The sequence below is a fragment of the Ursus americanus genome, chromosome 2, assembly GCF_024610735.1.
Source record: "Ursus americanus isolate L20-20 chromosome 2, mUrsAme1.1.p, whole genome shotgun sequence".
Lineage (NCBI taxonomy): Eukaryota > Metazoa > Chordata > Mammalia > Carnivora > Ursidae > Ursus > Ursus americanus.
In genome coordinates, this window is record NC_142128.1 from 51,673,564 (window position 1) to 51,956,104 (window position 282,541).

The 282,541-nt window shown below is 42.4% G+C and overlaps 2 protein-coding genes and 1 pseudogene across 3 annotated transcripts; 1 reads left to right on the forward strand and 2 right to left on the reverse strand.

Annotated features, from left to right (window-relative positions):
• Positions 1-7,201: 7,201 nt before the first annotated feature.
• Positions 7,202-16,758, reverse strand: C2H1orf115 (chromosome 2 C1orf115 homolog). Its single transcript, XM_045809640.2, has 2 exons — positions 16,390-16,758; positions 7,202-9,667 (listed from the first exon to the last, which is right to left on the reverse strand). Exons 1-2 carry the CDS (start codon positions 16,675-16,677, stop codon positions 9,548-9,550), a joined length of 408 nt encoding a protein of 135 aa, XP_045665596.2. The 5' UTR covers positions 16,678-16,758; the 3' UTR covers positions 7,202-9,547.
• Positions 16,759-37,058: 20,300 nt separating this feature from the next.
• MARK1 (microtubule affinity regulating kinase 1) lies at positions 37,059-152,043 on the reverse strand. Of its 2 annotated transcripts, XM_045809638.2 has the most exons (18): positions 151,522-152,041; positions 105,661-105,864; positions 104,438-104,491; positions 87,650-87,698; positions 86,489-86,554; positions 82,668-82,738; positions 78,030-78,086; positions 73,960-74,196; positions 73,753-73,872; positions 62,754-62,853; positions 61,569-61,681; positions 58,681-58,834; positions 58,188-58,381; positions 51,578-51,678; positions 50,135-50,299; positions 48,891-49,142; positions 42,854-42,898; positions 37,063-39,276 (listed from the first exon to the last, which is right to left on the reverse strand). In XM_045809638.2, the coding sequence occupies exons 1-18, from the start codon at positions 151,570-151,572 to the stop codon at positions 38,922-38,924; spliced, it is 2,388 nt and encodes a 795-aa protein (XP_045665594.1). In that variant the 5' UTR covers positions 151,573-152,041; the 3' UTR covers positions 37,063-38,921. The 2 variants fall into 2 exon arrangements, with proteins under 2 accessions (XP_045665595.1, XP_045665594.1); XM_045809639.2 differs by lacking the exon at positions 42,854-42,898 and having other exon boundaries at positions 37,059-39,276; positions 151,522-152,043.
• LOC123800089 (large ribosomal subunit protein uL29 pseudogene) lies at positions 132,328-150,389 on the forward strand (annotated as a pseudogene).
• Positions 152,044-282,541: the final 130,498 nt, after the last annotated feature.

Sequence of the window (282,541 nt, forward strand, 5' to 3'; positions counted from 1 at the left end):
GTGTCCTTCCTCACCTGGAAGGGCTGGAAAAGACAGAAAGCTACAAATAAACCTTTTCCTGGAACCTCGAGCCCCTGCCCCCACTCCAGCTCTGCCGCAACTCTAGCTGGGCTCGTTTTAAGCCAAGGGAAAAGTGGGGGCTCTGCTCCCCTCAGGAACCTGGAAGCCATTCCCTGTAGATAAAGGATAAGTTTAGGGGGAAGAGAGAAAAACACTAACAGTGGAGGGCAAGCAGGCTGTGTGTCTCTCTGCCCCCCCCAGTTCCCTCCCCCTCCTCCCCTGTAGCAGGTTGGGGTGCCACAAACAGCACCTGACTGGGGCAGGGGGGCATCCAAACAGACCAGGTACGGCCACTTGCCGCTGACAAAATCCAGAGGTGGTGAAACAAGAAAGGAATTTATTTCAGTTTGGCCACCACGGGGAGGACAGTGGACTGGCATTTCAAAGACTGCCTCCAAATACCGAAAATAGTTGTGGGTGTATATAAGGCAAACGGGGGGGGGGCAAAGGTGGGCGCACACGTGCAGGAACACAGTGAAGGTTCAAGCCAGCATTATCTGGGAGTCAGTGACGGGCGGTGGGGGGGGTCTCGCTGGCTCAGGGTGCTCCTGGCTGCGGGGGGGGGGCTGGGGTTCCCATCAGGGGGTGCTCCACCTGAGCCCAGAGACAAGCTGGAAACAAGAACCCCACTAAACCGCTGAGATCAAAATCAAGCAGCCGAAGTTCCTCTTTCAACCCCACCCCCGCTCCCCAGGTCTTCTTTCCCCCCAGCACGCGGTCTGTTGATCCAGGGGGGGAGCCAGTCGGTGAGAAGACCCGCCCACACCCCCGCGCGCTCCGTGCCTCATACACTCCAAATCTGATCCGCTGAAGAGCCTGGAAGCAGCCACGACTTCCTCGACTTTACAAAAGAAACCAAGCCCTGCAATTCAAAGAAACCAGACCTCGTCCAAGGCTAGAGGACTGCCAGTGGTCTTCCTGGGGTGCAGGGCGGCTGCCTGCTAGCCTGGGGGCTCGGGCACGTGGCCCCTGGGCGCTGCAGGGAACCCAGGAGGGGAACACAGTAACCGTGGCAACAGAAATCACACTGAGGACATGTGGCAAAACAAAGGTCAACCGCCCCGACCGACCTGGGGGCACAGATCCCTTCCCCGGCCCAGGCCCCATGCCCCGCCCTCTGTGTGGGGTGCGGCGATGGGATGGGGGGGTCCCCAAATGTGGGGCATCCCAACTGGGTGGGGGCTGGTGGCACAGGTGGTGAGATACTTCACCCAACGCAGAAAAAAAGAAGTTTATTGAATACAGCACAAGGGATGGGGACAGAAGAGCAAAGGAGAGACTGTGTGCAACACGGGTGGTGAGGGGTCATAGCTATAGGATGGAGTGAGGGAGTATGGAGCTGTAGGGAATTTCCCCTTTTTGGGTAATCGCAGGAACTGTGCCTGGATATAACTGGTCAGTCGGGGCCTATGGCTATTTCAGGGTGGGTCGCTTATCGAGCCTCTGGGCACTCAGCTCTCTGGTCACTGTGGGCCCTCCTGCCTTGCTCAAGCTTCCATCGCTCAAGCCTGTTACCTCAAAGCAGCCTGGACGTCCTGCACCTCGCCTGTGGTAAAGCAGCAGCGACGTCCTGCACCTCGCCTGTGGTAAAGCAGCAGCGAAGCAATCTCAGCATCTCAGAAATTCGTGGTATGAGGGGCTGGTCAGCGCCCCCAGTCTTTCGCTGCAGGGTTTCTAGCTACCTAGCTGGGTCACGTTATTGGGCCTAGGAATGCAAATAATTGGATTGGATGTGCTTAGGATGAAAGTTCCCTCTTCCTTGGGATCCCTCGGGGGTAACAGAGCCTGAGAGAACCTCGAGTGGGGGGCAGCTGGAAGGGGCTGAAAGCGCAGCCCGAGTCCTGGTTTCAGGGCTTCCTGGACCCAGAATCACATAGAAGGATGTGGTTAAGCCAGCCAGCACGAGACTGCGTGTGCCTGGTCCTCCTCTTTGATGCCCAAGGAGACCTGGGAGGCATGGAGAATCCCTGCCCAGGAACAGGTGGAATCCAGGGGAGCATGAGGAATGCGGGGGGGCAGACCGAATCCCAGGCCTGTGGGACCACGGGCATGGCTCACTGACTTACTGAAATGAAGGCACCAAGAGGCAAATTCAAGCTTGATTTTGCATGGAAAAATAATGGTGATGATGAGGACACAGAATACAGGTGAGTTTCGGTGGAGAGGAGTCCGGAGCCGACGACCAAGAAAGAATTCTTGAGGCGTCTTTGGAGCAAAATTGGTGGTTTATTAAAGCACGGGGACAGGACCCTTGGGCAGAAAGAGCTGCTGCCCCGGGGTGGTGAGGGGTGGCTGTTATACACCATGGGGTTGGGGGAGGTAAGGAAAAGGGAGGTAGAGGAAATACTTTCATATGTTAAAGAAGACTCACAAGATACCAGAGGCCTTGCCATTGTTTTCCCTCTAGCGAGGCATTAACATGAAGATAGTTGGGAACTTCCTGGAGCCTGCAGATTACAAGGACTTTAGTTGTATCTACATTCCCTTCCGGAAGCTAGGTTATTGGTAGAAATGCTTCGTTCTTGTAAACTGCTAAAGACATTTGTAAACTGAGGGAGACTTAAGTCTTGCAGGATTGTGGTATCTATAGGTTAACTATTTCTTGGTCCTTTCGGGCAGCCAGGAGCGCCTGAGGAATGTCACATACATCCCATGGGGGGGGTGGTGTCAGTTTCTGCTTTGTCCTCAGCCTGCCTTCTGTTACCTCATCAGTGATAAAGGGAATTCGTAAATAACTTAAATGACTTTTTCTCCTTAATGCTATAGATCTCAAAAACCACAAAGCATCGTCCCCCACAGAAAGTGCTTCTGCTTCCCGGCTCCAAGTGGGGGCATGATACTAACACCTAACTCAGGGCTCTTTCCACGACGAAAGAAGATAAACTTGTAAAGTGCTTTTTCCAGCAGGTAAGTCCCTCGCAAACAAACAAAAAAGGTGTTACGTCACCACTTTCTACTTCTGCACTGATTCTAAACATCTCTCATAGGAAGGGAAACAGACACGAATTATCTCCCCCGTTTTGATTTTTTTTTAAAGATTTTATTTATTTGACACACACACACAGAGCCAGAGAGCACAAGCAGGGGAAACAGCAGAAGGAAAGGCAGACTCCCCGCTGAGCAGGGAGCCCAACACGGGACTTGATCCCAGGACCTCGGGGCCATGACCTGAGCCGAAGGCAGACGCTTAACCAACGGAGCCACCCTGCTGCCCTATTTCCCCCCATTTTGAATGGAGAAAGCGGGGCTGGGTGGAAGGGGTTTGCTCTGGAACGAAAGAGCCAGTGACAGGAAGGGCTCCCTCTTAGCTCGGTCTGTACTTTGGTCCTCATTTCTGTGCCAGCTTTAAACCAGACACACTTGTTCAGAGTCTTGTCAACAGGTTATGCAAGTGAATCACCTGAGAAACGTCAGTTAAAAAAAACAAAAACAGGGGCGCCTGGGTGGCGCAGGCGTTAAGCGTCTGCCTTCGGCTCAGGGCATGATCCCGGTGTTCTGGGATCGAGCCCCACATCGGGCTCTTCCGCTATGAGCCTGCTTCTTCCTCTCCCACTCCCCCTGCTTGTGTTCTTTCTCTCGCTGGCTGTCTCTCTTTGTCAAATAAATAAATCAATAAAAATCTTTAAAAAAAAAAACAAAAACAAAAACAAAAAAACCAAACCACAGCCGAGCCAGTCCTGGAGATGTTGAATTCTGACCCTAGAGTATGTCCTAGATGCAAGGTAGAAGGGGCTGAGCACCCCTGCGGGGGAGATTAGGCCCGGCCATCCAGCAGCCAAACCTTTGTTCTGCCCTTCCCTCCCCCTCCCAGGCCTGCCCCTTTGTGGCTTTCACACCTACCGGGCTCTGGCACTGAGCCTTCTAGAAAATCTGAAGAGACCTCCTTTCCCCTATGAAGTTCAGTGGAGTGGTTTGACTCAGAAAACTTGCCTCTTAAAAAAAAAAAAAAATCCACATATTATTTTTTCCCACATTTCCCCATGAATGGTCAAGGGAGTTTGAGATTTTTTTTTTCTTCAGGCTTTTAGCCAAACCACAGAACCTCTCAAATACAGCCTTTACAAGGATGCCGAGGGCATTATTTTTCCCCTTTAACTCTGTATATAATTTGTGCTATAAATACCTTTACAGAGAGATTATAAAGTTTTCACAACAGTTTGGGGATGATGGCATCACAAAGTTAAATTCACTTTACCGGTGCTCCTGCAGAGTCAGGAGTGGGGAAAAAAGATATCGTGGGGGCAAACCCCACAGCAGCAGCTCCTTGAACCTGCCGGGAGGGTTTCCCAGCCCCAGGACCATGTCTGCCGAGGGCGCTGCCGAGTCCCAGACGACCACCGGAAGGTGCAGGAGGCCTGAGCTCAATCCCTGCTTCTCCGTCACAGACGCCAGTCAGGGTTCTCGGACAAAGTGCAGGTATGGGGCAGAGAGGGACAGCAGGGGGGGTTCCAAGGTCCCTCACTTCCTGCTTTGCTCTACGCCTAACAGCAGGTGGACACACGGACTCCCGCCCCCCAGGGAGTACAATCCGCGGCTACCCAGAACCGCCCCGCCTCTCTTGACCCGCCTGTGTTATTGTGATTTATAAGAAACATGTAGTTGGTGGGATGCCTGGGTGGCTCAGTCGGTGAAGCGGCTGCCTTTCGCTCAGTTCATGATCTCTGGGTCCTGGGATCGAGCCCGATCCCCGCATCCGGCTCCTTGCTCACCGGGGAGTCTGCTTCTCTCTCTCCCTCTGCCCTTTCCCCCTGCTTGGGCTCTGTCTCAAATTTTAAAAGTCTTCAAAAAAAAAAAAAAAAAAAAAAAAAATATATATATATATATATATATATATATATATATATATATATATATATATATATAGACTTGGTCTTGGTCCTTGTTCCTGGCACAAGCTCCTAAAACCCTTCTGGAATTTCTAAGTTGTGAGAGCAGGCAAGGTGTCTTTTGTTATGCTAATGAGACAAGCCTCCAGGTTGCCAGAACCAAGCCTGTGATTCAAGGCTTGGAACTTTCCGTCTCCCCCCAGACCTCCGGGGAGAGGAGAGGGGATGGAGATTGAACTCTATTGCCAACTGCCACTGATTTTTAATCAATCATCCTATGTAATGACATCTCCATAAAGACCGCGTTCGGGAGACCTTCCGGGCTGGTGAACACACAGGAGATTTGGGGAGACCGCGTTCGGGAGACCTTCCGGGCTGGTGAACACACAGGAGATTTGGGGAGAGGGGTGTGTTTGGGGAGGCACGGAAGCTCTGCGCCCTCTCCTCAGACCTTGCCCTATGCTTCTCTTCGATCCAGCTGCTCCAAGTTAGATCCTTTTCTAATAAACAGGTAACAGGGAGTAAAATGTTTCTCTGAGTTCTGTGAGCCGCTCTAGCAAATTAACGGGACCCAAGGAGGGGGCTGTTGGAACCTCCGATCTTGAGCTGGTCAATGCAAATCACTGGTGGCAACTTGGACTTGCTCCTGGTCTGGAGAGAGGGACCAGTCCTGTAGGAGGGCTCAGCCCTTTCATCTGTGAGATATGAGGCTCCCTCCAGGGAAGCGTTAGAACACCCAGCTCGTATCAGAACTGCGTGGAGGTGCTGGAAAACTCACACATCCCCACTGTGATGAGGGAGCAGAAGGCTGGCTGAAGACAGAGCATAAGGCGACCCCCGGCAACCTCGCCCCCACCCCCCACTCCCTGATGGGACGCGCGTGATACTCTTCCAGGAAGCTCCCAACCATCTTAATGCTCCTGCCCTCCCTGCTAGAGGGAAAAACCACCTTAACTTGACAATGGCAAGGCCTCTGGTATCTAGTAGGTCCTCTTCAACATATGAAAATCCTTTTGAAACCTCCCCTTTCCTTAATCCCCCCAACCCCATAGTATATAATCAGCCACCCCTCACAACCCGGGGAGCAGCTCTTTCGGCCCCCGGGTCCTGTCCCCGTGCTCTAATAAGCCAGCATTTTGCACTGAAGACGTCTCAAGAATTCTTTCTTGGCCGTCAGCTCCAGACTCCACCCCACTGAACCTCACCTGTACTCCCAAAACGACATCAACTGGGTGCAGAGGTGGGCTTCCCTCCCACCAAGCCCTTTCCCACAGCTTCTGTGGGGACTCAGTCAAAGGGCATGTTACATATGCCACCCTGGGGCTGGCACCTGCCAGGCGCCCCCCCCCCCCCCGCCTCCGCAGCCCCAGCTCATGTCAGACCCCAGCCTCCCACCTGGGGAGTCCACTGGCAGCTGCAACCTGCAGCAACCCCCTGGGGGCCAGCATTTCCAGCTCGGAGAGAAGGGACAGGGGCTTCACCATGTTCTAAGCCACTAGGGAAAAACGCAGCTTCCTGGTCCCACAGGAGCCTCTCAATCGAAATTGTGAAACCGCTACAGAAACGTAAAGATGGACGGAAATTTGGAGGGACACACTCATGCTTCAGCAAGGCTTGACTTTAAACTGAACAAGTTTTCTCTCCTCCTCATTCTTGAAGCCTCTCCCCCTCCTGCCTTCACTTTTCTGCAAAATCCTTTGTTCCAGGATTTCAGTATGGATGCTGATAATGTGGTAACAACATTCCGATGGCCAGAGCCAGCGCGAGTCAGGAGACCACCTTGAAGATATGGCTACGCGGCTCGGACCGGATTTCCTATCGAATCCGCCCAGATCCTGGGTTTTCCTCCAAGACCCCTCAGCCTCTTTACCCTGGGTGGGCTTGCGGTCTTGGCGGCACTAGCCGGCTGCAGCCTCCTTTGCCTGGCAAAGTAATAAACTGTCTTCCTTCTTTATACCCAGACTCTGTCTTCAAGCTACGGATTCTGGCTCCTGAGCACAGAGCTCGGTTTTCACCTATTGGAGATTCTGGAAATTTTCACTTTCAACAAAGGCGTGAGCTGAAGCCTATTCTGCTAGGTTTCTAGAGAATCTGCCCCCTGCCCCGCCCCTCTGCCCCTTACCACCTAAGCAGAGTTCCAAATGAATCCGGGACCCTCTCCCTCCCCCTGGGGCAGTCCCGGGCTCCTCATGGTGGCTTGGGTGCCCCAGGGAGGTCCCCAACGACGACGGGTGTGAGGTCAGCATTGGCTGGACACTGCAGGAATCTCAGGCGAGGCTGGAAAGTGAGGGGGAGAAACTTCACACACAGACACATTACACAAATTAAGGGTTTTATTTACATTACAGGGCAAGAAAAGGATACAAAAGCAGCCTCCTGGTCAAGCGTGTAAGGACAAAGCTCTAAAACTCAATTCTCAGTAGGGTGTGGACCCAGGACATTAAAAAAACAAAACAAAACACAACTGCAGACAGAGAAACAGGCAAAAGGTAATGTGCCATGTCCCCGGGGACTGAGCGCTCGGGGAGTTTGGACAAGGTCATCTTCTGTACACAGGAATCTGGCTCGCAGGGCAATCCCCGCACGTTCTGACTGATGACATTTCTAGGTGGATTCTTAACCAGACAATTTGAATTTCAGGGCCTGTGTGCTTGGCCTGATAGTGTCTCCAATTTGGGGATGGGACGGGGAAGGTCTTGTCAGACAGGCCTCGGCAGCACTGGTCCCTTCCGGGGTCACACTTCCGTGCCAAGGGGACACAACAGGCTTCTGGGGGCGGGTCAGCATCCCTGGGCCCCCGGGAGGGACATCCTCCAAGCCCACTACAGGCTGCCTCCTCCCGTCACCCAGGGGCCGCGGAGGCCTGGCTCTCCCACTAAACTCTGCTTGGCTTTTTCTTCCACTTCGGTCTCTTCTCCCAGAGTCCCAGTGTGACCAGGCAAGTTGTCATTATCTCCCATGTGTGAAAATGTGCCATCATCCACTTTCATCATTTGAGTTAAAATAAGACCATTTGTTCTCTCTTTTCCTCACAAATATTAAGGAGGCAGAACTGGAACAAAGTTCTTCAACACGAGCTTCCAGAATGTCTGGCTACAACTTTCTCCTACACCGGTTCCTTCTTCCGTCCATCTGTCTGTCTTCCCCACCCACCTTCTCCACATCCTGGTGCCACCTGGTTGGCTTGGCCGGTGAGGCATGAGCACCGAGGGCTCCTCCGCGAGGCCTGGGGAACTGCTCAGGGCCACACGCAGGTGTTGGCACCCACCCTACAGACGGATCAGCAACAACGATTTGGATTTCCGGGTATTCTGGCAACATCGACACGGTGGCCTATCACGGGGGTTGGCCGAGGGGTACGGTAAGAGGAGCCTCCTCTTTTACCTCCCTGGCCAATGGCAGTCCCTGGGCCGTCCTGGGGGAGCGTCCGGCCCTGGACCCATGCGGCTCTGAGCTCTGAATCCAGGTGAGATGTGGACCAACTTGGCAGCACCGAAGAGGACAGGACGCTACAAAGGCAGCCAGAGAGTGCTCACGGGCCTCAGGGGGGTTTGCAGCACCAGCCGTGGCACCCCCAGCCCCCCAGCATCCCTGGTCCCTACCTGGAGCTGAAAGCCCAGCCCACCTACGATTTCCCAGGGCTGATAAACCATGCCTTGCTCCCGGACTTCCACTCCTCCTGTCCGTCATCTTTCTGTCTACTTCCAGCACACCTGTCTCCTACTTACTGGTTCCTTCTCTAAATCACACTCTTTCCCTGCCAGGCACAGTGTCCCCCTCTCTCTGGACAAAGCGCCTCTGGTGGCTTGGCGTAGAGGCTCTGGACAGCGGCGGGGAGTCGGCGACGGTGCCTGGCAGCTGAGTGGGGCAGCCGTCAGCCAGCCACAGGCCTGAAGCTCGGAGCCCGCAGCCGGCCAGGGCTGGCCCGGGAACCGCAGGAGCGTGCCCTCCAGCGACCTCTCCAGCCCACCCAGCCTGCCTCTGAACCCTCTCCTTCCCTCCCTGCCAGCTGCACATTCGTGTGGGGGGGTGGGAATCACAAGCTTTATCTGCTTTCAACAGTCACACACGTCATCCACAGTTTTCAAAGCAACCCCACCTTCAAAGAGATTTTCCTTCCTTCCTTCCTTCTTCTCAAGCCCATAATTAAACTCCTGGTGACAAAGGGGTGGAGGAAGGAGATGGGGCACATGACAGACAAACAGCTCCTCTGCTGCCCCCAGAATCGAGGCAGCCAAGGGCTGTGAGCGCCAAGCCGGCCTGCGACCTTTCCAGAACATAACAAATCATCTTATTAGTCCAGGTCAAAATCCCTTTCCCCCCTCATAATCCCCAGTGCGCTACCCACCCAGAGTGCCCCCTTCTGCCAAGCGTCTGCCTCTGGGCCAGCCCCCCGTGGCCTCCATGTGAAGGCTTCGGTGTCCGCACACCGTAACCCCAAGCTTAATACGGGCCTGACTCTCTGCGGGACTGTCCATCGGAGCCACCTGTGTCCTAGAGTCATGAAAAGCTCAGCGGATGGGCAGGGATGTTCCATTCATAGCATTCATCCAATGCAACAAGGAAAGACATTGATTTCCTCCAAGGATTTTGTGGGTTCGGGTCGGAGATGGTCCTGGGCCCGCACAGCTCCCAGCGCGGGGCTTCCGTCCGCGCTCCTGCTAGCGGACAAACGAGACCACGCTGGTGGCAACTCCGAACGGGGCAGAGTAGGCCGCGGCGAAGCCTTGCAGGCCGAGGACCACGTAGCGGCATCCCTTGGTGACGACCTTCCCAACGTTCTGTTTTGTAGAAGAGAAGAGAAAAGCAAAGGGGCGCGTTAGGCAGCTCTGTATTCCCTCGCACGCGATGGTGACCCACGTAAGGGACCATTCTGCCTCATCTCTTAGGGCAAATTAGCAAGCTGCCGTGTTTCCACATCCGCCCCCAGTCCAAGAACATGTGGGGGTTCAGAACAGACATCATCACCTTGCAAATGGCTTTCAAGCGCTGCACGTGTCCAGACAGTTCAGACACCTTGGGAACGGCAGTGAGGCTGCTGGCTCTAAAGCCAAACCAGCTGTTTTGTTTTGTTTTCCAGGTAGGCTCCATGCCCAGCAGGGGCTTGAACTCACGACCCTGAGATCAAGAGCCAGGCGCCCCTGGTTTTATTTTTAAACCAAAGCCTACTCCTCTTCTCTGTTCCAGTGGAGCCACTGCATCATCTGGAGGCTGGGTCAAGTGTCCCTCCTCCACCTTATCTAAAAGCCCCCCTGCCCTCCCTCATCTCCAGGGCAGATTCCTGTCCAACTGGCACATTTGTCTCTGGAGTCTCCCACTGTTCTCCAACAGCGGCATCCTCCAGCACAATTATAAACTCCTGGAGGGTAAGGGCTACGCCATGCTCTCTTGCTATCCACTCCCTTTCTGCAAGGCCTGGTGCTGGACAAGGGGCATCCCAGCGACTCAAGAATGGCAACAGGAAGCACAGCGACCCCCCCCCCCCCGCCACTAACATCAATGGTGCTGTTGCCCACCCCACCCCAACTTCCACTTCCTACCCCCAACGTTCGTCATCACTCTCAACTATGTCACCACCCATGTGCGTGACCTGGACCCCACCACACACCTTGTGTCTCAGCCTCCCGACCTTCCCACATCCAATAAGCACCTAAAATTCCCGGTTTCGCTTAAATCCCTGATCACAATCACAGAGCTCGGAGCCGACCCTGCCCAGCAAACCTACTCTGTCTCGTAGCCTGACTTTCCCTCTCTCCCGGATGAAGGGGCTTTCCTGTGCTCGTTCCTGTACCCCCAGCACCCAGAAAGGGTCCGGGTCTTTCCTATGGAAGCTCTCAGGCTCAACAAGGAGCCCTGGAGAGAGCCAGGTCACATCTATGGCTTCTCTAGACACTGACTCCTGGCATAGTGCCCGCTGACTTCTCAGTGAGACACTAGGGTGCATGCGTGGGGCGGGGGGTGGCGTGAGGTTGCTAAGAGAGACATCGCTATAAATGTATAATAAGATTCAGTGGGAGAACTTTACTTCCCTCCTTGAAATAACAATAACAAAACGACTGTTCTCTGGGATCAAGTGTAAACAGTCCTTTACAAGCAAGGCCACCAGAATCATGGATGGCCGGCACTGAACTTGACATTTTGGGCATCAGTACATCCATTTTCCTCAGCGTGCTATTTGCAAAAACTGCTCGTCACTTCATCATTGCCATTTAGAAGAAAGCTACTAAAACAGCTCATAAGGGGTGCCTGCGTGGCTCAGTCATTAAGCATCTGCCTTCGGCTCAGGTCATGATCCCAGGGTCCTGGGATCGAGTCCCGCCTCGGGCTCCCTGCCTGGTGGGAAGCCTGCTTCTCCCTCTCACACTCCCCTTGCTTGTGTTCCCTCTCTCCCTATCTCTGTCAAATAAATAAATTAAAAAACCTTTAAAAAATAAATAAAATAAAATAGCTCATTAGCTGGAACACTGTCAAAACACAGGTTCGAGAAAAGCGATACAAAGAAATGTAAAATATCTATCCACGACCATTTCGGTGTCATTCGAGGGAGGTTTTGAATTCTTTGATGGGAGTCAAGTTTTCAACCCAAATAATCTCTCAGAGAAGGAGTGGGGCATGGGGGACCTAGAGGAGCGTGGTAGGCTGAAGAAGTCCCAAGAACCCGTAAATGTATGGCTTTATAGGGCAAAAGGGATTTTGCAGATGCAAATAAACTAAGAGTCTTAATATGGGGAGATGGTCCTCGATTATTCAGGTGGGGCCAATCATTATAAGGGCCCCTTTGTATTTATAAGGACCCAAAGGAGACAACCGTCCTTATACGAGGGCCACCGAAGGCAATGTCACGACAGAAGCAGAGGGAGAGATCTGCGGACCCGTGCTGGCTGGGATGCGGGAGGATGGGCGCCTCTGGAAGCTGGAAAGGGCAACGAAACTGGTTTTTCCCCGGGGCCTCTATGGGAACCAGCCTGCTGAGTTCAGCGCAGTGACACTGATTTCAGACTCTGGCCTCCAGACCTGCACAGCTGGTGTTGGTCCTAGACCACCGCGCTGGCGGTGACCTATTACAGCTGTCCTAGGATGTCACGCTTTCAGGGGGTTCTCCATACTCACCAACCCCCAGTGAAGTCAGGGATTCCCCGCCCCCTCCAGTTTCGAAAAATCAAAACCCAAACAAACAAAAACAAAAACCCAGCTGCCAACAAAGATCATGTCCCCCTGAATATGAAGATTGAGGCTTCAGGACGTTTGGAAATGTGGTCAGGACGCAGGCACAAAGCTGAGCTGGGGGACCAGCTACAGACGGAGGGTTTTTTCTCAGTTACCGAGTTCTGATGAAAAAGGAATCAGAAACTCAACAGTCCTACGGGGTGGGGTCTCTCCTTCACCCCCTGAGACAGCAGCCAACAGTCACAAAAGCCTTGCCACCTGCCAGGGGAGCTCGGGGATCTCTGCGGGGAGGAACCCGTTTACTTCTGCCCATAACCCTTGTTTTACCCCATGTTACAGGGAAGGAAACTGAGGCGAAGAGGTGGGCCCAGCCCAACGTCCCCAAACCAACAGGAGTCAGGGTCTGAGCCTGGCAGCCGGGCTCTGGGGCCCCTGTCCTTACCTGCTGCCACCTAGAGCAGAAGGATAATTTCTTTCCCTCTTGAGTTTACTAAAAGTCACTCCGCACATTCTTTCCCCCCTCCGACCCTCCCTCGCGGACAACCGACCCTCTCCCAGCTCCCTCACAGAAAAAATGCACTTACTTTCCTCATCCACACCCCTCCTGCGGCTCTCAGGGGTGCCTGGGAAAGGCGACCTCTCCTCTTAAGCTAAGTTTTGGGGGTCAGTCTCCTCCACCCAACTGCCAGGTGAGACTCCTGCCTCCCAGCGCGGCTACTCTCCAGCTGTGCGCCTCCAACAGCACAACGTCCTTCAACTCCAGTTTTCCTTAGCTGCAAACGGGGCCCCCCAGCTTTCCAAGGTCCTGGGGATAATTCGGAGGTACCACACATGAAATGTGCGGCACAGCTCTTGGCACGTAGCAGAACAGCACACGTCTGTTCCTCCCCTTCCCCGAACCCAGAAAATGGCACTTTGAGAACAATTCAAGCACCACGGGAACACTAGTGTCATTTCTTACAAACCACCAGGGAACACTGCCGGGCAAGAGTCCAGGCACACAGCCCTTGAGCCGCGAGCCTCCTCTGGGAGGCTGGGCCAGCTCGACACTGGGGTCCACGCCTGGCTAGGACCACAGGGCAGCAGGAGAGAAGAAATGCTTTTGCGTTTCACAAAAGCCAAATGCCTCTCTTTAAACAGAGGCAGGAAGGGACTTGGGCGCAGGGCTTGACCAGGGAACAGATGAACAGGAACTGCCAAGCCCCCTTCCTTGAAGGAAAAGCCATCCATTAACAATGTGGTGCATTCGCAGGTCCCTCCTTATTCCCCCTTCCCCGTAAGGGAAGGATTCACGTGGTGGCTAAAGCCCGGAGACTCACCTCCCCACACTCACCTCCCCACGCTCCTAGCAGAGGCTTGGCTGTTGCCATGGATTTTCAGCAAAGAGGGGTGGGCTTTTCTCTTCCTCCATGTTGGACCCTAACTGGTTACCTTCCCAGACACCTCCAAGAAGTTGAAGGCAGAGCGGGCACGCCCAACTCCAACAGGACAGTGTCCTCTCATGTGGCTTCTGGTGTCTACTGAGCTGGGGTGTGACACGACAGCTTTCGCTGCCCACATCCCTGCCTGCGCTGTTCCCTCCGCCTCGGACGCCACCCCTTCTCTGCTGGGTAAATTCCCTTTTTTGTAATTGGGGTGAAATTCACATGACATAAAAATTAACCATTTTAAAGTGAAAAATTCGGTGGCATCTAGTACATGGACAGTGTCGTGCGACCAGCACCTCTACCGACTTCCAAAACACCTTCACCGTCCCCAGAGGAAGAGCCGCACCTGTTACACACCTGCCCCCATTTCCCCTTCTCCCCAGTCCCTGGCGACCACGCCTCTGCTTCCCTCTCTCCCCATTTGCCTATTTCGGATGTTCTATATAAATGGCATCTCCACGCATACAGCATGGGACCCTGTGTGGCCGGTTTCTTTCACTTCGCACGATGCTTTCGAGGTTCATCTGAGACAGGGAAACTCAAGGGACCTCGTGAAAAACTGCTTTTTTCTGCTTCTATTTTTCACCAGGACCCACACCGTCGCCCTACACACACCTTATAGAACAGATAATGTCTGTTTCAATAATGGATCTTCCCAGCACAATCGGTAACATACAAGGAGTGACCAGGCAGGATGGTTCCAAGGCCACTGATGTATCAAGATCCCCGGCTCCAGGGCCTGCGTGACTTACGGAGTCTTTCCTCCGGATGCCTAAGAAGACACCAGACCATCATCCTCAGTAAAAACTCCAGGCCTCAAGCACAGATGAGACGCACTTTTCTTTCCAAGTCTCTGAGGCACTCTACCTATATTCTGTCTTCAATAAACCCAGCGCTCACTTTCTCTTGGCTGGAGTTTTGCCTGCCATCCTGCACGGAGCCAAGGTCCCTCCTCGGACCCAGCCAGCCTCCATCACATCCACGTTGTGGCCCGTAACGGTACTTCATTCCTTTTATGACTGAGTAATATTGCACCATATGTATCTCCCACACTTCGTTTAACATTTATCAGTTGGTGGACACAGGAGCTGTTTCCACCTTTTGGCTATTTTGAAAAATGCTGCTATGAATGTGTGAATATGTTCTCTCTCTCATATATATACATATATATTGTACACATATACATATATATGTATATTTTATACTTATTTTCAATTATTTTGGGTATATACCTGGGAGCTGAATTGCTGAACCATATGACAGTTCTATGCTTAATTTTTGGAGGAACGTCCAAACTGTTTGCCACAGCAACCGCACCATTTTACATTTCCATTAGCAATTCACAGAATTCCAATTTCTCCACATCCTTGCCAACAATTGTTATTTTTTGTTTGTTGGTTTTAAATAATAGCCGTCCTAGTGAGTGTGAAATAGTACCTCGTCGTTAACCTGTGAAACCTCAATCTTCGCTGCTAAGTTCTCATGTCACCATTGATTTCAAAATGCCCTGACTTTATACCCTCATCCCTGAAGGACTCTGGACCATGCGGCTCCGTGGTGGCGCCGGACTCTGCCGGGATTCCCCTGGGAGGTGTGGCCTCCACCAGGGCAGGACCGTACTGTGTGCTTTCCGATCCCTAGTGGTTAGCACAATCCCTGCACAAGGTGAGCACCAACCCCATCTTCAGGCGCCAGCCTCTGACCTGAGATGTCCACAGTATCAGCTCGCCAGCTGAGAGGCTAGTGCTGGTTTCTTTGTACTCAACCGAGCCCAGGAAGAGGATGATGGGTTCAAGCAGGACTCCGAACCCGAGAGTCTCGACTTCAGAGTTTTTAGTAATAGCCTGTACCACTCACGGCCTGCCCATATACTGCGCCCAAAGCTGCTGATGGGCTTTTACAGGGGTTGATACACCGAAGTTTCTAGGGGTGGAGACTGGATGGTTTCAGATAGGCTAAGAGGCCACTGGAGGACACAGATGAGACTGAATCAGATGGGGCCTTTGGCCAGGACACGGTGAGTTTATGATCGTCTTCTGGGTGGCCTTGTCCAGCCCCAGGGGGCGGGAGCAGAGTAGCTTCAAGTGATTCCAGGCAGAGGCCCCTGGGCACTGCCTTGGGCTTTGATCTCTGAGGACACTTATTTTATCCCACATTCATATTCTCTCTCTCTCTCCTCCTGTCTCCCCTCCTTCCTCTGCCCCCCCCCCCCAGCCCCCACGGCAAAAAGCAGTAGTATGTTTGCAGGTCCCAGAGTACAGCCAGCCAGCTGGGGGAAGGGAAAAGTAGATTCAACAAGTGCCTATTTATGTATTGTTGAGCTCCCAGGCCCTGGAAATAGCCTTGGGAATACTTGAGAATAACAACCCAAACAATTCTCAGCTGGTGGGATATCCTGGCAAGCATGTTGCCAGAGAAGAGATGAATTGGCCTGCAACTCCCTACTTTCCAACTGGGTCACCTTCTACAAGTCACCTAACCACTCTGATGCCTCAGTATTCCCATCTGTAAAATAGGGACACGGATTTCTGTCCTACCAACTGTACAAGAGGCCGTGACACACACCAGGATCAGAACCCCGGGGAATGTTGAGACATGCCGGGAATGTAACCAAGCGGCCAGCCCTGGAGGAGTGGGTGGATTGGTGCCCCCAGCCCCCCCAAAGCTCCGGTGTGGCTTCTATCATTACTTGCGATTTAGTTTTCCTTCACCTCCCAGTCGACAGGCGGAACCCTCTTCGGTGCTCTGGTAACGACTGCTGGCGAGGGGACGCAGAGGCAGCCCAGAGAAGCTGAGGGCAGCCGGACGGTGGGGACCCGACCCCCACCCTCCGGGCGATCTGCCAGGAAGCCGGGGGTGCGGCTGTCCGCACCCCGAGCCCGCGGGCGGTGGCAGGCGTGGGGCCCTACCTTGCCGTACTTCTTCAGCTTCTGCCGGTACCTCCTCTTGGGCTTCTCGCCGGGCGCCGGCTCCTCCAGCGGCTCGTAGCGCTCGGGGAGCACGGCCAGGTGCACCTTGCGCGCGCTCCGGGCCCCCGGGCGCCTCGCGCTCGCCCCGCTCGCCGCCTCATCCCCGCGCTCCGGCTGCTCCAGGAGGGCAGCCGTCTCCTCGTCCCCCTCCGCCCGCGCTCGCCCCCGGGGCCGGCGGCGCAGGAAACCGCTCGCCGCCTTGCTTCGGAGCCTGGCTCCCACCGTCATGATGCTGCGGCCCCTCTGGCGAAGGTCGGGGTGAGAAGACACCGACCTTTGCGCCCCGCCCGCGCCTGCGCCTGCGCCCCCGCCGCCGGCCGCCCGCCCCAGCCCGGACGGGGCGTGGGTAGAGGGGGGTGGGGGGACTTGGGTGGCAGCGCCCCCTGGCCGCGGGGCTCGGGATTGCGCGCTCAGCCCCACCCGCCCGCATCCTACCTGGCGGCCAAGCAGGGGGACACCCCGAAAGCTGGGTGCACAGTGAACGTCCGAAACACGTTCCACCGCACTTGCAACGACATACATGAACCCCAAATAACGAGACGTCATTTGCCCGCTCAAATTGGCGGAGGCAATGATAATAATAATAGTAAAGATTATAGTCGGTGCCGCGAGGACGTGGTGGGACGGGGGTGGTAATGCAACATTCATGAGATGCGCACCAGGGACGAACTTTGGAGAAGACAATCAGAAACTATTCCTCAAGAGTCCTGAAAAAGGGCCATACGTTTCTGGACACCTATCCTAAGGATACAGTCAGAGACACAAAACTCGGGGGCACTTGGGTGGCTCAGCCGGTTGAGGGAAGGAAGGACTCTTGGTTTGGGCTGCGGTCACCATCTCAGGGTCCCGGGATGGAGCCCCAGGTCAGCGCTCAGCACTGAGTCGGGCTATCCTCTGCTCCTCCCTCTGCTCCTCCGCCTGCTTGTGCGTGCTCCCTTTCTCTAGAAAATGAGTAAATAAAATCTTAAAGAGAAAGAAACACAGAGCTCACGGAGTCCGCGGTGTTAATCTCAGTCTGATTCACAGTGCGAAAGGGGAGCAAACCAACGGGGCTGGGCAAGCTAAGTTCTGGCCCAAGCATAGGACAGGTGATGTGATCATGACAGTCTGGCTTTCAACAGTATCACTGGTAGATAATGCATCTCTTGGCTCATGGTGAATCTTAACCTTTTAGGGAATGCCTTATTGTCTCATGTGGGTAAATCTCTCTGTTTTTTTTTTTTTTTTTAAGTAAATTCCACGCATAGCGTGGAGCCCAAGGCGGCCCTTGAACTCTTCACCCTGAGATCAAGACCTGAGCTGAGATCAAGAATCCCAGGCTTAACCGACTAAGCCCTATAGGCGCCCTCTATGTCAGTAAATATCTTTTAACTCTTGGAAACTAAGAGTTAAGTATAAAATAATATGGGTTATTAATTTCATTAAGATTTTAATACTATTAAAGTGCAGGCTACATTTAAGAATGATTTGGATATGTTGCTATAAGTACATAAAATATTTACAATTGAGCTTATTAGAATATGCAAATATTAGTTTTATGATTCCAACTTAAAATGTATAATCAAGCAATTGATTTAGAGTTATAAGTTTAAATGAAAGGAATATAAAAATAAATTTAATTTACTATATTTGTAAGAATTACATAGCCTTGTACGTCGTTGAAATACCTGAAAATTAAATATACTAAGTTTGTAAAAGTCATTTAAAATGTTTAAGATAATTAAATTAAGTGAATGGTAAAATCCCCCTTACAGTAATAGTTAAATTTTATTAGATTTGTACATAAAAGTAATTAGGTTTGTAAATAAAACAAAGGTTAAGGGAAGCTAGATTTGTGGATTTGTAACTGAAGTAAGTATTAATTTATACATATATAAATTTCATATATATATACATATATAATATACATATACATACATATACATATATATTTCATACATATATTTCTATATATGTATAAATTTCATATTTATATATATGAAAGAGGTCTTAACGGTCCTTTTTCTGTGTATCAAACTGGCTTCAGAGGTGCCTGGCTGGCTCACTCTGAGGCATGTAACTCTTGATCTTGGGATGATAAGTTCTAGCCCCACATTGGGTGTTTAGAGATTACTTAAAAAAACAAAAACAAAAAAAAAAAACTGACTTCAGAAAGCCCCTTCTCCCCGCCAACTGTGTATCAAATAGAAACGAAGGTAAAATGTACAAAGGACCAAAAATGTGGGTTTTGTCCATACAAAATACTATTCAAATATCACAATGTTTATTTTTTTTCTTCAAATTTTTATTTAAATTCTATGTAGTTAACATACAGTGCAATGCTGGTTTCAGGAGAATTCAGTGGTTCATCACTTATGTACAACACCCAGTGCTCATCACATCAAGGGCCCTCCTTAATAGCCATCACCCATCTAGCTCACCCCCCACCCCCTCCCTCCATCAACCCTCAGTTTGTTCTCTATCGTTAAGAGTCTCTGATGGTTTGGGGGCTCCTGGGTGGCTCAGTCAGTTAAGCAGCCACCTCTTGATTTCAGCTCAGGTCATGATCTTGGGGTCCTGGGATCCAGACCCATGTCAGGCTCCCTGCTCAGTGAGGAATCTACTTCTCCCACTCTCTCTGCCTATCTCTTGCTCATGCTCTTTCTCTCTCTCTCAAATAAATAAAATCTTAAAAAAAAAAAAAAAAGAAGAAGAAGAAGTTATTCAGTGTGGGAAGTTCTTCCCTTGCTACTGGGTGAAAACTTAGGCAGCCTTATAATTTTTTTAATCACACAGTGGTAATAAAAAGTTCCAAAGTTGCAAACAGGTCTTGATTTATTTTATTTATTAAGTAGAGTTCATGCCCTGCATGGGGCTTGAACTCATGACCCTGAGATCAAGAATTGCATGCTTCACGGACTGAGCCAGCCAGGTGCCCCTTGATTTATAAAATTTTAAATCTTACAATGCTCAACTTCGTGTGATACTCAGAACCTTGAACTTGATTTTTTTTTTTAAGATTTTATCAATTTATTTAGAGAGAGAAACAGAGGGGCAGAGGGAGAGGGAGAGAGAGAACCTCAAGCAGGCTCCCCTCTGAGCACGGAGCTCTATCTTACAACCCCCGAAATCAGAACCTGAGCCAAAATCAAGAGTGAGATGCTTAACCAACAGAGCCACCCCGGCTCCCCACCTTGAACTTGATTTAAACTTAATCCCCTCTCCTCCCTCAGACAGCACCTGATACAGGCTCTGCACGAGCACGGGTGTTTGTTTGTGTGTGTAAAAGTTTCTCTTCTGTTTCCCCCACCTCATGTTTCTGAGCTCCCCAGGCTTGTTCCTGATCCTTCCTAGGCCAAAACAGAGAAGAGAGCAGAAAAATTCCTTCACTGGTACCTGCCCAAACTATTGTCTCTGCCCTCTGGACCTGGCAGGGGTTTGAAGCTCTTCCTTTGGTTCTTCGGGAGCTCCCACTAGGAACATTCTATTCTACTTGTCATGGCCCAGCAAATGCCCTTTCGTCCCATTGCCTACGCCCTCCTCAACCCCCAGGAGTCCTGTGGTTCATCTCTGGCTTTCCTAGCCTGTGCCTGTGTGCCCTTCTGAACGGCCACATGGGACAGGATTTAATATGGGGAATTCAGGGCTTCCAAATGACCGGGAGGCCACCTCCAGCGTAACTGCTAGAACAACAGAGCTGGCATTTGTGCACGGTCAAGAAGCTGCGGCACCAGAAAGACACCTGAGAGCTGTTGGCTGCAGGACACCCCAACCCTCACGGTTAGCTCCAGCTCCAGCCATGCCTGCCGGTCTGTGCCGACAGAACACGGACCCCACACTCCGCCTCCTGTCCCCCCTGCCCCCGTCTCTTGACCAGACACTGGAATATGGCACAGAAAAATCTGACACCTGCAGGACTGTGCTTATTATCAGAACAGCCAAAATAGCAGAAACACCACTTTCACCCCGCTCTGCCTTCCAAAGCTTCCCAGTGTGCACCTGATTATAACTTGCCAAATTCCCTCTAGTACTCACAGCACTCTGGAACATGTTTTCATCTCCTAGCCTCTGCACAGGAAAGGGGTGGAAAGGATGCTGGGTCCCAATCCATGGGGATCTTTCCTTACTGATAAAATTAGGAAACTGCCCCCGGAGAAGCAAAAACACTGGTGAGTTAAGGCTCATGAAAATATATCATCAGTTATAGAGTTAAAAAAAAAATGCTTAGGGGGCGCCTGGGTGGCACAGTGGTTAGGCGTCTGCCTTCGGCTCAGGGCGTGATCCCGGCGTTGCGGGATCGAGCCCCGCATCAGGCTCCTCCACTATGGGCCTGCTTCTTCCTCTCCCACTCCCCCTGCTTGTGTTCCCTCTCTCGCTGGCTGTCTCTCTCTGTCAAATAAATAAAATCTTTTAAAAAAAATTCTTAGAGAACTTACAGTCTTAAAAATGACTGTGTATTTGGAATAAATTACATAGAAACAGTTACAGATATTTAACTGAAAACAAAGTTTCCATTTGTCGCTATATAAAGACTTTGTTTTAATCTTTTGTTTTGTAATAAATGTGGGGGGCGGAATCTATATAGACCTGAAGTTTTACGAATTCAAGTTGTTGAAACTCTCGGTTTATCTTTACAGGAGAAGCTTAGGCTTGAGAAAAACTATATCTCTGGAGCAGATAAGAACTGGTTAGAAACCATGAAACAGATGTAACAAGTTTAACTTTCCAAGGACCGAACTTGAAGTTAGAGGGGAGCCGTGTTGAATTTCAGTGAAGTCTTGGTTTTTGTGCGTCCCAGAAAGGGAGTATGGTCAGTCCCCACCTCTTCTAAGTTTAAACAAATATGTTTTAAAGATTATTTTTTAATTTGAAGTCCTTTATATTAAATATCGTGTAGTTCAAAAGGTGATAAAATAGATGGCATCATAGAAAGGAGAAATTTAACACCTGCATTCATGTTTTAAAATATTTTCTTTAAAAAATATATCGTGGTTATTGTGCAGATCCCACTGAATGCAAAATTGGGAATTTAAGGCATATGATATTTTTATTTCCCTAAGGGGTTGGGTTTCCGCACCAAAGAGCAAAGACTTCAGGCGAATACAAGGTAAACGACGGGATTGCACTTGCAGGAGGTTACAGCTTAAATTTAGTACAGTCACAAAACAAGGGTCTTCCAAAAATTGTTTCGCTTGAGTTCTGAAGTCTTTTCCGAAATTTTGTTTTCTCTTTCCCAGAGAGAGCAAGTTTTTCCTGTCTGGGGCTAGCGTGAAAGGCTGACATCAGGAGCCCCCCATGAGTTAGCCCAGCAGGGCTGGGCTGGCGGGACCACAGCTCCAATGAGTTTGCCTTTGGTTCGTCCCAGACTCCAAGTTCGGGGCGCCACTATCAAGGGGCCAAAGGCTTTGATCTTGTCAGTACCTGGGCTGGGAGGGGCTGGGAGCCCGGCAGGAGCGTGTGGGTGCACCTTTGGCTTCAACTCCAGCATGGCTCTGGTGTGGACCGCCGTGCGGAATGCTCCAGAAAGCTCGAGGGCTCTCTGCTCTCTGGTGTCCCCTCCTCTGCTGCTTTCTCAGCACAACTCTGGGGAACAGGGGGCCATCCTAGGGCTGAGTGATTTGGTTACTTTTATTTGGGGCGCTTCCAGATACCAATCCAGCCTGCCAGCTCACGCTGTCACTGAACGCTTGGCTCTTTTCTCCGCGCCCCCCAGGAGTCGCCGTTCCGTGCCAGGCGAGCCCGCGCTCAGCTCAGTGACTGGCCCAGGACTGGAAGCTTCGGTGGCCGCCCACCTATGAGAGGCGTGTCCCTCTCTGAAATGCCATTCACCAAGGCCGCCCTGCACCCACCACTCCTTGAAGTCACCGTGGAATACGATTTTTGTTTGCGTGCAAACAGACTTGGACCTCTGTGTTCACCGGATGGAGGGTCTACTGAGTCCTTCTGCGACAGGAGCGGCGTCAGAAGTCTCCCGTGGATAAAGCTTCAGACTGGCACGTGTGACATGTGAAATAATTCTTCAACGCTGTGACGGGATCGTAACTAATTTGGTTGTTTCTCTCTAAAAGCCACCGAAGATTTGGAGAACTACTGAGCTATCTGCCCTTCATAATGTTGATAATAGAAACATGTTTGCATACTGTATGTTAACTGGAATTAAACTTAAATGAAAAAAGAAGAAAAATGTATGTGTAGAGAAATAAGGTCAGAATTATGACCTTATGAGGGGTGCCTGGGTGGCGCAGTCGTTAGGCGTCTGCCTTCGGCTCAGGGCGTGATCCCGGCGTTCTGGGATCGAGCCCCACATCAGGCTCCTCCGCTGGGAGCCTGCTTCTTCCTCTCCCACTCCCCCTGCTTGTGTTCCCTCTCTCTCTGGCTGTCTCTGTCAAATAAATAAAATCTTAAAAAAAAAAAAAAAGAAGTGAGAAAGGAGCTCAAGAAGATTAAAAAAAAAAAAAAAGAATTATGACCTGATGAGTTAAAAGAATATTTCTTTATTTTATTTTATTTTTTTACAGATTTTATTTATTTACTAATGAGAGAGAGAGAGAATGAGTGGTGGGAGGAGCAGAGGGAGAGAGAGATAAGCAGACTTGGAAGAATTGGACGCCTAACCAACTGAGCCACCCAGGTGCCCCAAAAGAATATTTCTGACAAAACCTGAAAAACCTGCATCAGTATATATTCTCCCTCGCCAGTAATATGCCGTTCATATATATATCTCCCAATACCTGTGTGTGTGTGCATGTGTTTTTCTCAGAGGTAGATTAAGATACCTAAATAACTGGTACTGTATTAGAAAACAGCAACATGGAAAACCATCTTGGCTCATATATATTATAAAACTAAGTAAAGCATTATTTAGACCTGCGGCATCGTCATATCCAGCGTGATCTCACGCACATGATCTATTGATGAGAAGGGAATGCTACCATATATGACTGAGAGAAGAAAGGCTGGCGAGGGTGGGGCAGAAGGCGGATAACCGAAAAGTTTTCATATTAGGATAGAATTTAGTACAACGAAAATCTAATTGGAGACATGAAACTGTAGATTCTAAATATCTTAGGAGAAACTGAACAGCAGAAGCCTGACGAGGTCTGTCCGGCCTGTGCAGAACGTACATATATAAATTTCGCGCATCTAAGTGTGCACTGAGTCGTTGTAGGGGCCAGTGTGAGAATCTCATTCAGTACTTTGGAGATGCAACTGTTGAAGCCTTTCTATTTATCTTCGTGACGCAAACTAATAAAATGAACGCTTTTGCCAGTGGCTGAATATAGCCCCAAGGAGAAAGTAGAAGCTAAAATAGTAAGAGTTCAGAACTGTCAACTCTGACCCCTGCAAACTCAAAAGGAACGGAAACATTTGGACAGAACTTCCTGAGCCCACAGAGTGAGGAATTATTTCGGAGTTCTCTAGACCAAAGTATTCACTCTGTCTCCCAGGGTATACTCTAAGAACAAAGGCAAGTACAAACTCAAATTTGAATTTTATTTAGCAGTTTTATAAGAAGGGTAATACTGACATCACTATGTTGGATCTATTTCTTTTATTGGCAAGTAAATAAATGAGTCATTCTATTAGCTTTGTCATAAATCAAGAGCTTCAGAGTGACAATTACTTGAGTCATCTATGATCAAAGAAAACGAGGCATAATTACAGTTTGACTATAGGATGAAGAATTTAAATATTATTGGGGCTGGAGGTGGGGTATAAAAAGGAATTTAAATATCATGGTTGGGAAGTACTTTTAGGATTAAATTGAAAATGGCTATGAACTTATTTTTTTTGAAAGGTTTTATTTATTTGAGAAAGAGGGAGAGACCACGAGCAGGGAGGAGGGGCAGAGGGAGAGGGAGAAGCAGACTCCCCACTGAGCCGGGAGCTGCACAGGAGGCTCGATGCCAGGACCCTGAGATCATGACCCGAGAGGCGGGCAGATGCTTAACCAACTGAGCCACCCAGGCACCCCTGAACTTATTTTTTTTTAAAGATTTTTATTTTTAAAAAATAATCTCTATACCCAATGTGGGACTTGAACTCACAACCCCAAGATCAAGAGTGGCATGTTCCACCAACTGAGCCAGCCAGGTGCCCCCCAAAATGGCTATGAACTTATGTGTGTGTGTGTGTATTTCCATCTCTGTCCCTGAACCACCCTACAAGTCACACCATCCCAGTAGCACAACATCAGATAAACACCCCCTGGTCTTCACAGTTTGGTCTCCAGCATCAATTGGGGCTTAGGAAACTAGCTGATTGCATTTCTGGGACAGGGCAGGTGTAAGATGGGCCTGTCTTATTACCAGAAAGCAAAGGTACTTAAAAAAATTAGCACAGTTTTGTGCAAAGAATACACGGGCAGCTTGAGGATTGCTTTGGCTAACCTAAGACATTTCTTTCTTCCTTTTTTTTTTTTAAATAGATTTTATTTGTTTATTTGAGAGAGAGAGAGCATGAGCAGGGGGAGAGGCAGGCAGGGGGATAAGCACTCTCCGCTGAGTAGGGAACCTGATACAGGTCTTGATCCCAGGACCCTGGGATCATGACTCAAGCCAAAGGCAGATGCCCAACTGACTGAGCCACCCAGGCACCCCTAACCTATGACATTTCAATCACCAACAAATAACTACAAAAAGGCTACCAACAATGGAAGCAAGTGAAGTCAGTGAAAAGCCATTGGTTCATCACAGTATTCTAATCAAAAGAAGTATATGGTATAAAAAGTTGGTTATAAAAGACTATGTTATTTTTGGATGTCATTTTAATATCGTTATGGTTTTTTGGCCCTGGTAGATTCAGACAATATTTTAAAAAGGCAGAATTCCATAAAGTTCCAGAAAATTTACAAAGGCATTGCATTTGGATACAAGGGATCCAATGGCATGAAATTAAGGTGGCTCTGTAGCCAGATGGAAAGATTTAAATAATCTAAGAATTTTAAAAAGTGCAAAATTCAGCTGAAGCAGCGAACATTAGCCTCAAATCCGTGAGTAGGCAGAGGAAATAAGACCTGCTCTGAGTTAAATCTAGAAAATGTGAGCCATGAGGCAAAGCACTTTTCAGGGGCAAGGGGTGTGCGCTGTAGGGACCGGTCTATGGGGTCCCCCCTGTGGTGGGTGGTAGGGCAGGAGCCCTGCATCCTGGACAGAGTTTTCTCTGACCTCTAGTGCCTCTCTCTGGTAATCACTGGAAATAACAATTTCAACGTGTCAACAATTTTAAGAGAAATGGGATGGCGTTTCTGTGCTTTTGGTTGGGCTTACATCCATTCCGCACAGCAGCCGGGATTAACTCACACCGACCAGAGTGTTTGATTGATAAATGCATTATCGCTTATACGCAGCTTGATAGACCACACTTTTCTTTTTTTTTATTATGATTTTAATGTTTTTTTTTTTTTTTATTACATTGTTAGTCACCATACAGTATATCCCCGGTTTCCGATGTAAGGCTCGATGATTCATTAGTTGCGTATAACAGCCAGTACACCATGCAATACGTGCCCTCTTTACTACCCATCACCGGTCTATCCCATTCCCCCACCCCCCTCCCCTCTGAGGCCCTCAGTTTGTTTCTCATAGTCCATAGTCTCTCATGCTTCATTCCCCCTTCTGATTACCCCCCCCTTTCTTTATCCCTTTCTTCCCCTACCAATCTTCCTAGTTCTTATGTTCCATAGATGAGAGAAATCATATGATAGTTGTCTTTCTCTGCTTGACTTATTTCACTTAGTATTATCTCCTCCAGTGCCGTCCATGTTGCAGCAAATGTTGAGAACTCGTTTTTTCTGATAGCTGAGTAATATTCCATTGTATATATGGACCACAACTTCTTAATCCAGTCATCTATTGAAGGGCATCTTGGTTCCTTCCATGATTTAGCTATTGTGGATAATGCTGCTATGAGCATTGGGGTGCTTATGGCCCTTCTCTTCACTACGTCTGTATCTTTGGGGTAAATACACAGTAGTGCAATGGCTGGGTCATAGGGTAGTTCAATTTTTAATTTTTTAAGGGACCTCCACACTGTTTTCCAGAGTGGCTGCACCAACCTGCATCCCCACCAACAATGTAGGAGGGATCCCCTTTCTCCACAACCTCTCCAGCAATTGCTGTTTCCTGCCTTGTTATTTTTGTCATTCTAACTGGCGTAAGATGGTATCTTAGTGTGGTTTTGATTTGAATTTCCCTGATGGCTAATGATTTTGAACATTTTTTCAGGACCACACTTTTCTTAAATTGTGTCCGCAAGGAGACATGCGAAGGGGTGGCTGTTGATGAAAATGTTGGCAAGCTAGGATTCCAGAACCCCACGTATGAAACCTTGCACGGTCAGACTTTGAACAAAATCACTTATAACACCTTTGAAGCCCACTTCCTTCTCAGAGAAATGACGGTATAAGTGAGATGATTTCTCAGGCCACATCTGTCCCTGATATTTTGAGAACACAAAGTGGATAAGAATTAAAAAATCCTAACCAGTCTTTCAGTCTGGATTCATTTCTCTCTCTCTTTTTTTTAACTGCAAAAAAATATGTATTAAATCTCAAGGTTGAAGAAGACTTTCATGGAAGAAATAAAGGAAAGACCAGGAAGTCAGAAGCCTCCATTAAGAGCAATAAAAGACAAATAGCAAGGAGAAATATTTTTGTAAAAAAAGATTTTATTTATTTATTTGAGAAAGCACGCACCAGCGGGGTGGGGGGCAGAGGGAGAAGAATAAGCAGACTCCCCGCTGAGCAGGGAGCCGAATGTGGGGCTCGATCCAAGGACCGCGAGATCATGACCTGAGCCGAAACAGAGTCCGGACGCCTAACTGACCGAGCCACCCAAGCGCCCCCAATTATAATATAATTAAAGTGTACAATATGATGATTTGATATATGTATACTGGCTGTTTGAGTTTGGCTTTTTTTTTTTTTCTTGGAGTTTGGCTTTTTTTTTTAGGTTTCACCTAGAAGTGACACGAGGCTGTAACAGAGGCCAAGCTGCCGCTGCCCTCCGAGCTCTCGGACTCAGGGACGACCCCCCCCACCCCCCGCCGAGACAGGGCACCTACCCATGAAACCCTCCCTCCCGATTCCTCTCTCCTCTTCCGAGTTTTCTTGTCCTCCCTCCCTCTGGGGGGAGGCTCCAGGATGTGGTCTCTGGAAGGTCTCCAGCTTTGGACTTTCCCCTCCCCTGCAGCAGGACCAAGTACAAGCCAAGGAAAGCTCGGTGTGAGCTACTGCCCTCTTGCGGCCATGACTTTCCCTCGCTCGGTCCCCTGTTCTCAAGCTCACTATGATCATATACAGAATTTCCCGCAGAAAGAGACCGGAGCATATACAGCAAAATAGTAACAGTAGTTTCTGGATGGTGAGATGTCTGTTTCCTGCTTTTGGCTTATCCACAGTTTCTTTTTTTAAAATTGAGATATAATAGACATGGTATTAATTTCAGGTATACAACATAATGATTCAATATATATTTTTAAGATTTTATTTATTTATTTGAGAGCAAGAGTGACAGAAAGAGAGAGAGAGAGGGAGAGAAGGAGTAGGGGGAGCAGCAGAGGGAGAGGGAGAAGCAGGCTCCTGGCTGAGCAGGAGCCCAATGCAGGGCTTGACCCCAGGACCCTGGGATCATGACCTGAGCTGAAGGCAGACACTTCACCGACTAAGCCACCCAGGTGCCCCAATGATTCGATATTTATACATATTGTGAAATGATCACACAATAAGTCTAGTTAACGTCCATCACCACACAGAGTTATGCTTTTTTTTCTTGTGATGAGAACTTTAAGATCTAGTCCCTTAGGAACTTCCAAATACACAAGACACTATTGTTAACTAGAGTCACTATACCGTATATTGAATCTCCATGACGTATTTTATTTTGACTTACGTATTTTATACCTGGAAGTTTGTACCTGTGACTACAATCACCCATTTTGCCCCCCCCCCCATATGGCAGCCACCAATCTGTTCTCTGTATCTACGAGCTTCATTTTTTTTCTTTTCTTTCTTTCGAGTCCGCCTGTGAGATCATACGGTATTTGTCTTTCTGACCTATTTCACAATATACATGCTACATTTTCTTTATCCATTAATCCACTGATGGATCCTGAGGTTGTCATCTTGTCTTGGCTATTGTGAATAAAGCTACAGTGAACATGGGGGTGCAGATATCTTTTCAAGTTAGTGTTTTTGTTTCCTTTGGATAAACACCCAGAAGTGGGACTGCTGGATCATACTGGTAGATTCTATTTTTAATTTTTTGAGGACGCTCCACACTGTTTTCCATAGTGGCTGCACCAGTTTGCATGCCCGCCATCCATGCACAAGAGCTCCTTCTCCTCTACGTCTTTGCCAGCGCCTGCTGTCTTCCTGATAACAGCCGCTCCGAACAGGTGTGAGGAGAAATTCCTTGTGGTTTTGCATTTTCCCGATGATTAGTGATGTGAAGCACCTTTCATGTACCTGTTGCCCATTTGTATGTCTTCTTTGGAGAAATGTCTATTCAGATCTTTTGCCCATTTTTTAATTGGATTTTTTTTTTTTTTGCTATTGAGTTGTCTTTCTGTATTTTGGCTATTAGCCCCTTATGAGATACGATTTGCAAATGTTTTCTCCCACTCTGCAGGTTGCCTTTTCATTTTGGTGATGGTTTCCTTTGCTGAGTAGAAGCTTTTTAGTTTGATATGGCCCCACTTGTTTATTTTTGCTTTTGTTGTCAAATCCAAAAAGTCACCACCAAGTCCTATGTCAAGGAGCTTACTGCTTGTTTTCTTCTAGAAGGCCTTAAACGTTGGGGTGCCAGAGGTGGTTTCCCAGCTCTTTGCCTCTTAGGGAGAAGCTGCACGTGGAGTTTCCGTCCAATTGTGGGACCCAGAGCAGGGGTGGGGTTTATGGGGAGACTGTCTCAATGTCTCCTATCCCTTTTGGTGTATGAGACTTTTTGCCCAATGTGTAGGTGTCGCTCAGCCGGTTTTTGGTTTCCTTTCAGAGGGATTGTTCGGTGTGTAGTTAGTTGTACATTCAGTGCGTCAGTGGGAACATGTGTGCTCTCACTCTCTCGCTCTCCCCCTCAAATAAATAAAATCTAAAAAAGAAAATTGGAATACGAAGGAGGGAGCCTGATGTGGGGCTTGATCCCGGGACCCTGCCATCATGACCTGAGCCGAAGGCAGACGCTTAACCAACTGAGCCACCCAGGCGCCCCATACTCCATTTTGCAAAGTGGAAGCTGAGTTATGTTGATAATTTTTTCTTTCTGCCATCAGCAGATTACCCTACATGAGGTATTCTGAAGTTCAATATCATTGTTCCCACCTGGAGTGAATTTTCCAACTCTAATCTGTACAATTATCATTACCCATGCCTAGAGTAACTGATAATAAACAGTCCACAAATCCCAGGACCGTGCATTGAAAGGGCTCTCATGACGCTGGACCTCCGGCAGGCTGGCTGCCCAGCTTGGCCGTACTGCTGCTGCTGCTTCAACAGCAACGGGGACGAGGCCCGCCTGCCTGCACACGCACAGGGCCAGACACAAGAGCACAAAGAAGACCATTGTCCCTAAGCACCCCCCTCTCCATCCTCAGGCAGGAGGGGCTTGAGCACAGGTATGTGGACAGTTTATGAATCTGCCTGTGTGTCCTTTAACCAGTACGAGTCTGATCTATGATCACGGAGCTCACTCTTGCATGTTTTGATTTGGCCAAATATTTAGGTTAAATCACCTGTATTTTCCACGATACTCATTAATAGTAACATTAAAAAAGGAAGGAGAAGGAGCGAAGTGTTAGCTACTATAATGTGTTTCTTAGTGATCCCATGCTTATTCATAATTTTCTTTCATTTTCCTTCTTAAGTCATTCAGAAATTTTTCTAGAAATCAGCTTCCACTTTGATAATATTAACATTTTGAGAACCTATCATGAACTTGGCTTTGCTTATATATGAAAGGACGTGAGTTGGACATTATATAAAATGTTTCAGGAAATCTGATTTCTCACAAACATTAAAGAGGCGGGGTTTTCTATGGTTTTACTTGCTTTACTACTTCCATGGAACCATCTGAGGGAACACATGACTTACCGAAAAATGATTTGAAACTAGTGTTTCTCAAAAGCCAGTTTTTTTCAACTTCATATTCCAATTTTCTTTTTCTTTTTTTTTTAAAGATTTTATTTATTTGAGAGAGCAAGCGAGAGAGTGAGAACACAGAAGCAAGGGGAGCTACAGTGGGAGAGGGAGAAGCAGGCTCTGTACAGAGCAGGGAGCCCGATGTGGGGCTTGATCCCAGGACCCTGAGTTCCTAACCTGAGCCAAAGGCAGATGCTTAACCAACTGAGCCACCCAGACGCCCTCATATTCCAATTTTCAAAGTGAATATCACTTAACTTTCTTTTAAAATTATCTTTTCTTAGAAAAATATCAAGATTGAAATGACATTTCCCCACATTTGGTCTATATTTCAAACATGTTACCACCAAACCACTCAGTGTTAAGCCGAGTGAGCTGCAATTATTCAGGAAATTTTATAGACCGTGTCTATTTGCAGTGATCATATGGTAGTTTTTGTTACCTAGGTAGAAATCTTTCTTAAAGACACAAGATAATGTTTCTTACATAGGATTCCATATCTGCAAATAGGTTTTGAGGCTTATTATCATATTATACAATATATGCTAAATGCCTTGGAAAAAGTGGATGTACTAGTGCACTTTTTCCCCGGATAATTCACCCTCGTCGTGTTATCTTCCTTCTTCACATACCTCTTGCTTTATACTCTTGATTTTGGCTCAGGTCACGATCTCAGGGTCCTAGGATCAAGCCCCGCATTAGGCTCCGTGCTCAGAGGGAGTCTGTTTCTCCCTCTGCCCCTCCCCCTGCTCGTGCTTTCTCTCTTATAAATCTTTTTTTTTTTAAAAGATTTTATTTATTTATGTGACAGAGAGACAGCTAGCGAGAGAGGGAACACAGCAGGGGGAGTGGGAGAGGAAGAAGCAGGCTCCCAGCAGAGGAGCCCGATGTGGGACTCGATCCCGGAACGCCGGGATCACGCCCTGAGCAGAAGGCAGACGCTTTAACGACTGCACTACCCAGGCACCCCTCTCTTATAAATCTTTAAAAAAAATTTTTTTATTGTGTTCAGTTACCCAACATATAGTACATCAGTTTTTGATGCAGTGTTCAACGATTCATTAGTTGCCTATAACACCCAGTGCTCATCACAACACGTGCCCTCCTTACTACCCATCACCCAGCTAGCCTCTTATAAATAAATCTTTTTAAAACATGTACTGTGAGTGTTCAGTTACATACCCAGAAAATGCAAATGATGTTAGAGACCCATGAGATGAATTAAAAACCCTTAACCTTTATCCATGCTGACTTTACAAAAAATTATAAATGTCACGTAGACAAGTGTCTATAAAAATATATAATCTAAGTTTTGAGAATAATTCGGAATATTAATTTAAAGAAAGAAAAACATTAAATTATCTACTCCTACAAGGAATTCACTTTCCATGTTTCCAAACCCACAGACACAGGGTTTATGATTTTCATATTTGAAAACATCATTAGACCACGATTACATATTCTTTATTTCATTTACTGATGGCGTCTTTGCTAGTGCACCCAAATAAGCCTTTACCCAGCTTACAGTTCGGATCTCCCGTAGACAGGACGTCTCCATTCCGAGTCTGCCACCTCAGCCGGCCTCTAAGCCATCGTACCGAGTTGCAATCTATTGATCTGTGAAATAGAGTGCTTGAGCCTGATGATTATTCTATGACTTAGGATTGTTTTTTTTTTTTTTTTTAAAGATTTTATGTATTTATTCGACAGAGATAGAGACAGCCAGCGAGAGAGGGAACACAAGCAGGGGGAGTGGGAGAGGAAGAAGCAGGCTCATAGCGGAGGAGCCCGATGTGGGGCTCGATCCCAGAGCACCGGGATCACGCCCTGAGCCGAAGGCAGACACTTAACCGCTGTGCCACCCAGGCGCCCCGACCTTAGGATTGTTAAGCCTGAAAGCGAACATTATTTTACCTCTCAACCAGGCAGCTCACCATTCTTTTGATCCTTTTAACTTATTTGTGGCTTCATATTAAAGTGGGTTTTTCATAGGTAGCATATAGCTTTCTTTAAAAAATAAAATTTGACAGGGGCACCTGGGTGGCTCTGTCGGTTCAGAGGCTGCCTTTGGCTCAGATCAGGATCTCAGGGTCCTGGAATCGAGGCTGCTCGGGGGGGGGGGCTGCTTCTCCCTCTCCCTCTGCTGCTCCCCCTGCTTGTGCTCTCTCACTCTCAACTAAATAAAATCTTAAAAAAATAAAATTTGACAATTGCAGCCTTTTACTTGTGCCTTTTAGGCCATATATATATCTGTCATTTTTTTTTTTAGTGGGGGGCAGAGGGAGAGAGAGAATCCCAAGCAGACTCCACTTCCGGTGTGGTACCCAACATGGGGCTCAAACCACACAACCCTGAGATCATGACCTGAGCTGAAATCAGGAGTCAGATGTTCCACTGCGTCACCCAGACGCCCCGACGCCCTTTATATTTAATGTAATTACTGATAGGGTTGGGTTCAAAGCTTCTACTGGCTGTTTGTTTTCTATTTTCCCATCTGTTCTTTTGTTCCATTTGTTTTTCTGTCTTTTGCTTCTTAATTCTAGTTTACTTCCTTTTTCATTAGCTATAACTCGGCTGTGTATTTTCAGTGGTTTTTGAACAATGTTTGTAGTACACATCTTTAACTTATTAAAAGCTATGCTGAAGTGCTATTTTACCCCGATACAGAAGGTACAAGAACCTTGCAAAAATCTTCAGATCTTTGTGCTACATTTTCATGTGAGTTTTACTTCTACATGTTACAAATCCTGTAACAACGTTGTTACTATTTTTGCTCTAAACATAGTTGTTAATTTGGCTCTTTGTTCCTTTGTGTTGATGCAGATTCCCATCTGGCAAACTCTTCCATCTGCTTGAAGGACTTCATGTAACATTTCTTACAGTATCAGGTTGGCTGGCGATGCCTTCTTTTAGCTTCTGTGTGTCTGAAAGTCTTTATTTCATGTTTGTTTTTGAAAAATATTGTATCTGAGTATTCTTGTGTGCCCGTTTTATTTTTTCCAGTACTGGTTTTTTGTTTCACATTGTGTCTGACAAGAAGTCGGCTGTCATCCTCTTCTTTGTTCCTCTTTCCATAATAGGTCTTTTTTCTGGGGCTGATTTTAAATTTTTGTTTTATCACTGATTTTATTTTTTAATCATTGATTTAAAAGCAATTAAGTTTAATACGCCTGGATATCATTTTCTTCATGGTTCTTGATGCCGGAATTTGTTAAACATGGCTGATTTATGGTTTCTAGCAAATTTAGAAACATTCTAGCCATTATATCTTTGAGTGTCTCTCCCCACCTCAACTTCCTCAGGCACTCTGTGCAAACACTGGGCTGCTTGAAATTGTCCTTTAGCTCATTTGATGCACTGCCCATCTTTTCTCAGCTGTTTTTTTCTGTTTAATTTTGGATAGTTTCTATCACTAGCCTTCAAGTCCGTCTTGTCTTCTGCAGTGTCTCATCTGATTCCCTCTGGTGCGTTCTTCTTCTCAGAAATTGTAGTTTTCATTTCAAGATGTCAGAGTTGTGCTATACCACTCATACCTCTACTTAACATACTTAATCTTTTCTCCAGCTTTCTGAATATACAAAATAGAGTTATTGTAACTGTTTCAATGTCCTTGCCTACTAATCCTAACACCTCTGCCATTCCTGGTGTCAACTGGCTTTTTTCTCCTCGTTAAGGGTTGTATTTTCCCTCATATTTACATGCAGGAAAACTTCTGAATGGATGCTACTAGATATTGTGACTATTATCATGTTGGTGAGCCCGTATTTTGTATTCCTATTAAAATTCTCAAACTTTGTTCTGGGACATAATTGAGTTATCCGATTATCCTTCTGAGTCATTAAGTTTTGTTACGCAGGACCTGGTTTCCACTACTGAGGCGAAACTTCTGAGTACCCTACCCCCTGACCGACGAATCATGAACTTTCACGAGGGCCGGCTGGAAAGGGCGTGACTTCCTAGGGGGTTTGATCGTTCTAGCGCTTCTGGGTGGCTCTTTCGTTGGCCTGTGCAGTTTTCTCACAGGCTTCATCTCTGCAGATCTTTGAGGTTCTTGTAAAGCTCTCTCCCTTCCAGGCTCTAGCTGTCTTGATCTCCGTGGTCTCTCAGCTCTGGCTCCTTGATGAGGGCGAACACCAGGTTCTACTTGGGTTCCCCCTCCCTGTGCCACGGCCGGGAAACTCTCTCAAGGGAAATAGCTGGGTCGACCACAGGGTTCATTTCCTTTGTTTCCTCTCAGGGTTCACTGTCCTTCGTTGACTGATAGCCAACGTCCTGAGAACATTTCATCACAATGAAAACACCGCATGCGTCTCGTTTCGTATATTTTGTCTATTTTTGTTCGAGGTGGCAGGGTGACCCTGGTACTTGTTATCCATGTTAGATCAAAGTGGAAGTCTTGAGATGAGAGCTGAAACCTGAGTCACATGCCAGGAAGCTCTCCCTGCCGCCTACTCATCCTTTTATAGAGCACGTCCCACTCCTGATAGCTTGTTGATCCATCCGTTAAAATGTCTCTCAAATACACTCCTTTCGCCCTTTCTTTTTTTTTTAAAGATTTTTTTAAATTTATTTATTAGACAGAGATAGAGATAGCCAGCGAGAGAGGGAACACAAGCAGGGGGAGTGGGAGAGGAAGAAGCAGGCTCATAGCAGAGGAGCCTGACGTGGGGCTCGATCCCAGAACGCCGGGATCACGCCCCGAGCCGAAGGCAGACGCTTAACCGCTGTGCCACCCAGGCGCCCCTCCTTTCACCCTTTCTGATCCTGAAAAGATCTCTGATAAGATCTTCCTGGCTCTAGCATTCGACCAGCCCACACATTTCTGGGTTTTTTTCTTTTTTCTTTTTTTTTTTTTTTACTGCTGTTTCCCCAGAACATTAGCCCTCAAAGTTGCTAAATTAATGAACTGCTCTTCTTTTAGACACAACTTACTAGTATTTCTTTGGCTTATAAAGCCTCTTGATTGTTCTCCTCTAACCATAAGTCAAGTCCAAGCTGAGGCTGCCGATCTGTGCTTTACATAACCTGCTTTTTGTCAACCTATGTGAATCCTACCACTCCCTAGAATAAGTGGCTTTTTAAAAAATTTTATTTTACTTATTTAAGTAAACTCTACCCACAATGCAGGGCTTAAACTTATGACCCCGAGATCAAGAGTCGCATGCCCCACTGACTGAGCCAACCAGGAGCACCTCCCCCCACCTGCCACCAAGTGGTTCATTTTCAATATATGTCTTTACAGCCGCTACTAGCTACAAGCCTTTTCTCACATGTTCCTTCCTAAAAGATCATTTCCATTCTGCCTCTTTTTTATTTTTTAAACATTTTATTTATTTATTCGACAGAGATAGAGACAGCCAGCTAGAGAGGGAACACAAGCAGGGGGAGTGGGAGAGGAAGAAGCAGGCTCCCAGCGGAGGAGCCTGATGTGGGGCTTGATCCCAGAACGCCGGGATCACGCCCTGAGCCGAAGGCTGATGCTTAACTGCTGTTAAGCAGGCGCCCCTCCATTCTGCCTCTTATATTACATCCATCCTCAAAATCCTCAAAAGGTCTTTCTCCTATTTATGCAAAACTCCCTTTCCTTGAATTCCTATGGCAGCTATGGCCTGTGCTTACTCGAGTGCTCTCATTGTTCCCATGTGGGTGTGCTTTTACGGTTTGGCGTGTCTTACATGTTGTCTTTCCAAAATGGACCAAAATCTCGGGAGAAGGAGGAACCACCTTTTACAATTCTTTCATAGGTCTTAGGGCACAGTGGGTACTGCAACAGACTTAAAAACAAAGGCGGGGACCACTGTGAGTAATGCGTTCTAATGGACTCACTTACAGTAAATTGGTGTCTCACTCATCACGTTATTTTTGGTGTCCACATTGTGAAATGACCCCCTTGGTGAAAATCACTCCACAAAAGGAGGCAGTCAGGCGCCCCAAGGTCTTTCAGGTTTTGAATCAAATCCTACCTTACACAACATTATTGGCTCAAGGTTCTGGAGTATATTTCATTATTTGTCAAATTTTTATTAATCAAATTACTGTATCCCAGTCTCTATGAAATAATTAATTTAATATTAGGGATGTTATTTCAAATAATATTTAAACAGAAACCAAGGAAACCCTGACATCGCATAGCCAGTGAATATAACTGGTATCTATTTATGCAAAAATATTGTAAAATTCCTCTCAATGTTAAAAAAAAAAGTTATGTTGTCATATAAAATGGGAAAATCTGAAGTGAATATCAAGATTTCATTTTTAGTTCATAAAAAATATTCAAGTAAAATTCCTTGCCACAAATATATGAGCTAACCGAGTGAGAAAATGTAAAAAAACCCCAAAAAACAAAAAACAAAAACCCAACAAAACCAAACCAAAAAAACCCCCATTGGTTTCTACCTTGGAAAAGGCATGATGGCTATTTTTTAAAGTGTTTTGATGATAGGAATTCCTATAAAAAGAGTCAAATTTTCTTGTCATAATGAACATTTTGAAAACCTACACAGCTTCACCCCCTGCCAACGAAACTCAGAACACATGATATAAACCCATATAGAATACCTTTGTGCTAGAAAACAGGTAATTCACATTTTGATAAAGAGCAGAAGACAAGTGCTTTATTATGAGAACTGTTCAAGTAAAATTTCAGTGTGCACCAGTGAAAGTGAATAAAGATTTGCATCAATTTTTCTGAATGAACACTAGGTTAAAAAGGGGCTACACAGTTGTTTTTTTCTTTTTTTTCCAAACACCATCCTTTGCTAAGGCAAAAATACACTTCATTTTAGAACAGAACCGTTACAGAAGAAAGCTACGTCACAGTACAGTACAGAATGTAAAACTCACCCTTGTCTGGACGCCATTGCGGAATGGCACGTCACCTACACGTAGAGCTTTCGGATGCAGGTTAGAATTACAGTATTTATCACAGCTTTATTCTCCTTTGAACTGATAAAATTTGAATACACTTTTCCATTTCTCAGGAGTGTGCAGATGGGGCCCATATGTTGATATTACAGTAATTACAACATTAAATAACATTGCACAGTCAACCTCCAAGGCTAATTCAGTAAAAAATAACAAGTATTAAAACGTACCTTTCCTAGTGGCTTTACGTCGCATATATCACTAATTATGAAAGAAAAGGAGGCAAATGCCCAATTATGAAGCTGCACATTATAGGCATAACGATGTGGAATAAATATAAGAAATCTGGCAAAATATTAAAAACGAACAGGTTACATGGGAACAAACTCAACGACCACGGAAGCGTAAATCAATAATACACTGTTATAAATAGTAGGTTTTGCTCAAAAGTCTCCTCAGTACTTACAGAGATTACTGTGTCGGGGCGGATGAAGGGGACGGGAGGGGAATCGGTACATGTTCCCAATGCCAGTTAGTTCCTGAGGCGGCGTTATTTCTCAACTGAGGCATTGATCAACACTGTAAAGATGAGTTTGTGCTACGAGACAGTCCCAATATTATTCTATTTCCGCAATTACATTGCGGTTTTCAGAAGGCAGCAAACCTAAGTGACAGCTTACATTTATAACAGCCAGATGAAGTATTGATTTTTTTTAATTTTGCTGCTACATTTAGCAGCGGGCCAGGGAACACTTTAAAGTTTAAAAGAAATTTGATACAGGTTTAACTTTTTCCCCAGTACTTCTCAGTCAGCTCAAGGCAAAGCTATTATTATTTTCACGTAGTTTATTTTAAAAACTCTAAGTGCCAACACTGTAAACATTTTGTATTTTCTCAACTAAACCTTGTCTGAGAACAAGGAGAAGAGCAAAGAGAAGCAGGAATAATTCTGTGTATAATAAAGCTGATCTATTTATCAGCGTCTGGTTTAAATTTAAATATGATTTAAAAATAATTTTTAAAAGTCCATGCTACGATTAAAGACTATTTCTGTGCACTTTTAATTCTGGACACGATTTTCAAAATTGCATGATGGAGGTAAGAATTTAAAAAACTCACCAGAATGTAAATAACAGGGAAGAACATCTCCAACTGAAAACGTCAAACATACACTTATGTGCAGAAATCTAGACAACTATACAAGTTTTTTTAAGCAATCATCTGTTTTATTATACAACTCTATGAACAGAAAATGAACAGAAATACACAATATACTTACCTGTACATGTGAACCTACTTTTTAAGCTACGGATATTTATTATACTTCATACGGACTTTAATTGTACAGTTCATGACTATGTATATCCTTATTGCATTAAGGGCAAATTCTACACGGGGACATTCACAGGCCAATCACATTAGGCATTACCAATACATTCAAAAACTGTACCTCCTATGTGAATGTATCTTCCCTGATCCTGAAATTTGAGTTTCTTTACAGCTTAAGCTCATTTGCTATTTTAGATGCAATGTTCTTAAAGGCAATAGATGTCCCAGATATTCGCTTGAAGCGGACCCCGTTCAGCGACAGCCGCGGCAACTTGCACACTTCCATCTCCCACTGCACGAGGCTGTCCTGTCTAGCATCTCCGTGGACACAGAAAAGCAAAAACCTCTCTTTTTGTTCATAATCACAGTTATTTGCATCTAGCACTTTCCGGATCTCTCTCATCATGTCACTGGGGTCCATTGAGCTAGTGGTCTTCATACTCCAGGTGAACCGCAAAGAACGGGGCTTAGAATCTTTACCCTCTTCCTTGTCTCTTTCCTTTGGTTCCCCTGACGTACTTCTACAAGGAGAGGGCAAAGGGAGAGAAATGGAAACAAAAATTCCATTCAGCAACGAAATCAAAGCACGCATGAAATCTACGCAGTCATCGCTCAGTCTAACGAAACCACCCACTTGACAGACTACCTTCACGTAGATACAAACGTTCGCGTCATCCTGCTGTCCCCAAAACAGACCCCGGGACGCCATCTGCCTTGGCTTTGTTTGTGGGAAACACGTTTAGAGCTGAAAGTGAAGAACTTAACACTTTGTCCGTTCCTTCCATGTTTCTCTGTTTAAGCTGCGAAAGCAGAGTCTCCATTTTCTGCACATTTACACAAACGGAAACCGCTAGCATTCCACTCACAAATACGTTTTTAAAAATACAAATTTCTTTTTTTTTCTACCTTTTTTGGGTAGGAAAAGGACTGGGGACAAGGTTAGTAGGCATGGCTACAGAGGGACTATTTCCACCGGATCATGTTGACAAAGGATGTTGTATTGCAAGGAGGTAAAGGCATCCGGTCGTACCACACGTGGAAGTGTAGACATCACGGGGTTTCAACACTTTGCTAAAGACATCCTTAACGTAGTCTGCGAGGCTCCATGTCACCTACACTCTCACTCCTACTCCAACCCCTCATCTCCTACTACCTTCCTCCCTGCTCCCTCATCTCAAGACACACTGGCATCCATGCTGTTCCTGGAACACAAGGGGTGTGTTCTTGCCTTCAGGCTTTTCCCTCAGGGAGCTGCAGGGCTAACTCCCTACTTTCAGATCTCTGCTCACCTTCTGCCTGCGGTCTACTCTGACCACCCCTGGGCGCCCCCAGCTCCTCCCCTGGCGTGGCCAACCCTCCCTAGTTTTTCCTCTAGACCCTCCTCTAGTTTTTTCCTCTATGGCCCTTGTTACATTCTAATATACGGGTTTTTTTCCCCAATATACCATTTAATTCATTTATATATTATGGTTATTATGACTCTACCACAGACTGTAAACTCCAGGGGAGCAAGGAGTTTTGTCTGTTTTGCTCACTGGTCTATCTCAGGCCTCTAGAACTGTGCTGGGAACACGGGAGCTGACGGACACGTTTGTTAAGTGAATCAACCTTACTGAATTGTCCTTATTGTAGGTCTCCCATAAATAATATAGAACCAGAAAACCTATTTCAAATAATCACAGAAAGGTAAAATAGATTATTTATGATTCAGAAGACCCTGTAATTAAATTTGTGGAGCAATTTTCCAAATAGAGATGTTGCAATTTTAACTTGTTAATCTAGCTTACTTATATGTGATTTAAAGAAAAAATGGTATACTTTGAAAAGAGCCGATAACCTGATACATAAACATTTTGTATTCATATATACACTTTATATCATATAATACATATTCACACATGTATTTGTATATATGAATTTTTATGTATACATTTATATATACGTTTTCCTCCTCATTCCCAGGTACCTGGGCCCAAAGCTCTGCAAACTATGCAAGTTTGAGAAAATCAGGAAAGGAAGAAGTTGAGAAAATAAATTTCTAAAGACTATTAGGTAAATATGGACAGTGTTTATTTCACTGTCTTCTCTATTGTTTCCTTTTTGCTCACAGACTCTAAGCCACTGCATCGTAGGCTTCCCGGGGCAGTAGATCTCGTGGGAATCATTTATCAGAACCACACATACAACTCCGGTTATGGGATCAGCACGCCAGGGCTGAAAGGGACCCAAGAGAACATGTGACTGAACCCTCATTTTAAAAGCAGAACTGATGGCGAGGAAACTTACATTACTTTTTCTAAGGTCATAGTGCTAATGAGCTGAAAAGCAAAGACCAGGAATCAGGTTTCTTTCATTCCACAAGGTCACCTGGTGACCTTGAGACAACAGGCACATATAAGATGTTTTTCTATGTGTATCTCAAAGGCATCACCACTGGTGACATTAACTGGAGAAAGTTCCTGAAAGTGCTAATACTAATTATAACAGCGAACATTTATCGGGCACTTACTAGCTGCCAGGAGCTGTTACTAGCTGCCTGTTCCTAACAGGCCCTATTTACTCCTTTACCCTAATGACTCCCTCCAGAGTTAGAGCAACTTCCTAAGGTCAGGCAGCTAGGCAAGTCATAGGGCACGGCTCAAACCCTCGGGGTCTGGCTCCAAAGCCCCAGCTTTTCACCATCGTGCCCGGCCACACCTCTGACATGACCTCCCGCTCCTTACTGTCCCTCCGGTTGCAGGATGGATACTCTTCACCTGGCTGTTGTGGGAACTGAATGACCAGCTAGTTATAGGCAGTAGGCATTCAATACGTTTGTTGAAAAGCAAAAAGCAAAAAAAAAAAAGAAAACAAAACAAAACCCAACAACAACCAAACAAAAGGGACACGCAGCCCCATGCAAAGGACAGAGTGCAGACAGGTAAGCTGCAGTGAGCAGTGGCCACCGGTGGCACTCACTCTACTATTACGGGTCACAGAGGGAAATGCAGTGAAAAGGCAGGATGACACACAAGAGGCTCTAAAGTGACGACTAAGTGAGGGGGAGGCTAAAAACAAACGTCCTTCATGTTTATTCCACAGGCAGAAGGAAAGTTACAGATATTTGTCCTGCCTCCCCTCCCTCTGGCTGCCTACCGTGGTGACTCGGGCACCTAACTCAATAGAGAAACATTTCAACTATTGTGACCAAATAAATACAGCACAGCTTGTAAAAAAAGATCACCTAGGAATGCTTAATAAAGTATTTCCGAAGCTCCTTATGTTTTATATTTTAATTAATTTTAAGAGGTAGAAATTAAATTGGGGCTTGTGCTCAGCTGGTCAAAAACCATTCTTGAATGAAGCTGGGGCACCTGTCCTGCTGAGGAGCTGCTTGTCCAGGTTCTGTGATTTATATGGGATCCTTTCATGCTGGCGTACTCTCCACATAATTTAATGCCTTCCTTTCTTCAACTTCCTGTTTGTTAGTATGAACACAAGTACTAACGTGTCATTAAGGTGGTCCCCTGACCAGCCGCATCAGCACCTCACCCCCCCCATCACAAACCCTGGCGGTGGGGCCCCCCACCTGACTCTGACTGGGCTTGCGTGGGAGACCCACTGTCAGGAGGAATCCACAACCACAACCGAATGCCAAAAACCATCAAGTAAGGCAGGGCAAGGTCTTAAAATGTGGTCCTTTAACTGAACACTCACCTGAAATATATTACTAATATCAAACCTTCCTACATATTTGGTCCCCTCCGTGTTCTGTGTTATCTGACTAATTCTAGTTACATCATTTTAGGGAGAGAAGGATCAATACATTTTAATCCGTTGATTCTTCTGCGAGGACATATTTTATAGGACACGAAGGCTACTTCTCTACAAAGCATACAAGTCAAAATAATGTTTAGAAAACCCAAACTTCAAGTTAATTAACTTAAACTTCATGAAACGCTAGGCAACATTAAGAAAACCCACCCCGATATAAAAACGTAAAACACACATACTCTCTAGTCATTAGCTCTGCTCAGACTCATGAGGTCCTGAAAGACCTCCGAGAGCGCGTTTGCACACACGGGGCCTAGCAGCGAAGGGTTAATAGTGACTCCTCACCTCGAGGTGTCGGCTCTGCCACTGGCTTCGCCTTCGCTTGGATCCCTCAAAACAAAGTGAAGGTTGAGATTTAATGATAAGAGTGAAAAATATATCAAGAAAACCTAGATCTAAAATGAGGTTAAAGTTAACGTGTTAAGCAAACTTCTAGCACGACACTTTTCTGTTACTAGTCGGTCTGACACTGCTTTGCACGTTTTCACTGTAACCAGCGTAACTGTCACGTTATTGAGCGTCTACTGGGTATTGTCAGAGAGCAGAGGCTAGGCTGACGGCTTGGGAATTTTTTTTTTTTTTAACAGATCTTCCAATTCCAGTCACAATTTTAAAGTCAGAATTTATCTTTTGGTTGAGTTAAGTTCAATCTACAGTTAAAACTATTTAATAATTTTCAGCAGCAAGATCCAACTTTATATTTGTCATTAAATGTAATTCTAGTAGTCGCTCAATTTTGAAAATATGTAAGTTAACCTTGTCATTAGAAATAAAGTTCAACATATATGTGTTTCTAAAAATAAGTGATTTTTAAATAAGCAATTAACTTCAGATGTTACTCATGATTCATGCACATGATAAAACGTTACAGCAAACCAACAGCCTATCCAAGCAGGTGAATCTAAAGACATGAAATCAATCTTAAGCAAAAACATTGATCTTACCTGGATATCCACCTGTGAAATAAAACCAGGAAAATTCTACTAATTGTCCTTCTGTTGAACGTCATTAATATTTTTAAAGTCTACCAAAATTTTAACTACTTTGTCATTTTCAAATGTAATTAAATATTGACACAGGAGCATCAAGTTATACACCAGTTTAAATGCATTAAGAGATGGCACATGAGAGCAAAATACTATGATACCGCTGGGAAAAAATAACCGACTCAAACCGGAAGTTAATGTTTTCTTAATGTTTTAACCACTCCAGAAACATGTTATTTATGTAAAGTGAATGCAATGGGAATAAAATCAGGGCCACTTTCCTCGTCCCCGCATCCCTACGCTGACTGAGCTCTACAAGTTGAACGGAGGTTAGAAACACGAACGCCTTGTGCATCTTAGGGTCTTTAACTACAGGCCTTTTTTTGATGGACATGTTGCGTAAAAACCGTTTTCCTCTCTGAATCAAAAAGGACAAATAAGATGCACTCTTACATTCAAATGGGGTTTCTTAAATTTCTAAGCACTGACATTTTCCTTGGGAAGTGCAGTGATTCTGTGTTATCTACACAAATCTACCCTTAGCAGAGCGCGCGGACATAAACAAGACGCGGAAATGCACCCCGTCAGCCGCGGGCAGCTGCGCTGATGACGGGAGGGCAGCCCATCCCCGGGAGAGAAGGGCAGTGCTGCCGTTGCTCAACAACAAGGGGCGTGCGGCTCGCGGGGCTTTTCTGTCCTATTTCTGTTTTGCCTTCTAAGTCGCTGTTAGCAGACACCTATTCCGCAGTTGCTGAACTTTAAGCATTAGGAACGAGACGCGCCTGAGGCCCTACTTCTCCGGCTCTCCCTGGTGAAATAGCCACTGACTGACTCGTCACGTCATTCCCACCCCGTTCCTGCCTTCTGGACGCCGACAGAAACACCGACTTGAAGAACATCTGCTCCCTGGCAATGGTTTCAGATAGGCCAGCAGCCGCGGAGGGCGGCGGCTGGGGAGACAGAAAGCCCGCTGGCCGTCACAGCACGTGCAGGGTAGCAGGGCTCCCTGACGCTTAACACTCGAAAAACAAAAACAAAAAACGACCAAATATCTTATACACAGCAATATATACTCAACTGAACTAATCTGGTTATTCCCTAGTAAGAGAGAGCTATGGTTAAAAAATCATAAGTTCTGATACCATCTCCAGTTTATACAGAAGTTCTATAGAACTATCCAAAGCAAGTGGTTCTCGATGCTATTTAAAAGGCTTTTTTATTTTTTTAAAAGGCTTTTGAAACAGTATGTCTACGCCCTCCCTTGATAGAGAACTCTAGTTTAAATCACTTTCCTAACTGGAAAGTTCTTTCCTATGACCAGAAAACAACTCTCTCACCTGGTCATTTCAGCATACAGCCTTTTTACTGGCCAAGGAGAACTTACTAACTGGCTTCTTCTTTGTAATAATGGTTTTTGAGTACATAAATAACTCCAAATTATTTTTTATCCTTCCCTTCTTGAAGTTTAACAATCTAAATTCCTTCACTTTTCCCCCTATAACCTCCTCTCTTTTCCTCTTTTCAAGCATTTAATGGCACATCAACTCAGTTGGTTCTAAATGGGGTGTTGGGGCTCCTGCCCTGGAGCATTCCGGGGGCCGCGCTTGTCACTCAGGGTGCCAGTGTGGGGGGTTCCATTTCTTCAGGTGTTAGGCACGGTGAAGTGAGGAAGGTAAAGGGAAGAAAGAGAAAGGCAGGACTTAAAGCCACGATGGGCTTAAGAAGAGACAAGTGGGAAGGACGGACAATCTGGGAACTGAGGTGAGAATAATAAATAATAAAGCTGGAATAGCTCCTGAACATCGAGAAGTTCTCCAGGTTCTCTCCAAGCCTCCTGAACTTACAGGAAGATCTATCACACTTCCAGTCTGCCGGCCGCTAAGAACGCAGCACGTTATTCCTGGTACAGAAGCCAACCCTTTGCTTGTCTTCCTGCATTAAGTCGTTCGTGGTGTCCCATACAACCCCCTCGCCAACTACACAAGGCCACACGAGGGAATACTGTGTGCATGGCAGTGAGTGCACACATATTCGTAAAGCCAAAGCTGTTCACGTGGTGACAAGTGACCTCAGAGGAGAACTGAGAATTTTTTCTCTTTCCTAACCAAACCCAGAATTAAAATATGTCAAAAATTAAAAGACAAAAAAGTCCTACCAAACTGCTGACGAAGGATAGCGAACAACCTCCACCCTGCCCTCTTCTTCCCCAGCTGCCACCCGAAACTCTCTATGAAGTGACACGGTTCAGAAGGTGATCAAAGCCTCGTGGAACTTTAGAAATGTTCATGTTGGCTCCCCTCAGAGGCCAGCTCGGAACAGCCTTAAGCCCCAGAGTCCCTTCTGTTTCAGGGCCCGCTTCCCTCGCAGCACTTACCAGGATTTATTACAACCTTATTTGTTTACTTTTAAGATTTGTCTTCCACACTATTCAACCGTTCATTCCATAAATGTGTGAATGTCACGTGAGGCGTCATGGCAGGCACTCAATATTCAGCAGAAGATTTAGCAGAGTGCAAACAGGTAAAGCGGGGTGGGGGGTCTTTCAGGTAGTGTTAGGTGCTGTGGAGAAGAACAAAGCAGGGACAGGGCGTGCTGGAAGAGGCTGTGATTTTAAAGAAGGGATGGAGGAAGGGGTGCGCCAGCAAAGACCTGAAGGAGGTGAGGAGGCAGCCAGCCGTGCGGGAGTGGGGGAAGGGGGGTTCTAGGCACAAGGAACAGCAAGCACAAAACCCTGCACGGCGGGCCTGGTGTGTGTGAGGACATGCAGCTGCCCCATGTGGCTGGCGTGTGACCAGCGAGGGCCAGGGGAGAGAAAGATGAGGTCAGAGCAGAAATGCGCGGCCAGACCACATCGGGCCTGGGAGGCCAATGTGTGGGCTTTCAATTGTATTCTGAGCAGGATAAAAGCAAGCTGAGGGCTTTCAAGCGCGGACAGATACTGCTGAGCACAGAAGAGGACAAGCGAGGAAGTGAGGAGACCTGTTAGCAGGTGGAAGATGAGCAGTGGGTTCGGTGACAGAAGAAGCTATGTCCGGGAGATGCTGGGAAGGCAGAGCCGATGCCACAGGCCAGCAGACCTGGCGTTTGGTCTGAGAACTAGAAGGAAGGTGTCGCCATTACCTAATATGGTGAACGATGAGGGAGGACTGGTGTGGGAGGAGGGTAGAAAGCTGGATTTTGGACACGGTCTGTCTGGGAGTCTAACACACAGCCATGTGGAGAGGTTGAGTAGACAACTGGCTATGTGAGTCTCTAGTTCAGGGGTGAGATCTGTGCTAAAGACATAAATTTGGGAGCTGTTAACGTAAAATGAATGTAAGGTCATCGGGCTGAATGAGATCACCAAGAGAGTGAGGATAGCCAGGGAAAAGAACGTGTCCAAAGCCCGAGCCCTGGGGCAGTCTGATACTTAGAGGTCAGGGGGAAAGGCAAGGGAACCTGAAAAGAACCTAAAATGGCCTGAGATGGAATAGTTCGTTTGAAAGGTAGGAGGAAGACCAAATGTTTCAATGGTGTGCCGTGCTGCACGGTAAGTGCTCCTCGGAAAGGGGCTCCCTCAGTGTCCCTCATGGCTGGACTGACGGCGCCAGCATGCGCACAGCAAGCAGCAGGTCCTCAGATTTGTTACGTGACTCTACAGCCATGCCCCATCCCAGTCTCCCAACAGACCTTCTCCATGCCACTTTCTTGCTCCGACATTCTGCCCTGACCTCCTGTCCAGGGCTCTTTACTATGTTGCCTCTAGAATCTATGTTTTCATTGCAAAGTAAAGAGAAATATGTTACACGCTGCTTAATGTATAATTAGTAATTGAGCTTTTAAACTCAGAACTGGGGGCGCCTAGAGGGCTCAGTCATTAAGCGTCTGCCTTTGGCTCAGAGTGTGATCCCAGCGTTCTGGGATCGAGCCCCACCACACCAGGCTCCTCCGCTGGGAGCCTGCTTCTTCCTCTCCCACTCCCCCTGCTTGTGTTCCCTCTCTCGCTGGCTGTCTCTCTCTGTCAAATAAATAAATAAAATCTTCAAAAAGAAACCCCAAAAAACTCAACACCATTTTCCTTCACTTCAAAATTAATCCTGGTTTAACTATGATTAATTAATACCTACTTTTCAAAAGGGCTTTGAATAGTCAGCCAAATTCCACCTAGCAGAAACTACTGCTGATCTAACCAGGACCCTGCCGACGGTCACACAGCGCTAACTGTCGAGCTGACTCTGTGGTGAGCTTCTGGCTCTTTCTCTCTTCAGGTGTCACGCTGTGTGGTCGCTGCCCAGATGGTACAACACCACCATCGATATGGTTAGAAACTGATGTTGCACTTGAGTATTTAAAGTTTTAAATTTGCCTGTGTGCTCCTGAGTAAACTGGTCCATGAATAGCTCCGAGAAAAGGCAAGAGACTAAAGCTGCTGCTTCTCTTTTCTGCATCCACTCTGAAATCCTAGGAACACTAAACACCTGGACAATTAAGTATTTAACTAATGTTTTTTTTTAAAGCACGTGTAATAATTTCCTCCCTACAATTTCTTACCTGCTCAAACAAGTCTAGGTGAGGAGTGCTCCCTGCCCGCCCCCACAGACAGCCGGGCCTTCCTCTGGCCTCCCCCTCATGCTGTCTCGCTGCTTCTGCAGCACATGGTCCACGTTCTACCACGGCCAGCGGCTGGCCCGCCCACCCTACCAGGACCGCAGCAGTTGGAGCACACAGATGCGGTCTTACTCATCGGTGTCCTACCTGGCACCGGGCTCTGCACATACGGGATTCTGCAGGCTTTGAGGAGGACCTGAGTATGGACAGCCGCCTGCACTGGGTTCAGCAACTTCCCATCAATGTTTAAGCTCACTTTTGAGAAAGAGCACCATTCTGTGTGATTAAAAGTTTACTTGTATTCATTTCGTGTTTGCTGTGTTTTGATGTGAAGCTTCTATGATGTTAAATTACATAAGTAACTTATGTGACTCCAGTACAGAGGCTTGTCACGAGCAAGAAAAAAAAAGGGTGAACTATATATTATTAGTGAGCAATTTAAAAGTATTCCTAAAAAATATTATTTAAAGGACAAATGGAAACTCATTCTTTTCTTCTTTTTTTTTTTTCTAAATCAAGGCTTTTGAGTAGGGAATAATCTGTTAAAACACACATTTTTTATGTCAAGTTTTCCTCTTTCCACTCTATTTTACAGAATTTAACAACTCTTATCTTGCTCATTTTTCTCTCTCTTAGGGAAAAATACTCTATGTCCTCCTTGATTTTCTTCTTCAAACTTCTGTAAAATGCCATGAAACCATTTTGGAAAATCACCGCAAAGATAAAAACCACCGTACGTTGGTACTGACCTGCGAACGAATTTGGATGTTATTTTGCTTATTATACCCGTTGATGTTCCCCTCCTGGCGTGCGCAAAGGCGCCCGTTTCGTGGGAAGGGGACGCAGGGGGCCCGTTGTAGGCGGCGCTGCGGCGCTCCCGGAGCTGCTCCCCGTGGAAAGTGCTGCGGCTGGAGCTCCCCCGGGGGAAGCGGGTGCGGTCGGGGGTGGCGGTGCTAATACTGTGAGCAGACGGGGAGGCAGCAGGCACTCTCTGCGTCACGCTGAGGGGACAAATTCAGACGTGTGATTCAGAATAATGGCAGAGAAAGCTTCCACTCATTCGAAACACTACCCAAACAAACCAACACAAAACAAAAAATAAAAACTACCAAAAACTTGCCAGGGCTACCTTTCCTAGGCCCTATTTTACCTGCCCCCATTCGAGATGCATGGGGGTAACCAACCCTATGTAGGGGATCACTGTATGGAGAGGGATAACATTTCAGTTCGAAACGAAATGCCTTCTACAGAAATGCAGTTATTAAAAATTAAGAAGTTATTGAAACAGGGATACAAACAGTCTTCAGAATCAGTAATACCAAACCGGAGGTGCTGTGCTTATATTTTTTACTATTCTCTTAATTTAAACCGTTCGGCATGCGGAACATGAATGCTGTTACTCGTCAAAAAGCATCTGAATGGAACCACGTCACGTTTACAGCGCAGGCCTCGGGGACGCACGATGCTCTGTGACATCACTGATGTAACAAGCCTTTAACTAACCGTGCTCCTGAATTTGAGAAATCCTAACAGATACTGGGAAAAGGGGCATATCTTTTCAAACCTAAAAGGGTTCTTTGAGATCATCTGTTTCCCTGATAGAGAAGCGAAAAGGCCAATTTCATTTAAAAAAAAAAAAAAAAAAAAAAGTAACCGGCAGCAGCCAGGGTTACCCAGAGGTCTCCACTCCCAATCTCATGTATTTTTGTTTTTACACCGTAAAAATTTCAATTTACCTGAATGACAAATTGGACAGCAATCCTTTATGGATGGATTTAAAACAAAATCCTTAAAGAAAATTCCTCTAGAAAATGATTTAAATCACATGCAACATTTTTGAAAACAGGTAGGGTGTGGCATGTGTATGTTACAATTCAACTTTTCCCTCTGCTACAAACAGTGAATCTTCTCAGGAAGCGCTTGATGTGATGGTGCTTATCATGTATTTTTATATGGTGCTACGTTCTTAAATGAAATGCACCCAGCACGTTACCCAGGCCGGTAAGCTTCAGAGCCGTCTTTAATGGTTGGCAGTGTAACTTTAATAGGATGGCCAGAAGTGGACATGGACTTCTGGTGGCGGGGTCGTGCTGAAGGGACAGCGGAAGCCACAGCAGAGCCTGCAGAAGATATGCTACTTGCGGACATCTCCGTAAGGCTTTCGACAGAGAACAGTTGAGAAGACCATAGAAATGTAAAAGAGAAAAGAAATTGCAGTTTACTAAAATTTAAGAAATTGATTTTTAAAAATCTCAATTGACTACACGTAGAAGAAATCAATATCAGTGGCATTATTAGTGACTAACAAACCAGTATTCTTACCAAATGTACAGACTGAATTTACCACCACCTTCCATGGAAAAGATCCTGCACACACTTGCTCTATAAAATGTGAACCTGAGAAGGTATGAAATTACTTTTATGATCGGAGACCTTTTTCACTTTCTAAAAAGTCACAGTTTGATGTAATGTGTTGCTGTGGTTTATTGTCCCTTATACAATAAGAATTCATAATTACAACAAAAAATACTGTCTCTGGAAACATCCTCAAAACACTTTCAGCTCGTATTATTAATCAATAGGTTAACTGTCGTAGGTTAAAGGAGCTGCAGAACAAGACTTGGTATAGGAAAAGTAATAAAGTCAGAAATCAATCCCCAAGTCCTTTTCTAGCCTAAAGGATCTTATATCCGAGGAAGACACATTTCCCTTTGTAGCCTTATAATAACACTTACTGTATGTGTCTATTAACTGGGAGGAAACAAATGTTAAGCACAGTCTGTCCAGTCCACTGACATGATGAAGGATGGAGCTAAGAACAGAATTTTATGACAACAGGCTCCCTGCCCTTTAGTACTATATGGATGAAGAGCCCTTACAACTCATGATGAAAAGCAGCTAATTTTTTAAAATAAAAATAATATGATTTGTCGTTATTTAAAAGAAAACATGTTGAGAATTCCATGGCTCTCAGTGATCAGTTAAGATGGCCACATTTCTTTAGAGGAAGGAAAATAAAACCTTCATGGTTTGGATACAATAATGGCTTGACGGGAGAGGGAAGGGTAAGAAGTGAAGGCTAACAAAAATAAAAAAGTAAAGCAAAAGATAAAAAGGAGGCAGCAGGTATATAATAAGACTCAAATTAAGATCAGATTAGGAAGATATAATCTGCTTTGTTTGTTACAGGGAAATATTTACTATCAGATTTTATGCAGCAATTCTCGGGTTAAGAGATTTACCTCCCGTTTTCCTAAAGTACGCTCCCATCCTTCCATTCTGGTACAGAAGGGGAGATGCCTTAGTAACAGTGGTTGTTGCAACTGTACCCTCCAATAGTCCCTTTGCTCTTGACCCATCAGCTACAGGTGTTTTAGCAAGAGCAGTAACGCATGGCGACAACGAAGGGGGCACCACGTGGCACGGTGATAGTTACCTGCTGTCTTTTCCATTCTGCAATGCTGCGTACCGATCTGTGGTCCTTTCACAGACATATGTGTTCCTTCTTGCCATGCTACCTCCAGGATATACATTGCTCTTTAAGAAGGAAAAAAAATCCATCTTAAAATTCTAACCGTAGTTGTGGGAAGTCAAAGAAATGAATTTAAGCTGCAAAGGAATTCGAAAAAAAATCTACGGTACAATTTCCTTAATCAGAACCTTACAGGAACAAGCTCAATCTCACACCTCTCTCTCTGTTAGATGGCAGGAGTGACAGGCAAAGCATGACAAGCTCATGACGGTTTAGCTTGTCCTGCAGCAGCAGCAACTTGCTTGTTCAGAAGCAACAAGAAAGCTGGGTTTTTATTCTCTCCTCTGTACGCTGGCGCTAGGGAGAAGGGCGGGGGAGTGGGACAGGCAGCTCTATGGGACCAGGAGCAGGGGACAACTCCACAAGAAATATGATCACAGACCAGAAACCTGTGGCGGTGACAGTAGTGGCCCCCGCAGGCCTGCAGGCTGCCAGTCCTCCCCTGCTCAGGGAACCCCCAGAGCCCACGGTAACGTTAAGGAGATGAAGTCTCCTGGGTCAGAGGCATGCCCTGCTGCGGCCACCCACAGAGGGCGTGTAGCGCCCCAGATTATGCCGTCACTGCGGGTCTTAGCCAGGAGGCGAGCCAAGGCTGAGCAGCTCTGGCGCAAAGAGAATAAGCAAAGAGGAACAGCATCTCCTTATCACGCACACAACCACTGATCTGTAACCCCTGCCGTCGTGCCTGCCGAAGTCCTGACCAGTTACTAGTACTAAACTATACAGGAATGATTTCCAAAAGGGATACATGCTCTTCTGTTTGATCCTTACTCCAACAGAAAAAAAAATTCCCTACTTCTGGCTAATCTGGCTTTCACGGTCCTCTAAAATACATAACTAGCTTAAAATTTGTTTAATCATAACAGAAAGTTAATAGATATATGTCTCAACTAAGTTTGGAGAGGCGGAAAAGCCTCATATCAACAAAATTATTTAAGTGTGGATTTCAAAGTTTTCAATGGCACAGGTTCCTGGGTGGAAGGAATTTTTCACCATTTACATAAAAAACAAATTAAAAACTATAAAAGTATGTAGCAGAACAGAGTAAGATTATTAAGAACATTTTTTAGGTAAGACACGGTCCACGTTAAGTGAAGGCAAAGAAGTCGCTTTCATTATGGAGAGATCCATTACGCAACTAGCTTGTGTTAAGTTCTTAAAGAACCTTTCCTTTTGATAATTACATCGTTTTGGCTAAATTGTTATATGAGTAACCTAACCGTGAACAAATTCCTGGTCAACTGTTTCTGCCCATTTGCTTCTCAAAGTGTGACGGGTGTGACCAGTTTCTCCGTCAAGACCGTGCCTCTGGGTTCACCGTCCTCACGCGCCACCTCCCTCCCCTTGGTCCCCTGGATGCCAGTGACACGCAGGTGGAGCAGCCCCCCCCCCCCCAGGAAACTGAGGACACGACCATGCAAAAGTTACAGAAACACAGTCTCACTGACCCCCTGTGACAGACATGCATCTGTAAAATTAACTTTTAGAGTCGACCTTCAGTGAGGCTCTGTCTGCTTAGGATTTGGGGCCTAGATCTAAAACCACCCTTGCAGATCCCTGAACTCTCAGACGGCAACTTCCCTAAAGTGGATATGCACACTTTTCTGCATTTCCCAAGAAGCCAGCCCTGTGTAGACAACTTCTCTGGGCTGTACTAAAGTGACTGCATTTTATATAATTACATTATAATTTTTATGAAAATGTTTTATATTATAATTATAGCATTCTCAGCCTTTGCGTCTCCCTGAAAGAACAAGTATCTCCTTCTTGTTTTTTAAAAAAAGGTGATTAATAGTATTTTTTATAGGATGCAAAATTTTATATTTTGTATTATTTACATATGTGATAAATAATATTGAAAAACAAATTAACAAGTTTTACTGTCTTTTTGATGAAAGAATAGCATAACACATCTGCATCTTTAAAACTCATCACTTGGCTTCCGAGTTTCTAGGCTAGCCAAGAGCTTACCATTAACTCCTACATGCAAAATCTTTGAATGGGAATTTCTTTCTTTTCTTTTTTTTTTAAAAGATTTTATTTATTTATTCACTCGACAGAGACAGAGACAGCCAGCAAGAGAGGGAACACAAGCAGGGGGAGTGGGAGAGGAAGAAGCAGGCTCATAGCGGAAGAGCCTGATGTGGGGCTCGATCCCATAACGCTAGGATCACGCCCAGAGCCGAAGGCAGACACTTAACCACTGTGCTACCCAGGCGCCCCTGGATGGGAATTTCTTGAAGGGAAAAATGGTAAGCTTGCTCTTCCTGCATATTACTGCAGAAAGACTAAGGTCTCTCACAAATAGAAACACTCCCATCATTTAGAGTCTGTAATGTTGTGGGTGATGAACAATAAAACAGATGATTCCGACCACCAACAAATTTCACCAACCATGATATCTAGTTAACTACTTACCTCAGAACTGCCCCACGCCCCCCGCACTCTCAACATCACCCTTAAGTCATATGGTAGACTAATGTTAAGTCATACTGTTAACAGAATCCTACGTACAAGTAAGAGCTTTTACTATTGGTTTAAAAAGGCTCCTGATTTTATAAACATTAAAAACACTGTTAAGCTGTATCACCTACTAAGTTATCTATGCATCTTAAGGGTATTGTTTATTTCTCCATCAGAAAGTCAAAAGCCACCAGAGGGGAGGTGGAGGGGGGGTTCGGTGAAACAGGTAATGGGGATTCAAGCCCCGGGTGACGTATGGAAGTGCTGAATCGCTCCATCGCACACCTGAAACTAGTATTACACTCACTGTATGTTAACTAACTGGGATTTAAATAAAAACTTACAACTGAAAAGCCATAACATGCCATTTGAGTGGATTACATATTTTCTAGTATACTCCATTTATAGACAAGTAATAGAGTCACTGGTAAAATGTCTATTTTTTCAGTCAATACTTTATAATATGACAGAGTCTGGATTATAAGTGCTCAAGTTCCTTCCTTCTGAACATTACCTCAAAGAAAAGGGATTAAAGCTGCGTATTTGGCTTTTGCAGTTTGGGGTCGGCAAACTTTTTCTGTGAGGAGTCAAATGACAAACATTTTCCGCTCTGCGGGCCACGCCATCAATGTCACCCACAGTCTGGGAAATGCAAATTAAAAACAAAAGGATATACTTTTTTGGTTTTTGCCCTTCAGGCAAAGATTTTAAAGATCGATAATATCCAGTTGTTGATGAGCTCATGGAGATATAATTACTCTCTAATTATTCCAACCATTAAAATTGCCCCAGCAGTATTTATTAAAAATTTAAATATGCATATTCCAAGGACACACGCATAGCCAGGAGCGTCCATTAGCACACATTAGCGCTGGGTCCCCGGAGCCGGGATGGGAGTGAGGATGGAGGCTTACACACTCGGGGGACCACGGGCCACACAAACTGAGGAGTGGGATGAGCCACCTGAGGTTAAACATGTCACCCAGAAACCAAACTTCTGAGAATGTGCATAACAGAAATACAATAATAACCTAAGTGTGCAAGAATGAATATTCTGAAAAACTGCAAACTTGGAATACCCCATAAATAGCTGAAAAGTTATGATACACGTGTCTATTAATACAGATGAAATAATGTGCAGGTCTTAAGATTACAGATCTAAGTGTTCTGATGTAAAACGACTCGATAATATTTTAAGTGAGAAAAATTAAGATGTAACAGCTATAGTATTATCTCATTTTTATAAAAAAATAAATCCTGTATGTACATATTCATTTATGTTTTCTTTAAAAAGGAAAACCCATAAAGGAATTCATCCCAAATGATAATACTAGTTATACTGAAAGCTGAGCATAGAAGGTAAGGGATAGGAAAGGGTAAACTATTAATTTTACTTGAGACACTTCTGAACTGTTAAAATTATACAAGATATATTATTTTGGTTTCCCACATTGTCAAAATTAATACAGTAAATTGAGATAAATTTAGTACTAAGTGGCTCAGAACAAAATTTTTCTACCAGAATCTTCTGGCTTATTTTTTTTTCCTAAAGATGATTAATACGTGTGGCATGATTAATTGGAATTTAAACCAATGTCTTAGTTTTTATGCCTTCTTTAAATTAATAAATATGCTTGGAATAGCCACGAAGTGCCTCAGCACTGATTCTGAGGAAGCCACCGTGTCGACATACAACAGGGGATTATAAATAAGGGGAGATAAGGTTTACACGGGGAAGCAACAGCAGATGAGACAAGACAGCGTACAACTAAGGGCTAAACGACGTGATACAACAATCAGAAAAACTGATGAGATCTGGAGCCTTCAGTCACAGGAGGCTGGATCCAGGAGACGGGCTTGAAATGATCTGGAGAAATGGCATTTTCATAATGTCGGGTGGGACCTTCAGACAAGAGCACCACATAAAGACAGGAAATAGGCAGCTGAGTAAATCCGTGGGAAGATAAGATCAGCCTGAGATGAAGGCCAGCTTGCTATAGCAAGTGGCAGAAAATAGGGGACCAAATTCTTTCTTTCTGTGTTGTGGGGTGACGATGCTCCAGAAATTGTCCTCTGGCTAATGTTTAGATAAAGGAAAATGATGGCCTGCCTAGGAAAATTGATGTCTTAGACACTATGAAAATTAAATCATTTCCAAACAGATCAGTTGGCAGGTAAAGGGGTTATACTTAACAGTTCTGAAAATGGGCATGTACACCCATTTTGGAGTCTAGGAGGCGATAATCAAATCACGTATTTTAAAAAGATACATTTTCAATGAAGTACATAAAACAGTGTGTGCTCGGGAGTTTAAATCACTTGCAATTAAGGTTGTGTTAGGCTTTCTGGTATTTTTTTCCTTTTCTTCTCTTTTCCTACTTTCCATAGGCTCAATTTTTTTTTCTTCTGTTGGTTTAAAAGTTATAAATTCTATGTTTATTCTTACGTTGTTTGCCCTTAAGTCCCTGAACTCATGTTTGCTTAGGAAACCTTCACCCCATCCCTACTTCCTGGATAGTGTCCAGTACGTCGGTTCTGAATTTTCATTGTTTTTTTCTTTGTTTGTGTGTACGCTACCAGATACACACCTGAGTAATTTACCTGATCACTTTCAACTCTGTATGTTTTATGGCACCACTCCAGGTCCACTTCTCTTCCTACAAGAGCGCAGCGTCCTCAAACCATACAGTGTTAATGAATGGGTCCCTATGTAACAAGGCCGTGGACATATTTTATGCCTAAGAATATGCTTATCATACCTTCACATTTAAATGACAGTTAGGCTAGATGTAAAATTCTGGGTTCAATGTGATTTTCTTTTAGTACTTAAAAAACACTGTTCACTTACCTCCCTGAATCCACGCTACTGTTGAGAAATTTGAGGTCAGTCTGAATTTTGTTCCTGTTAAGGTCATCTGCTGTCTCATCCTGGGAACTTTCTAGAAGTTTTCACTTTGTTTTTGGAATGTATATGTTCCACTTTAAGGAGTGCAGGAGTAGATTTTCCTTCTGGCTTTCTGAGTCTTATTTATTTATTTATTTGAGAGAATGAGTGAGCGAGCTGGGGAGGGACAGAGGGAGAGAGAATCCCAAGCAGACTCCCCGCTGAGCAGAGCCAGATGCAGGGCTTGATCTCGTGACCCTAAGATCATGATCTGAGCTGAAATCAACACTTGATGCTTAACCGACTGAGCCACCCACATGCCTCCCTGAGTCTTTCTAATACTAAGTTTTTTTTCATTTGTCCTTGTTATTATTTCTTCAAATATTTCTTCCACTGTGTGCCCTTTCCCTTCTAAACTCCTATTATCTAGATGTTTCCAATTCTACTTCTATCCTTAGTATATCTTAGTTTTCTTTTATATTTTTCTTTATTCTTTCCTGCTATCTTACAAGAGAAGGCTTCAACCTATCTTCTAGTTCCCATTATATAACTTCTACAATTTGCTGGGTTTTTGTGTTTATGTTTAAGATTTATTATTTTAGAGAGAGAGGGAGAAAGAGCACGAGTAGAAGAGGCAGAGGGAGAGAGAGCAAGCAGACTCCCCTCTGAGCAGGGAGCCCGATGTGGGGTGCGATCCCAGGACTCAGAGATCATGATCTGAGCTGAAATCAAGAGTCAGATGCCCAACTAATTGATCCAGGCACCCCTACAAACCTGCTGTTTTAAGTGAATAATGTGGGCTAACTTTATGAATTTACCATTAATGGAGTCTGCCTTCATTGAGCCACTTACCACTAGAGTTTTAAGTAAATATTACAAACAGGGAAAATGAGGCAGGAAAGTTTAATGTACCATTTTATAGTGAGGTTTTTAAACCTTATTTTGAGGTAAGTGTTATTTTGAGAATTCATATTTTATATTTTTGTTCTTAAAATGCAACCATGAGAAGCCTGGCCTCCTTTGCATGTTATTTAAGTGCATGACTCACTTTAAAATGTTGAAACGTGTTTTTAGAAAAGGATATAAAGTTTTTCAAAGACTGTACAAAAAACAAATCTGACAACAAATAACCACAACAAACTGCGAGATGCCGGACTATTTACTCACACTTGGAATCGTTGAAGATTTTTTCCTTTCTGGTCCCACAAGAGGGCTCGCAGTCATCTCGCTCTTTGATCCAACCGTTGTGCTGCCAAGTTTACGAGCGAGGTCTTTGTCCCACTCCTCTTTCTGTTCACTTTCCACGCTGTTGGCCTGAGGCCTTTTGGTATATGATACCGCCGGGGGGATGGAGGGACCAGCTATAACAAAATTACAGAGTGTGATTAGCAGAAAGTCAGCTGACACAGGTTCTCCTCACAAACAAAAAACTCTAAATTAAAAATACCTTTATTTGCATATTTTATACCTGGAACTAACATTAAACTGTTTGATTACAAAAATTAGGTCAGTCCCTGAAAAGGGGATTATATTAATCATGCAATAATATAAATCTGTGATACCAGATGTCACAAGCACATAAAGACGTGAATGTATAATGCTCAGTAAACCCAAGTTCGGGTAGGACTGGGCTGTTTTTTCACTTATTGGACTTTCCCACCGTGATCACTGAAACGCCGCTGCTTCTGGTTTGCGGAGATGCTCCGCTGGACCTTCAGGTGGGCAGGGGACTGAAGGCTGCTGTTGTTCAGGTCACTGCTGGGCCGTGACCTCTGACACAAGCTTCCGCTGGACAACGATTCACCGCCTTCAAACTATAAGAAGACAGCACACAAAGATTTAATTTATTTATCTGAGAGAGAGAGAGTGAGCGAGAGAGCACGAGCGGGGGGGCTGGGGGAGGGGGAGGGGCAAAGGAGAGGGAGAAGCGGACTCCCTGCTGAGCAGGGAGCCCAACTCTGGACTGGATCCCAGGACCCCGGGATCATGACCTGAGCTGAAGGCAGACGCTTAACTGACTGAGCCACCCAGGCGCCCCTGCACAAAGATTTTAAAATAAAAATGTTCATGCAAACAATATGCATTCTTGATTGACGTTCTAATCTATTCCAAGCCACACGAAGAGTCATCAGAACTGAACCGCAAGCTGGCGGCGACCAGGGAGGGAAGGAAGTGGCTATCTGCTTCCATGAGTGCACGCACTCTTCTGCGATCCCGTACAAATGGCTTTGGATCCTCAGTTTAGTCCAAACACCAAATAATAGCTACCAATTAGTGAAAGGTTATTATATAAGAGGCACCCCTGCCAAGTAAGCTCTCTCTAGACGTTCCTTCGTTTAGTCACGACAACAATGCAGATGTTTATTAACCTCAACTTTACAGATGGAAAACCTGCAGTGAAGAGAATCGAGGGACATCTTTGGGATTCAAACTCAGGCATAGCGGGTATTCAAACTTAGGATAAAATCTAAAATTTTAACTCCACACACACATCTTCTACCGTATTTACAGTGCAAAATTTGTTTTACTGGCTCTGATTAAGAAATTGCATCTATTTGGATAAGCATGGTAAATCGGGGGTTGATACGCTACCCCTTCTCCTCGTAACGCAAAAGACGTTTGTGCTGGCAAACTTCTCACTGAATCAGTGGCATCCCAATGGGAAATCTAAATTCATGTGTAAAGATACTAACGGCAAAAAGCAAAGTAATACTGATGATGAAACTGGTAATAGAGAACACAGACCACACAGTAATGTGCCAGGAACTGTTCTAAGCGCTGTGGAAGTATCAGTTCATTCAACCCTCCCGATGACCCTCAGAGCTAAGCACTGTGATTATCCTCATGTCATGGACCAGGGATCTGAAGTACACAGGAACGAAGGGGCGTGCCTGAGCAGCACCGCCGTCCACAGCTGTGCTGGGATGGAGGAGGGGCGGGGACTCAAACCCGGTGGACCTGGCTCCAAAGTTCAGGCCCTTCCTACTTAGAGTAGCCTCATTAGTTTATACTCCATACAATTCAAGCTTCATTTTAACTCACACTTGGGCTGGGTTCTATACTTGTAATGCTAGTGCCTCCTTTATGTTTAAATTAATAGGAAAATTAAAGATCTCAGGAGTGAAATCTAAAAGCTAAGTAGAAACAGGTCAAAGACGTTAGAAATAATCATTTCTACTATTTCCCACTTCTTAAAATTCTCTTGATTTGGCTTCTTTGATATCACTTCTCTGACTATTAGTGCCTCCACTGAGACTCCTGTCCTCCTCCGGAATAACGGTACCCACTTGGTAGGGCCAGAGAGGGTCAGAGGAATTAGCGAGTGAAGTCCTTAGAACAGCTGCAGGTGCGTGTGCTCCTCTGATGACAGCTCCCAAACCTACCAGTGCTGCTTGAGTCACTGCCTCCAAGCCAGACCTGTGTATCCTGAATGGCTCCACCCAACAGGAATCTCAAGTTCAACTATAACAAACAGAACGACCTTCCCATCCTCCCCTTGAAATCCACTCTTTTCATATCCTGCCAAATACACCTTACAAAACCAGTCACCCATGCTAGAAACCTGAGGGTCTCTCTCATCCTCCTTTCAACAGGTTACCGCATCCTGTTGAATCTACCTGCTGTGGGTGCCTGTCCTCCTCTGTGTCCCAGGGTTCCCCGTGCCTGCCCTGCCCAGGCACACTGCTGCCTGGGCCTCTCCCCTCCAGACCCAGGGCTCCTCGAGAGCACAGACGTTCTCATCTCCCTGGTCACAGTCCACAGCATCGTTTCCAGGACAGAACAGATTCAATGAATGTCAGCTGAATGTACTGCTTCACTAACAGTTACTATCTAATTAAAAATAATTTCAGCCTATTCTATAAAATGCCTTCCACAGATGTCTAATTGTTAACAAACTGTCCATGCGCTCGGCTCTGTTCTTGACTCTCAATTTATACCTTTATATTTGCTGTCCCAAAGGATCATTTGCTTTTATGGTTCAACCACCATCTGTACACAGTGTTTTCCTGAATCTATCTCCTTACTATAGATCTCTCCTGGCCTTGAGAATTCCCAACTGCTCGTATCAAAGCCGCCTGATGTTCTCCAAGGCAAAATATCACCACACAGCCTTTTCCTACTCCCATCTTTTTAAATCAATTCAGATGTATGTTTTGTTTTATGTTACGTTTAGATACATGTTGCCCCTTTCTCTGTTTCGGTCACTGTGTTTTTTTGTACACCCAGAATGACCATGTTACCTTTGGCAGGCCTGCTGCTTTTGGAGACACAAATCTAGGAGAACTCATCTCAGTGACTAGACTGTGTGTCTAGCGTCAGAGCTAAGCAAGGCACTTGGTCTGCTCTTTCCTAGCAGAATCTCCCCTGGTACTTGGAAATGAAACCAGTTTGTAACTTAGCATCTTGAGTATGAATTCTGAAAGTAACAATGTTAGGGTCTTCACATTATTTTTGATACCACACAGAATAAAGGTGCTAAGATTATATCTTAGCTGTCACTTGTCTCAAGATACAATGAACATCAATCTAAAAAGGTAAAGAACTTACTTCAGGTGGTTTTCTACCTAGAAGAATGTAAGTAGCCATAACTTCATCATATTTCTGATTTATTAAGGCGTCATTAATCTCATCTCGTGCAAAACCCATGGTGACCATGATGTCTAGAAATAAAAAAAAAAGCAGATTTTCTGAAAATGGGTTTATTTTCGTAAACAAACCAACAAACGTAAGCAAGTTTACCAAGATAAAATATGAAAGCTAATTTCTGAAATGTTAAAGTGTAACATTAACTATAAAAACTTCTGGATTATTAATATACAGATACTGCATATTTTGATCCTATACGTGACAATTTTTCACGCAGACACTATCTGAATCACGGGACCACACTCAAGCGCCTAGTGCGCTTCTCAGCACCCAACACGTTCTTGAGTTGAACGCCTTTGTCCAGCCAGAGACACACTATCTGTGACACACACAAAGTCCCTTCTCTCTCTTTCTCTCTTAACACACTCTCAGCCACGCATGGAGTGGTTTCTCTCATCTCTTAACAATTTCTGCTTTCTGATCTGAAGGCAGGTTGACTCTTCTTTGGAAGGCTTGAGTTCCACAGTTGTTCTGATTGGATTCCAAACACCCGAGAATAGCAAGCACTCCCCCTCCCCCGCCATCCCGGTCCCTCTGCTCTCAAGTCAGAGAGGGGCACAGCGGAGATGACTCAGTGGTGAGTCTGTGATGGCTTTGGTAACGGAGAGAGAAATGCAGAGAACAGGTTGGAAGCAGAGCGCCGGCTGGGTGTGGGAGGAAGCACCCTACTGAGACACTGGAAAATCGAAAGGGAGAGCCGAAGTGTTCACCCCTTCAGCTCAAGTGCCTCCATGTTTTCGGTAAAATACATGCTATGTGCTGCTGATACTTATCAGTCTGATCAGTGCTGATACTTAAACCAGTCATTCCTCCTGTTAGGGATTGCTGAAAGAAAAGAATGAGGTTCATCTACATTATTTTAATTTTTATATTACTGTTGCCAACAACTGAATTAGATTATAATATATATGAGGACAAACTTGAAATTTGTAATGTTTGGTGTATATTGATGGAAAGAAAAGATGACAATGCAAGTATTTTTCAAATAAAAATTGTTTCCTATTTATATTTTTAAACGTTATTTTGGTAGACTACAGGTCTCTTATAGTAGAGGGCCAGCACATCTCACAGTGTTTAAATACTTACCTATTCTTTTCATGTCATTGAAATCTGGTTCAGGCTCAGCATACGGCTTTAGCTCTTCTTCCTCGTGACCAACATTCATCCACCGATCTTTCATTATTTGCTAGGAAATAAACTTTACATTATGTTTGGCCAATCAGAACATGCCACCACTTATTTTAGCTCTATTTTAGTAAATGTGAAATTTATTGGTTCACCCAGCAAGAACCATGATGTTTTCTATCTAAAGTTAGTTTCCAGTTTGATGAGTAGGCCAAGAGCTGTAGGACTTTGGGACACACTTACATATCTTATGACAACTACAACTATCATCCCGCACACTCCCCAAATGTATCCACTCAAAATAACTTGCTTCCCATAAGCCTCTAAAAGGAATATTTTCTCATTTCAAAGTTTTAACTAAGGACCTACTGATTTCAACCTCTCCTTCACAGTATTCCATTTATTTAGAAGAGACTGTCCCTTTTTCCTGGTCTTTTACCAAATATACATACACCTGTATTTTAAAATCACCATTTGTTAAGACATTAGGAAAGCAGAGCTCATGGGGGGCGGAAGTCAGGGTTAGTCAGTAAAGATAGCTCGGAGAATATGGAAGGGCAGAATGGTCAAAACGGAAGCCTAGAGTCAGGGATGAGCAAGAATCAAGATGAAGACAGGGACTGGTGTGAATTACCAGAGTCAAATTTAAGAGAGGCTGTAAAACAAGAGTCAGTCCTGGGCTGTTAAAAGGCAACCCCGTGAGGGCATCCTAGGGAGTGGGAAAATATTCACAACCGTGTATCTGAGAAGGGAGTTAATATTCACAATATGTACAGGAAATCCTACAACTCAGTAACAACAAAAACTACCTGATTAAAAAAAGGGCAAAGGACTTGAACAGATATTTCTCCAAAAGAATATATACCAAGGGCCAACAAGCATATGAAAAGATGCTAACGTCACTAATCATTAGGGAAATAAAAACTAAGACGAGGTATTATTTTGTATCTGTTAGGATGGCTACCACCAAAAATGATGAAAACAACAAGCACGGGTGAGCACGTTGAGAACCCAGACCTCTCGTGCACTGTTGGGGTGACTGTGAAATGGTGTCACTGCTACGGTAAACAGTACGGAGGCTCCTCCAAACATTCAGTGGTAGAGCTATATATATGATCCAGTAATTCCATCTCTGGGTATATATCCAAAAGAGCTGAAACAGGATCTTGAAGGGTATTTGCACACCCATGTTCATCGCAACATTACTCACAATAGCCAAGATGCGGAACAACCTACATGCCTCATGGATGAATGCACAGAAAATGTATCGATGGAACGTTAGCCTTAAAAAGAAGGCAATCCATATGCTGTATTGTGGACGAAACTTGAGGACATTTCTCAGTGAAATAAGGCAGCCACAAAAAGACAGATAATCATTATATGAGGGTATCTACTAAAGTGATCAAACTCCTAGAAATGGGCAGTAGAATGGTGTTTGCCAGGGGCTGGGAGAGGAAGCAACAGGGAGCTGTTCTACGGTAGTCTCTCTCATGCAAGGGAACAAGTTCCAGAGATCTGCTGTCCAACAACGTACACAGAGGTCACAAGACTGTAACGTACTCTTAAAACTGTAAGGAGTATACGCTGATGCGTTGCTTTACTACACGCAGAAAAAGGCAACTGGTGGGGAATAATTCTGGGGAAATGATTCTGCATTAATTTAGAAAAATTTTTAACATTTTATTACTATTGAATTCTAGGTTTTCATTCAGGAACATTCTAGGTATTGATATATTAATATTCTTTTTCTAGGTCCTACAAGGTATATTCTCCATCTCTAACCTTTATTTGCCAGTATTCTACCAATCAGAAAAATAAAATTCCACATAGAGATCCTTTTGAGGCTGTTTGCCCACTACCTTCCCCTCATTTAATAATACTTAGCTAAAATAATTCACTAGAAGACAGAACGCCAGAGCAGGCCTCGAAGAACTGCGATCTGTAAGAATACTGCTGTTCTGGATATGGGAGGAATTTTCCAAAGGTTTTCGTCACATGATACATATTTCAATGCAAATTTGTAGATAGTTCATATATGCTTAAAATTATGCAGACATGTCACTCTTAACAGATCACCACTGACTTTCTTCTTTCTTTTCCCCCTATTTTATTGAGATGTAACTGACATATTAACTTTGTATTAGTCTAAGGTATACAACGTAATGATTTGATGTATAAACATATATAAATATTATGAAACGATCACCATAGTAAGTTAACAACATCCATCACCTCACATAGTTACAAATTTTTTTCCTCATGATGAGAACTTCTAAGATCTACTCTCTTAGCAACTTTTAAATATATAATACAGTATAATTAACCATAGTCACTATGTTGTACATTACATCCCTGTAACTGACTCATCTTATAACTGGAAATTTGTACCTTCAGACCACTTTTCCTCATTTCACCCACCCACCAACCCTCATCTCCGGCAACCCCCAGTCTTTTCTCATTTCTCTAAATTTGTTTTGTTTTGTTTTAGAGTTTTGTTTTACAGTTTTTGTCTTTCTCTGACTTATTTCACTTAGCATAATGTCTTCAAGGTCCATCCATGTGGTCTCAACCGGCAGGATTTCTTTCTTTTTTTCACTTCTATGCATATACCCAAAGGAAACAAAAATCACTATTTTGAAGAGATATCTGTACCCCCATGTTCACTGCAGCATCATTTACCATACCTAAGACACACAAGCAATCTAAGTGTCCATTGGCAGATGAATGGATAAAAAAATAGGGTATATATTCACATCAGAAATTTAAGTACCTTATCCAACTCATTGACATAAAAGTAGACCCATTATAAACTTGAAAAACACTAGTGCTGTCCCATCGTCTTTAGTGATTATTCATCAATGAAGGAAAAGTGTTGGGGAGGGTGCACGTCAGGAAAAAAATAAAAAGGAAAAAGCAGAGCTGCAAACACCAGCTACATGATTTCCCAAAATATTAAGGTCCTTCCTGTTCCTCATCTCCCCCTTCTCGAATAAGATATCTGGCAGAAGCCTAGACAGCATTTGGGCCCCAGTATCTGCAGAAGTAAAATTCTGCTGTTGGTAGAATTTCCTAGGTTGGAAGGGGACTACGTGAAAACCCTCAAAGAACACAACGGATTACGTCAGGACAGCTCCACACCACATGCAATCCCGCCAGTACTTAGCAAGCTCGACTCCAGCCATCTACTCCCCGACACCTGCAGTGACTCACTTCCACAGCCGGCCTGCGCTCAGGGAGGTGCACGGAGGTGGCAGCTCAGCTGAGGCTTAAAAATGAAAGCCTTTAAACATGTTTAAGACAAACAGAACCGACTCCGCCTCTCTCTACACACATGTGCATGTGCACACGCACACACATGCGCTCACTCATATGTGCACACATGCACACGCATACACATGCACACACACATACCATGCGCACACACACCCCAGTACAAAGAAGGCTAACTGTCCTTGCATCAACACATTACTTTTTAATGGGAATTCTTTGCATGTTTTTTGATATGATGATGAATGAGGCCGGGCAAAGAAAACAAACCTAAGCTAGACATAAATACTTCTGGTTTTTCAAATGAACTCAAATTAAGTCCTCGGTGATGTTCTCAAGTTTAAGATGACAATGTTAAGAGTCTGAAAATAATAACTAATAGAGTGAGATTTATAAACAGTCAAATCTTCGGTAAGTGGAAGTTAGATTCTGGAAGAGTCAGAGTTCATCATGCAATGAGGAACTGGAAGGGAGAGCGTGAGCGACCCAGGCAGACCGCATGGCGGGTATGAAGAGGCCCACCGGCAAACAACAGTGGCAAGTTCCGTATGACCGGAGTGTCTGGTGTGAGACGGGTGATGAGGCAAGATGAGGGGAGAAAATTAATAGGGACCGGACCGGGAGGGTTTCTTTCAATCACGTGAGGGGCATCTTTGGGGAGTATGATTCTGAAGTCTCTCCGGCCAGCGTGCAGAGTGGGTGGGAGGGGCTCACGACAGGACGCCCAGAAATCAGTGCAGAGGCTTTAGTGAGAATCTAGGAGAGATGATGCCAGTCTGAATGAAACAAGGCAGTGGCAATGGGAAAACAGATATTTTCAATATTTGGCTGGTAAAAGTCAACAAAACTTTGTGATTGGATAGGAGAAGGTATGAAGAGGTGAGACAATTCAGAGAAAGTGAAGACGGTGCCCAGGTTCCTAGTGTAGACAGCTGAGTAGGGGGTTGACACCATTTACTGAGAAAGCAAACTTGGAAAGAGAAGGAGGCTGGATGGGGAAGCACGCAGCTGAGTTTTGGAGCAGCTGAGTTTGAGGTACTATGGGTTATCCAAACAGACACACTCTGGAAACTCCAGAGCAGCTCAAGGGCAATCTGGGCTGCGGATGGAGATTCAGGAATGGCCGACACGTGATGACGGAGCTGGGGAGCGGGTGGGACTTTCCAGGAACACCGAACAGATGCAGAATGAGTAGAAGAGGGGCCGTGGCATGGGGGGTGCCTGGGTGGCTCAGTCGTTAAGCGTCTGCCTTCGGCCCAGGGCGTGATCCCGGGGTCCTGGGATCGAGTCCCACACTGGGCTCCCTGCCCTGCATTGGGCTCCCTGCTCCGCTGGGAGCCTGCTTCTTCCTCTCCCACTCCCCCTGCTTATGTTCCCTCTCTCACTGGCTGTTTCTCTCTCTGTCAAATAAATAAATAAAATCTTTTAAAAAAAGATTTTTTATTTATTTATCTGAGACAGAGAGAGAGGGAGAGCCCAAGCAAGGGGAGGGGCAGAGGGAGAAACAGACTCCCCACTGAGCAGAGAGCCTGATATGGGGCTCAATTGCAAGATCCCGAGATCATGACCTGAGCCAAAGACAAGAAGGGATACTAGATGAGGACTGCGGGGTTGAAGGGTGCCTTTGTCTAAAATGGAAGAAATATATACAAAGGCTGAGATATAAAGGTGTCAACAGAGAGGAAGTGGGATGGTACAGAAGAGGGAGCTTTTCTGAAGGAGATACTAAGATGGCACGTATGTATCTCCCTCACTAAAGTTAGAGTCCTTGAGGATAAAGAGTGTGCTTTGTGCTATCCTTCCCAGCACACATGCTTATTGTTGCTTTTGAACTGGGCAGTATTTTACAGTAAGGCTACCACAGAAGCCCTGGGTACAGTGAAACGTTGAGAGGAGCTTAGCAATGAAGACGGCTGAGGAAACCGCTAGAATGTCCGGGAGACAACAGTGGGCTGCGCTGGGCATGAGGAAATGGAAGACGGAAAGGCTGGAATCCAAGAGGGTTCTAAGGATTTTACCTCAGGTGCCTGGTAGAATGAATTAGGGTATCCATGAATTAAGTAAGAAATATTGCTTATAAATAAGCAATAAGAGATTTGACAGCTGGACGATAAGCAATTAAAAGCAACATGAAGATAATCCAAATTTCTGATGTTTCTCAACTAAACTGTGGTTATTTGGTGTTCATTTCATAACCATTATGTATTTGTCCACATCCAGGAAAAATATGTATGTGGACCAAACCCTCAGGCAATTTGTCTTTTATTTTGGGAAATAAGATTTACTCATGAAACCTGAAAAAATCTGAACACACAACAGAACTACCTATTCAAAACTGTACTATTAGCAGTGCATATTACTAAAGGCCAAAAGGGCAACTTGCAGTGTGGGCTGGAGTTTTCAGGGAAGGACTCATAAAGAGGGAGAATCTGAAGTGACTGTGGGAATACCAGCAGCATCTGGACTGGTGGGAGAGGCAAGGCAGAGGGAGGTAAGGAGGACATGGTGAAGAAGCTCTCTGACGCAGAACCGAGGTAATGTGCAATGAAAGAATGGGAGACTATGTATCTTCAGATGATGAATTTAAATGTGATCTGACAGGTGATGGAGAAGTGCTCTATTTTATTAACAAGGATGATACGCAACATTTTAGAAATCGCTCTGTGAGAAGAACAATCTGAGGAAACGCAGCAGGAGCACTGACTCCGCTCATCCTCACACAGAGTTAGGTCCGAGGCTCATCCAGGCAAAGTGGGAAAACCCCAGCGGTAAGGAAAGACAGCAGGGCAGTGAGGACAGAAGGGACACCGTTTTGCTGTCCTCTCTTCTGGCTGTAGTCACTGGGGACTGCCAGGAGTCCATTTAGAAGAGTGTGTCTCACAAAAATAGTTGGATTTCAAAGCAAGATAAAAATAATCTGAGGAAAAATTTCCTTTGGTAAAAGGAACGGAAGGCAAAGGTGGGGAAGGAAATCTGCTTAAAGGAACGTGTAGGGACATGAACTCTATTAATTCTAAATGCGAAGGTCTTTCTCAAGAGTAAGGTAGGGAGAGCAACAAAATATGGACGTATGCGAGAGGAGACCTATGTGGAAGAAGCCTTAGTTGTGTGAAGCTCATGCCCATACAAAATTCTTCCATGGGAACTAGAGTTTGCATTGAGGCCAAGGCAGAAATGCCCCCAGAAATGGAGGTGCTGCGTGATGGGGGAGTATTCACGTAACCCTCGCTGTGTGGTTTCAGGCAGGGTACAAATCACCAGGCCATCAAACTGCACTAGACCAGCTGAATAAACCAACCCATTTTAGATTTCATTTGAGATCTCTCTCTCTCTTCTTTTTTTAATTAATCTCTAGGCCCAACATGGGGCTCGAACTCACAGCCCCAAGATCAAGAGTCACATGCTCCACTGACTGAGCCAGCCAGGCGTCCCTGAGATATCTCAAAACGAGAAACAAGAGGTCAAACAAGATTCCAAACCGAACAAGAGAATTTACTGTAGCCATCACTGCCAATGAACATAGATGACTACTTGCCAAGAAATTCTATCGAAACAACTGATTCAGATGAATTATAAAGAAATAAATTAACAATGGAAATATACACTCTATACTTTGGACTTTAGGATAGCCAGATGGAAATAATTTTTCTTAAATGGTTTCAACCTCTGTAAAAGTTCACCATATGCTTCTGAATCTGTACTCAGAAATCCTGCATTAGGGGCGCCTGGGTGGCTCAGTCGTTGGGCGTCTGCCGTCAGCTCAGGGTGTGATCCTGGTATTATGGGATCGAGCCCCATGTCAGGCTCCTCCGCTGGGAGCCTGCTTCTTCCTCTCCCACTCCCCCTGCTTGTGTTCCCTCTCGCTGGCTGTCTCTCTCTCTGTCAAATAAATTAAATAAAATCTTAAAAAAAAAAAAAAAGAAATCCTGCCATTAAAAAAAGATAATTATTATTATTATTTGCTTTATTGCCTCTTGTATTGGACAGACATAAGCAAGATTTTTAAGATCATCTTAGCGGCAGCTGAAAAGGTGTTAAAGCAAAAATAAATACTTTTTTGAGGAGGAACACAGATGACAGCGAAAGGGCAAAAAGGAGGAGCTTTGCCTTAGGCTCAAATTTTGCATTATTTTGAAAGATAACAGTGCACTCTGGTTAAGGACTGGAAAAATTAAAGAAGACATACATAGAGGGGATAGCAGAAACAAATTATCAGTTTTTTTCTAATAAAAATATCTAGATACACCAATGTTTCAAAACACAGGAAAAAATATAGTGTATAACATAAAACACAAATCCTTTTAAACTCATGTGATAATATTCCTCCCATTATTAGTGCAATGAGCAAGCTCTGCCAGCATTCACATATACTACCTGAAAAAATTTACGCAACTGTTCAGTTCTAGAGACAATAGGTCAAGCAAGTAGAATGTTAAACTAATTTTATTCATTTTATTTTCATGGGGGAAAAATAAGGTACTTAACACAGAAGGCTTTAAGAAAGACTTTAATATATGTAGTCCTGTTTGAGAAGCAAGAGGAGGATATCTGAGTTAAATCAGAAGTATATAGTAAGATAATAAACAGCCTCATAGGATTCTTTAAATTGAATTTCAGTATTAAACTATATAGTGAAGAAAGTGTTTGCTCTCATCAGTAACTCTTGATCCTCAAGTTAACACCGAAAAAAAATAAAGTTCCATTTTTTAAAAATATAAGAATAGAGGAAATATTTCATATTAAGATGTACAAAGCTGATACAGATCTGTAAGGCTGATGAATCAGACTCCATTAGACAAGCAGTTCAGAGACACAGCTTACATAAGGTAAAGAAGCACAGTCAACCTAGTCATTAAAAATAGTAGGCATTATCTCTGATGAAATAAGTACAAATTAAAGCAATTACGACAAACTATATAACTACCATAGAGGCATTAAATGCTAGAAATTATTATATCAAATACTGAATCAAGTGTAGAGAACAGATACCTTCAAATACCTTCACACAATTTTTAGCAATGAATATAGAAGACCCATCAGACTGTTTATACTCTTTGATGCACTAATTACACTCTGGAGAATATATCTAAGCATATATCCCAAAGGGGAAAAAAAGCGTATCACATTATTTTTAGTAAAAACAAGGGAAACAACTCAAATGGGCAACAAGCAGGGGACAATACACGACCCGAAGAGAACGACATTGCTACTGGCAAGGAACGAGTTCATGTTTATGATAGAGTAGAAAGTACATAACCCAAAACTTTTAAGTTAAAAGAACTAAAAGAATGCAACGTGACATGAAACATCACTACTGTACAAAAATTTATGTTTATACGCTCAAGAGTGGTGTTTTGAAAATAGCTATTTTTTAGAGATTATGGATTTTTTTTTTTTTTTTGCTGTACAGCTGCTACTGAAGTTGGTATGAAAAACAGAAGACTAAAATAACTTTTGACATCATTGCTATTTCAAGGGGAGTTTCTCAAGGTTTGGTGTAAGAAATCTTTCTTTCCTTTTTTTTTTTTTTTTAAACGGTGTCAGGTTTCTCTGGAAAGTTATTTCTGGGAACTGTGAAGCTGACCAACCTTTGTACGATGATATCTGCAATATTATGATAATATTTCCAAAGTAGACTCACAGTTCTGTGGCTGGAAAACTTAGTTTTGATAAGCTGGAACAGAAGGTTCCAGACTATACTCAAAAACATCAAGTTGAGATTCTGATGATCAAATGTTTCAATATAATAATTTGGCTTTTAAAATCAACCCAGAATTCTAATACTTTGATCCTTTGCATTTTAATGCTAAGGATGAAAGACTTAAATACGTGGCTACTGTAAATTAATCATCTTTAAGTGACTAAGTACATACTTAGACACACTAAGAGATTTGTAACATCATAGTAATTTTTGTATGTTCTTTTTGTTCTTCTCATTAGCTGAGCTGATGCCTCAACTATGGACATTTTATTAAGTGACATTCAGGTAAACTAGGTTGCTGTGACAAAAGTGGGTCATAAAGCAGGATTAAGAAAGAAAGACTTATGTTGCCATAAAATTTTATTTATTTTTTAAAAGAGTCTTTTTTTTTTTTTAAACATTAAGTAAAATCTGGGCTTGAACTCATGACCCCATGATCAAGAGTTGCACTCCTCGAACTGAGCCAGCCAGGTGCCCTGTTGCTATAAAATTTTAGAACTGATACGAGAGTCAACAATTTAAACTTTTTCACTGTTTCACATAACTTCTGATGAATAATGGTAAAAAATAAGCTTAGAAAAGCAGTAACATGAAAAGAGGCTTTTCTATTTCAAGGCCTCTCTATGAAAACATTACTAACATATCCTTTTACATCCAAAGGGGGAAAAAAAACCCTCAAAAATTATGGGAAGAAACTAATTGCATTTAAACTTAAGTCAGTAAAAACATACGTGATTCACTGATATAAATAAAGCATTTAAAATAATTTCCCAACAGAAGTCACTATCCCTTAACTTCCACCAAAACATATTATATCTTTTAATGGAAAATATTTGTGGAAATAAATACAAAGCCCAAATGAACCTGAGAGCTCTGTCCACAGGGATGGCTCACTATAAGGCTGTCTCCTACCCAGCATGGAATCTGTGCCAGAAAGTCCCATTGCTACACTAAAAAGTACATTTTAAATGGGGTTAATTCTCTGAATTTTCTACCGTATCTATTAAGGCAAATAAATGAAGACCAAAAAAGTACTAGTGAATGCTGGATCTCTGAAAATACCTTAGTATTGGTTAAAATATTCTTAGAAACAGATGGGTGAAATACTTAGAAAATAAGTACAGTGTCAGAAGGAAAAAAGGTTAGACATTTTGGTTATGTGAACCTCTGATGTTATTTGGCTATAATGTACTTGGTACATTTACAATAGCATAATAATATCTATTATAAATAGGCTGGTGATGGGTATTAAGGAGGGCACATATTGCATGGTGCACTGGGTGTTATAAGCAAGTAATGAATCATGGAACTTTACATCAAAAACTAGGGATGTACTAGTGTACATCCTATGGTGACTAACATAACAAAAAATTATTACAAAAAGATAAAAATTAAAAAATTAAAAAAAAAGAATCTCACATGTGGAACGCAGGTAGGCAACAGAATAGTGTGTTAAGAAATGAAATTCCTGTTTCCAGTATGTTCTACTTAAATCGTAAATTTTTTGTACTGATATTGAGAGGTTTCTTTAAAATTTTTTAATCAGCTTCTAATTTCAGATACTGTCATGAAATACTCACTGGATTAGAACTTTCACTGTCTTTTTTTTAATCTTTGAAATATCTATACTGCTACATGCAAGGTTCCTATATTGCAGCAAGCAATTTCTGACAGAGGCCAGGTTTTCCTCCTTCTCCAACAAAAATCCAATCTTGTTCCTGTCTTTATGTTGTTTTAATACTTCATTGCAGGACAAAGAAGGAATAACTGTCTTTGAGGAAACTGACTGTGACAACTTTTGAGTAGTGAAAGAACCATGTCACCTTCCCTGGCTCTAAACAAATAATATGACTTGCCAACTTTCCAAACAAACCAAACCAAACCAAACCGAACCAAAAAAACAACCAGGGAAAAAATGATTTAAAATGTTCTTCAGTCCGTAGAATATTTTAATTGTTAAACTTTAAATCTGGAGTACAAAAAGTTACTTACTTCTAAGCTGCCTCTCTTTATTGGATTCAGCACCAATAATTTCTTCAGAAGATTTTCACAGTCAGTGGACATATAGAAGGGGATACGGTACTTTCCTCGTAGGACTCGCTCCCGTAGTTCCTTAAGAAGGCAAAGGAAGCACTCAGAACTGGCTACTGAAATTATCACGCTTGGATATAGAACACCAGTACTGAACTTCACGGATACCTTCAAATTCTGGCCATCAAAAGGCAAGGAGCCACTGACGAGTGTATACAGAATGACGCCGAGGCTCCACACATCCACTTCAGGCCCGTCGTACTTCTTTCCTTGGAAAAGCTCCGGGGCAGCATAGGGCGGGCTTCCACAAAATGTGTCCAATTTGTTCCCAACTGTAAATTCATTACTAAAACCAAAGTCAGCAATTTTAATATTCATATCAGCATCAAGGAGAAGGTTTTCAGCCTAAGAGGAAAATAATAAAAAGGATAATGTAAATGCCTACATACAATATTTATTACAACTATTTCAGAGCTCAACATACATTTCTTGCTTCTCTTTTTTTTTTTTTTCAAGCGTGCGTGTGCGACCCGGAGGGTTGGAGACAGGGAGCAGGCTCCACGCCCAGCACGGAACCCCACGGAGGGCTCGATCTCACGACCCTAAGATCATGACCTGAGCCGTAATCGAGAGTTGGAGGCTTAACCGACTGACCCACCCAGGTACCCCTCTTGCTTCTCATTTTTAAGCATAATATCCCATTTAGAAGCCCAGCATGGTGCTTCAATGCGTTAACTGTTCAGAAGCATGTTTATATAAGACTACATTTTAACGCTGTAAAGGGAAGCTCTTATTTTATAGGAGCATCTAAACTATTTGAGGAAAGTTACTTAAAACACTTTTTCTTCCACACATTAATTTAAACCTATTTTTGTTTTCTTCATGGTAAGAAACATCCTGGTTCTGTACCTTAATATGACCTATTTTTTTTTTTAAGATTTTATTTATTTATTCGACAGAGAGAGAGACAGCCAGCGAGAGAGGAAACACAGCAGGGGGTGTGGGAGAGGAAGAAGCAGGCTCATAGCAGAGGAGCCTGATGTGGGACTCGATCCCGGAACGCCGGGATCACGCCCTGAGCCTGCGCTACCCAGGCGCCCCTTAATATGACCTATTTTAAAAAACGTAAGTTGACATAACACTAACCCTTCTTGGGCTTAAACCAACAAGTTTCCTCAGAAGTGCTCTCCTTGAACAGAGCATCCTTGGTTAACGCACAGCTCAAGAGTATACTTAACATAACTGCCAGCCAGGGGTTCTGTGGTTACTGAACCCAATCCTTTGTCTTCTCTTCTAGAATGCTTCCTCAGCAAAGTTCTGTTCTCTCAGTAAAACTAAAACAATACAATACAGCCTCCACTAGACCTCGTTTGTTTTCAGTTTCCTTCTGTTGTCCTACAACTAGATTCTCTTCCAGAGGTATATTTTGGTAGAAAGCAGGGATTTCCACTCATATATTTTCAGATGCTGTTTTTCCAAAATCCTAAACAAGAACCATTAAAAAAAAAAAGTTTTAAATGTGCCTTTTGTAAATACAAGCAATTCAATAAAGGCTTTGCTGTTTTGTACATGTTTTGTTTCAAACTCTTTTACTACCGATGGACTAAGGAAATTATATATTATTTTGTAGATGTGTTTTATGGGGTGACAGAAAGGAGTAAAATTTGGCTACAATGAAAACCAGAGTTCTCCCTATTGCTGGAGAGCCAGGCACTCTGCCCACCATACGGCGCTTCCCTCCGTCACCCTCCTTTTCCTATTTTAAGGTATGCTGGCTTGGGATATCTGTTTTGAAAAATGGAGGTACATCTAACACCCAAAAATATGTGATAATAATGAGTTGTCGTTTATGACATTAATCTTGTAACAGCACATAAATTTGGAAGATTTATCTTAAATCCTAACATTTACAGGTTGGGTGACAAAACCAGGTTATTTTGATGTTCTGATGTAAAGGCCTGGTCCTCGTAAATTTCTGAGGCCACGTGTGAGCAAGCTGGACTTTCCTAGTTTCTGTCAAGAGGTCTGGATGGCTGCCTCGCAAGAGCAGAGCTTGAGGGACTCTGACGACTGCTCCAGGAGTGCGTGGGAAACCCCGTTCCTCAGAATGGAGGGAAACTCAAGGTGTTGAACAGGATTTTTTTTTTTTCCTCAGATTTCTGTTCATATAAGAAATGAGACAATAGGCTGGGTGTCAAACACAGCCAGAGGAACAGTCTCTACTTTTTCTGTGTGGAAGTGATTTCTCCTTAAGACAGTTATTGGAGGAAACTAAGAAATAGAAAATTTTGGAGCAGTAGAAAATCTGCAAGCTCAGAAAGACGGAGCCAAAATACAGGATTTAGACTTCTGACAACTGCTTAAGACAATTTTTTTTTTTAAAGTAGGCTCCATGCCCAGTGTGGAGCCCAATGGGGCTTGAACTCACGACCCTAAGATCAAGACCAGAGCTGAGATCAAGAGTCAGACGCTTAGCTGACTGAGCCACCCAGCCACCCCGTAACACAGTATTTTTAAGTATAATATGAACCAGTGCTAGTAACTGACAGAGGTCATGGGGAGAAATGTAAAAAAGAAAAATAGACGCCTATGTAAGGAACAATGAAAGTTAACTTTGGAGGAGGAGAGAAAAAGGAAAAAAAGATAAATATTTTAGTTCCGGGACTTTCTACTTTCATAAAAGAAAAAAAAAAGCATACCTATTTGGCCATACCATTTCTTTCTTTTTAAAATTTATTTATTTTTTGAGAGAGAGAGAGAGAGTGTGAAAGTAGGGGGAGGGGCAGAGGGCCAGAGGAAGAGGAAAAGAGAATCCTCAAGCAGACTCCCTGCTGAGCAGAGAGCCCCACATAGGGCTGGATCTCGCAACCCCAAGATCATGACCTGAGCCAAAATCAAGAGTCAGATGCTCAACTGAGTTACCCAGGCACTCTTATTAATATTTTTAAATAAAAATGGAATATATACTTGAGGTGTACAACACAATGATTTTATATACACAGTGAAATGATTACAACAGCCAAGCTAATTAACAGATCACGTTCTCACTTAGTTATCATTTTTATGTGTGTGATGAGAGCACACTCAAACAAAAAAATCCGCTCTCTTAGGCAAATTTCCCAGTATTCAATGCAGTATCATTAACTTTTTGAATATGACACCAAAAGTTCAGGCAGCCAAAGCAAAAATAAATGAGACTTCATTTAAACTAAAAAGCTTCTGCATAGCAAGTAAAGCATCAACAAGAAGGTAATCTATAGATTGGGAAAAAATATTTGTAAACTCTACATCTAATAAAGGATTAATATCCAAAATATATAAGAAACTCATACAACTCAGTAGCAAACAACAACAAAACAAACACCACAATTAAAAAATGAGTGAAAGTCCCTAAAGAGACATTTTCCCAAAGAAGACATACACATGGTCAATAGGTATATGAAAAGGTGCTCAACGTCACTAACCACCAGGGAACTGCAAATCACAACCACAATGGGATAACACTTCCCACCTGTTAGGATGGCTACCATCAAAACTATAAAAGATGACAGGCGTCGGCAAAACAAATGGGCACCCTGGAAAAGCTGGTGGGAATGTAAATTGGTAGAGCGATTATGGCAAACAGGATAGAGGTTCCTCGAAAAACTAAAAGGAGAACTGCTCCACGATCCAGCAATCCTTCTTCTGGGTATACACCCAGAGAAAACGAAAGAGTACCTTCAAGAGATACCAGGTTCACTGTGCTCCCAGGTTCACTGCCACAGACCTTTCTTGCCTGTTACCACTTCTTACTCCGAAGTATGCTAGTTTATACTCCCTACATGCATTTCATGTTCACAAAAACATGTAAGAGACTTCCCGTCTCTTTGAGCTTTAGCGTAGAGAAGGAACACGGGCACCTGCAGCAGACAGACCTGGCCCTGTGCCCGACCTTGATTCTGCCTGAATGGGATCTCAGGCATTTTTAGTTGAGGACAAAGTTCCACATTTATCTATTAAAACAAGCTTATTAATTAATGGTGAATCAAATCCTCCAGCCTTTAACGCTAGATAACTTCTCATTCCTATTTTCTTCATTTTCTCAATGAAAATAATTGCTTTTCATGATGTTGCTATGAGGATTGAGTAAAAACTCCTTCCTTGGAGTGCCTGGCACAATTAAGCAACCACAGAGATGGCTCTGATACTACAAAGCATCTGCTCGTGATTAAGACTTTGTTATAAAATCAGTGGCTTACCTTAAGATCACGGTGAACAATGCACTTTTGATGGCAATACTGTACAGCAGATACAATCTAAAATAAATATTTGGATAAAAGATGCAACATTATTTTATGGTAAAAACACAGCAATTTCCCCCCAATGACAACCGCCAACTGAGATAAATTACCAACTTAGATTTCAAAGTAGTATTTAATAATTTCCCTGTTCCTTCAGTTCCAAATAAAGTTAAAACGAGGAAAAGTTCACTGTTAAATGTGGTGGACAGTGTAGATAAGCAGCACTGTCTCTTTAAAGTATTTCTTCGTCAGAGTCCATGAAGATTTCTGTGGGCGGTTACGTTTCTCTACTGACACGATCAAGTGTGTACAGTCTGCAGTTCTGATCAAATGGTTTATTCCACTGTTGGGATAAGAGCTTTGGCACACGTGAACCAGTCTATTTTAGGAATTATTATCAAATGTGTTCAAGGCATGTTTTTTAAGTGAGGCCAATTTACTAAGAACTTATCAATGGGGTATTTGGCATCATCCTGTATTTGTTCATATATAAAGAAATGGGAAAATTATTCAGCCTTAAGATGAAACCCAATTATCAAAAAAAGAGGGGAAAATGAAATTTAATCTTAAACCCGTTATTAGGTCAGTAGGGCAAAGTATTCTACCCCTAACTGGGTTTTGTATGTAATCATAATTTTTAACCATTATGTAGGGCTCTTTGGGGACAAAGACTGAACAAGGAGGAACCCAATGGTAAGAGCCAAAGACACAAGCAAGAGATAAACACTTCTTTGATAGTTGTTTACTACATAGAATAGAGAAATGGAAAGAATCAGCTAGCAATCAAGGTGAGAGCTGTTTTGTACATGTAGTTATAGCTGATATACAGGAGGACGGCCATTTTAATGCACAGCAGAACATTCAATACTGTGGATTCAGTTAAATGGAAACACAATATGAATGCTGAATATTGGTTAAGCATTTACAAATGGAGATAGAAATGAGATTTTTAAAAGTCTAAAGATGATGTGAAGTATGACCATGCTAATAGAAATACGCATTAAAAAAACCCTTCAAAGTAGAAGTGAGATTGATAGTTCAGTACAACATTATTCTAATGGATATTAAAATGGTTCAGACAGAAACATGAATTCAAAACAAAATCAACATACAATGAGTAATGTGTAATTCAATTAAGTTCATTTCGATTCAAAAGTCAGTTTATTGAGTACCTGCTATGTGCAAGAAAATGTGCTGGTTGCTAGGGGAACACAAAATGAACACTACACGGACCCTGCCCTTAGGAGCTGAAAGTCTGATCAGGAGAAAACACGTACAGAACACGCATATGAGCAACCATAGTACAAGGCAGAATCACAGAAGCAGAGGTACAAAGAAGTGAGGGGAATCATATCAAATATAGAACAATTTCACTTAGAAATGCTATCTGGAGTATGGGATACTTGATCTCAGCCATCCTGAATGATAGTAACATTTCAAGATGTGGCCGTCTGGTGCTGGGGATGGAGGGGTGAGGTGGTGAAATGCACGGAGGTTGAGGCAACACAACGTATTTGAAAAGTAGGTGGGAAAACGGCAATAGTGGAAGTAAATGTTGATAGGTTGGTAAGTCTCTGAATTCCAAACTACAGGTACTACAGAACCACTAAATGTTTTTAAGCGAGCAATTGGGAATGAGTATGATCAATTTGAAGTGTCAATCCCCCCAAACAGGAGAATCTTATAATGAATATTTATAAGTATTAGTCTTCTTAAGCAATATGCTTTAAAATTCTAATATCCAATTTCCATGAAAACACATTTATTTGCCAAGAGATATACACACTTGCATGTAAATATTAATGTATCTTAATGAATATCCTACAAGGCTATTTTTAGTAATACGGGTTTTCAAGCCACTTTGTCTTGGTAACAGTGAAGAAGGCATGTTATTGATAAATGATTTGGTTACCAAACATGCATTTCAACATTAGACATAATGGTCTCCATGAAAGCTGTTCTATAGGCATTTCTGGAATAAAAATCTCCTGAGCCTTAAAACCTTAAGAATGGAAAGATAACTAAGAAAATGCTCTGTATTAAGCATTTCATTCTCCCCAAACTCTATGACCTCTGACGTCTATCGGTTAAATGTGGTGGCTGATAATATTACTAAACTTATCCAGCAGGATACAATTTCTGCCGTGAAAGAGAAGTTCCGCCTTCTATCTGATTCACTGCAAGAATCTCCACACACAAGCCTAAACTTCACCGCATTATTCTATGGCCAGATCCTCCCATCCCCAAACATTCTGTACCTCATTAAGTAGGATGCAGGAGCTTCCTTACGATTGTTCTTTTATGGATCTTGAAAACATGATTTACAGTCAACCCTGCACTGACCCTAAATTCAGACCTGTCAGTGTTTTGCCATGAGATGCAAATGCTGGGATGCTTTGCAATTAATTTATAATTGAGTCAGGAATTTCCAAGCTTTAAGTAGTAGCCTTGATATTGGAAGAGTTGAATCAATACTGTAATTTTCTTTCAGGTCCTCAAAGCTTCAGGAATGCAGAGGCACTGCATGGTCCGTGCTGCTGACGTGCTCTTAAACTGTCTCTGGCTGGATCCAATAGCAGAGTCAAGGACATATATGTGTCTATACTTGCTAACACAGTACATTCCTAAACTGTTAAAATTTCAAAAAAATAGTTTCATGATACAGAGCAAAAAAAAAAGTGTACACATTTATCGTCTTAATTAAATTTCTAACGAAAAATATGCACCTCGAAAGCAAACTTAAAAACAAATATAACCTTTTGTCAAATGACTACTAAATTGGGTATATCTGTATCCCTGGTTTTTAAAAAGATGAGTTAGTTACCTTTTTTAATTCTGCAGGAAGACATACAGATAGTCAATACATTTAATATTTATAATAAATGAATAATTACAAAGAAAGTATTTCCTATTATATTTTAAATAGCATTTGACACTCAACCTCTGCAACATGAAGAGTATTTCAAAAAATAATTCAGGCTTTTTTTTTTAAAGAGCCAATTTGTAATTATTTGGACCTTTATGAAAACGTCTATGTTCTAGCCATCAAGAAAGACGGGCAAGTTCATTGTAATAGCAGGCACTGTCACCTCCTCTAATTCCACAGAGTACCCACAGTTTTCTCCACACAGTATGATTTCAGCAAACAAATACAGTCAGGTGACTAAAAAGAACAAGAGTAGTAGCAGTCTAGAAAACATATATTAAGATCCCAGTGGAAGTATTTAATGTCAAGTGTAATTTTCATGCTGGTCGGCGACTAACTACGACTGCGTGACTGACACTGAGAGAACGATGTCATTGAAGGTGATGACCAGTGCCTCACTCCAGGTGAGCCTCCACCCGGGGACCGGAGAGGACTGAAGAGTAAACGGCTGAACGCCACTCAGGTCATCAACGTTCTGTCCTCATTACCGGTTGTCTTCAGATTTCAGTTATTTTAGGATGAATGTTTCTAGGAATCTATCCTGAATCAAAGGGCTATGCCTATATTTGGTATAAAGCATTTCACAAATTATGTTCCAAAAAGTAGTAACTCTGTGAGATATCAACAAGAGTTTTATCAAACAAACTCACCTTGTGATCAATTTGGAGAATGCTATGTTAAAAAAAGGTGAAACAGGTTTTTTTCTTCCCTCTCCTCCAGAACTTTCAACTTTTTCTAATTATTTATATGTAACATCTCTTAGAGGAAGATCCTATATCCATATTCAGTGTTTCCCAAACTTACTGATCACAGGACCCCTTTAACTTGAGAATCAGTACCCATGTTTACAGAAGTACAGTACCCATGTTTACAGAAGTACTGAGCTATTTTTAAATAAAATATTTTAAATTCACTAAGGTAAAGTTTGGGCTATAGCAAGTTGTCTGCTGAAATTTTACTTCAATAAATTTTATGAAAATTTACAATTCATTATTTGTCATTTCTATAGTAATCTGTAAAGTATGTTAATTTTAATCACTTCATTCCTAAAAATTAGAAGTAAAATCCTAGATGAACTTAAATTACTTTTTCTTATTTTATAGTTTCTATAACAAGTCATGTTCAATTTGAACTGGAAATATACACATCTTACCATATTCTTCTACCACATTTGTAAGGTTTCTTGCCTACTTGACTAAATAAAACTGACCACAGTCTTTAAATCTACAAAGACATGAGTTCTAATACGAAGACATCTTTAATGACAAAAGAAAATACAATAATGTCTTTAAGCACTACACATATATACTGAATACATGAAGCTAATAATACTTGATAATAATTATTGGGTAAAGGATTAAGTATTTCTTTTCTTTCTTAATTTTCTTTCTTAATCTAATCTGTATTTCCAAAACTATCAATGAATTAATGAGACTCGCCTACAAACATTTCACTGTTTATGCTCATCTAAAAATAACCATATGCAACTATCTTAAATTTAAATTCAAAAAGAACAAATTTCTTTTTCAGTTTCCCATTCTTAAAAAGTATAAGAAAGCAGGAATTTTTCTTTTTAAAATACCATGTACTCTGAAGTCCAGTTTGTGATACTGTCCATTGTATATCACTAAAAACATTGGTAAAACAAAGTTAAAAACTACTTTCCATACCTGCCTAAATTTTGCACGGGCCTCTTTTTCTTTCATTCTTCCGTGGGCAACTAAGTAATCAAATACTTCACCTGAATCAGAAAGGTAAAGCAGGTAAAATATACATAGATTTTTCAGTTAACAATATAAGCAATGTCAAGTTTTTGCCTTGTTTTTAGAGAAGCTTTTGGCCCACAATTTTCTGGTAGTTTTACATAAATCACAAACTATTACATGAAGAGAAAAAAGGGAAAAACTACACATACAATTGAGTATCTGTAGCAGCTTATGATTTAGCAAAACTCTTTTAAAAAATAAGTCATAAAAACATAACCGAGAAAACTTGCTTTCTGATTTCAAGTATTACACAAAAATACAGTCAACTCTTTATTATCCATTCTAATAAAGGGAAGCCACAGTGCGAGCAATCGAAAATTACATTTGGCTTTGTATTTGGAACCTACATGTCAGACAAAGTAACAGAAGTCATATTACATTGGATCTCTCTCTCTTTTAAATTCTACTTGTCATGGAGTCTTGATCAAATTCCTTCTCACTACCTTCCATTCACATTGATTTCAGCCGCTTCCTTCCTATACTCTGACTATGCTATTCTCACTATACTCACTTCATCTATTTTGGTACTTAAGTACTCACACAGAATTAAATCACCCTGTGCACCTCTCCCATTACTCCAAATGAGCTTCAATTATCGCATCTGCCCTATCCCCATGACAGAACACAAAGTGGATAGACAATACATACTTGCTGAAATACTTTAAATTAGAAACAATAGAAATTTCCTATTATCCATTCCTTTACACGTCTGGAATTTTTTATTTTTCTCTAGTCAATACTAGTAAAAAAACCGAATTAACATTTAGTTACAATATTAAAATATCTCAGTGTAAGGGAGAAATTTATTTCTTACGTCCTTGTAATTTACACCATATAGATATACATGTATATCAGAAACTCACAAAATGGCTTAAAGAGTTCTTCTAAATACAGCAAAGTGGTTAAAAACCTGGGCTTTAGAATCAGACTGATTTTGATATAAATCCTGGTTTAGCCCCAAGTAGCTACTGGGAGACATTAGGAAGATTTCTTAACTTTATTAAGATCCAGTTTCTATCCAGTGCCTATCTCACATGGCTGTTGTAAGGATTAAATGAAATAATGCATGTGCTTAGCACAGTGACTGGCATATAGTAAGCACTCAATAAATTATATATTTGTATCTAAGTATACAGGAAATTATATATATATATATATTCAATACCAATCCTATAAATATGTAAGTAAAACATTAAAAACCAAATATGTAATGATGTATGTCACATGAAACTAATACATCTACAATGTCAGACAACATATGATATCAAGCATACTTAAATGATTGAATGGGATGATGAAAACAGAAATGAATGGATGCTCTAGTCGACCCATCACAGTAGTTAATTCTAGGTATGTGAGTTTAGGCTGGGAAAGATATATGCAAGTGTTCAAAAATATGGACTGCTCTTAAATTCTGCCTAGAACGTCCACACCCCAGATGTTTACAAGACTTAGTCCTTCACTTATTATATATTGTTTGTTTATGATTTGCTTCCCCAAAAGAATGTAATCTTCTTGAGGGCAAGGACTTTGTCTTTGCTCACCCATGTGTTCCCAGAACCCAGAATAACACTTGGTACACAGAAACATTTAATAAATATTGTTTGCATGAATGAAAGAAGAAATCAACACACCATTCCACAGCAGCCCCAACACCTACTTTTAATAGGCTCTTTTGGATTAAATGTGGTTCAAAATCATAAAGGAGTCCCCTACCTACCTAATCACCAAAGATCTTTTGCCCCATTAGTGAACCAGAATCAAATGATCTAAATACTTCTGACAAAGAGGCAGCTGTTTGACTCAACTCTTTGTTCACGTCAGAGTCAATCCTAAAATGTCCAGAAATTTCAGAGGAAAAATACCAAGTGTTGATTATAAAAGTTACCTTGCCATTTACAGATTAAAAAGGCAAGGAAATCATTCTAGATTTGCCACCACAGAACCATGATGGTTTTGTTAGAGGATCACTGATGGGCAAGACTCAAAGAAAACTTATCACTAGGAGTCAGAATTGAATGAGAGAGCACCCGGTTTGGGCTGAATTCCAGTATACACCTCTGTACAGTGCACCCCGCGGCCCCTCCTAACTATGCTACTGAAGGAGAGCAGTGATGACCCCATGTGCTCTCTGTTACTCCAGCCATTGCTCCCCTTCATTAGCACCAATAGAGAGTTGACTGTACTTACCACTTATCAGTAAACAGCATACATATTAATATTAACACAGCCTTGTGGTGGCCCTCATAAAAACAGAAGCATCCACCGATTTTTAGCAGTCTGTAATTTCTCATATTAAAGCATGTCTAGCCCCTCTCTAGACTTTATATCAGTAAAAGGGAAAACAAGAGTCTAACTGAACTAAAAATAACACCCAGGGTTCCCATGCTGGCAAACTGTTATATAAATCTAACTAAAGGATAGAAAAATAGAGAAATAGTTCATTACGTGGTATCTGTAGGTTCACTAATTTTATTATAGACATACATTTATGCAAATTCACATGGCTGTATTAATATTTTTCTTAAAAATCCTGTAATAATAAACCTTCATGACACAGGTTTTCAGGGTAAGTCAAAAAACCTACATCAAAATACTTTCAGGATGAGAACAGGCTTTGCAAAAAACCAAACCTACTAAAGCTTTCAATCTGCATTAAAAACAGAAAAATCTATTAAAATATATGTAATATTTGTAGTAAACATTTTTAGAAATCTAAGAAACAGTATAAAAATACATAGCTTAGGTACAATAGACTAGAATAAATCCTCTTTATCCAAGTTACATAAAATCTGAATTACCATAAAAATCCATACGCTTTTATCAGCTAAAAGGACTCAACACTAAATTCAACCCTAAGTTTTTCTATTGACTAGCAAAAAAGTTAATTAGCCACAGTGGTTTAAATAATTTCAGCTGCCCTCCTTCTTTTTTAATTGCTTAACTTCTTAATTCTTCAATTGCTTAAAACCTTCAAGCATTCTTTTTTTACTTATTAAATGATTTATCTCCAAAAATTTTTAAACATGTTTCTAAGAAAGTCCTACGCCTAACACAACAGTGATTTTGAGCCGATGTACCTCTCATTTGAGGGAAAGTGCAGAGGATGAAAATGATTTTCTATTATATACCAGTGTTTAAAAATCACTCCTACTTTTGACACTATGTAGTCAAAGTATATATTATATTCTACAAACACATCTTACTTCTGTCAACTCAGTCTTCTAACTTATAACACGTATAAATCAATACTTGTTCAAATTGAAACATCTTATGGATTCTCTTGAAAATGCATGTGCACTGAGAATCTGCCATATATGAACAATCAGTGAAATAAACATCTGGCCTAGAACATGCTTTTATTATAAACTTTATTAAATACATTGTAAATTTGAGATTTCCTTATCGCCAAGCACTTCTAATCACAATAATAAAATATTTAGGTAAAAATCAAAACATTCATAGATAACAATGCAAATTTAGAGTTTAGAAAAATGTCCCTAGGCAATTTTTAACTAAGTAAAAAATCTGACTTTTAAATGTAGGATCAATAGGTCCTGAAAGTAAACACTGAATTTTACTTAAGATATATCACTTAAAGGCATTTTAATAAAACTGTACATTCATTAAAAACAGTGAAGACATAAGTGTTACAATGAAGCTTCAGGTGTTGATAATTCTGTATGTCTCATCAAAGATAACTTTTCCATCCCTCTCATCCTTACCCCCACTCGCGTACTCCATGACTAAATAGAGGGTCTTCTCTGTTTCAATAACTTCAAACAATTTTACTGAAAAAAGAAATTAGAGATATAACTCTGTAATTGTTAGCACATATTGGATCTGCTTCAAGAAAATTTAAGTATAAATTTTCCCTAAGCCAGGGGAAAATCTGAACACTTACCGAAAATTTTTAATTATAATTTTAAACTGAAAAATTCTCTCAAGGGTTATTACTGCTATGGAAGAAAACTACTTACCACAAAGTGATTTGGAACCAACTGCTGGGTCAAAAGAGTTAAGTTTCTGGGATTAAAAAACATTACTTTGTCTAATGAGAATAATATAATAAAAAGGAAAAGCTTTAAAATAACAAAACAAGCTCGGCACAACAAAATTTTAACTAAAGCTTAAAAGAAGACTATATTATAATGAGACTATCATAAAATGTTAAACAATCTTTGGTAGAGAAACAAAACAATTCCATAATTATGTGTTGTTATAAAAGTTTCTGGTTAAAAAACCACCAAGTTATCAGACTTATGTAGTTGAAATTATACACCACAAATAATCACATTAACATCTCTAATAAACATAAGATTTTTAAGTGTGAAAGAAACAAGTGTTAAGAAAATGAGCAGATTACAAGAAAAATTACTTTTTACTTCTTACGTCCAATGACTTCATATGTACTCAATATATTTATTTGTAAATGTAGGGAAAAACCAGAACTTATGGGACTAAGTTAACTAAAACTGAAATAAATTCTATTTTCTTAAAAATTCAAATTAGTGATTTTGCCTATACACTATGGTTAAACCCAAATAATTTTATTATCAAATTATCCGGAATTCATTTCTTATAAGTACCTCAAATGGCATGGAATCTCTATTTAGAACAATTCAGTAAGGAGATACAAAAAATATTTGAATGCATTAACTCCAAGTCATATATATTATTTTAGTGGAGAGCATAAGACAGCAAGGTAGTAGAAAATAGCCATCCACAGCCTTCAATTAACTTCTTTATCATTTATTTTTACCAAAAGTATCACTTTCTCAGGTTATGACTCTTTTTATAAAGAACATATTTAAAATTCTATCTTTTCAAATAGCTTCAAATTAAAGAATATACTTCATCATTAATTCTATGTGTAAATTTCATACCTATATTAGGATGATTCAATATCTTCATTATTCGTACTTCTCGAAACAACTGTTAAAGAAAACAGGTAGACACAGTTCTGTTAAAATCATTTACTTGAAGAAATTCGGCTTCTTACAAGACACTAGGAGATCCTGGTAATGAGCTAAGAAAGAAACAAGAGATTTGTTCCTCAGGTTCAACTCTAACTTTGCTGACACTTGATTTCCAGGACAATTTTAATAAGATGAATTCAGATGGTTCTGTGTGCATGTGTGTGTGAATACACCATACACAATAAAACTTACATTTTTATTTGACTACTCTTCATTGCTGGAAATAAAAGAAAAATACTGTGGAAATGAAATTAAATGATCCTTCACATGATTTTTATCCAAAACCAACTTTCCTTGGGGGCGGGGAAGCGGCTCCTGATTCTTTAGTCATCTCTACCGGTTGATCAGATACTTTATGTAAGATTAAATGACATAAACCTACATTAAACAACATTTGAAAAGGAAACAAAACTATTTTCATTAGCATTTTTGGGGAAACTTACATAATAAGAGTAAAGGACAATAAAAATATATTTACCACTTTATATAAAACCAAAACATACTGAAAATAAGTCACTTTTTGAAAGATAAATGTTAAAAACTCCATTCCTTTTATTTTACAATATAGGACCCATTTTTTAAAAGTCTGACCCGGCATTTTTTTTTTCTGTGTTGTCTACGAGTACTTGTTAAGATCAAAATCAAGCACCTAGTTCAAGAAAATAGAATGACTGATGATATTCCAAAAAGTCTATATTATGACTTAGGTTTTATCAGAATAAAATCTAAAGTTAATGCTTTTAGAGGTGATATTTCTCCAAGGAAGATATACAAATGGCCAGGAAGAACATGAAAAGATGCTCAACATCATTAATCACAAGGGAAATACAAATCAAAACCACAATGAGATAAGACTTCAGACTCAGGATGGCTACTACTAAGTAAGAAAACAAACGAGTAAATAACAAGTCGTGGCAAGGATGTGGTTAAAGTGTATGTACCTAAAAGAACTGAGAGCAGAGACTCAAACAGATAGTTGTTGTACATCTATGTTATAATAACACAATGGTATTATTCATAACAGCTAAAAGGCAGAAGCAACCCAAGTGTCCACTGATGAATGAATGAACAAAATGTGGTATATCCATACAATGGAATCATATTCAGTTTTAAAAATGAAAGAAATTCTCAAAATCTTTAAAAAACAAATGAAAGAAATTCTGACATACACTGTTAACATGAACAAACCTTGAGGATGTCATGTTAAATGCAATAAACCAGTCACGGAAGGACAAATACTGTATGATTCCACGGGTATATCAGGTACCTAGATAAGGTAGTCAAATTCATAGACATAGAAGGTAGCCAGGGCCTGGAATGACACAGGTATAGAGGTTTATTGTTTAATGGGTATGGAATTTTCAGTTTGAGAAGACGAAGAAAGTTCTGGAGATGGATGGTGGTGATGACTGCACAATAATTTGAATGTACTTGACACCACTGTACATTTAAAAATGGTTAAAATGGTAAATCTCATGTATATTTTAACACAAGTTAAAAAACAGAAATATAATGTGTTGATATGCCTCAAAAGACTTTTGCACCAGTGGAAAAACCTACTTAAGGCTTATCTACCACGGAAATCTTGCCCAGCGATCCTTTTTTTTTTTTTTTTAATAATGATTTTTTATTATATTATGTTAGTCACCATACAGTACATCCCCGGTTTTCGATGCAAGGCTCGATGATTCATTAGTTGTGTATAACACCCAGTACACCATGCAATATGTGCCCTCCTTACTACCCATCACCGGTCTATCCCATTCCCCCACCCCCCTCCCCTCTGTAGCCCTCAGTTTGTTTCTCATAGTCCATAGTCTCTCATGTTTCATTCCCCCTTCTGATTACCCCCCCTTTCTTTATCCCTTTCTTCCCCTACTGATCATTCTAGTTCTTATGTTCCATAGATGAGAGAAATCATATGATAGTTGTCTTTCTCTGCTTGACTTATTTCACTAAGCATTATCTCCTCCAGTGCCGTCCATGTTGTAGCAAATGTTGAGAACTCATTCTTTCTGATTGCTGAGTAATATTCCATTGTATATATGGACCACAACTTCTTTTTTTTTTTTTTTTAATTTATTTATTTGACAGAGATAGAGACAGCCAGCGAGAGAGGGAACACAAGCAGGGGGAGCGGGAGAGGAAGAAGCAGGCTCCTAGCGGAAGAGCCTGATGTGGGGCTCGATCCCATAACGCCGGGATCACGCCCTGAGCCGAAGGCAGGCGCTTAACCACTGTGCCACCCAGGCGCCCCTGGACCACAACTTCTTAATCCAGTCATCTGTTGCAGGGCATCTCGGCTCCTTCCACGATTTAGCTATTGTGGACATTGCTGCTATGAACATTGGGGTGCATATGGCCCTTCTCTTCACTACGTCTGTATCTTTGGGGTAAACACCCAGTAGTGCAATGGCTGGATCATAGGGTAGCTCAATTTTTAACTTTTTAAGGGACCTCCACACGGTTTTCCAGAGTGGCTGTACCAACTTGCATTCCCACCAACAATGTAGGAGGGATCCCCTTTCTCCACATCCTCTCCAGCAATTGTTGTTTCTTGCCTTGTCTATTTTTGCCATTCTAACTGGCGTAAGGTGGTATCTCAGTGTGGTTTTGATTTGAATTTCCTTGATGGCTAATGATTTTGAACATTTTTTCATGTGTCTGTTAGCCATTTGTATGTCTTCATTGGAAAAGTGTCTGTTCATATCTTCTGCCCATTTTTTGATTTGTTTATTTGTTTCTCGTGTATTGAGTTTGAGAAGTTCTTTGTAGATCTTGGATACCAGTCCTTTATCTGTAGTGTCATTTGCAAATATATTCTCCCATTCCGTGGGCTGCCTCTTAGTTTTTCTGACTGTTTCCTTGGATGTGCAGAAACTTTTAATCTTGATGAAGTCCCATAAGTTCATTTTATCTTTTGTTTCTCTTGCCTTTGGGGATGTGTCATGAAAAAGGTTGCTTTTTGCCCAGCGATCCTTGATAACTGGCACGCCAAATGCAGGCAGGATGTAAGTCTGTCTCTCTGTGTGCGCACGTATATACACTTACATAAATAAACTGTAATGAAATCTATGATCCTGTAACTTTAACAACTAAAAACTGTACATCAATAAACACAATATTAAAGCAAATTCATTCATGCTCACGTACATCATCAAGACCTATTGACTTGACCTCCAAATTTCATCTCACATCTGTCAATTCTATCCATCCACACGGGCAACACTGGATTCCACAACTCTCTGTGCATCCATTCTGCATTCCCTTTTCTGGACTCCTACCCTGCAGTCCATTATTCACATAGCACTACACTACTTCGGATCCACTGGTGGTTCCCCAGTGCCATTAGCACAAAATCCATAATCTTCAACACAGGCTACCAGACCTTGAAAATCAAGATCTTGCTTACCTTGCCATGCTTATCTCCTGACACTCTAGATAACATCTAGATGGATGTCTCCTAGATGGACTTCACTCAAGCCAACCAGCATCTTTCTCAGTTGAACTTGCTAAGATCCCTCTCTACTCAGGGCCTTTGCACAAGCTGTTCCCCCTCTGTCTGGAATGAATGTTCTTCATTCACTTTTTGAATCATGAAATATTTCAAATTTATTAAAAAGTACAGAAATAAATATAGCACCTACCTCTGTATCTACCTCTGTATCTACTACCAAGATTAAACAACTTATGCTAATATTCTGCCATATTTTCATAAAATTTTATTATTTTTAAGAAAAATTATAAATATTTTTTAAATTTTTAATTTTTTTTATGTTTAAAGATTTTATTTATTTATTATCTATATAGAGAGAGCACGCACAAGGAGGAGGAGGAACAGAGGGAGAAGGCGGGAGGCTCAGTCTCACAATCCTGAGATCATGACCTAAGCCAATATCGAGAATCATATGACCAACTGACTGAGCCACCCAGGCGCCCCAAGAATATTTAATTAATAATTTTATTTAATAAAATATTGTTAAGACATTAATCATATAGTCATAGCCAGAGACTCATCCCCACCTCTTTTCTCTCCTTCCCACCCTAGATATAACCACTGCCCTAAGGTTGGTACATAACAAGCTACATACTTTTGTAATTTTCTATATGTATATATATAAATAGCAGTATTACATTTTTGTGTTTCATTTTATTTTTTTTTTTAAGATTTTATTTATTTATTCGACAGAGATAGAGACAGCCAGCGAGAGAGGGAACACAAGCAGGGGGAGCGGGAGAGGAAGAAGCAGGCTCATAGCGGAGGAGCCCGATGTGGGGCTCGATCCCATAACACCAGGATCACGCCCTGAGCCGAAGGCAGGCGCTCAACCGCTGTGCCACCCAGGCGCCCCTACATTTTTGTGTTTCAAACTTTATATAAATGGAGTCCTATTGAAATGATCTCTCTAACCTTATTTTTTTTCTTCAACATAATGTTTCTGTGTTCTATCCCTGTTGTGTATAGATCTGGTCCATTTACTTGAATTGCCGTGTTCCTTTACAAGAAGAAACCAGTTTATACACTGTTCTACTGAGGATGCTTAACTTCTTTATATATTTCCACTACTGCAATCAGTGTTATAATGAATATTCTTGACATGTTTCCTTAAATACCTAGAAGCTTAATTTTTTGACAGTAGTGTATATACACCTTCAGCTTTATTAGGTCTTGCCGAATTTGCCCTCCACCCCCATTCTGTACTTGAAGGTCTAGAACTCAAGAAATATTGAGTGCCTACACTGCTTGGTCTTTTCTATCTTTGGGCCCCATGGCCCTAATGACCCCTTTGAGCTATAAGTCTCTGTTACTGATGGTTTTGTTGATTAGAGCCTCTGACAAGGGAAACAATCTCTACTCAAAGGGGGCCCCATAGGGTTTGGACTCATTCCCTCCCTAAAATGGCTAATGGGTTTTAAAAAGCAGCTATTAGTTTGCTACCAGACTCTTGTCAAAACTGAACACCTGTCTCAGAGAGGTGTCCACTGACCAAACCGTCTTACTCCAGGTACATGGATCAGGATGAAGTGAGGAATACAGTATCAGAAGTGTGTGTGTGTGTGTGTGTGTGTGTACATATATCTATATTATACCTATAATAAAGGTATTTATTTTTAGGAAGTTTTAGGTTCACAACAAAACTGAGCAGAAAGTACAGAGTTAGCATACACCTCCCGTCCCCATGTCCCCATACATGCACAACCTCCCCAACCATCAACATCCCATACCAGAGTGGTACATTTGTTACAATCACTGAATCTATATTGATACATTATCACCCAAAGTCTATAGTTTACATTAGGGTTCATTCTTGGTGCTGTAAATTCTGTGGGTCTTGACAAATGTATAATGACATGTATCCACCATTACAGTATCAAACAGAATAGTTTCACTGCCCTAAATATCCCTTGTGCTTCACCTATTTATCCTTCCCTCTTCATAAATCCCTCACAACCACCAATCTTTTTACTTTCTCCATAGTTTTGCCTCTTGAGAAGATCACATAGTTGGAATCATATAGTACATGGCCTTTCCAGATTGACTTTTTCACTTATAATCTACATTTAAGGTTCTTCCATGTCTTTTCATGACTTGATAGTAGTTCTTTTCAGCACCGAATAACATTTCATTATATCAATGTACCAGTTTATTTATCCATTAACCTAATGAAGGACATCTGGATTACTTCCAAGTTTTGACAACTGTGAATAAAGCTTCCGTAATACTATTTTGTATTCCCACCAGCAAAGAGAGTCCTTGCTGCTCCACATCCTTAGCCATGTTTAGTGTTGTTAGTGTTTTGGATTTTCACATTCTAATAGGTGTGTAATGGCATTTCACCGTTGTTTCAATCTGTAACTCCTAATAACAGATGGCGATGACCATCTTTCCAGAGGCTTATTTGCCATCTATAGATTTTCATTGATGAGATGTCTGTTCAGATCATTTGACCAGTTTTCAACTGGTTGTCTGCTTTCCTGAGTCCTTTCAAGCCAATTTTTGAGCCCGTTCCAATCTCCAACAATACCAGACGCCTGCAGATAGTAGTGAACATGGATTGTTCATCAAATACCTTGTTGATTCTACTCTGCAACATCAGAGAATGGGTCATTTGCAAGAGTAGCCCTGGAGGCCCTAGGGAGAGGGAGCCAGAAGTCACATCCTCTCACTTCTTCCTTGAGGGTCTCAGGGAGGTGGAGGGCATTGGTCTGATTGAGGTGGCCTCAGGTCAGCAGAGGGAAGTGTGCCCAGGGGGTCCTGGAATCCAGGTGACTATCCCCCCCCCCCAGGACTTCAGAGGACTGACAGCGGGGTGGAGCTCTGTGGGATCTCCTGTGTGCTGGGTGGGCAGTCTCCTCAGAACACACTCAGGGTTTCTATCTTAGCTTCTGACACCACCCAGCCCTCCTCTCTCTGCTTACCTGATGAACCCCCTTCCAAATAAGACCCTCACCTCCCTGAGAAAGAGGAAATAAGGGGGCCTATCATCAGGTCACCTTCGCCCAGGGACTCCCTCGGCTGATAGCAGAGGCAGCAGTCTGTGGGTTAGGTTTTCAGAAAATTTATACTTCTGGTTTCAACTTTTTTATATAAAATTCACATGTAATTATAAAATCACAACTCACAAATCTGATGATCCTGGGTTTTACTATAACCAAAGAGTTTCTTTCCCCCCCAGAAAAACAAGTCAAATACTATGCCAGCCTCTTACTTTCATGAAGTCATTTTACAAGCACTGAGTAATAAAATCAACCACCTAAACATTAAAAAAATAAAAAAATAATATATAACACAACGTAATTGTGGGAATGAAATCCCACACCTTTTCCATATTCTATTGGTTAGAAACAAGTCAGAGGTCCTGCTCACATTCCCCCTGCTGGTGTTCCCTCTTTCGCTGTGTCTCTCTCTGTCCAATAAATAAATAAAATCCTTAAAAAAATTATCTTCTGAAAATTGGGACAACAAAAATGTACCAAATAGAAGGCCTGGAGATGAACCAGGGAAACAGTTACAGGAAGGGCCAAAGTTCTCATCAGAAAGTAATTTTTTATTCCAGTGAAAAAAATAATACACATCCATCTCAAAGATGTCTTCACCATATTGCTCTATCCTTAGTTTCCTCTGACAAGGAGTGAGGGAAAAACCATAATAAGCAAGAGCATGAATGGGCCTGCGTGGGTTGGCTGTGCGTAGGCTAAAAATGACAGGCAGTTGTGGAAAGAGGAAGAATGGTTGCTGCTGGAAGAAGGGATTAGTGTGTTTTAAGGGGCATACTGGCCTAGGACAATGAAATGCCAGTAGCCTGACCCGCCAATCACCCTTCTTCCCAAAGAAACACTTCAATTGTCAGCTAGATTTGGGTCATTAACACTACAAACTCAGAGAATCGGGGCCAAGTGAACAGTAGCACATGGCTTTAGTAAAAGGTCTAAGACGTCTCCTCCTTTTCACAACTCCCCTCACCCCTTCCAGAAACCGCAATATTCCAGTTGGCTGTACACAGGAAAGGGACGGGACTAATTAATGTCAGAGCCTCCGCATCGGCTGCCCGAGTCAAAGGAAGCAGAGAGAGAGAGAGACAGTGAGCCACATATCCGTGATCTCTTAGCCCAGAGGAGACCTTTATCGGCGAGGGGGCCAATCTTCCCAGTGCCTGCTCTTCCTTAGGAAAGGTGGACAGGGTTGAGGGGAGAAGGAGAGCTGAAAATTTAGACCATGCTAAGACGTTTACCTTGAGATGGACAGTTATTGTTTAAAAAGTCAATTACTGTATGTATCATTTGTCAGGTAAAAGCCAGGAAAACAGAGGTTTGCAACTATATTAAATCGTCCCACACCACTATTTGAGTTTCTGATTCTAATTTATAGTTCATTTTTTCTTGTTCGTTTTCAAACTGTGACATCATGTTTCTAGCATTCTTAAACTTAGCAGGAATGCTCCGAATTCACTAATATTCTCCAAACTTACTGTTTCAGCTTTGTGGTGGGCTGAAATCAAGGCCAGAGTTTGTTCGAATCTTGTGTGTTCAATTCGAGAAAAGAGTGCCTTGTGAAGGCCCGAGATGGGTTTTCTCTGGCTACGAGGCAGGGAGGGCCTTTATTGTTTAGACTTCGTGACAGCTATTCTAGTTAGTTGTTCAGAGGCTGGACTGTTTCCTTCTTGGTTCTTGGCGTTGTTCCCCATAACTGAAGTGAGTAAACAAGAGAGATATTTACTTTTCAATTCAGTCCTTCTAGTTACGGCTTAAGGTCAGGGTCAGTCAAACTCCATTAGTGTTCATCAGTATTTGCCTCATTTATGAGCATTTTCCGTTTCTCCTCTCAACTGTTCTCTTCCTTCCTGATGCTTCTATTCCTTTTGTTTCGTACTTTTTGATGGTGGGAAAATCTGTTATATTTAGAAGTAGCCACTTGGACATGGCTTGGACAATTCTCATTCTATTTACACCCAAAGCATCACAGTCAGGGGCCAGTCAAATGCACATCATCCTCCTTCCACCAGACCTGCTCACTGTGTTGCCCTTGGCTTCATCAAGGTCACAGGACCCCTTCACTGCTTCATCAAGGTCACAGGACCCCTTCACTGCGTCTTGAAGCAGATGGAGAACAACACTGTGGCCACGGGAAACTTGACAAAGGCAGAGTGGCCAGGCTTGTTCCCATTGGGAGAGCTCTTCCAGGCTGTCATCAGTCACAGGGAACTGGGCTCGTAGGAAGGGGATGACATTCAGATCTTCTTGTGCCTTTTGACACATCCTTCTTGGCCTTTCCGGTATTTTGTTCTGATATGGGTTTGGTGAGGGGCAGGAGCCCTTCTTTGCCTTCACTGTAATCTTTGTAGAAATCCCATCTGTATCTTTGATAGCTGTTTACCAGTCTATTAATGAGAAGTGTGAGCACTGCTTTACCCTGCAAGTGGCATTCAGCTCCTAGAGACTGCTGGGTCCTCGTTTAGACTCTCTCGGAGGTGCCCATCCATTGAGGGATTTTATATATGATATGCCTATATTAACAGAATCCTATGGATTACACTTTCAGCTTTTACATTTCTAGGATCACCACTTCATTCTTTTTTCAGCCTTCAGACACCTTATGGACACACCACATATTTTATAAAGTTATTGCTAGTAGTATAACAACGTAGGCAAATTTCTTAAGTTCTTCCCATGAAATGGTAGTTGGAAAAAGAGTTCTGAAGACAAGTAAATGAATATATATTAGATGATTTCTAACTAAAAAAAATGAAATGGTTGTTCAGTATTGCTTCCCAACCTTGACAACTTGTAGGTCAACTGTTTGTTGCAAAGTGAAGAGAAGGAAATGCTTTTTAAATGACAGGCGGGGCCACTTTTCCAAGTTTCATCTAGAGAGATTACAAGATTATAAGATTCTCATTTCTTATAAACTGGTACCAATTTTATATTGCTTGAGTCGTTCTCAAGGCCTTGTACAGTTCCAAGCTCAAGCTGGGGCTAAATAAATGTACTGTTTGAGAGAGTGAATCAAATCATTTCAAACAAAAGATATCGAACATAAAATAGATCAAATCTGGAAACAGTTTGAATTAGAAATGATGGAAATTAAAATGAGATACCATAATGCATCCATAAGGTTGACAAAAATTAAGAAATCTGCTAACATTAAGGTGCGGGCAAAAATGCAGAGCAGCAGTAAATCTCACAGTGTTAGCAGAAGCATAACCGGTGCCACCACTCTGCAGAGCAATTTGATATTATTTAGTAAAGTTGAGGATATGCATGACCTTCAACCTAGCAATTCTGCTTGGAGAGATACATCCTTTTATACATCTTCACAAAACACACACACACAACAATGATCACTGACTGCAGCACTGCTTTTGCAGCAAAAACGAAAAGCTAACTAGGGGGGAAAAGTGAAACACAAAAACACCAGGAACAATCTACATATCCACCAACAAAAATATGCGAACTGTAGTACATCTGTGAATAAGGAAGTGGGTAAACTGTAGCATGCTCGTACAATGGTGTGCAGTAACAGTGGTGCAAATAAATGCACTAGGCTATACAGACTAACGTGACTAAGACTGTAAGACAACGTTACATGAAAAAAGTGAGTTGTAGAAAGATAACAGGTTTATAGATAAATAATATGTGGTATTTTACACATAGAAACACACATGTGAAAAAATGTTTTAAATCTGAGTGAGAATAAGAAAGATCAAATCCAGAACAGTAGTTATTTCCAGGTAGGAAAATACAGGAATAGAACCCAGAAATAACACATAAGGCTTCAGTTGTATCTGTAATATTTTATTTTTTTTTTTAAAAAGAAATGAAACAGTTTAGTCTAACAAATGTCACAAGTAAGCAACTTTTTTTAGAATGGGAAAGACATTTTGAAGTCCCCATCCAAAAATTATAAATAGGCCAGTTTACTATGCCAACAAACTGCCCAAATTAGAAAAAAATCAGAGTATGACTCTTAAATAACAAAATGACAATATGATTTCTAAAATAGCCAGATGAGGGGCACCTGGGTGGTGCAGTTGGTTAAGCGGTTGACTCTTGGTTTTGGCCCAGGTCATGATCTCAGGGTCCTGGAATCGAGCCCTATGTCAGGCTCCACACTCAGTGTGGAGACTGCTCCAGGATTCTCTCTCTCCCTCTGCCACTGCTCCCACCCCTGCCCCGCTCACCCACACTCTCTCTCTCAAATAAATAAATCAATCCCCCCACCAAAAAAACAAAGAAACAGCCAGATGGTCTAGCTTAAAACTCAAAGGTGATTTAGATCTCTAGCCAACCCCATTTCCAAGAGAAAATCCTTCCACGTCTACGCTTCAGTAAATCTTACGTAGTTTCTTGAGAACACAGAAATAGACATATGCTTTACAGCCAACAAAGGCCAAGCAATTACAATAGAGGTGTTAAGAGTCAGAGACAGAATACAAACATCAAAAACAAAAAGCAAAACTACTACCAAGAGTAAAACAAATAAAAACTAAAGCAATTCTTTATGACTAATCCTTGGTCGAGTGCTTCATTTTAAGGAGGACGGAGAGACTTAACACTGTTGTGGAGACAGCAAAGGTTTCCCTGAAGAAATGACTCTAAGGCTGAAATGTGAGGAATGAGTGATTAAAGATGAATTAAGTGAAGGGGGGTGGTGTGCTTTAGGCAGAGGGTGGGGTGAAGAGCTTCAAAGTCCTGGTGGCTGGAGTGAAGTGTGTGACTAGGAGCAGATGAAAGAAAGTACTGTAACTGGACCAGTACTAGATGGGGCGGGGCAGAGGCTGTGGGGAGCTGGTGGGCCACAAGGTGGAAGAGGAAGGTGGGACCTCGTACACCTTGTTAATGAATTTGATTTCCAGACCACCAAAAATGAATGCCATCTAAAAGTTTAAAATGAAGGTATTTTGTGATCTTGATGACTTTTTAAACGCTGTGTGTGGGGTGTGGGGGTGTGTGTACATGGGTGCAGAGGGATGCAAAGTGGATGCAGAAAGACCAGCTGGAAGGCTACGGGGGCAGTCCACAGGCCGGACAACAGCATCTTTGTCTAGAGTGGTCATGATGGGAAAAGATAAAAGCAGACATTCTCAAAAACTATGTAAGACAAAATCTGCACAACTCAAGGACAGACGGTGAGAACAAGGAAGAGTGAGGAGTCAAGGACTGTTCTGGGCTCCTGGCTTGCACAACTCGAGGACAGTGTCATTCACTGAGAGAGGATGCCGGAAGAGCACCACCTGGGCGAGGTACTGAGTAAGTGGGGCAGAGATCAGGAGTTCTGTTTTGGACATGGTAAGTTTGGGCTGTCTTTGAGAAATTACAAGCAAATTTAGGGGAGGTCTGAGTTGAAGGCATAAATTTGTGACTCTGACTACAGTTGAGATAGCCCAGGAAGAGAATACAGAAAGAAAAGAGGACCAAGCTTTGTGGGGTTCTAACATCGAGGCCAACAAAAAAAGCAATGACTCTACATAAAGGAAACATAAAACAAGGAGCCAAAAAAAAAACAGAAGAAAATATATGGAGAAATACAATCTTCTTTCAATAAATTTTTGTTAGATTAAGAATTAATTGACGAACACATGTATCTGGCTCAATGGCACTTAACTTGAACCATAAGACAGTTTCCATTTCAAGTTTTTTTAAAAATTTTTTATTTTTACTGAATTAAAAAAAATCCCAAGTCATGATCACATAGATTGGAGAAAGGAACCAGTATCAGATGGTGTGTCAGCAAGATTCAGATTGATTACTTTACAAAGATATTTCTCCCTGAAGCTTATGTACAGCTCTCAGACAGGTTCTAGTCTAGGCTGCTAATCTTATTACACAGAAAAGTTGGAAGACTGGAAGTTTCTATTGGAAGGATAATAGCAAATGGATTCTTAATATACTCTTCAGATGTGCTTGCTCTGGAAGGTTATCTTTCATATTTGGATGTAGCATTTGTGTGTTAAACATGCCCATTGATAGGTCATTGAGCCTTCTGTCCAATAACTAAAGAGAACCAACAAGGTTTAGAAAACTCAAATTTTTGGTCAGTGGACTACTTGAAACCATTTGTTTTTTTCAGAAAATCTGGTTATCTTATCTTCAACATGTTTCTAGCTAGACATTAACATTATTATCACCTTTTAAAGGAAACTTGTTTGAACACCTTTTCCCTCAAAATCCATCGTATTTCAGTTTGAAAGATACACTTCCCACCAATTCTTCACACTGTACACTGAAGAGACAGCTTTTTTTTTTTTTTAAAGATTTTATTTATTTATTTGACAGAGATAGACAGCCAGCGAGAGAGGGAACACAAGCAGGGGGAGTGGGAGAGGAAGAAGCAGGCTCATAGCGGAGGAGCCTGATGTGGGGCTCGATCCCATAACGCCGGGATCACGCCCTGAGCCGAAGGCAGACGCTTAACCGCTGTGCCACCCAGGTGCCCCTGAAGAGACAGCTTTTAATAGCCATGATTTCATGATAACCTGTTTTCAGTATTTCCTTCAAAGCCGAATCAAGATCAGAAGTATGTTGCTAACCACTGATTTCACGGCGAATGGAATACTGAGGGACCAGGCAGTAGGTATAATCTTATTTATTCGCATGGCAGAATAAATTCCTTGCAGAATTACCGCCCCCGTATGTGCTCGCCAAAAAAAGGCCTTCCTGGTGTTTCATCATTACTAATTCAAAGACAACTTTTGCAATCTACAACCCAGCTTGCAAAATGCTAACTCTTATCACTTAGATTTTCACCAACCCACAAAAGAATTGGTCAAGACTTTTCCTTCGAATGGCCCACACATGTGAAAAGAACAATAAAATGAAATATGCTATAAAGAACGCATATATGACAGTAACTGGCATTTCAACATATGTACAACAGAGATATTTGGTAAGGAACACTGCCAAAGAGATTCTTCTGCTTTCTCCTTGACAAAAATATGTGTCAATAATCATATGATTGCTTTTACAAGTTGGGTTTCTTGATAATTTGTTAACAGAAATTTAATTCTGAATATTGCTTCCATGGTTCTGTCTTCCTCCCTACCTGTAGTGACCATGGTAAAAATTATTTTGCCGATGCTCTGGAAAACTTACCAGAGAGGTTGCTGGGCTTTATCTGAAAACTCACTGAAGTTTAAATGGCTTAGGTCGCCATTTGACAACATTTTATACAACAGATAACATACCAGACACTAGGAGTAAATGGATTATTCACTTAATAAGTCTAATTATCAGATGTCAGTTACTGAAAATTGATTGTACTTTCCCTGCTTGTACAAAACCACTGTCCTAGCACAGAGATTCACAGTGTATGTCGTTGTAATGCTGCAGCCCTCTTTATTATTTAAGGACATAATTCTGAGTTACAGCAGTCCTATCTTTATTCTCATTTCAGGCTTTACTACTCAGTAAATCACTTCAGAACCACTGAGCCATTTTTGTGAGTTGGGGCTATAATGCAACATAGTAAAACAACAGAAAATGCAAATTAATAAACAATACGCGGAAGACAGATAAACTGCACCCACCTGGCTATGAGCTGAGAAAAGCTTACACAGACTTTGTTATCCATGTATAAACTAATGTGTCCAAGTTTAAAAACTTGGCGAAATTTCCGAGAAAATGATAATTAATCTTACATTTTGAGTACATGAACTATCAACAAAACTGCTTCATTGTTTTGCTTTTCCTCCAACATCATTAGGCTGCTTAAAAGATCCCCAGGAATTGCTAGTATAGTTCATAAGCCCCAAAAAACACTAATTAAAATATGAGGTGAGATTCATGGTCCAAAGAGGAAGGGGTAAATACAGCATCAAACTCAAATAATTTTTTAATGATGAAAACTTACTAAATTGGATCCCATTAATTCAAAATATGTGATACAAATAATATGAGTATATTATGTGAACAATGTTGAAGCCAAAGATGCTTAACAATTCCAAAGGCCAAACTGCTTTTGAGAGCTTTATATTTTAGAAGTTTTGAACAGTTGTGGTATCAAATTTAGGTTACTTTGTCTATCACTGATGTTGTCAAAGGAAAGTACTATTTCCTATAAATATGTTACACACAGAAGAGAACATAAAGGATGGGAATCAGCTTAAATTCAGATCAAGTCCATAATAAGATTTAACTGAACGCTTTTGGAAATGAGATTAAAATGAATATTTCAAATATATGTGTTATCATTATCTGCCTTTTAATAAGCACACCTATGACACGGACAATATATTTTGCTGTTTGTTACCTATAGGACTTCACTGTCAATGCTAAGGAAAACAGATTACTTCTCATTCCATTATTTCTTTTTTAGCTATAAAAAAAGACTGGGAGATCCTACCGGCCAAATGTTGAATGTTCTACAATGCATGGGAACTAACCAAGCCTCACCTGTTTGTTTTCAAAATTCTTAACTGCGAGCAAATCTATGAGCACAAATGAATATTATTTCAAAAATAATGACATATACACAGTGTACAGGCTCCATTTAGTGAATGTCTATCTTTCCTTGGATTTTATTTTCATAGATTAAAGAAAACAAAATTGCCATCGTTCTTTATATACCTATTTGGAAAAGCAACACTTCATCAGCAAGATTAGCAGAATTTACAACAGAAATTACTTGTCATCAAGTACATTTTTTAGTTATTCAGATAAATAAAGCAACATTCAGCTTCACATCTGCGTGTTTCCACAAGTTCAAGTGTGGTTCTACAGTCGTCTCTGGGCCCCTTAGGGAAAGACTGAGTGGGGGTCATATTCCTGGGCATCCAACTTGCAAAACAGGCCGCAATCACTTAACGTCACTTAAAATCACCCGGTTTACCAGAGTAACTCACAGATTAATCCAGGAAGAGTGGAGAAGCCAGACGGGGGTGGACGGAGCCACTTAAGCACTTTGTGCATTTTTAAAAGGTTCCCGGCAGAGGGGTGGCAAAATCTGCTCCACTGTGGCTCCAGCCCAGTTTGAAAAGAGCAGCTTTGGATAATTTATCTGCCCAGAGAGGATGCCATTTTGTAACTCATAGAACTGCATCATAATTAGCTAACAGACCGGTGCTAGACACTTCTCCCAGAAGACATCCGTAACGTATACCATCTCACAGAGAAAAAAAAAAGAATGCAGCAAACATTTCGTTCTCCCTGATCAGAAATATCAGTGCTATGAAAGTTACATTGATTGCTAAATATAAAAGTAGTACAAAGACAGATCTCTAAGTATATAAAATAAACTGAGTTATCTGGCACTGAGCCAAGTGGGAACAGACCCAAATTTTTAATTTAATGTTAAAATCATAGCAGGTATAGTTGAACACACCATACTAAAAAGTTCTTACATTAAGATTCCACCTGTCTTAGGAACTCAAAGTTATCTGCACATTTTCATATGTAACCATGACCCTATTACCTTCTAATAAAAAATCACAATGTATACTAATTCACCACATACAAACTTAACATATAGGGTATACGTGTTAAAATATTTGCTTCATTCTTAATGTACTAAAATGTGTATCGGAGAAACTTTTCCCACATAAGTATAATGAGCAACCTGAAATAGCTTTCCTAGGTTTAATCAGGGCAATATCCACCCTAACTCCTTTCTTTTTCTTCCCCTGCTGTTTTTTATTTGCATTCTTTGAAGAAATGTTAATATTTTTTACTCTAAGTTAACTGAGAGACTAGTTCCTGCGGAAGAAGGAAGAAAAGAAAGTGAAGCAATAAAAAGAAACCGTCTATGGGCATAATTAACTATAAACAGATTTTTTTAAAATGTTTTTTTATTACATTATGTTAGTCACCATACAGTACATCCCTGGTTTTTGATGTAAAGTTCGATGATTCATTAGTGCGTATAACACCCAGTGCACCATGCAATTATAGATTTTTAAATAAAGCAGAATCCTGACTATTTCAAAATATTTGTTACAAAGTTTTATGCTACTGAATTAAAAGACATAAATCCCTTTCATATGGTGTATTCATTTGAGTTGTAGATATTTCTCAAGCAACTACTTGATAAATATAATTGAAGCATTATTAAACATAAATACTGTTTTATATCATGTCTTTTCTTCAGATATTGACGAAATGTAGTATTTTACCTAATAGGAAATTTAGGATAACTGACTTTACAGAATATCATAGATTAATAAACTTATATTCTAATTACTTACTATTAAAATAATTAAATACCTTTTGTAGACTGGTAGGATTTAGCTGAGTTTTGTCTATTATTTTCACAGCAACCTGAAAAAGAGAACCATTAAACTATATATTTGAGAATATGTATTTTGATGGATTAAAAAATCTTCTGTTTCATTCCTAACTAGATGTAATTTAGTTATATTTGGTGTTCACATCACTAGATGGTAAAGTTGTGACCATCTGGCAGCCTTAAGATGTGTTTCACTGACCTATGTCTTCAGCATATCAGATTCTGAGTCAATAAAATGACACCTTTCATATTACTTCCAAGTCTCCCCTTTAAAGCAAAGATCATTTGTATCTTAATCTTTTACTTCTGATCTTAGTACGTTATAATTATCAGAAGGGAGGGGCTTATGAGCTTTCAGTAGGTTAAGTATAATGTGAATAAAATGATATTAGAGAAATCAAACACCCAAGTTTGCTTACAGCAGTGGACTGACCAAATGGATTAGGTCTAAGTCTCTGCCTAATGGAACCTGCGTCTGAACAGTTCCTGGAGCCAGAATGGGCAGAGGACTAAAATGAACCGTACGTGACAACAATATTATGTATAGCGCAAAAGAAAAACTTATTAAAAACAAATTATGACTGAGATCTTCATAATGTCCTAACTGGATCCAGGCAACATTAAGTAATATTAACTTTTTCAGTCTTTACTATACAAATTATTAAATATTAGTAATAATTATTAAATAAATTTTTGCTATCTATATACACATAATTGAAAACACATGGGATTTTAGAAACCCAATTCTCGTACTACCTAGAAAAATGTCTGTTTTTAACTGCAAGTGCAATGTGGTCTCTAAATAGATAAAATTAGTGGGTGACTTTCTACACATTCATACCTAATTTACCTGAAGCAGTAATTAATGAGAACTTACACTGGCCCTGTTGCTAGGGTCGGGGAACAAAGGTAGTCAGAAATGTTTACAGAAACCATATAAAGAAGACAGAAGTCTGAGGAAAGCCCAACCGCAGTATGCGTGATTTATGAAGATGCTACATGCAGGGACGTCTTTTCTGAACTTTCAAAGGCCAACTTTTGTGCCATAATATAGCTCTGTTTACAGATGTTCCATTCACACATATCTCAGTGTTTACTATATTTTAAATGTCATTTATTCCAAGCATCAGCTATAGGAAAGCTTTGTCATAAGACTCTGGAGAGATCCAAGCAAATATTTAAAAGCATCATGAAAACTTACCTCTCTACCAGTTAGAACATGTCTTGCCAATTTCACTTTGGCAAAATTTCCCTTCCCTATTGTTTTTTGTAAACGATAATTTCCAATGTGAGGCTGTTCATCTGTTGCTGACGTAATGGAGTTTCTACAGCGAGGGATGTTCTGTCTGCTACTTGATTTGGTAGGCTGGATATGCGGTTCAGTGTATCCATCCACAGATGTATGCTAAGAAAAAGGTTGTAAGATTTCATTGTTAATGAAATTATATTTTAAAAAGGACAAATAAAAAGACTACAAATAATTGTCATTAATAATTCAACTTCAATGAAAATACATCGCACTACACGATTTTAAAGTGAGAGAATTCTATTTATAATTTCTACTTGACTTTAGCTCGCTTTGCCAGAGGGAATATAACTTTAAAATGAAATGTTCTGCATAACTTTAGGCATATATTTTCTTTTTTTTAGAGAGAGAGTGCGCCTGCACACAAGTAGGGGGGAAGGGTCGACAGGAGCCGGGAAGGAGAGAGAGAGAGAATCCCAAGCAGGCTCCACGCTCAGTGCGGTGCCCGACATGGGGCTCGATCTCACAACCCTGAGATCATGAGCCGAGCCAAAATCAAGAGTTGGATGTTTAACCAACTGAGCCACCCAGGCTCCCCTAGGTATATGCTTTTGATTAAAAAAAACATAAAGAGACAGATAGATGGACGCCACACAGACCATTACTCCTCTAACGGTTTTATCCCCTTAGGTCAAGATGATGACACAGCCCAGGATTGTGTCATTAAAAGGGCAGACAAGTTCATGAATACAGCTCTGTTTCTCCGAACTGGCCCCGCTACTTGTCACATTCACGCTTTCATTTGCTGGCATATAGTTCAGTCAACTGACCAACCAGCTGCCTGCTTCAGGTATCCTGATCGCTCCCTGCCCAAGCCCCTCACGCAGCTTGCGCTGCTCAGCCAAGAGCCACAGCGCTGCCTGGGACGGTGACCGAATGCCCACTGCAGTCCTCCTCAGCGCTACTCTTGAAGTAAAGGTGTGGGTCTGTCTCACAGTCGCACACTAGCCCACAACCGTGGTGAATCCTGGTCAAGGGCAGGCTCGGCACCTGACCCCAGGACCAGCTGCCCTACGAACTGTTTCACCAGTTCTCGATGCTCCGGTGCTCTCGTTCGGTTTTGCCTGCATTCTGACACACCTCTAGCCGTTTTTGTGAGAATACAGAGTCACACACAATAAACGTAACATCTCTCTCCGACAAATTTCTTTAAAATAGCTGAAGATGAGTAGCACAAATTAACAAAAGAAATGAGCATTTTTTAGTTGCAAAGTAACTAATTCAGCCCGCGCTGTCCTGCCTATACAACTACTAGCTTGCCTAAAAAAATTTTGACCAGAAAACTTCTTAAGGGCAACATTAACGATGACTCCATTTTTACCATGCTCATGCAAAACATGACTCAAGGTCATTTTTCTCTTTGTTATTACTTTACGATTTTTTTTTAACAGGAGAAAATAAAATTTAATTATGTATGTAAAAGGGCTCCATAAAACCTGAGGTCTCTACTTTCAGATTTTTTTCTTTTTTAACACGGCGCAAATTAAAGAGAGGTCTCTGGGTCTTACGCACACCTCAGCCTCCGGCCTCATTGTGAACTAGTGCCCCTTGGTGTATTCGCACCGCAAACTGCTTTCTCGTAGCTCATCACCCGCCCCACTGTACTATCATTATACACTGACTTCTCTGTCTCTGCCACCCTACCACGAGCGATCTGAGGACAGGGATGTTTTCTTTTCATTTTTATATACTCACCACATTGCACAGCGCCAGACTCAGAGGAAAGGCTCAATAAATCAATACTTCTCAAAGTGTTGTCCCTGAACCAGCACCATCAGCATCATCTGGAAACTTGTTAGAAATGCAAATTCTCTGGCCCTGTTCCAGACCTACTGAGTAGGAAGTTCTGGGGGTGGGCCTAGCAACCTGTGTTCTAACCAATCCTCTGGGTGATTCTGATGCAGGCTGAAGTCTGAAAACTACTGCAATAAATAATGTAAGAAGGAGGTAAATACAAAGTTATTCACTGGCTCTTACAGACTTTTCTATTATCTGAGCACAAACAAGAGATGTTAATTATAATCAATTTCTAAGCAGTAACAGGTTGCTGTACTTTGCCCCATAAATTGTACTTCTCTACCTGAACTTGTTCTGCAGGGAATGGGGACCTGTCCATGCTTCAAGATTTAATTTTATCTCCTCCTCAAAAAGCTTCCTATGTCTTTCCACAAAGCAGAGTTGATTCCCTCTCTCTTTTGTTGCTATTTTTATATCCAGTACAAATTTCTACTACTGGAACTCTCACACCATCTTCTAAGTATGTGTCATGGTCTGTTTTCACTGTTAGACCTGAAGCTCCGTAAGCTCCATAACTTAATATAGTGTTAGGTACAAAGAATGCACTCAGTATATAAATGCTAAATTGAAGGAATTCAGGGCCCTTGTACTCCTGATGCCCCTTAGAGAAGGACTTCTGGGAAATGACACCCTGCTGTCCAGATCTTTGATGCATATTAATACCCACCCCCCAATACTGGTTGCAAGGCACATCCTGACATTAAACCAAACTATGACAGACTGCATTACTGGCCTCAAATTTTCATGCCCCTTGCCACATAACTCTTTAGTGTCCTTCCACTGAGAGTAGGACTTAGTTCCCCGCTCTTTGGGAGTTCAGTCACGCGATTTGCTTTGGCCAAAAGAATGAGCTGGAAGTGACAGTATAGCTGGTCCCAAGCTGGTCATCAAGAGATTTTGCTGTGTTTCAGCTTGCTCTCTTAAACTTCTGCCATCACCCTGAGACGGACTTGCCCAGGCTGACACCAGAAGGAAGATGAAAAATACATAGAGCAGAGCCACTCCCACCTGAGCCCAGATTAAATCATCTGGTTCCCCAGATGACCCACTGACTCATGAGAAATAATGTATGCTTTTTAGTTTAAGCCACTGGGTGTTGGAATGGTCTGTTACAGCAATGTCAGCTGATACACAGACTTATCACTATTTTTAAATGCAGAGGTAAACATAAGGGAACAATGAACAATTAAGAGATTCTTATCAAACATGTTCAAATTCTAGTAGTCTGCAAACATAAAAAAGAGGGGTTGCTATATAATCAATTCCCTAAAGAGAAACTCTTGATCAAATAAGTTACATATGGGTAGAATCCCTGACTTTTTAGTATCCCCAGCAAGTGTGGTAAGAAAGAGGGCTCAGCAAACATTTCTGTAAAAAATAATAAATATTTTAAGCTTTGTAGACTGTAACTATCTCTGTTGCTTATGCATTTCCCCCCCTAGCTTCTTAAAAATTTAAGAACCTTTCTTAGTTCAGGGCCATACAAAAAAATCACCAAAAGGCTGGATTTGGCCCACTGGATAACACATGACCTCTAACGTAGGATTAAACTGTTTCTGGATGATTCCACCAAAAGAATAGGAGATTCTAGGAAAAGCACAGGTATGGCTGTGTCTACCTGGAGAGCAGAGAGAGGATAGGGGGCTCATCTAAAAATATTATTCTTTCTCATCCCACCACCTAAGTTGGAAAAGGTGGCATATTCTCCAAAATCCTTTTTAAAAATAAGATCTCAACTTTTGACATTCAGCATGATCATTTTATGAGCCATCCAACTTATTCAGAATGCATTTATATGAGTCTTAGAAGTTAAAAATAGAATATATATAAAATATATTATGTAATTCTGATTATAAAACACCCACCCAAAAATATTTCCCCCACAACCCCATCTTTTCTTAGGATTGCCAGAGCGCCACTCAGGGGCATACTCTTTCCGCGAAGAAACTCTCTGAAGAATAATTTGGAATAACTGATCTCATTCCTTCCCGATCAACAGCTTCACTCTCAAATAGAAAACCTAGCAAGAATATGAATTCAGCTCATGCTGGATTAAACGGTGAGTTTAAGAACTATCTCAGCCCTAAGGCTAGTAGATACAGGAAATTATGTTAGCTTAATTATAGAATATCTACAAGTTTTTGTCCCCATCTTTAGCTGAAAACGCAAGGTTAGATCTTGGCCTTTCCTTCTTCAAGTTGTCCACTCAAGCCAGTAGACCTTGCTTTCTGTCATTCTTCCTGCAGCAGTGGCAACAGAACCCTACAGCTTGCCCAGAGTGCAGCATATTCAAAGTAATTAAAGGTCATAGTTTCATTAGCTCTTCAAGGCTGCATCTCATGGATCCACACTCTACTTCTTGAATAATAATAGAATTTCTCCTGCCTTCAATACCAACTGAAATGAATTTTTCTACTCACTAGCTATGCATTCTTGGGCAAGCTATTTTAACCTTTATGTACCCGTTTCCTTATCAGACAAACTGCTAGAAATCATGTTTTTGGGGCGTGGAGGGGAAACCTTAAAAGTATCCAGGGAAAAACAACAAAATACATACAAAGGAATGACAATTCAAATGGCAGCTCACTTTTCCTCAGAAACAACAGAGATCAGGTGACAATGCAAGATATCTCATGTGCTGCAAAAAAACCCATCCTGAAACCCTAAATTCTTTATCCAGTGAAAATATTCTTCAAAAAAGAAAACAAAGACATTTTTAGACGAACAAGAGCTAAAAGAATTTGCTGCCAGAAGACATACACTATATAAAACACTAAAGAAAGTTTTTCTGTCCAAAGGGAAATGACCATAGATGGTAACCTGAATCTACACAAAGGAATAAAGAGCTCTGGAAATAGGAAATATGTGAGTAAGTATAAAAGAGTATTTTTTCATCTCTTACTTTCTTTAAAAGACACTATTTAAAGCAAAAATTTATAACACCGTACTATGGGGTTTATAATGTAAGCAGATGTGAGTATATGTGAAAATACAAGTACAAAGGCCAGGGGAATTAAAATACTCTTACAAAAGTCTTACATTTTATCTGAACAGGTACAATATTAACAGTATGGAGACCGTAATAATTTATGAATGCATTCTGTAATCTCTAGAGCAAGCACTAAAATGCACTAAAATCGCAGAGACATAGGTAAGAAATCAACAGAGGAATTTAAATGGAATACTAAAAAACACTGATTAACTCAAAAGTAGGCAAGGAAGGAAGAAGAGAGGAACAATACAACAACTACAACAAAGAGATGGGACAAAAACAAAAGAGTAAATTATAGACTTCCCAAGCAGATCAATATTTATATTTAACATAAACTAATTATTTCAATTCAGAGATTATCGAATGAATTTTTGAAAAAGCCTGTCTTAGAGACAGCTAAGAGATGCACTGTAAGTATGAATACACAGATAGACTGAAAGTAAAATTATGGGGAAAAATATACTATACTATGCAAACACTCAGCAAAAGAGAGGTAGGGACGCTATAATAATATCTGACAAATAAGACTTCAACACAAGGAGTACTGTACTAACGAAGTAAAAAAAGACACCACATAATGATACAAGGGCAAACAGAACAATCATAAATATAATTATGCATGTGCTTTGTAACTCAAGTTTCAACAAGCAAAAATGACAGAACAAAGAAAAAAGTACATAAATCCATGACCACAATTAGAGATTTTAACTACACTCTCCTGAAAGAAGAATCGCACGTGCGCACACGCACGCACGCACACACACACACACACACACAAAACACTAAGAGGAAAAGAACTCTTCTCAACATCCTTGTTGCTCTATGTATCAAACTACCTTACAGAAAAACTGTACACAGGTATTATTTTAGTTCTCTTTAGAATGACAACTTTGGATTTTTATCAAAGGACAATTTAAAAAACAGCCACATCTTGTACGGAAGGACGACTGAAGATAGCACTAATAATGACTAATGCTTATTCTGTGAGAAGCCAGACAATAAATCTGAGTGTAGTTGCAGAAAAATTCTCTCAACTGGTATGCTTCCTTTATTATATTATGTTATTGTACAATAATGCCTCCCTCCTTCCCCAATTTCAGTGTTTCAAGGTGAATTTTCACTTCAATTGGCAAAATAGTGAATGGTTTCAGTGAAAATAGCAGCTTTATGAATGGCAAAGACTTTTAAATTGCAGGAAAGAATGCTTATTGAAAATAGAAGGCTTGTGGTTTCTCTTCCTGTGTTCCTACAGCACCCAGGACATTTCTGTATACAACAGTAAATACTTTACAGTGTGATTGCCTTTTTTTTTTTTAAACTACCTCCTACCAAACTGTGAGCGTCTAAGTGGTAAAGCACTGTATCTTTTACATTTCCTCATCATTCCAATAGTGGTTGCTCCATGAATGGACCCACCAAGTAGTGCCTTTTATTGTAAGTACCCCACCTAAATTACCAATAGAAAAAAAGCTATTTTATATATTAAAGTTTATTTCAATGAGATGTCAACAGATTTGATAAGACAGTCATTATTAAAATAAAATGCCTCCAAAACTTTCCGACGCTACCCTGCTATGCACTGCAGGAATGTAAAAGGCAGCGCTGCACAACAGGGTGACCCTGCCTGCCCTTAAGGAGTAACCCCATAATTTTTCAAACTTCAATATTATAAGTGACCTTTCAGCTTTAGGAATCAGAAATAGGTATGTTTTATTTTATTTTTTAAGATTTATTTGAGAGAGAGAGAGAGCAAGCAGGGGGAGGGGTAGAGAGAGAGAGAGAGAGAGAAGCAGACTCCCTGCTGAGTGGGGAGCCCAATGTGGGGATCAATTCCATGACTCTAAGATCAGGATCTGAGCCAAAACCAAGAGTCAGAGGCTTAACCAACTAAGCCACCCAAGCGCCCCCAGAAATGGGTATGATTTTGAAACCTTAAAAGAATGATACCAATGAAAAAAAGGTGGCCAATACAGTTTATTAACAGAAGTCTAAGCAACCAAAAGACTATCTTCACCAATATCACACAGCGACATATTAAAGAAGTATCATTATAGTCTTGGGAATATGACCAGAAGGAAAAGTTTATACAAGAGAAACATTATATCACCAAATCTGAAAAAGATGGAGTAGCACTGAGTGATAAGCCGAAAAAACAGAAACAGGATAAGAATATCCCATCAAACATTCGCACTCAACATGATAATAGTGCTAGACAGACCAGCAATGCTTTTTAAGAAGAAGAATATGCAAAGGAAAGATTTGTGTCATCTTTCCATGGCCAGCAAGAATATAAGCCTAGAAAATGCAATAAATCAATAAAGCATCTTTTGGAAGTACTGCTTGAGTTTTTATTTTATTTTATTTTATTTTATTTTATTTTATTTATTTATTTATTTATTTATTTATTTATTTATTTATTTATTTGACAGAGAGAGAGAGAGCGCGCCACTGAGAGAGGGAACACAAGCAGGGGGAGTGGGAGAGGAAGAAGCAGGCTCCCAGCGGAGGAGCCTGATGTGGGGCTCGATCCCAGAATGCTGGGATCCCGCCCTGAGCCGAAGGCAGACGCCTAACGACTACGCCACCCAGGCGCCCCACTGCTTGAGTTTAACAAAGTTACAAGAGAGGAAACATCCTTAAAAACGAATGACATTCTGCAGGAATCACTTGGTGTGTCGGAACCCACCCTTTCACATTCAGCCCAAATGTGACCTTCCTGGAAAAGCTGTCCATCACATCAGAGCGTCCACTCTCCCTTCAACTAAGCTGGGTTCGATGCCCATTTCTGGTCTTTCTAGTTATTTCTAGCAGTGCACTGCTCCAAATTTTAAAATTAGTTTTTATTAAAATGATATAGGCATGTGGTCAAAGCTGTAAAGGAACTCTAAAAGGTTTATTAACAAAACATCAGTGCCTTGTACCACGCTTCCAGACTCGCAAGTCTGCCTCCCAGCGTCTCCTCCTTTAGCTTTTCCTTCCAATTTTTGCTTAGTAGTTTCTAAACAAACTGCTTTCATTGCTAATTCTTGGTTCATCAGTCTTAGACATTCTCTCAATTTCCTATTAACGGTCAATTAGGATTAAGATCTTCTAGCTTCCTTTCCCCTCCTGTCATCCTCCTAATGCAATATAATCAAATTTTCAGTTAAAAAGTATTGTGTTTACATGAGTATGACTTGTAAATACGAACTCACTGGGAGCCAAGTATTATATTATGCTGCTTTCTATTAAATTTCTTTTTTGTCAGCTTCATGGTGATATAAATAACACAATTAAATTCACCAAACCTAAGTATAAAATATGAGTTGTGACAAACATAAAGTCAGGAAACACAACAATCAATATGTAAAACATGGGATCATGCGAGAGGTTCCTGTGTCCTGCCTGCACCGTCAATGTCCTCCTCTCAGTGATCTGCTTTTTGATACTATGCTTTCGCCTTTTCTAGACTATTAAGGAAGTCGATCACACTGTACAGTTTAACCTTCCAAGTTCATTGTAATTACTGACATATTTGGAGTGTTTTTAAATTTTGTTTTGTGTGTTTCCTGTATTTTTTCCTATATTCATCGGCTTTTCTTTGTTCCTTTATTTTCTCCTGTGTCTATTCTACTGGTGGTAATTTAAAAAATGTTAAGGGTAAAAGTCAAGGTGCAGGGGGCTGTGGAGCCAGTGGGAAATGAAATGGAGGTAGTGAGAGCAGATAATGCCCCTGACAAGTTTGACCTTGAAGACGTGGCAACAGTACAACCGTTGGGGAAGAAAGAGGGGTGCACTTGAGGGAGGTTCTTGTTCATATGCTTCTTTTAAGATGGGAGAGACTGGAGCCTGTTTAAATCCCAAGGGAAGGATCCAGCAGGGAGAGAGAGAGAGAAACTGATGAGGCAGGAGAAGGGAAAGATAAAGCTCACGCAAAGTGGAAAGACTCAGAGCGCATGCGGAGACTGCCCTTGTGCAGGAAGAAAGACGCTTCTTCCCTATAAGGAGCAGGAAGGAAGGGAATTCAGGTCTAGACGTAGAAACACGCAAACACTGGGTAATAGGAAGTTGAGGGAGTTCTACTCTGCTGGCTTTTACTTTCTCTGTGTGACTGGAGCTGAAGTCATCTGCTAAGAGTGAAGAGAGGCCACACAGGTTTGCAGAGAGGAGCAAAGATTTGAAATAATCTCTGTAGAAAGAGGAAAAAATGAGTTACCCAAAGTAGTCTAGTGGGGCCACTGGGCAGTACTGACAAGTCTAGATGAGCATGGTGCCCACGAGTTTATCGTGGCTCTCACCTGTCCCATTGTGTCATTTTCTTCAGCAATGCTCAAATGCCCACAGGCAGGTTACTGAGGAAGCAGATACATGAGTTCATCCTGGTCTGGTGTTTCATAAACAAGTACCATCAGAGAAAAAGCAGCAACACGAGCTCAGTTATTGGTGAGTTACTGAAGTGATGGATCATAAAATTTAAGCTGGACAGTGAAGAAGGTGAAGACAAGAAAGAGATGATGGATAGGGAGAAGTAGAGGCCAATATACTGGAGGGCTCGACAACGTCAGAAAATAATAAGGCAAGACTAACTAAGAAGAAAGCTGCTCGAAGTCCAGGTACTTGCAGTCAGAAGCATGGGGGACTGGATTAGAGATACTAGAAGGACAGCTGCCAGGTGCAACTAGTATAGAATGTTTTATTAAAAATCATCAAGAATTGTTCTGCTTTTGTTCAATTTATTTTATTTTTTAAGATTTTATCTATCTATCTGTCAGAGAGAGAGAGAGCACAAGCAGGCAGAGCGGCAGGCAGAGCAGGCAGAGCAAGCAGAGGGAGAAGCAGTCTCCCAGCCGAGCAAGGAGCCCAACTCAGTACTCGATCCCAGACCCTGGAATCATGACCGGAGTTGAACGCAGACGCCTAACCGACTGAGCCACCAAAAGTCCCTGTTTTTACATGTGCCTGTTCTATTTTTAAAATGTTTTTAAAAATTGCATTAAAATGGGGCACCTGTGTGGCTCAGTCAGTTAAGCATCTGCCTTCCGCTCAGGTCATGATCTCAGGGTCTGGGATGGAGCCCTGAATCAGGCTCCCTGTTCGGTGGGGAGTCTGCTTCTGCCTCTGCCCCTCCCCCTGTTTGTGTGTGCGCACACGCGCTCTCTCTCTCTCTGTCTGAAATAAATAAAATATAATGCAATTAAACTTCATAGTCACATTATTAGAATTAATCTTGAATTATCTATGATTTTCACTGGTTACGTTATTCAACAGCAGTTTCTTATACCCCTGTATTTCTCTTTCTCAGAGCTGTTTTCTTCTAGTTTGCGATTTTTTTTTCAGGTAGGTGTGCATATGATACACTTTCTGAATCACTGCAGGTAACTCTTCTTTATGTTTACATATAAAACAGCTGGATATAGAATAAGTACAATGGAACATTTTCCTACTTATTTCTAGATTTGTTCTAGAAGGTTGAATGTTATAGAATCATGATTTACTGACAACCAGAAAATCATTACAATTAAATTGTGACCCATGAATGACAAAATAATAAAAGAGAGAGGAAACTGTACAGAATTTCCAGGTGACAAAATTTTTACCAAAGTTTGTCTAAGGAATAGACTCAAATACAAAGAAGAATTAGTGATATGTCAAAGTCAATGTTAGTATCTCATGTCAATAAGGAAATAATGGTATTATAACAACAAGTTAAGTTGGATCTCTAGGACTGATTTTCACTCCTTACACCAAAATAACTCCTTAAAGGATTAAGGATATAAATGTAAAAACAAAAAACAAAAACAAAGAAGCCATAAAAGTAAGCACTAGAAAAAAGAAATGATAAGCTAGCAACTATTTTTCAGTCTCAGTAGGAGAAATGCTTCTTAAGAATGACACACAACAGAAGCCATAAATTTTTTTTTGTTAAATTTGATACCATAAAATTAAAGAACAATGCACTGGATTCTTTTAAAAACTCTCATTAAATCAAAGTAAAGAGATAAATAATAGATTGAGAAAAAAAATATTTGTAACATGTGGCACACAAATGGTTAATTCTTTAATACTAAAACCTTTGACAAATCAGCAAAAAAATACTCATGAGAAAATGAAAATAAGCAAAGGATAGGTATAAAAAGTTCACATAAAAGGACATATGCATGATTTTTAAACATATGAAAGCACAGTCAATCATAAGTTAAATATAAATTAAAAGTACAATGAAATATACTATTTTTCATTTATCAGATTAGCAAAGATTAGAGGTTGACAGCACTGTTCAGTAAGTTGTAGTACAAATACAAACACTCATATATCATGGATCAGAGTGAAAACTAATACAAATTCTACGTAAAAGGAATTTGGCAACATCTATTATTAAAGAAATTCCTATAATCATTGGACTAGAAAATTTACTTCCAGTTATTTATTCTACAGAGTGACAAATGAGCTTAAAAAATAAATGCATACAAAGATATTTATTGCAGCACTTTCTGTAACAGCAAAAGATAAAACAAGCACAGATGTCCACCAATAGGGGACTGGTTATATACGAATGGTATGCTCTTTGTAAATGTGCATGTGCATACATGTATAAGCCTCACAGACTTCAATAAGCATAAGCACAGAATATGCCCAGAAGATTACACAAGAGACACAGCGTAAGTAGTTCTGGCTAAGGAGAGGAAACTAGGGAACTGGGAAATGTGGAAATAGGACTAGAGGGAACAATGTCTTTTCCTAATGTAACTTTTTAGTATTTGGAGTATTGTTCGATAGGCACATATATTAACTATACAGTATAATAAAACAAGCAATTTAAAACACTTAATTAAAAAAAAATTTTAAAGATTTTATTTATTTATTTGACACAGAAAGAGAGCGAGCACAACTGGGGGGGGGGCAGCAAGCAGAGGGAGAAGCAGGCTCACTGCTGAGCAAGCAGCCCAATGCAGAATTTGATCCCATGACCTGTGCCAAAGGCAGACATTTAACTGACTGAGCCACCCAAGCGTCCCAAAACATTTTATCTAAGAGAACAGGTGAAGAAAAGAGGGAAGCAGCATTTACTGAATGTCCACTATGGGCTATACATTACGTTAGACTGGCTGAATAATTTACCAAAAATTCAATCTAACAATTAGTTGCATTATTGGGATTCAGACTCAGAGGCTTATTACTATAAACATAGATGGAGATGTATTTTTAAGAATTAAAATTTGAAGTACAGCTTTGAGGGTAAATAGAATGACAGCATAACTACTTCTGTAGAACCCGCCATAATTAATAAAGCTGAAAAGAAACAATTATAGTATATTAATGTAGCCGCACCCCATTCTTCGAACTCCAAACTAAATAAAAAATGGTAACTGACTAGTTTCAGAGGGGTCTTATTAACAACCCCTACGTACGAGCAGTAATGACCAGATGCCTAGGCAGACCACGGGAGAAATGGCAAGAAGGCTACTATTTGGTTCCCGAAAAAAGAATCACATGGTATAATCACCTTAACATTCCCCAACTCAACTTCCTAACTAGTAAAAAGGATGGTAAATCTCCTCATTTTTAAAAGACCAAAATCCAAGGAGCACTCCCCTATGGGCTAGATGTAACTCTAAAACCCTTAATACTCAGTAAAATTGTTCTAAGAAACATACACTTTCCCTGAGGTCACCTGTTCCCTTCTGTCCCAACCTCCCCACAACCTCATCCCCTTACCACTCACTACTTCTCTCAGGCTGCGGAAGAACTGAAAAGAGACTATGAACCCATGAACGCTTATACCTGGCTGTCAGTTCAAGTTCTGTTTCCACTAAATGGAAAGGTAAATCAAGGAGAATCCACCCGCGTTCTTCTTGAGCAAAAAGAAAGTCTAGATAAATCTCCCCATTCCAAGGCTGAACTCTATATACAAGGTTGCCACACTGTAGCTCTGCTTAGATACTGGAGCATGGAGGGAGGGAGGACCCCTTTTGGAGCTGAGTGCTTACAGAGAACATGTGCCTTACCAGCTCATTTACAGGGCAGACTCTGCGGATAGCCAAAAGCAAGACGCCAAGAGGAAGACATCAAAAGATCTGATGACGGATCCTAAGGACAAGCACAAGGAGAAATCCCACTGGTCTCTTTCACCGTGACATGGGCATTCTCCTCTGGCGGAGTTCACCACTAGAACTTTTGGCCTTTGCCTCCTGCCACTCCCAGTTACACTCTTGTTGCTCCAAGTACCCCTCTGCAGTAGACCCAAGACCAGGGGCTCACCAAGTAGCCAAACCTCACAGAAGAGAGCAAATACAAGCACTCTCTCTTCCTTCTATTCCTCCAGAACATGGAGGACAATGCCAACAAGCTGAGAGATTGTGGGCCAGTTCCCCACAGCAAGTATTAAAGTTGTATTCTCCAGATACATCGGGGTGCTGGTAAAATGACCTCACTGATGTGACATCAAATGCAATCAGTTGTTAGGTGATTAAAGACATTCACAGGTTCTAAGTGATGGTTACTGCTAAGAAAACTGATCATCTACACTATGGCTTAAAGGAGCAAGAAATGGAAGAATATCTGAATGATGTGACTAAAATGTAGTAATTTGACCCTTGAATTATACTCATTTTTCACATCTATTCCATTCTTGATGCAAGTCCTATTGCAAACAATACCTTACTGAAATATAAAAGAATGGTACACGCTTGGGATTTTATATCCTTTTGCATAAAATAGATAGCTTTGTACTGACCTAAATTATAATACAAGCAGAACTATCCTCCCTCAAAAACAAACAAACAAAAAGCAAAAAAGCCAAAAAGAAAAAAAAAAAAAACACAGAAACCCCACAATCTTGTAAGGAAGAGAAAGAGAATAAGAGGAAAGTATTTTGAGAATTTCCTCTTTAGTATATGAATAAACTATCTTACAGATGAAAAAAAATACTATTATCTCAGGAATAAGATGAAACCACTACACTTCAACATTACATTGTAAAGTTTAACAAATATATTTTTGAAAGATTTTATTTTTTTATTTGACAGAGACAGAGAGTGCAAGCACAAGCAGGGGGAGCAGCAGGTAGAGGGAGAAGCAGGCTCCCTGCTGAGGATGCGGGGCTCGATTCCAGGACCCTGGGATCATGACCTGAGCCGAAGGCAGATGCTTAACTGACTGAGCCACTCAGGCTCCCTAATTTAACAAATACTGATCGATAATCTGTTAATTGAGAAATATTAATTGCTGAAGGGTAAACATAATTTTAAGAAATGGCCCTATATAGTCAAGGTTAGTGGGAAAACTAGTACAGTTTGGCTATGATATAGTGATCAGTAAGATAGGTATACTACACCAGGCGCTACCTTTCCGTCAGCTAGCGTTGTTTTCCAACATTAAACAGTTATTCTCAGGCCACCTGAGCTGTAATTAGTAAATCTTCTTTTACCCACCTTGTACCATATGGGACCTATTTAGAGAATATATATAGGAAACAATTTGCATATACATCTGGACTTTCAGCTTTCCAGCAATTATCACTATGACTAAATAATTAATTGTATGTCCCCTGAGGGCAGAGAAAGTGCTGATTTGTCTCACCCCAAGCAAAGCACTTTGTATAAGATACCTGTCCTACAACAGGCTCTCGTGTGGAACGATGAGCAAACGTCCAAAAACACAGAGGCCTATGTCTGGGCTCCCTCGATCTGGTCTCTGACACTCCTGCAACTACACACAATCTTTAGTTAAATATAGCTTCACTCTGAACCACAAAAAGAACTTCGGGACCAAAAAAAAAAAAAAACAAATCATGAAAAAAAACCTCTAAAGTATTTGTATTAAGTGAAAATCATAGAGAATAGAGAGAAACTAAATCCCCAGGTTAATTAAAAGCCATTTAATGCCATGGTTTCTGCTCCGTCACTCCCCAAGCTAATGTTTTTGTAATAAATAAGCACATAATCCATTTTACTTGGTAGCCCTTCTCTTTGCTGCTGCTGCGGTCTACAAGAGGTGCTGACTGACAGTGAAATGGCCAAAAGGAAGACCACACAATGAAGGAGAGGAGTCAGTCTACCTCAATAGGATTATCAGTGTTCCATTTTGTTTTTTTTTAAGATTTTTAAAGTACTCTCTGCACCCAAAGTGGGGCTTGAACTCACAACCCCCAGACCAAGAGTCGCATGCTCCACTGGAGCCAGCCGGGTGCCCCGGATTATCAGTTTTCTAAAGCAAAAAATGGCTGGGTTCAAATAAGACATTTCCATTGAAAGCATGACTTGCTTATCCATTTCGACAGCCTCCGGAATGACGACACAGAGAAATGGTTCTGGAGTCAGGCTGCCTGGCTTGAACCCTGGCCCTGCAACTCAACAGCTGTGCGACCTTGGGCAAGTTGTTTAACCGGTGTATTCCCGGGTCACGACACATGGAAAAAGATGTGACGATAGTACTTCCTTCAAAGAGCTAGTGCAACTGTCACCCAACTGCACGAGGGGCATTCTCTGAGCACCGTCTCTAAGAGGGCTTCCCACGGGTTCTCTCTGCACTTCAGCACTACTTTCTTCATATGGCTTGACTATCTAAAATTATGTTATTTTTTAGAAAAGTACTGTTTTCATATGACTTCCCGTGTAACAGCAGAAATGCATCCGACTTATTTAGCTCTACATCCCTTGTGCCTAGTTAGAAGCAGTGCCCAGAATAACCAAGGAGGAACTCAATGCATGCTTGTGGAGTACGGGGATGACTGAGACACAACGCAGTGAGGTCGTCTGCAAACACTTGATAGATGTGAGCCGTTACTACCCAGCTGATTAACTCAGGTAAATAATTCAGGCATTTGTGTTATCTGTTCTAAGGAATTTTCCTCATTGTGTTTGCAGGTTTTATTGACTATTCACCAAAATCAAAAAAGTATATTACTGCTTGAAAGGATTTTTCCTTCCACTGTTGGGAGTTGCCATTTGGAGATCATTTCATTTAAGTTCATCTCAGACATTTAGTGAGCGCCACACTATGAACCACATTCTGCAGATACAGCATTGACGGACTGTCCAAATTAGCCAAGACATTTGTCTCTTAGCCTAGTGCCTGCCTCTGGCCAAGCTACCTACTTAAACGCAGAATTATAAGGAGGGATATGGATAGACACTGAATGTAACTGGGCTGGGGGAGGTGGGAGTTTGTAAAGGATCTTGACCCTTTGATGGAAATCCTCACAGGGTTCTACGTGGCCCTTCAAATTCCTTCACTCGTTATGGCTAAGATTCTACCTTAGCTACTGTTTTGGTTGATTGCAGTATCCCCAAAAGGCACCGGCCTAACTGCTCCCAAGTCAGGTGCTTCTGAAATGCAGCCGCGCGGGTTTACACAGGTCCCGAGCAAGATGATGAAAATATATTTGGGTCTCTATATAAATGCACGTCAGTGTAAGATTGTCAAATGTTCTCTCTTAAAAGAACCAGCCTTTATTTTGAGGTCATGTCCTTGTACTCAAACTTGTGTTGAGCTTTTTCTTTAAATAATTATGTTGATAACTCATGGTGAGTTTTCCCCACTTACTCAACAAACAAAAAGTTGGCAATCTCATTCCATTTCTAAAAGGTTTTTAGATTTATTTATTTATACAAATTTTACCAGTGAAATTCTGAAATCTAGAACATCCAGAAGTAAAAAGAACACAATTAACAGCTGCCTGGCCAAACTCCAAATGCAGAGTACTTGATCTTTTATTCATTAACGCGCTGTCTCCTCCTTCACCCCCGTCCAATTTTTATTAGCCACTTGTCTGTAACCGTTGTCTACACTATTCCAGCAGATCTTAATTATAACTCACACAATATTAAGAAAAATTTTCCACCATATGTTTAAGAATGGTATGGACCTTTCCAGAAAATGCTTAAATCTTGTCACACACTGAAATAAATCCTATAATCAAACTGCGCTCCCAGCTTTGTTCTTTGTGACTTTTTTTTTTTTTTTTGCTTTTCCCGTATCCTAAGTTGAAGCTCAGAACATGCAGCGCATTTTTTGATGCAGTTAACTCTTGTCCCCAAGTCCCCAATACCCTGCACTGGAATATTCAGAGATTTCTTCAACCTTAAAACCTCTGATCCACGCGCCCTCCCCAGGCTCACTACTACTCACTCCTGCCATGGCCTCCCTTTGCTCCTCATCCAGGTGGTGTGCCAGGATCCTCTACTCCAACTACAGCCCTGCCAATGTCCTTCACTGCCCTGCTTTCCACTCCCTCTCTCGTACGTGCTAGGCAAACCCTCCCCGGTGTGAAAGCCCGCGGGGCTCCTGCCCACGCCTGCTCCTACCCGCGCAACACCGATACACGTGCAAGTGTGTACTTACATTTTTGGCCTCAAATCCCAAATGAGGACTCTTCTGACAACCCTCCCCCCTGGGGCACACTCACCTTACCCCTCTCTAACATTTCATCTGATGCTTGCTCCTCCTTTCTCTCATAGCCCCACTTGCCAACCGATGTTTTGTTTAATAACAGTTCATTAAGAATAAAGAAACAACTGCAGAGCTGCTCAGTGTTCAACCCACATCAAAACTACAGTCTATCCATAAACTTCATGAAAGGTCCCTGCTGTTAGCAAAGGCCAAAACCACCTCCCAGGCTCTGGCTCCCATTCGGTCTCATCTGGTGCAGGGCTTGGCTCTGTACTTCCTCGTGCTCACCTGCCTCGTTAATTCCTCCTCTCAAATGGACTTCAACAGCGTATAAACATACCCTTGTATTTCATTTTAAAAGAGAAAATTCTCTCAGGACCATACGCCCCCCCCTTCCAACTACGAGTCTAATTCTCTGCTTCCCTACACATAAAAACTTACTACAAAAAGGTTTTGCCGTTGTTTGTAAGTTGCTGCCCCCACTTCTCAAGCTTTGCTCCAATCCACTCCAACCAGACTTGTCTCCATCATTTCCCTGGGACCAGTCTTGTCAGGGTTACCAGCTACCTCTTGTCAAGAAATCCAAGTCGCCTGTGACACAGTTGACCCTTTCCAGATTTTCCTCCCAAGTTACTTCAGTGTCCTTTGCTCCTCTTCTCCAGCACAAAATGTTGGCATGCACCAGGGCCCTGTCCCCAACACCCCTTTCTAGTTTATTCATTTCACAGAGCCAGTTTTTGGTGTTACTGATTTCTCTCAGTTTCCTCTGTTTTTCTATTTCATTAACGTCTGCTCTAATTTTCATTATGTCTGTCCTTCTATTTTCCTTTTGCTTAACCTGTTCTTTAAGTTGCAAAACTGACCTGAACCTATTCAGTTTTCTTTCTAAAACTTGCTAATTAATTCTTAGCCCCTTATTTTCTAATATGTACAACCAGGGTTATAAATTTTAATCTTCATTGTACTTCGGCTGAAATATTCCGTATATGTTCATAGAGAGGAGTATATTCATTCTGTCTGGAGTATACAATTCTATACATGTCTACTGAATAAAACTTTTTCTGTCTGATCAATTTTTGTCTGTTCTAATTTTTTTATTATTACAGATGTTTTTTAAAAACCATCTATCAATTTTTTAAAAAATCCTTTTTTGGGGCTCTATATCTTTGGGGGCCATGTTGTTATATACTTACAGATTATTGAATATAGCTCCTAATAAATATTACCTTTGATGATTTACTTACCTTATGTCTGATATTAACATTAATATAGTACGTTTTTATCACCTTTTTCTTCAATTATACAGCTTCAGTCACTTTTAAATAGTTGTACTGAGGTTGTATTAGTTTTTACATAAGCCGAGAAACCCTTTCTTTTAAACAGGAGAGTTTAATCCTCTTATATTTATTTTGATTATTTTACCTAAGTTTTGTTTCCCTTTTCTTTCTTCTACTGGATTGAGTTTAATTTTCCTCCCTTCTCCAAGCTGGAGATTTCTTTTAAATTTAAAAATGCATAATATGCCTTAAATTTAAAAAATAATTTCCCATTCTCCTCCCGAGCAACCCAAGACCTCAGAAGTTTCAGCTTCAATGTTTCTCCTGCTGTTTTCCACATTATTCACATCTAGCATTTCTGTTCACTCTTCTCCCAACATTCTAAATACAAGCAACTGCTTGGTTAGTTCTACAGTCAGTGTTTATATTTATCAACTTGAAATGTCTTTGCTTGTTCTAATCTCTTGCGTCCAACTCCTTTCTTCTAATTCTATTTTCTTCTTCAATTACATTTTTAGTAGTTTAAGAAGTAAGGGTATGTAGGTAGAAAACTCTTGGTCTTTATTTGTCTGAAAATACCTTTTTTTGGTACTTACTCTTTTTTTTTTTAAAGATTTTATTTATTTATTTGACAGAGAGAGACAGCCAGCGAGAGAGGGAACACAAGCAGGGGGAGTGGGAGAGGGAGAAGCAGGCTCCCAGCAGAGGAGCCTGATGTGGGGCTCAATCCCAGAACACTGGGATCACACCCTGAGCCGAAGGCAGACGCTTAACTGCTGTGCCACCCAGGCGCCCCTCCCTGGTACTTACTCTTAAAGGATTGTTTAGTTAAGAAAAGAATTTGAGGCTGATAGTTATTTTTTGTCATATTATGTAAAAGTGTTACCCATTTTAAATATATTTCTTATTGTTGATGAGAACTCTACTGATTGCCTCTCAAAGATTTCTGCCATAACCTCTTTCTGAAATACCTATTACGTGTAAGTTGCACTTTTTCATTCTATTCTCCATGTTTCTTAATTGCTCTTTAATATTCTCAGTGTCTATTTCTCTATGATTCATTCTAAGTCATTTCCTCAGATCTACATTCCAGTCCATCGAGCCCATCCTCAGCTTAGGTACAACCTGCTGCTTAGCCATTCTACTGAGTTTTCAATTTTCATGACTATGTGTTTCATTTCTAGAATTTCTATATAGCTCTCTAGTTAATTTCTTTGCATTTGTTCATTCTGATTTTTATTCCTGCCTTAAAAATTACCTCAAACAAACTTACATTCAGCTTATCCCATTATTTCTACTTCTTGGAGTGTTTGTTCTGTTTTTTTTTTTTTTTTTTTTGGCATTCATTAACTCAACCACAAAGATGGTTAGTTGCCTCATGTAGTCGTAAAATTTTGTGTGACAGTCCTACGATCTACAGATTTTGAAAGTAATTCTACTAAGCACCTTTTCATTTGTTTCTTCCAGACTCTACCGAAGATATAAAAATATTTTTATGTTAATTTCTCAGTTTGGGGTTTCTAGTCCACACACAGCAGAGTTATTTGATTTCTTTAAAGTAACCTTTTCCCCCTCAAACTTTAGGCATTAGGTAGATGCAGGCAGCTCCCTCAACCAGGAGTAACACTTTTTCTGTTTCCTTTGCATGGAGATATAGCTATCTAGGCTTTGAGCTTCATATAGGAGGCTCATTTCCAGTTCCCCTAGGACAGGTGGTGTTGATGCCACATCTCTTGTCCCCATGAGGATGGTGGAATCTTATTTCAAGATGCTTATGATGGAACCAAAAACCCTGAGGGCTGTCATGCTCGCCATTCCGGATTTGATTTATTTTCATTTTGCCTCCTTTAAGGCTCAGTTACATAGTTGTTAAACTTTTTTTTTTTTTAAGATTTTATTTTTATTTATTCGACAGAGATAGAGACAGCCAGCGAGAGAGGGAACACAAGCAGGGGGAGTGGGAGAGGAAGAAGCAGGCTCATAGCAGAAGAGCCTGATGTGGGGCTCGATTCCAGATCGCCGGGATCACGCCCTGAGCCGAAGGCAGACGCTTAACCGCTGTGCCACCCAGGCGCCCCTTAAAAATTTATATTTAAGCCTATATATTTGTTTGTAGCAAAAAGGGAGGAAACAAGTCAATTCAGTCCACTGCAGTACTGGCACTCCCTTCTTTATCTAGCTACACATTTTCCCTAAGTGAATTTACTCAGTCACATGACTTTCAATATTATCTATATCATGTAACTCCCAAACTCTTATCTCCAACTGTGACCCTTCCTTGGATTTTATTTTTTTGGACCCTTCCTTGAATTTTAGACATATTTTCTGACAAAAAACCTTATATCCAGAATGTATTTTTATAAACTCCTCCAAACCAAGAGCAAAAAGATAGCCAACCCAAACTTAAATATCGGCAAAGACATGTACATACATGTCACAAAAGAATATACACAAATCGCATAATAAATAAATAAGCATACTAAAAACTGCACAGCATTAGTCAGTTGGGAAAAGTAAATCACGAATCACAATGAGCTACCACTATATACCCACTGGAGTGCCTAAAATAAAAAAGACTGACAACACCAAACGTTGGTGAAAAACAGAACACTCATACGTCGCTGGTGGGAGTATAAAATTTTACAGCTGGTTTGGAAAATATTTTTTTAGTTTCCTAAAAAGTTAAAAATATGTCTCTGCTATGACCCAACAATTCCACTCCTACATGCTTCCCTGAAACAAATAAAAATGTAAGTCCAATAAGACTTGTACAAGAATGTTCATAATAGCTTTATCCCTAATAACCCCAAACTGTTCATCAACGGGAAAGTGGATGACAAATTTTGGTATATCCATAAAAACTATTCTGCAACAAAAATAATTTACTGATATATACAACATGGATGAGTTTGACAGACAAGATATACTAACGATGTAAGAACAACGCATTACTTGATTCACTTAAACGAAGTTCTAGAACAGACAAACCTAATCTGTAGTAAGAGAAACAAGCAGTGTTGAGTATTGGGGAGAGTGTGCTGATGAGAAAATGCAGAAGTGAACTTTTGGGGCTAATAATGTAAATGTTCTTTATCTCTATTGGGAATGATATATACTTTTATCAAAACACACTGAACTGTACTAAAAAAGTCTGTGCATTTTTCTGTATGTAAATGTTACCTCAATTTGAAACAACTACCTGCCAACCGTTTACTTAACTGTAACTTAGATGTCTGGTTTTCATGGGACCGTTAACACGCTTACATACTAAGGAGAGTGAAAACCACACCACAAAGTTCAATACTGAATATACACACCCAATTGTTCCAAATATTCATGTAATAAAATATATAGATTTTTAGCCATTTTTTAGGAGGGGGGAGACTATGTTCAGAATCATTTCATTTGCCAAAGCTACCGTTTTGAACACCGTCCAAAAATTTAGAGAAAAAAATCTCCAATGTGCTATCTAAACAAATTGTACAATATTACTTCCTTGCAAAAGTAGTTATTAAAAGCTGCAACCTTCTAAATGCACATCACCAGTTAACATTCTGGTCAAAAAGAGCTCAAATCATCGGAAGCCAGGAATATCCCTGTCATGTGTTGGTCACACATGAGTCACATGTTAACCCTAGCAAGGCTGCTGTGTTGTGCAGCTCTGGGGCACGCCTTATACGACCTAATCCGTGCGAACGGTGCTCCTGAACTTAACACAGCCACACTGAGTGGCCCTGATCTTAGCTATTCCACATGAGTAATCAACTGAGGCAGTAACTGACATGAGTATATATAAGCAACACAGATCAGTTTGAAAAGTCAAATTACCCATGGTCAACATGAGTAATAACAATGTCTCTGTGCTCAACATAACTGGTGGTTTGGTACTGTCAACGTAGCTAAGCTGCAATGTTTCCCCCCAAATTCCCTTCCCAATATGGTTCTGAGTTGCTGGCCATGAGAAATTTGCGCAAGATTTGGAAAGTAGAAATGTTATGCTCTGGGTCTAGGTCAGGTGCTTTTGCAGCTCCCACTGTGACTTAAATCAAAATATAGACATAGTCCCTCAAACAGTTCCCAGACGTGAGTTAGTTCAAAGGCCCAGAGACCCCTGAATGAAGGGTCTTTGAAGAAAGACAATCCTAGTTACCCCAAAACGCATACTGTAAATCCTCCTCCTAGCTCTCCCCCAAAGGGAACTGTGGCAATCTACTACAGTGACCATGCATTGGAGGATGTGGGGGGAAAAAAATCCAAACTGTCTCCAAACTAACAATAATTCCTCAAGACCCAAAACTCCACTGTGTTAAACCAGTCAGAGCAGGAGCTTAAGGAAATCAGATGATCAATGAACTTTTGGACAGGGCCCATTTCACAGTGGAACCACTAGGTCCCCCAAATCCATCCTGTGGTTACTTCCTCAGTTCTGGAATACACAGTTGGAATTTACATACTCAGCACGTGCCAGAACCTAAACTCTCATTCCCTAGCCTGTGAATGAATATAAGGGCTAAAATGCCAGGAAAGGAGGGGTGAAAGATCAGAACACATGGTCTTAGCAAAATACTAAACCAAAGGCAATCCTGCCTCATGAAGGGACAGCAGAGATGAATGCCACCACAGAGATGCAGTGACGGCCAATTCCCACAACTCCATTCAACTCATCCCTCTGGCCTGTGCAGAAGAAAGAGAAATCTCAGAAAATGACCGTAAATTATCAACACTTAATCAGTTGGTAATTCCAATTACAACTGCCACTCTAGATGTGGTTTCCTTGCTGGGTCAAATCAATGAAACCCTGGCACCTGGTACGTAGTCAGTCACTGAGCGGGGTCAGGGGGGAGGTGGTGGGGGATGCTTTCTCTCTCTACTAGTTAGTAAAGAACATTGAAGCAGTCTGCGATCTCTTCACTATGCCACCGCAGGGTGCTTCAAACTTCCAGCCTATGGCATCATCTAGTCCACAACAGCTTCTCATCTCAGCACCACGGACATTTGGGGCCTTGCTGAAGGGGGCCGTTCTGCGCACCAGAGGCCTGCCCCTGATTGGTGATACCAAAAATGTCTCCAGACATTGCCGAATGTCCTCTGCGAGGCAAAAGCCACTGACCTAGTGTGTGGGGACTTTCATCACCTTTCCTTCCACAGGACATCACACTGGTCTATTCTATTGATAATATTATGCTGCCTGGATCAGCTAGGCAGGAAATTAACAACTACTCGAGACACCCTGGTAAGATACATGTGTGCCAGAGGGCAGGCAGTAAATCCCACAAAAATTCAGAGGTCTGCTTCCCCAGTGAAATTCCTGGGAATCCAATGGTCTGGGATCTGTCAAGATATCTCTTCCAGAGTGAAGAACAGATTGCTGCATCTGGTCCCTCTAACCCTTAAAAAAGGAGACACCATGGATATGAATTTTGAAAGTAAAATACACTTCACTACCAGTATAGACAACCAGAAAGCTTGCCAGTTTTTAAATAGACGCCAGAAAAATAGGGCTCTGTAACAGGTCTAGGGCTCTCGACAAGCTACCCTACCACTGGAACCCAGAAAACTCACTGCTGCTTGAAGACTGGGCTACAGAGAAATCAAGTCCTGAGCCTTTGGGGGACCCCAACATGTAAATCACAAGGCAAATTTTCAACATTTTGGAGCAAAGCTATGCCATCCTCTGTAGATAACCATTCTCTTTGCGGGAACCTTCTGGCTTGCCATGGGGAGGCAGGAGAGACTGAACAGTTGACCACAGGCCACCAAGTTACCACTCAATGTGACCTGGGTGTTGTCTGATTCAACAAGCCAATAAAACCTGGCCTCGCACAACAACATTCCACCATCAAATGGAAGTGACATCATATATTAGAGAGACTTGAGCAAGTCCTGAAGGTACAAGGCCTTTTGCATGTGCAGGTAGCAGAGCTGCCCCTTGACCCACACTCCTGCTACGTTGCTTATGTTGTCTACATCCATGTCTGTGGACTCCCAGGGAAACCCCCTGACAAGTATAATAAAAACTGCCAGCCTAGTTTCCAGTTGGTTCTGCACAATATGCTGGCCCCGCCACGCAGCAGTCGACCACAGCAGCACCACAGCCCCACACTGGGTGGCACTGAAGGAACAGTGGCCAAGAGAAAATCCCGCAGGGGGCGGAAATTTAAGCAGTGCACCTGGTTGTTTATTTTGGCTACAAAGAGAGTGTAAAGTATGGATCTACAGAGATTCACAGACTGGTGCTAATGGCTTGGCTGAATGATCAAGGATTGAGAAGGAACAGGATTTGAAAATTAATGACAAGGAAGAAGAATGTGAATAGGTCTCCCTGAATGAGCACAGCATGTGGAGATAGCTGTGTCCCGTGTGAATACTCACCAGAGATGACTCATGCTAAAGATATTGGCCTCTTTCTCCAGCTACCCATCTTCCTAGCAACATGGGCTAACACTCACCAAGGCTAATCTGCCAACTGCAGAGAACACTACTGAGCTCCCCCAATGACACCACAATTCCCAGGAGGAGGGGGTGAAGTTAGCCAGTTACCTGGTGGCCGGTTGATTAAATTAGACTACTTTCATCACAGAAGGGGCAGTGTTTTTTTTATCTCAGTGGAATAAACACTCACTATAGATATGCACATTCCTTCTCTATTCATAATACTTATGGCAAAACCACCATGGGTAGACTTACAGCACACATTTCCACCATCATGATATTCCACACAGCACTGCTTCTAAGCAAGGAACTAATTTTATAGGAAACGGAGCATGGCCATGGGCTCATGCCTGAAGAATTCACTGTTTTTATTATATCCCCAATATCCCGAAGCAGCTGGCTTGAGAAACCAGTGGAATGCCTTTTAAAGATTCTGTTATGATGCCAGCTGGGTGACAATACCTTGCAGAACTGGGGTAACATCTTCCAGGATGCAATACATACTCTGAATGGGTGACTAATACATAGGTCTATTTCTTCCATAGCCAGGATCCACAGGTCCAGGAATCAAGAGACAGAAATTGGATAGCTCCTCTCTCTGTCACCCTTAGTGATCATCCAACAGAAAAAATTTTTTTTCTAGCCTGTGCAACTTTGTGTTCTGCTAGCATAGAAGTCTTGGGACCTAAGAGGGGAATGTTTCCATCAGGTGTCACAGCAATAGTCCATTACATTGCAAGTTGAGACTGCCTCATGGCAGTGAATCAGTAGGCAGAGAAGGGGGTTATTGCTGGCTAGGGTGAATGATCCTGACTATCAAGGGGAAATCGGGTTGCTATTACACAATGGCTTCAGGAGGAGTATGTTTAAGTGCAGGAGATCCTCTGGCGCACCTCTTATTACATTCCTTGTCCTGAGACAAGTCAATGGAAAATTACAATAACCCAACAGAGGCATGATTTCTGATGGCCCAGACTCTTCAGGAATCAAGTTTGGGGTTACCTCACCAGGCAGGGAATTATAATCACTCAGGTGTTTGTTGAAGGTAAAGAGAACATGGAATTAGTAGAAGAAGGTAATTATAAATACCATCTGTTGACCATATGACCAGTTGCAGAAACAGGGACTGTAATATTTAGGAGTACCTCTTATTTTGGTATGAATATATTTGTGTATAAATTAACTAATTCTTTCTTTCTTTTTATGCTCTTTCCCCATTTCCATGTCACTAATATTAACGTGTTAATATTACCAACTTTGTATTTCAATACTGAGGTTACAAGGTATAAAAACAAGAGTGTGACTCAGAAGAGAAATGAACATCACCCAAAGATGGATAAAGGGACTTCGTATCTTCTTTTGAGGAGAGGGTTAGCATATTTGTGGTACACTTAGGATGGTTGCATCATATTAGGCAAAAGCGTAAGTCCGCTATTAACTTCACCGTGGTTAAGAGAAGTGTGGCCAAGGTGACATGGGGTGAGCCGTGATGACTTCTGGTATGTGAGTTTAGCGAAGCTGGAATTATATTTCCCCAAACTCCCTTCCTGGGTTGACACGACACAAGAGAGATGTGCACAAGACCTGGAAGGCAGAACTGAAACAGTGGCCGTTTATATGCTTGAAGGTCAGTGCCGAGCAGACACAGCTGCAGCTCATCCTGGGAGAGATGATCTGCTGGCACGTCTCGGGAGCATGGAGCAGCAGTCAGGCCTCACAGCTCTCCAACTGCCGCTGCAGCACCTGCTTCGGCTGCGGGCAATCCCAGGCCAGGTGCTCGGGCAACTCTGGGATGAAGGGCATCCGCCTATCCTGCAGGTCACCATCTCAGCGCTTGGAAAGCAGTGGGAGGTAGAGACGCGTTCCCTGTCGTCCTCACAGGTTCCACTGAGTCCTGTTCTCGCCCGCTGTAGGCTCCTCGTTCCTTTCTGACTGACGGTGCTGTGGATCGCAGCCTCTTAATGTCAGCCTCCAAAGCAGCAACCACGTACAGAATACTAACCCACTGTGTAACTTTAACCCCACCGTAAAAGCCTCAGGCTATACGGCTCACAGGCTTCTGCTTCCCCGATTGAACTCAGGTGTAATAATACAGGTAAAACTGCAATAATGTTCTTTCTTTTAAAAGCACATGAACATGGGACTGTATTTCTAATTTAACTATTATGGAAGCTTGACTAAGGTGAAATTAAGTCCTCTGAGTAAAAAAAAAAAAGACCTATCAAGTATTATTTTTAGAAAGATGAAATGTATTTCCTTAAAAGAAAAGGAGGGCAAACACAGAATGAGAAGAAGTTTTCATAAATCCACCAAAACCTTGCTTATTAAGCTATTTCCTAAAACTTCTAAGGGGCAAAAATATAAGCACTGTGATTCAGAAGAGACAAAAGACGCTATATTCCAGGATACACAATGACATTATCAACATTACCCTCAACATGTAAACGCCAGATTTAAGACTTGCCTTTATATTTGGGCTCAGTAAATTCAGTGCAGTCTCGAGAGAGATTCCATTAGCATGTTTAAAGCAGCAATCAATCCAAGTATATTTGTACTCAGTCTGAAGAACGAATATATTGACATGAAGAAAATGGTGAGCATGGGAAAAAGGGAACCCCCGACAGGTGAGTTTAGTTGTGCATTTTATGACCACCGGGTAGGAAAAAGAACATATCCCCAGAAGCAAATGCGAATTTCCTCATCACCCTGGTTTTGATTCTTTGTTTCCTTGGTACCATCACTGAACACCTGCTATTAAAAAATATGTAATGTACAACTGATAACTGAAAACCAACAACCCACCCAACCAGGTACGTATTATTCTCATTTTACAGATAAGGAAATGTGCCTAATGTTATATACCTTATAAGTGACTAAGCTGGGAATAAATCAACCCCAGGGATGTCCTGTCTACAAGCTGGTGCTCTTAAACATTACACAACCCTTCAGGTATGTCTGATCCCACTGAGAACATGGATGTCACTACACACCTATCCTCCTCTGCACCCTGCTGATACCTTGTTCACTGAGCCACCTGCAGGTAATCTGCCTTCCCACTTGGCTTTCTTACATGAATACAAGCATTCCAGCAAACCAGGAAGTTATACTTCACACTGTAAATTTATAATTTTAATAATTTTTTGGTATAAGAAGGAATATAAATCCATGACTTTAAATACAGAAATTTTAAAAAAATTAAAATCATGTATACTCCAGTAACCCTGAGGTAAATACTTAAAACTCTGGCATATTTACTTCTTTTATCTAAATGTACTACTACTACCACTACTAACAACAAAAATAGCAGGAGCAGCTCGGCGCCAGGCACTGTTCTAAGGACATTAGACATATTCAATCATTTAAACCTGACAACAACCCAAAAGGTAGGCACTGTTGTTATTACATTTTACAGATAAAAAAACCCAAGGAATAAAGAAAATAAGTGGCTTCCCAAGATCACAGAGCTCAAAAATGGAGCTACAACTTGAACCCACATAGTCTAACTTCAGAGCACCTGCCCAGAACCTAGAAGTTCTACTGTCCTTACCTCTGAATTGGGGTATACAAAGGGCAATCAGTCCCCTTCAGGAGGCAGACAGGGAGGCTACTGAGCCTGTATTTTATTTCTAGAGGCACTCCTTCCTGAGATACTCCCTGCCCCCCCCTCCCCCGGGAGGTCTTTCACTGCTGCTTGCCAGAGATATTATGAGCTAACACAACTGAGTCCCCAGGGGATAAAAAGAAAACATCTGCTTAAATTATATCTAAAAATACGGTATTAAATTCTTTCAGAAACTTCCTAGTTCTTTCACTCCCACGAGTACAAAAACCTAACAGCAAACTCATGCCAGAAATTACAATCGATGTTTGTTCTTTAAATCATTAGATTTGATTCAATTTAACACTCTAGTAGTCAAAGCTTTATTCTAAGACCTTCAGGTTCTGATATATTTAGTAAATCTAAAAAATCCAGTAATTTTTCCCTAACATAAGCTAATAATCATATCAACTTCAATGTCAATACTTTCTGCATACATTTTTTAAAGTACAATAAAAATTTAACTGATGATTTGAAGTTATGAACATGAATGTCAGGGGTGAAAGGAAATGTGTCTGCAAAACACCTCAGATGGTCATAAAAAATGACCAGAATGTAAAAAGCAAATACTGTATCTACACACCACCACCTCCGATTCTTAAAGCACTTCAAAATCTTCCAGAGAATGAGTGACTCTTGACTGTATATATTTACTAAACACCCATCAAGCCACTATGTGCACAGCACCGTGCTACTGAAGAGGGGAGAACGTATTTTATTTACATATTCTTGCTGTTTTTTATATAACACAGCAAGCAGTTCTGAAAACTTCTGAAAGCCAATTATGCCAGATGCTGCGGCTGGACTGACACGGGAATCAGCACCAGGGTTCCTGGTCTCAAGCAGTTTGCAGCATTATATGTGGGACAGGTTTAAGGAAATCACAGTACGGTTCGAAAGCCCTGTCACAAAGCGCATATGAGATAGAACCAGAAACATGATAAATAATTCACTTGTGGCAGAACAGAAAACAGAGTCTCCTTCCCGACGTAGTCTTCCCTCCCCTTGATTTCTCTCCTTGCCTGGAGAGGAAGGGCAAAGAGAAAGGCAGAGGTAATCAGCCACCCGAGCTGGTATCAACCTTCTCTCCTCAAGGCTTCCCTACGTAGCATGTCCTTTGGGTGCTCATGTTTAAGAATTTACTGAACAGTTATTTCCTTATTTCCCCACGTTTACACAAGTGGCCACTGGAACATAACTTATTTCCCTCTAGTTTTTGGTATTTAAGCAGACATCAGAAAGAATTTAGAGCGGCCAGAAGGATCAGCGGCATGACTTAGTAGTGCTGTTCAGGTAATAAATCATCTCTATAGAAAAGAGCACTACAGGTTAATAGGTAAGCACCAAAATGCGATGTACCAGTCAGCATCAGAAGAAACAAAGAGAGGTTAAAAGACTTACCCAGGATAAACCGGCTAAATAATAGTCCCCCTCAGGTCAACTGTAGTCACCACGTCTATCAAAATCACAGGACACCACGGAAGAATAATGAATTACCAACCCCAGCCTTTGCTAAATCCCCGTCCTAGTCCCTTTATGTCACACTATCCTTCTGCCCTAAGTCTGGAGAGGCTCTACTTTCTGGCCTACCGATACTCGTGTGGTTGCTGTGGGCTTCTCTCACCTTCCTCCCAATACATACTATCACATAAAATGTATTTGGGATTTCATTATGAAATGTGAATCTTTCCTTAACTGGCGTTGGAAAAAAATAATCATTCTGGCACTTGCTAAATGGTAAGAAAGGCTTTATTCAATATTATCGCAACAGGGGTATTGCGATAGGGGAGAGAGATCAGTTCTGAATCAGTAAAGACAGCTGGGGATTCAGAGCCGAGGTGCCAAGACGGGCGGTGAGTGGATGGAAAATTACTAAGACGAGACCTCAGGGTCAGGGGACTCTTGCTAAACTGGCCTAAGAGGGTGCTTGCTGAAGGCAGGCCAACAACGTTGACATCAAGGTGGGGGATGAGGAACTTGATTAGATACCCAGGGTGGTCAGACACCAAGGATGGGGGGATTCTCACTTAAATGACTTAGCAGAATTCCTCACTAAAATTGGGCCATGCAGGCCCTGCAAGGACAGGGCAGACATGAAGGCCAAAGTCAAAGCCTAGCTGAGAACAAGGCTCAGAGGAGCCTACCTGAAAGTCTGGTTCAAGGAGAGAGTCTCTGTCACTGGCAGCTCCCCTTTACTACACCCTTCTCCTGGTGAACCAAATCAAGTTTTTAAAATACCACATTCAAAGCTCTTTCGTGGATCTTGAGAATACAGGTCACAAAATTTATTTAAAAGAATTTTTTTTAAAGATTTTATTTTTATGGGGTGCCTGGGTGGCTCAGTCGTTAAGCATCTGCCTCTGGCTCAGGGCGTGATCCCAGGGTCCTGGGATTGAGCCCCGCATCGGGCTCCCTGCTCTGCTGGGAGCCTGCTTCTTCCTCTCCCACTCCCCGTGCTTGTGCTCCCTCTCTCACTGGCTGTCTCTCTGTCAAATAAATAAATAAAACCTTAAAAAAAAAAAAAAGATTTTATTTTTAAGGAATCTCCATACCCAATGTGGGGCTTGAACTCAGCAATCCCCAGATCACGAGTCACATGCTCTACCGACTGAGCCAGCCAGGTGCCTGAGGCCAGTAAATTTAAAAACTAGCATGTTTCTAAAACACTTAAGCATACACAGAATACAAATCTAATCATGTTGGCCCTTCACTTAAGTCACCCAAAGGGCTACCACTGCCGCTAGGACCACTTCTTGCTGAGACATGCAAAGCCCTGCCTAGTCTCCTCCCTGGTCCTCTCACTAACGGCTCCCCTAGGCTACCACCCCCTCCTCTCAACCGCACACTCAGGGCCTCTGTGCATAATGCTCCTTCAGCCCAGTATTCTCTTCTCCTTTCCACAGAGCTGCCTGGCAAAGCAGTACTTATCTTTCAAGCCTCAGTTCAAAGGCCCTGAACTTCTCTTGAGCGCCCCTCCCCCTCCCCCTTCTTTCTTTATTCTGTGTCCTGATCACTCAAACAAGAACTGTAACTTTCTACTGCACTTGTTTGTCTCTGTGTCTATCTCCCTGTCAGGCTCTGAGTCCCTCCAGAGCAGGAACAGGTTTCATTTGCCTTTGTATCCCTTTCGTCTCCAGTCGAGATGAAACAAATAGGAAAGGAAATAAAAGCAAACCCTCTTTTGAAATTGTGAAAGTAGCACTGTTGATCTCAAAATGAAAGGTAGGCATGCTTTAAAGATTTAAAATAAACCTATTACCATATCCTCTACAGGTAGTTCATTAAAACTTAGGATTGTTGCTTGGCTTCTGATTTGTTTATAACCTGAACTAAAGGGATACAGTTGTCAAAACAGTATTAAATAAGACTTTCTCAGAAGAACGGGCACCATTGGTGAACTCCTTTATTTTGCTGCCACCACCTCCCCCAATATGGTTAACCACATAGAGCTGGGAGAAGGAAGAACATGAAATTCCTCATTACCTTCTTCCTCAATCTTACACTTACAAATGCCATACACGTGTGCCTTATTACCTCCAATACAGACAATCCCCTGTTGTTTTCTACTGCTGTCATCAACCACTGAAAGGACTGGTTCATCACTTCTCCCACCCCACTTTCTATAATATAATCGGCAACCATAATGCCTTTTTTCATTTTAGGCAAAAAATGAGATTTATTATAACGGAATCATGATCATCACATAAATCAGTGTTTTTTTTCAAAGCCTAGTCAGTGAATACCAGCATCAGAATAACAGAGAGGTTTAAGAAGAGAGATTTCTGGATCTCATGAGTATGAAGAGAGTGGGACAGAGCAGGGGTTAGGGAGTGTGAATTTAAAATGATCTCCCAAGCTGGCTCATAAAGTCACTAGAGAATAAATGAATAAACGAGGCCTTGATTTATTAAATTGTTGAGTGCCAAAAATATGCCAAATACTATGGGAGGTAATACAGGATATACAGAAATAATACTGGAAGTAGTCCCTGACCTCAAAGTATTTTCAATTTAGTTAGGAAGAAAAAGTTGACTCAGAGAATTCTAGAACAATGCTAAACTCTATCGTATAGAATGATCTCCAAACTTTAGATCAAGTACCTTATCTTTAAAAGTTTTAAATATGGGCTACTACAGGAATACTGACATAAATTACACACGCATTACATGAAAACACATAATATTAAAAAGAATTTTTGGAAACATATTAAACTTCAATGGTACAAACTTTTCAGTGATTAAACATCGTGCAATGTTAATATGTTTCTTGACTTTTAATATCTTGGCTTAATAATTTGTAATACTGAGATCTGAAGGGCTAATTGCAGTTCATGTTGACACTCGACTTCAATGACTGTATTCATATGTCAATCCATCCACCATTTATGTGAAAATTTTTTATACAAGTCATGTTAGGAAGCACCTTCCTGAGGACAATCAGCAATTTCTGAAAACTTATCATTTTAGTAACTATAACAAATGGTTTCAAAAATCTACTAAGATTTTTGTTCTAGAAGATTTATAAACTAGTTAGAAAGTTGTTCATGTTTTTAAGTGTGCAGAATGAGAAATTCAGAAATGATATATAATTTAGGGTACTAAAATCACATAAGTATGAACATTTCTGAACACCCGTTTCCAAAAAGTTTATCCTATTCTTTCTATAGAATAGTAGGCAAGATAATGTGAAGGATTTTCCAAGATAAAACTTTTTAAAAGTGTACTGCTGGGCTTGAAGAGAAGAATCCAAGGGAAAAATAAACATTAAAAAACTCCAGCTGAAAGCAACTACAAACTCCAGCACAGCCCTGGGGTCCAAATATTAAGCTTTGGACTCACTACAAGGTTAGAGAATGTAAAACTCCTTCATTGACCTGGGACCTCTTTAGGAGACTAGAATGTCCCAGGTCAGGGGCTCCTGGCTAGCTCAGTCAGTAAGATATTCAACTCTTGATCTTGGGGTTGTAAGTTCGAGCCCCACATGGGGAGCAGAGATTACTTAAAAATAAATCTTTTTTAAAAAAAGTCTCAGGTCAGTAGGAGCAAAACAAAGCCTCTCTAGAGGAAGTCGTCCTCAATTTAGACCTCCAAGTTTCACACAGATAAAAATCAGGCAAATATGAGTTCATCCACAAAGACCAACAAATACAGAAACATAGAAGCCACAGTAGATGAGAATCAAGCCCAAGGGACTTCATACAGTGGAATTTCCAGATATAGGAAGTAAATAACTATATGTCAAATGTTTAAGGAAATGAAGATGAAATCACAAAAATAAACAAAAACCAAGAGATGATAAAATAGGCCAGCCTGGTTTGAGGGAAAGAACTTACAACTTTTAGAAATGAAAAATAAAATCCATGAAATTAAAAATTCAACAATGGAAAAAGAGAAGAGTGGAGCACACATCCAACACACTGCTAGTTTCTGTCCAGCTCAACACAGGGTGTTGATAGGAACCTCCATTCACCAGGTGCCTGGGGTATGCTGAGAACAAAATGAGCTAATAAGTGTGCAGCTCCTTCAGAGAAACCACAGTACAGCAGACAGACACCAGAGGGAGCAAGAGATTACAGCTCCTTAAAAAACAAATAAACAAACAAACAAAAAAACCCCAGGAAATCCCTCTAATCAGGTATCTACATGCACGCGTTCAGAAAAGACACACTTACAGAAAAGGTTTGAGAGCCCTGAGACTCTCCCACTGGACTGAATGGTGACAAGCTTCTCCATGTATGAAGCCAGCTTAGAAAGACTGGGAGAGGTAACCATTTTTTTAAATGGATGCATAGCAACATAGAGTTATAAGGAACATTAAAAAAAAAAAGAAAGAAACAGGGGAGAATGGCCCAACTGAGGGAACACAATAAATCTCCAAAACCAACCCTAATGGAACCGAGGTATATGTTATTATCTGGCAAAGAATTCAAAATGATTGACAAAAAGATGCTCAATGGGATCATGAAATGATACATGAACAGAAACTGAAAATATAAAAAACAACCAAACAGGGGCGCCTGGGTAGCGCAGTCGTTAAAGCGTCTGCCTTCGGCTCAGGGCGTGATCCCGGCGTTCCGGGAGCGTTCCGGGATCGAGTCCCACATCGGGCTCCTCCGCTGGGAGCCTGCTTCTTCCTCTCTCACTCTCCTGCTGTGTTCCCTCTCTCCCTGGCTGTCTCTCTGTCACATAAATAAATAAAAAATCTTTAAAAAAAAAAAAAAAAAAAAAAAAAACAACCAAACAGAAATTTTGGAGCTCAATTTAAAAATGCGTAAATCATTAAGAAGGTTCAATGATAGGCTCGATCAAGCAGAAGAAAGAATGAGCAAATCTGAACATTTGTTTGAAACTATCCAGTCACAAGAACAACAAAAACAAAAAGACAAACAAACCCCCTCCCCCCAAAAAAAGAAAAAAGAGAAAGAGTGAAGGAAGCCTAAGGGAATTATAGGATACCATCAAAAAAACCAATACATGCATTATGGGAGTCCCAGAAAAAAAAAGAGAGAGCAAGAAAGGGACGGAAATGTTTTTTTAATGAAAACTTTCCAAATATGAGGAAGGAAATGGACAACCAGATTTCCAGATTCAAGAAACCCAAGAGAAGTTAAATAGAATGAATCCAACACAGGACGAACCCAAAAAAGTCTGCACCCAAACACATAATCAAATAGTCGAAGGTCAAAGACAGAGAATTTTAAAAGCAGCAAGATAAAGGTTACTTGTCATGTACAAAAGAGCCCTCAAAAACTGATTAGCAGATTTCTCAGCAGAAAACCTGTAGACCAGGAAAGAGTTTAAATATGTGAACTGCCGGGGCGGGGTGGGGGTGGGGGTTGCCAGGGAAGAATGCTACATCCAGCAAAACTGTCCTTTAGAAATGAATAAAAGCTTTCAACAGATAAACAAAAGCTGAGAGAGTTCATCACCACTAGACCTGCCTTACGAGAAATGCTTAAGGGAGTCATTCAAGTTGAACAAAAAGACACTAAACAGCCACAGGAAAGCATACAAAAATATAAACTTCACCAGTAATGGGAAATATATACATAAACACAGAATACTGTCATAATATAACAATGCAGCGTAGATCATTTTAATCCTGGTATAGAAGTTAAAAGACAGAAGTATTTATAAAACTATAACTATAAAATATTAATTGATATACAATACAAAAAGATGTAGTTTGTGACAACAATATAAAGTGTGGGGAAGGAAGAAGTAAAAGCAGAATTTTTGTATGAGATTGAAGTTAAGCTGCTATCAGCTTAAAACAGATTGTTATAATTGTAAAATGTTTTATGTAAGCCCCATAGTAACCACAAAGAAAATACCTAGAGAAGATACACAAAAGAAAATGAAAAAGAAATCAAAGCATGTCACTATAAAAAAAAAAAAAGTCAACAAAACACATAGGAAAACACCAAACATGTTAAGAAAGACAAAAGAACTACAAGACAGAAAAAAAAATAGGAACATTATATAATGATAAAAAGGTCAACTGGGGAGGAAGATAAAACATTTAAAAATATTGAAAGACCCAAATCAGAGCACTTAAAATATATGAAGCAAACAATGACAGAACTGAAGGGAGAAATAGTAACACAGTAAGAGTAGAAAATTTCACCACCCCATTTTCAATAATGGGTAGAACATCCAGACATCAAGATATCAAGAAGAAAACCAAAGACTTGAACAACACTATAGACTAAATGCTCCTAAAGACATATTTAGAACATTTCACTGAACAGCAACAGAATACATTTTTATCAAATGTATATAGATATTCTCCAGGAAAGGACACATTAGGTCACAAAACAAAATCTTACAAATTTAATAATGCTGAGATCATACCGAGTATCTTATCCAAACTAACAGTATGCAACTAGAAATCAGTAACAGAAGAAAACTGGAAAATATGTGAAAATTAAGCAACACATTCATGAATAACCACTGGGTCAAGAAGGAATCAACACAGAAATTAGAAAATATCTTGAGACAAATGAAAACAATATACAGTCGTCTTTCCTTTGGCAGCAGCAGCAGCAGATTGTGCAGACATGGCCAAAATTAAGGCCAAGACCTTTACAGCATGAAGAAAGAGGAGCTGCTTCAACAGCTGGAAGACCTGAAGGTGGAGCTGTCCCACCTGTGCATCACCAAAGCAACTGGCAGCATGACTTCCAAGGTGTCCAAGACCTGAGTTTTTTGCAAATCCATTGCCCATGTTCTCACTGTCATCAACCAGACTCAGGAAGAGAACCTCAGGAAATTCTACAAGGTAAAAAGTACAAGCCCCTGGATCTGTAGCCCAAGAAGACATGTGCCTCTGGCTGAACAAGGAGGACGAAAACCTGAAGACCAAGTGGCAGCAGTGGAAGGAGTAGTTATACCCCCCATGGTAGTACGCAGTTAAGGCCCGAGCATCAGCATCAATAACACACACACACACAAACTGGGGGAGGAAAAAAGAAAGAAAAAATATATATATAAAAACTTACAGGATGCAGCAAAAGCAGGACTAAGTGGGAAGTTCATAGTAATAAAAACTTACATTAAAAAAAAAGAACACTCTCAAAATCCACCTCAAGGAACTAGAAAAAAGAAACACCTAAGCCTAAAATTAGCAGAAGAAAATTATAATAAAGATTATAGTAGTAATAAATAAAGTAGAGAATAGAAAAATAGAAAAAAGTCAATGAGTTTTTTTTAAAAAAATCAACAAATGAAAAAATCTCTAGCTAGACTAAAAGAGACGAACCAAATTAAAATCAGAAATGAAAGAGGAAACATTACAACTGATGCCATAGAACTAGAAAGAATAGTTAAGAGACTACCTTAATTATATGTGAACAAATTGGCATATTGGCACCTAGAAGAAATGGAGAAATTCTCATGAACATACAACCTACCAAGACTGAACAGTGAAGAAGAAGAAAATCTGAGCAGATGTAGTAAGGAGATTGAATCAGTAATCAAAAACTTTACAACAAAGAAAAGCCAGGACCAGATGGCTTTTGGGTAAATTCTACTAAACATTTAAAGAAGAACAGAAGCGCCTGGGTGACTCAGTTGGTTAAGTGTCTGCCTTTGGCTCAGGTCACGATCCTGGGATCAAGCCCCATGTTGGGCTCCTGCTCAGCAGGGATCCTGCTTCTCCCTCTCCCTCTGCAGCTCCCCCTGCTGGTGGTCTCTCTCTTTCTCTCTCTCTCTCTCAAATAAACAAATACAATCTTTAGAAAAAATAAAGAATAAACACCAATCCCTCTAAAACTTTTCTAAAAATTGGAGAGAGGAAAACTCATTGTATGAGGCCAGCATTACTCTAATACCAAAACCAGAAAAAGACACTACAAGAAAACCAGAGGCCAATAACCTTGATGAATATATACACAAAAACCCTAAATGAAGTATCAGCAAACCAAATTTAACAGCATATTAAAAGGATCATACATGATGACCAAGTGGGATCTATCCCCAGGATACAAGGACGGTTCAACATAGGTAATCAATGTAATATACCACATTAACGTAACAAATGATGAAAATCACACGATTATCTCTACTGATTCAGACAAGGCATCAATACCCTTTCATCATAAAATACTCTCAAGAGGGGCGCCTGGGTGGCTCAGTCCGCTAAGCACCTGCCTTTGGCTCAGGTCATGATCCCAGAATCCCGGGATTGAGCCCTGTGTCGGGCTCCCTGCTCAGTGGAGAGCCTGCTTCTCTCTCTCTGCTGCTCCTCCTGCTTGTGTGTGCATGCTCTCTCACTCTCTCTCTCTCTGTCATCAAAATAAATAAATAAAATCTTTAAAAACAAAACAAAACTCTCAACAAACTAGAAACAGAATAGAAGGGCATTACCTCAACATAATCAATACCATATCTCAAAAGTCCACAGCTAACATCATACTCAATGGTGAAGATTGAAAGTTTATCCTCTGTGATCAAGAACAAGGCAAGGATGCCCCCTTTTGCCATTTATATTCAACACAGTGCTGAAAATCTTAGCAGGGCAATTAGGCAAGGAAAAGAAATAAAAGCTACACACTCCAGAAAGGAAGAAGTAAAAGTACCTCTGTTTGCAAATGACATGATCTTATATGTAGAAAACCCTATGACTCCCACCAAAAAACCCCAAACAACTGTTCGAACTATAAATGAATTGAATAAAGTTGCAGGCTACAAAATCAACAAACAGTTGTGTTTCTATACACTAACAACAAATGATGTGAAAAGAAAATTAAGAAAACAACCTCATTTATAATTACATCAAAAAGAATAAACTAGTTAGGAATACATTTAACCAATGAAGCAAAAGATGTGTACACTGAAAACTACAAAACATTGCTAAAATAAATTAAAGAAGACACATATAAATGGAAAGATATCCTGTGTTTATGGTTTGGAAGACGGAATATTGATAAAATGTCCATCCTACCCAAAGAGATCTACAGATCAACACAATCCCTATCAAAACCCCAATGCCATTTTTTACAGAAACAGAAAAAACAATCCTAAAATTCACATGGAACCACAAGGACCCTGAATAGCCAAAACAATCTTGAGAAAGAAGAACAAAGATGAAGGCCTTACACTTATGACTTCAAAGCACATTACAATGTTATAATAATCAAAACAGTATGGCACTGGTGTAAAGACGGGCATATAGACTAACGGAATAGAATTGAGAGCCCAGAAATACATTTTTGTATATATGGGGAAATGATCTTTGATAAGAGTACCAAGAATACACAAATGGGAAATGAGAGTCTTTTCAATAAATGGTGTTGGGAAAACCAGATCTTCACATGCAAAAGAATGAAAACAGACGTTATATCTTATACCATACACAAAAATTAACTCAAAATGCATTGAAGACTTAAATACAACACATGAAACTGTAAAATACCCAAAAGAAAACATAGGGGGAAAGCTTCATTACACAGATCTTGGCAATGACTTCCTGAATATAACATGAAAAACACAGGCAATCAAGGCAAAAAAATAGGTGTGACTACATCAAACTAAAAAGCTTCTGCACAGCAAAGGCATCAAGCCTCACAGTAAAAAGGCTAGGAAAGCCACAGAATGGAAGAAAATATTTATACACCATAAATCTGAAAAGGGGTTAATAACCAAAATATTCTTACAATCCTGATTTTAATGGACAAAGGACTTGAATAGACATTTCTCCAAAGAAGATATATAAATGGTCAATAGATATATGAAAAGATGCTCAACATCACTAATCATCAGAGAAATGCAAATCAAAACCACAATGAGATTATCACTTCACACCTGTTAGGATGACCATTATCAAAAAACAAAGCAGACAATAATAAATGTTGACAAGGATGTGGAAAGATTGGTTTGAATGTAAAATGGTGCAGTCATTACGGAAAACGATATGGAGGCTATTAAAAATAGAACTAACATATAATCTGGCAATCAATTCAATTCAAAAGAATTGAAATCAGGACCTCAAAGAGAGATTTGCAATCCCATGTTCACTGCAGCATTATTTACAACTGCCAAGTTACGAGAACATCCCAAATGTCCATCAATGGATGAATGGATAAAGAAATGTATTATATACGTTCAAAGGAGTATTTTTCTGCCATAAAAAGGAAGGAAATTCTGTCATGCTTTATTATGGGTCAACCTCGGGGACATTACACTAAGTGAAATTAGCCCATCATAGAAAGACTGATACTGCATGATTCCACTTAAATGAAATATGTAACATACTCAAACTTATAAAAGCCGAGAGTAGAATTGTGGTTGCCAGGGACTGGAGAAAGAGGAAAATGGGAAGTTGTTATTCAATGGTATAAAGTTTCAGTCATGCAAGATAAAAAAGTTATATAGATTAGCTATACAACTTTGTGCCGACAGTTAACAATACTGTACCATGCACTTAGAGTTTTTTAAGAGAGCAGATTTCATGGTATGTGGTTTTTACCACAATTTAATACAAATTTAACAGAGGGATTAACAGTGATTTAAATACAGCTAAAGAGATTTAGCCAACTGAAAGACAAATCTAAACATTACATTCCATAACTGTACTGCAGATTATACCATACACTGTAGTACAGAGAAACAATGAAACAGAGGAAGAAACGAGAGTCTAAGACATATGTAGGACAGAATGAGAAATTTTAACATATTTAATCAGAGCACTGGAAACACTAGAGAGAACCGAGGTAAATTAATACTTAGAGAATGACCGATCACAGAACTGATGAAAGATATAAATCCACAGATGATAAATCCAAACAAATCATGCAGCTATTGTAGAGAGGCAATGAACTTGTGAAAAAAAAATGAATGAGAAGTTAAGGCACATGGAGGAGCTACGGTCTAACGTCTAACATAATCAAATCAGAGTCCCCAAATGAACCTCTAAAGGGAGCAGAAACAAGGCAATTTTCAAAAGATAATAGTTGATAACTATCCAGAACAAATGAAAGATAGGAAATCACAGACATAGGAAGCAAGAAGGAAAAAAAGAAATTCATACCAGGGGTACCTGGGTGGCTCAGTTGGTTAAGCATCCAACTGGTGATTTCAGCTCAGGTCATGATCTCAAGGTGTGAGATCAAGCCCTGCATGGAGCCCCACACTGGGTATGGAGCCTGCTTAAGATTTTCTCTCTCCCTCCGTCTGCCCCTACTCCCCACTCTCTCCCTTTCTTAAAAAAGAAAAACAAAAAAAAAACAAAAAAAAACCCATACCTAAATACACTGTGGTGAAAGTCCAACACTTAAAGAAAAACAGAGAATCTTAAAGAGACAGATGGAAAAGTCGCCTACTTTTTTAAAAAAAGATTTTGTTTATTTATTGTCAGAGAGAATGCACAAGCAGGATGTTTTTCTCACAATGGATGGTCCTGCACACCCACCTTGGAGACCAGTAGTGTGGACTATACACAGACCGATGTCCAGCTACAGCAGACAGCAATCCTTGCTGTAACCCATTCAGAATTTTTCTTAGAAAGAGGAGCCATCCCATAAAGGATTTATGAGTTGGGGACAAGGGGAAAAGAGCAGGGCACTCCAGACAGAGAAAACAGCAAAGGTTCAAAATAGTGGTGAGCACAGCATAGCCTGTTCTTACTCTAATAATGTATTTTATATCATTTCATATATGCTTTTAAAATTTCTAGGACAAAAACAAAACAAACCAAAAAGCACCTCCAAGAAGCAATAGCGCGAGCACAGCAACAGTGGAAGATGTCAGAGATTATAACCTTGGGCAGGTCACTTAACTTTCTGAAGGCTTCTGCCTCTGTTTGTAATATGCGATACTTACTCTTTCCAGTGTCACTAAGATATTTTGAGGATAGATGAAAAAATTCAAAAGGGGAATGTTCCAGCACTGATGTCTTACATATTAGCCCCAGTCACTGTGCTGGGTACTGGGGATACAGAATAAAGGGGACAAACTAAGGCGGCGATTAGAATGCAGTGTGGTAAGGATGGTGACCTGTGAGGCATGCACAGGGCAGTGAGCAACCCAAGGGTAGTAGCAAAGGCATGCTTCTCTCCTGCCTTTTCCCACCATTAACAGAGATTCCCGGAGGACCAGCTACTGATGGCCACCGAACATACACCAAGCACTCGTGATGGTCATCATGCTGAGTTTCAGATCCATCAAAAGAATCACCTTCAAGAGTTTTATTATTAAAAGAGTCAAAATAAGTTTAACCAAAACATCCCAAGGAGGAGTCAAATCAATTTTCTTCATACTTATTGAAATTCACCACAGAAAGCTAGTCTGGGCATTTTGGATCCATAAAAATCAGCATAATCAGAGTTTTCCTAAAACAGGGAGAAACAATTTATCTTGCTTCATTTAAAAGCACCTCAGAGCAATGATAATATATTATCTACATTCATACTGGAACTATCCAAGTACAATTTAAGAGAAGAAAAAAAATATTTCAAATGCCCATTCTTTTTCTGGACTTGTTACAACCTAAAATCAAACACATTTTGCATAAATTAATGCTATGATCTATAACATACCTTTTCTACTTTTTTCTTTTTTTTTTTTTTTAAAGATTTTGTTAATTTATTTGACAGAGAAAGAGTGCATGACAGAGCACAAGCAGGGGGAGCAGCAGAGGGAGAGTGCTCTCCACTGAGCAGGGAGCCCAAGGACGGGGGCTCAATCCCAGAACCCTGGGATCATGACCTGAGCTGAGGGCAGATGCTTCACTGACTGAGCCACCCAGGAGCCCCTTTTCTTTCTCTACTTCACTATGAAGTGTTTACTGCATTAAAAGTTCATCATTGGTTATTCTACGGTATTTAGCCAATTCAGGCTTATCAACGCACAAATTCTTCATCTAAGAAAATAACTCCTGAAAAAGTGCGCACAGAATGCTCTGAAGAAAAAAAAGGCAATTCTTTCTCACTCTACTACATACCGTAGTAGTAGATCGGTGCTGTTAACATTCTTCTTTTGAATTTCTTAATTTATCCTCAACATACATTAGTGACATATAGGGGGTAAGGTATTACATATTCCCAAGAATACAAAGTCCAAATACATTCACATATGACAAAACAAAATTTCATATTCACTGCAAATGACAATAAAATACAAAGATGGTTTTTAAAACTGCCATATCTGTTTAAATTAAAACATTTCTAGCAGTGGTCGAATGTTTTTAGTTATATCCTTAATATTCCAAAGGACTTGAAGTCTTTATGGTCACATGAATATAAATTTTCCCAACTATTTTTAAAAATATGTCACTTTAACTGAAAATGACTACAAACAAACGTACGTTTTGACTGCCATGCTGGCATTAATATATTAGCTAACAAGCAGGTTTGTTCTTTATTTCACTGGTGAGAGGTAAGTAAGAATGGCATTTACTACCAACCAGAGAATAAAGAGAGACACCAACAATAATGTAATAGCCATCTCTGGTGGTCCCTTTGATAAAGGCCTATAGCGCTTAAAAACCAATTTAGCCCTATTTACACAGTTTTCTTCTGTACACTATTTGTTTGGGATTATATTTACCTTTCCAGTAAGCTCCTTGAGGGGAGAGGCCTTATCTTAAATAATACTTTCTTATCCCGTCCAGCTCAAAAACAAAGCTGGGTGCACATTTAACAGCCATAAATTAACAGCCATAGTGTAATAGATATTTTCCACAAATTGGGATATATCAGGCAATTAGGAGAAAATCAGAATTGGACAAAGTCAGCTACATGGAGATATAGTCAGGTACAGCACAAGGACAGGGGACAAGACCATAAAAGTGACTTTGAAATAACATGTTCGGAATCAGAGCAAATGAGTTTAAACAGCATAACTGTTTTCAGAAGGCACAACAAAATTTATCACACAATTATTGCTTAGCTTAAAAATCCATTGGGTTTGTGGGGGGTCTTACATGTGATGCTGCATTTTGTACCATTCCTTGATGCATATTCCTATAATGCTATCTCATATCCTTAAGAAGTACCTTATTCATGCAAGTATGGAAAGAGCTATACTATTCAAAATCCGAAAGAAATTAAAAACAGTGTATTTTTCCACCTTTTCTAGGTTATCACACAGTGTTCTGTAATAAAAACAGAGGTTCTCGTCCGTCTTACTTTTCATTCACTGAAATGGCACACTGAATGACAGGAATCTTTTTAGAGCCTGTTAGAAACATTCTGTTTCAAAACTTGACTTTAAGCTCAACGTTAACCAAATTTTTCATCTTTTCCCCTGACCTTCCTTCAGTCTCCCAATCAAAATTATGTATCAACTGTATTTTTTTAAAGCAACGGTTACAATGCAAAATGAAGTTATTACAATTTCTGCTAGCAGCAGCCTCACACTGTGTTTACCATTTTCAATGCACGGTACTAGGGAGGACAAAAGCACACTCTGAAATACCTTCCCAGCTTTTTCTAACAATAGTCTCTTACTAGAATTTCTTCTCCCTTCATGTAATTATATTAAGTTTCTGTGTTCCCCTACTCTCCGACGATTAAATAATCTGTTTATACCAGCCGCCAACACTTCAGAGGTGAGCTCCTATCTTCTCCCCCATACCTTTTGTCTAAGAACGCCAAAGCACTCATATTTTATTTTACCAGCCTTATGACCGCCTGGTACTCCAAGACTGGAGTCTGAGTTAACTAGACAACCAGAGAGATCTGGACAGCCGACTAAACTTGGTACCCTCTAGCCCCTTAAAAACCAGTCAAAAAACCAGCCAAGGCCCTATTTACAAAGTCATGAAGGTTTAAAAAAAAAAACAACACCCCAAAACGAGGAAAAAAACAAAACCTTTCCACAAAGAAACTCACACACACCACACACACAATTGTACTTTTACAGAAGGTGGGACTACAACTGATCTGGTCCTTTTGGTTTTCAAGAGTTTAAACACCAGGGACATCTGCATCCAGATAAAAACTCCTGAGGGCAATTCGATCAAAGACACAGAAAATCCTTCCTTCAAAGAAAATGCACCGTGTGACACTCCAAGAAGGAGGAGAGATATTTAAAGTAAAACCTGCCCTGAATTATCACCACTGACTTGAGGAAGAGAATAAAAAGCCGCTGGCTTCCGCCGGCTTTTAAACGTTTTGCCGTAACCCCAGGGCCCCGGAGGCTGTCCGGGAAATTCTTCTACTCATCCCTCCCGAACAGCGTCTCGGCAGCAGGAACTCATCTACACAAACACACACGTCCATCTCTACAACCACTCTGCCCCTTCCATTCCGACCTTCCCCCTGCGGTGCCCACGACCCAAAATGGGACACAATGTTACAAAAAGCAAAGTCATGGGGCAATGCAGGGGGGTGGGGGTGCAGAGGGCTGAATGGGCCAGAAGAGCGAGGGGGGAAGAGGCAGTCAGCTGGCTCGCCCGCGACCGTAGAGCGAACACTCGGGTGGGGATACAGCATGCCGAGGGACAAACACAGCAATCCGGGATGCCCACTCTGCCCTCGCCGGTGCCTCCCTGCCCTCCATCCGCCCACCCTCTCCGGGAGGACCACCCCGAGGACAGGGCTCCCCGTACAGCCCCCGCCCTCGCCCTGCAGGGGAAAGCAGCGAAATGGGGTTGGAATGAAAAAGGGGGCTGAGCGGCGGGCGAGGGGCACGCCGGCTCCAGGTGGAGACCGTGCGGCGGCGGCGGCGGCCGCTGCGGGGGCCGGGGTGGGGCGGGGTGGGGTGGGGGACGGCGGCCCGGCGGAGGGTGAAGCGGGGGTCGGCCCAGGGTCTCGCCCCCGCCGCTCCCGGGGGGAGGCTCGAGTTACTCACGTTCTCCGTGTCCCGCTCGTTCACCGTCGGCAATGGCGTCCGGGCCGACATTTTGTGCGGGCGGCGGGGTCGGGCCGGGGTCTCGCCGGCCCGGCTGGGGTGCGGGCCCGGGGGCGAGCGGAAGGGGGTGCGGGCGCGGGGCCGGGCCGAGCGGCTCCCGCAGGCCGCGGGGCGGTGCAACAAGCGGCCCCGGCGGGGCGAGGGGGAGGAGGACGCGGAGGAAGGGGAGGGGGAGCCGCTTCCCGCGGCGGCGCCGGCGGGGGACGCGGGCAAGAGCGAGGGCGGGCTCCGGGCGAGGGCGGTTGCCCGGCGCGGGCCGGGCGGCGAGGCCGGCGGGATGCGGCGCCGAGGGGAGGGGGGGAGGCGGGGAAGGGGAGCCGGGGGGCGGCGACCGGGCCCCGCTAGTCTCCCCGGGCCATGGCTGAAGGTGAGCTCGCCCCGCAAATCACTGCCCGGCTCGTCCCGGCGAGCGCGGCTCGGGCCCGGGAGCCGCGGCCCTGACAGCGCCGCCCGCGCCGCGCCCCGCGCCCCGCCTCAGGTGTGCGGCGCCGCCCGGCCGAGCCGCAGCCACGCGCCCGGGGCCCAGCGGCGGCGGCGCCCCGGCTCCCGGCGCGCCCGTCCCGGCTGCTAGGCGCGCTCGCCGCCGCCGCCGCCGCGCCTCAGCCGGAGGAGCGGCCCGAGCCGGCAGCGCGCGGAGCGGCGGGCGCGGCACGCAGCGCCCAGAGGCACTTGGCGGCCGCCGCCGGGTGGGCGGGCGCCAGCCGAGGGGGCCTCTCCATTCATTCCCTCATTAGGGATGCGGGGCCGCTCCTCCCCCTCCTCGCGCGCGCTCTCGCCAGCCGGCCCCGCTGTTTATTTTTGTTTCTCGCCCCACCCGCGGAGTACCGTAGTCTGAGAGCCTCTGGTGGCTTTTATTTGTATTCGTGTTTGGGTTTTGCCGCGCGAGGTGAGAGGGCGCTGGTGCAATTAAGTGGCCCCCTTTTGTCCGTTTCCTCGGAAAGAATGGGTGCGATCCTCCGCCGCCCGTCTCCCACCTCGGGACTTTTCCCAGGCTTAAATTCTGCTCCCCCGCCCCCGTGTGCAAGCTTTCTCAATTCCTGCCCTTCCCACCCGCCAAGCCCCCTCTCAGCCCCCTTCTCCAGGGAGCCGTGGGGTTCAGGGTCACCCTCATAATTGGGCAAACGGCACAAACGCCCCTGGAAAAGCCAGCAGCCTCGGCGGGGTGCAGAGGGCGCGGGCGGGGCAGCTCGCGGAGGTGCCCGCAAGGCGCCGCCTCCTTGGGAATCGGGCGGCCAAAGAGGTCTCCGGCGCCCACCGCAGCATCCCCGGAGCGGGTGAGACCGGGAGTCCCAATGTCTACACTGACTGATCGTCACTTCCTGGGACACAAGGAAGTGTCACTTAGGCGAGCTTGTTTAGGAAGGGTGGAGACCAGTCTTTGATTCTGGCCCAGTCCTACCTCCTCCAGGTGGCTTCCTCACCCGTCCACCCACCTGCCACTTACATATTCTTTAACATCCCTGTACAATGCACTGTCCAGGGCCCATTAGCCCCTTAAAAACCAATGCTACTTCTTTCTGTCTTATCTGGGAGCTTACATTTTGCACACTCAACCTCTAGGACAAAAACCTTATCATCTCTCTATTCTTGCCAATATTTCTTTTTCGCTTCCTTTTATGGGTGGGCAGGAAGATAAAAGGAGCAATAGAAGGAAGTAGATCCAATTTTCGAGCTACTTTCTTTTTTTTTTTTTTAAGATTTATTTATTTATTTATTTGACAGAGATAGAGACAGCCAGCGAGAGAGGGAACACAGGCAGAGGGAGTGGGAGAGGAAGAAGCAGGCTCATAGCGGAGGAGCCTGATGTGGGGCTCCATCCCATAAGGCCGGGACCACGCCCTGAGAGGCAGACGCTTAAGGGCTGTGCCACCCAGGCGCCCCTCGAGCTACTTTCTTAAGCCTCCAATGGGAATCTTAGGATGATGGGAAATTCCTCCTCTCTTCTGAAGTTCATCCATTTGAAGAATCCCTGCGCCAGGTGGTTTTTAACCTGACTCATTAAAGGTTGTTTCTGAAAATTTAACACTTGACCCTTAAAATATGTCCCGAAAGACCTAAAATAGCAAATACAAAGATACTCTAAGAAAAAAAAAATCTCATCTGGTAAATATTCACTTCTTGAACACCATCTAGGTATTTATTTCCTTAGCAGTTTATCTTGTAAACACTTCTCAATTTCACAAGGCAAATAAAAATCACAAGATCCCTTTGGTGTTCGTCACCACTACTCAAATAAAATGCAAGCTTTAGAACTGCAAGGCTGCATCCTGAATTATGGTGTACAACTGGGAATGCCAAGCTCTCACAGTCCCTCTGCGGAGATCCTGAATCACCAAGATGGATTGAAGTTGCCAGGGCGGAAGCCTGTACTTTTCTGATCTAACTAGAGCCACTGCTGCCTATAGGGGCAGCTGATGCCGTGTCAGCAGTACCGTTGACTGCTGTGGCCACTGGAGTACCCTGCATTACAACAGTCCCCATGTCAGAGTGGGAATAAACGAGTATCTGTGGAACAAGTCTCAACCCCATTGGGACAGACATCATTCCTTCAACTGGTAGCTTGGATTTTGCTTTTCGGTGCCCATTCACATCGTATCCTGTCTTTATCTTGTATTAACCCAGACAGATACTTACTTGCATGGTAAAGTCCACACATCTGACTTATTCAAGATCACAGATGTACCAGGTTGATAGTGTACCTAAGAAGATAACTGGAATACGTGGTACTGTTCAATCATGTACCAGTTACGATACCCACTGGCCCACCTCCATAAGGTTCTTTATGCCTATAAGGTGTAATGGCTAATTAGAGACAGAGCTCAAAGGAGAGCCCAGTATTTCTGGGACAGTGACTTGCAAGGCTTTAAAGTGTATGTTAAAAGTCATGGGCAAATCCCTTGGCTGTGTTTGCTACGCTGGGCTCGTATATAGAAACTTGCTGAAAATCAGGTAGTGATAGGAAAGGATACTTATTTTTAAAATCGATCCATAAAGAAAGTTTTATAACAGTGGCATTACATTCAAAAGGACTCTTACTGGGTGGATAATTCAAGTCCATAATGCTGGCTACCAAAATAGATAAGAAACAATGCCATCGCCCCCAAAATGGCATTCAAATAACCCTTATTCATGCCTATAATTTTAGGCTAGGTATATAATGAAAATTCATTTGGCAGAGGTTAGAAGAAATCATTGAGTCATTGAGTGTGTGCACCTATACGAAGTCTCCTCCCCTTGACCTGGCAGGAGGCAGTACTGTGAGTGGATTACAATTTACTTAGCTACAGTCCTTAATAATGAGAATGTTCATGAGCAAAATTTTCTTGTATCACTATGTACAGATCCTTGTGCCTGTGACAATGAAGAAATGACAAAAGGAGTATTTTAAGGCTTTGAGTAATTTTCTCTAGGATTATTAACCAAATGCAGCGTGTTTAATATGCAGGTTTCTAACTTCAGGTATTAGGGTAATACAGTTTCAGAAAAAAATGGGAAGTACTGAGAAAACAAAAGGAAAATAAAGGTCTACAAGATTCTAGACCTCCACTGAAGTGTGCTCAAAGAGCATTGTCCATCGGCAGCCCTGCGGAGAGCAGTTTTCTAGAACTACACAGTCCTATACAGGAGGTACCAACTACATGTGGCTATTGAGCTCTTGACATGTCACTAATGTGACTAGGGAAGTGAATTTATTATTGATTTCATTTTTAATTAACTTTAAATAATTTAAAAACTGATATTTGATTCAATTATTGGGGAATTTTAAATTGTTAAGAAAAAAACTTGGATATATGAACCTACCCTTTCAACTAAATATTCTTTTTTTTTAAAGATTTTATTTATTATTTTAGAAAGAGGGAGAGAGTGCATGCATGGGGGGGAGGGGAAGAGGGAGAAAATCTTCAAGCCGACTCCATGCTAAGCATGGAGCCCTATGCAGGGCTCCATCTCGATCTCATAACCCTGAAATCAGTACCCCAGCCAAAACCAAGAAGCCGACGGTTAACTGACTGAGCCACCCAGGCGCTCCTCAGCTAAATATTCTGAAATCTAAATGTAGCTCAAATATTTCTGATGAAAATTTGTCACCTGAATTGAGATGTGCTGTAAATATAAAATGTATACCAGAATTTTAAACACTTAGGGAAAAAAAAAGTGTAAGGTATCTCTTTAATAAATATTATATTGATTACATATTGAAATGCTAACATTTTGACGTGTTGGGTTAAACAAAGTATATCAAAATTAATTTCAACTGTTTCTTTTTACTTTTCCAAAGGTCAAGACTGAAAAATATAAAATTAACATATGTGACTTAAATCATCTCTCTTTTGGACAACACTTCTCTATAAAGTAAAAATTGAAAATAAACAGGTTTAGTTGTTGAAGAACCAAAAGCCTTGATTAGAAGCTATTAATAATTCCGTCTTTGACTCAACAAACATTATATTAAGTACCACTCTACCACATGCCAAGCACTATACTGTTCAAAGGGAATATTCTTCCTCATAGTCACTAGCAGCTCGTATTCTTTTTACAGAGCTAAATGAAAAATATGGTGAATTTATACAAATGAGTGTTAACAGATTGCAGTCATTTGTAAACGAACAATTTATCAAATGTGACAGATTTAGCAGTTCATAATAAACTCATAAAACTGTACATTTCTTATACCATGTGTGCTTAATGTACCTCATATCCGATAGACTTGGCCAGTCCACAGCTATTTACTATTGAGAACATACTTTGTTTCAATAGGATACAGGACTATCTACAATCTTTCCTTTAACCCACAGAGAACTACAAAAAAGGGCAGTTCTGTAAGGTAACAAAAAGTTGTCCCAGCTAAAGAGAAATGTGGTTAATGTCCATCAGGAAAAGAATAATTGGTTCTTTAAAAATAAATAAATAAATAAATAAATAAATAAATAAACAAACAAACAAATAAATAAATAAAAGGTCCTGATTGTTCTCCTGTGGTCAACAAAGTAAATTTTTATCGCATGTCAACAGTCAAGATGTAAAATGTAGAATCACTGAAATGGAAATGAATCTCGAGAGGGGTCTGCTGCCTTTTACACTGTCTGTATGGTCACAGAAGGACTGAAGAAGGACTGATTATACACACTAAGCCTGCCGTCATCGCTGTCCATGTCAGCCCCAGTCAGCTCATGGGGACTTGAGGTTGGGCCACTCCGCGGCTCACAAACGTCATCTCTGTCTACGCAATACTTAACCTCCTTCCATTCCCTCCATCACTCGAGGCTGGGCAACAGCGCACTGTTTGGAATTCCTGGGACACGCCATCCTGTCTGACTTCTCTGAACCTCTGTGTCATCTGTTCTCTCTTCCGGGAACGTCCTCCCCTCTTTTCTGCCTGATGGACTCAGAGTTGGCTTTAAGAACCTTCTCTTGGAAGGCTTCCATGACATCCCTGCCCCTCCCCACACCTACAGAGTTAATTAATCACTTGGCACTACCTCCGAAGCCTGAACATTCTCCTGCTACAGCTCCCCAAGCACTGTGGACCTGGCTGGTCCCCCATCCAACTGTGAGCTTGGTCAAGGAAGGGAATAGGTCTTTTAAAAAATTTTTATTTGAGTCTAGTTGACACACAGTGTTACATTAGTTTCCGGTGTACAACATAGTGAGTCAACTTCTCTGTGCACTATGCCATGCTCACCACAAGTGTCGCATACCATCTGTCACCACACAACCCTTTACTGTATCACCGACCATATTTCCTGAGTTGTGCCTTTTATTCCCGTGACTTGGGAATATATTTTACTTAACTCTCTTTGCCCAGGGCCCCCCAGCACAGTGCATGGCAATTAGAAGATATGCGATTTCCTAAATGACTTTTATTGACTTGCTTCATGCTGTACATTTTCCTGCACTTCCACATTCTTCTGAATTCTAAGAAGCATCATATAGGAATTGAAAATATAGTATAGGAGAATCACTAAGTTTGCACCTAGGGGCGATGGGAGTAGATAAGAGTTCACACCGTATGTAAAATATCTTCTCAATTAATATTATTGACTGGGTAGCAAAGTGACTCTGTTCTGTCTTCTGTAGAGTAATAGCTTAACACAGTACTGCTAATTTTATTACCTTGTGATTTTACTGTAATCATTTATTTTTTTGTTTTTTGTTTTTTTTAATGTTTTTTTATTATATTATGTTAGTCACCATACAGTACATCCCTGGTTTTTGATGCAAAGTTCAATGATTCATTAGTTGTGTATAACACCCAGTGCACCATGCAGCACGTGCCCTCCTCACTACCCATCACCATTCATTTTTATCCATACATAGGAGTTGCTGATCGCTGCTATTTCAATAAAGCAGTCTTTTAAATGCGTATCTGCATAAACCAAGGTGCAGTGAGAGCAAGGACTCACTTGGTCAGGAGAAAGCACTTCCAAAGGCAGGTAAAAAAATTCAAAGTGGAATGATACAATGACAGGGCACCAAAGGCAACAGAGCTGGCAGATCAGCCCCAGCAGGAGTCCTCAGGAGGCGGGTGGCTCTTCCTCCTAAGCCAGAGCCCTTCAGCAGGCAGAGCATTACAGCATCACCTGGCAGTGCAAATTGGGACAGCAAAACAAAGGACAAGACACGTGGAAGCGATTACTGGTGGTGAGTTACACATCGGTCTTTGGCAGCATTGAAAAAATGCAGATAAAAATCAGCGCTAATAGTATCGTGTTCAAATAAAAGGACGTTGGTTACATATAGACTCATACAGGTGTGGATACACCCAGATCATTGTACCTTCCAAACTATAGTTTTGCAATGTCACATGGGAAGCAAAACAATTCTTTGAAAGTCTTATGGAAACAGCCCTAAAGAGTCGGCTTCTTTCCCTTGGCATTTGCACCAACAGATTGAACATAATATAATTCAACACCCTTTTAAACAACTTTGTAATTTGATTATCTGGTTTCAGGGACAACATACTGAGTGAACAGTCCTCTTACATTTTTGTACTTATTTTGTTAGCATAAAAATATCAGTGTCATAATTTTTTGTCATAAACTTAATTTATTTGATCACTTCAAATTGCTTTTTTCTATGTTAAATGCTATGTGATATACATTGTGATGATTTTCTTCCTTTCCTACAGAAATGCTGACACCATTTGTTACTTTGCTTTTCACTCATTCGGTCATGTAAAAAGATCGAGCCCTGCTAATGCCTGGCACTATTCTTAGCTCCTTCAGAAGGAGCAGTAGACAAAATAGACAAAAATCCCCACCCATGTGAAGTTTACATTTTGATAAGCACTTTCAGTGTCTAGACAGTTCAAAACCAGAGGCCTCCATAATACAAATAACATTTTATGTTCTACGTTATTTTTCTCTTTTAACACACATAAGCCCCCGGATTTAATTTTTTTTTTTTTTTTTAAGTAATGAATTGTAGTAGCTAGATCTTTTCTCCCATCCACAGGTAATTGCTTTCTCTCTTAATATTTTGGCCTTTCTCCAATAAGCTTTTATATGAACAGCTTCAACTGGTCCCACAAGTAGGTTGGGCACTTTAAAACCATAACAAAGATGCCTTCCTGACCAGGTGACTTGTATTGGCTCTACATTCTGTAACATTATCCGACTTAATATTGACACCAGCGTACCTCCTACATTTCATCATTATGAACTGCTTTACCTTCAATCACTGATAGTTTTCTTCCTATTTCCATTAGCCCCAGATCAACTATCAATATTTTGGTAGTTCAGGAAGATCCATATAATAACGAGGTATCTATATTTATAACCATTTTGCTGTACTTTTTTTTTTCAGATAAAAGAACAGTTTTGGAAATTTCTTCCCTGTCTGTCCTATAAAACGTAAGCCCCCTGTTACTCACCTTGGTGCTATATTCCACTTTGCCTTCAGAGCTCTTGTAATCATGATTACCAGGGAGGCCCTGTGAGTGGTCTTTTCAGTGCTCTATCTCTAGGTCCTGCTACAGTGCCTAGAATATGGGAATAACTCAATTAACATTAATTGAAGAGAGAATCACAGATTTCATAATTTCTCTGAATTAGAACATAGGTTTTCAGACCTCCAATTTCTTTCGGACAACCTTTGTATACCGCCCCTCATTAGTAAAGGACCCGGTTTAAGTGCCCATTTAATCTTTCCAAACTGGCTCTCCTTCCTCACCCCTTGGGCCACCCATTGCTTTGTTGCTCAATTGACAAGGCTCCCAGATTAACTTTTTCCACTATTTGCCAACATCTTTTTCTCACTCTAAAACAAGTATCCCAATTCCTAAAGTTATAAATGCCTCTTCTTTTTTTTTTTTTTTAAAGATTTTATTTATTTATTTGACAGAGACAGAGACAGCCAGCGAGAGAGGGAACACAAGCAGGGGGAGTGGGAGAGGAAGAAGCAGGCTCATAGCGGAGGAGCCTGATGTGGGGCTCGATCCCACAACGCCGGGATCACGCCCCGAGCCGAAGGCAGACGCTTAACCGCTGTGCCACCCAGGCGCCCCTATAAATGCCTCTTCTAAAAAGTATTAAAATCATGGAATATGTATCTCAGGTTATCATGGCTAGAGTCCAGGTTTACTTATGTATGAAAAAAATGCATTTCTTTTGTAATATTTTTTTAAGATTTTATTTATTTGAGAGAGACAGCCAGAGATAGTGAGAGAGAGCACAAGCAGGGAGGAGAGGGAGAAGCAGGCTCCCCACTGGGCAGGGAACACGACTGGGACTCAATCCCAGGACCCCAGGATCATGACCCGAGCTAAGGCAGATGCTTAACCAACGGAGCCACACAGGCGCCCCTCCTTTGTAATATTTTTAACTATTGTTTTGCTAGCTACTGTGTCAGATCAGACCTTAATTCCACCTTAACACTAAGTCACAAATCAATTGCATATTTTTGAGCACGTACTATGTGCTTAGTGCTATTCTAAGAGGAGCTATGCACAAGGTCTGGCACTAGCCTGATGCAACTGATTTTTACATAAATACAGCAGAACTTAAATAGCAGAAGTTGAGCCGTATGTTTCAAGTGATCACCGAGAAAGTATATTGCAATGTGATGTTACATCTCAGGAGCTCCTGTTTTGTTATTGTCTCCAGAGCCTGTGACACAAGTTTTGTGTATTCTCAGTGGTGGTAAGTCTCTGTCTTTTGAGGGTTTATTTTTAACAAAGACTCACTCCAAATCAACTTTGATGAGTACTATAAATGATTAAATTGATCTCACATTTGATCAAAAATTAGGAATGTAATAGTTGCAAGAATATCTTCTTGCCTTCATCAAATTGGATTATGCATTAAAGAAGCATTTAAAACATTGAAAGATGACAGGTTCTCTGTAATAAGCATAAAACCTTGAAAAGTGACCATTTTAACAGATATTTCATTGTTTTAGAATCACTTCCACACATGGTCACATGGCTCATGCAATTAAGAAACATGCATCTTGATAGAATGACATGAGAAGTTAAGGAACAAAATACAGTGTTAATTGTTAAGTCTCCAAAGGGCCCCTAGAGGCAAATAAAGGTGAAGAAGAAGCTTTCTAGAGAAGCATCAGTACATGCCATCTTCATTAAGAGCCCAGGTTTACAGATAGCCAGTAGGTACATGAAAAGGGGCTCAACATCACTAGTCAGGGAAATCTGAATCAAAACCACAATGAGATATCACCCCACACCTGTTAGAATTGCTATTATCAAAAAGGCAAGAAATAACAAGTGTTGGCAAGGATGCGGAGGAAAGGGAGCCCCTGAACACTCACTGTTGGTGAGAATGTAAATTGGTACAACCACTGTGGAAAACAGTACAGAGGTCCCTGAGAAAATTAAAAATAGAACTACCCTATGATTCAACAATTCCATGTCTGGGTATTTATCCGAAGAAAATGAAAACACCAACTTGAAAAGAAATACACACCCCCATGTTCATTGCAGCATTATTTATAATAGCCAAGATATTGAAACAACCAAAGTGTCCACCAACAGATGAACAAATAAAGGAAAACACACACGCAGGGGAATATTATTCAGACATAAAAAAAGAAAGGAATCCTGTTATTTGCGACCACATGGATAAAACTTGATGGCATTATGCTAAGTGAAACAAGCCAGACAAGAAAGACAAATACCATATGATCTCCTTTACATGTAGAATCTAAAACTAAACTAAACTAAACTAAAAACCCAAAACCAAACAACCAAAACCAAGCCCATAGATACAGAGAATAGATTGGTGGCTGCCAGGTGCTGGGGGTGAGAGGCAGGGAGTAAAGTGGGTGGAGTCAAAAGGTACAAATTTCCCATTATAAACTAAATAAGTCAGGGGTTGTAATGTACAGCATGGTGACTATAGTTAATAATACTATATTGCACATTTGAAAGTTGCTAGAGAGTTGCTCTGAAAAGTTCTCATCACAAGAAGAAAAAAATTTGTAAGATGAATGTTAACTAGTTTTATTGTGGTGATCATTTCCCAATATATACAAAGGTTTACATTGTATACCTGAAACTAATAGAATGTTATATTATACCTCGACAAAAATAAAACAAAGATAAATTAAACTAAAAGGAGACTATGTTTATGTGTATTTTCTAAAGGCTTTTGTCTACATTATCTCTTGTAATCCACACTAAAAGTCTGGTAAACAGACAAATATTTTTAGTTCATTCCCCAAAGAAGAAACCAAGCCTCAAAAGGTGAAATGATTGCCTAGTAGCGTATCTTTTGTGACAAACTGATCTGGAAACCTGGGTCTTCCAGCCCTGAGCCCTGGCTTCTTTTCATTCATCTCTGGGTCTCTCATGTACAACCTGGACTTCTACACAAGGACCATTCGTTCCTATAACGACATCTCTCATCTCTGTTCTATTTTACCCTTCCTAAAAACCATTGTCAGCCTTCCAAGTATGGGAACATAAGTCCACCTGAGACATGGAGGTGAGAATTAAGGACAGAAAAAATTTGTGAACAACTGTTGTGAATTGATTTGCTATAAATGTGAAATAAAATCAGGTCTGGCCCTAGAGGCAGGATCCAGGTCAAACTACATTATGCAGCTTATTTGATGTTTTTATATGGATGAAATCAGTTTAGAATGAAAACCAAGGGCAAACTAGAATTAGGGAAGAAATAATGAAAAGATGTAACTTACAGGAGGCTCTGTGTTTGTGTGTGAGGGAGCAGGTAATGCGAGAGGACACCCGTTTGCAGAAATGGGGAGAAGCTGCCCAGATAATGATTGGGGGAGAGCTCGCAGGCTAATTATATTGTTAAAGGCATTGGGTTTTTCTCTGAGTGGGAGGCGGTCAGATTGCTTAAGCAACGATCGTGCTAGAAATGATGCCGTGTATTGATTCAGGGCACACTTAAAGATAGACACCACACCACACAGAAATCCACCCAGGGCTGCTTATCAGTTAAAGTGTGTGGAAGTTCGAGAAAATGCCTGAGTTGGTACACTGAGGAAATGGTGGACAGGGTGGGCCAACCTAAAGAAAATTTAGGAACCATTTTTTCCTTTTTGTCAGTTAGACAAAAAGAAATAAAGTGCCCCAAATGGGAATCACGGTACCTTTCCTGTAGACAGGGCTGGCTTCGTGGGCTCATGGCTTCTGCACTCACCCAGTGCCCTACACTCCTAAGGGCCCTGTACTTGGTTTAATGCTCGGCTTTCACCATCCTGAAATTACATGTAACTGTTAAACAAGGGGCTTGCCCTGGGCCCACAATTTATGTACTAGTACCTCTCACAAAGTTGTTCTGAGGATTAAGTGAATTAATACACACAAAATGCATGAAACAGTTCTAAGTATCATAACTGTCTCAATAATGCTATTTATTGTTTCTAGTCCTTCTTCTGTATTTTCATCTTCGCCGTCCTCCTCCTTCTTCTTACAGTGCCTGTACTCCAGAAATACTGGGAAAGGAGACAATGACCTCAGTCCGTGCAAGCCTCATCGCCACGTGCCCAAGGTGGGTAAGTAGTTAGCGACAGACAAGGTGTGTCTGAAATGCCAGCATCGGTTTTAATGACCAGCTATCCATCTTAGAAGAGCAAATGTGGGCCATTTCTACCAACAACCATGACAACAACCACCAGCAGTCAGGAAGTGAGAGCTGACGTACTAAGCCTCGTACTAGAATCACACATACCCACACTCACGCACGCATGCGCAAAACAGAAGGCTTCTATTATTTAACACCTACTAGCACCCTGCAGTTCCTACCCATCATTTTGTTAAACCTCCACAGCTGTCCTACAGGAGTTGCCCCAAATCACACAGTCATGGAGTATGTCAGACGCCACCATACCCTATGCCAGCAGAGGGCTGGGTCCCTATTGGTAAGGAGTTTACAGTCGAATCAGTCAGACCATGACCACATCCACATCTCACGGCTTCACCAGCAAATCTGCAAACACACACGTGTACACACACACCCCACAAAGGCACCTATAAGGAAAAACAACTGCATAGAAATATAGTATAGAATGCAACTATGAGAGCCACAAGTGGGTCAGAGTTACACGGGGTTATTTCGAAAAAAGCCTCTCTGGGGGAGCAGAACTTCCAGCTGCATTTTAAAAGACAAAAGGACCGATGTAACCCAAGAGGAGTGACTCAGGCTTTCTCTGAAGAGAATGGAATGACAGACTCATGGAGGCAAGAAGGAACACGCTGTGGACAGGACATGACAAGTCGATTTGCTTGATGGCAACAAAGTTTTAAGCAACCCAAAAGAATCATTCACGTGCAAAAATACTTAAGGACTCGACTATGCGCGCTTATATGTGAAACTTGTCTGGCCCGAATAGACCCGCCAGCCTCTACGGAGACAGCTTTAAAATAATGCTGGGAACCGCGGCTTGCTTTTTCCAGTTCCTTAATAGTTTTCTCCCAATGGGACTGTTCAGTTCTCCTTGTCTTTGGTCTGCTCTGAATTCTAGCAGCACTCAGTCCCTTGGGTCCACAGACCCAAAAAAAGAAAAGTCACAAAACTTTCTATTTCCCTGAGTGCAGAATACAATGTTAATTTATAGTTGAAATGGATTATTGTGTGTTTTCTGACATTCTTTCCCAAAATAATACCGCAACTCTTTGTACTGAAGAAATATTTTGCAGTTCAACATGCGGAAACTCATTTTGGTGAGATACTCTAATGCATTACTGAAGAATTAGGTTTGCTCTGCTGCCTGTTATTTTTATAGACCGTTCATTTGTGATAGCAAGAGCTTTAAACATGAAACAATAAATGAACACAACCCCTACCCCCAGAATGTCCTCTGGGGAGGAAGTGGGAGCCGGCCATACCGGGTGGAGGGGATGGTTGGAACTCTGGGTCCGATTCCTGGTTGCAGCATGCCTTGGTTATGCCTATTCTCTGTGCCTTGGTTTCTTTACCTATTAAATGGAGATAGTCATTTTCACTTCCCAGGAGATGCTTATAAAACGTGTTCAAAGTCCTTGTAAAATACGAATATAAATAAATATGTTTATATAAATATAGACATGAGAGTATTCCCTCCTATTTATGGTAAAAATACAAAACCTCTGTGATGTCACAAGAAAAGTCCTCAGAATAGAGCGTTGAGCGTTCTCCTCAGCCCTCCCACATGGCAACCAAAATGCCACTGAAAATTGTATTCATTTACATGTGGCCCAGTTCTGAGGGAGGGGTCACAGCTCAGGTCTTCGAATAACTCTCCCAGGCTTCTGAACATGTGTCTAAACTGCTCTAGAACAGCGCTTCTCAGACTATCATGCTGTAGGGCCAAGTTTCCTTCCCCCAAATTTCAAATCTTGTCAAAAACGGACATTTTCATAAAATACAGTAAAAATAAATTTATAGAAAAATTAAAACTTTTAAATGTAGACATACAAAAGTTTAAAGGTATTATTAGATTCAATAGACATAAAATTACCCTGTCAAATTCTATATGTTTCTGAACACTGTCAGTTTGTATTTAGTTCATCGCCGAAGGACAAGGAACAATTCGGGGTTCAGCACCGGGGTGTGGAAGGACCACACTGTGACAGCACAATTCTAAAGCACTTTCCTCAAGCTCTCCTTCCATCATTCCTTCCTATGCCCACTCAGAAACTCTCCGTCATTAATGTCGACACCATGACTCTGCATGGAGGAGTCTGTAGTTAGTGTTGGGGTTCAGAGACAGCATCTCCCCAGCCTTTTTCTCCAGTTCAAGCCCCAAGGGGCATCTGAGTATTTCCTCAATCACTGGGAAGAGGCATAGCCTTTTTGTAAGGAGGGCGAAATATTCGAGGCTTGCCCAAACAGCTCCAAAGTCTCACACCACTCCTGGGCTATCTCAGGTTTCCTGCGACTTGCCGTGGTTGTGTTTGGTCAGAGTCAAACATACCCAAGGAAAATGCTAGATCGTCCAAGTTCCAGTTCTTGGTCCAGAGCCAGTGGGGCCTAACTGAGTCAGGGACTATAGAAGTCCTTTCTTTTTCCCACCCTTTGCTTTTGGTGACCTCTGCCACCATGATAATGACCCCTGCCTCCTTAAAAAAAAAAAAAAAAAAAAAAAAAAACGCTTCCAGTCAGCCATCCTTATTCCTTGGCAAACATTTTTCTCTAACGACTACATTCCCATGCTATCAGATAACTAGAGAATAAAGAACAGCCAATGGGTATCAATCTTTATGACTTTAAGAATAAAAGAAAATAGGGGCGCGTGGGTGGCTCAGTCATTAATCGTCTGCCTTTGGCTCAGGTCACGATCCCAGGGTCCTGGAATCGAGCCCCGCATCAGGCTCCCTACTCAGCGGGAAGCCTGCTTCTCCCTCTTTCACTCTGCCTGCTTGTGTTCCCTCTCTCGCTGTCTCTCTCTCTGTCAAATAAATAAATAAAAATCTTAAAAAAAAAAAGAATAAAAGGAAATAAATTGCTCAAACTTCAAGCTCTGCCCCAATGACGTAATGATAGGAGGTTGTGGACCCTTTACTCTCGCTTCTGTGTAGAGCTACACTTAAATTAGGGATTACTTATCTGGAGTCTGAGGGAGAGGGAGATCCAGAAGATCCCTGAAAAGATATGCAAAACAACGCATATACATGAATTTTTCTGTAAAATAGGGCCTTCATTTTAATCAGATTTTTAAGAGTTGTATAAAGAGAAGTTTCAAACCTCTAATTTAAGCAATCCTAAGTGGCAGAGTAGATCTTTTTCTACTTTGGTTTTTTACAGTGTTAGACTCGAGCCTTAGATAATATTTCCTCTTCATCTAGACATTATGTTCTCCAAAGTACAAGTTCTGATCTATACCATGAATCACAATGGGCCTTCAAAAAGAAATTAGAACAGAATGAAATAATCACCAGGGCCTCACCTGTAGTGAGGTAAATACGATTCTATGATGCCTTTGTCATGTGTGTGTACTGAGTCTTTGAGGTTTTTTGTTTTGTTTTTTAAGATTTTATTTATTTATTAGAGAGAGAGAATAAGCACAAGTTGGGGGAGAGGAAAAAAGCAGAGGGAGAAGCAGATTCCCCACTGACCAGGGAGCCTGATGCAGGGCTTGATCCCAGGACCCTGGGATCATGACCTGAGCAGAAGGCAGATGCTTAACCGACTGAGCCACCCAGGTGCCCCTGTACTGGGTCTCTATAAGAAATGTATTTCTTAAACAGGTGGGGTCAAAAAGAGTTGACGGCCACTCGATGCACAGCGTTCGTCCTTAGGCTTGAGCGTACCCAAGCATCACCTGGGCACTGAACTACAGTGCACATTCCCAGGCCCCGTCCACAGACCCTGCTTCTTTTTTTTTTTTTTTTTTTTTAAAGATTTTATTTATTTATGTGACAGAGATAGAGACAGCCAGCGAGAGAGGGAACACAAGCAGGGGGAGTGGGAGAGGAAGAAGCAGGCTCCCAGCCGAGGAGCCCGATGTGGGACTCGATCCCGGAACTCCAGGATCACGCCCTGAGCCGAAGGCAGCCGCCTAACGACTGCGCTACCCAGGCGCCCCGACAGACCCTGCTTCTGAGAATTCTGCAGGTGCGCATGCTTTGCCGGTGAATCCAGCGGAGGTAGGCTCCCCGCAGTCCCAGATGAACACTCATATGGATACACAGCCTGAGGACAAAGGCTTGGGAGTCACATAGACCAGCGAGGAAAGACCAGCTCGAGTGCATGGAGGATCTTGGCAAATGACTCTGTGAGCCCCAGTTGCCTTATCTGTGAAGTGGCATCGAATATCCTGTCACATGGAGTAGCCGTCAGGATCACAGGAAATGGGGGGTGTACCTACCCCATTATGGACTATGCAGGGCCCAGAGCAAAATGACAACACGGGGCCTCTAGTTCAGAAATTATTCAGAGCATGAAGGCAAGCGGGGGTCTTTCTGAGCCTACATATGAGACATTTTATATAAAAGTGTTTTAAACAAAAGCACTCCACTATAAATAGACCAAGGCATTAAGGGCACTTAAGCGAACTATTATGATGCTGATAGGAGTTGATTTGAACTTTTCTTAATTAGGTTCCTGGATGCTTTTGTTCTACAGTTTGGTGGTTTGAAAGAACAGCTGTGTACGTACAGCTGCTGGAGCATTTCAGGCAGAGTCCTAGGTGCGCTGCCCCCATGGGTGTGACCCCCACGGGGTCACAGTTAGGCGGGGCCCCTCCTCCTTTCAGCCCCCGCACCCTGACCGTGGGGGGAAAAGCTGCCTCTTGCCTCTCCCCTCTATCACAGCGTCCCAGGAACTGCTCAGCAGCCAGATGAAAGCCCACTCCTTTGATCAATCAGTTTAAGATAAATAAAGCACTTTCAAGATCTAAGAATAATTTTCAGAACTTCATATGAAGTGGAAATCAAGTATTATTAACATCGGTTTAGCGATGAAATAATGACATGTAGGAAAATGCACTCAGAACCTCTGGGCGACTTCTCCATCTGCTTGGGTTGTTGGTACCTCTATGCCTCCAGCTCGCCCAAATGACTTTCCCACGAAGGCCACTCTTACCTGATCTTGCTCCATTTCCACTTAAATGCCTTAATCTCAAATGGGCTCAGAACCAAAAGTGGCATCTTTATTCCTCACAACTGCTTCTTTTCCTCCTGACTTTCTATTTTGTGTTAGTATCCTAGACCAAGACCTTGGAATGTTCTGTAGTTTATCTTTACATATACCTATCACACCTAACACACATTGTTGGTATTATCATTAAGGCCACACTGAATTCAAGTGCCCAGAGAGCAGGAACTGTGATACATTCTTTTCCACAAGCCCCGCCAGCATCAAAAAAGATCCTTCCTCCATTTCCTTAGTGATAGAGGGTGGAGGGAACTTGCAGCAAGCTCTGATTATAAAACAACACCAGTTGGCATCCCCATCTCCACCCCGCCCCCCATGCTTGGGACCCACAACAAAAATCACAATTTGCAATTCTTATGTCTCCATTAAGAAATAGTTGCTTGGGATGGCGTGAAGTGTATAGGACTTGTAGTTATTCCATTGGGTAACAAGGTAACACTTAACTCGAACGTACTTACATTTAAGTATCTTAAACCATTCTCATATGACTTTTTTGGATGTCTGTATACCTGGGACTACTTCTCTGGTATGTCAATCAGCCAACAGGCTTAAGAAGAACACTATTCCAAGGTAAAATTCTTGACTTCAAGCATCTTAAATTCGAAATTGAAGAAATGGGCTATGAAATTTGAAACAAATCAGAGAGTCCTAATGGCTGAAAGAATTCTTCATGGAGGTGAGCGTGGGCTTGAGCTTTGAAGGGTGAGAAGGGTTTGGAAATATAGAAGGGAGACAAGAGAAGGCAGTTGGGGGAAACAGCAAAGAGTACACAAGGTAAGTCTGATGTCAGCATGTATAAGAGATTAGTAAGGAAATCAGCCTGTCTAGGAATAAGTGTTTATATTTGGCAATAGAAGTTACCTAAGTTTGTATATTTATGTAAGTCTGGAACATTAAGTCTTGGAATGATGAAAGGACTTTGAACTTAATCTGATAGGCAATAGAAAAGCGTTACAAACCCATTTCAAGGAAACTGCAGAAAGAGTATAGGCATAACAATCTGTCGTTGGTGCACGTGATGATGTGGGAGGATGAGGATTTTGAGGTGGCAAGGTGGGTAGAGGTTTTGCCATAATCCACATGTGAGATGATGAAAGGCTGGCCAGGATCAGAGGTAGTAGAGTGGAGGGGAAAAAAGAGCAACGGATCTGAGAGCTGTTGAAAATACTTAATACAATCCACAAGTATTTTCTGAGCGTTTGCTAAATGCAAGAGCTTCTGCTGTCCTGGGAGATCAATGGCGAACAGAACACGCATGGCCCTGCTCTCCCAGAGGCTGTCTTCTAGTTGGGATGACAGACAATCAGAGAAGCAGGCAATGACAGGACAGCATGGTAGGGATTCCAGCGTGAAGGTGGGGAGTATTCTCCATGGACGCATACAGAATAGCTCCCAACCCTAATGGGTCAAGGGAGACTCAGGGAAGACGTCTAAATAAAATGACACCTGATACTGGAGGATAGGGTTGAAGAAAGAAAAGTATTATAGGCAAAGGAAATCACATGCCAGAAAATGTTAGTCACTTGCTCAACACGATAGACACAGAAAACAAATACACCTTAGACGTATCTCTCAATCCTCAGATCATTTCTCCTTGACTAGCGCTGTGCTAGGACCTAGAAGGGATGCAAAATGACAATGTGATGATAAGACCTTGGGGTTAAGTCTTCTTTTCAGACATGAAGACAAAAAAGACCGATCAGATTGGTATTTATTTGTATTCCTGCCTTTTTCTCTGAAAATATAGGAAAAGTATAGGAAAAAGGTGCCAAGATCCTTGAACTAAGCAGCTGTTTCCTGAAACACACTTCACAATACACTTCAAAATATGTAGAGAAACAACAAGGCTTTGGAGAACAATATGTGCCTAGGCGTTATATCTACAATGGTACCCCATTATCTGCTTAAGATTGGATACCAAAATCATTTCCACAGTTACAAAGACTCACTTGCAAAAGGGCAAAAGGGAGGATGGATGCACCAGCCTGTGCATTCATGGGTAAAGTGATGGCAGGGCACGTAAAGTATATGAAACAAGCTTATGGACACTAGAATTGACGATGTCCTCCTTATTTAGTAAAGGGAATACTGGAAGAGAAGCAGATTTTAGGGTGAAGGTAACAAGTTCAGTGGAACACAGTGAGTTTGAGGTACCTATGAGACATCCACTTGGAGATATCCAATTTGCAGATGAATCTGGAGCTCAGAAGAGAGGTCAAGTCACCTTGTATAATGAATACTTTCTTTAAAAAGAAGAAAGATCTTGAGCAAATACTGGGAAATGTTAACATCTGTTAAGTTTTATTAGTAGAGGCATAGGAGTTTGAATCACCCATGGAACGATTTTCTTGAGCTAATATTTTACCTTTACATTAAATGCAATGTTCCAAACATAAAGAAACATGAAGTGAATCATTTAACAAACATATCTATCAATCATCTGCAGCCCTGAGCCTTCAGATCAATTTACCCAGAAACCATGAAGCCCTGCAGATGAAAAATCTGCTCTTCCTCCTCTCTCCCATCTCTTGCCCCAGTCTCTCTTCCTCACCCACTTTCTCCTCCCCCTTCCCATTTTGTCATGCCCTTCCCTCTCTCTTACCTTCCTTTTTCTCTTGACCATTGTTCATCATTTCCATCTGGTATAAGTCTTATATGATCCACCTTTCCCCTTAACAGGACTAAGTTCACAACATCTCCCTCTGTATCACCCTAGCTTTCCCCAGCTCATGATAGAGTCTGAGAAAAGGATGGTGATTGTTCTCCACAGAACTCACTTACCCAGGTGCTACCTCCTTTCTGCTCCGAAGAGGCTCCAGCCTACAAAAGCAATTTGTGAATACCATTCATACTCCCAACAGGAAACACGGCACTCCAGACTAACCAAGCTTCATTCTGTGGCTCTCTTGCTGTGTTCTCCATACCCAGTTCATTCTTACATTTTTGCTCGCCCCCTCATTTCCTCCTTGGCTTCATGCCCACACTGAAGTCATTCACCGTGGTCATAAGAGATCAAAGATTATCGTCAATGTCGAACCCCTCACCATCTAAAGACTGGGATAAATATTTTAATCCACCTTGACCGGGAACTGCGAGACTAACACTGTGTACTACTGAGCAGTCAATTAGAAGGTCTACATTTTTGTCCCTGTTCAACTTTAAATCATTTTTCCTGACTCTCAAACAACTGATCTTAAATACCTAGCTTCTTCCTGAAATCTTCTCTGGCCATTATAACTCACATTACTATTTCTCTTTCCCCAGTGATCATAGCTCCTGTTAAGTCAACACAATAGGAACGAATCATGTACTTGCTTGTGTTGTGATTACATTATTTCATCTGAGACTTTCGTGTCCCTTCCAGATCCTAGCACGGTGCTAATCAAATTGCAGTTTGGTTGACATAAATATTAATCCATCCTTATATCTGTGTTGGGAGTGGAGAGAAGAAAAGTCAGATATGATAAAGGTCAGCCAGAATGTCAGCAAGTTTTTATGTGGGCACTAGGGAGTGACAACACAATTATTATGTTCTCATCAGCCTGCCCATACATCTCACTGCTGCCATACAGCTTGTCAATGACATGTGTATCCCGGGTCACTTAGTCCTGGAAAAGAACATGGACTGGGACACAAAAAGGGCAGAATAAAGCCCCCCATGGACATCTACCCTGCAATTTCCTTGTAGAGTTCAGGCTCCTAGTTGTAGAGTACATCTCCCAAAAGACATTCATTAACTGAAACATAAACTGGTAGGAAAACATGCCAGTAGCCATATCTTTTTCTTTTCTTTTTTTCTTTTTTTAAGATTTTATTTATTTATTTGACAGAGAGAGAGACAGCCAGTGAGAGAGGGAACACAAGCAGGGGGACTGGGAGAGGAAGAAGTGGGCTTCCCACTGGAGCAGGGAGCCTGATGCGGGGCACAATCCCAGGACCCTGGGATTATGACCTGAGCCAAAGGCAGACGCTTAACGACTGAGCCACCCAGGCGCCCCGCGATATCTTTTTCTTGATGAAATTTATTTTTATGCTTTTCCTAAGGCTTCATCATGACTTCAGTGAGAGCAAATGTGAATTTAAGTATAAGCAGAGGAAGTGTAGGTGGTTCTGCTGCCTATTTAAGATGGAGTAAGGGGTGGGGTTTCTGTAAGATAGACAGATAGAGATGATAGATGGGTGTTGTGTGTATATAATTTGTTGTTCAGTTACTCTGTACCAGGTACTGTGTTAAATCTACTTCAAAGATTATCCCACGTGGTGGATTTGCTATTACTCTGTTTTAGAGGTGATGAGACGGAATAATAGAGGCTAAGTCACTTGCTCAAGGTCAACATCTAGAAAGTTATAGTGTCAGCATTTGAAGCCAAAGAATCTGGTTCTAGAGCCCATGTTCTTTTTTTTTTTTTTTTTTTTAAGATTTTATTTATTTATTTGACAGAGAGACAGCCAGCGAGAGAGGGAACACAAGCAGGGGGAGTGGGAGAGGAAGAAGCAGGCTCCCAGCAGAGGAGCCTGATGTGGGGCTCGATCCCAGGACTCTGGGATCATGCCCTGAGCTGAAGGCAGACGCTTAATGACTGAGCCACCCAGGTGCCCCAAGAGCCCATGTTCTTAACCCTTAATGCTTAATGTTCTTTTGGATATAAAAACGAAGTTCAAGTCTACCAAACTCGTTCTCTATTTTTACTTCATTATCAGTAAAATACTTGAGAATACCTGGAAAGTTCTTTCTCAAGGATGTTGCGTAGGAAACTTGGGCAACAGGAAGAGTGTGAGTAAACACCCTCTAGCATCTCCTCCAACTGTAAAATTATCCTAAAAAATTACTGCATGAGGAAACCGAGTTTCATTGGTATTTAACTTGAAAACTGAGAGAAAGATAAATATAATCTTTCTGGGATTATTTTTTTAAGTACTAAGTAGGTAGAATTATATTCAAAGTATTTGAAGAAATGGCAGAGCAAAATCGGTATAGTTGGAAGACTTTTAACCATATCCCTTCCACCCACACATACCACCCAAACACGTATATTCACACATGTAATCCCTCTTTCACCTTCAAAATCCCTGCTCAAGGATGATATTCTCCCGGAACCCCTCTCTGACCTCTCCCACCTAGCCGGTCTCATCCATGTCCACTCGATGCATGCTTTTGTCATAGGATTTATGACACTGTCCTTATCATCATTGATTTTCTTGCTAGTCTCTTCTGCTGAACTGATGGGTCTTAGGGACTGTGACCCTGTCATCTCTGTATAGTTGTTTCTAGTGCAATGTATGGTGCTGAAAAGATACTTGGCATACATAAATAACAAGTTAATAAATAAGCTATTACAATAGAGAGCCTATAAGTCCGAGAGAAGGACCTTGATCTTGCTGTAGATGGCTAGTGGCTGAAGCAGGCTCACATGTTTCCAGCTTGTGCAAACAGCCAGTGCGATCAGAGAAATCCCGCTTGCAAATCCCTATGATTTTCAGGGCAGAAGACGACAGAGAGCCCTTGTTCTCACCTGTCACTTCGAATACAAAAACAAGCATCACCAGATTCCCAGGGCCCGCTGCTGTTGACAAGCACCAGAGTGAACGGTTCCTCTCCAAGCCTTCTTGCCTGCTGAAGGGGTCCAAGGTCAGAAAGGTTTGAGAAAGGAAGATGGCCTTGCTATTCGGCGTGCCCTTGCCATAAGACTTTCCTGCTGTATACTTTATTTAAAAGAGAGATTTTAGTCTGAGGTCATATGAGTGACATTGCTGGATATAGAGCTTGAGTTTCCTGCCCCTCAGGCTCTCCCTTCCTACCTGCTGATTGTAACTCATCCCCCAAAATGAGCTCCTCTAAGAAGCATTCAGCAATCGGCTCCACAGTCAACATTTAAATGCCCTCCTCTGTGCTCACAGGGCCGCCGGCAAGCTTCTGTAATAGTACTTACTACCTAGGTCAGAAGAGGGGCTGGGTGGCTCGTCTGTTTCCTCTATCAGGCTGGCAGCCGTGCAGGGCCAGAGCCCTGTCCCACACCCCAGGCCCTGGTGGTCAGTTGCACAAACAGCCTGACCTTGCGTCACTTTTCTCTGTTTCTTTGGGGGAAGGGCGTGAGGGGAGAGGGTATTCCAGTCAATATCCTTTGGGGTCCCTCCTTGTTCTGAGGGGCCGTGTGATGCATGAGGTCCATGAGCGTGTGGCTGGCTGCTACAGAGAGCAGAAAAGATTTCAGGGTCACTTCCCCATGTCAAAATGAAGACTGACGATAAGGGCAGCCTAATTAAACTCCAAGAGCCTTTCCACCTCCAGAAAGCTAAAATGGAATTTCGTTAGATGCCACCTTCCCTTCTCTCCCCTGCACAAAGCCCGGGTCCCCTGCCCAGCCTCTATTCGAGAAAACAGGGTTGCCCTGAGCCGAGCAGCCATCTGAAGGCTGATGCTGTAAACACTCCCTGGGACTTCGTAACAGTTGGGAGGGCTGAACTGCTGTCGAATCAAAGATGAGTCCAGCTGCTATCCCGGGATGAAGGATCACGGGGAGGAGACGCAGGAACAACTGTTATAGATTTTACTGGCAGTGGCTTTCGACAGACTGGAATCGAAACGATAATTGGTGGAGACATCTCAGAGGTCACTAGTGAATAGCAGAAAGCTCCCTGGCTTTCTATAATAGCAGTCGCTGCCTGAGCAAGATAATAACCTTGAGGAGGGTACCTTGAAAGATGAATTCATGTGGGGAGAAATCTGGGAACACATCTAAATAGTAGTTTATCACCTTTCAGAAACAGTGCTGTAATGAGAGGGAAGGATTTCTCTTTGAAAGACTCTTTGCCACCAATTAAGGTAGCCAGATAACTGCACCCCTGTTTTCTCAAGAAATAAAAGTCCAAAATTAACAAATACACCAACGTCATTAGTGGGTATGTTCAGCAACGAACGTACATTTCTTGGTGAAGTACAGAGGATGGAGAAGTTCGCTTTTCCTTCCTGGCTGCAAATGACCTGAAAGGCACTGTTAAATAATAAATGTCCATTAACTAGTCTTGAAATAATTGCATTTAAACCAATTTGATGATCACATGGCACCACATTTTATACCATAGTGCTGCAAGATAAAAGTGGTCTATAGCGCAGGTGTCAGCCAATGACAGAGACAGTCTTGTGAGAGAGATTAACTTTCAGCACGTCAAAAGAGTCCAAATGTCCAGAATATGGCCTCACCAGCCTGTGGCATCAATCTCCTCTTGTCCCGTCAAGAGATGAATTAGGAACCAGACCATACATGTGAGAATGTTCAAAATGTCACTCATAAAAGGCAACTATGTGAGTCGATGGGTAAGAGAGACTCTTTATGCAGCCTTCCCCACAAATGCCAGCTTTCCCAATGAGCTGCTCATTGCCTCAGCAGGTAGAGGAAATCTGCTAATATTCGTCAACATCTTATGTATTAAGGAAGTGAGCCATAGAAATACGGGATATCATTTTATTATTGGTGGGTCTGTCAGTATCCTCTCTTTGCTCATCACGGGCGATGTCTATTATCATCATCACATGAGTGTTTATGTCCACATCAAAGTGTTCTAACATGGTGGGGGTGCTTGGGATGAAGAACTCAACAGAGAAGCCCTCCCTTCTCCCCCATCTCCATACTACTAAGTTGAGAGAGAAAGATGGATGGGGAGAGAAATTGAGATTTTATTCTAAAATAAGAAATTATAATTTACATTACTGGTAGTAAGAGTTTTTATGCTTCTTAGGAGAAATGGGGGAAAAAATCTGTAGGGAGAAACCTAGTATGTCGTGACACCATGGACAGTCCTATAAAGAATTCAAAGACAAGAACTCAAGGCAGGTATCCAAATATGGACAGAATTTCAAATATACCAGTTGCCTTGGTGATAGCCCAGGTGAGTAGAGAGTGTGCTTGTTGCTCTGTGGTGCTCTACCTTAATGGACCATCATCAGGGCAAATGTTCCCTGTGTGTCCCTATGATGCCATACAAGATAACGGTACACTGTAGGCAAGGAGTATGGACGCTTTGAAAGAAAATATGCTCCTTGCTTTAATGAAAATAGCCTTCCCACTTCGGTCAATAATTGCGAACCCTCTGATCCAGTCAGAGAAGGTGGGATAATCAGCCAGGAGTCAAGTCAAGAAAAGACAACCTGTCAGTGGCTTTCTCTTGCATATTTTGAAGTTTCCCCCATTGCATCCTGACACACTTACAAGAGCCCAGAACAAGCTGTGGAATTGTACTTTTTAATATTGATTCTAATTTCAAGGCAGCAGCTCCCAAGAATGACCACGAAACCCTGACAAACGATTTGTCCAGAATTACTTGTAAGGCAGCAACGTGAACAGGTGGGATTCAGAACATGTGTATGATGGGACCTGGGTTGATGAAAGAAAGACTGGAAATGTCCCCCTCCTCCAATCCGCTGTGCATGCCTCTATTACCTACCCACTATATTGAGTAAGGGGAAGAGAGGGAATAAGCCACACCTGCCCAGAAGCACCGTTCCTCCCAGATCAGCAGAAGTCCCCATGGTGGCATTAGTGGCATTAGTCCACGTCGGCGGTAGCTAAAATGGTTGTGACCCCTCGACAAATCAGCACATTCTTTTTATACAGTAGCCCAATTTCAGAAGTACATGAGGAACTCTTGGTTGTCTACTGTGAACGACAGCCAATGGTTTGGTTGAAATCCATGTGGGCATGGAAACAGCCTCGTACAGCTGACCTCTAGTCCATTTCCCACATTAATGGGACGAGAAGTTCTTAGAATGAGTATTCAATCTCCTTAGGGAGAGTTTTCGAAATACTCTTTGCACTGCATAGATTCTAATTAAGTGTGCTTTGAAAAATCTAGGGGACTGTGATATAAACGGCGGGTTACGAGCCATCTAACATGAAGATATCATCAGTGTTGAGTAAGAAGCGACCCAGGACAGCAAACCAGGACAGGACTTAACCTGATGAACCTCAGTCCTTACACGTGTACAGCGAAGGTAGTTATGCTTATCTGTCTCATGGGGTTGGTGTGTGCATTGAATGAACATGTCGGTGTAAGGCACATAGCACACTGCCTGGCACTTGTGTATTCTTTTTTTTTTTTTTAAGATCTTATTTATTTATTTGAGAGAGAGAGAGAGAGACAGAGATGGAGACAGAACAAGCAGGGTGGAGGAGCAGAGGGAGAGGGAGAAGCAGCTCCCCGCTGAGCAGGAAGCTCGGTCCAGAACCCTGGGATCATGACCTGAGCCAAAGGCAGAGGCTTAACTGACGGAGCCACCCAGGCGCCCCTGCACTTGTGTATTCCTTTTTTTTTTTTAAGATTTTATTTATTTATTCGACAGAGATAGAGACAGCCAGCGAGAGAGGGAACACAAGCAGGGGGAGTGGGAGAGGAAGAAGCAGGCTCATAGCGGAGGAGCCTGATGTGGGGCTCGATCCCATAACACCAGGATCACGCCCTAAGCCGAAGGCAGACGCTTAACCGCTGTGCCACCCAGGCACCCCCTATGTATTCCTGATAAACATTGGCCTTTGTTGTGTTTGTATCTGAAGCTGCCTAAGTAGAAAATGGAGAAATCATCAAGGCTGTTTTGTGGGATCTGCCTGGAAAGGGGCTGGGAAAGTACAAGGGAAACAAAATTGCTAGCTCCTTTTAAAGTCCAGAGAATATCTGGGCCTTCTCCTGTGGTCGATCTCTGAGGATTAGTATTTCATTCATTCACTTTAAAAGGGTCAGCTTAAGGCAGGATCATTTAATATTCACAACTTACCAATTGATGTCATCCGGAAGAACCAGCATTGGCTCAAAGAGAGAAAGAGGAAAGGAAAATATCTTCTCTGTAATTCAGATTTTACTTGGAAGCCCCTGGCTTCATGAATATCCTTAATAAGAACTGAAAAGTTCTCAGCATTAATATTTAAATTCTGACTTAGAACTCAAACCAAGGCGGTGTATCTGTTATCTATTACTACATAATAAATAACCACAACGTTCGTGGCTTAAAACAACACACATCTGTTACCCCAAGCCTCTGTGGGCTGAGAGTTCTAGCACAGCTTGCCTGGTTCCCCTGAGTCCAAATCTCTCACACTGAGCATCATTAAGATGTCAGCCAGAGCTGGGGTCCAATATGAAGTCTCAACTGGGGAAGGCTCTGCTTCCAAGCTCACGTGGTTTTCGACAAGACTCAGTTCCTTGTTAGCTTGGACCAAGGCTACTCTCCCCATACACTGCCATTTGCGCCTCTTCAACATGGCAGCTCTCTTTATTAAAGCCAGCAAAGGAGTGTCTGCTAGAAAGACAGAAGTCACTATCTTATGTAACCTAATCATAGAAGTGACATCTCATCACCTTTGCTGTTCTCTGTTGGTTAGAAGAAAGTCTCAAGTCCTACCCGTACTCAAGAGGAGGAGATTACACAGAGCATGGAATTCCAGGAAGTAGAGATTGAGGCCCATGTTAGAGTTGTGCTGGCCTAGAAGCATTTCCCAAACCGAGTTCCCTGAAACACTACTGTGTCTCAAAACATTAACCGATGCTAGAAAGCAAAGTAAATTGGACCAATGCAAGTGGTGATTTTTCATCTAGATGTTCTGAGAAAGAGAAATGCAAAACATACTTTTATATAATGACCCCAAATATTATGTAATAACCTAGCCATACCCAAGAAGACTTTCCTTGAAAGCTTAATACTTGAGATAAGACTGTTCACCTTCTATATTCAGGCACAAGCAGTGTAGAGACCAGTTTGATCCATGTCATTCCTTCAATGACACCTGCTATATGCTATGTATCTTGTCTTACAATATCAACATAAATTAATATTTAATGTTTCTTATATATCAAATATTTATACTACGTAAACTCATTCTCCAAGATTCCTGGCTACAAGAATGTTTTCAAACAAAAAGAAGAGTCTGGAGATTCTCAAACTGTGCCACAATCAAATAATCGAAGTAATAACACTTCAAAATGACGGTTATACCTCTGCTTTCTAAAAATGCCTGGAAGCAAGGTATCCAAAGTAAAACAATGAATCACACTGGAATAATCTAAGACAAGAGCACTGAGATTTTGCAAAAGATGCAGTTTGGGCTTTTCCTTTTCCCTTGACACATGTGGACAACAGGAGATTTTTGAAAAGAAAATATAGTTTTAATGCGGCACTTCACCTTTGGATTTTGCTTCAACAAAATCATTTCTACGATTAAAACAATCTATGAAAAAAAGACACAAAACACCCTTTTCAATAAAAATATTTGTATTTTTTATGTCAAATTTTATAAAAACACATAAAATAAGATTTTCCTGTTTTCTTTGTAAATATTCCTTTTTTCTGATTTTTTTGTGAAAATTTTATGAAAGGGCCAAAAATATCAAACCTTAAATATTCTTTCCCTCATCATAACCTTCTAAAGAATATTCCTCGTTTTGTGTTTAGCTCCCTGTATGTTTGTTGCACTGATGGAATAAAACGGTGGAAGAAGCTATGAAAAGTTCAGTGAGTTCAGAGAAAAAGGTCGCAAAGAAAAGAATGACACAGAAATTTAGAGACAGAAGTCATCAGAATTTTTGAAAGACAGAGAAGAGAGCTGGGAACAGTACCGCTGAATAATGTAGCTTTTGCATTGAGAAAGATGAGCAAAAACTTCCTGGTTTTCGTCTGTGCTTTGCAGTGTAATTCTCTCTTCTGCTACTTCCTCAAGATAAGTTTCAATAATAATCATGATTCGTCTGAGGCTCCTGAAGCCAGATTTGTGTTCCCTTTAGATGTGTCACTGTGCCTTCCAGTAGGCACTCAGAAAGTTCCCTGCCCCCAGAGCATCCTCCATCCACCCCACAAATCTCCTCCCAATTTCCATAACTGAAAATTCACTCAGCGGGGCATTAGTGTACAAGGTAGATTTTATGGAAGATTTCATGGTGGAGAGCCAGGAGATGGTCCTTCACATCATGGATAACTTCATTATAAAATGTCCCTTGGGACATTCCTCCCCAAGATGGTCTCCTGGTCTACCAGCTGCCCAGTGTGCTTGTCTCTGTTTCTCCATCTGCTTTTCCCTCCTTCCACTACCGTATGTCCCTCCAGAACTCCAGCTCTTCCAGACTGCCTAATTATGCCCTCCATTGCAAACAAAATACCCTCCCTAGAAATCCCTGTCGAATTACCCGTAAATGTTTTTTGCTGTCACATAAAGTTAAAAACAATAAAAAACGAAAATGGATCACATTTTAATCATGTATTATAGAAATTGTTGTGTCCGTCACTTTTTGGTATAAATACAAACCAGGTCCCCCTTACATCTCCTGACATCCTGCCAATGTTCTAGCAATACATTCTAACTTTAAAGGGGTTTTGATTTTGAATTTTACAGTAGGGTGTATGGCTGGGACTGGTATCCCTCAATCCAAGTTAGACAGGAGGGTCCAGGAAAAAACGTGGGAAAAGTTGTAAGTTTGGAAGGATGAGTCATTTGTAGAGGGAGAGGCTGGAAGTTCATTCATTTACTAAGCATTAGTTGTACACTTACCATGAGCCAGATATGGAGCTGAATGCTGGGGCTATGGTAGTGAGCAAGATGGACACGGTCCCCGCCTTCGAGAAGTCTGTGGTTGAGTGAGGGAGATGAGCAATTAAACAAGTAATGTGAATGCAATGTGCTGAGTGGCAGAGGAAGTACAGAGTGAAATAGGACAAAAGTCTAAAATCACCTAGCCCATTTATCCATTTTTCCAGGACAAATAAAGAAAGGGAGAGAAGGGAAGAGGGTGGGTCTTTTGAGCAGAGGTAACAGCAAGTGCAGAGGTGAGGAGGTAGGGGCAACTTGAGGAGTGTCAGGGAAGGAGCTAACTTTGCTGTGACAAGGGGTGTGAGCAGGGCAGGGCAGGTAGAGCCAAGGAGAGGCTGGAAAGTTCCATGTTTGGTTCCCACACCCTTAGGGTTGTAACCCTCTATAATGAATTCAGTTTCCTTCCTTTTCCTTGTGCTCAACTGAAATCTAAGCCACAATCTATGCTTGTACTTTGCGTCTCTTTCTCCCTGGAGTAACCAGGGTTTCTGAGTCAGAGTCATGCATTTGAAAAGTGCCCCTTGGCATCTGACACCAACTCTCTGAAGTTGGGACATGCAATCCAGTTACGGTTTAACTTTATGTTCTGCACCTTAATCACATGCCTATCAGAAAAAAAGGGAAAGTTTAACAAAATATACGTATTTTATTGGTACAAAAGAAATTAATTTTACTTTAACATTTTTCTGAGCATTTCTTAACCAACCTTCAAAATAACAACAAAATGTTGGTGTATTACAAATTGGCTTTGAAATCTTTTTTCCTTGATTTCAGTGTTATGCATTTGGTGATGAAAATAATTAACACAGCATGGGAAGAATAACTAGTAATAGCCATGGCCTGGGGGTACTTAAGAAAATGTAACTTCAAAGTGCCCACAGTCTAGGAAATATACAAAAAATACAATATATTCCTGCGCTAAGGAGAGAGGTGAAGGGCATTATTACAACCCAGACCTGGAAGGCACTGGGTTAAAATGGTGAGTAGCTGGGTAAGGCTCACTGAGGAGGTGATGGTTCATATCAGGGGAAATTGTTTCTCTTTGCCCTTTTTCCCTTTCCCCCTATTGCCTGATTATTGCTATTTACCCAAGCTTTCCGGGGCCATGTGCTCAATTACCACACCAATGTAATAATTAGGTAAAAAGACTCTGAAATAAAAGCATTCTGGACATAGAAGACTGGAGTTTGAAGGAGGGGAGCTTGTTCTTAAATAGCCTAGAGTCTCTGTCTCAAGCCCCTCCTCACTGCTGTGCCTTCCCCCTGACTTATTGGCCAGGGAGGTCTCCTCCAACCAACATGGTACCTAGATACTCCAGCACTCGTCACCCCAACCAGGAATTGCTGTCCTGAGCAGACAGAGAGCAGCTAATCAGAAAAGACCCTCAGGAAGGCATGTGGGCAGAGACCAAAATATACAAACTTAGCAGACACGGTCAGGGAAGCCCACACAAATTATATGAATTTAGGCATGGTGTGTCCTAAACTTCCCCATAGATTTTTAAACACTTGGTATATGAATGGAGAATGACAGTAACAGTTGGGAGTAGTGAATAGAATCAGATGGTGCTTTTTTTTCTTCTCATGCACCTTGTAGTCACACTGACATGGATTATCCTTTGAGTATTGAATGGGAAAATTGGGACACGGTGGGTAGACTAAGTAATCTGCAGTGGTTATCTTTTTCATTCATTTGTTCATGTATACAACACGAATATATAGAACCCCTACTATATACCATATGCTTTGGATCCAAAATATAAATAAGACCAGGTAGGTCTAATGACGGAGGTAGCCAAGCACAGTACAATGACCCGAGTATGATATAAGCATCCCAAAGGGCATGTACTATCTTCGTCATTCAGAATTCCATCCCTAACACTTAATGCAACACTTGACATGTAAAAAGTGCTCATTAAATACGTGTTGAATGATTTATAGATGTACAAATGCACAGTGCGCTATGATAGCACGGAGGCAGGACACATCATCGGACAGGGTTGGGCAGTGAGAAATGTCCAGCTGAATTTGGAGACTATATATAGAGTGGCACCATTCTGCCTGATGGTATGATTTTGGGCAGCAGGACTCAGCCGCTTGATTATGAATGGAATCACTGGATGATTTGGGTGATTATAAAGTGAGTTTCAGAAGGCAAGAGATACAGGAGCAAAAAAGCAAAGAAGCAAAGAGTCCTCCTGGAGAGTTATTGAAGTAATGGAGCATGAACTTTAGAATGGATAGAGAAAGGAAAGAAGCTCACAGGGAATGAAACTAGCCTGGTCAAAGGACCAGAGACCTCAACGAGGTTTGGAGATTGGAGAATGGGGCGAAGAGGATGAAACAGAACCAGGAGGGAGAGATGAATGTACAGTTGACCCTTGAACAACTTGGGGGTTAGGGGAGCTGACTACCCTCTCTGTGCAGTTAAGAATCTGCATATAACTTTCAACTTCCCAGAAACTTAACTACAGTTGACTGGAAACCTTACTGATAACATAAATAGTTGATTAACACATATTTCGTGCCTTACATGTATTATATACCATATTCTTACAATAAAGTAAGCTAGGGAAAAGAAAATGTTAAGAAAATCATAAAGAAAAGAAAATATTGTTACAGGACCACACTCTATGTATTAAAATATATGTATATGTAAGTGGACCTATGTAGTTCAACCTACTCTTGCCATTCATTGTTCAAGGGTCAACTGTAAAAGGCTGGATTACTGATGTTTAAGATTTCAGAAATGGATCAGTGGAGGGTAATGTCAACTTCCAGTAGGGATGTTGAGGTGGAGTGGAGGCTGTGTAGAGAAGATCAAAGCAACATGTAATGCTTGGGCAGTGGACGGGTCATCCTCATTGTGTGGGACCATGCCCACAGTAGCAGTGGAGGGACAGAGCCAGCCCCCGGGATGAGTTCTTAGAAAGCAGAGCCAGACTGAAGGGTTTGTGTGCAGTTAGTTGATTTCAGAAAGCCTTCCTAGGGAGTGGGGATGGGAAATGAGGAAGATAAGCCAGGAAAAAGAGAAAACCAATGCAAGGGGATGCTCTTGAGTGGTCACCTCTGTGGGCATGAAGGGCTTGATCTTGCCTTCCAAACTTCTAAGAAGCCAAGTGGAATGAACCTCAGAATGTATCCCATGGCATCTCCCTCCATCAGTCAAGAGTAGCCTCGTGGCCTGACCTCCCTCCTCTTGAGGCTGTACCAGTGTAAGCACTAACCAGGATTCTGCCAGGGTCCAATGCTAAGGCTCCCAAAAGCCCCAGGTGAGATCGAAAGAGAAGAAGGTGCAGCTGAGGTGATTGCCATCAGGTTACACCTGCCTGAAGTTGGTCGTCACAGCAGTGGCTGGAATAAAAGGTGGGCAGGAAGAACGTGAGGTGGGGCACAAGAAGAACCTGTTGCAATGGCCAAAGGAGTCGCTGTCTGTAAGCAACGGGTGAGAGCCAAGAGAAGGCCGGTGCAGGCAGAGGCACTGAGGGTGCCACACAGGGATGGCATTCGTGCCCTCAGCAGCTTCGTCCCGGGACCCCAAAGGAATGTGGATGAGAAGCCATCCCGTGCCTGAGCAAGACTCAGCTCCAAGGAAGTGGGCCAGGTGGGAAAGTCCACGCTCACCTGGGCTTCCAGGTGTCTACCAGGCTCCAGCAGGTTTACCCAGATGGAGAAACCTAATCAAGTCTTGGCTGATCGTGAAAGCAAGCTGTGACCCAATCAATGCTATCAGCGTCTCAGGAGAACAACATTTATGCTCATGGAGGTCTGGGCTGAAGGTGGAAATGTAAGATATATCTCTAGATCTATCTCTAACCTATCTATCTGTCACATATACATATATATTTGTGTGTGTGTGTGTGTGTGTGTGTGTGTGTTCATTTTTCTAGGGAGAGATTAGGAGAAAAGGAGAAGCCATTACACTGAAAAACTCCAGCTTATAAAGATGTAATTTATCTGATCTACTTGACAGTTTTATTCCTCAAGGTAAATTAACAAATTAGCATTCTGATCTAGATATAACTCTCTTGGGAGTTTGTTTAGTCAGTTAAGCTCCCCGGAGCCTGAACAACTCTGGGCTTGCCAATAAATCACGTCTACAGACCTCCAAAGCAGAAGATCATGGCTTGGAACTCAGCGATCACACCGAACAATGAATGCCCTGGTACCTCCTACATGAGTGTCTAGTTCACCTCTCTGTCTGATATTTTAATTTTCTGACCTCAACATACAAGTCTGTGACCTATCATCGTACCGAGGTAAAATCACGTCTCCGTGGCATTAACTATCGCTGCATAACAGATGAACACAAAACTCAAAACGATGCACAGTTACTGTCTCAGAGATTCTGTGGGTCAGGAATCCAGGCATAGCTTTGCAACTGCCAGGCCTTTGGGGTCTCTCACTAACTGCTCTCAAGGTGTCAGCTGGCATGCAGTCATCTGGCAGCTGGACTAAGTCAGGATCTGCTTCCAAGCTCTCAGGGCTGTTGGCAGAACTGAGGTCCATGTGGGTTGTTGGACTGAGGATCTCAGATTCTTGCTGGCTGTTGGCCAGAGGCCACCTTCGGTTTCATACCTCAAGGGCCTCTCCAACATGGCGGCTTACGTCATTGAAGCCAGCAAAGGAGAGAATCTGCTAGCAAGAGGAAAGCTAAAACCTTTTGGAACTTAATCATTTAAGTGACATCCCATCATCTTTGCCATATTCTGTTGGTTAGAAGAGAATCTCTAGGCAAGCCCACAGTCAACAGAAGGGGATTACACAAGGTGTGCATACCAGGAGGCAGGGATCATTGGGGACCATCTTACAGGCTACCTAGCATACCACATATCATCAAAACGGGGACCGCGGTTCCCTTAGGGTACAAACTGGACCGCTATAACAAAGAAGTTTAAATGCAGTGACTTACCCGGGATAGAAGTTTGGTTCTCTCTCACCACACAGCAGAGGTCAGCAAGCCTTCCAAGGTAGAAGTGGCCATGCCTCTCCAGGGTACGAGGATCCAGGTTTCTTTTATCCTCTTGCTCAGCCAGCCCGCAGGATGCCATTCTAGTCCCCAGTGGTCGAAACTGGTTTGCACTCTTCATTCTAACCCCTGAGAATGAAAAAGAAGGGAATAAAAAACGGAATCAAATTTATTTTAAGGATGTGATGCAGCGGGGAAGTTGCACAGACCCCTCCTACTTACATCCCATCGGTGGGAAGCTGGGCTCATGGCCAGAGGTTGCTGCGAGGAACCTGAGAATTGTAGTCTTCTGCTGGTCAGCCGTGTGTCATGTCAACACTCGAGAACGGGGTTCCCACAAAGGCAAAGAATGGATATTGGGAAGCGGGGTGTGGTTTCCACCACAGTGGCCAAGGATGAATGGAGGGTTGAACATTTGTTACTTTCAGATCAGGCAATCGATGTTTATTTGTCCCAGCTCTGACAGACGATAGCTGTGATGGTTACCTAGAAAGTGCTGTATGCTGGCAGGCACAGCTGCCCGTCCTGGAAGAGCTCATTCCTGCTTGATGAAAATATTAATTCCAGTCCAAATAAGGGGCTGTCCAAGGGAGGTGTTCCTTGAACACCTGTTCTCAAGTTAGCTGAAAAATTAAGTCCATTACAGATTACTTCAAACACTGTATGGTTATACTTTTATTAATAGATCTTAAATGCTAAAATCCAAACATATGAAATATGCAAATTATTGGGTAATTACTAATGTAAGAGAAGGAGTCTAATATCATAGTCTAATAAATCGAGAGGGCCCCTAGTGCATTTCATTTATTGTAAGAGATTAATTTATTTAAAAAGAAAAACTCTATATTCCCCTATTGACATAAAGCAAACTGGTGCCTGATAAATTGTATTAGAAATAGGAGCACTGATTAAGTTTTGATCGCCCCATTGTCGGTGTCACTTCGAGACACTGGTGATGGACTGTTTCCAGCTGACAGGAGGAGATCCGGAAGAATGCCCAGTTTTTCTGAATTCCTTTAACATGTGTGTTCTCTCTCAGTAACACATTTTACACCATGCGATTTCTTCTCTGTTGTAAGTGAGAAGGACTCCAGCTTTTTTACATGGTTTCAGGGACACGTTTTAATGTAAAGCATTCCCATATTGCACTATTTGATGGTGTCAGTTTAGGTGACTGTATGGCAAACAAATCCCTGTTGACTTTATCCATCTTGGAAACTCCCAGGAGAACCACTGGCCAGCGTACAACAGAGGAGCAAATAGGATCCACTAGAAAGTTAGGATAAATTCCTGGGCTGAATGTGTCAAACCTATCAACTTTTTCTCCCCCAAATAGTAGAAATAGGTTGATGGCATTTCGCCAGACACATTAAGAAATTTTGATGCATCTGTGGTCTTTCACCTTGTTATTGACAATTTAGAACTACAGCTCAGATTTCTGTTAAAGCAAAATAAAACTGGAGTGGTACGTCTTTCTTAATTTCTCCACCTTCTATCAACATGGATTCCATGAAACGGTCCTGGGAGTTCCTTGAAACTTGTGGAATTGTGAGTATACTTTGTGTCTATGTACAAAGACTGTTAAGAGGGACTTTGACACTAAAAAGGTTAGGAACAGTTATTTCAGTGGTTGGATGACACAGTAGAAAAATAAAATCTAAAAAGGAAAGACATAACTCTCATTTCTTGAGCAAGTCCTGCATGTCAGGTGTTATGCTAAATGCTTTACATAAAATACACCACTTAATCCTCCTGACGGCCCTGTGAAGTATGTAGCTATGTCCCCATTTAATAGGAAGGAAGAGGGGCGCCTGGGTGGCTCAGTCAGGTGAGCATCCAATTCTTGGTTTTGGCTCAGGTCGTGATCTCAGGGTCATGAAATCGAGCCCTGTGTCGGGCTCTGCATGCAACACGGAGTCTGCTTGAGATTCTCTCTCTCCCTCCCTCACTCTCTCAAACATATAAATAAATCTTTAAAATTATAGAAAGGGAAAGAAATATGGTCTGTGTGGGGAGCGACACGCCAACAGAGCCGGCTGCACAGACAGTTGGCCGGGAATAAGATTATAAAGCCACACTTCAGGTGGTAGAAAACAGATGCTCGTGTAGGTCAGCTGTCACATGGCTCATAAATGAGAGAATCCAGATGTGATGTCATGGTGGTCTCACCCCGAAGCTTGTGCTTCTAATTACCGTGAGTCTTAACATCATGTTGGGTTAACAGGTGCACGCAGAATCGGCCATATGCTGATGTGCAGTATTCACACGAAGATGAAAGGTTAAAGACAAGGTAAGGATTTGGGTTTATTCATGTAGGCTTTGAATTGGGGATTTATTCCTTTGTCATTTGTTTATGTGTGTGTGTGTGTATATATGTAGATATATATACACACACACACACACAAAACGATATATAATATATACTGAGTACCTCGTGTGCTAATCGCAATTCTAAATATACAGACCTCAAGATCAAAAGGCATGTCCCTCTTCTCAAGGGGGTTTATAAGTTAGTGGGACATAGGCTGGCTTACCCATGGTGACAGAATGTCAAGGAACTAAAATGAATTTATGAACAAGCTACAGTAAGAACACAGGAGAAGGGATACTTACATCTCCCTGGAAGAGCCTAGAGAGGGTTTTAAAGGTAAAAAATAATTGAAAAGAAAATTGAAAAGAGAGTAGTTTTTAGGAAGATGAGCAGGGGAAGATACAGAGGAGAGAGGAGGAGAGGAGAAAGAGAAAATATGGCATGATCGGGGAGCAAACCCGGTTTGACATTACAAGGCATGAAAAGTGAGTAAGATACGGTGGCGGGTTGAGGCGAAACTGTAAGGCCACAAGGGAAGGTATGGCTATGAAGAGCCTCTATGCCAAGTACATACAGAGTGTGGTGCTGCTGACATTGTTTGAGCTATGGAGTGACATGGTTCCATTCTTGTGTAAGAAGGATCACTCTGATAGCACTGGGGAGGAAAGACTGAGGATGGCTGAGACAAGAGGCTGCTGTACCTTCTGGAAAGCTATGGAAAATCCAGATGTTGTCCTGAACAAGGACAGTGGTAGTGGGGCTGGATTTGTGAGATAATTGGAGTGTCGTCACTAGGCCTCGATGATTGATGGGCTGTGGAGATTGGGAGTGAGGGTAAAGGCTAGAGTGACCCCCAAGTGGGTGATTTATACAGTAGGTGGTAGTGGTGACAGTCACAGACCAGGAACACAGCAGAGAACACATTTAGTGAGTTTGGTCTGGGACATGTTGAATGTGAGGTACCTGGGAGTAGCCCCAGTGGAGACGTCCAAAAGGCAATTCCTTCTTCCTATAGCCTCAGTGTCATGGTGGTGTGTGGTGGCCTCGAGGAGAAAGGGCCTCCCCTGTATTCTGTGTCCTTATTTGCCAATTAGGCCTCCAGAGCAAGGCTGCTTTTGTAGTGAGTCCCAGAGTCTCATGGGAATTAGCTCCTTCAGAAAGGGGTCATATCTAATCCTTTTGTTTCACAGTGGCTCAGAACCACTGGGTGGGGACCAGGAGAGCCTCCTCTCTCCCCCCCAGGTAAACACGCAGCATGTCTTCCCTCTTCCTTCACTCAGAATGCTGAAGTCCCTCTGCCCGTGGATAAGACAAGACACTCATCTATCTACGTCTGGCTGTGGGTGAGGAAATGTCCACATACCCCATTGCCACGGAGGGACTCCCAGCCCTATCACAGGGCAGGAATAAAGTCTAGGATGTGAGTGAAAATGTTGACCGTGGTCAGCTCTGTGTGGTGGGATGAAAGATGGTTTTGATGCCTCTTCACTTACCTTTATTGAAAAAGTTTTCTATTAGTCTGTCAAAGACATGGGATTTCTCATCATCTCGGTTAATTTTACTGCCTGTCCCTGTGGAGGCTGCGTGTGATGATGAACTGAACCCGTCCCCGGATGCCAGCCATTGATCCCGCACACCCACGTTTCCATTTCCGTTTCCGATCGGCACCCTGCCCCGTGACCAAGTGCGAATCACGCGGCCGGTGAAAGGCAGGACCCAGGTGAGAGACAGTGATGGCCGCGAGCATCAGCTGCGTTGTAGGCTGTGACAAGGGAGCTGCAGCGGCTGTAATCCGAGGACAAGGAGAGCTCTAGTCCTCCTCGGCTGTGACATCATCGCCCATCAAGTGGAAACCATGGCAATGAGTTACTAATGCGAAGCGGGGTAGTCCCTCTGCTACTGCGAAGAGAAAGGTGGAACAATGGAAAAGTAGCTGCAAGGAACGGTCACGCAGGGCAAGTGTGAAACACTGGATGCTGGTGCAATTAAAACTGGGGCCGGGGGGCGGACATGGCAGAGGGTTACAATGGTGCCACCGCCTGGGGCATGACTCACCTGGTACCTGTCAGCTGACACCCCAGCCCGAAGAGGAATATTGCCTGACACCAGAGGAACAATGCCCTCTGATTCACTCCTTAGCAAGGGGCAAGTTAAAAATGAACCATGGCATTTACACGACCCGACACACACCTGCAGACTCGAGAAATGTCTCCTAGTGGAGGCCTGGTCGGCCTGCAGACGTTGCACCCATTTTGTCGATGGGTTTTTTTTTTGTTTCACATCAAATGGCAACACTATTTCTAAGCTGTGGCTGGTTCTAAAGGGAGGGCGGGGGCCGTCTTGGCCCACGTCGCAGAGCTCTGGAGTATTGTGACAGCACGGGGGACTGAGCAGCCTTTCTGTGACCTGCCTTCGGAATCTGCCTCGGCTGTCTCCAGCGTCCCTCTTCTCCCCAGGGTTTGCTTCTTTGGAACCATTTCTGATTGTCGGTGAGGGCGTGAATTTGGGACACACCAGGAAAGTCTGATTCTTCAAACCCTTTGACCATGAACTAATTCAGGCTTAAAATTCCATCATTAAAGTCATTCCTATCCTTTGACCATCGTTAAGATCCCAATCACTCTACACACAGGACAAAAAGGTGAGTGAAGGCGATCATGCCCTCTTCTTCTCAATCCGGGTCCTACAGGTTCTGCTGCAGACAGAGGTCTCCAGATTTCGCAGCTCATCGTGGCCTCCCTGACCTCTGAATGCCTGCAGGGTCTACCTTTCCTCTGAATGCTTATGGGGTCTACCTTTGCGCACCCAGCACCCTAGTCCTTACCAATACTCTATGCTGGATTGTTCTCTAGCCCAGGGCATGTCTGGCCTCTAAGGGATATTTGGCAACGTCTGGAGATTTTGATTGTTGCAACTCAGGAGAGTGATAGAATCATCTAGTGGGGGGGGGTGGCTGGGTGGCTCAGTCATTAAGCGTCTGCCTTCGGCTCAAGGCGTGATCCCAGCGTTCTGGGATCGAGCCCCACATCAGGCTCCTCCGCTGGAAGTCTGCTTCTTCCTCTCCCACTCCCCCTGCTTGTGTTCCCTCTCTTGCTGGCTGTCTCTCTCTCTGTCAAATAAATAAATAAAATCTTAAAAAAAAAAATCATCTAGTGGGTAGAGGCCGTGGTAGCACGGGGATGGCAGGTACAATAACGACTTCCCCAGCCGCTCTGTCAACAGTGCTGAGTTTCAGAGACCCAGCTTTAGTCAATGGACATCACTCCTGCAGTAATACTAGTTTTAAAAAAAGAGCGCCTGGCTGGCTGAGTCGGTGGACCATGTGACTCTTGATGTCAGTGTTGTGACTTGGGGCCCCATGCTGGGTGTAGAGATTACTTTAAAAAAAAATTTTTTTTTAAAGATTTTATTTATTTATTTGACAGACAGCCAGCGAGAGAGGGAACACAAGCAGGGGGAGTGGGAGAGGAAGAAGCAGGCTCCAAGAAGCAGGCTCCTAGCAGAGAAGCCCGATGTGGGGCTCGATCCCAGAACGCCGGGATCACGCCCTGAGCCGAAGGCAGACGCTTAACCGCTGTGCCACCCAGGCGCCCCAATAAAATCTTTTAAATAAAAAAATAAATAAATAAAAAGAAAATTCAAAAACAAAAGAAAGAAAAGCTCCCCAGGGGCTTTTGAGACCCATCTATCTATCCATCCATCGATACATACATATACATACCATATACATATACATACACATACACACACATATATATACACACATATATATCCCAATTAACTAACAACCCACATTAGAAGAAAAGAACAAATTATCAGAGTAACCCCTCAGCACCTGCCGCAGGGAAAGTGAACTTTCCTCTGGAGTTTGAATTTTGAATAATCTCCACCCACCCATGCCTCCCCTACCACTACCAGTGTCCGAAGAGTCCAACTCCACCCCTTCAGACGGCTCTCACAGAGGATCTCTTAAAGTCATTCACGCTGCACAGAAAGAGAGAGCATGAGCAGGGGGAGGGAAAGGGGGAGGGACAGCGGGAGAGGGAGAAGCAGGCTCGCCCCTGAGCAGAGAGCTCGAAGTGAGGTTCAATCCTAGACTCTGGGATCATGACCTGAGCGGAAATCAAGAGTCAGATGCTTAACCACCTGAGCCACTCATGTGCCCCTGTGATAAGGACTTTTAAAATATACTCTCTTAGCAACTTTCAAATATGCAATACGGTATTATTAACTACAGTCACCATGCTCTATATGACATCCCCAGGACTCATTTATTTTATAACTGGACGTTTGTACCTTTTAACCCCTTTCATCCATTTTATCCTTCCTGCCCCACCCCTGCCCCCAACAGCCACAAATCTATTCTCTGTTATCTGTGAGCTTGTTTTTTGTTTTATTTTGTTTGTTTTTTAGATCCCAAATGGCCTAGTAATTCCTAGTGTATTTTAGTGTACTACTACTTAAACTTAAAAAGAATAACTTGTAAAATTACAAAATTTCACAGGGATGAAGTTGTCATTGACGAAATATCAATTTTACTCATGTGTACTCACTGTATGGCTGAAAAGAATACTAAGGGCCGGCTTTCGTTTTTTAAATTATGCCATGTAATTTTCAAAAACTGAGTTAATAAAATCACAGAATTTTAGATCTAAAAAAAAAAAAAAAACCTCCCCAAACAAAAGAACAAACTGTGATTTCTCTGGTTTATGGCCCCTGCAAATTAAGATAGAAAGGCCCTTCCTGCCTGGGCTTGAATCCGCAGGCCTGAGAGATAATGAACCCCCAGGGCCATCTCTGCTGTTTCTGTTACCAGGTCCTGGAGCAGAGGTGGTGTTACCGGAAATACAACTTCTGAATCCTGAAGTTTGGACACGCAAGAAAGGAGGAGGGGCTATACTGAGCCCTCGGTAGCTTTTTCATTATGCAAGGAATCAGAATTTCAAAGCAACTCATTAGCCCTTTAAAAAAAATGTATCCTTTTATTTATTTGCTCACTCATTCTGTCAATCGGCCAACATCTGTATTTGAGACTGCTTGTCCATAAAATCATGCCATGTGGACTTGAGATGGTGATATTTCAAAAATAGCTTCGTCGGGGAGCTTCAGTCTATTAGGGGCACAGAACAAAAGAAAAAACACATAAAGATGAAAAACAGAATATAAAAGAGAAAATACTTTAGACTCTGTCCAACAAGTCATTAATCTCCCTTTGGTCCCAATTTCCTCATCTGTATAACAAGGAGGTGGGACTTGATGGCCTTCAAAATCCCTTCCAGCCTTCAAATTCTCTAAATGTGTCGTGCAGTCAATGTGGACCCTGAGTCCCTGGGTCCTCTACGATAGAGCCAGAGTCACTAATGGATGTCACAGAAGGACAGGAGACACCTGTCAGGAGATCACCTCCAAGGCTCACCTGCGGACATTAGTCTCTGGCAGCCCTTGGGGAGGGGGCCACGAGTGTCCTCCTCTAACCAAAGGCCTTGCCCCCGGCCATTCCTGAGTTACTTATGTCCTGACAGGATGGTCTTTAAATCTCAGCCTATCCACTGGTGGGGTTGGGCTTAATTGGTTCTGCTGCCTTGGCCCTATGGGCTAGTGTTCTAAACACCTGCACACCTTCCTAACCCTGGCCTGCCTGCCCAGCCCTGTATGAGCTCCTCCTGGGTGGCTTGGCTCGGCTTTGGCTCTGTTTTCTTCCATGCGATCATTTAACAAATATTTATTAGGTGCAGGTTCACATCAGGCACCGTCCTTTGTGTCGCATACGGATGTAGATGCAAGAAACGTGAGCCCTGCCTCGCAGATCCCACAGTCCAGCTCTGCCTGGCCTGACCGCGTCGGGTCCCCGTCCCTTGCTGTTGCTCCTACCACGAGCTGCTGGCTGGAATCCTGCAGTAAAGGAAACGAATGCCTGGAAACTGATGTCCTGGGCTCTGGCTGCCTCACCTCGTCTGTCAATTGGAGTGCTGTCGATAGGACCGCCTGCCCGCATCTCAGACTAAGGGACACTTCTCTTTTCTTCGGGATCCCCTGCATGGGCCATGCCCTCTCCATGCGGTCCGCGGACCTCTCCCAACTCGGGGCCCTGTCCAGTCCTGGCTTCCTCCACCAAGTCACAACTGCATCACTGCATTCTTGAGGTGCCGGTGGTAGGGGATTCTACCTGTGTAACGACAGAATGCAAGAACCATAGTCACCCTGGCTGGCTTGGTCATCATCAGGGCATAAAAACCACATTCTTATTCAATATGCTCTTAAAGCATCTTCCTTGAGATATGCCACAAACACAGAAACCTCTTAAACAGATGGCTGGGTGGTTAACGCAGCAGTGGAGCATTAATGGCATGGAAGTGAGAGTTAAGAGTGTTACACCAAACACTAGCATCTAGAGTCATATTTTGCAAAAACTGAGTAATCGGAAGTGTTCTGCCAAGACTCATCATCAGTTTGCTCTTTCTATGCAGTCATGCTGCCAGTGTAAGGATGATGCTGGTGACAGCCAAAGCCCGCTTTCCTTGGAAACATCAATCCAAAGGTTCCTGCGATCTGTCTCTCTGCATTCCCCTCCCCCACGCCACCCCATCTCAATAGGAGCTGAATATGCAGCACATATGTGCTTCTCTTTGGCTAAGGCTGGGACTTCGCTCTGGGAGCCGTAAGACTATCTTGCAAACATATGGGCACATCCTCCCTCTCTGGCCCAGCATCCCCTACAGCAAGGAGCAGGAAGGCAAAGCAAGCCCACGCCACAATATGGAGATGTTTATCCAGAGTCGGCTGCCCAGCCCCTGCCCTAACCCGCCAAGTGCACTGTCCGCAAAAGGTCAGGTTTTCTTTAAGAAAGGAGACTTGGAGGCAATTTCCTAGCCTGAGGAATTCCAAAGAAAAGTTGCAATGGAAATCGCTGTGACAATGCAGTGGGTTATAAATAACATATTAAAGTCCGCGAGCATGTCGCCACCTGCTCTTACATCATGTCTGTCAATCCCCACGGTCCCACCCCCTGCCAGATGGGTAGAAGTTCAAGCCACGGGCTGATAACCCATGTTGCTTTCCTCACTGCTGAAGGTTACTACAAAGACACAAGAGACTGATAAAGAGGCTTCACATAACCACCTCCCTCAAACTTGCAAAATATATTCTAAATTCCGAGTCATCCCTGGGTGTCCTAGAGCGAGGAGAGCCAGCTTTCTAAACAGCCTGCAGCCAATCCTGCCCCTTTTGTCGCCATTGGCACATTACCTGCCTGTTACACAAAAGTTAACTAAGAAGGGCTTTGAGATCATGGGCGGGGGGGGGGGGGGGGGCTATGCTGAGCCCTCCCAGGCAGGGCACTTTGTCTATAGGACCTACTAATCTTCATACCTGCCTTAGAAGTAGAATATCATCCCCAATTTTCACAGGAGGAAATTACATTTCAAAGAGCCTAAGCGTTTGCTCCCAAGTCACACAACTGGTAAACTGAGCTGGAATTCTAACCCGGAATCTTGTGACTCCTAAGGCTAATAGCTAAAATAGTTTAATTCCCTCTAATATCTGGATAGGTGTGTTTATAGATTCATTTATTTGGTAAATAATTCCTGAGCATCTACTATGTGCCAGATGCTTGTGATAAATCAAGAACAAATGAAACAAAACTCCTTGGCCTCAAGGAGGTTACACTCTAGTGAACGCGGTGCAGAGAGAAGATAAAATTCCAAAATGCGTATCGCTATTGAGAATGCAAACAGATCCTATGAAAAATACGGCCATGAAAAATGGAGCTGAATTTATTACAGTGATCAAAGCCAGGAAATTCAGCTGTAAGGACAAGAAGCCATATGAGCAAAGAAATGGATTTCCATCTCTGAAGGCATTGGTTTAAACTCTGAGCATCAGTCAGCTATGGAATGTTGTGCACACCGAACGACCTATTTTTTAAAAATTAGATGTCTGATTTTTTTTTTTGCCATAACATTCAATTTCTACATTTCTACATGCATTTCATAGATAAAGAAACGAACTCTCCAGGTGCTGAGTTGCTCAAAGTAATTCAAAGATAATTCCCTTAATAACACAATGCAGTCCTGAGTGGAAAATAAAACAGTGGATTTACTAGCAGAGATGTGAGAGAATTTAACGAATGGTAAGGACATGCTCTAAACCTTCCATGCTTTGCACCAGGCATCAGTGGTATCCATGTGAAGACCCTATAAAAGTCAGTCCCACACATGATTCAAATCCTGACTGCCACCTGCTAGCTGTTGTGATGTTGGATACATTACATAACTTCCGTGTGTCTCAGTTTCTCCATCTGTAAAGTAGGGATAAAAATGGTACCTACTTAAGGTCATTGTAAGGGTTCACTGCGGTAATACAAGAGAAGTATTGAGTTGATTCATGTCTGGCACGTGAATAAATTCTCCATGAGAGATATTATGTAGGATTGTGTGTCTACACGGACTGATGGCCTAACATTCTGACACAGCCCAGTTGCTCTAATAGCATTTGAGATCTCTCTTCTTCAATGGTGGTTAAGCCCATGTAGAAACAGCTTCCCGCCATATCTGAAAGATCCTGACATGGCTGTCAAAGCTTCTTGGTCTATCTCAACAACAAAATCTGAATCAAACTACCACATAGCCTACCAGGTTGCCAAGCACCCAGTCATCCACTTAAAGGGTTGAATATTGAATTTACCTTGGCCAGAATGATTGCCCTGTCTAGACCTGATCTAAGAGTGGCTGACATCCCATCCTGATGCAGACCAACAAGTCATGCTTCTAAAGGGGCAAAGGAACTAAATATTAATGAGAAGCACTTTATCCCAACATGAAAACAACTGGTAAAAACCCTTGTACCTTAATACCTGGGGTCAATTTCATGCCAGAAATTAAGAAAGGACATTACACCAGGTTGTTATGATCCGGAGCTTCAGTTTGGGAGGAGAGCAATGATATGAAGTACCATTTTTCTCAAGGGAGATTATTATCTCTGGCAGCCTTCTGAGTGATTTGCCAAAACGGAACACAAACCAAAAGATGAATCCAGTGAGACTTCATATTTGTTACAAATGGGGCAAGTTATAAGTTGTGAAGCTGGCTAGTGCTTTTCACACGTACTTGGGCAATAGCGTGGGTGTCTTCAGGGCAAAGGAGGAAATACACTGATGTTGTTGAAGGAACATCGTTGTGTGTGTGTGTGTGTGTGTGTGTGATAGTCTAGGTTTCAAATAATGACCTTGATGTTCCCTTGCCACCAAGAAAAAAAAAATCTCCCAAGGACCTTTATCTTGAACACTCAGTTATTGAATAAAATCTTTACTTGGCTCTGAGAAATAGCTTCTCTTTCCAGCTCAAAATCCATGCGGGCAAGTTGATCAAGATGCTTTCTTATAGCCCTAAAATAAGATATGTCCATGTGGCTGTCCCACTGCCTCCATAGGAAAAAGGAAAGCAAATTTTTCCTCTTCGGGTCACCAGTCCAGTGAATAACTCTCTCCACGAGCATATGACAATGTATTTTTTTTCTTTTTCCCTTTTTTTTTGTTAAATTGAAGTACAGTTGACACACATTACATTAGTTTCACGTGTACAACATGGTGATTTGACAAATCTATACATTATGCTGTTATGCCGTGCTCAACACAAGTATAGCTCCCATCTGTCACCATACAGCACTATTACATCACCATTGACCATATTCTCTATGCTGTACCTTTCCTCCCTGTGACTTATTCATTCTATAAATGGATGCCTGTATCTCCCACTCCCCTTCACTTTCGCCCATCCCCCACACCTCTGGCAACCATATGATAGGGTTTTATTGGAAGACGCACAAAGCAGGCTAAACATTTAGGGGTAGAATGGACTAGATAATTAAAGGTTAATATACATGTATTGTGTATACTAAAAATTAAAACTACCTGTTAAATTCAGAAAAACAAATACTTTTTCTTAGACATCAGAATATTTCAACTCAAAATATTTTAGGGTCCACATTGTCCACAAAATATCCTCAACTAGCATCTCCAATTTACTAAGAGAGAACCTAGTTTTAAAACGTATAGAAAACTTCCTAGATTTGTTTCAAAAAATTTCTGTTTGCTGTCTATTTGCCCAAATTGCTTGAATGCTAAAGAAACTTAAATATCCCTGGTGGGCTTTAGATTAATTTAATCATCAAAAGACATCTGCAGATTTTATTAAATGCCTGATGATACCATTTGACTGTAGTCTTTGATATACAAGGAGTCTCAGTATAAAAACTACTATGGTTACTACTACTATCCCTGCTAGGAAAAGCATCTATATTTATTTAGCCAACTATATTTTCCAGGAGTAAAATTTTCATCCTAAAACAACTGAGTATTGTCTTGAGGGATGTGACCCTATTACAAGGCATGAATGGAGTATGTTGCTATCAGCAGTGGGTGGGACTGAGAGGAGGAGAATGGCAGAGCCAAGGTGGACAGGACCACCTAGGAGAGCAGGAGCATAAAGACAGGTCTTGGAGCAAACGGACAAAAAGAACAAAGAAGTAAAGCAGTAAAGGAAGATGTAACCCCACTTACGCATGTTGGAGAGCTCCCCAGGACGTCCATAGAATGCAGAGCTGGGGCCATGTACCGGCCCAGGTGCATGCTCTGAACCCGAGTCTTGGAGACCCAGGGGCTGAGCTTGGCTGAAGTAAAGCATAGACTGACGAACACTGTCTCAGGGAGTATTTGCTTGTCACCAGGACAATAAGGTCAAGTCAGTTGGTTTGGCCAAATAACCAGTTTATTTGGTATAAAAATGTCAAATTGGTTGTTGGAAATTCATAAATCAAGCCACTCAAAGTGAAGGAAACTAGAACCTGTATAAACTGCTATAAACAGGGCTTAGGTCCAGCGATCCAGGTCAAAGAGCTATAAAATTAACTGAAAAGGAATAAACACACACGAATGTCAGATACTATTCCTATGCCATTATTTTACTGCGCCTCATTACTGGATTCGTTTCTGTTAGTATTACATTTCCAATTTGGGCATGAAAGCTAAATTGTTATATTCTAGGGAATGCACATCCTGGTACCCATGCTGATTTTTTTTTAGCATGCAAATAAATCCTATTAATTGCCCTTGCTGGCAGTCATGGATTTCTTAAGACCTTTTATCTGCAACCAAACTAATTGGCCTTGAATCCATTCTGACAACATTTTAATTATTCACTAGTTAATAATTCTTAAAAGCAACTTCAACATTAAGATGTCTGTAAGAGCATGTACTGAGTTGTTCAATCCCATATAATAATTTCATACAATATTCATATCAACCTAAATTTTCCCTGAGATCTTTATAAATGTGTATAACATATTTTTGTATTCAGAAAATAACTTTAAAATTCTAATGACTGTGAATAACATCCTTTGCATGATAAATATGCACATTCTCCAAACAACTTGTTCCTTCATATAGTTTGAGACTACCTGAGTCCGTTTTTACGAATCAGTTGAGGGGTGCCTGAGTGGCTCAGTCCGTTAAGCATCCAACTGTTGGTTTCAGCTCAGGTCGGTGATCTCATGGGTCATGCGATTGAGTCCCACATGGGGCTCCATGCTCAGCAGGGAGGCTTCTGGAAGATTTTCTTCCTCTGCCCCTCCCCCACTCTCTCTCTCTCTCCCTCACACTCTCTCTTTCTCTCTCTCTGAAATAAATAAATTTTTTTTTAAAGAATCAGTTGAGAAAGCAGTAGAAAAGTCTGCTCCCTACTGTGCATAAAATGATATGATGGGGGAATATAAAGAAGTACAAGAATTGCACCACGTCAGTGTCCTGCTCATATCCCGACGAAACATTTTACTGCAACCGTTGAACACAGGAAAACAATTGAAAATAAGAAAAAAAATACAAACAGCACTAGGCTATGATAGAATAGCCTATCTGTGTATAGGCTATCTGTGTATAGAATCTGTGTATAAGTTAAGGTAATTTGAGGACTGGGAAGCCAAGAAGAGAAGTCCCATCCAGGGTAACTTTAGTTCCATCTTACAGGTCAGTTTTGAAGACATCTAGGTCAGGGGCAAGGGAGCTGGAATATTGCTATCTCCCACCTATCAGTCCTAGGTCATGGGGAATCCTGGAGGGAGAGTGGAGAGTAGCAGGGGACTCGTAACTTTCCAGGTATTTCCTGCTATCTTACTGGCAGGCTAAGAAGGTTATAGCCGCTTGGAAGCAGCCTTCCGACAGAGAGATGTAGGGACTGGCTCCTGGAGGTGAGAGCACACCAGTGTGCCATCAGTGTGAACAGTGTGCCTGGACATGGCCAAGTGTGCTCGTAGCATAGGAGTGAGCACTGACAACATCTGACCACCTCAATCATGGTGGCACTGGGCTGTGGGGAATTGCCAACTTAACTTATACTGGCAATAATTGTCATAGTAGATCAGAGAAAGAAGAGATACCCCCTCATAAGAGTATCAGTTCTACTCCCTTTACTGTAAATTTTACAGATGCAGGCCTGCCCCAGTTCATTGCCACCTGTAACTGAGTAAGTCCCTCTACTCCTGAGATTCTCTTTAAGGAAGTCACTTTCCCAGGGATAGAAAGCATGCTCTACAGTAATACATTATCAGTAACAAAAGCAATATTTTGGGGGCGCCTGGGTAGCACAGTCGTTAAGTGTCTGCCTTTGGCTCAGGGCATGATCCCGGCGTTCCAGGATCGAGTCCCACATCAGGCTCCTCCGCTGGGAGCCTGCTTCTTCCTCTCCCACTCCCCTGCTGTGTTCCCTCTCTCGCTGGCTGTGTCTCTGTCACATAAATAAATAAAATCTTTAAAAAAAAAAAGTAATATTTTGATCTATGCTTATTTTACTTGCATATATCTTAATCCAGCATTCCGATGGGGAGATGAGGTATTATTTATTGGCCCTCAAAACCTAAAAACAATTAGGAACAATTCTAAGCACTTTGCAGAAATGATCGTATCATATCTTTTCAACAGCTAAATGACGTAGGTCACGTTTACATGTTCCAGTTGTGAAAGCTGAAGTACAGAGAGGTTAACGATCTTGCCCAAGGTCCCAATGCTGCAAGTAATAGGGCCAGGATTTGAACACAAGGACAGTCCAGTTATGAAGTCTATGCCCTTAACCACTAGATTAAAGACAACTGAACTGAGAACCAGAGGAATTGCCAAGGGATGGCTGCTGCATGAGGGTAGTGACTGCATCGCAGAAACCACAGGATAGACTTAGCGAAGGGTGGGATGGAGAATTAGAAGGTCCAGGATCAGTGAGAGCAGAGGTGGATTGACCTAATGAGAACCACTGGGTCTTAAGGCAGCCTAGAGAGCAAATCTCTCAGTTAACACTTAGTGTAAAAAGACTCAGAGACCTGACTGGGTGTTGGCATCAGAAGATCACTTGGGAGATCTGAAAGTGTAATTACAAGGACAATCAAAAGAGACCAACCTCCTGTCCTCTAATGACAGAAGATCACAGAGGACTCACCACCCCCAATAAACTCAGGTTTCACATTGGTGTTTTTACTGCATTTTAGGTGTAATCATTTATCCTGCTTTGGAGTCACAGGGCTTTTTGAATCTGTGGATTGATGTCTTCCATCATTTTGGAAAATTCTTAGTCATTATCTCTTCAAATAATGCCTTTTTATTTTTTTTTAAACCGCATCTTCTCTCCCTTCTTCTGGGACTCCAATTAAGATGTTTTAAGTTTTCCTTCACATGAATCTCATTATTTTCTGTTAAGTTCATTACTAAGTACTTTTTGTTATTGCAAGATTGGAAGGGTTTTACCTCCATGATAGTTTCTAGGTGGTTGTTTCGTGTGGATCTTAAAGTTCTTGGTCTTTGTGTTAACTTTGTATCCTACTACCTTACTAAACTTTCTTATTGTTTGCAGAAGTTTTTCATTTGATTCTTGTAATTCTTTATATCATCTGAAAATGCTTAGAGGTCTATCTCTTCCTTTTTAATTTCGTACTTCTAATTTTTCCCCTTTTTTCTATCTGCATTGGCAAGTACCTTCTATACATTAATATGGGGGTATCCTTGTCTTTGTTTCTGACTTTAATGGAAATAATCTCAGTTTTTGGGTTGAGAAAGCTTTATTTATTCATCTTAAGGAAGTATCTATCTTGTCCTACTGAGTGTTTTTGGTTTTTTTTAAGTCAATATGGTTGTTGAATTTTGTCAAATGCTTTTTCAGCATCTATGGAGAGGATCAATAATTTCTTTTTTTTTTTAAGATTTTATTTATTTATTTGACACAGAGAGGCAGCTAGAGAGGGAACACAAGCAGGGGGAGTGGGAAAGGGAGAAGCAGGCTTCCCGCTGAGGAGGGAGCCTGACGCGGGGCTCGATCCCAGAATGCCGGGATCGTGACCTGAGCTGAAGGCAGACGCTTAACGACTGAGCCACCCGGGCACCCCAGATCAATAATTTCTGTTCCTAACAACTATTAGTTGATGAATTACATTAATAGATTTCCTGATCTTGAACCATTCTTGCCCTCCTGAATTAAACTCTACTTGGCCATATTATTAATTTGATGTTTTTTTCAGATTCTATTCTCAAATATTCTATTTAGGATTACTGTGAATTGAAATTCAGAAATGGGATTTATCTTTAGTTATACTTGTCTTAGAGAGAGGATGTGGTGGTTTCATATCTTTTCCAAAGCTACACTGTTTGAAAGCCATTAGAATTACCTGCTCTTTAATGGTTTTACCAAATTTACCTGTAACACTATCTTGTCCTGTTGCTTTTGTACGGTTGTAGCTCTTTGACAATTTTCTCTATCTCTTCTACAAAAATCAGATTGTTTAGATATCCTAACTCCTCTGGAATCACTTTTGGTAAATGTGATAAATTTCCAGAAAGTTATTTTTATCAAGCTTTTCAAATTCATTTGCATAGATTTTAGTCATCTGTGATGGTTCCTTTAATGTGGTTATTTCTCCTTTGTCATTTTTAATTTTGTGTAACTGTGCTTTCTCCACATTTCTCTTAAAACATTCCTGGATCTTTTTCAGTGTTACATGTTACATGCTAAATTGTCTTGGAATATGAAATTGGAACTCTTAACCAATGTCCAACTACAAACCCAGGTATATATAAATAAAAACTTAGTTTATGATAAAAGTGACACTTCAAATCAGTTGAAAAAATGGACAAATTATGCTGGGTGAAATAACTATTTTTGTATTTGAAAAAAAAACTTCACATCTAATAGCATTACTGAAATAAACCCCAGATGAATCTAAAATGTACGGAAGAAAACACTGTAGAATATTACTCCAACTTTGGGGTGATGAAATAATTTCTAAACAAGGTCAAAAAGTCATAAAGGAAAACAGTGGTAGATTGGTCTATTTAAAAATTTTCATGCAAAAAAAGGCACCATATATAAAATTATGTCACAGGGAGAAAAGATTGCAATATATTAATATCTAACATAAATTGAACTCCTATAAATTGATAAGTAAATGTCAAATAGCCAATTAAAAAGGGACAAAAGATAGAAAAAATGTATAGAAATTATAAATACATAAAATGTATTCAAATTCACTATAACCCAAAAAGTACAATTTAAACTGACAGCAGACCAATCTTTGCCTATTAGATTGTTAAAAATTAAAATAATTAAAAGTATGAAATGTTTGACTAGGAACTGATGCATAAGATAAATATGGGGGAGTGAATCTAAAAGAACAATTTTTTAGAATGCATAGACCCTTGGATTCAGCTGTTTCCCCACCCTAAAGACATATTTATTTTTTTTCCTTATTTTTTTTTATTATAATGATTTTTTATTATATTATGTTAGTCACCATACAGTACATCCACGGTTTCCGATGTAAGGCTCGATGTTTCATTAGTTGTGTATAACACCCAGTGCACCATGCAATACGTGCCCTCCTTACTACCCATCACCGGCCTATCCCATTCCCCCACCCCCCTCCCCTCTGTGGCCCTCAGTTTGTTTCTCATAGTCCATAGTCTCTCATGTTTCATTCCCCCTTCTGATTACCCCCCCTTCTTTATCCCTTTCTTCCCCTACTGATCATCCTAGTTCTTATGTTCCATAGATGAGAGAAATCATATGATAGTTGTCTTTCTCTGCTTGACTTATTTCACTTAGCATTATCTCCTCCAGTGCTGTCCATGTTGTAGCAAATGTTGAGAATTCGTTCTTTCTGATAGCTGAGTAATATTCCATTGTATATATGGACCACAACTTCTTAATCCAGTCATCTGCTGAAGGGCATCTCGGCTCCCTCCACGATTTAGCTATTGTGGACATTGCTGCTATGAACATTGGTGTGCATATGGCCCTTCTCTTCACTACGTCTGTATCTTTTGGGTAAACACCCAGTAGTGCAATGGCTGGATCATAGGGTAGCTCAATTTTTAACTTTCTAAGGGACCTCCACACTGTTTTCCAGAGTGGCTGTACCAACTTGCATTCCCACCAACAATGTAGGAGGGATCCCCTTTCTCCACATCCTCTCCAACACTTGTTGTTTCTTGCCTTGTCTATTTTTGCCATTCTAACTGGCGTAAGGTGGTATCTCAGTGTGGTTTTGATTTGAATTTCCCTGATGGCTAATGATTTTGAACATTTTTTCATGTGTCTGTTAGCCATTTGTATGTCTTCATTGGAAAAGTGTCTGTTCATATCTTCTGCCCATTTTTTGATTTGTTTATTTGTTTCTCGTGTATTGAGTTTGAGAAGTTCTTTGTAGATCTTGGATACCAGTCCTTTATCTGTAGTGTCATTTGCAAATATATTCTCCCATTCCGTGGGCTGCCTCTTAGTTTTTCTGACTGTTTCCTTGGCTGTGCAGAAACTTTTAATCTTGATGAAGTCCCATAAATTCATTTTATCTTTTGTTTCTCTTGCTAAAGACATATTTAGATATGTTCATAAAGATGAATATATATGAATGTTCACTATTGGTTATATAGGGAAGTAGTGATATAATATGTATTTTATAATATAAAATATTTGCAGCCATTAGAAAGAGGTAGAGCGACATGTAGTGATGTACAAGGCTCTACCAGACCTATTTTAGAGTGAAAAATACCAGTGGAAGAATGGTCTGTTATATATTATGGTCACATGTGTAAAATAACAAAACTACATGTGTGTAATACATACTGTATACACAAATGCATTTTTAGAAGAAAGACCAGAAGGATGTTCACCCAAATGTTCATATTCTCCTCTCCAGGTAGTAGACAAGTAGAAGAATGAAGGCATTCACACTTCTGCCCATGTACGTTTTGTATTTTATATTACTTGAGTCATTTACAATAAGAATGTATTTAAATATTGGTAGTATCATTTTTTAAAAGGTAGTAAATATTAAAAATTTTTTTTTGTTTTTTAAAGGTAGTAAATATTTAAAAAATTTTGTTTTGGTGGAACGGACCTACCTATATGTATGTAGGGGGCAGGTGTGATGAGGAACAATTATGTGTGACTCCTTTTCACTCTATCAGGATGCCCTTTTACATTTCAGTGAAATACTTTGTACTACAGAACAGATCCTTCAATAAGAAACAAATATTTTTAAATCCTTTCTGTCTCTACTTCACACACAGACACATATTAATTTATGCCCCAGGTGTTTGTTGACTACAGACCTAATTCTAATGCTGTTGTAAGTGTGAAGTGATGATACTTTCTCATCACCCTGTATAGGTAAAAATATGCATTTTCTCAAACTTTCTGGGTCACCATGCCAGCTTGTAGGGCAGCAATGGCTTGCTGGGTGGGGCTGGTGAGGATGAATGCTTTCAGAAAATCTCAGGCAAGCTGTTCTTCCCTATCCCACACCCAGCTCAGACTCCAACAGTTTAGATGGAGCAGAAGGAAGCAGGGCTGGGGGAGGGGAAGAGTTATCTGTAGGAAGGCGTTTACAGTTGTGAAATTGTGATTTATAATATAATACATATTTGGTCTTTGTCCCTGTTTTTGGCACAGGGCTCCTAAAATCCTCGGAATGTCTTAAGTGATAAGAGTGAGAAATGTATTTTCTATTAATGAAGTGATTTATGGACCACACCAACCGATGGGAGCTTGCTGGCAGCAGAGCCACCCATGTGATTATAGGGCTGGAACTTTCAGTCCCAGCCCCATAACTTCTTGGAAGGGGGGGAGAGATTAGAGGCTGAGTCAATTGCCAGTGGCCAACAATTTCATCAATGATGCTTATGTAATAAAGCCTCCACAAACACACAAAAGGATAGAGTTCCGAGAGCTTCCAGATTGGTGAACATGTGGACATTTGGGGACAGTGGTGTACTCAGAAAAAGCACAGAAGCTCCACATCCTTTCCCCATGCCTTGCCCTATGCATTCATTCCATCTAGTTATTCCTAGATTGTATCCTTTTACAATAAACTGGTCATCTGATAAGATGTTTCTTGAGATCTGTGAGTGACTCTAGCAAATTAATCTGACCCAAGGAGGGGGTCATTAGAACCTCCAATCTGTAGCCTGTTGAGGGTTGGAAGGGGGTGGGGGGCATCTTGTAGGATGGAGCCCTTAACCTGTGGGATCTGACGCTATCCCCAGGTAGATATTGTCAGAATCGAATTGAACTGTAGGACACACAGATCATGTTCAAGAACTGCTTGGTGGACTTGGGGGTGCAGAACTGCCATGGTATAGCCATCCCACTTTAGCTGTAGAAAAGAATTAGCCAGATAAATGTTCATACACTTATTTTGTGTGTGTGGGGGGTATGTAGTGGGTTATCACAAGAGACAAACAGAACATGGGATTCATCTTCATGTGTTTTCCACGAGTGTGCCTATGGTTTCTACAGACAGGGCAGAGGAGGGGACACCAAGAAAGGAGGTGAAGATGGAATGACTCAAGAAAAGCACAATCTGGAGAAGAGCAGCAAAGGGGGGGGGTCACTTGCCCCTACTCAAAAGAAAGGCACTAGCTTAAGGAGAAACTGGGCACATTCAGAGAAAAGACAATAAAGTACTTTAAGGTGCTGGGTTCAAGGTGAGACAAAGACTCCTACTTCCCATATGTACCTTTAAATAGAAGCAGTACTAATGCATAAAGGAAGTCAACTATGGAATTAGCAAAGTTTTCCACAAATATGTTACCTCACTTTTGCTGGCCCATCAAGCATACTCATAGACCGCCCACTGGGTCGTCTGTAAAGATTAGTTTCAACTCTGAGGCTTGAGCTGGGCAGCAGCCTGAGAAACGTCTTGTCCTCGGGAATGGGTGGGCTGAGAGCGCCCACCCGCTTGTGGTTGAAACAAGGTTATTCTCACAGGGCTACAAAACCACACAGGTGGGGATGGGATGGGTCGTGCAGTGAGACTGAAGAATAACCACGAGGGGCGGGGAGAGCAGTTGGTGAGGATTATTTCACAGGTGGAACTAGGAGATGGCAACAGCTACCACGAAGCTCACTCTGGTGTTCTGTGAAGGGTGCATTAGATGGACTCCTTCTAACTGTGAAAGACATAGAACAAGTTATCTCTAGGGGTGTCATCTGGTTCTAAATCTGCGCTTCATATCTCCCTCTTTCATTGCTTATCTGGTGTTCCGGATGCTTGGAGAACATTGATCATATAAGCAAAAGGGACCATAGGCTGGAGAAGCAACTTTCCGCTGTTAGTCAACTCAAGGTCATCCTTTCCACAGTTTGCTGCCCTACCCTGGGGACTTCAGCCAGGCATGAACTGGAGACACCTGAGACAGCACACCGTCGTGTGGGGCGGCTCGTGTGGTGGTGGTGTCTACCACGTCCCATGTCTGTTCAGTTCCCACATAGCAGACATGGAGTCTCAAAGTTGTTTCCACTGTATTAGATTCCCAGTTTTCTGACCCCCAACATATCTCTCTTTCTTGCTAATGGCCCATCTTTCTTGATGACTGCATCTTGGTGATCAGTGGCCTCTAGGGCCTACAGCGTGACTCCAGGCTTAAAAACCACTGAAATCAGGGGCGCCTCGGTGGCTCCGTCAATTAGGTGTCGGACTCTTGACTCTTGATTTTGCCATCAGCTCATGATCTAAGGTCCGGAGATCGAGCCCCCTCTCAGGTTCCTGCTCACAGGCAGTTTGCTTGAAGATTCTCTCTTTCCTTCTATGCATACTTCCTCTCCCATGTGTTCTCTCTCTCAAATCAATCAATCAATCAATCTTAAGAAAACATTGAAATTAATGGAAAGCACACCTTTATGAAGACATTTGTCCAAGTTATTAATCAAACTCACTGTTTTGCTTGTACTTGTAGCTCCAAAAAAATTATTTTCAAGGCTTTACAATTCATTACTAGTACACACTATTTTTCCAATTGATTCAATCTGAGGGATTTTAGCTATGAAGCAAACCACTTCTCCACAATGAGGCAGCCTTGCTTGCTAACCACAAAAGGGTCATTTCATTCAGAAGTGAGTTGTATTTCTGCACGTGTGCCTTACTTTTGGACACTGGTTATATGTGGCTTGAACTTCAGGGAGCGAAACCATTCTAGTCTTATTTTTATTCAACCACATTGCGTGAGAAAAAGAAGATTCTATTAATACTGTCTCAAAGGTCGAAAATCTCAAGGTAGTCCTTACCAGAGAGATGTATTTGCAAAACCACCTGCGCCTGGCACTCTGACCAAAGGCAGAATAAATTAATCCAATTCCAGCAAGTAGGGTAGCAGGGGAAACTAGCTGGACCGACAGAAGTATTTCTAGTTGTTGATTATGTATCCTTTGGAAGAGGTTTGGTGTTTTTCTGTGATATTGGGTGTGCAAATGTAAGAAGCTTCTCTCTGCCTCGCCCTTGATTTGCTTTGTTTTTCCAAAAACGTACCTGACAGTCTCAAAGAAATTATAACAGATCCAGGTGATGTAGCGTGAACCATATCATAATGGGCCCAAGTAATAGATGGTGAAATGGGAAGAAACATAATAAGACATATTATAGAGGATAACCTCAAAATCCAGAAGCTATAAATGGGTCATTCAGTGGACAAACAGTGAACATCCGAACATTTTAATTTATTTAGGGGGTGCAGAGTTATGTATCCTGTTCAGTTCATAGTACATAATCATCCATGGTCTGTGCAAAGCCTTTTCCCTTTATACATTTTCATTCATTCAACAAACATACAAAGTACAAGCTACGTGCCAGGTGCTGTCCTAGGCATACGGCTACAACCACGAACAAATGAAGATCCTTGCTCTTGGGGTATCTGCATTCCAGCAGGGTTAGACAGACAATAAATAAGAGAATAAATACAATAAATCAGTAACTTATATAGTATAGTACAAAGCGATGTGTGTTATGAGAAACTTGATAAAGTGCTTCCCAACCAAGATGCAAATAAATGCGAATTCTAAAATCAGAATGCCGGAGAGCTGGAAACAGAATGCTGGAGAGCCGGAAACGCACCTTTCAGCTGGAACCACAGACTTGGCTGCATAAAGAAGTCACTTCATTCTGAAGGCCTACGGCAAAAGTACACAAAAGAGAGCGAGTAAAGACAAAGGTAAAAACTTGGAAGGACGGGTTGTGTTTCAGCAATTCTTCGAGCTCCAGAATATTTTAATTTTAACAGTACATCTAACCCAGCTCTGGGATAAGCTGAGAGGGGCCCTGCCTAATCACCGACTATAGTTAATTATCTTTTATACCATAATGTAATTTTTCCTCTTCAAATGAAAGCCAGAGGGCTTTAACCAAGTCTTAAGCTTAAATTCTAGACCGTTCTGCCAGACATGAAAAAAGCCCATTTCAATTGTTGTTAAATGCAATGTTAACAGAAATGCAGAACAGAAAGTCTCCCCCTCCCCCATGCCTTCTACTGTTTAATAAAGTTCCCTCCGTGTACCCAGCAAGCCTGGTAACCTGTACTTGTTCCCGGTCTCATGCTTTCTGTCTTCCCCACTAGCTGTAAACCCCTTGAAAGCATGAATTGTTATTTTGGATTTCCTGGAATCCAGCTCAGCACCTAGGATAAAATAATCAATTAAAAAAACATTTTAAGAATGAATAAATGGATATTCTCTAATGTTGCTGGAACCATATTCATTACCAGGAGTAATACAATGGAAGGGGTTGATCGTGAGAGTTTCTTGGTTTTTAAATTTTTTAAACATTTTTTGGTGATTCATCTCTTTATTCATCTCATGCAAATTTTTTTAAAAAGATTTTATTTATTTCAGAGAGAGAGAGAGAGAGAGTGCACAAGAGGGCACAAGTAGGGGAAGGGGCAGGGTGAGAAGCAGACTCCCCACTGAGCAGGGAGCTAACTCGGGGCTCCATCCCAGAACCCTGGGATCAGGACCTGAGTTGAAGGCAGAGGCTTAACTAACTGAGCCACTCACGCACCCCTCATCCAATTTTTTCAAAAAAGTTTTTATTTAAATTCCAGTTAGTTAACATACAATGTAACATTAGTCTCAGGTGTACAACATAGTGATTCAACACTTTCCTATAACACACAGTGCTCTTCACAACAGGTGCCCTCCTTCATCCCTATCACCTATTTAATCCATCCTCTACCCTGGAGTTTCCGGTTCAAATAGAGATATGTAACTTAATTCATCTGGCCTCTACATATCAGATCTTTCAATCTCTGCTTTTTAAAGATTATTATTATTATTTTGAGTATGCTTTCTGGAGTCTACGCTTGTCTTGTCTTTTCCACTCACCTGTAAGTAGAAAGGCTTTCATCCTCAACATCTAACCCTACCTGGTTGCTGACCCAATCCTGACTCACGCTGGTATCCCATTTTCATCAGCATGTGTTTGTGGGTTGAGGTGGAAGTGAGGGAAGGGGGTAATATGAACTTAGTCTGCCTGCATCAAATACAACCGAGATGAACTAAGAGTAGGTATCTGTCCACCAACATACCATCTATCTGGTTCCTATAGCTGGACTTCTAGCTTCGAGTCTCTAGGGGACGCTGTGGTAGGCCGTCCAGACCTTCCTTTCAAGAATTGCCCGTAACCCCAGGGAGCTGCCTTGCCCAAGGTTACACCCTTCTTTGGGGTTGCCCATATCCAAGAACTGATCAACGTGGAGGCAAAAAGACCTGCACCCTTGCCTCATCTGGCTCATTTTTGAATGGCCATCCAAGTTTCGGAGCTCCCTGTGGGATTGAATGAAACCTTTGTTGTAATTACTTACAATTTCACTTCTTCTGATGAACCCTGTTTCCCTCCCACCCTTACAGGCATTATTCCCCAGAGCACTGCCCAATAAACTGCCTGCATGTGAATCTCCAACTCAGGTGAGAAAAAGGAGCACAAACAGCACCCTTTGTGCCCAAGGAAGAGGATCCAAACGTTGGACCTAAATATTAGAAAAATTCACTTCTTGGTTGCAAATGCCCGGATGCTGGCAGAATGCTCTGGAAACACAGGAGGGGCAAACACGGAGCCTGATCCCCTAGTGAAGGAGCCTCTGTTTACCCCACAGAACCCATCCCACTGAAATAGCAGCTTCTCTTACCCCTGCTTTTGCAAAGAATCATCCAAATGACTCTTCTAGGTCTTTCCTTCTGCTGCTTCCAAAGCAAAAATCTATTCTGACCCTAAGAACAGTATCAACCCGCTGACTTGGAATGATGTTGGTTTCCCCCAAGAGTTAGTGCTTCCAGGGTAAAAAGGATCATGCAATTTTGCCTTTCCTTTGGTATTTCCGGCGAGACAGGCACACCATGCTGGGATCGGAGTCTTTACAACCAGAAGATCGGAATTGCTAATGAAGAGTTTTTAGAGGTAAATATAGGTCAGGTTTTGTAAGGAAGCATGTCATTTGCTCAGGTTCAAGTGGTGTCAAAAGGCAAGAAGTTTGGAGCCAGTAGAGGTCAAAAGGCCCTTTCTTTGAATTCTAAGTAGGAGTAAGAGCAAACTAAGGAGGGATATGGAGCTAGGTCAGACTAGACAGCCTCTGCCATGATATCTTAGTATTTGGAAGGTTTAAGAGAATTCCCGCTGGTCGTAAAACTCTGCTGATAGTTTTCACAACAGTCCTTGGGCTTTGCTAACAACAGGACCAGATATTTAAGTCCCACAACTGAACAAGTTAGAAGATTGAGAATTAAACCTACGTGGGTTATATAAGCTACTCGCTGAGAACTCTGGAGGGGAGAAAATTTACGAAATAATGATGTAAATGTATGAAACCTTTGTTCTATTCACCTAGTTCTAAGTTTTTGCTATCCTTTCTATGAAATGTTGACTCAGTCCCTGCTTCAAATTCCAGCATCGTCTCACAGCTCATGCAGTAATCAGGCAGTTAGTTCACGTGCCCCTTACTTCTCTTTTTTATCACAATAAAAGCTGTCCCTTGCCTTTTCCCAAATCAAATAATCTTTGCTACATCTGGCTAAGGAATATTTTTCTTATTAAAAAATAATACATAGGGACACGTACCTGGCTCAGTTGGTAGAGTGTGCAACTCTTGATCTCAGGGCTGTGAGTTCGAGCCCCATTTGGGTATAAAGAGGACTTAAAAATAAAATCTTTGGAAACACACACACACACACACACACACACTGGGCTTGGGAAAGTTTTAGTCCAACTGATTGCCAGTACTATCCATTGTTAATTGTTTTCTATCAACATCTTTTTATTGTGTTCAGATTCAAGTTCCCCTCAGCCGGATAAGAATAGTTAGTCTCATTTTAAGTAGATTCACAGATCCCTACAGTAGAGGGCCTGCCAGGGCCAGACCTCATTGGCAAGGTCAACAGTGAAGTTTCTTGTCCTTGCTGGAGGCAAAGCCCCAGACATCTAGACAGAAACCACCACACCAGGCAGAGAATGAGAAAGGTCATTGGTGCACTGGAGAAAGAGATCACAAGCATTGCAGGGAATCAGAAGAGGCTTAAGGCAGAAGTGACACGAGCTAAGTTCCCAAGGATGGTTAGATTTCAATAAGCCGAGATGGAAGGAAGGGCATTTCAGACTGGAGGAGAGAATAAGCAAAAGCGAGCAAGTAGAAACCAGAGTGTGGATGGGAAAAGCTAATAGTTCGCTCTGGCTGGAATGCAGACTATGTGTCAGGAATCGGTGAGAGAAATGGCAGGAAAGACAGGTTAAGTTTGAAGAATACCTATAAAGAGGTTCTGAAGAGCCCGAGGACTTTCAAGTGAAGCGATCTCAGGAAGGGAATACTTAAATGAGACAATTAATCAATTGTTTCATGCCATGTTTACAACAAGACAGGATAAGAGAAAGGTGATTGGCAGCCTAGAGTCAGGAATTAGGAGCTCCTGCCCAAGAACAGAGCGGGCGCCTCCTGCTAGTGCAAGGATCTGCTCCCCAGAGGTGCATGGCTCCACTGTGCCGCAGAGTCCCAGCCTACCAATCCCCTCTGACCACACCACTGGTACCGCTCGTTCTAACTCCATGGTCACTAAGCAATCTTACTAGATCACTTTTCCAAGGTTTGTTGCCTGTAAAATAAAACCCAAAGTCTGCAGTAAGGCATATGAGGCTGTGCACACAGAATCAAACCCCGCCTATCTGTCCATTTCTCCTTTTCTTTATTGTCTACCCATAGTAAACCACTTACAGAAATGGAGGCTGCATGAAGAAGGTTTGATTTGGCAGCTATGGAGCAGACGGCCAAGGCAGTGCGAAAGACAGCACCAGAAGTAAAACCGGAATCTAAATCCAACCAAAATGTCCATCTGCAAGGATGGGCAGAGAGACAGAAGCCAAACATGGAAACTGGAGTTACTCAGGCTGAAAATATCCCAGGTAAGAGAGAGAACCTGGAGAATTCTAAGGTTCTGGAAATTCCATGGTCCCACGGACTCCTTTACATGGGGTATCTAAGATTTGGGGACCATAATATATCAAAATAACTCATAGGGATGTTGTGAGTCTCCAATAAATTAAGGTATGTGGATCACCTGTGGACGGGAAGGAAACTATCACGGAAAGCAATTAATTCTTGGAATCTTTACTCTTGCATTTCTCTCTCCCTGCTATGCTCACCTTCTCCCCACCTGCTTGTCAAGTTCTTTACCCTTCCAGATCAGACTTAAAGTAACATTGTCCTTGAAGCCTTGCCTGATTCTCTCTGCCAAATGAACTATTTCCTGCTGGAGTTCACAAAGTACTTTGTACATAATCTCAGAGCCAAAAGGACCATCTTTCCAAACTAGAAATTAGGGCATGTATTTTGACCAGAAATATGGGCAACAGAGTATTTTAAATGGATACTGTTTAGAAGATTCTGGTTCATGAGCTCACTAGATTTATAGCATTTCATTGTATAATATCTTCGTTTCTTGTCTTTGTCCCTGACTCAGTTCTATGCTTTTGAAGAGTGGGAGCTATGTCTCATCTACCTTTGTAGCTGTCCCCACATCAGCAACATGCTCAACAGACGATAGCTGTTGACTAACAAATATTTACAGAGCAAATGATCCATCGGGGTTTGTTTGTTTGTTTTAAGGCATAGAAATGTATTATTCGGTTTCCTAGTTTGTGCTTAATACTATACCTGATCTACAAAAACTGTTCTTTTTAATCCAAAATAATCATTCTTTTAAAGTTTATCATACAGGAGTTTTAAGCAGATATTTTTTTCTTTGTTCATGAAGGGTTTGATGCTCTTCCATTCCTACATTTTTTCCTTAACAGGAATCGAAGGATATGCCCTAAGGGGAAAAAGTGTCAACTTCTGTACATCAGCAAAGTTACCTTTCTAGAGGCAGAACTAGGGCGGGAGGAGGAAGTAGGATGAATTGGCCAAATCCCTTTAGAGGGGAGCTAAGGTCATAGATCTAGAAATGGATCTCAGTGTGAGCTGCAAACACAAGCAGAGAAAGAGGAAAACAAACAGTAGTGCTTGACAGCAGGATGAGGGAGAGAAGCAGGCTACAGTTAAACGAGAGGACCCGTCTGAGAGACAGGGTTTAGAAATTAATGGCATGCCCCGATTTGGTCTTGAAAGCTTCCTCTTTTGAGATGCTTGATGTTTGCCGAGGGGAGAGGAGCTCTGCATGGCTGGACTATCATCTCAGTGAACCTGGAATCATCTTTGGGCTGTGCCCCTCCCCTGCCTTGCGGAACCTACTGGCTGCACCAAGCAGCACATCAATAATCATTGCTCCGCTCTTTGCATAGTTGGAGGCCAATGTTGGCTATTTTCTTCTTGAGCGCTTCTTTAATGATATCAGGAGCCAAGTCCCAGGATACTGCTGTATTAGTTAGAATACCAGTTCAGTTGCTAGGAAGAACAAAACAAAAATCTCCAAGAAGAAGGACATCTGACTTGACAGTCTATATTTTGCTCAAGCTCATCTCATGAGAATGGTGATCCACAGAACACGATTGGAACAAAGGATACTACACATGAAAATGGCCTTCCACAGAACCCTTTTGTTATTTAACCAGAGACCCCGTCCCAACCCCCCTCAGTTTCTGAGGGCCGACGCTTATTTCTGCTTTTCTCAGAACTTTGTAACGGATGCCAAGCTGTTCAGCCTCACAGACTCACAGCTCCACTTGGTTTTCTGACCAACTCCCCCTGGCCCTCCTCACCCATCTCACTCCCCCCTCTGTCACCTCCAATGAATTCTCAGAATTTCCTGAACCAAGAATAGCTTTTTATGTCTCTGCGTGAATTTAGTCACTGACTGTTGGCTCTCTCCCTCAGGCCGTCGGACCTGTCCACTTCTACCCACCATCCTGAAAGTAAATCTCAGAAATATAGACGTGGGTCTTTAGTGTAAATATATATATTTTAGACTAGGTCCAGACCTGAAAAATGACCAATTAATTTGGGGTGTGAGAGAGGGAGAAGACTGTGACACTTCTTGTTTTAATAAAAATATCGTTTGAAGTTTCCACTCCTTTCTGTTATTGCACCATCATGAAATCAAGAAACATTAATCACTTCCTGAAACATAATGATAGGCATGGAAGGCAATAGAAAGTTTTATAAAACAAGATCTCTAGACTCCAGGAGCTTGTGGTCTAGATGAGGAGGGAAAACAATTAAAAGACCGTATCGTGACTGGATTTCCTACAAGAAAGCCAGCTCCATTTGATCATGCTAAAATGAAGCCCATGAAAAGACAATCCCTGATCCCACCACAGAGTTTTCAATCAATATTTTAGGGCCTTACTGTAAGTTGCAAAGATCACCATGCATTTGAAAATCTCCAACAAAAGAGAACCTGAAATAAACAAATAGATAGAAGAAACATGTATAAACTCTGAAGGAACAGAAGAAAATGTCAAATACTATTTAAAAGCTAAAAAGGTAGGGGGGCCTGGGTGGCTGAGTCGGTTAAGCATCTGACTCTCAAATTTACCATCAGGTCATGATCTCAGGGTCCTGGGATGAAGCCTCATGGGGAGCTCCCTGTTCAGTGGGGAGTCTGCTTGAGGATTTCTTGCCCTGTCCCTCTGCCCTTGCCCTGTTCCCAGGCGTGCACTCTCTCTGTCTCTCTCAAATAAATAGGTCTTAAAAAAAAAAAAGCTAAAAGAATATATTACTTCCCTAAAACAAGAATACAATATTAAGAAGGATTCAGAAAATTACCAAAAGGTCTTTAATAATAAAATTCAAGCTTAATTTTTAAAAAATTCAAAAGAAGAATTCTATGACATAAATCAAAGACGTCTCCCGTAAAGTAAAGGAGAAAGAAGGTAAAAAAAATAGTAGAGAGAAGAAACATAGCACCAGAAGTCACAGAGAGACAATGGATAAAATGGAAGAGAGAAAATTATCAAAGAAAAAGCTTCAAGAAAAATTTCCTGAAATACGGGGCGCCTGGGTAGCTCAGTTGTTAAGCATCTGCCTTCAGCTCAGGGTGTGATCCCAGGGTCCTGGGATCGAGCCCCGCATCAGGCTCCCTGCTCTGCTGGGAGCCTGCTTCTTCCTCTCCCACTCCCCCTGCTTGTGTTCCCTCTCTCGCCGGCTGTCTCTCTCTGTCAAATAAATAAATAAAATCTTAAAAAAAAGAAAAAAAAGAAAAATTTCCTGAAATAGACCCCACCAAGTACCTATAAAAATGAGAAAAAAAAAGATAATAAAGATACATTATCATGAAATTTCCCAATGCTAAGGTTAGAATCTCTGCAAAATTAAAAGTTTGGTCACTTCCAAAGAACCAGGAATCAGGATGGCACCGCGTTTCTCAATGGTAACACTGGTAGCTTAAAAAGACACTGGAGGCATAGATGATTAATTGATTTTTTATTTTTGACAAGGATTTTTGACAAGACCACTCAATGGAGGAAATGGAAGTCTCTTCAACAAATGGTGCTGAGAGAACTGGGTATCTACATGCGAAAGAATGAAGACAGACTTTTACTTTATACCACATACAAAAGTAAATGCAAAATGGACCAAAGACCTAAATGTAAGAGCTAAAATTTAAATTTTTTTTAGAGGGAAACACAGGGATAATCTTCATAACATTAGATTTGGCAATGATTTCATGGGCATAAAACCAAGAGCATAGGCAACAACAAAAATAGATAAATTAGTCATTAGAGGCGCCTGGGTGGCTCAGTCAGTTGAATGTCTGGCTCTTGGTTCCAGCTCAGGTCATGATCTCCAGGTCCTGGGATCAGCCCTGTGTGAGGACGCCTGCTCAGCGGGGAGTCTGCTTGTCTCCCTTGCCCTCTGCTCATCCTTCCTGCTCATGCTCACTCTTGAAATAAATAAATATTTTTAAAAAATTAGATGTCATTAAAACTAAAAACTTTTGTGCAAATGATGCTATCAAGAGAGTGAGAAGACAACCAATAGAAGGGGGGAAAATATTTGCAAATTGTATATCTGATGAGAGATTAATACCCAGAATAAAGAACTCCTACAACTCAAGAACAACAAAAAACCTGACTTAAAAATAGGCCATGGGCTGGAACACGCATTTCTCCAAAGAGAATATAGGCAGATGGCCAATAAGCACATGAAGAAATGTTCAACATGAGTTGCCACTGGGGAAATGTGTATCAAAACCACAGATCTATTTTATATTAGCATAAATGTTTATACTAATATATAAATATATATCGGCCCCATATATGGGTCTAAAGTGGTATCTCATTTTGGATTATATATATATATATATATATATATATATATATATATATATATATATATATTTTTTTTTTTAATGGAAAATAACAAATGTTTGTGAGGATGTGGAGAAACTGGAATCTTCATGAGCTACTGGTGGGAATGTAAAATGGTATAGCCACTGTGGAAAATGGTTTGGTGTTCCTTAAGGAATTTAACATAGAATTAACACGAATCAACAATTTCACTTCTTAGTATAGTCCCCAAAGAATTAAGAACTGGAGGGGCACCTGGGTGGGTCAGTCAGTTGGGCGACTGCCTTTGGCTCAGGTCATGATCCCAGGGTCCTGGGATGGAGCCCCACATCAGGCTCCCTGCTCAGTGGGGAGTCTGCTTCTCCCTCTCTCTATGCCCCTCTGCTTGTGCTCTTGCTCTCTCTCAAATAAAGAAATAATATCTTTTAAAAAAAAGAATTAAAAACTGGGACTCAAATAGGTATTTGTACACCAATGTTCATAGCAACATTATTCACAGTAGCTAAAAGGTGGAGGCAACTCGAATGTCTATTGACAGATAAATGCATAAATATAGATACAATGGAATACTATTCAGCCTTAAAAAGGAATGAAATTGAGACACATGTTACTACATGGATGAATTGGGAAATACAATACCAAGTGAAATAGCCAGACACAAAAGGACAAATCTTGTATGATTCTACTTGTACGAAGTATCTAAACTACATGAATTCAGAGAAACAGAAAAGGGAATAGTGGTCCCAGGAGCTGAAGGGGGAGGGGCATGGGAAGTTATTGTATTACAGGTAGTGAGTTTGTTTCGATGATGAAAGTGTTCTGGAAATAGATGGTGGGGATGCTTGCATAGCAATGTGAATGCTGCTGAACTGTACACTTAAAATGGTAAAATCTCATGTTTCGTATATTTTACCACAACAAATAAATACAAAAAAAGAGAAAGAAAATGGAAAAATGCCTTCAAATTTCTAAAAGCTAATGGCTGTCAACATAACACCCTATCATGCAAATCAAAGTATCATTTAAAAATGAATATACAATAAAGACACTTGGAGTCCTACAAAGATTTAAAAAAATTATCTCCCATAAATCCTCTTGGGAAGCTTTGGGATAGTCCAGAAAGACAAGGGAGGACGCCGGGAACAGAGAGACTAGAAACCATGAAATGGAAACTCCATCACAGGAAAGCAGAAGGAGGGAAATTGAAGATGAAGGGAATTTTCTGAAGAATACTAGAAAAGAAGGCAGATTGGAACAGGAGGGCAAAAAGCTCCAGGATAGAGTCTCCAGGAAAAACACATTATTTCTAGGTTCTTTAATGTGTTTGACTATTTGTAAAACATTATCATAGACCTATAAGAAATGATAAGAATGATGATGTTCATTGAACGAATTTAACTCCAGGACCTGTGCTCTTACCCACTGATACACATCTCCTCCTCCAGACCTAAAGAAACAGGTGGGAAAAATCAAGCCAGATACCTGGGAAATTAAGGAAATGAATCAACAGATGCATTTAAAATCAGGAAGCCAAAATGCAAATGTAATTACAGTACACATGTGACACCGGTAATATCTCACATAGTCATAACAGCATAAATATAACTGTTTTAAGAAAATAAAGCTGATATCGCCTTTTTTTAAACGATGGGGAGTGGGGAAAGTGAAAGTGGAGGAAGTCTCGCAACAGGGTCACATCCTCACCTGCCATAAAAGGAAACGAATATACATCGTCTAACACCTATCATCAAGGGATAGCAGTAAACACCCATTGCTTAGAAATATAGAAGTAAATACCAGAAGTGGCACATGAGAGACTCAAAAGCCTCTAGGGAGGGGAGAAGCAAGGAAGGGTGCACGGGCGACTGCTGTTTCTCATTAGAAACTCTTCCCACACACTGTTCTTTGTAGTCTGTACCTTGATTCAAAGGATAAAATGGTTTGGTTGTAGGTTTCACATGCCCGAGTACGAAGTGCGCAGGCGCGGTGGGATTCCGAGCCTCTGGAATGAGGCCAGCTCCTGTGGGAAGGCAGAGTAGGGGAGGCACTAGGCTAACTTTTCCTTGGAGAACGCTGTGGACTAAAGGACATGAATTCTTAGAAGGCTGGACCCTCTGAAAAGAAGAACTTCTCTGAGAAACCTGTTGTGGCTCCTCCCAAAACTCAGTAGGACCCCTGCCACAACACGATCCTAAGCACCCACACGTCCCCTGTGTCATACTTTGTACATGCAGATCTCCCTTATCAGTATGTAAGCTCCTTAGGGCAGGAACCACATCTCATTCAATGCTCTGGGTCCAGTGCTTAGCATCATGCCTAACATACAGGAAATGGCCAATACTTATTTATTGAATGAATTAATGCTATTTAAAGCCCTAAGAATTCCCTAGGATCATCTGGCCACCGAGAATCATAGTTCCTCTATGGAGAGGCACCTAAATCGCTGAAACTATCATCCTGCATTCCAGTTGATGATGGCAGACTAGCCACACGTATTTACTTCCCCAAAACTCACTGAAAGAAAATCCTGGAAATACAAAAAGGAATAAACTCATAACAGATAAAGCTATGAAGGGGTGGACAAAAGACAAATTTCAACTAATTCCTAGAAGACGGAAAACAGAGAACAGACAAAAAGGGAGCAAAACACTACTGAGAATATATTGCATGAGGATTTTGGAGAGGTGGGGGCCCATCTTGCTGGTAGACCCCTGGGGGGTTATCTGGCCACAGGGTCAGCCTGTCTCTAGAGGGCAGAGAGAGAAGTAAAATTATAATCAAGGGCATAAATAGACAGCCAGTATTTATAACTAGGCATAATACCACATCACAAAGAAAAGTTCAGCTGAAGTTTCTGGAGTGGGAATTGGCATCTGAGATGGCGGGGTGGGGAGGGGGGTGTGGTATGAAAGCTAAATTCAATCCTATTTATCTTATAAAGGAAAAGCCTTTCAGTCTTTACACCCTTCTCTACCTTACCCAGAACTCCAAACTAGAATCCCCATAACATCATAGGAACCATGCACCCACTAATCAACCCTGGCCCTTCTTTCTTAAATAGAAAGGAATGAGGACATCAGTTTTATCTCGTGTATGATATGAGAAAGCAACATGGATGCAGATAGCCAAAATAAACATATGAAAACAGACCCTGAAGATAGCACAGATAATTCACAGAACAGAAAAGAGCTAACAACAACTAAAATCTTCTACTTAATATAGTCAGAGAAATTTGAAAAGATGTTATAAAAATCTGCAAAGTAATCAAACAATATGAAAAAGAGTAAATATAAAAATTTTTGTCAACAGAAGAACTGCAAATACAAATCAAGAAAATCTCTCAGAACAAATAGCTAAAGGATGACCTAAAGGATCTGACCGGATGACAGACTAAAAAGAATTTTAGGGAAAAAATGGACAGAGAAAATGAAGGAAAGGACATCTTTAAAGGAGAAATAAGTTGAAAATTTCTGAAGTTAAAATCTTGATTCTTTAGAGGGAAAAGACCCATTAAATGCCAGCTCAGCTAATGAGAACAACAAAACTTCTCCTACCTCAACCCACTGATATGAAATTTTAGGATACCAAAGACAAAAGAGAGATATTAAAGCTCTCAGAGAAAATAAAACAGATCACTTAAAACACAATAAAAATTCCTTGGCCACCATGTTTCCCCAGCATCATCGGATGTTCAAATATTTGTCTTCAAAATAGTTTTTAATGCAGAGTTGTAAACACAGCATATTATGAAGTGAGTGTGAGGGCAGACTAAAGTATTTTCAAAGATAAAAAGTTCATCCCTTCTTAGGAAATTACTCGATCATATACACAGCAAATAGGAGGTAAACCAAGAAAGAGAGGATATCCAGATGTTCCAACTCAGGAAAACAGAGGAGACTTCTTAGATGTCAGCTGTGAAGCTTGCCTAAGATGGACCAAGGACTTGGGGGTGGGGGCCAGGGAGGAGGAGTGCCTCTGAAAAAGAGGCTAGAGAGTAGAGAAAAGGAGTTAAAGATAAGACGAACTTGAAAAGATGATAAATTATGAGAAAAGGAACCGAAAATTAACAACTCCAGGAAAAACAGAAAGCTATCCAAAAAAGACATAGATGAAATTTAAGCAAACAAAAAGATCTTGAGATTTTAAGCAACTGGTACAATGTAAAAAAGAATACCCAGTTGACCCTGAAGCTAGGAACAGTGTATTTTAATTAGCCCATGGATCTTTCCACGGGGCTCCCAAAAAGGAATGTAATCCCAGCCTTCAGCACAGAATAGAGCAATCAATATAATGTAAAGCATGTATTGATTTTTAACATTTTTTAAAATTAATTAATCAAAAAAAAATTTTAAAGCAAGGTGCAAGAGACTTGATTTTTAACTTTTTAGAGTCAACTGTGGACTCAGCACAGAAGACTTGGCTGTTGTGGTGGGAGTAAAAGTAAATAATAACAAACTAGACACAATGTAAAAGTAGATAGTTTCGGCCAGCATGGGGGATGAAATGGGAGGAGAGAGAAAAAAAATAACAGGAAACATAAAGAAAATACCTTCATTTTATGAAATGGAGAATTAAGCTGACATAGTAAGAAATAGAAATTTTAGATTACAGAGTCACACTTGTAGTAACCAATAAAAGAATAAAAATAATAAAACAACGAAACATTGATAGGAAGACAAGGGGAGAAAATAGAATAATGTTAGTGAGTTCAATATTCAACTTCCATATTGAGGAGTCAATAGATATAATATGTAGATAAGTCAAGATAAGTCATTTAGATGTTTGGATATATCTAAAGCATTAAAAATAGAAACAACTAAAAGAGCTTGCTTCTGGAAAGTAGGGTTGTGGGTGGAGAGACCATTGCTTTTCACCAGAAGCTCTTTTGTGTATTTTTTTTGGATATAAAAGAGTCGTTCTGGTCCAATAAAAGTCACGGCTCTTCTGAGCGCCTTGCCCCCTTCTCTAGGACATTTCTGGATACTGATGCTTCCCATGAACTGTCTAAGACCTTTGGCACTCCACATTAAGTCACCTGTCAGACACAGTGGACGATGGCTGCCCTTTGCAAATGGCCCACGAAAGAGAAGGGTACAGCAATCTAAAACGAAACACTGTCCACCCATCTCAAGAACCCAACTGCCTTTCAGATCAACCCACAACCTGGCTCTTCTTTGGATTCAGGCTTTAGCTCCATTCCTCTTGGCTTGAGGTCTTTCACAAAGGCTGTTTCCCCAAGCATTTGACCGTCATCCCTTTTCCTGGAACTTGCCCACCCAAAGCACCTGGGTCCGTGATGGTGGACTCCTAGCAGTAAACAAAGTCAACCCGTTTTGTCTTCACGAAACGCACGTCAGCTCACACACACTTTCCTCAGTACCATAGGCGCATTCGTTCTGCAGAAGATAAAAGAAAATGCCCGAAGATGTTTGGGTTCCTTTTTAAGGGTGTATCGCATGCTCCACGAACCTCTTCTCCCCTTTATCTCATTTGGTGACGTACCTGTGACGTTACCTTTAAGCTCTTCTGGTGCCTCCCGCCTTTCCCACACTGCACCCTCCGGAGCCGCCAGGAATTCTCCTTCCCCTGGCTTTCTCCCTCCTGCATCTTAAGATGTAGCCTGAGGCCGGCTTCTAACTCCACTTTCCCACAGGCAGATTCTCTGCTTCATTATCCGTTTTCTGCTTCCCTTTGGGACTGAAGCCCCCTCCTCTTTCTCCCACCAGTTGTCCCATCGTTGGCTTTCTCCCCCCTGCCTGGTTCTTAGGCATAAACCCAACAAAAATATGTAAATAGCATTCAGGCAAAGAGAAGGGGTGTCAAAAGGCGAGACATGATTAATTGCCAGATGTATTGTGCAGACGATAATTGCCGTAGGAGTTCCGAGGAGACAATGCGGGCATGCTAATGAGCCTTTTCTTTTCCTGACCGGCAATCCTCTCACTCGTCTGTTGTCTCTTTGTTCATCACCCGGGTTCTCAAAATGTGGTCCCTGGCCCAGCAGCATCAGCAGCTCCTTGTTCGAAATGCAAACACTGGGCTCCTGCCCCAGACCTGCTGAATGAGAAGCTTGGGGCGGAAAGTCCAAAGTCTGGAGTTGACCAAACTCTCCAGGTGATTCTAATAAATGCTTCAGGCTGAAAACCACAGGCCCACACTTGAAAACCCCAATCCACACTCTCATGGCAAAAAGTGGTTTGAGTGAAAAGAAACGATAAGAACTTTTGTGAGCGGACATAAGGCAATAAATTATTTAATATCTCAAAGCTCAGGGATCTGTGTTTCCTATCTACCACAAGCTTGTCTTGCCACTCAAAACCGACCACCTGCCAGAGGCGGAAAGATGGTCATTCCTTGCTACTTGCTACAGGGAATCCCTTCTCCTAAGTCTTAAAACATTTGAAGACAAAAACCAAGCCCCACGTCAGATTTTTAAAGACGATAAACATCCAAGTAGAGCCCGGATTCCACCTCCTCCGAGCAACTTCCCATCGTTTCATTCTTCATACAGGAGAACACATAACGTGCAACGAGAGGCCGCCGCCCACCAACCACAGTGCCGAGGGCCCTGCAAAGATTCTCACTGAATCCTGATAACAGCTCCAACTCAAGGTCACTCAGCTGGGAAGTGGCAGAGTGAGGACCAGCGGGTGACCCAAACTGATAAACTTGATGGTTTGTTCTCATCCATTTAGTTACATGTGGCTTTGGAATGGTTCACTCCTAGCACGTAGAGAACTTTGGTCTCTCTTCAGAGAGCTTTTAGGCAGATCAAGGGCAAAGCACGCATCACCGTCCAGTTTGGGTTCTAACTACCCCCACCATTCCTGGGCTTTCCAGTAAATATTTGAAGGTGTACATGGAGGCGGAGGGAACCTTTTCCCTCTATTACTGTCTCTCACTATTCCATGGACTCGAAGACGGGTCATGAGGAATTATTTGTGCTTCCAGAGGTGAGTAGCAAGAATCAGGCGGACCTATGGCCTTCTAGGGGAACCCCAAACCTATTACAGAATTAGGTTCACTGTTCCCCTCGCCCCCCGCCTGCGCCTAATACTGTAATGTTCCCTGTGCGCTTGTATTAGGGGCACCCAAGGGAAGAACGGAAGCTGCGTTTCTTTCCCCCCGACCACAGCTCACTCTTATGCCCCGATTCCTGTCTCCTCCCCCCGCCCCTCTGCATCTATCCTTCCAGTTAAGCATATAACTGCTTCGGAAATGTGGAGGGAAACCTTTGGATGCACACTGGATTCGGAGACTGGGTTAGGGAACTGTCATTGTCAGGGTTTTCCAGAGAAACAGAAACAATAGGATGTGTGTATAGACATAAAAAGAGATTTATCATAAGGAAATGACTCACATGACAATGGAGGCTAGCAAATCCTAAATCCACAGTGTGGGCTGGCCGGCTGGAGACCCAGGAGAGCTGATGGTCCCGTCCGTCTGAAGCTGGTCTGTCTGAACCAGGAAGAACTGATAATGTGGATGAAGTTTGAGGTTGTCTTCTGAAGAATTCTTTCTCACTTGGGGGAGGCCGGATTTTTTGCACCCGTCAGGCCTTAGACTGACCGGATGACACCCACCCATATTATAGAAGACAATCTGATTCACTCAAATTCCACCAATTTAAATGTTAATATCATGCAAAGCACCCTCACAGAAACACCCAAAGTAAAGCTTGACCAAATATCTGGGCACTCTGTGGCCCAGCTACACTGATGCATAAAATTAACCATCATGGGAACATCCAAGATTAGGCTGGAATAGGAAAGCATTTTTAATGCTGTTCCTTGCCTCTAATCAGACCTTGTCTAAGGAACACGCCTTCCCTGGACCTGAAATTTACTGAACTTCCATAAGCCCTAGTGAGACCGGAGAAATGAGTGGGAAGTCCAAGTGATTGGCTTTAGGTTGCTCTCTGTAGATTGGAGGCAAGAAACTTTCCTCCCGCCTTTTCCTCTGTGACTGACCAATCAGGTGCCATGATCCACAACTGGGCTTCAGTAGGTAATTCAGAGAAGTTAATCACATCACACCGCACCACACACAGAGATGACCTATTTCTCCTGTTGGAGCACTCTGTCAGCTTCAGATGGGTACTGATAAGTTAATAGAGTGACCAGTTCCTCCTCCTGGGTCCAATTACAAGATCTGAGGACCATCTATCCTCCAAGCTGGGGAAAGCCAAATCCCAGAGGCCCATGGCTTAAAGCAGTTCATCTCAAAAACGGTGCATAAGAATCACTTGGGAAGCCTCTTAAACCACAGCCTTTGAGCCTTATCCCCAGAGATTCAGTAAACCTGGGACGAATCTACATTCTTGCCAAGCAGCCCCAGGAGACTGATATATGAGGTATCAGGGACACACACACACCTATCTGACTTACATAAAGGAGAACCTCAGCTTGCTTCTTTCAAGGATCTACTCAGTTCACAAAGAAAATGTTCGTAAATTCTGAGAAACGTATTACCTGATATTATACTTCATACTTTCTTATTAATATTATTTTCATTTCAGTAAACCTTCCTGTTTGTGAAGCATTACTGTTTACTTATTATGTCGTGGTATGCACCCCACCACCCTTTATGGAGCATGTGGAGAGAGCTATAATTACCCTCAGGAGACTGAGGAGAGACTGAGACTCAGAGAGATTAGGGTGGTTCTAGAATGCACAGCTAATAAGCAGCAGAATGATGACAAAATATTTGAGAACAACGGGATTATTTTTATGTGGTCCCGCAAGAGTGAATATGAGTCAAACTCTGGTATTTCCTCTCACACTCGAATTGAACACAGTTTGTACAGTGTAGACGTTACAGCGTCCTAGATCCTTCAGAAGGGGAAGCACAAAATCCTTTCTGGGAAAATTAGTTAAGACTGCCCCTCTTGCATCCTGGGCTGAATCCTGGCTCTGCTCTTTCCCTAGTTCTTGGAGAATTCTATTGGGATTGTTCTCACCATTTCCTGCTGCTCGTATTTAGTCTCTAAGATGTTGGTGGTTCCTGGGTCTGTGTGAGCAGCTGGGGATACCCTGGTCGCACTTCTCCAACTCCTTAAGACACTCTCGTATTGTTACTCCAAGTACCTGGGGCTGTCCCTCAGGACCTCCCTCCTGAATTCAGCTTTGCTCCTGGTTTAAAGGCCACATTTGTTCTATGCAGATGGCAGATAGTACTCTCTAGAAAAACTGAAAATTCTCTTAATGGGAAATAGCATTTTCATTAGCAGAGAACACAGCTGTCCCATCTTTTGCTCTCATACGTAAGGGCTCTTCTGTGCCAATTTGCCTGGGAAAGTCTTATTCTATGCCTAGTTTCTCAGTGTAATTATCAATAGCGTCCCTTTTCACTCTGGAAGTGTCTCTCATTGGACAATAAATTGGATGGCCATCCTACTCATTTGATCTCTCTTTACAGGAATCCAGCTTATATGTTTTAGAGTAACTGTTGGCATTTAGGACTTCTTAACATTGGTTAGGCAACATTGCCCAAGGAGCTTGTTAAAAATAGATTCAAAGTCCCTCTACTCCCTCCCCCCCAAGAAACTACAGAAGCAGCATTTTTGGAGTAGAGAGGAAGAATCTGTGTTCTGAGAAAGTTCCCTGGTGATTCTGACCGTGTTCTTCTACAGATCTAAGTTTGGAGCTTACTCCTCAATTGTATTTCTGCTCTAGCCCTTGAGCTGTGTGACCTTGGGCAGATTACTTAATTGCCCTTTTTCTATCAGTGAGGGTAGGCAAAGAGCTATAAAAAGCACCCTGCGACTCTCAGTGGCTCAACGCAATATAGGTTTATTTCTCCTTCATGTCTTAGTCCAGGACAGGTTGGAAGGGAAGGGGGTTCTACCTCACACAGATATTCAGGTCCAGACTCCTTCCGTCAGGCTCCATTGTCCCCTCAGAGTTCTCTGCTAGATACTCCAAGCCATGCTGGCAAATGAGGGAAAGGAGTGGTTATGGAAGACTGTACGGAAGGTTTCTATGGGCCAAGACTGGAATGGCATACATGACATCCATCCATAGTCTACTGGACAAACTCACTGATATGGTTGCCCCAGCCGTAAGGGAGGATAAAAAAAATCATGTGACTGAAATGTAATGCCCAGGAGAAAAGGGTTTGGATGAACAATTATTCAGTCTCTGCCATAGACTCCCACACTCTTCCACACGGGCTGTCCACAGGGGACAACCCGAAGCCTGAGGCTCCACCCAGTCTCTGTACCCAGCTTAAGGCTAAGATCTCCAAGGGATGCACATTCCTCCGTATCAAGTCCAGGTGCAGCCTCTTCTAGCCTACAGCTCTGGGACTTCAGATTCAAACGTAAACTTAAACACCCCCCCTCCCCAATACACATAGTAGGTTAGGGGAAAGACATCCTCAGTAGGAAATCCTATTTAGAAAAGAGTGGGAGGAAGACATGTAGCATTCGCCCATAGCTAGACAGGTACTAAGAAGGTTCCCTTCCCTGAGGTAGGAGAAGTATTTTCATTAGACCCTAATTTTGCCTTCTGGAAAAACTCCTCTGTTCCTCATTCTCTCTGGCCCCTGACTCTGCCCTCTGTGGTGTTTTTTGTTTTGTTTTGTTTTGATTTTTTTCTGATCAATAATCTGTCCATGTCTGAAGGAAACACTGGGGTAGATGTTTTCCTTGGAGGTTTGATAGGCGTCCACTTCCTACTGAAGCAAGTCTGGAAGCTCAGTGGTTGTGTTCCGTCTTGGAAAGTCTGGCCTCATGATTTCTCTGGCAATACAACTCTTTCAAACACTTCATTGGCTTCTGGTATACTCGCCACCAGTCAGTTCCATGCGCTAATAGCCACACTCAATGTTTTGCCTAGATATAATCCTCAAACCCGATTTCCTTCTTTCCTTCTTTGCCTCCATCACTCTCCCTCCCTCCCTCCCTCCCTCCCTCAGTCCCTCTTTCTCGCTCTCTCTGCCTCCTATGGTGGCTACCGTGACATCCTCTGAGACAATAAGCATGAAGGACACACCTAGCCTGATTTTTGTCAAAGGACTAAGTCACTTTGTTCAGTTGAGGAGTGTTATTAGATCTTTGTCTCTCACAACTTTTTAATAACCACACCTTCTGGGATCTAGTTTTTCTCAAATCTAATACCCAATATTCCTGGACTTCTACCTCCTTTTATTGCAGCTAATAAACTGGCCGATTGATTCCTGAGTTATTTTGGGGGGGGGGAGTGGTTTGGGGCAGGGTTTTTTTTTTTTCTTTCTGTTTTTTTTTGGTCATACCTTGTTGAAGACAGCCAATAATAGCCACATTTTCACTAACCCTTTGGTATTTTCCAACGATTTCCCCTGGAACTACAGTTTCAGTACACATGTAAACTGCCTTCCAAATTAAGGGAGGTGACAGTTTTACTATATGCTTCATCACTGAATATCATGGGTTGCCACCTTTCAGTCTTTGACGTCAGTTTCCTTGCTACCCATTACCTGACTGCTAGGCCAATGTTAGATATTTGGGGAGTTGGCTTGGCAGAACCCCCACTTCGAGGCACCAGTGTAAGTATGCTAATATAACAGAACAACCAGAATAAATATTTATTCTCTGTGTATGTCACGAGGGTGTGCTCTGCTCCACACACTCATTCAGAAACCCAGGCTCCTTCTATATAGTGGTTCCAACAATGGCTTAGTGCCTTTGAGTTATCTGCTGAATCCTTTGCATTCATTTAGCAGATAAAGAGAGACAAGTTGGAAGGTTGGGTGAATTTTTAGAGGCCAATGACATATATCACTTATGCTCATATTCCCCTAGCTATCCCTACTTTCAAGAGTGCCTGGAAAAGATACTCTAGCTGTACGTTCAGGGAGAATAGAGATAACTAATTGACAACTAATAAGTCTTTGCACACCATATCTGTGAAATGGGGATAATAATAGTATTCATCTCATAGGATCATTGTGGGATTACATAAAATAATGCACATAGAAAAGTTAGTCCAACATCAGACTCACAGTGAATGACCAATATATATTATATTTTTTATTATTATTATGTACCTTTTCCATGTTGGCTGAAATTAAACGTTCTGTGTGAAATGTTTCTGCCTACCCAGAAATGATTATGCTCTCAACTATTCAACCATTTCATTACGAGAGAAAATCCACCAGCACAGAATTCCCGCCTCAGAGATCAGGCTATTGCAGGGAGTTTGCAGATAACAGACATTAAGCACTGTGCTTAATGTGGGGACGTTCTACAGAAAGTCATCATGTGAGAAGAGCTAGAACAGAAAGAGAGACGTGGTCAAGAGTAAGGAAACAGAAGTCCGGAGAAAAGGAACAAAGCGCTGGAGTTCTGAGCTAGCAATCAGTCACCACTTAGGGAAGAGGTCTGTCTGCAAGTACGTGAGCCTTGAGCAGCCCTGTGTGCCCTGACTGTGTCCGTGACGGCGTAAGAGAACAAGCATGAGCTTCCACTGCATACAAAGAACGGGGGACCTGGGATGTCCATTTGTAAATATTGATCAGAAAACATTTCTCCAGAGGCAAATGGTATCCGTAAGTGTTTGTTTCCTGAGGCTCCCCTATGAATGCCTATCTTGCTCTCAGGTGAGGAATAAAGGTGAACCACCATACACATGGGTGAGCTTGGAGGTGGATTCACTGAGCCCAGGTAAGTCTGAAGCCCTGTCAAACAATTTCTGTGTGACTGTTGTCTTTGTATCTGTTTCTGACTTCAGGACCCAGGAGGGGGAAATGTGGCAAAAGAACCCGAGAGCACAGGGGGTAACAATTAAGTAAAGTAAGAGGTTGGGTCCTGGTGGCATCAGGCAGGCTACTCGAGACTCTAAGCCCAGCATGGCAGGATTGGGGCAGACAGCTCAATGACAGAGGAAGATACAGCCCCCGACCTGGTGGCATGATGTGGTTATTACTATTATCATAATCAGTACCATCCTCTTTTCCACTCTGACCACCTGAAGACCCCAATCTGATGTTGTGTTCTCCCATTTTGAACAAAAACCAGACTCACAACTTTCCCCCATCCCCTTGAAGCAACACATGATAGGCTTTTGAAGGGTTTGTATGTCTAGGAGCTCCAGAAAACAGTCGTAAAAGCTTATCTTCTATGCTGGTTTCTCTTTTTTAATCTTCAATTTTCCTCACTTAGGTGCTGGATTTTGGGGTTTACAGAAGCCTGAAATGAGATTTATTTCCATTTCCTAGGAAAAGCAGAAAGAGACCATTCTGCGCCTTTCATCACAGGAGCTGGGATTGGGGGGAAGGTGAAAGAGGGAAACGCCTTTGGGAAATTCTTCCTGTCTTTCTACTTTCCTCTTCCCACACCAGACCCACCAGCAAACATCCGGTCCTTAAATGGCTGCATTCATTTCCCATGGCTGCCCCATAAATAACCACCAACTGGGTGGCATGAAGCACCAGAAGTTTATTCTTTCACAGTTCTTAAGGCCAGAAGTCGGAAATCAGGGTGTCAGCTGGGCCACGCTCTCTCGGAAGGACGCACGCAAGAATTCTTTGCTACTTCTAGCTTCGGACGACTGCTGGCATTCCTAACGTGTGGCTGTATCGTTCCAATCTCCCTGTGGTCACATGGCCTCCTCTTCTGTCTGTGTTCCATCTTTCTCTGCCTCATTCTTTTAAAGATACTTGTCACTGGATTTGGTGACTACCCAGATAATCCAGGATGATCTCCTATCTCAAGATCCTTAACCTAATTACATCTGCAAAGACCATTTTTCCAAATAAAGTTCTGGAGAATGGGTGTGGACATGTCGTTGAGTGGGCACCATTCAACCCACAACGGTGGGCCAACGTGAAGCATGGGGTGAGGCCATTCCTCGGCAAGGGTAGGCAGGGAGGAAATGGAAGAAGTTGGGTGGAGAAAATCTGAGCAGCTGCAGAAATATTTCTATTAAATAATAAAGGATAGGGGTGCCTGGGAGACTCAGTCGGTTGAGCATCTGACTCTTGGTTTCAGTTCAGGTCATGATCTTGGGTTCATAGGATTGAGCCCCACGTTATCGTTGTTGTCGGGCACTGTGCTCAGCAGGGAGTCTGCTTCTGTCCCTCTCCCTTTGCCCCTCCCCTCCTCATGTGCACACACGCGCTCTCTCTCTCTCAAATAAATAAATCTTAAAAAAAAGCAATAAAGGATATAAATGGGGTAATCTATCTTGTTCATCCCCAAATAATATTAAGATAATGAAAGCCAATATTTGTTGAGTATACCTACTAAGTTCTAAACACTATGCTAAATGCTTTACATATATTATCTAAATTAATCCCTTCGTGACAAAATTCAAATATGTCATTACTATCCTTGACCTTATTTTATAGGCAAGGAACCTGAGACTTGTCGAAAGTCACGTAGCCAGGACACGATAGAGCCTGGTTCAAGCCCTGATGTCTGTCTCCCTTGGAGCTATGCTCCAAACACTGTGCATTACTGCCTCATATTGGAATGTCCGAGGTATGTGACACAGGCAATCTCCACTCAAGCCAGGAAGAGAAACCTCCTCCAAAATCTTCCCAGTGACTAGACCTTTCCAATAACTGTATTGTACCAATCCTCTCTGGTTCACGCCTTCACCTTGGCCCTATAGCCACTCAGGACCACACCTCAACTATCTCAGCGTCTAAGAAAGGCTGGGATCCACCACCCCACCCATTAACCCACATTAACCTGCCATCAGTTGTCAGGAAATCCTTTGTCTAACAGAAATCCTTCTGGCTCCAGTTGAAACTCATTTCCCCTTGTATTCTTTGCAGTGGAGATGGAAACAACCAGAAAGTCAGCATTGTCTGTATAGAGCCCCGTGTCTTCTTCAGATTATCATTAAGTTGAGTTCACTGTCTGTCTCTCTTTCTCTCTCTGTACACGTGTGCACACACCTTTTCCAAGCTTTCTTTCATCACAATTATTCGTTTTTGATCCTTTGTTTAAATGGGTTCTACGCCCAATGGGGAGCTTGAACTCACGACTCAAAATCAAGTTGTTGTATTTCATAATCTCCCAAAATCTTTATATTACATTTTCAACCTCAAGCTGCTTTCTTAAAAAAAAAAAAAAAAAAAAAAGGCATTCTTGGAGGGCCTGGGGGGCTCAGTCGGTTGAGTGTCCAGTCCTTGATTTCAACTTGGGTCATGATCTCAGGGTCGTGGGATCGAGCCTTGCGTCAGCCTCCACGCTCACCAGGGAGTCTGCTGGAGATTCTCTCTTTTCCTCTCTCTCTTCCCCTCCTCCTGCTTGCACTCACATGCTCTCTCTTTCTCTCAAAATAAATAAATAAATCTTCTTTTAAAATTCTTGATTGATTTATTAAATTAATTTCTGTAATGCATTTCTTGAAAGAATTTCCTCTTCAACTGGAAGCTTTATTTAGCATTACTATTAAAAATAAATTGTATTACGTGAAAGAGACATCAATTCCTGTGTCCATATCTGGATCTGCCAGATAAAGTCATTAATATCTGGAAAATCTGACCTAAACTGACAGTTCTGTCTCCATGCAGGGTCATTTAAAACCTAGGGACGTGCTCAACTTTCTAGTTGACAGTCATTCCATCCCAGGAGGATGACTTTCCTACCTCAGACTCCCCTAAGTCCCTCTTCCCCACAACATTGCTGACTGCCCCTGTGATTCTGAAAGTAGACCAGCTGCTGCCAAGTATTCACTTTCTTTGTGTGGTAATACGTTAGGAAGGATCCCATAGCTTTTGGTTCGTGGGAGCCACGATTTAAAGGAGGCCTTGTGCCGTGGCAGATTTCATTTAACTAATCTTTCACTATTTCCCTTTAACTTGGAAGAGCAAGACTCCATTATTTTCAACAGGTGGATAGAATCTCTGTCTCAAATAAATAAATAAAATCTTAAAAAAAAAGAATCCTTTCTTTTGTGGTTTCTTCATCACTGCTTTTTTTTCCCCTTTGTTTTCAGTGAGATGGATTCAATTAGATTTCGATATATGTAATTCTTGGTACATTTTGAGTCTTTCGTTTTCTTTTTCTTCCGACTTTTGCTCGAAGTCACCAAATTTGTTGGGGCCCTCAGTTCCTGGTAGGTGCCTAAGGTCGGTGAGGCTGCACGACAGGTGCTCTGCCCCTGCCCCTGCCCCTCTTCCACCTGAAAAGCACAGCTCTTTATCTGTTCTACTGAGATTCTGCTATGGACTAAATAGTTGTCCTCTCTCCACCACCAAATCCGTATGTTTAAGCCCTAATCCCTAATGTGATGATATTTGGAGGTGGGGCCTTTGGGAGATAATTAGGCCATGAAGGTGGCGTACTCATGAATGGAATTAGTGCCCTTACAAGAAGACATATGAGAGTGACTTCTTTCTCTGCCACGTGAGGACCCAGCAAGAAGGCAGCCATTTGCACACGAGGAAGTCGAATCTTACCAGACACTGCACCTGTCAGCACTTGATTTTGGACTTCCCAGCCTCCAGAACCTTGAGAAAGATACGTTTGTTGTTTAAGGCACCTGGTCTACGGTATTTTGTTATAACGGCCCAAGCTGACTAAGAAAGGTTCTGAATACAGTTTGTTTATGGGAAAAAAGAGTTGCATTTCTTCAAAGGAGAAGTCCAACCATCCGCGATGTTAGGGTACTACCTCTCTGAGAGACTGTAAAACGTACAGACATCTTGTAGACCTCAGGTTTGTTGGTATGATTTCCTATTCTTATCCTTTATCCTCTTAACATTGTGTTAAAGAGTTCTTACTATGGAGAAATACACAATTGTTTTGGAGAGTGCATTTTTCCAGATTTCTGATTCTGGCTAGTATAAAGACCTATGTAACACAACTAGAGAACACGTCAACACAAAGATTATACAAATTAGCAAAAACAGAAGGCACTAAGGAGGGCAGGAGATAATGCTAAGAGGTCCAAATGAAGCTGCTATGCACATTTTCCCAACCCCCCTTTCTTTCTCCCCCAACACCTGCAAAAGAATTTGAGCCACTTATTTTTTATCTTCCTCCTTGCCTATAATCTCCATAGATTTGCAACATTGCCAATTCTGCAGTAATCACGACGAGGTTATAGGACCATAATAATATTTCTTTTACACAACTGCCAGAAAGCTTATTATGTTAGTTTCTGTCAATGGGTTGGAATTTTTTTTTTAATTATTTATTTATTGACAGAGATAGAGACAGCCAGCGAGAGAGGGAACACAGGCAGGGGGAGTGGGAGAGGAAGAAGCAGGCTCATAGCAGAGGAGCCTGATGTGGGGCTCGATCCCATAACGCCAGGATCACGCCCTGAGCCGAAGGCAGACGCTTAACCGCTGTGCCACCCAGGCGCCCCGGAATTTTTTTTTTTTTAAATCTGTTTCTAGCCATGCTTCATTTTGTTTGCCTTCCAGTGTCTGGAAACAATTCTTGAGAAATAAATAAATAAACAATGGAACAAATGGAGAAGAAGTAATAAAAAAAATATGCTAACAAAAATGTGAATGCAATTTAGAAGTGGAGGCTGTATTTAAATATAACCTGCTGATTAAGGTTCAGTTTTTTTGAGCAGTTTGGACAGACATTTGCTAGTAACACAGATGTGCCAAAAGGCTTCTCAAGTAAATATTGACTCCAGTTGACAAAGCCTAACATTTCCTCCAGCTTCTCCGACACTAGTAAGACCCTCGCTTCATAGTATGTCCATGAAGGTGGAAAGGTAGGTAAGCAAGCAGATGGCTGCTGACTCTGCCGGAGGAAAATGGGCAACAGTCCACAGAGGGTAGAACTCCCCTCAATGCAGTGGTTCCCAAATCTGGGGCAGGATTTAGAAAATAGGTACAGGTTCCTGGCCAGGTTCCAAGTCAGAAAGTTTGGCAATTGTCCAGGAATCTGTATATATTTTTTTAAGCCCCCAGGTGATTTTGATATACAGGCAGGTTTGGGGAATTACAGATCTCAAGGCTCCTAGCACAATTACAGCTACTGGTCTAGCACCTACATCAGCAGGACTCGTGGGGGCCAAGATGGAACGAGATGTGAAGGTTGCATTAACCTTATATTATACAGAGAAGGTCCTTCAAGGTTAGGGTTGGAGCACATGGCCCCTGTGTCCATTTCTTGCATAAATAGTGGAATTCATCCTGTAGGCTGCCAATTTGGCACCCATTTGGAGCATTACATTCACTCAGCAATTCAGAAAGGGAGGCTTTTTAAAAACACCATTTCAGTTAGGGTAAACTTCAACTGAGAATGCCCATATGCTCTTTGTTGTAGACAGCTGTGCTTGCTCAAACTAACAACAGCACATAACTACACCTTGTATTTTCAATATCAAGGATCTGAAGGTTCTTACGAAAATCAGTCAATTGACCATACTTAGGAAATGCCAACCATAGGCAGAATAATTGGAAAACTACTGGAGTTCGTCAGACGTGGGTTTGAACACAGATCTACCCCCTTACTGGCCATGATCATGGACACAGCTGCTTACTCCCGTGTCTCCAGTGCCCTGCTCTGTGTAATGGAGGTAAGAATAATAGTACTTCAAATATAAAATTATCATAAAGTTATAATAACATACTTAAGGTAAAGCCCCTATGTCATTGTCTGGTGCAAAGGAAGCAGTCAGTTAATAGAGTTATTATTATTATTATCATTATTATTATGTGTGACACATGGCCAATACTCAATACAGCATCATGAGGACGATGATGATGTCAACTGAGGTTTTCCTCCAACCCATCGTCTCCACCAACCACCACCTCTGAGGATTTAAGGAGAAGCAATTAGACATGCTGCTCTTCAGTGTCAAGTTTATAGAAGAGGGATTGTGAAATAAGTCAGCAGAGAGGCAGCCGTCAGTTCTCCCTCTGCATGATAAAGCTGATGAAAGTATTTCACAAGAAAGAGCATCAAAGTTATGTCAATGGAAGACTAACAATTTCTCCTGAAGACCAAAAGAGGGAAATCAGTCTTCGTGATGGTGTTTGATTTCAAGGCAACTAGCTGCAGTCTGGAGAAGAAGCTCCGGAGTTTCTACCTCCCCATACATGGGTCCCCCACCCCTCCGCCATTGACGTCCAATCATGAGGCTTGGAATTTACAAGAGAGAACTTGCAACTGATCGATAGGGAAGGCATTTGGAAGGCAGGTAAGGACCCTGGAAGTGGGAAGCAGTAAAAGGGAAAGGGTTCTTAGAAGAGCGAGGTGAGTGGAATTTTAGGATGAAGCAGTCTGCAAGGCACCCTACAATTGTTTCGTAAACATCAAGGTAAACCTCTCCAAGCAAGTCCAGGCAGTGAGACCTTGACCCTAGTGGGATCCAGAGGGGCCAAGGAAATAACCTGGGGAAAATGCCAATTCTCCCTCCATTAACTCCACTGTGTGTGTTGGAGTTGGGAGGGTTCCCCACACATTCAAACAATTCTCGGATACAAGCTGGGTGTCCTCCAATTCAACTCAATTCTGACACTATCTACGTGGAGATAACATCAGATCCCACAAGTGAAGGGCTCAGTTTCTCATTTTCAGATGCCAGGTGCAAGTTCAGGTGTCATCTGTGCTTCTGACTGACCGGCCATAGATTGGATGTTTTCATAACCTCTTCCTTGCATTCAATTAATTTCCTATGGTGACTCACAGGACTTAGAGAAACATTTTATTTATAGAAGGGATGCACCAGGCAAAGTATGAGGAAAAGGTGAGGGGTCTCCCGGCCCTCTCCAAGTGTGCCGCTCTCCCCCAATGTCCCTGTGCTCACCAACATGGAAGCTCTCCGAATCCTATCCTTTGGGTTTGTATGGCAGTTTCATTACCTTGGTAGGATTGATTAAATCATTGGCCACTGGCAATGGATTTAACCTCCAGCCCTCGCCCCTCCCAAGGTCAAGGGGCAGGACTGAAAGTTCCAACTGTCTAATCAGATAGTTGGTTCTTCCGGCAACCAGCCCTAACTTTACCTGTGGTCCAAAAGTCATCTATTAACATAACAAAAGACATAAGACTTCTTAACGCTCTCATCGCTCAGGAAATTCCAAGAGTTCTAGGAGCTCTGTGCTGGAAAGGGAAAATAAGACTTGTGTGTGTGCGTGTGTGTGTGTGTGTGTGTGTGTGTGTGTGTGTGACCTCCCAAGGGGTTATTTACGGCTGGAGTCAGTGGTAGTTGTTTGGTAGGTGCTATGGGACCTAAAGGGAGCACAAACTATGTGATAGGCAAAACCTTTCCAGGATTTAAGGGATGAGCCATTTGATCAGATTACCAAAGATGTTTGTGAATTTTCCAGAAACTTTCTAACTACACAGACCCTCCCTTTGCATGGTTTAGATCTGCGTCTTGGCCTGACATAAGTAGCTGCCCCAGTCCACCCCTCAGAGAGGAAGATAGGTTAAGCTCTTTCTGCTGGTATATCACCAGTGGGGAAAAAAGCCATGTAAAAAGTGACAAAGTGACAATGTCCAAAGTAAGTTCACATCAATGTCTCACTTTATCCTCAAAACCTCATTACCACCAGCAAATAAAAAAATTGGGGTCGACAGAATTTCCCTTGATCCGGGTCACAAGGCCGCTCTAGAATGACGGACTCACACTCAAGGCTCCTGGCCCTTGTCTCATACTCTTCGGCTTTGCCATTCTGAGCCCCCCTGCCATGGAGGGTCAGCAGTGATCAGAAGTTGTCTCATCTCCCAGAAATACTGGGCAAAGAGAGCACGGAACACAAACTCATCTGTGTGGTTTTAGCACATTTGAATTAAAACCTAAAAATTCAGCTTCTCATACAAATTATTTTTTACGTTTCTGTTTTGTTTTGTCTTCCACTCAAATAGTTATTAAACACTTACTTACACAAGTATTTCCTGACTCCCTTCTGAGAAAGCCCTGCGCTGGGTGCCGAGACACAAGGCCGATGTGGACCTCTGCAAGGAAGGATGGCTTTTGAACAAGAACATAGGGATTAGGGCAGTAGGTCAGAGTTTATTTCAGCTGGGATCCCCTTGCTCTTGGACAGAGACAAAGTATGGTTGGACAGATAGGCTTGGTTTGTGTCACAGTCAAAGGCAGACCTCAAGCCCTGACCTTCAAGACAGCGTGAAAAGCAGAGAAGCACCACATAGATCCTAAGCCGAAGACTGGACCGCAAAGCAGACTTCAGCCACCAAGAAAGACTAAACCCATGTTGCTCCGACCCTAACATGAGACTCAAGCCAGTGATCCCCGAGATCTATTTGGGGTGAAATGTGTTTTAAAGTGGGACCAGCCCATGACATCCTTTCTGCTTCCTCAGCATCAGGCTGGGTTCTCCCCTTAATTATTGGTGCCTGATGGTATTGCCATGTTCTACAGAAGTGTGTGTGTGTGTGTGTGTGTGTGTGTGTGTGTGTGTGGTGTGCGTCTGAGAGAGAGAGACAGAGACAGAGAGAAATGGATGACCTCCCATGGGGAAGTCTACTCTCTACGGTTCTTCCAACCCCAGGGTCTGAGAACCACAGAGAGTCCTAAGATTCATCCTTGACTCTAGAACCTTCATAAATGTCATGTGTACTTTGAAATGTATAGTCACTGGTTTATAAGAAACAGAAACAGAAGGATTGTGTAGGAGAGTAATGCGAAAGAAGATTGGAAAGATAAGATTTGGGCCAAACTCTAAGGACCCAGTTGACAGGCCAACGGGAGGTTTTGGGAAACTGTTTTTTCCTTTTGGAAACATTGCAAACTATCCGGATGTTTAGCCTCTTGTAAACCAAAGATATATGTAGCCAATTACTCTTCAGTTGAAGACTCTGATAGCACTGAAACATTGTTTTTGTGCATTCGCCACAATTTATGCAAGGAATGCATTCCCCAAAGGTCGCGTTCAAGTCACATGGTGCAAATCCAATCATATTTTACATGTACTCAGGGACCTTGCTGTTGGACAAAAAAAACTAAAAACCTTTTAAGCATTTTATGTACTATGCGTGGATCTCCATGTGTGTCTATGTGTGTGGGTATATACGTATAGTAAATTTGTCTTGGCTTAAAGTGGGGTAAAATCGTGGTTTACTCATCCACTGAACTTAACTTTTATTAAACTCTTGCTTTGCTGTCCTTTCCAAGAAATTAATAATGGCCTGAGAGAGTAAAAAACCACGGCCCTAAGTATCTGCTTAAGAGTCAGAGGGGAAGAACGAGTTCATTGTCATTTACTTTGCGCCCACAAGAAGCTATGGGAGGGGTCAACATGCCTAAAGAAAGTATGTTTTATTTTTAAGGGTCTAAGAGGGAGGAGAAAAAGAACTGCCTGGAATCTCCCCCAGATGTCTGTGTGGAATATTGTTTGTCTGGTTTGAAGGACGCGGGGAGCTGATGCGATGGGAGAGGGAGAGAGGCTGTTAGAGGCGATGCCTGCTGGGAGGAGGAGGAGGAGAGAGAGGAGGAGGAGACAGCTAAATCCAGCTCCAGAAACTCCTCCACAGATCAAAGAACCGTTTTGCTCCCGGACTTTTCTGAATCACTCAGCTCAGCCAGACTGAAACGACAAGCGTGTTGCTTGGATGACCCGGCTCACTGCTCCCGTCTCCCATTTTGCTTTGTCAGCAGGAACCTCACTCACACGTGGAAGCACCGCTCACATTGGCATGCAGGAGCCATCTGTCGGCTTTACAGCTGGCACAGGCGGGCTGGAACCTTCTCGGAATATTTTTCTGGTCATCCTGAACTTGAACAAGCCCTTTAACTGGTTCCCAACTCCAGGCTCCTCCTCCCAAGACTTGCCGCTCTGGGAGAACTTGTCCCAGGGCAGAGATTAGCCCTGGGCCCGGGTGATCAAAGGGCCGCCAGAGCAGAGGTGGGGCCGGCCCATCCCACCTGCCCTGACCACACGTTCCCAGGCTCCCAGCTCGGCCACACGGCCTCCCCCTGCTCGCGAGCTCATCATCCATTACTCACCGTGACCCACTGCGGCGCCTGGGTCAGCTGTCTGGTAATGACTGTACGACTGGGACTGGGTTTGTCAACCCTGAAACAAATGAATACCGAGTCTGAGGGTATATTTATGTGATATTTAAATATGCATTTAATGCAGCTCAGTGACTTAAAGTTTCCATTCATTATCTAAAATTCTATGAGTTTGCTTTTTTGTGAAATTGACTGGCTGTTGAGTGCCGTGTTGACACTTCTTGTGAATCGCTTGTCCCCAAAGACAGGATTTTCTTCTCCTTCCCATACCCTTGGAGAGTTCAGGGAAACCAAGACAAGAACCTCAAGATCTAGGGAAAAAGCAAATGGGGGAGGGGAGTGACTTTAAGGGGTGATTGATTTTTTATTTTTGCAAAAGTGCACTTGGAATCACAGGGTTGCAGGACAATGACATAGGAAGAGGAGAGGGACTCCATGCACAACGCAGGGATGAAAGTGACTGGAATTTCCCACCGGAGTAATTGTATGATGGTGTTTCCTTCCTGATACTCCTCCCACCACGGGCGCTCAGACACAGAGATCCCGCGGGGAGATTTCCCCACTTAAAGCCACTTCGCCTGTACTGACCTTTTACAAATTCCCATATGGTCGCACACAATTCAAAATGAAGATAATAAAAATGTCTACTTTTTATTTTTAAATTTGAATTGTATTTATCGAGGGCTTACTAAGTGCCAGGCCTTCTATTAAGGAATTGCCAAACATTATCTTGTTCAGTTAATTTGCAAAACAACCCTATTGGATCTGCATTCTTATTTCCATTTTTCAGAGGAGGTAACCGAACCTCAGGATGGTTAGACATGCCTTGGTTTTTTTTGTCCGCTCTGTTCTCCTTCCTCTGGGGACCAGCCTTTCCTCCACTCTGTTGGCTCCTGGGGTTTAAACCCCAGCCATGTCCGGTGACAGAACCAAACAGATACGCACAGGACCAAGACAGGCCAATTAGAATCTCCATCCTGAGAATTTGCATTCTGAGTGGAGATACATTCCAGAAGCCAAGAGCAGTTACGGTGGGGTTGTCAGAGCTGAGACCTGAGAGGCAAGAGGTCCCGCATCCCTGCCAGGATCCCGGGACCTGCGCTCGGTGTTGTCCTTCATAAAGCCCACCTTTCAGCTCTTCCCTTTGATTCTTGGACGATCCTGTCTGTTTCCTCTCAGCAAATGCTTCTGGGGGAGCGCTGATGTTAGCCAGAGCTGGTTTCTAGTCCTTGTTGCCCAACGACAGCAACTGACCCACTTGAGGGTGTCCAGTAATAGCTTAGATCTCACAGGTTCCGAGGGCAGAGTGGGGACTTCCACTGGGCCTACGAATTCCACAAGTAGCCGTTAGTTACACTGATTCCTTTACCCCGTCCCGTCCACCTACAGCTTTCATAGCTCTTGGAGCAACAGGCTTTGTGATTTTTGCTTTCCAGTTTAAAACGTTGGCCGCTTTCTTACTGGTCCCACACCACCGCCGATATCAGGGTTGTTTTGGTTTCTTTCTTCATTTCTGCCAGAAAGCGAGTTCGTAATACTAGTCCTTTAATGCTGGACGATTTACCTCACCTATCTGGGTGTCTGCTCCTCAACCATTTATGACATAAAAGGGCGGAGGGAAAGCCAGATAATTATAGGGAACTTTCAAAGGAGGAAGGATGCCCGTAATTGGAAGGTCCTCTCGGCTGAGCGGAGGTGACGGGAGGAGTCAGGTGAGCTTATGGGGCTGGGACACAGCCAAACTGCCTAAAAGCCTGAGGGAAGATGATCCAGGGCCTTGAAGATGGGGGACAACTGAGCTTAATCATTTTCAAACTTTCGTTCACATTCTCACGTCAAGGTTTTCTGAGCACGTACCTCTCAATACAGTTCATTATATTTGCAAATAATAAATAGTTACTACTGAACCATTATGTCATGTTATAAAACATATGCAAAAAATAAAATTTAAAAGGATACATTTAAAAGCATAAACATGTTATCGTAGTTCATTTCCGCCTCTGCAATATTGGGGTGCCCACATCTACTCTGGGCACCACAGACCTAGGGGTTAAGAGACAGAGATCCTTGTAATAAGTTCAGATAAATTCTTCTGGACCATGATTTTTGCTGAAGGATTTTTAAAGGCCCTCCCATATCCCTGAGGTCTGCATTAAAAAATAATGTTCATGTTACTAATTTAGCACTTATCATACCACACGGATTCATTTTTTTCTTTGTATTTTCCTATCAAATTGTAGCATTCTTGGGGCTCTTGGGTGGCTCAGTCGGTTAAGCATCTGCCTTTGGCTCAAGTCATGATCTTAGGGTCCCAGGATCGAGCCCCGCATTGGGCTCTCTGCTCTGTCTCTGCCCCTCCCCTGCCCCCGCCCCTCACTCCTGTGCGGGGGTGGGGGGGTGTGCTCTCTCACTCACTCAATAAATAAAATCTTTAAAAAAAGTTGTGACATTTTCACGGGCAGGAGCTATGTCCTATTTATCTTTGCATTCCCGGCGTTTGACCCTAATGCAGTTACGTGGCATGAGTAGGTAGCTAATAAACAATGTTCAATGCAATAGAACCCTGCTTCTTCTGGAACCTTCCTTCCAGAGTTGCCAGCCCACACAGCTGCACTCCTTCATGTTGGCCAGCCCGGGGCCAGCCCGGGGCCAGTGGAGCAGTTGGCTAGTGTTCCAAGCCCAGCAGCTCTGCTTTGAGCCCAGTGTGCTTTGCGGATCAACAGCAAATAATCCACACATTTAAAACAAAACAAATACAAATATCAAGGCAATCTCTAAAATAGCTGTATACTCAAAGCTCTGTGCCTTTAGGTATACTCTCTGCTGGAAGAATGGGCGAGGGTTCCAATACGGACCTTCCGAGCTTAATGGAAAAGACATTCCTCTGTGTCTCTGGGCTCTCCCCAGGAGCTATTATGAAAGAACCCCACGTGGCATCAGGGTCCCTCCGTGGTGAATTACATTTCTCGGGTCTGTCGTTCTTTGGTCTGGAGGCATTTAGATTTCACAATCGACATCTTTAAATGTGCTCAGGTCAGGGAATCAGGCACATGTTTCCCGGTGTCTCTAATCCCTTGACTCTATATTCTCAGTTTCTGGAGGCGAAGGTCATAGCTCCCATTCTTGTGAGATTATGCCGTTCCGTCTTCCTTGGCATCCCAGAAGAAGCCTGGGAAAACTCACAATTTCAAGCTTTTCTCTTTCCCCGAGGAGGAAGTGGAATTCCATTCCTTTGTCTCTGCTGTTTTGTCCCCACGGAGGACGGAGCTGTGTAGGACACTTGACCAAGGAAGGTACTGCCCTCACATCCTCGGGGAGGCAGCTCATGAGTCGGATTCGTCCCCCTTCAAGGACTGTCCCAGCCCCGCCCCCCTTTACAAATGGTGGAACAAAGGCGTATCAGACCCCATCCCCCGTCTGGTGAACGAGGAAGACAGATGCAGCAGGAAGGAAGCGAAAAAGACCCAGGGAGCGGACAGGAACTGAGGAGCTAAAAATGTCCAAACTGCCATCCTTCACTGAGCAAGTTACTGAGCCTGACCTAGAAGCTATTTCTTTTGCGATGAGATCTTAGTCCTAAATCCAGAAGGCTCTCTTCATGGACTCTAGGGCCCTACGAGGCAAGGCTTGACTCGGGAGTCCTCCAACAGGACAGCTCGTGGATTTACTCAAGTCTCCTCTCCCGCAGCACAAACGCTGCCTCAGCTGTTCGTGGGGGGCACTTTCCGATGCAAATACGACATTGGTCACTCGAGGCTGATCTCAGTTGCTATGCTGGTTGCTTCTCCGCCCAGGAGAGAACACCAAGGCTACTGCCCAACAGGCAAGGTCACGTCGCCATGCCCACTGCCCTTAAAAAAAAATAAGAAGAAAGAAAGAAAGAAAGGAAAAAAGTCCTGATAGCATTTCCCCCTCCAACAGAGCCAATTAGTTACGGGCTTTCTTTGGGCTCAATGCTATTCAGTGGAAACCAACCAAACGGAACCCCCAACCCCTCCCCTCCCGGCAGCTCCCTAAGAAATTCATGCTGCACAAACCTGGGAGTGTCTTCCTCGGGCTGGATTTTTCTCTCGGAATCCATGGGCAAAACATGACTGCAGCATTTGTGTTCCTGAGCTCTTCAGTCCCTTTGCACAGGAGGCATTGCGTTCTTCCTTCTGAGCCTGGAAGACAAGAAAATGTTCACCCTAGAACCGTTTGCAGTGCTCTCCTCGCGCTGGGCTTGGTTCCCATTGTGGCCAGATTTGCGACAGGAGATTGATTGAGTGCTCTTCGGGGCTGTCGGCAAAATAATATCACCCCTTTGTGGAGGGGTGACAGGCCTTACAAAGAGTGCGGCTCGTTTTATCTGCTCATGCTGGTTGCCAACTTTGTAAAAAACCAATTTAAGTATTTTCCCACAGAATATATGCTAATGAAAGAAAATGTCTTAAACAGAGATAGGCCAAATGATTCCACTACTTAAACGTAACCACCAGTCACACTCGATGCGTATGGACATCTTGCTTCTTTTTTTACGATACCTTTTCTTTTTGACCAAAAAAAGAATGGACTGTTCTATGTAACCGCTTTTTTACTAGACAAAACATACAGTAGTTTTTATAACAGATATTGTTCTGAAAATTCATTTATAAAGGGTTTTTACAAGTATTTTATGATTTGCTTAACCAATCCTTTATTTTGGAAGACATTTTTCCAATGAAAAAGTTATTTGGATAAAATCTGTATTTTGGATACTTTTGTGATCATTTCTTGAGGATCTGTTACCAGCAATAGAATTGCTATTTCAATGATCAACAAAATGACAAATTGTTGGACATATCCCCAAAGATACCAATAGACAAGGCTGCCAGCTATGTATAAAGTATTTTTAATCTCTGGCATTTTGGTAGGCACCCACCAAAATATGCCCTGTTATTGTTTGAGCTGGCATTTACTTAAATAGATATTACACTAAGCATTTTTTAAATCTACTGCTCATTTGTAGTGCCTTCTTTGAGGTTACCCTACTAACGACTTTTACCTGGTTTTCTATCAGGAGCTGAGTATTTTTCATATTGATGAAGAATTCTTTTGTTTTCTTTAAGATTTTATTTATTTATTTGAGAGAGAGAGAGAGCAAGTGAGAGAGAGAGAGAGAGAGCATAAGCAGTAGGGAGGGCAGAGGGAGAGGGAGAAGCAGACTCTCCTCTAAACAGGGAGCCCGATGTGGGACTCAATCCCAGGACCCTGAGATCATGACTTGAGCCAAAGGCAGGCACTTAACTGATTGAGCCACCCAGGTGCCCCGATGAGGAATTCTTGATGTATTGCATTCTAGAAGGCAATCCTCTCTATGCTGCAGTTCTTTTTCTTTAGTGTAATATTTGACTTTCAACATTGTTTACTGTGTGGGGCATATAAAATAATTTTTCCTTTTTCTATGTTTACTAAAAAATTTAAAAGTACAGAGAAGCAGTAAGATAAATAACATACAATCGCCTATCACTACCCACAAATAACCAAGATATGCAGAAATTTTCATTTTTGGTGTGATTTAAGTGATTTCTCTTATGGTTTCTAGCTTTCTTGTTATTCTTAGAAATATCCTCCTTACTCTGTCATCACCTGCATTGTCTTCTCTTCTTTTTAATGAACAGGTCCATCTTTAATTCGGCTGGAATAGTTTTGGTATAAGACAAGGGTGCAACTTTCTATCTTTCCAAATTCTTTCTTCCGCCCAGTGTATCTCTGTCTACAGAATATAGATATTTAGTTCTTTTTTTCTGTATAATGTGGAACAGTAAATAGAGGAAACTGTGAGTGAGCCAAAGAGTGCTGGCAAAAGCAAGGAACTGTACCCACAACACTAAAAAGCATGATCAACATGAGCGGTCACATACAATAACCATGTCGAACGGGGTCCCGCGGTGGGTGGTGCGATGATGGGCCCACCCAAGAGTGCAAGAGGTGAGCTGGCTCACTTTCTAGCCCTCTGTCTTTTCCTCTCCCGCCACCTAGCTCTCCCGCTGCCACCTCCCAAGAGGAGAAAACACAAGCCTACTCATGAAGATGAGGCATAATGAAGGAGGTGAGCCCGACTGGGAAATTTGGGGACCAGGACTTGACGGCCCTGAGGTTGGATAGGTTGAGACACCAGCAAGGGCAAGGGACTTCCCTCATCACGCCGGCTCTGGATGAGGGTAAACAGCTATGGTTCTGTGTATATATGGAAGATAGTTAGTGGCCTTAACACGAAATAACTCGCCTACCCCTACTCCTCATTACATGAGAGTTACGCAGTTTTATGGTTTAGTTTCGACCCTCCTCTTCACACTGCCTGGTGCCCCCCAGGCCTCTGCTAGAAGAGCCCGGCTTACATTCGGTGCCCCGAGAACGCGGAGAGCCCGGGCCAGCTGGCTTCTGCTTCTCTCTGTCTCCCTCTTCATGCCCTGTCTGAGCTGGCCTAAGACAAATTTCCATTAATCCATTTTTGCTGCTTCTGTATAATGCCTCGACTGTGCTCGGTCTTAGGAAATGTTCCCGAGCACCCCTCCATCTGTTGGGTGGGCACCCCGAACAGGAACCCTAGGCTGCTTCCTGGGAAGTTATGTTTACGCCAGTCTCCCTGGGATAAACAGAACACTCCGACTCCGTTCTTGGCGTGCCTTCCTCACTTTGGGACTAGCACACCGAACCGCATGCCAGGCCTGATCCAAACCCTGGTCTCCCTGCCTTCTGGCCACCCTGGCCTTCCAGCAGCCATGATCGGAAGCCAGCCATGCATCTCTACTCTCAAAGTATCTGTCACTGACAGTGAGATTTCCAAGGCAGTTAAAATAACACTTAGAGTTTATTTCATCGCTGTAGAAGTTGATAACAATTTTTTAAATGCTTGGTAAAATAAAGGTTTTTCTCCCGAGTCTTTTGGCTGACTGCTTTCTTTGGTTTCAAATGTGTTCATAATTGCTCAGTGAAGCAATTATTATTTGTATAATGGCTGCTTTAAAATCTTTGTCAGATAATTCTCACACTTGTGTCAGCCCACTGTTGGCATCTATCAACTGTCTTTTTTTCATTCTGCTCGAGATCTTCTCAGTTCTTGGTGTGACAAGTGATTTTCAATGGAAAACTGGACATTGGGGGCATCGTGTTGTAAGACCCTGGATCTTACTTTAATCTGCTTTAGCCAACTTCCTCGGACACAGTTCCAACAGAAGAAATACAGTGGGAGCAGCAGTCAGGGTCCCCCCACCCCTTGGCCTCTGTCGACAGTGGAAGAGGTTTCTTCTAGTTATTGTTGGATGAGGCTGGAAGTTCCGACTCCCTATTGGGCTGCACTGATACCCCCTGTCTGTGAAGCATTGGCGTGCTCCCTACTGCTCCCATATGGCCTCCACTGATGGAGGAGGGGACCTTATTATAAGTGGGCAGTTGGTGAAAGTCCACTCCATTAGGTCTCCTCTGACTCCACCCCAGGGGAGGAGGAGGCCTGCCTCCGTACCACCAAGGAGGAATGGAGGCTCCGGTTCCCTAGTGGACCTTCTGGGACATCGCTCCCATTGAAAGGGGCAGGGATTCAGAGCACCGGGTCATGGCTGTAAAGGTGGAAAACTCGCCTCCCCTCTGGGCCTTTGCTAATGTGGGTGAAGTGAGGCCACCGTGTTTTCTGTCGTGTTGGCAGGAGTGAACAATTATTAATTACTGTGCAATAGTTTTCTGCCCTGCTAGGTTGCCCTTTTCCTGGTCCTTTGGCTAGAGAGAGCAGGCTTTTGGTAGGGCTAGTTTTGTCTGTGCTGCTTGGTGTCTGGGGATACCAGCTCTTGAGACCTGAGTCCCTGAAACATGAAGAAAAAAGAAAACTCACCACTGTGTTGTTCCTCGGGTCCCAAGGTCCTTCACCAGTTAGCTTTCTTGTCTCTTCTTTTCAGAATCATCTTAGGTTTGTTTTATCTATAATGCCCAGGGTTTTAATTGTACTAAGCGGGAGAATTAACCAAAAGTATTTCTACTTCCTCATTCTTGTTACTTTCCTGAATCTTTTTTTTTTTAAAGATTTTATTTATTTATGTGACAGAGAGACAGCCAGCAAGAGAGGGAACACAGCAGGGGAGTGGGAGAGGAAGAAGCAGGCTCATAGCAGAGGAGCGTGATGTGGGGCTCGATCCCATAACGCCAGGATCACGCCCTGAGCCGAAGGCAGATGCTTAACGACTGCGCTACCCAGGCACCCCCTACTTTCCTTAATCTTAAAAACAAATAAAAGTAGCAATGTAGGTACATGAAAATATATATCTATGCATATGAAATATATATATTTAAAACACATACACACATATTAATTCCTACCATGGGAACACTAAATCCCATGCGTCTTTCATCTAGTTTAATTTGCCTCGATATTTAAGTAAATATGAATGGCTCATGCTCGGAAAGACTCTCTTTAGAAAGCGTCAGAATCAGCTAAATATGGATTGTCACTTTCTTTCAACATCTAATTAAACTCCTCACTGTCAGTCCTTTCTTGGTTACAAATCATCAGTAGTTCTTATAATTATATCTTCGTAAGGGAAGGCAGAGTGGTTCTTCCTGATGCCAGCCGTTCAGAGCAATGTGAAAGCAAGCTTACATGGAACTTACATGGAATATGCCAATTGTGTGTGTGTGTGTGTGTGTGTGTGTGTGTGTGTACGTGTGTGTGTGTACACGTGCATACATATGTATAGCTACATCTATCTTAGTAAGAGCAAATATTTAAAGTCATGGCAAATTCTCTTGAGTGTCATTTAAGAAAGAAGCATAATTTGTGTCTTTATGGAATCAACATTGCGAAATACAATGTAGAGATGTCTGCCACCAAAGCACTCCCGATCAGCATAGATCTCACCCAGAAAAGCAGGTAGGATAGTAAAAGAAGTCCCCACGGAAGGTCAGGAGTCTGGATTTGCTATTAGGATCGCAGTTAAATTCATCTGACCTAAGCAGTTGTTAGCCTGAGCTGCTTGGTGTCCTGCACTTGGCTTTTACATCTGTTAGGCCCCGGGGGAGGGGGGTAGGGAAAAATCCATGTGCAGTGACACAGCTATAAAGAAAAGTATGAGAAAAGAGAATGAACCTCCAAGACTTGCCATAAGTCTCCCACAACTGAATCACCAGACCTGCTTTCTGAGCGTCGGCCGCCTCCGAGCTGCACAGCAGAGAGATCCCCCCATCTGTCCACACCCACTTGGGAGACTCAGCTGAGAAGCTGAGAAATGTCTCTGTAGCAGTCCACACAAGTTCATCTCTCCCCGTGGCAGTGGCAGCTTCATCCTCCTGGTAAAGAGCTTGGAGAGCACCAAGGAGACTAGACTTTCCCCTTCGTGGCAGGTGAATCCGGTTTCCAGTCCTGACAAATTGCAATCAAACTTCAGCATGTGCAGAACGAATGCACAAATGTAGCCTGTGGCAGCCCCACTGCATGTCTGCCTCGATGCAGCCTCTTTAATTCAGCCTCACTCCCTCAAGCACCCGCCAACCCATACAAACAGACACATTCACAAACATAGCCCAGGAAACCCCATCCCTCCCTGCCTCCAACACCACCATCCTGCTTAACCCTAAATGCTATTACTGAGGTTCCAAGGAAGCCAATATTTCTTGCCTTATGGACTTGAGTTTAGCGTATGGCTGCCAGGGTTTAACATGCAACACCTTCTAGAAGACTCTGACCGGCTTTGCCTTCCTGGCTCTCCTATCTTCCCCACTCCCTCCCCAACCAGGGCAGCTTCAGATACGACCTCACCCTAGCTTCCAGCCATGTGAGCACATCCTGACTACATGTGGCTTCTCGGAACCTCATCTGTAAATGACATGTTACGTCACCTCACAGCCTTGCTGAATGTCTTGATGAGATATTGTACGCCAAGGACTTAACACGATCCTTGGTGAATAACATATCCTGCCCCCTATCTCTCTGTCTCTGTCTCTACATCTGTCTCTGCATCTCTATCATTTCTCTCTAACTCTGTCTTCAGCTCCGGGATGCTCCCAGGAGAATGATGCTTTGTTCTAGACACCACTCACTCGCAGACGGTCAGGGAGGAAGTAGAGCAGCCAAAGGAAAGTCAGCCCCAGATGGAGAAAATAGTGATAGGAGTAACCATTCCCGAACCCCTGCGTGCCAGACATTGTCCTAGGGAACTTACAGTCATTTTTGTCATTTGTGCTTGACAAAAGCCTAAAGGTAGCTACTACTACCCTTGTTTTCCTAATAAAGAAATGGAGACAGAAAAAAAACTCCAGGGGCGCCTGGGTGGCGCAGTCGTTAAGGGTCTGCCTTCGGCTCAGGGCGTGATCCCGGCGTTCTGGGATCGAGCCCCACATCGGGCTCCTCTGCTGGGAGCCTGCTTCTTCCTCTCCCACTCCCCCTGCTTGTGTTCCCTCTCTCGCTGGCTGTCTCTCTGTCACATAAATAAATAAAATCTTAAAAAAAAGAAAGAAAGAAAGAAAGAAAGAAAGAAAGAAAGAAAGAAAGAAAAGAAACTCCACCTACCCAATACTGGAGTGCAGAGGGGCAGAAATGGGATTCAGTTTCCCAAGTCAGTCAGATTCCAAAGTCTTTCCACTACATGCCCTCTGATTCCTGCCATACGATGTGAGGGGCGAGTGAGGGGACTGGGAATATCTAACCGGCTGTCAGAGTAGAAGGAGGAAGGGGATGACATCCAGAAGTCTCTAACAGCTCATCCTTCTCCCAGGTCCTATGATGTAATGACCACCAAGAAATGCAACCAAACTAGAGAGAAAACTATATTCTGTGGCCCTGCTCTGGGTGAGGGTCTAGCTCCAGCAACTTGACCATCGGTGGGTTTTTTTTTTCCCCCACCACCTTTACTTTTTTCTCTACATGCCATAAAAGGAAAGTTCTCTTCTTCTTCTGACACATGCTCAGTACATTTATGAAGTGCTGATTTTCAGAGGAAATAGGTCCTGTCATTAAGAATTGCTACGAAGCCTGTGGGTAGACCTGTTGGCCAGACAGATAAAGGGGGTAAGAAGCAGCACCTGAGATGACCCCTAATAATACCGACGATCTCCAATGCTTGGTGCGTGCCTGCTGTGGGCCAGCCCCTATTCTATGTACTTTACATGTATTGGGTCATATCATTCTCATTACAATCCTGCAGCAGTTTCTAAATAATATTCTGTATTTCTGATTTCATGGCTTCTAGAATATTCTTTTTTTAATTTTTTAAAATAATTTTTATTTTGTTATGTTAGTCACCATACAGTACATCCCCAGTTTTTGATGCAATGTTTCATGATTCATTATTTGCGTATAACACCCAGTGCACCATGCAATATGTGCCCTCCTTAATACCCATCACTGGCCTATCCCAATCCCCCACCCTTCTCCCCTCTGAAGCCCTCAGTTTGTTTCCCAGAGTCCACAGTCTCTCATGGTTCATTCCCCCTTCTGTTTACCCCCCTTCATTCTTCCCTTCCTTCTCCTACCGATCTTCCTATTTCTTATGTTCCATAAATGAATGAAACCATATGGTAATGGTCTTTCTCTGCTTGACTTATTTCACTTAGCCCCAACATGGACGGGACTGGAGGAGATTATGCTTCTAGAATATTCTTGCCCCGGTGTATGATTTTTAAGATCAAATGAGACCTCGTTTTTAAAATTAAGACAAATCCTTTCAAACTTTTTTTTTTTTCAGTAATGGCCTCTAACAGTGTGGACTCTGAAGCCAGCATTGCCTGCCTGGGTTTGAATCTCAGCTCGACCACTTTATACCATATGACTTCAGGATTATATAATATTTACCAATAAGATTATTAGGAGACGAGGAAATCTGAGTAAATTGCCCATAGGTCCACAATAATGATAGAGCTGGGACTTCAATCCTAGTCGAGTTGTCTCATGTCTCTGTTCTTTAATGGGACTATTGGTGTTAGCTTGGTCCTAATGCGATGTCCTCACAGAAAAGCCTCTTTCCACTCTACCTAAAACTGAATGAAAGTCCAGATCCACAGGACTTTGGAAGCCTGGGAAAGGAGATTGGCTTTTCCAGCGAGTGAGATGGAAAGTCAGTACAGTGTTTTATGCAGAGAAGTGATGTGGTTCGATTTAGGATGTTTTTTAAAGATTTTGTTTATTTATTTGAAAGAGAGAGAGAAAGAGAGAGAGCACGAGCAGGGGGAGGGGCAGAGGGAGGGGAAGAAACAGACTTCCTGCTGAGCAAGGAGCCCAACATGGTACTTTATCCCAGGACCCTGGGATCATGACCTGAGCCGAAGGCAGACGCTTAACCAACTGAGCCACCCAAGAGCCCCTGATGTTGGCATTAATTGACCATTCTCATCCTTGTATTGTAATTGGATGTAAGGAGAGAAGCAAGGAAAAGGGTTTGGAGACTGTTAACATAATCCCAGGAAGGATGATGGTTGCTTGGACCAAGACAGCAGCAGCTCCAGAAGTGAGAAGTGATCGGTTTCAGGGAGAGAACACGGAAATATGCTGAAGGGCCAGATGTGGGGTCTGTGAAGAAAAGAGCTGTCAAACAGGACACCTGAGCAAGTGTAAGCCTACACCTTTAGGCTAGCTGAGACTTTAGCATTCAACCATTCCAACCCATCCACTCACAGTTTTGTGAGAAAACGGAGACCCAGAGAGACGAAGTGGCTGTCCTGGTCACATAGAAAATTTGAGTGTAGAGCAGGGTGTCCTGGATCCCAGCCCTCTGCCCTGTCCTCTTTCCTTATTGGCATCGTCAAAGTTAACTTCTTCACCCTGAAGAATTGGTAATAGGCAGTATTCCCTGATGCTCTGGCTGCAGAGAAATGGATATCTCCAAAGAGAATAAGAATTAGGAAATTAATGAATTTGAGGGTTTTTTAAATGATGTCTTCATCTTTTTTAAAAAAAAGATTTTATTTATTTATTTGAGAGAAAGAGAACGCTAGTGGGTGGAGGGGCAGAGGGAGAGGGAGAGAGAATCTTGAGTAGACTTCCCACTGAGTGTGGAGCCTGGCATGGGGCTCGATCTCACAACGCTGAGATCATAACCTGAGCTGAAATCAAGAGTCGGATGCTCAACCGACTGAGCCACCCAGGCACTCCTGTCTTCATATATTTTTAAAATAGTTTTTCAAGAATAGTTTTAGATTTACAGAAAACTACAGTATTCCAAATACCCCACATCTAGTTTCCCCTATTTCCAGTCCCTTCTATTAGTATGATAGATTTGTCATAATTAATAAGCCAAAATTGATACATTATTATTAACTAAAGTTCATATTTTATTAAGTTTTCCTTTGTTTCTCCCTCATGTCCTTGTCCTATGTCAGGATCCGATCCAGGGCACCCCACTATGTTTAGCTATCATATCTCCTTAGACTCCCTCTGGCTGTGACAGTTTCTCAGACCGTCCTTGTTTTTGATGACTTGGACAGTTTTGGGGTGTACTGGTCGTGTATTTCGTAGAATGTCCCTCAGTTGGAATTTGTCCAGCCTTTTCTCCATAATTAGACTAGGTTTACGTGTTTTTAGGAAGAAGACCACATAAGTGTCATTCCATCACTTCACATCAAGGGTGCATATTATCGGTATGATCTATCCCTGTGGATGTTAACTTCGATCACCTGGCTGAGGTAGTATTTATCAGATTTCCACCTTGCCAACTTACTCTGTTATTCCTCCTCTTTGGAAGGAAGTCCCTATGTGCAGCCCACACTTGAGTGGGAAATTGTTCTCTACCTTCTCGAGGGTCGAATATCTACATAAATTATTTGGAATTCTTCTGCATTGCTTTATCTGTTCTTCTCCTACCTGTTTATTTATCTAATTGTTTATTATCTCTGTATGGACTGGGCAGGACACCAACAATGTCTCCTACACCGGATGCAGAAAACGGATGAACTGGTGGACGATGAAGTCTTTTTTACGGTTGACAACAGAAGTTGTAACAGCACGCATATGTCCACACAAGAACTTGTACGTGAGCGTACACAACAGCGTCACTCAGAATAGCCAAGGGGGGGAACAACCCAAATGTCGACCAGTTGACCAATGGATAAACAGAATGTGATATAGCCATACAATGGAATATTATTTGGCCTTGAAAAGGAATAAAGGGCTGGTAAAAGCTACAACATAGATGAAGCTTGAAAACATGCTAAGTGAAAGAAACTGGTCACAAAAGGCCAGATATTGTGGGATTCCATTCATATGAAGTGTCCAGAACAGGGAAATCTGCAGAGACAGAAAGCAGATTAGTGTTTGCTTCTGGCTGGGGCAGTGGGATAGGGAGCTAGGGGGATGATAGCTAAAAGAGACAGGATTTCCTTGCAAGGTGAAAAAATGTTCCAAAATTGACCGTGGTGATGGTTGTACATATCTGTGAATACACTAAAACTGCTGAGTAATATGCTTTAAGTGAATAAATTGTATGGTATGTGAATTATATCTCAATAAAGCTGTTTTTTAAAAAAATTGTAATAGCATGTAAACTAAGAAATATAATTTGTTCTCCCTTATTCTAACATGAAGCTAGATTGTACTTTAATTTGGATTCCTGGTTATCTTTGGTGTGGTAATGAAAAGAAATACAGACCCTTTCAAAATGTTGGACAACAATTCAAAGGTATTCATATTTGTTTCTAGAAAAATTACAGTGATTTTGTGATAGTTGATTCTTCTTTCTAATTATGTTCCATGTGGGTGACAATATACATTTCACTTCCTGATTTCATAAAAAGAAACCTACTGTGGAGAGGATGGAAAAGACATTTTCTAGATGGAAAGTCAACTGGAGATAAAATGTGCTTCAAATGATCCCAGTGAGGAAGAGCTGCATGTGACTAACGGACAGTTGAACACACACACACACACACACACACACACACACACACACACACATACACACCATAGCGCAAGATGCTTCACCCTTAAATTCAGCTGACTCTCTTTCCTTCCTCTGTCTTCCCTCATTAGCTTGATTACCACCTCAGCTATGAATTAATGATTCCACACCGTTCAGCCTAAGGCTCAACGAATGGGCTATTTAAACATTAAATGGAGCCAGATAGACATAAGGGGAGATACGGCTCTAAGCATATGAATTTGAACTTTTTGGCAGATTCTGACCAGCAAATACAGAATGCTCTTACTGAGGAGAAATTAGCTCATCATTTGTCTGTGGAGTTGGCCCAAGGCAACCACTTATTTCCAAGTTCCATCTGCAGCCCTGCCATCCCCATAAAATGGTGTTGGCGTTCTCCCAGAAACAAGTTTTCCAAGAGGACTCAAGGAATTGCCTCCAGTGATTCACACGACCTGGTTCCCGGCTCCTTCCTCAATGTAGGACTCATGGAAAGATAGCAAAATCTTTCTGCTGGGTTGGGGGTTGGGGGTTGGGGGCAGGGAAACACCTCCGCAGACTGAGCCAACAAGGGGGTGACAGAGGTGTGCAAAAGGAAATACTTTCCCTCTAATCAAATCATATGCCGCAGAGAGAGGAGGAGAGAGAAGCTGGTTCCAGCGTCAACATGAGGGGCTGATACGTGTCAGAACACTTGAGAAAGAGAAGGACATCTTCCAGAACAAACAGAGTCTTGTTATTCCCTTAGACGACTGGCAGCTGCTAGAGGCTGGTGTTCCGTTTGATGGAGCTCCATCCCAAGCTGGACTCACTGCTCTAGGTTCTGATATGGTGAGGAAGTGAGGGAGGGAGAGCTGTGAGGACAAGTTAGGTAATGAGTAGTTCCAGGCCCACTTCTCCCAGTATTCGGGTCCACTGTTCCTGACTAGCATCTGCTGAGTTTTCTCCCCACTCTGCTCTCTTCCCAACCCCCTCTTCCCAACCCCTGGCACCACTCGGACTTTCTAGGGCAGTCCTCATTTCCAGTACTCTTTGCCATGACGCCATAAACAATCAAAATTGCTGGAAATTCTAACCTTTTACCACCCAAACTCCATGTCTTAGATGATTTTCTGGATCTAGAAATGGGTCAGAAGCCAGCGTCATATTGGTATCACACACCTCTGCTTGGAGGACCTGGCAATAGACGGAAGGGAAGCATGCAAGGGAGTTTTGTCTCCTAGAGACTCCTCCTTTCTCTTTGGTGTCAGAGGAATCTCTCAGCTTGCTGAGCAGAGGCCATTGCAATTGCGATGTGCGGGGTCATGGAGGAGAATGTTAGGATGGAATAAAGAAAACAAATGTTAAAACGCAAGAGGTGATAGCTTCGGAATATCAATACTGTCTCTATTGGCACATTCGATAAAAAAATATAAATCACATGCAAGTCTGGAATAACCTCTTCCGGCCACCCACCGTACTCTAAAGTACTTGAACACCACCCTCAGGAAAACTCCCAAGGGATACTCTTGCTTAATCTCACCCCTCCCATCCCCTTCCCTTAAACCCAACACTTGGCACTATCCACTTCATTCAATGGCACTTTCTAAGAGTTTGGCAGATATTTCTGTTCGTTCGCCCTAGGAAATCCATCTGCCAGGTGCTGTGGCCTTATCAACATGACATGTTATTAGAGAGCTTGTCACTGACACAGAAAACACAAGTCTAACATACAAAACAAACAAAACCCCCACAGAGCTACAGAATCCCGTTACCTCTTTGGTAACCTAAGGTTTAACTCACCACTTTCCTCTTTCTTCTCTTTGTAGAGAAGTTCTCTAAATTTCCTAGCAGCTATTCAACGCCCTGTGTGATTGTCCTCTTCTTACAGTTCCAGCTTTTTTTCCCTACCACTCTCCCTAATGGAAAGAGCTGTGGCTAAGCGGGGTAAGCATTTACTGAGCATGCTCACTTCTTTCTCACCACCGTGCCTTTGTATATGTAGTTTCTTCCTTCCACCAGGAGTGCCTTCTTCTCAAATTCCACCTGTTAAAATCCTACCTATCCCTCAAAATTCAACTCAACTACCAGTTCATCCATGAAATCTTCCCTGTTCAACACTCCCCAACTCTCTCCTACTGTAATGAATCTCTTTCCCCTGCAGCCATATCAGTATACGGTATTATCACGCTCCCCTGACAGTCACCCATAGTTAATTGCCAGCAAGTATTTCTCTCATTCAAAACATACATTTTAAGGAACTTGAACTTTACTATCTTTATAATTATCGTGGTACTCGGAAAGTCACTTTGCCTAGAATACTTAGCAAATTTATGTGATAAACTGACCGTAGGTAGGACTGGACCTCCAGATTTTATGAATATTTAATGAGAAGGGATGAAAAATTTTGTATCAAATTTGTATAATTTGTATAAAGTACTTTCTTTTCTTTCAGACCAACTGACTCAGGCTTTGAAAAATAGTGATGCTGTACTTTTTTGGGATTTTTCTATTGGGGGTCACGGGATTAGACCATACTCTGTAGGGAGAGGTGAAAGATCCTTGAAAAGAGAAATATTTGGGTTGCTTCAAATTGGGAAAAGGAATAATTCTCAGTGAGGAAATGAGGAATCAGAATGCAGGTCTTAGTCTGGCATGAGGGAGAAAACCCCTTTCTCTTTCAGAGTCAGAAGAGAGTAGGGCTCATGCTTGGGTACGGGGATGTCTACCAGCAAGTCCAAAGGTGGTAGGTGAGCTCCTCATGGCCACATAGACGTTAGCTACACGTGAGGCAGGAAACAGAGCTGATCCAGGGCCTGCAGACATTCTGGCCCTGTGCAATATGGTTATTTCCTTTCCATTATTCTCAAGCTTTGATACATTTTTATTACCAATCTACTGCGCAATGTAAAATTAGAGGGAAAGCCAATCTCACACTTGAGTTGAAGAGAACAGAGGGAGAACAATACGATAAGGACAGAGTCCCTACAGTCAAAGGGATTGTCACTACAGTGGTAACTCAGCATAGAAGAGGCCCCAGGGGGAGTAGACGGAGCTGGAGGAGCTAATGGAGTGCATATAGACAGTTTGATGCCAAGAAGAATGTGATATTACACACTTTGTGATTAATCACTTCCTAATTAACAAGTGTGCTGAGCTTTCTATATCAGGTGTTCTCAAAATGGTTGATAACTGTAATTTGTTCAAGCTACTGTGAACACACATCAGAAGTTAGCACAAGTCATGGAGGTGCCATTACACATAACAGAAGTACCCAGGATGGTTTTAGCACTTTCCTTTAGGGAATATGTTACTTGAAAGAAAGATGTCTCAGAAGTCAATACCAGATTAGCTTTAAGATAATTAACAGCCGAATGTGTGTAAAAGAACAACTCAAATCATTTTCTGAAATTTATGTGCCAAAAAATCGATTTTTTTTTTAGAAATGAAGTCCAGATTGTTCCACCATTTCGGCACCATTGGCCTTGCCCTCAGCCTCAGGCTGTCTCTAAAAGTATCCACACATTCGACACTATTGCGCAAGAATTTATTGAGTATCTTCTACGGGCTCTGACCATACATTGAGAGATAGATCATTAAAACACAATCCCTTATTTTGAGAAGCTTGTAATTTAGGGAAGAATACGGACTCCTTAACAGATGATTAGAAAACAATTTGGTAACTGCACTGATCGGGACATACGAAGAATAGTGCAAGAGTTCCAAAGGAAAGCTAGTTAAGGGAACACTTTCTGGTGACAGATCTACAAAACTTCTTGCTTCCATATATTTCACACTGAGTTAACTTGTTTTCAAGTTATGTGGATGCACTTTTTTAAAAAAGATTTATTTATTTATTTGTTTGTTTGTTTATTTATTTATTTATTTTAGGGAGGGAGCATGCATGTGTGCTCGGGGAGGGGCAGAGGGAGAGATTCTTCAAACAGCCTCCCGGCTGAATGCGGAGCCCAACAAGGGGCTCAATCTCATGACCCATGAGATAATGACCTGAGCCAAAGCCAAGAGTCAGACACTTAATTGACTTAGCTACCCAGGTTATATGAATAGACTTTTCAATTGCTTGCAATTATTTTGCTACCATCCCAACCAGTAACATACCTGCTTTTTGTGGCTGGAGTTTTCTTATAACTAATTACGTTCCAAGTGTCATATGGAGGTTCTGAGAGAGCTGGGAACTCACAGAATGGTGGAGTGAGGACCTTGGTAAGTTCTCCTTTAAAAAGCACTGATAAAACAAAATTATCAATAGCAATGATTTCAGAGCTCTAGAAATCAGCCAAAGTCATACAAGAAATTGAAAAGCATTTACTGAAGAAAACTCCTGACCCTTAGTAAGAACAGTGGGGTCTGTACCATTTTGATTTGGAGCTGTTCCCCCCGCCCACACCCCAAGTCCATGCTACAATTAACTATGAAGATGGGCAGCCTCCCTGCCATGGAGAGGGCTGACCCCCAGAAAAATCTCATGCCCTAGGTTAGGCATTGTCAAAAACAATAGCAGTTAGTAGCAAACAACTGGGAAGGCCAATATTGCAGCTGCCTAAGGCTACAGTACTGGTGGGGAAAAGCAAGAGATCAGACAAAAATTTAGAAGGAATATTTAGGGAAAGGAGACAGCCACGCGGGTTTTGAAGAGCTCCAACGCCAGGGATCTGGAAGCTTATGCACGTGTCCAAGGATGCACGTGCACTCAGAAAAGAGGGTCCCAGAGCCCCTCAATGAAGCAGATAGAATGGTGAACCATCTAAGCTTTGGATGTGTGCACCTACCCACACAGGTCCCTTGGCAACGGGTGGAAGCCTTGCTGGCTCAAGATGTTAAGGTAAACTTCCGGCCAACCATTAGATACCCGCTCAGTGATGTTGAGCCGGAATCGACAGCTAGCATGCCTGGCTTAAACATAAAAACAAAATTGAGAACTGATCAGTGACTTTAGTGGCCGCGCATTGAGCAGACTTTCTCAGTCCAGGAAAGTTACTGAACAAACAAACAGAACTGCAAAAACAACAACCCCTTGGGAGGATACAAAATCCAGATCTTACAATATATTATCTAAATGTTGAGAGAGGAACCGGTAGCCCATACACGGGAAAACAAGCAGTGAATAGAAACTGTCTCTAAGAGAGTTGAGATGTTGGACTTAGTAGAAAGAGACTTCAAATTTGCTATTATAAATCTGTCCAAAGAATGAAAAGGAAATCGTGTTTAAACAATTAAATGAAAGTATTATAATGTATAAAATATTATAATAATGCTTCACTAAGTAAGAATATCGGTAAAGAAATAGAAATTATTAAAGAAAGAGAGCCAAATAAACATTCTGGAGTTGAAAAGGGGAATAACAAAAATGGAAAATTCACTAGCGGTATTCAAAACCAGTTTCGAACTGGCAGAAGAATCAGCAAACTTGAGGATACGTAAAAGGAGATGATCCAAAGTACATAAAGAAAAAGAATGAAGAAAAATATACAGTGTCCCAGAGACCTGTGAAATACCATTAATTAAACCAATCTTCACATAATAGGAGTCCTCAAAGCAGGGGGGGGGCGGGGAGTGAAAGAAAGAGAGAGGAAAGGGCTGAAAAAATATTCAAAGAAATAACGTCTGAACACTCCCCAACTTTGATTTTAAAAACATTCATCCACACAGCCAAAAATTCCACTAATCTCAAAGAGGATAAACTCAGAAGAGAGTCACACCTTGACACGCCATGGTCAAACTGTGAAAAGACAAGCGGTGCAAGAACAAACAATGGTCAACCAAAAATTTGATATTCAGCAAAACCATCCTTCAAAAACGAAGGCAAAATAAAGACATTTCCAGATAAGCAAAAGCAAAGAGAACTTAACTGATAGCAGACCCGCCTTACATGAACCAGTAAAGGATGTCCTTCGGGCAGAAAAGAAATTGTAACTTGAATCCACACGAACCAATACAAATAATTCTGTAGAAAAATTGAAAAGACAATATAAATATATATTTTTTACTCTTAACTATTTTAAAAGACACTATATGAAATCACAAATATAAAACTGAAAAAAAAATAATGATCCCATTGATCTCCAATGAGGATCTTGGCTCTGGTATAGATCTGGGTATCCTTGCTGCGGCTGAGACCTGTGAGGTCAAGGCCACTCAAACACAGCAAACAGGAAAAACAGTAAGGAGCAAAGAACCTCTGCTCGAGGATTAGAGCTTACCTACACTGCTGTCCACCTGTGGTGTCCTCTCTAACCTCATGGGACATGTGCTTTACTTTCTCCGGAAGACTTCTCTCGTCTGAACCACATACTTCTCAAAATGCACCCTATCAGACCCTACTGAGCAGTTAGACTTCTGATCTTAGCCATTTTTGCCACCTCGGTCACTTTGATGCCCTTGTCTTGGTTTGGCAGAGCTTATTTTAATCCCCAAGCAACCAAATAGTTGAAGAGGAAAAGCTAAGATGCCCATACAATCTCTGCAAGAACTTGTCTGTCATGCTCCTTTCTGTATCTTTGACACATATGTTGGAATGAAAATTGGTTGGATGAAGAAATAAAAGTCAGACAGTGAAGAGGTCATGGTGGTTTACAGTTGAGGGATTCTTTTTAAAAAAATTTTTTTTTAATTTTAATGTTTTTTTATTATATTATGTTAGTCACCATACAGTACATCCCTGGTTTCTGATGTAAAGTTCGATGATTCATTAGTTGCGTATAACACCCAGTGCACCATGCAATACGTGCCCCCCTTACTACCCATCACCAGCTTATCCCATTCCCCCAACCCCCTCCCCTCTGAAGCCCTCAGTTTGTTTCTCAGAGTCCATAGTCTCTCATGCTTCATTCCGGGTTCTTAAAAAAAAAAAAAAAGTCATAAGCCTTCAGTGATTATGGACATTTTGAGAAGCAACAGTCAATGGTAGTCTAAAACCATCTTTCTCCCCAGTATTCTTTCTTACACCTTATGTTACCTTGCTCTTATCTCTCCTGTCAATCTTCAGTTACTATAATTTTGATCTGTAGAGATGACAGGACAGACAAAGAAAGCTTGGGAAGCTGGCAAAACTAGAGGGAGAAAACCCTGGAGACTGCTAGATCTTTCTGTTTGAGAACCTGCCGTTTCCCATTCTCTGCTCTTTCTCTGTATCAGAACCTTTGACCTCTTGAGGAATCCTACCCTCGCACTTGAGAAACATCATTTTCAGTCACTGCTGCTAGAAATGAGAACCATTAACACAAGGAAGGTAGATAACCTAGGAGAGATGCCAAAAAAAGAAAATAATGCATACTATCAAAAGCCAGGTAAAATCTGACCATTTAATTTGGATTTTTGCATTAAATGGTTACTGGTGATTATACTGCAATTACTTTTAAATGAGTCCATCGAAGACTGATTGCTCTTAGCCCCTATTTCCTCTACGCTTTTCATCTCTGCATTTGGAAGGTAGCAGACTGGAGGTGTTACTCAGGCTCCTGTGGCACCTGTTCGTCAGAAGCTGGTGCTGAAGACCAGGGGAACAGGGTGGAAAAGGAGGAAAAGAGATGGCTGCCAACTCTGGTTATCAGTCCAGAAGATGGCTGGGAAAGTGGCCTCAAAGGAGTCTATCAGAGAGGCCGTCTCCCTCCAGGGAGGGCAGATACTCCTTCAACCTCTCACTGACCTTAGCACTTACGTTTTTTACCAAGGGTTAAAAGAATTAACAAGTCGAAGTAGCTGAATCAGGGGAGTCAGAGGGCCAGCTGAGAGGGAATGGTTCCAACTTCTCTTTTTGATGTCAACTTGTTCAGAATGACTCTGCTACAGCAGTTTCCTAGAACACACTAGGCCTGTTCCGATGCCCTCTGAAAGGCGAGACATACATATGCAAGATATGTCAAGGACAGGGCTTTGCTCTGTGCTCAGCACCATCTGGAGGCATTAGCATGAGTGAATCCACTTGTCTTTTTTGTCCTTTTGTGAATTCATTTTCCAAACTCATGCATCCTGTTTCAGGCTGTTCATGCACAACAAATTTGACTTTTAGAAAAATCTAAGACCATCCAAACCCGTAGTTCTCTCTTCACACTCATGCCAGAGAAAGAATATTAAACTTTGACCCAGTGACAGAGCCATTCTCTGCACACATGACTGGTTTGATCACTGTAATAGTCGAGAAACTCGTTTGACTTATTTTTAACCTACTAAATTTTTACAAAGATTGAACTAGAGGGTGAAAGCCTATGTGTCTTCCTAAATGAGACCCATAAGGCCCTTTCTTCTGCTTCTGCACAAAGCGACCAATATGAACATCCCCGGCTGGTAAGGACAAGTATGGGCTCCCCTAATAAGTATTTCTGTACAAAGTGAAACACAGAGTTCACTCAGAGTAAAGAATTTTCAAATGGGTACACTGATCCCAGAGTTTGTGGTACCACCATATTTAAAATCAATTCAAAGATTTGATAGACCACAGGAAGAACTTGAAGATACTTTTGATGCTTAAGAAGAGATCACCTTAAAGAACATTAAGGAAATTAAATGTTGTAGCTTCTAGAGCCTTCCTTACTCCATCCAAATAAAGGGATGAAATGAACAGATACTTGGATCTTTAATGTCTACCACTGGGCAGAATTTAGGAATGCACAGACTTAGATCTCTGCTATTCCTCTCTGTAGGCATGTGACCTTAGGAAAGTTTTTCAATCTCTCTGAATCTCAGTTTTCTGAGCTATAAAATGAAGGTAATAATAGCACTCACTTCAGGAGGATGTAATAAGAGCTGAAGAAGGTGGCATTTGTAAAGGCCTACAGGTGAGCTGGAGCAGCCATTACTGGCTTGAGAGAACCATGCTTCTCTTCCCAAGTGTTATCCTCAAGTCTTCCCAACTTTGGTAGCTTGACCTTGGCCATGGTGGGAGCATTTACACCATGGAAACTGGCAACGCTACAAATCAGTGCTTTGCTTTTAGCTTCACAAAGGCAGCTCACTGGCACACGACCGTGTCCGCCCCACAGCACACACTCAGTCGTGGCTGCTTGTCATGCAATGGTGACAGCCCCCAGTATTTGTAAAACACCCAGAGTTCTGAGTTAATCCATTTAGACCTGGACATGAGAGAAAAACAGCTGTAAGTGAACTCAGTCAGCTTCCCCTGACGGGGCAGCTGGGTTGCAGGGTGGTCACCTCACTGATACTTCCAGTGGTCATACAGGAGATTGAAAGAGAGTATGTGGTCTGGTCAACACAGACCCTTTCAAAGAGAACACTGATGCAAGTACAAGCCTTGTCTGCACGCAAATGGTGGCCTGGAACATGAGTCAGTACTCTAATGGTGGAAACTGGACACTCATCTCTGAAGAGGACAGGACAGATCCTGCTTCCACCATAATATGTTAAGCAAGACAGTTTCCCTCGTAAACTGAGAGCCAAACCATGTGCTCTTGTGCTTGTACAGAAGGGAAGACTGCAAATCTCAGGAAATAGGTCTTATCTCCAAGTATTGATCCATAGGACGTTCTGCAAGCAAAGGTGGCCATTTTGGGATGAGACTGTTACTGAGTTCACGATGAGACCATATCTGTCTTCGTATGTCTCCCATCAGCTCATTTACTAGTAGTTAGTGATGAGGGTGAGAGAAAAAGATTTTAGTTACCAACGAATTTCTCTCTCTCTTCTCCCCTCTTCTCTCTGTCACATCTTTCCCTCTCTCTCTTTTTAGTTTCTCTCCAAATCTAGCACAGAACTAACTAGCAGAGAGAAAGTGATGTTCCAACCTGGGTTAGATGGGGGTAAGAAGGCCCAACAGGGGAAGGTAAATCCCAGAGGCTTTACAGATGGCAGGAGTTCAGGTATCACCTAAAGAGAGATGTCTAAGTTGTTGGCCCTGAGAGGTCCAGTGGCAAGTAACAAAGACCCAGTGCTGGGCACTGGGGAAAGGAAGATCACAGTTCTCAGGAGAAATGTGCTATGGGAAGTGAAACGCGAGGAAAGACCCTCTCTCCAAGAAACTAGGTTATTGGGCTGGTTACAAGGAATCCGGGCAGCATTCTGAGGTAGGGAAACAGTAAAAGAAAGAAAGCTCTTACTGGAAATGCAATGTGAGTCACGAGGCAGGCACAAGTCAAAATCAGAGGGGAATTAAAAAAGAGATTGGCTTGGTGCTGACTGATTGGCCCAAGAATCTTTGATAATTAAAGCAAAATCTATATAGAAAATTGCTTTGGGGCACCTGGGTGGCTCATTCAGTTAAGCTTCCGACTCTTGATTTCGGCTCAGGTTGTGATCTCAGGGTCCTGAGATGGAGCCCCGCACTGGGCTCTGCTCTCAGTGGGAAGTCAGCTTCTCTCCTTCTGCCCCTTCCCCCGCCCACGCTCCACTCTCTCTCTCAAATAAATAAACAAATCCTAAAAAAAAAAAAAAAAAAAGTAAAGGAAATTGCTTTGGTGGCACCATCTACTCTGAAAAGAGTGTAGTGACACAGAGTTAGGAAACCAAGTAAATTATTATAAGATTTAGCAGTATGTCTACATAGAGGCCTCAGATCAAAGGTGGTTTTTCACCCACTAAAATAACCCAACTTTATCAAAACACAATGATTGCATCAACTCTAAACACACATAACGTGTGCGGGCAGCAGCTACTCTGCTTTTGGTGATGGTGTTGTTCTAAGGAAATTATCAGAATTTTTATTCTTGAGTTGATAAATATGGCCATTTCCTGATGACCACTGTTCATTTCATATGATACCCAACTGAAACATTTATGTTATTCAAGTAACAAATAATTAAATTTCACCAGATACACAAACCTCCCAAGATTTTCTGGGCGATCTGGACTGGTCTTTACAAAACATACATTTGCCAGCAGGACCAAACTTACCCAGACGTAGAGTAGACGTTAGTATACATTTGGTGAAATCCTTCTCCGGTCAGCTAAATTCAAAGACTTTGAGCTCTTGCTTTGAGTTGCTGGCTCACACTTCATAACAATATCTGTCGAGCACCTACCATATGCCACATAATCCGCAGAACTCTGGCAAAATAAAGACATATGAACGTTGGCTCCTACTATTGGGGAACGGAGTTGAAAAAACACGCTCCTCTTGTGTTTCCTTCCTTCCTTCACACACTCACAACACTTCTGACACCAGATGTGGGCATTTTCCCCACATCAGGCAATTCTCTGTGACACCAGCTGGATGTGACTCAATTCAATTCAATTCACTCCCGACACTAACCAGAGTTAGTGCAGACGGCATAGGTTAAGAATTTAGTCCCGTAAGACCGTCCCCCTGCCCTGAGACACCTGTCTCAAGTCCCACCTTGTCACCTGAACTTTTGGTCAACAGGCTATAAACTAAAGGTTCCCGTGACCTTCTCCTTACGTTTGGTCATATATTAGAACAGCTCGCAGAACTCAGGGAAACACTTACTTATGTTTACTGGTTTATTATATAATAAAGGGCATGAGAAAGAATACAGCTGCTCAGCCAGATGAAGAGGTACATAGAATGTGGTCTGGAAGGTCCCCAGTTCCGGAGCTTCTGTTCCTGTGGAGTGCCCCACTCTCCCAGTACATGGCCTTTTATGGAGGTTTCATCACATGGTCATAATTGATCATTAACTCTATTTCCAGCCCGTCTGCAGACAATTGCAGAGGGGGCTGAAAGTCCTAAGCTTCTAGTCATGGCTTGATTTCTGTGATGACCAGTTTCCGTTCAGAAGCCTACCAAGAGTTACTTCGTTCAGACAAAACACACTGCTATCCATTCAGGAGTTTACAAGGGTTTCAGTTGCTCTGTGCCCGAAGCTGGGAACAGAGACATATCTGCATATTCTATTATTTCACAGGAATCCAGGTGTGAGTAAAGAGTATGAGTGGGCACTGAGTGAGTAGTATTTTAGGAAGCAAGGAAGAAAACTCTAGAGCACTGGATATCTGAACTATAAATCAGCAGAAAGGGAGAGAGGATAAGGACCAGGATGTCGGCCAGGGTTGGGGGCAAGTCAGTGACAAAGTATTATGCAACCTCGCTCATCCATGTATCTATTTATCAAATACTTATTATATATCTATTCTGCCTGGGGTGCCTGGGTGGTTCAGTTGGTTAAGCGTCTAACTCTTGATCTGAGCTCAGGTCTTGATCTCAGGGTCGTGAGTTCAAGCCCCACATTGGGCTCCACACTTACTGTAAAAAAAATCTTATGTCCCCATTATGTCCAGTAGTAGTTGGAGGTACGAGTGTGAAAAAGTCTTCCTTGTCTCACCAGAAGACAGATTATCACTAGTAATAATTGTCATAGCGATAACACAAAAAGATAGAGAAGTACAATATAAGTGCACATGGCATTTATATCTTTTTTCAAAAATTATTTCTTTGGGGTAGTCCCAGCACCTAGACTGGTGTCTGGCATATAATAAGTCTCAATAAATACCTTTTGAATGAGTGAATAAGCATAAGGAACACCTAATCTAATTGAGAGTGGGCACTGAGTGTCTGGGAAATCATCCAGCAAGAAGTGACATTTCAGATAGGACCTTAAAGAAGAGTAGGACATAGGCATAGATGAGAAGCAGCTGTGTTCCAGGCACCAGGAACAGAAAGTTGAGAGAGAGCCTTGCAGTTTCAAGAAATCTTGCAGATGAAGTGTAAGAGTAGGACAGAGACACCAGCTTAAAGAGTTTCTACTATTTTCTGAGTACAATGGGAAGCCATTAAAGGATTTTGATCAGGGAGAGATACCATCTATTTTTGGTTTTAGAGGGTTTATTCTCACTGTAATGTGGGAGAATGAATTTAAAGGCATCAGGAAGGCCAGGTGCCAAGCCATTGCGGTTATCCAAGGGAGAGAAGTCAGCAGTCTGGATTAGGGTAGCGTCTGCAGAGATATAAAATGGCAGATGAACTGGGTAAATATTTAAGAGGTAGCCCATGGCCAGTCTTGCACACAAAATTTTTGTGAAAAATCACATTGTGGAACAGTCCATCAAGATGAAAACAATCAATATTACTTAATTCTTTTGTGACAGTTAATTTTATGCATCAACTTGAAGAGTGTTTTCGGATGAGGTTAACATATAAGTTGGTTAGCTCCTGGTGAAGCAGACTGATCTCCATAATGTGGTTGAAGGTCTGATTAGAACCAAAAGAGAGCCTCCCCGAGCAGGAGGGAATTCTCCAGCAGACCATCTTTGGACTTAATCTTCACATCAGCTCTCCTGGGCCTCCAGGCTGCCAACCCACACTGCGGATTTGCCAACCCCCATAATCGCATAAGCTGATTTTTTATAATAAATCTATCATCTATGGGGCACCTGGGTGGTTCAATTGGTTGAGCATTGGCTCAGGTCATGATCCCGGGGTCCTGGGATCGAGCCCTGCATCAGTCTCCCTGCTCAGAGGGGAACATGCTTCTCCCTCTGCCTGCTGCTCCCCCTGCTTGTGCTCACATGCGCTCACTCTCTCTGACAAATAAATAGGTAGGATCTTTTTTTAAAAAAAGTCTATCATCTATCTGTATCTATCTATCTATCTATCTATCTATCTATCTATCTATCTATTTCTTATTGGTTCTATTTCTCTGGGGAACACCAACGAATACTTCTCTGAATCAAGAACACAATAAAAAACAGTGTAGATTTCTCAGATGTTTAATCTCAAGAAGCCATCATTGAAATCCATACTGGGCAACATATAATCTCAATATATACTAAGAATATGGGTCTAGGAATTCAGCCAAATGTGAATATGAAATTGCATCAAACTTAAAAACAAATCTAAAGTTGATGATACCAAATGGTATCTCACTTTCATTATGGCTCTGATTCATGAACTTGACAACACACTTTTCAGAAATTAAGTATGTGATTGTCAGAGCTAAGTGAGAATTTACAGATTGTGTCGTCCGACCCTATTATTTTTTTAGCTGTGAAAATTGCCTAATTTCATCAGCATCATAGCACTGACCAGCGATAAATAGCCAGTAGGAAGCTCTGGGATGTAGCTGACGGCCAGCTCAGAAGTGAGTGGTAGAGCCCGGCCCTCCCCAGCTGGGTGTGTGGGAAGCAGGGACTCCCAGACAGCGTGTGTGGGGGGTATGTTATCCGTGGCCGATTAATTAGATCAGTTCAAACACAATATTAATGATGCCAGTGTGACGGTTTCAGTCTCATGAGCTAATTAATATCAGCTGTTATTTTGACAAGGCAGAGTTACGAGTCCCCCTTCGTTTTTTCCTCAGAAATATGTATGTACGTATGTATGTATGTAACCCGTAGGTTACAGTTTGCAAGAAAACATGGCTGACACGGAACGTGTTCGTGCCACTGCTCACAAAAATAATTCCAGTGAAAACCTGTAGAGTTTTACCTTCTTAACATCCTATCTGGCCTCGTGGCAATCGGCAGCATTCTTTCCTCAGAGGAATGCCCTCCTGTTGTGTGAAGTTCCAGTGGGGCCACCCGTCAGAGTCCTTCTCATCCACCCATGCTTGCCCAGGAGGACACGTCCAATCCTGGCCAATCAGATCCTCAGTCCTGGGAATACGAATCCTGATGAGGACCCAGGGACCGAAAAGCTGTTGCAGCTGAGTCATCCTGGGGTTGCGTCCCCTGGTTCCCGCTGGTGACCTCCATGGGGCTCCGTGCGTTTCTCTACGAGGAGTCCAGCAACTGACTTAGCTCTAGTTTCTCCCCGAGGCCAGGTTGCTCAACTTTTCTTTCAGTTTCCTCCCAATAAATTCTGTTTCTGAAGGTGGGTCTTTGTTGCTTTCAGCCAGACGCTCTGATGCACTAACTCAACATGCCTACTTTTCAGGGAACCGTATCTTCTTCCTTTACTCATTCAACAAGATGATCGCCTGCCATGTTTTGGTAGAGTTTGAGATGTGTTGGACTTTTGTTTGTCATAAAGGTAACACATGCATATAAAATTTAAACAACAGAGCAATACACCAAGTAGAATGCACATATGCCCGGGAAACCCACCTCTCTTATAGAATAGTCACTGCATGATAAGGTTGATGTAAATTTATCTGAAATTTTCTGAAAATGGGGTCATACTATAAATACTGCTGTGAAACTCATGGTTTCCTTTGAACAATATAATGGTAATATCATTCCACATCGGTGTCCATAGATCTATATCATTCTTTTAAATGGTTGCATATTATTTTATTTTATGGATTGTTTTAAGGTAAGGATGTGGAACAGCAGGAACTTACACTCCGTGCTGGTGGGAATGCAAAATGGCAGAGCCACTTTGGAAGATAGTTTGGCGGTTACTTACAGAACTAAACATATCCTTGCCATACAACCCAGAAGTTGTGCTCCTTGGCATTCACCCAAGGGAGTTGAAAACATATGTCCATACAGAAAGCTTCACACAGACATTTATAGCAGCTTTATTCGTAACTGCCAAAGCTTGGGAGCAACCAAAATGTTCTTCAGTAGGTAAATGGATAATTAACTGTACATCCAGGCAATGGAATATTATCCAGTGCTAAAAAGAAATGAACTATCAAGCCATGAAGAGATGTGAAGGAAACTTAAATACAAATTACCAAGCAAAAGAAGTGAATTTCAGGGGCACCTGGGTGGTGCAGTCGATTCAGCGTCTGACTCTTGGTTTTAGCTCAGGCCGTGATCTCAGGGTTGTGAGATCGAGCCATGCAAGTCTGCTTGGGATTCTCTCTCCCTTTTGCTCTGCCCTCCTGGCTCCTGTTCGCCCTCTCTCTCAAATAAATAAATCTTTTTTTTTTTTTTTTTTGTAAAGAAGCTAATCTGAAATGGCTACATACTAAATGATCCCAACTATAGGACATTCTGGAAAAAGTAAAACTATGGAAAAATCAGTGGTTGCCACGAGTTAGCAGGGACTGAGGGATGAATAGGCATGGTACAGAGATTTTTTTAGGGCAGTGAAAATACTCCATACGATGCTATACTGGTGGATATGTGTCATTGCACATTTGTCCAAATCCACAGAATGTACACCACCACGAGTGACCCCTAATGTAAATCATGGGTTTACAGTCTGGGTTGTCTTGACGTGTCCGTGTAGTTTCATCAACTGGAACAAATGTACCGCTCTAGGGGCGGACGTTGATAGTGGAAGGAGGGAAGGAAGGAAGGAAGGGGGGGAAGGAGGAAAGCCAGCCAGCAGGAGCCTGGTGGAGGTGGGGGTGAGGGGGCGGGGGGCATTATGAGGGCTTTGGTACTGTGTGCTCCCAGCTGTGTGGGCCCGCTTGTCTCTTTCACAACTGCTGGCTAACGCCTTCTCCCAGCCTCACTTTTGGGCATGTGATCCCTCTCATATGCACTCAGTGAGTGCACCAGATATGACCCCTTGATTGGAAGTACTGAGATCTCTGAAAACAACCTAGGGAAAGATTGGACGCAGCCAGCCTTGGATAATGCCATTTTCTAGTGCTTGCCATTAGCTCAGGCTAAACTGAGTCCATGTGGAGGCTTTGGCTCCTGTGCTGTAGAGAAAGTGCCTCAAGTCCTGCTACTATTTGATGTTTGGGCTCCGGAGTTGCTGGGTCTGGTCCTAACATTTGGTTTGTATTACACATATGTTGTACAGATCTGCTTGAGGGAATTATACTCTTCCTTTAAGGGTGGGCTCACTGAGAAGGCAGAGGGAGTCCAAAGAGGAATTGCTATTTGGACTCAAACAGGGCCAACTGGTTGCTGACATGGCAGATAATCATAGAACCTGGTGACATGGTCACTCTCGAGTTCATGAACCAAGGGAGGGAATGCTGGGAATTGTCTGGCATGGAAAGTGGAAGTCAGACCCTCAGAGACAAGACAGGTAAAACACCGTGGTCAGAAATTCTAAAGGGGATCATGTTTCCAGAGCAGTTTCCAGAATCATTTAAAGATAATTCTAATAATGTAATCCCAAACAATCCCAGTGGAGATTTCAGTGGGGCTGGGACAGGTAATTTGTGGTTTGCTTAGCTGACATTTACTGAATTCTTAATGTGCCAGGAAGCATGCAAACCCCTTTACAAATATTTTCTCACTCAGTCCTCAGATGACTGTATTTGTCAGATGACTGATATTTGGACTGTCGTGCCCATTTCACAGATGAGAAAATCAAGGTTCCCCTGGTTACATAAATTGACCAATGTCATACAACTGGTAGGTTTCCCAAAACTGAATTTGAACCTAGACAGTCTGACCCCAGAGCTTTGCTCTTAACCATTATCAACACGAAAGACAGGCATAGACCTGAAAGGATACTATCAGGATCCAATCCCAGGCGACAGACTGAGATGACCTGGAACTTGGTGTTGAAAGGTTTCTGAGGCGGTGTCCAGACTGAGTTGGAAAGAGTGCTGACATTGATTACCAGTATTTGCCTGGGGCGCAGGGGTTGGGGAGGGGTAGCTGGTGTGCTGCGGATTTGTGATTCCTGACAGAAGCCCCCAGGGTGAGAGAGAGAGAGAGCCAGAGCAGGATTCCTTTAAGCAGATAGGCAACAGTTGAAATAGATTTGTGGCCCACATCAGAGAGGTCTCACCATGACGAAAGGTGTCTGTGCCAAGAGGCAGGCTGCAGGGGGCGTCAGGAGGGTCCGTACTCACGTGGAAATACCAGCCGGTTCTTCAGAGTTGGGAGCCGAGAATCCAAGGGGAACTAGAAAAGGTGGAATTCCTTTTCCAGAAGAACAAGATCTTGGAAGACATTAGGCAGTGACTCAGCGACTTGGATTGTGGTCTCAAAGAAGAAAGCAAGAGCCAGAAGCTTGGTCCCTAGAGGACAAGTTGGAGTGAGGTTGGCCACCCGGCTGAGTAACACTGGTGTACGGAGTCATGGGTCTCTAGGTGCTAGGTGTCTCTCCATCCAGGGTCTGAAATTGTTCTAGAATACAAAGAGGGACCAGTGGGAATGAAGAGGCCTTGTTGGTTGGTGAAGCTTGAGAGAGGACAAGGCAAGAAAGCAGTTTGCCCTTCCACGCAGTCGATGGAGGGAAAATGGGGGCAAACGGGTTTGGCAGCCAGTCAAGGGGAAAAGGCCTGGAGGCTTTTAGGTGACCACCACCTTAGACCGAAGCAACAATTCACATGACCTGTATTCCAAGCTCATGCAAGCTGCACCAGCTCTCTCTTTGGAATTGTGACATCCTATGGGGGAATAGTCTATGTTTTGCATTTTTACAGGCACATCTGGGGAACTGTGCCCAGGTCCGGCCACTTCACCTTCAGGAGCGAGGGATATAAGGTACAGTTGAAGTGACCAAAGCTGGGTATTGCCTTTATTTTTGTTTTCTGGTCAAGACCCTTGAGGATGATGGCGGCTTCCTCTAGCCAAAGGGCTGGCGTTTGGAGGAAGGATTGGATTTATTTATAGTAACTCCTGAGGGGAGAATTGAAAACAGCAGCTGAAACAGTTAGAGGGAGGCTGATTTCTACTCAATAAATGAAAGAATTTCTAACCACTAAGACAGCTTTCCCCCAGATTATTTCCCCACAGACTACGTGTCCATTGGATGTTATTCGCACTCGCCATGGGGATAAATTAAGGAATCTCTGAGTTAGACGAAATAAACTGGCTTCTTCAAGGCTGGACTCCTCAAACGTTTTAATGTATTCGTGTTAATATGCTGAAAATTTCTCCAAGAAGAATATTTCCCAAACTTAATTGACCACAGAATCAAACTCAATCTTATTTGTTAATTGAGTTTTCATGACTCATCTGTTACTATCTCCTGAAGCAACTACTCTGGAAAGCACATTTGGGGACGCTGGACTAAAGCTATCAACAAGGAAATTGGTTGCTTCATGAAGAAAAGTTAGCAGCCTGTCAGTAGTCAAGCAGATATTCTTCAAATTCCGGGATGTAGAGGGAATTACTTCACAGAGAAGCAGTGGGGATTCGATGACTCTAGGGCGTATGGTTCTATGATGCCAGTGCCGGCTTTAAGGACATTTGTCCCACAAACAAATGTGTTCAACGGTGGCTGAATGAATTGCAACCCCAACAGATCCCCGAAACCATATAGGGGTTACCACGTGAGAATCCTCAGATTGTGTGGGTTCTGCAAGAGCAGGCTGTTGGCAAATTCAGGTTTGTAAAACTTTATAAGGCTGATGCTGCCACCACGAAATACCTTACTGAACTTGTAGAACATTCCAGCAATCTTGTACTGTCAACTCAAGTTGATCTCTGAAAGCTTTATTCTGTTCTTGTTCTTCAAAACTTGCAGAGTGGTTTTTGTCTAAGATACACCCATGTCTTCCCCTAAAAATGATTCTGCTCCTCAAACTTTCGTACCGTCATTAAATCCTTTTGGAATGAGAGGATGGTATATAGATTTTAAATAATTTAGCATAAGAGTGTGTGTCCTGGGGCGCCTGGGTGGCACAGCGGTTAAGCGTCTGCCTTCGGCTCAGGGCGTGATCCCGGCGTTATGGGATCGAGCCCCACATCAGGCTCCTCCGCTATGAGCCTGCTTCTTCCTCTCTCACTCCTCCTGCTTGTGTTCCCTCTCTCGCTGGCTGTCTCTGTCGAATAAATAAATAAAATCTTTAAAAAAAAAAAAAAGAGTGTGTGTCCTGTCGTAAGCATAATGCACGGTGGCATAACTAGTTAAAAAAAGGTGGGCCTGTTGGAAAATCCAACATCCCTGGGTTGAATGAGCAAGAGCCCCACCCTTTTCCTTTTGAGCAAAGGCCAAGGGTTTAATTACACAAGGTGAGGTTCTAGGGAATTCCATAAACATCCTGAGCAGCTAAAGCCTATCATCTGTCCGGCTGGTCAATAGCCAGGCCCAGCAAGGGATGACTCCATTAGGTTTCCCTGTCTGATGGCACGCTGGTCACTGTATACAGGGCCCTAGCCTCAGTGCCCCTGAACAGGAGACAAAGTGGCTCTACATATTTCTCTCACTCTTATGCATGCCCAGCTGCTAAGGAAGGAGAAAGAACAATTCCTTACTGCACCCCTGAGGCCTCTTGTGATCTGTCCTCTATCCACTCCTATGACCTCACCTCTCAATACTCTCCCTTTGCTCACTTCTAGCCCTTCCACCCCACCAAGCTAGTTCCTGCCTCCGGGCCCTTGCATGTACCCTTTCCTCTACCTGGAATTCTCTTCCCCTACCCTTTTGCTTATTTGACTCTCTCATTTTTTTTAGTCTCTGCTTAAATGACACTTACTCAGAGAATTCTTCCCAGATTATCCCCAAGTAGCCACCAATCCTACACTCCAGATCCCCTACCCTGCTCGATGTTATAGTAGCATTTGCCACTACCTAACCTTTTATTTGTCGATTTGTTGCCTTTGTTTACTTCAGGCAGGTATAAAGCCTCGTCTGGGGCGGGGGGGGAGGACCTGCCTGGGGAATGGGCCCTGAGGAGCCGGACTTCGATCCACTCAACCTGCAGCAAATTCTCCCAAATGGCTGAGGTGGCTCTCTGTCACCTGTTTCTGGTTGACGGACAGGCATCAATTACAGCGTCCACCACAGTTGGGTGGGTCCTACAAGACAGAAAACCCTCATGAGAACGGCAAAAAGACCATTTCCTAGCCCATTCTAGTCTAATTCGTCCATACAGGGATCACCAGCTGCTGGGGATCCCCCCAGGGCCCAAAGCCCAGGCATAGCGCCCCTCTGGCCTGAGTCCCACCAGCTCTGCATGGGATATGTTGCATCCGTTGCATGAAGGAGAGAACCCGGATTTTGGCATCTTTCCATCAATCCTATTACTGTCCCGTTTGGACAAGTGAACAGAATGGAAACTTCTCTCTTGTTCTCAGTGCAAAAACAGTATACATCATAGGCCCTCAACAAATGTCTTCTCATGACTAAAAAGAGCAATGGGAGATCCTCTAAGAGTGAGAGGGAAGAAAAGCATAAGATCAACAGGGAGGACTAGAGGTCAGCCTTCTCCTCCAAAGGGGAACAACTCCAGAGGTGCCCCTGGCCTTGTGCCAGTAGTCTATGACGCTGACCAAGAGCCCCTTACCTGGACACGCTACACAGCCTTAAGGGGTTAAAGGACCAATGAGGGTGTTGCCTCAGTGCCTCAGCTGGGATTCTCCCCTGATAATAAAATCCTCTGAAATTAACAAGATTAGAAGACATGTCCTTGTTGTTCAGGTGTTAAACCTCTTCTTCCAGATTTGTGCCCAGTCTCCCTCTAATCCAGGCCATCGGGGCTCACTGTCAGCCTATTACCTTGAATTTGCTCCACTGAATCTAAGCTATGACTTCCATCCTCCACCAAGGCTCACACTCATTTCCTGGCCCAGCTCTGCTCCTGGGGCTTATCTCTGGCTACTCTTCTGGGTTTTTCCTTGTCACCCACTAATGGGAACTGGGTATGTTCATAGAGTATATACACCACTTCAGGAAATGAGACTGTCTCTGGAAAATAAAGAAGAACTCCTGGGGAAGCGGGCTGATCATGGGGAAATCATCAGGTTAAAAATGAATACTTGCGAATCAAAAATAGAGGTAAGGAAGCTGAACTCCAAAAGCTGTAAATTACAACCCTTCGATCGATATAGGAAACAGGAAAGACTTCTATTTGCTGCAATGTTAGCTTGTTTCAAAAAGACGCCATTCAAAACCACACTCCATTAAAGAGCGCTTGTGTAGGTGGGTTACTCTGAGAAAAATGCTCCCTCTCGCTATGCATTCACGGAGGGATAATGTAGCAAATAGAATGGACAAGCTGACCTTCCCTAAAGAGGTCAGCAGACGGGAGTTTTCTAAGCCCAAGGGAATTTAAAAATAGATTGAAGAGATGTAAAGTGTCATAGAGCAAAGAAGTGCCCTTCCCGAGCTTCCCCACTGCCCTTGCGCCCGGGAGTCCCTCCGTGTCCGAGGACACCGGGTGCTGGCCTGTCCTATCCTACTCAGGGCTTAAGGTGTGTGTCCTCGGTCTGGAGGGGCATCGGAGCCACTTGGTTCTGATCTGCCGCACGATGCCTATTCCAGAGTGGGCTGATGTCCCGTCACCCGGATGCTTGCACACACACGTACGTGCCACAAACAGCAACAAGGTCGTGGTTCCTTCAAGGGAGGAGACTGTCCAAATCTCCAGAGGGGAGATAGTGCCTGGTTTTAAAAAGCACGCTCAGCGTGCTTCTGGTTTACTAATACAAATTACGGGAAGTAAAGCTGCGCGGAAACCTCTGTATCGGTGTGCATTAGCAGAGTGCGGAGAATGCTGGAGGAAACGACCAGGCTTTAAAAGAATCATCGAGAACCACCACTTGAGTTTGTGCCTGTCCTTGATGAGGGCGTCAGAGGTGGACGGAGCAAGACAGGGGTGCCTTAGGGCCTTCAGTCAGCAAAGAGCATGGAAGCCTCCATGTTTGGAGGAAACAAAAAATCTGACCTCTAAACAATGGAGGTCGCAGGCAAATCAGCTTGCAGTCACCAGCTGGTACTAGAAAGCTTTGCCTCTGCTTCTGCTTCATAAACATGATTTCACTCCCAGATGTCTGATGTCCACCTGAAGGGATTACTGAGCAAACAGCAGATTTGCCTCAGACAGCAGCTTAGTGAGTCATCACTGATGTCAGGCGGCGCAGGAGCTGAGAACATTGGGGGAGACGGAGCTGGATGGGGGCCGGCTGTGGGCTCCGGGAACGTGGCATCCCAATGGGGAGACAGAGCACTGGCATTGATGTGATTGGAATTTTAATACGTGGAGATTTTCGACAAGGATAGTAGGGTGTCAATTAGACTGCCAATTAGAGCACTGATTTCAGAGCTGAGAAGAATTCTTCCACTTAAAAAAATAAAAGCACTTAAGACCCAGACTGGCTTTACTTGGCAGCAACATAAAGTCTCAAAAAAAAAAAAAAAAAGGAGTTAAGCTGTCAAGATGGAAAGGGACCTCAGAAATGATCCAGCGGAGGCAATCCAAGAGGTCAACTTCTACAGTCCTCGAAGAAAGGGCATTTGAGTAAGAGGTTGAAGTGCTATTGTGTTGAAACAGTGGGAAAAGGATGTATTGGCCATATTCCACGCCATCCTAATACACACACATACACACGTGTGCTTACACACTTCCGTCCATGGACACACGTACTTGGCCTCTTCGAATCTTCGGCTACAGCAGCCTTACTGCTTATTAGGTCTACCTCGGGAACTTTCCAAAATCCTGACACTCAGTGCCTACTCCAGATCCATTAAGTCAAAAAGCCCCGGAAATGGGACCCAGGCATCAGTTTGTTCTAAAACTCCTCCCAGGAGATTCCAATGTGCACCCAAGGTGACAAACAGCTGGTTCAGAGGGTGGACTCATCATTCATTCATTCATTCATGCATTCATTCAACAGATGCTTACTTAACATGTAGTGTGTCCGAGGCGCCCCACACAATGTTGGCCATTCAGGCAGTTTCCCTACCCGAGGCTGCGGAGCTTGTCTACAGGCAGTAAGACAAGGTCCTGCGCTCAAGGAATTCTCACGTCTAATTAGGGAGACAATGAAGAAGAAATGAGCCCAGGGCCGTGGGTGCTATGACCACACCCCAACAAAGGTGGCCACAGGGCTCCAGGTGCCTCACACAGGTGACTGAGGGGACCGGAGATTATGTCCATGCATTTGCCATATAGTCGTTGAGTGCCTACCCTGTGCCAGAAACTGCCAGGAACCTGGGGGTCAGGGGGCATCAAAAAGGAACCAGGCCCAGGCCCTCAGAGAAGGTGAGATCTCAGAGTCTGATGCTGCAAAGACCTGGGCTCAGATTTCATCTGTCCTCTAGTAGCTGGAGGTGGTATAACCTCACCGAGCCCCTGTTTATCTGCCAAGTGGAAGTAATAACAGTATCCACCTCTGACCTCATTACGAGAACGGAAGGTGAAAATGTATTTGCTGGTCACCATTTTTGACCCTGGTGCTCGAATGCTTCTCTTTTTTCCATTGTCTTTGCATGTGTGTCATTAGAACCAAGGACTTCTCTTCATCCGGGCCTTACCACATTGGCCTGAAATAAAATGGCGGGTGGAGAGTTCTAAGAGAGTGCGAACAGGACAAGGTGTCTGTGTGTGAGTCAGCATTGGGCTCTAGGCTCTCATCACCAAGAACATAATGTTCTGTCCCCACGTGTGCATTTCCATTTGACTCACTGGGAAGATTTGTTTAGGGAAACAATTTTTAAAATTATTTTTAGTCCTAGCCAGGAAAATATCAGTCTAAATCTTAGCGTCTGTTTAAAAAATAAGTCCCTGCCACCCAGGAAGGCTAGAGGTGTTTTCCACATGGAATGGATGGGGGGACCAGTCTTTTCAAGAGACAAATCAGGACACATCTGATAGTGTGGCCATACCACACCAAAAAACAAAACAACTTAATATGATAAACAATAATTACTATATACTTACGGTTACTAAATTAATATGAAAGCCGGCATTAATTTGAAATGATGTATTATTCTATATTGTTTGCCTTTCTGTTATATAAATGCTATTATTTAAACAAAACAACAATAGGACTATCCATTCACAGTGCGAATTACTAGTAATTGATGGTAAGACTAAACAGAAAATATGTGTAGGAAAATATAGCAAGTTTCATAGTGTTTCTTCTAATACGGCAATTTATTTTTAACTCGTCATTAGATACTTAAATTTTATAGGATATATCAGTGTGTATTCTTCAGTTATATAAATGTAAGTCTTGTAGAAAAAGGGAGCATAACTACAACAGGACTAATTAAACCATTATCAATGTTTAATAAAAAGTAACAATCGTTTCCAATAATACTTCACTGGCCTGTCTGCCACCTTTCACGTACCCTTCTTTTCTTTCTGTAGTGATCAACTGAATACACTGAAACTCACTTTGACGCACAGCTTTACTCTTACCAAGCTCACATTACCCTGAGTCCTGGCGTCAGTCCGATGTGCTAATATCCAGCTCGACATCCTCACAACAAACGCCTTTGAACTTGGAACCCTTAGGATTCTACTTTTCAGCAACCACAGGGTTTTAGAATTGTAGGAATTCATTTCCAGCTCTGCAAACATGTCCACCCACTTTGTATTTACAAGCGCGTTCTGGTAGACCAGCCTTTGTCTTTCCAGCCCTTTGCATCTATAAATTCATCCCACAGACTACAAACGTCTAAAATGTCCATCATTTGTAAACGCTACACGTTGTATATCATCATAAGTTAACATCTCCTTCTCAGGGAAGATGCTTTTAAAGCACAGGGATGGTTCGAGCTTGTAAAGGAGAAGCTGGAATCCAAACAAATCACAGTTTTAGTAAAGATACAGAGAGAGTTCTATTCAACTTGGCTATCCTTTACTGGGGACAATGTTTCTTTAAGTTCTGAAGCAGTCTTATTTCCTAAAAAATGAATCCTTTCTTAAAACTATGAGTTTTGGGGCATCTGGGTGGCTCAGTCTGTTAAGTGCCCGACTCTTGATTTCAGCTCAGGTAGTGATGTCAGGGTCCTGGCATGGGGCCCCGTGTCAGGCTCTGCACTCAGCAGGGAGTCTGCTTGAGGATTCTCTCTCTCCCTCTCCTTCTGCCCGTACCCCCACTCCTGTTCTCTCTCTCTCTGAAATCAATCAATCAATCTTTAAAAACAACAACAACAACTCTGAGTTCTCATCACCCCAACGCATAACATCAGGCAATCCAGCTGTCGTCAGTTTATCCTATTCTAGGCTCTTTGGACTCTTCGGAGATAACCTTGCTCTGGAGAAACAGCATATAAATTTCCCTTTTACTGTACTCTTTTTCTCCACTCTTAGCCCCGATGCTTTTCCAAACTAGAGAACGTTCTTCCACCGCGCTTTGAAAATGTGATTTTACAGCAGGTCAACGTGTTAACAGCTTTTCAATGGCCCGCACCGAAGAAAACAAACCTGTAGATACATATCTAAGGACGTCTCCTTTGATTTCTATAAAGTCAGTCAAAAATCTCATTAAGTGCCTTGGCACATTTTAAAGAAACTAAAAATTAACCAACAATCTTCATCATGAAAGCCTCAATATCACGGATAAGTAAATCATACCTCTTTTGAGCAGTTTTTTCTTTTATTTCTGAAGATGTAATTGGATTTATTAAACCATTCATGTATCGGGCGACATCACATCTAGCAGGTAGAGAAATGCTCTCTTTAGCGGTATCATATGCAAGGCGTGCAATAGGTAAAATCTTGCCATTTCATTTGGAAAGAAGTCTATAGACAGAATGAAATTTGCCAAAACTTAACATTTGCACTGTCTCCCGAATGCATGTGGGTGAACAAAGTCTAGTTTTTATTTGGATATCGACAATCTTAATGATGTTTTCTGAAGTTTCATTAAAGTC

Excerpts from the sequence above, each read along its gene's own strand:
- MARK1 (XM_045809638.2), bottom strand. The coding sequence starts at position 151,572 with ATGTCGGCCCGGACGCCATTGCCGACGGTGAACGAGCGGGACACGGAG. Across the intron at positions 73,873-73,959 it reads TTGATGGCCAGAATTTGAAG|GAACTACGGGAGCGAGTCCT; the intron begins GTATCCGTGAAG and ends TGCCTTCTTAAG. Across the intron at positions 51,679-58,187 it reads AATCTTCAACGATTCCAAGT|AGCAATGTATATCCTGGAGG; the intron begins GTGAGTAAATAG and ends TCCTTCTTAAAG.
- C2H1orf115 (XM_045809640.2), bottom strand. The coding sequence starts at position 16,677 with ATGACGGTGGGAGCCAGGCTCCGAAGCAAGGCGGCGAGCGGTTTCCTG. Across the intron at positions 9,668-16,389 it reads AGCTGAAGAAGTACGGCAAG|AACGTTGGGAAGGTCGTCAC; the intron begins GTAGGGCCCCAC and ends TCTACAAAACAG.